Here is a 288,358-nt window from a genome sequence, read left to right on the forward strand (position 1 = left end):
AGGAGACACCTGACACATGGATTTGGTGGATTTAGAACATGTGAATGTAAACGCTCAATGATTTCAAGTCCATAAATACTTTCAAATTTAACTAACACCTTTTTTACTAACAACTCAAAATACATATATAGCTAATGCACATTTTGAAACTCAATACTTTAACTGACTGAACAACTGTTGCAATTGATTCTTTGTTTCACGGGTTGAATAGCACAGTGGAGAAAGTGTTTCAAATTAATCTTAAGGAGGCGGTTTTGTTTTGTCATCTTCCCCCTCTGACAGATTATGGAAGCAGCAATAAATTTGTTATACCATGTGTATATGAAAGTTATGAGTAACAGAAACCTTTTGTTTCAGCTCCTTCATGTGGCATTCTCATGAGCATTACAGGGCAGTAAGCTTTAGCTGAAACTGTTGTTATCACACAGCTAGTTAGAAACTCCTGCTCCACAAGTTCTTTGTCAGGATGAAATGAAGTATCAAGTAGAAGAGTCTATCCTCATCCAGAATTAGTCAATGTCTTTGTTAATGACTTGGGTGAAAGCATAATATGGGTTTTATGTTTTCAGAGAATCAGAAGGTGGAATGCTCTTTCAAGCACTTTCGAAAATATAACTAGGATTGAGAATGATCTTGACAGATTTGGACCAATGTCCTGAAGTAAATAGTAGAGTTCAGTAATGACAGAGAAAGCATAACGCTTTGCAGAAGTTCTGCAGAAAAAAAAGAGGTGGGAATAGTATGCATCATGAGCTTAAACATGAATCAGCAGTATCATACTGCACTGACAGTCTTGGGTAGTGATGCACAAGCAAGAATGGCATAGATTGTTACAGTCAAAGAGATCCTTCCAATCTATTTGCTGCTACTACTACAGCCTTAAGAGGAAGATTTATATGCAGTTTTCAGCAGCAAACATTAAGAGGGGTGTTTCCTTTCAGTAACACAGAACTGTGAGCCAAGCAACAGAGGTTTAGAAAATGTGACCCAAGATGGATTGAGAGACTTTTTCATTCCGAGAAGAGGAAACTGCAACACACATATTGTACTGCATCAGAGGTGGGGGAGAAAAGGAGGGTAGCAAACTGCTTTTCATCCTGTATGGATGGATCAGTTTCCAGGGTTGGCCTGGGGGTTCCCGAGTTTTGAAATAGTGGAAAATGGAACAATGGGTTGAAGGGTTTAGAAATCCGGCATAGGTAAAAGGAAAATTTTTCTGAGGGGATAGCTGAGCATGGGAGTGGTTTTCCTAAGGAAGTTCAGGTGTCTTCATCACTGGAGGTTTTCAAGAATAACTTATACAACAGTTCTTGAAATTGTTTAGTTCCTTCCTAGCCTCTTTTTAGACCTGGTTGGATTCAATATGCTTTATGCAATTTAAAGACTATGTTTAATTTTGGCTGCTAATACTAGCTGCAATTGCTGAACACTTAGAGCTTTTCTTTCTAGTGTATGCATGGTCTCCAGTGATCACATAGTCCCTACATTTATATTATTCCTTCAGCAGCTTGATTCTGGGATGTTGTGGTCTCCTACAGCATCACCAACAGTTTGTACATCAAGAGTATTGCATAGGAGTGTTGCAATCTGATAATGCTGTGGAAATTATTTAGGGGGACTGGTGCAATACAATGCTTTTATGTATATTATAGGTGGAGTTTTAGTAGGTATCTTCTATGTTGACTCGCATGCTTTCTAGACTGATTGATGTCACTACTGAGGCAAGTATATAGCTGTTCTTGGAATGCAAGCAGTTTTCAAAGGACCAAATTTTGACAGAATTGTACACAAATAATTGGTGTCTTGGTTTTCTCCTTCTTTCTCTCCACTTCTAGCTGGCTGTGAGGTGGTTGGAGCACAACTGCCGCTACCAGTACATGGATGAACTTCTTCAGTATGTCCGCTTTGGCCTTATGAATGTGGATACACTGCATACTGTAGCTCTTTGTCATCCTCTTGTCCAAGCTAGTGAAACTGCAACGGCACTTATTAAGGAGGCCTTGACTTACCACCAGAGCATCTATGCACAGCCAGTTTGGCAAACCAGAAGGACGAAACCTCGTTTCCAGTCAGATACTCTTTACATTATTGGTGGGAAAAAACGTGAAGTCTGCAAAGTGAAGGAATTGCGATACTTCAATCCAGTAGATCAAGAGAACGTTCATATCGCAGGGATCGCAAACTGGAGCGAGCTAGCGCCTATGCCTGTAGGGAGAAGCCACCACTGTGTTGCTGTCATGGGAGACTTTCTTTTTGTGGCTGGTGGAGAGGCAGAGCATTCCACAGGGCGCACTTGTGCGGTGAGAACTGCCTGTCGATATGACCCCCGCACTAACTCTTGGGCTGAGATAGCTCCGATGAAGAACTGTAGGGAACACTTTGTGCTGGGAGCAGTGGACGAGTACCTCTATGCAGCAGGGGGCAGAAATGAATTGCGTCAAGTGTTACCTACGGTGGAACGTTATTGCCCCAAGAAGAACAAGTGGACCTTTGTACAGTCCTTTGATCGGTCGCTCTCATGCCATGCAGGATATGTGGTGGATGGTCTTCTTTGGATATCAGGTAGAAAACGTTTCACACGGTTTGAGGTACTAACAAAATACCAAAGTACTGTCTTGAATGAAACTCATAAATCTTCTTTAGTTTATATGTCCTGATAACTTTTGTCTTAGGAGATGGGTATTTCAGAGAGTTTAAGCCTGGATGTGTACAATCAAGCCTGATCACAAGTATAGGAGCATAATGTACCTATGCAATATTTTTTGTCTGCTAAATATTCCTCTGTGTTTCAAAGCTGCATATATGGTATGTGATACCTCCAGTCGCCATTCATAAATCACAGTGAATTGGAATGTTAATGCACTTCTGAACAGATTTCAGATGACAAATTCTGTGTGCTTCCTGAAACCGAATCCAAGATCCTGTTTCTGTAGTATTATCTGGTACCACTGCATTTATTCCTGATAATGAAATGGGGAGTTAAGTGCTTGTTGGCTTGTGTCGATCCAGGGCTTGAGGGCCGATATATAAATTTCTCCCACTTGCTCTTCAGGATATTGTAGCAGTCCAAGATGACCTTAGCTAGAAATCACGCACAGCTCTGACTGTCCATAACAAGTGCACAGGACTGCCTAGATGTAATCATAGCTTTATGGCACAGATAGTTGAACATATAGGCATTGCATGTGACCAGTGATGGGACTTGAGGACATTGCCATCAGTCTTTGTAGTGACTTTTCTGGTATTAGTTACTTTGGGATAAGATTGATGCTGTTTGCAGAAGGTTTGATGGAAAAATATCCACCTTTTAGTAAGAAGTGTGTCATGGAAGGTTATAAAGTTGTAATATTTACCAAGGAAGTTAATGAGTAAATGAGGCCAGCCCTTGAGGAAATTGTTCAGCAATTGCCATCTTCACTGTAGATACCCCCTGGGGATTTTAATGTGGTCTGGGATGCCTCTGGTGAAAAGATGGTATATGAATGAAAGATTAAGTTAGCTACTTAGGCCTTCCCTGTGCTTGTCAAAGTGTGCCATTTAGGTTAGCAGGGCAACTTGCAGATGTACTTTTCTGCTCATACGGATTAAGTGCCTTGTGAGAATGGATTCCCAAGCATTGGGGGGACAGGTAGCAGGTATCTATTTTTATAAATATACACTAAAATCATGAACGATGACTTTGGAATTAAATCGTGACAGAACGCAGAAAATCACCAAGGTCCCTGGCAGGTGCTTTGGGTCGCTTGCTTTAGCAATTGGCATTGAAGGAGTCTTGTAGAGTTTGTGCTGTGTGTTAATGCTGAAGTGTGGATTCCACACAGTGAGTCTTGAGACCCAGGTTTGGTACGGAAAGAGGGTTTCTGCTTTAGGATATCAGTTGGGTGGGTTCAGAGCATTACCCTGTTTGTTCACTACTTTTCCTGTTTTATCAGTGAAGAGGGATGTGTGTCTGTGATGGGCAATTCAAATACATGGATGCTACTACTACTGTGTCTTGATTTAAATTTTTTTTTTTTTTTTTTTATTTCTTGTGGTTTGTATTTGTCAGTCTCTATGAAAAACAGGGCTTTTTAGGAAATTGTGTTAAGCATATTCATATAAAATCATTGAGCAAGCACTGGAAACATCCATCAGAGTGTGGTAAAAGTAATATTTTTTCTTTTTTTTTTTTTCCCTGTAAAAAATACCCTCACCCCACCCCCTCCAAAAAACCCCAACTCAACAAACAACCAAACCGACACAATACAAGAAAGTATTTGATAGGGATTTTTAAGTTAAATGTAGGACTGGTTGAAAATTACTTTTAATTTTTCCAGATCTGCTAGGAAAGGGAAAATTATGCTGAGGATTAACTAATGTACTTAGTTACATAAGTGAAATGCAAGCCTGCCTGTGTGTTTAAATACTATCTTCACTTATATAGTGAGGCAGTGTGATATCATGTTCAAGGCTATGCCTCTAATACAGCTGTAGAATCAGGGGAAGAGGTAAGTGGAAGCCTATTAGACGAATTCTTTAAAACTAGGCAAAGCAGCAAAAAATATTTTATTAGTATTGTTCCATTTATATTTGAAAATGCTACCAACATAACCTCTGTTGTAAAGTCATGGTAAGGAGCGATGCTTTGGCAGTGGAATAAGGTAGGTAGGACTTTTCAGTTGTATTTTGTATAGTTTTGGGGAAAATGCTTAGCAGCTTTGAGTTGTTAGATTCTGACAAGTTGCTATGAAGTACGAGAGCGTACAATGCAATACTTCAGTAGGGTATTGATCTGAATTATGTACTCACAAATTGAAAACCGGTTTCTGTGTATTGAATAGAGTTATTGTAAAAATAAAAGTAGATGGAGATGCAATAACCATAGCTAGCTTTCTATTATTAATTAATTGTTTAGGACCAGAATGTATCTCACTGTATGTGTATATTCAGAGGCAGAGGAACAGTACAGAGAGGTGTTTTATTGTTCCAAATATATCAGTAATCCCTGCTGAAATAATCCATTGTTAGTCATCAGATATAAGGTGTTAGCATAAGAGTAGTCAGTAATGCAGAAGGGAGCCTAATTTTGAAGTATGTGGCCTAAAATTAAGTAATTAAAAAATTAGTCTGAGTTAGGGATGTTTCTGAGCTGTATCCCTGCTGGTATTTCTGGGAAACACGGGTCATCAGCAAGAGCTCTCAAAGTCACTCTGCCACTACCAGCTGGCAAGGTAACCATGAATATGTGCCCAGTTTTTTAGCAAGTGAATAAATGAAATTGTGATAAATTTCTAGCCCTTCTGTTTGAGGAGAGAGTCGTCAAAACATGACCTGCACACAGACCATTTACTTGCACTATAGCCAAAGCCTCAGTGCCTCTGCTACATCCCCTTGTCTTTAAAGGCTTTGCTAATCAAAAGCTGACTAGACTTAAGGGATTTCTATTATTATTATTGGGATTCATTTTCAGCTTTACTTTGCTGCTCCTTTGGGACAACTATGAGAAGGAATCAAAAATAATAGAGCATAAAATGATGGCAAAGGCATCAGGGAAGGGAAATGTGCTCATCAAAACACTGTACAAGCATAACCACACGCTGGCAGTAGGAGATGGGTGGCCAGTGTTGCAGGTGACAGGAGGACTCCTAAGCTGCCACCAACTCTTTGGGTGTTTTAACTTGCCAGAAGGCTCAGAGGGAGCCTTCTGCACTCTGGAACTAGTCAGACCCATTGGACAGCACAAGTGGGTTCAGCTCTCAAGGTTTTCTGAGCTCCATATATTGCGGAACATATTTTTATATTTGTGTCATCATTTTTTCTCGTCTTTTTTTTTTTTTTTTTTTTAAATTTTTTCACAGCCTGCATTTTATTTTATTATTTTAAAAAGTAGATGAGAATTCATTAAAGTAAGTTTTCTGTACTGACAGTACAGTGGGCAGATGGTTTTGAAATTTTATAGAAAGATGAATCTTAGAGGCTCCAGTTAACATCTGACACCGTGACCCATTTCACAAACGAATTGCATACCACATGCTTGAGGAGTGAAGTATTTGAGTGAAAGAGAAACAAAATGCACCAAACCCTTTGGAGTTCAACATTACTAACAATCATTCCCTATAAAAGCAGGGAAATATTTTCCGTAAGAGCGAGAACTTGAACTATGCCCATTTCCCTGCATCCTCCGTGGCACTCATGCAGATCTGCTTTTCTATACACGTTAACCTTCCTTCTCCTGTATAGGTGTAGTGCCGCTGTGGACAGAGAGGGGCAGGGAACCTCTGCCAGGCAGTTCAGCTTTGGGCCATTCCTGCACCTGCAGCCTGGGATAATGAAGTTTCCCCTCTACCTTAAGTACTCAGGAGATGAGCACATGAGAAGTCTTCTGTAAAGCAAAGTATTATGCTGTTGTTTTGCAGAGGTCTGAGTTGCCTGACCTTAAGTCTATCAACTAAAACCACATCTTGACATGCACATGGAAATTCAACCTGGGGAGGGGGGGGGGGTGGGTGGTGATAAACAAGCCAACCCTGTACAGTTGTTTCATATTTAAGAGCTTTTTCTTCAAAATTCAAGATTTTAAAATTATTTTTTCCCTAATGGTGGAGATTTTGACCAAGGAAATGATGGAGATAACATATCTTGGAAAATTTTTCTGAGTTTGCAAGTGGTTTGGTGTGAAAAGTATTACCCTACTGTAAGTATGCTGTTTGTTGTGAGGAGAAGAAAATTTTTTCTCAGTAAATGCCTGTAAAATTCTTTAACGAAAAATAGATCTGGAATAAATGGGAATTTATAGTGTCTAACCAAATCAATTTTTGTGATACGGCTGGGACAGAAATTATCAAGAGTGCGAGATTAACAAGTACATAAAAAATGCCTCAGTGATCCAGTCTTAGTTTGTATATGGAACAGTGTTTCTTCATTATTATTGTTATTATTATTATATTTGAATAAAGGTAATGGATCTCACAGCTTACAAGCATCGATGTTATAGGTTTCACGCCACTGATTCTTCTTAGATCGAATGTAAACATCAGACTTCAGTGATTAAACAAACCCCAAAACTAACCCACAAGCAAACTAGGGCTTGTGCCCCTCTTGTTTGCAGCTGGATTGCATCTGGGGTGGAATAGTGTTAATTGGAGCTTCTGTTGGCATCTTCCAGGGATCTCACTAGGGTGGGAGAATATACTCCAGCTCAGCTGTCCTGACTGCACCTGGGCTGGCTGAAGTAAAAGGCAGTGGGGCTTGCATGTTGAGGAAGGATTATCTTGTGTTTAACACACAGACATGTAAGAGAGTAGAGATCTCTATTTTAAAATAGCAGAGCACCTTGGGGCGCATGTCATGAGTTTCTATATTTTCTCTGAATTTGCTGGAAGGAACACACGTGGGAGCTCTTTGCCAACATGTAGTTTTACACGTCTCCCAGTGAACTCAGATTCACACACGCAGCCTAGCACTTGGGGACTTCGGAGAGAGTTGTGAGATTTTCTAGGGGATTTGGATTGGATTGGATTTCTCAAGTCATATGGGGGTCTTACTAGGACATGTTATAAATATGGATTATAAATTTTTGATTGGGAAAATGGTGTCGAATCTATAGCCTCCCACCCTTAACTTTTTAGAAGTTTCTTTATTAAAGGTGTTCTTCAGTGCAGTTTGTGGCCTATCTGGGAGGCTATAACAATCAAAAATATTTCCCATGTGTGGAGAAGGGCTGGACATGGTGGGTCTTGGAATCCTCCAGCAACTTGCCCCTGTAGAGGGGCATTGTTGCATGAGTTGGGAATTTACAGATCTTGGAGGACTGAAAAAGCAGGGTTATGGCCTGTATGGGACTGAGCAACAGTGACTGTGGCAGTGTAAAAAATTTTTGTAAGCCCACGGGTTGGATGCTGGGCTTTCCGTGTGTGTGTTCTCATGTCTGTAAGAGCAAGAAAGACACAGGCTTGTCCTGAGAGTGCTCCTTGCCTCCCAGAAACTCTAGTCCTTAAAGCGAGCTGCTCATGGTAAAGTGGTAAAATCATCACTCTGTTTATAAAATCCAGTGAGCAAATGACCAAACTGTAAATTTTCTGTCATTTGCCCAGCCAGACATTTTTTTTCTTTCCTTAACTGATGGGTTACTACCACATTAGCTGCTATTGCTTAACATCAAATTTAATAGCATGGTTTCTATTTTTCAATACTTCTTCTCAAGTGTCGTTATGATGCTTCCCTGCCTTTCCTCTCCCTTCCTCATAGAAAGCACTGCAGAGAAGTTTAAGAAATTATCTCAGAATGACCCCATTTTTTTTCTGAGAAAGTATGTATTATTTTTAGTACCATTTAAACTTTTTTTTTTCCCCCTGTTCCTATTTTTTAAAAGACATATTGCTCTTCTTTTGCCCTTTCCCAGCTGCCTGGAGTATTAAGAAAAAAAAAAAAAATAGTTCAAGAGGACATTGCAGACTTGTTAAATTTGAATTTTGGCAGAAAATTTTAAACTTTTGCTATAGCACTTCAAAGTTAGGAGGAACTTGAGTTTGAAAATTGATGCAGATATAAGATGGCATATTTAATGACAGATGTATCTATAGAAACCTGTTAAGATGCAGATTATCCCCCTGGGGAGGGGAGATCAAAACTGCCAATCTATAAAATATACTTGTTAGGGGAAGGCATGGAATCTATCTCTGCGAGCACTTTGATTGCAGGGGACAGTGTAGCAGCATGTGGCATCATAACCTAAGAGCAGACAAATCAGCTTGATGACTTTCAAAGCCAAGAATACTGCTGGAGGCAAGGGTACTCCAGTCTAGAAGAAATTAAAACATATAGAGACTGTTATTAATTCCAGATCTATTTTTGTGTAGTCAAATCTGTATGCAAATCCTTAGCATCTCATTTTGGCAGATTAATCTAAAAGTGAAGAGTGGTATGTGAAGGGAATGTAAAGATAAAACACCACAGATGAGCAATATTGCAGGGGAAAACATGTAAGCTGTGTACTTGATATGAGGGGCTCTTTTGTGAAGAGAGGAAAATAATTTTGGTTATTTAATTATTTCACTATTTTACGAGGAAGCAATCCCCTTCTTTCTTTTTTTCCTACACATCTTTCCCCCCAAATTAATGTGTCCTTTCTGAATTGGAAATACACAACCCAACATCCCATTTCCAATGCATCTTCTGTAGTTTAACATTCTGAAGGTAATCATCCAAATAACTATGATTTTTATTTTTCAAAATACTAATATGTCATCTCATTTTTAAACATTACACTAGGAGTGAAAATAACTATGTAAAAGAAAATCAAATTATAAAGCAGATACTAGAAAAGATTGTTTTGTGCATGTGGCTGACGGCCACTAACACTGTGAAGGCTGCACAACAGCGTAGAGACAAATAACAGATTGTGAGATTAGACATGGGAACAATCATTGCTTTCCAAGGCGTGTTCTTGTGTGTGTACTGCATAGGTGCTGTGACGAGTAGTGTGTGGCATAGTGTGGTGGAAACAGTTTGGAAAGACTACATCTCATCTTGGCTGACTCTTAGCCTGTAAGTGTCTCTGAGCTGGGAGCCTGTGCTTCCATCCATGTATAGGAGCCCCAGTACAGGGGGGTGTTTGCAGAGATGCACCCAAATAACAGTGTTATTCCTCCCTGCTAGAGTGGTTGATGGCAAGACTCTTGAATAGATTTGTCTGTAGTTTCTGCTATCTGTTGATCAGATTCTGGGCCTCACTCATGTTATTTGGAGTGATCAGAGGGCAAATCTATGTTGGCTTGTAGCTCAGCCCAGTAGGAGCAGATCAGCAGATAAAACTTTGGTGCCAAATTCTCTATAGCTACTCCATGTACAGTTCACATTTTTTGCTTTGGACTAGATTTATTCTGGACCTCTGGACCAAATGTTCCCAGTACTCAGCTGGTACAAAGCCATCTGAAAGACCAGTTACTATTTTTACAGCCTTATACCCCGTTAGTAACTGGAGCACAGCTGGTGGACATCTGGAGCAGAGCTGCTGATTTAACTTGAATGCACACCGGTCCCACCCTACAGCCTAAAACGTCATGTGAGAGGTGGGGGAGTTGCTTCAAAATCACAGTATGGCTCTGAACCAAACTGCTGTGATAGGTGCAGTCAGAGACTGGCAAAAATAGGATTCCCCAGCATTGAAGGCATGTTAATGTTGGTTGGGGATAAAAGAAAAAAACCTCAGTGGCCTTAGAACTAGGCCATAGCTCAACCATCAGGAATGAAAGCAGGTTTGCTGCTGCGCTCTCTGAAACAGGGGATGCCCTCTCAAAAAGGGAAGCGTCAGCAAATGTAATGACACAGGAAATTCCTTCCTCTCATTGCTGTGGATTTTGTTGGTCATTGGCACATGCTGTTAAAACTGTAATATGAAAAGTTTGTCAGCATGAGTTTCACTGGCATGCCCTAGTTACGTCCAGGTCTTCTGGTAGGATGAAGGCGAGATGCAGTTTGTAGGCGTTTATTTCTGGTCTCAGCTTCCCATGGGCCTAGGGTGGTGACAGAGGGGGGACTGGGACCTGTGGTAGTGCTTCAGTGCCACCATGTCCCCAGGAGGCTTAAGCACACTCGAGAACCTGTTTACAGAGGTAGGATTACAGACTTGAGATGGACAACTTTTTCCACCAGTTTGCTCAGTGAGATTTGCCAGTTAAAACCAATAGAAAACAGGATGATCAGGCATTAAACATATACTGTGTTGAGGCAAATAGTTGGTTTACAGCATCTACTCTATTCCAGGCTCTTCTGAGGTGCTTTTTACCTTGCTTTCTAAATGTTATTGAAAAGTAAATGGTAGCGTTGTTCCTGGTCACTATGGAGGAACCTCCCAATGTAAATCTACAATTAAGCCAGATGATGTTCTCTCTAAAATGCAGACTAAGTACAGGATTTCATTCAAATATATTTAGGCAGTCACAGTTGCATAGGCTTGTACTATGCATTCCAGCTGACAGTGGTGTCCCACGTCATGCTCCTGGTTAGGCAGAGCTCCTCTCCGACCTTTTCCTTCTCTCCGATGCAAGCCCACCTCCTCTTCCTTTAAAACATGTCATGTACTGCACGCTCCTTGGAACAGGGATGAGTTTTATCTTCACAACTTAATGATGGCTGAATGCACCGTCATCTATAAACAGATCAATTTTTATCTCATTTTTAGCCCATAGAATTAGCTTCACAAAGGAAGTGTGTGTGTGGGTTGTTTGTTGTTACTGTTTTGTGTTTCTGGATGTTTGACAAATGTGCTACTTACTACCTTGTAACCAGATTAAAAAGCGCAGTGGAATGGAAGCATAAGTGGTGGTATGCCATGTAATTATGTCAGCAAATGAACCCTAGAATTGGTTATTTTGCTGTACCTGATCTCAGTCCTGGTTTTGCTTATATGGAAAAAAATATAACCTGTATAAACCTTTTCACAGGAGGAGTAACAAATACTGCACAGTATCAAAACAGGCTCATGGTCTACGATCCTAAGCAGGTGGGTATCTGTATTGTATATGTTTTTTTTCTCATATGTTTTGCTTCAAACAGGTCTCTTAGCCTTACAAAAATCATTGTATATATTTTCTAAAATTGCTGACCATTTGAATTAGTGGTGTTTTAAATTCACTGTGGACTGATGGGTGAGTTTAACGGAGTAATGGAGACCCTGACTTTTTATTATGTTTTTTTAAGCCTGTAGGCATTAGAAACATCTTAGATTAAATATAGAAATGTGCTTTAAATCCCCTGTATTTATCAGTATTTATTTTGCTTGTTCTTTTTTTTTTTTTTTTTTTTTTTTAATCCAGCAGCCCTGGGCAACATATACTCAAAATCAGTGTCACAAAACCGCTCCTTGTCATTGGCATTTCTGCTTTGAATTGCACATATGGGCTTTTTGTTTTCTGTGTACTTTCAGAACTATGCTACCTGGCCGTGACTTATTCTGCTGACTGCAAGGGTGCCTATCATTTCATTACCCAAGCACCTAAAATATCTTTTAGGGATTATTTCATACATTATGTATGTGTTTTGATTAGGTTAGCTTGGCTCAGTAACCATTTCAGAGGGTTAGGGCATGGTTATGCCCTCTTGCTTGTATTAAGAATTAGAAGTCCTAAGCTTGCAATCAGAGTTGCATAGCCTGATTTACACCCACGTGGAGAGTATTGACTTTTCTGATTGTAGGATAGGGTCTTTGATTGCTGTATTTGGAACCAAATTGTGCCAGGAGATACTTGGATGTGGTTCCCACTGACTTTTTAAAGCGTAGCACATACGGGTCCTGAAGCAGAAAGTTGGCAATGACGCACCTGCTTTTTTCTTTTTGAGGTGCAGTTTTATGCATTGATTGTGCAAATGCTGATTCTGTCCTAAATCCAAGTAGTAATTACAAGCAGCAACCTTATTTTGTTTATGAGGTGGGTGTATGTAGATGCTGTGCCTCTACTTGTGTATCTTTTGCTTTGATTCTTTACTTGCTGACATGAAAGCTGCACCCCAGAATACCAGTGGCAGGGCTACTTCAGCGTGCCATGCCAACGGCAAGAAACCTGGCCTGGCGCGTAAACAGTTACAGAGGAATTGTACGCTCGCATTCTTCAAATGAGGTCCGCTTCGTGTTTGTACACACAAGCTCTTTTTAAAAATTCTGCTGGCATATTGTTTACGGTGGGTACTGGAAACCATCACATCTGCTTGCATCTCGCACAGAATCTCAATAACTCTATCATTCAGCACCAGCGCTTGCTTCTGCGCGAGGCCTTTGTGGCGAGTCGATAATGCCTGCCATCTGCCACAGAGCACACAGCTACCTGCCAACAAGCCGGCTGGGGTGACCTCTGCTTCCCCACCACTGATTAGTATTCACACGCCGGCTTATTAGAAATGACCCCACCAGGCCCCTCTGTTTCTTTGCCTTTGCAGTGCTTTGCGGCTCACCTGGCAGGCACTGCAGTGGAGGAAGCTAAAGATATAATCAGGGGATGCAGGCAGGCTTTGCAAAGCAGATGGTGTCTATAGTCTGGTGTTAAGAGACTGGACTACTAATGCAAACATTAATGCCTAATATTCAACTATTACACATTGAAATGTATAGCTATATGTTGCAGAGGTTAAAAGGCAGTAGTATTAGAGGCTCTTGAGTTACCGCAAGCGGTAGCACATGTAACGTGAAGAATTTCCTCACAGATTTTAACTTCCTCCACTTAAATAAATTAATCTCATTCATTGCCAGGTTGTTTGATTTGGTAGGCGTAGCAGGGACTGCTGTTTTCTTGGTCTTAAAGTATTGTCCTTTAATCCCTCTTCTTCCATGTCCTCTTGCCCCTCCCCTGAACAGGTAGAATTCTTGAATATTGTTAACCAGGAAGAAAAATATGCAAAAGGCTGTCACTTTGTAAGTGCCCACAAATAAAGGGCTAGCATTAAACCAAATACATGAATCATTTGAAAAGATTCTTTAGAAAATTATTTTTCCCTGTTGCTTCACTCCCCAAGGATAAGATCAAATAAGATTCTGAATAATGAAAGGTAGAAGAATCTCTCTTCCCTCATAAGAGAGCTAGTTGGTACAGATAACTTCAACACTGTATACAAAGGAGACATCTAATAGCCTTGCTTAAGGAGGATTTGCTACTGAATTATAAGGAAGAAAAAAAGCTTTGAAACCTGATGAGCTAAACAGAAAAATACAGAGCAAGAAATATTATTAAATTAATGAATTTAAATGTGAGAACTGTAAACCACGTGTTGAAAATCCAGTATGTCTTGCCAGTGTCACACCCAACACGTGTGTTTAACATATGAACAACACAAATATATACACTTGTGGTTTCTGGCCAAGGGTAAGGAGAATCACAGAATCATAGAATGGTTTGGGTTGGAAGGGACCTTTAAGATCATCTAGTTCCAAGCCCCCTGCCGTGGGGGGCTTCCACTAGATCAGGTCGCTCAAAGCCCCGTCCAACCTGACCTTGAACACTTCCAGGGAGGGGGCAGCCACAGATTCTCTGGGCAATTTGTTCCAGTATCTCACCACCCTCATGATAAAAGATTTCTTCCTTATATCTAGTCTGAATCTACCCTCTTTCAGTTTAAAACCATTACCCTCATCCTATCACTACACTACCTGATAGAGTCCCTCCCCATCTTTCTGGTAGATGCCTTTAAGTACTGTAAGGCCACTATAAGGTCTCCCTGGAGCCTTCTCTTCTCCAGGGTGAACAACCCCAACTCAGCCTGTCCTCATAAGGGAGGTGCTCCAGCCCCCTGATCATCTCTGTGGCCTCCTCTGGACCCACTTGAGCAGGTCCATGTCCTTCTTATGTTGGGGGCCCCAGAGCTGAACACAGCACTCCAGGTGGGGTCTCACAAGAGCAGAGTAGAGGGGGAGCATCACCTCCCTTGATGTGCTGGCCACACTTCTCTTGATGCAGCCCAGGATACAGTTGGCTTTCTGGGCTGCGAGTGCACACTGCTGGCTCACAGTCAGTTTTCCATCCACTAGTACCCCCAGGTCCTTCTCCGCAGGGCTGCTCTCAATCCACTCATTGCCCAGCCTGTATTTGTGTTTGGGATTGCCCTGACCCACGTGCAGGACCTTGCACTTGGCCTTGTTGAACTTCATGAGGTTTGCATGGGGCCACCTTTCAAGCCTGTCAAGGTCCCTCTGGATTGCACCAGTAACATGCTACTATTATTGTACTACTAATATAGGTATGTCTTTGAGCAATGCTGAGACAAGTTCTCTCTTTCTTTTTCTAGAATAAGTGGTTAAGCCGTAGCCCGATGTTGCAGAGGAGAGTGTATCACTCCATGGCTGCTGTCCAAAGGAAACTTTACGTGTTAGGTGGGAATGATCTTGACTACAATAATGATCGGATCCTGGTTCGGCACATAGACTCCTACAGCATAGATGCTGACCAATGGACACGTTGTAGCTTCAACATGTTGACAGGCAAGTATTGTACACCAATTCTTTTCCCTTTAGATATCTTTAGTATGTGGAATTCCACGGCTTTGCTGCAATAGCTTCCCATTTAGGGACTATTGTTGGCCAACAACTCACTTTTGGTTACTGTTCTGGCATTCAGTGTTCTACAAAACATCAATTTTAGGACATTGTAGGGTAAATTTTTAAGAAGGTGCACATTAATTAAGTAATCAAAAATAATTTATCATAGTATTACCAGTACTTATTTTTGATTCTCCAAGAGCTTGCCCGTGGTGATAGATTCAGCTCCCTGTTTTGAGTGTACAACAGGCAGATGTATCTCTACCATGATAACATTGTCTTGTAGTGCTTTCAGCTGGTATTATAGGGCAAAGCTTTCATTGAAATCAATTAACTGTTGCTTCTTTCTAAACAGTATCTTCTTAAATTACCTGAAAGGAGGGGTCTTTGTTAGGATTCTGTCAAGTCAGGGATGAGTGGAGCAGCTCAGCTACAGGATCTGTAAAGTTCTTCTTGGCCAATATTAGGAAGAACTGTCACAGTAGCAACTTGCAACTCACGGTCCACCAAATTTCACCACCACCTGCTACAATTCCCAGATGTCCTACCCCTTCAAATCCCTGGGAGAGACAGACACGTGACACATTCTCAGAGTAGTGCCGGATTTTGCTTTGCAGAAAAGGATGGATTTCCAGGACAAAACAGAACAGTGTTAATGTTGTGACCATTCTCTTGTGCTTCAGACTTGGAGCTCAATTAGTAACAGTACTGGCTGCCAAAGAGTTTCAGCACAGACTGCTATAGAAGTCCTAGAACTGGGCCTACCTCACTTTTCATCCTTTTTCCATTTGCACTGATTTCTGAGATCTACCACTGAAAAGGATGCAGGAGCTTAACTAGAAGCTCAGGATAGATAGAAACATGATGTTAGAGAAATGAATGTCTGACAAGTAAGACAGTCACCTTATGTCATTTTCCTCCCGGTGGGTTTAAAGCTGCTTTAGTGGCAACTTTGTATCTCAAAGATATTACATTGGGTTTCTTAATCTCTGGGATCTGGAGAAGGGTTGCTTGGCTTCTGAGTTAGGTTATAGGACTACTTCACAGACATTGGGGAGAGAGACATAGATTAAAAAGTAGTTGCACACTGTCAGACAGAACTAGTTTTTCATATCTCTTTTGCTCTTTGGCTAATTATTATCTGGAGGCATTGACAGCCTTTAGAAGGACATCATCTGATTTGCAACTGCAAAAGCTCAGACACTGCAGGCACCCTCATTCTGGAGCTGACCCTATACCAGTAAATGCTGTGAGATAGCAGCCTCTCCTCAGATACAACTTGAGGGGTTGTTTCCACAACCGGCACCTTAAGAAGGCATCTGACCTCCACAACCTGCACCTTAAGAAGGCATCTCACCTTTTCTTTGCATCTCTGCAACCAATGGTAAATGTGCCTGTTGCACTGTGTAGTGCAGATTTTTTTGAAGGCTGTATTTATCCTTCAAAGCTTTCAAACTTGTTCAGGAAACCATTGCAATGGGAATGAGTTTGCACAGCAGCTTCTGCTGTTTTCACCATACTTGCACCCGCAGGGATGGGTTAGGGAACAGGTGTGGGCAGAACGTGAGGGGCGTTCAGCTCTCTTGGCCTGCGTGTGTCTGGATATTCATGTGCGACAGTAGCCGAGAGGCAGGTGGGGAGCTTGCCTATCACCTATGAAATACACACGTACAAAAACCTGTGCCATCGGGGAGACAACAGATGGTCCCCTGCACAGCCACAGTTTATTGCTCATCTGGGATATCTCTCTGGACAGCACCGTACGGGGCTCCTGTGGAGAGCAAAGAACAGCCCTCGTGTTTCACCTTCACTCTTACATGTTGTGAATTCTGAAACAGTCAGGTTGCTGCCAGGTGCATTTGTATCCTATTACAGAACGCCAACATTCAGTGTTAAAAGGGTTAATTAAACACTGAAAGTGGTTTCTATTTCCTTTTTTGCTTTAGGTCAAAATGAGTCTGGAGTCGCTGTCCACAATGGTAGAATATATTTAGTTGGTGGCTATTCGATTTGGACAAATGAGCCTTTGGCATGTATCCAGGTGAGTGATTTAGGTTTCTTTTAAAGTCTTTTCCAATAATTTTGCAAAAATACATTTTGCACAGAGGTTATTCAAAAAGGAAAATGCATGTGAAGTGGAGAGATTAAGGATGTTTCTTATGCAGCCACTGAACCTGCATAAACACAGGGAGGAAATCCTGTAGACATTAAAAATATTTCCAGATGAGCCAGTAGATGCAATTCTTCTAAGATATTCTAGTAAAACAGGGTTGAGGAGTCTCTCCTTTGGCAAGTTTTGGGCAGAATAATGGGTATCTATTCTCAGGTTACACAGTCAAGTTCAAAAGTAAAAGGGTTGCAGAAATGGATGATGGAGCATGGGCTAACAGTTTTTCAGCCCGTCTTGTGACTTTTTTTTTTTTATTCTTTTCTCTCCAAGTTGTCTTTCTGAAGAGCAGCCAGAGTTAACGAGTTGTTCTTTGACAGAGTTCAGTCAGTCTACAGCCTGCCCTAATGCTTGCTGCTTCAAAGCTTGAATGGAAGTTTTTTGATCCCTGCTGTAGGCAATAGGTTGTCCAACAAACTCTTCTGCTCTCTCATCTTGTATAAAGAGCAGCTTGCCTGCAGATCCATGGCTTTCAGGTATTCCTGTATAGAAATTAGGAATTCTTATCTTTCTGCATGTTTCTGAGCGAAACAAATCTGCATCACAGTCATCACTTTGTGACCAGCTGGGCAGTTACAGAAGGAAACTCTTGTTTACATCTCAGTTTCTGCACTTTTGCTGATAAACAACATTTTCATTAGCTTCCAAGTTTTTGGATTTTAGGATTTCACCTCCAAACTGTCCCATAAGACTAGAAGTTAGACTTAGCATAAGAAAGGAATGTATTAGATGTTGAGCTGCTGGTCTTACAATGAACGCTACTTAGCATGCGTTTGTGAAGAACAGATAATGCAAGATAAGCAGTTAAGACCACATTCTAGTCATAGTATACTTGAGTTTTAGTAAGCTGCTGGATACTGTACGTAACAATTGTTACTGGAAAAAGCTTGGGTAACTCTAGCTGACATACAGTGCTTCTGATGGAGTAATAGCACAGTATCAAGGCCATGGCTGCACTCCACTGACATGCTCATTTACAATCAGCAGGTACTTTGCAGTATTGCACCTGGGTTTAAATACTGCTTAGTGCCAAGTGAAAATGATCCTGGGATCTTGCTTTCTTAAGTGGACATTTGTCCACATCCCCAAACTGATTGTGAACTGGCAGCCTGCCCGAGACAGTCCCCACATTAAAGGGGAGAGTAGTATAATGAGTGTTTTGGCAGAGCTGTGTGTGCTGCCCCTTCTCAGTTGTTGGCAGTGTGCCCGTCTTTAACCAGCAAAACTAGCCCTTTTATCTTCAATTTCAGCAAATTTAAGGTTGCTCTCTCCATTGTAAGAAAAATACCCACTTTTTCCATATATCTTCATTTTCTTTACGTCATTCCTTTATTTAGCCTCTCAGCTTCCATAGAGCTCCCTTGGTCCCTACATCCCACCAAGCTGACAAATTATTTGTACGCTGTGGTACCAGTAGCACTTGTGTGCAGAGCACCCTACCTGCATGGTTGTGTGTTCTGCTGCCCGGAATCAGGATCCAATGTCCCCGTCTGCTGCTGAGTGCCTGAGCTGGCAGGAGATCTGGGCAATGAGGATGGCAATAGTTCACCAGATCCACAAATGCAGGAAATGATCTGAAACTAACTTTCTGTTGGGATTAATAGCACATATGTGGTATGTGCCAGCAAACGTGTTTGAACTTTCTTCTCTGACTTCTGCAATATTTTGTACGCTTTGACTTGCAGGTGCTGGATGTTAGCAAGGAAGGGAAGGAAGAGGTATTCTACGGGCCTACGCTCCCCTTTGCTTCCAACGGAATAGCAGCATGCTTTCTTCCAGCTCCTTATTTCACGTGCCCCAACCTTCAGACTCTGCAAGTGCCTCACCACAGGATTGGCACAATGTGAGACAAGGAATGTGCACTTCATAAAATCAGAAGTAGGGGGGGCGGAAATCAAACCCTGTCTATAGAAAGGTTTCTCTGGATCAGTGAGAAGAATCAATCCACACGGGCTGCTGCTTTACCTTCACACATTTGTCTTAAAGTCAGATCACAGTAGGCAGGAAGGATGCTACAAAACCTGCCTGCAGTTCCTCTCCTCTGCCTCAGATGTAGATGCATATACATGAGAACCTTTGGCATTTCTGCTGGTGACTACCTGCTACCTGTTTTTACTTCACTTCCTTATGCAACTTCGTAAGGCATTGTGGATGCTCTCAGCTCCTCCTGGGCTGCTCTTCTTTGGAGTCTGCACGTTCAGTTGTTCACCAGTGGCACTTTCAAAGTTGATAGGAAGCTCTTTTATGTTGACAAAGACGATGTAATACTGTGGTAATTATGCAACTTACTCGATACCTTTGGCAAAAAGAATAACAAATGTGTTGACTTCCAATTCCACACTCCATCGTTTACAGTTTCTCATTTAATAATACTTCATTTGAAATTTAAATACTGCAAAGCAGATTAAAACAAAAATAAAAAACCACAAGCCCTATAGTATATGAGGAACACATAAAAATTGTCTCAGCTGAAAGACAAAGACACTGAAGCCTCATGGGTAAACCCAAGTCTGAACTGAATGTGTTTGTCTAAGAATCTAAAGATCATTTGGGATGTCATTTACCAAGGTCTACTATCAAATAAATGTTACCTTCTGTCATATGATCAATTCCTCCTGACAGCTGCAGTCTTTTAATGGTGGAGAACAGCCTCTTTACTGTATAATTAAAATGTGCCATTTACTTAATATTTTTAATATCCAGTTTGCAAGGGGTCACCACATTTACAATTATCAATGAAGTCTCATTTTGTCCAACATATGGTCCCACAAATCACTGGTCTCCAGAGGCTAAACAGGTGTAGAACAATGTCAATATTTATTTATTTATTCTTTCGGTTTATATAGTGTGTCTCCATTCCATACTCCAGGCATATGCCAATTCACAATAAATACTCTAACCTGTTATATTTTGGCTTTGCTTGGCTACTGCAGCCCCTGTCTCTTATTTCCGTGGTTTATTTACATATCTAACAACAACTTCAATGTTTGTAAATATTAACCAAGCATGTAATTAAATCTTTCTCTATTTATGATTTACGGGTATTATGCACTTCTCTGCTTTACCTACTGATCTGTTCCCTGCCACTGTGCTATCTGAGCAGACCTATGAAATTCCTACTGCTGCTCATGCAAATGCTGTGTGCAGAGTATGCTGCAGCAATAGCCTGTGCTTGCTGGACAGGAACAGGTTTGACTTTGTCCAGTGAGCAATGTTTCCAAATCAAATGCTGCTTTTAACTTTTAAGGGTCTGGTTAATGATACAGGGAGGTGAACTTTGTCACTGTTTTTGTCTCCAGCTGGGGCAGCGTACTCACAGCACATCACCTTTCCTCTTCCAGTAATTCTTAGGTTAGAAAGTTTTGTGGGGCTTTTTGCTGAGCTTTCTCATTCTTGTTGGGTAGAGCAGAGCTGCAGCTGCAGTGCCTTTGCCTAGCACACCCACTTCAGTGCTAACAGTGTCCCCCTCTGCACACAAAGCAAGCCTGTATCCTGGCAATACTTTTCTCTAGCTGCATGGGAGCTGTACCGCAGGATTTTTTTTGGTTTAGATCCTTTTATCTCCTGGAAATCGGCATGCAAGGGCCAGCTCTCCTAACATGCCATTTACACTTTAAAAATCTGACTGGTGCCCGGGCAAGTATTTGAAGTTCTATTTATACATGACTTGCAGTAACACAAACATATTACATGTCTCATTTTCAGGAGGAGGTAGCTAAAATAATTGCAGTGTGTGTGTAGAGATCCTTGGGGCTTCGAGCCCCACCGCAGCTGAATGACCAGCTTTTGCTCTGGGTGCAGAACTGACATCTACTGCCTGCTTTGCAGGTGGTGAGACGACAATTTCTCAGCCTTTGTAAAGCCCAGTGCGTTTCCAGAATATAGTGCAAAGCTTATTTTGTATGTCTCAACTTGGTCTTGAGGCTTTCATTCCTAGGCCTCATAGCTTACCACAGCTTGTAGCTGTGGAACAGTTTCTAAACTGCTCCTTCTGGGGAGCGCGGGGAGGGGTAGCGAGGGCTCTGGCGCACTGCTGGGCGGCGGCAGCAAGCTGCGATGCAGGCCCGGCTTTGAGGAGCGGAGCGGGCAGCCTCCTTATGCAAAGCAGCATGTGTCTTGTGGTTCAAGGACTGAGAGGCAGGAGTGTATGGCAAGAAAGTTATTTATCATGTTTGTTCTGCCCTGTAGAGGCTTTTACTGTTCCGGTTGTTATCACCAATTGTCTGTTCTGGTGAATAGCAGTTTTAAACAGCTGTGCAATTGCATTAAATTAGTTAAGGGTACCACAGCCACAGAGCCTCAGGACAACACATATGCTCATATTAGTGTCAGAATTCTGCTCTGGCTCTTAATCATCGGGCTCCACTGATTACAGAGAAGTCTTTCAGGGAAACCTCTTATCCCTTAAGTTTTTGTGCCACACTTTCCTATCTGGGTCTTTTGCTTTTGTTGCAGGACAGGTGGGGTGCTTTGCCGCACCTGAAGTCAGAAAATGCCATGTAGCTCTTGCCAGGTGAGCAAAAACCAGTTATTTATTGCCAGGTAAGAAAAGAGAAGGGTGTTGATGCAAGAGCAGACAGCACTCTGGTGCTAGCAGGGGCTCTGCTCTGGCTGAGGGGGTCTCTGCTAGGGAGGAACCAGTGGTGGGAGAGCAAGGCCGGCTTCAGGGCCAGCTGCAGCTCTGCAGGAATCGTGGGCAAAGGCAACCCGTGAGCTGAAGCTTCTGAAGAACTGCTCTGAAGTCCTTGCTCTGCCATTCTCCATTTAGTGTCCCTGGCTTCTGAAACCGCACCAGTTTCAGGTTCCTGTGTGCCAGAAACCAGATCTGCCTCTGCTGTTCTAAATGTTTATACCATTTTTGGCAAACATAAACCTCTGAACCCAACCTTTGTCCCTATCCAGCCTACCGGTTTTGGTATTTACCTCTGAAATGCAGTTTAGCTCAGTTTTTCCACAGAGCCTTAAAGCTGTCCATAATAAGACTATTTCCACGCTTGATGGTTCCGTTAGTAGCGTCAGATCAGCACAGCGTGAGAGCAGCTGCCCACACAAGTCACTGGGGTTCCCAGCTGGGAACGTGGACGGTAATGGCACAGGTTGCAACCGGTGAGAACTCTCACTCATGCTTCCTTACAAGTGAATAATGCAGCAGCAGTTACTAACTGTCGAGTTTGGAAACCAGTGCAGGTCCATACCCTGAATTCCTCAGATTTACAGATTAAAGCTACTTATATCTGCAACTAGGCTTTTGGGCCACAAGGTCTTGAGAGCTGTGCTGAAGAACTTTTGCACTCTTATGCCTGTCCTGTGATCTCCTTTTTTGGGCCATTCCTGTAAAGAGTAATATTTCATCCTTTATATAGCATACTTCACCTCTGAGTTCTAAGATGTGTTAGCAGCTCTTCTTAGCAATAAATAACCACAACGGCAATCAGCTGCTTTGTGCTTTTTAATCCAAAAAAGACAGTTTCCAGAAGCAGCAGCAGCACCACCAGCCTTTTCTGCCCCTGCGGTCTCTATTGAACATTTCACATACAAGTGCTGACCAAAGGAATACACGTTAAGAGTTGGTGTGCTGCGTTTCTGCTTCTGTGCATTAGTGATTTTGTAATCCTTGTATTTCCAGTTGTGGCTTATGATTTTCTTCTTAACTTAGCAGCTTTCAGGGAAAGTACTTGATTCTTGGAATGGTTCAAACTTTTGTAACTCTTTTTTCCTCTAAGTTTTGCCTTCCCCAGTTACCCTCCCCCAAACCTGTACAGACATTTAGTGCATCAGTTGCAGAATCATGGAGAAATAGATAATTGAATATTCACACATGCAGAAACAACACAGGCAGAATGTGGAACAATGTGGAAACAAGCGCGAAAAGAGGCGGCATCTGTTTATTGAAAATTAGAATGTAGAATAAATTAAGAGGGCAAGGTTAAAACACTTCATCTGCAGGCAGAGTTTGTAGGGGAGGAAGACTTTGCAGGAAGTTTAGCACATAGACTATATAAAGGGCTTATACAGTTTTATTTTTGCAAAACAGGCTTTTTTTTTTTCTCTCCAAGGACACATTTTAAAGGTATAAAAAGTGTCCACATAAAGAATGGTTTTCCAATAGAGATGATTATATATAGCTGTTTCACAGTAATGCCAGAATTAAAATGCTTAAAATGTTAACTCTTGTTGTGGGTAGGTTAGGCTATGTTGCAATGCTTCAAGTACCGAAGCAGAGCAAATATTTTTAGCAATACCCTCAATTCATGTAAGCGAATGCTGTGCTCATTTTCCCACTGGTGCCCATACAAGGTCATGCTGGCCCTTTCTAATACAAATAATGAATTTAGCAAACTTGCGTTTTCAGTGCCTGTTTGGGTGACATTCTGCAGGGAGGAGAGTAGATCCAAGATAGTGTTTGATGGACTGAAAAACACATTGAAGTTGGGTTTGATGTGGCATCAGTCTGCTGTCATTTCCCAAGGCCTGCAAAGATACCACATCTACAAATGCAAGAACTGAGTTTTTAATTTTTTTTTCTGTTCTATACATACCTTCACTTTTCATACAAGTCTACCAAAGGTTTAGCGTTTTAAAGCTGCTCAAGTAGACAAAAGCCATATCCTAGTCATTCATCATAAAACAAGCTTAATTATGCTAGGACATATTGACACTGCATCAGATTTTTAATCTTCAACATAATTTTATAACCATTGCTAACAGATGGGCCGATTACACTGAATTTGAGTTTTAAATAATAGTTAAAAATTATAAAATATGATTAAACTGAAAATACCCATGCATACATAATTTTCAAAAGCTACTGAAAGGGGGAAAAACAGAGCGTAATAAAACCTCTTTTCTGTTTCCTGAGGGAAATACATTTCATTTAGGTGGACAGTTATCAAAGTTCCTTAAATGACTCTGTAAGTAGTGTATGCTATTGGCAGCTCCTCTTCTGTGCAATTACAACAGATATGCAGAACCTTATTCTTTCCATAGGTGTGCTGCTCTATTCCAGCATAAAAGGCATAAATTTTTCTATTTCAGAAGCTCTTTTATTGAAACAAGTGCCTTCCCCCCTCTATTTTTTTTGTCATTGAAAATGAAAGCAAGGAGTAATTTAAATTACCATGTTCCTGCTCTTTAATAACAATAACAAATGGAAAATTCTTATAAAATAGAGGGACAGCTTTGTGGGACTAATGGAAGTTGAATGTGAATTTTGAACAGAAGCTATCTTTTTTTTTTTTTTCAGTTATCATTTTAAGGTTACTAAAGGAAAGGTAAACCAGACTTCCCTCTCTCTGCCATTGTTCATCATGTGCTGGACATCTGTTTCATGTCACAGGGATGATAATGGGTCAGAGGTGATCAGTATCCTGAATTCTGGAATAGGGAAAATATAAAAATGAAATACTTTCTATTCAGCTCCAAATTCTATATATATATATTGCAAAAAGAAAATGGCATAGCAGTCTTCTACCCGGAACAGTCCTCTGGCCAATGAGATCAGCATAGAAGATGCTCATAAGGCTCACAACTGCTGTAAACAGGTCTCCTGTCAACAATTGTTAGTGTTTCTAAACAAAAAGAGATATAGAGAATCATTAAATGGTTTGAGGTGGAAGGGACCTTAAAGATCATCTTGTTCCAACCCCCTGCCATGGGCAGGGACACCTTCCACTAGACCAGGTTGCTCAAAGCCCCGTCCAACCTGGCCTTGCACACTGCCAGGGAGGGGGCAGCCACAGCTTCTCTGAGCAACCTGTTCCAGTGTCTCACCACACTCACAGTAGAGAATTTATTCCTTATAGCTAACTTAAATCTACCCTCTTCCAGTTTAAAACTGTTACCCCTGGACCATGTAAGAGGCCTGGCAGAAGAATAATCTTACTGAGATTTAATAGTTTGTTATAACTCCATTGACATATGATGATCCTGTAGTAAGAGTAATTAATTAATGTTCAAAATATGAAAAGTTGGTGGTATTAACCTATGTAGAAAGGGAGGAGGACTAAGCCCAGGTGTGTATGTTGAAGTTGCTCTGAGTTTCATTAAAAACTTTTAACTATACCCTTTTTTCAGGATCTTTTCACTCTCAGTTATGGAAGTTAGTTACAAGTGTGGTAAATGTCCATTTTTGCAGACAATGTTATTTTTAAACATACAGTGAGAGACACTTCTGTTCCAAGAAGTACAATAGTGTCCTACTGCTACAAAAATGTGGGCCAAAGGAGGATCCTATAAAAGGCAAAATCAGGCTATTACTTTATGGTGATGTTCAGACCCAAGCAGGGGCAGAACAAAGCTGTCTGGAGCAGGGACACGTTAGTGCAGTCAACACACTCACCAGCCGCAGTGTGGCTTTGGCACATCGGGTCTGACCTGACTCTTAACTCAGACCACTGCTGTGTCTCCATAGCGTATCGTCTTGCACCCAACAGCGATTTGCCTTTCAGCCCTCCGGTAATACCGAGTGCTGCTGTGAGACAACAGGCTGACAGTCAGCATCACCTTCCACCACAGCACATGTGGGCAGGCGATGGCTGACAAGAAGGTAATGAAGAAAGGACACGGGTGGGGGCCTTTGCCCTGCTGTTGCTCTGCAAGCCTGTGAGAAGGACACAAAAGCCTGAATGAGCTGTGTGAAGGAACTGCACTGGTGTCTGTCTGTCCAAATACCAGTGGTATTGGTACCAGTGACTTGCTTGCAAGAGTCACCAACCCCTACCAAATCCACAATCCTCAGCTCATCTGTGGCAGGCACCTACTTTAAGGTCTGGCCTCTGCCTGGAACCACAGCCCCCCCTAGCAAACTGATCCGCACAGCTGCTGCTGTCAGGGGCTGGCAACATCCAAGTGGCAGTTTCTGTTGTCTTCTCCACAGGCAATGACAGCCCTTGTATTAATTACCAGTCTTTATTAGATACAAAGTTAGGCTTGGTATATATCTCTAGGAAAGTGATCTTGGGACATACTTTTCATCTGTTGGAAATCACCTTGGATTTGAGGCACAACCCTTTTCCTGTAATCATTATCTATCCCTGTGATACTCACTTGGGAGAGTGGAAAATAGGCATCTGATCTATATTGCTTAGTGGAAAGCAGATCATCCTGCCCATGGATCAGCAGAGAAAGACATCTGCCCAGCACTAGTGGAATCTGCTGCTAATTCATTATCCATTACTCCTGAGAAACAAAGCCTTCAAAAGCCATAAGGCAGGGCAAGGCAGTGACACATCTTCACCCTGTAGTCAGGAGAAGATTTCTGTCCTGGTGCTCCCTACAGAGTCTTGACAATGGATGTCTGAAATTGCCTGTCCGAACATGAAAAGACCGCCATCTCTCATGGAGCCTCTGGGGTTGGTGTAAGACTGACTAGTAATACCAGAAGTGTCTGCTGGTTCCATTCACTTCAGATTTCAAATGCTTACAAAGCATCCATACACACTGGCAGGAAAATGCTCAGAAGCAAAAGATATAAGTAACATTAGGGAGTTGCTGAAGTGTTTAAAATTATTCCTAGCTGCTGTCCAAAGTCACTGTACACTTAAGTATCTGCTGGCTAAACCCTATGATGATATTTTCAGGTGCCACAGAGCCAAACTCCATGCTGCCAGGCTACTGACCCCTGGCAGAACTCACAGCCGACTTGCTGCTGCTTTCACACTTTTCCTACTCTGCGTACAGGGTCCAATACAGACACCTCAGCACACACCCACCAATTTCAGCCTTGCACAAACAACTGTGGGGATGAGTCTCTGGTGGAGGGAGAAGAGGAAAGCAAGCTTCCCTTCCTCATCCCTTCCTCTGCCAGAGGTTAAGGACACCACTCACCCAATAGTGGAAGTCTTATTTTCAGATCCTCTCAACCTGATTTACAGCAAGTCTGTATTCTATTGTTTATTAAGCACAGTGAAGAGGCAGACTTTGCATCTACATGCCAATGAACTGCTCCTGCCAGTGGTAGCAACCAGTGTAAAAAGCTTTCCAGGATCTCCTGCTCTTAGCTTAAGCAGTTCTCTATGCATTGTGTAAGGAAGCTAGACATTTGTACTGTTTTTAAACCAAACTCTTCATATGTAAAGTAATATAGGAAGATTTAACTTAAATAATGTTCACTGTTCTAAGCAGCCTCTACACAGACAGCATCTAATAAGACATAATACATAATTTCAGTTCATGGTGGTTTTCAGTCTTTACTTTTTCTATATTATACTTAAATTCAGCACTTTCTTATTTTCTAACTGATTTTGGACTGTTGTTTTGGTGTATACTTGGTAAGTCAGTATAGACTAACAGTCTGCAAGCCTTCATCTCATTAATATTATCAGAACTGTCAGTCACATCTGCAAATGTCCATACCAAATAATTAGACCAAACCAGATTGCCCATTTGGCAGTGGTTGATGAATATGATGCAAAATGCTTTATTTCTGTTCACATTAACTTTTTGACAGAGAATAATGATAATTTCCAAACAGTTTAAGTTAATTTCTCATGCACCAGGAGCTATTACAAATTTACATAAAGCTATGTTGCTTTTTCAGAAACTTCCAAGCACTACAGATAGTAGTCTTTAACAATCTACTAAACTCATCCTTAAATGTTTTGTTATAATATCTGCTCCATCATTTAAAAGTCAAAGGTTTTACGTTCAGGAAGTAATCCCACAGTCAGTCATCTGCTCCGTAATCTACTGTGTGATAGGACACAAATTTCAAAGACATCTCTATTAATCTCTCTTGGAGAGGTATTTATTTATTTATTTATTTAAAAAGCTTTTTAGAAGCACAATCCTCTTGAGATGAATAAAACTCCTCCCAGGTACAGAAGCTTACAAGAAACTACAATGCAAGTTCAGTAAGTCACTTCCATAATGAAAAGAACCTCCATGTTCTGCACTATTAAGTAGCCTAAAGAGGCTTTTAGTTACTGCATTATCTGAAGTAACGATAGCCGATTGAGGCAAAAAGATTATCTAGTTCGACTTGATAAGATTACTGCAACGAAAGAAAAGCTGCTCTGAACAAGATTTTAGGGAGTTTTGTGGAGCTGTTAGACAGCTTCCCATTAATATAGTAAAGTTAAAATTTGGATAATTTTAGAAGCAGCCTGTTCACCAGTGTTGCCATTAGGGGCAAACTTACCACTCCCAAAGTCCAGTAAGTAGTTTCAGTAATACAGGTTACTGAGGGAAGTGAGAAGTGTGAATACCACAGGCATTAATGGAACTTTCCTGAGAACTTCAGAAAAAAAAAAAAGTAGAGAAAGTTACAGAGCTAGACCTATCCTGGAAAGACCTAAACGATAATCCATAACACGGCAAAATATTTGAAAGATCCAACTTCCCAGGCAAACAGAAATAATTACTAGTGTATGATCAAGTGGAATAATTCCCTAAATTAATATGTTCTTTAGAAGCCTGTCCTCCTCTTATTTTTCCCCACACCGTTTACATGCAGTCTAAGTTAAATGGATAATTAACAGTGTCGTGACTAATAAAAAGATTGTGAGATCACTGTAAATATGGCTTAATTTTAAGAAAATAGTATTGAAAAGAAAGAGGACAGGAAATCTGAACCTACCTTTTCTTATATTATCCACAATGACAACAGAAGAGATTTTACACTGGAATTTGAAAGACTGTAATATTTTAATATAGGTGGAAGGTTAAGACAGTTATATACATTTTGTGCAACATACATACAAGCCCTCTCAACCAACGATAGCTCTATCATACTGGTGAAACTCCTGGTGAATGCATTGCATTTAACAAGATCACAGCTTTTTTTCATTCTACTAAAATAACAAGTTAGAAATTACAAAGTTATGATTTTCCTAAGAACATACTGAATAAGAATTTCAGAAGTACAGTGTTAAGAGGGTCAGGTCTCACTCAATGTGAGCTGAGTTGTGAAATTACTTCGATTCTTTGAAATCCTGTCTCCTATGTTGCAATACAGGCTCTGCTCATATATACATTTTAACGTGTAATAAGTTCACTAGATCTTTCAATTGCCATTCAACAGTATATTGACTGTCACTCTTCAGATGCATGACGTTATTCAAATATCACAGAAATTATTAAAATTAATACATAACTTGGGAGGGGTGGGGAAACAAAAAACTGATAAAGGTATTGCCATTGTAAAGAAAAAGAACTTGGCTAGTGTGTCATAGAATGCAGGTTTAGGTACTGACAGTGTCAGAATGTTCAAGAGGAAACTATTAAACACCAGCACACTGCTAACCTGTCTCACTTTCCAGTTTTTGTATCTCATTTTGTCCAGCCTCTGTGAGGTAAGATAAGAGTCTTTTATAGGCTTCTCTGTTGAAAAAATAAGAGAAAGTAACATGTTACTTAATCTCAAACATTCTAGGAGTACAAGCACATAATTCCCAAGCATATTGTTTACATATTGGGATATTAGAACACAGTAACTCTTCCCCTCTGCCCCCACCCCTCATCTATTCAACTGCTTTGTTTGCTGTGAATTTTCAGCATGGCAAGGCTGGAAAAAGAATAAAGATTGCCTTGTTTATGGCTACTAGCGTAGTGAAGATTCTTAGAAGTCTACTTGTTTAGTAAAATGCTGTGAAATATATTTTTAAAAAAATTTAAAACATGGAGTTTCCAAGGCTTAGATGAGATTGGCATTCAAATGTCATCATGCTTTCTATCTGATTTCTGCACAAGAAATCTCTCTGTGCCTCATGCCGCAGCACAATGACACGAGCCATGGGCACTAGGGTGCAGGCTGGCACCGACACAGATTTAGACCATCATCCTCAACAAAGGGCAATGACTGTTCTAAAATAAACCTGGAATTCAGAAGGGGACTGTTACTCAAGTGGATTTGCCAGAAGAGTGTGTATGCGTTGGCAAGACTTTTCACCTGAAGTTCATTCTAATACTCTCCAACCTGGACAATATAATTATACTACCTCTGACGTTTACATCTGTACTAATTATATATCTTTTTAATGAAGTACTAACTTGAGCAAACAAAACTGCAGTTTTCATTCTAGTTCCCTGCAATAATAATACTGGACATCACCACTATAAGCATCTAATGCAACTTCTGAAGTTGGTTTCTTTTATATATACATGGGTTTGCAGTTTAATGTCTACAATAATTGCACAGAATATGTTAATATAATATTATTTAGTGGCCAGGACCGAAGAGAAAAATATCAGTTATTAGTGTTCTTACAATAAACTGTTCATGGATCACCCTAGACTGCTGAGTAATGGAGCAATTTCTGAATACAAATTATTAACACAAAACATCAACAACAGATTAGATAATATATATGTTAAATTATGAAGCTAAAAGAAACTTAGCTCTTCAGAAATCTCCAAGCATATATTTCAGGAAGCTCAAACCACCTGCTTTTTTTTTTCATATTTCGTAGGTAAAAGGGATGAATTTTACCTTATTAAAAAAATAAAATTGGCTATGAAATACATTCTCAAAAGACCAAAAGAAAATAGTATGGAAATCCTGCATATAATGGTACTTCAGTCTGACCTTGGGTGAATTGCCTTAAATAACAGCAAATGTATTTGTTGGTAGAAGATAATAAAAAGTGAGTAATATAATTACAAATAATTTCAATTATTTTTTATTAAATGGAAAATTAATACCCTCTGACTACCCTTTACTGTCTCATGAGTTACATTCTTACACAACTGTCTTTTGGGCTTCTTATAGCCCAGGCCCTGCTGATGTGCACCTCAAAACTTCTCCAGCCAGAGGTGTGACTGGGATCCTACCCTTTGAGTAGTCCCAGTATGGGCATTAATGCAAACGCTGAGGCCTGTTACTTGCCCTGACCACACGAGGGTCAAGGGCCAGCCCTCCAGTGAGCAGAACTAACAGGAGCAGCAATTTCGACTCAGGTGCCACACTGGCAGAGCTTCCTGGAGTTGTGTAACAGCATTTCTATAGGTGCTGGAAGTTCAGTGCTGCATCTGCACCCAGGGACACCACCATCTGTGCGGAGCTGCTCACCTCACGTGCCATTTCTTCCTAATGCTAGATGGATTCACAAGTCAAACATTTCTGTCCTGTGTTCTTGGGGGCAAAGGGAGCAAGTGTGAGGCTGCTGTCCCTGTGGGAGAGAGACGGCCAGCCTCTTCTGGACACCCACAACTCTTGTATGTTTATATTACAAGACAACTCTTGAAATTAAGCCATGAGCATTTCTTTTCCAGGCATCTAAGATCACACCTGATTATACAGTGATTTTAGATAGGACCCATGAAGTCCTCTAAAGCAGGGACTGACATGAAAATTCTTTGGGGCAGGAATTCTTTATGCTGTTTTGCAACATAGAGTGTAGTGAGCAGAGGAATCTGGCTGGCTTCACATAAATTCTACTGGGGTCTGTAGCCCTAGCGTCAAAACATCTCTGAAAATATTTAGCAAATATAGATGTCTTAAAACCATGAAAGGCCTGAGCAAAGGGAGATTTCTGCATGAACACACTTAAAAATCACTCATTTTTTAATATGTGTGCTGCTGTCTAACATTGCTTTCTTTCAAGAGAATAAACCTCTACTGGTCATTGTCAAAAAACAGTATTAAAAATCAAACCTCTGTGCTGCATTTCTTCCAAGACCTTGTTTGTGCTCTGAATCCTTCAGAGACTGTGTGATTGTGGGAATCAGGCTGGTAACTAACGTCTGATCCAAGACTGCCACTGTTTCTAGTATGCTGAAAACCCGGTGATCATACACGGCGGTGTAGTCCTGGATAAACTGCCTGAGGGAGACACAGAGGCATTTAATGCAAGGTCGGAACTAGATGCAGAGAACATGCCAAGAACAACTGAAGAGTCTAATCAGAACAAGCAATCTGGTTGCATGGCAATTTTCATATTGTTACACTTGAAATACTCTACATGGAATACTTCTTCCAAATGAAGCCATGCTTTTAAAGGCTAATGCTAAAAATCCCACACGTTTATTTTCAAGCAATTTGTCAGATTCTGCTTCTGTTTCACCAGGGCTTACTTTACCAGAGCACTGCACTTTGTAGTTTTCCATTCAGATACATTAAACCATGTATTTATTCTTTACTAAAAAAAATAATAATAATAATACCCAGCAAAAGAAGAAATCTAGATTCAAGTCTGCAGAAATAATGTTGGCATTTCTTATAAAGCTCCACTGGACCTTAAGCAGGGAAGACCACTGGATGGAAGCACACCCATTTGTCTTCCTGAGAGTTTGAGGCCTTTAAAGATCACAGATTACATTCGAATCAGAAGTAACACCCTAGGGATGAAACATCCCATGAAAGTGATATATCATGTACAGGGAGACTGGCATGCCCACAAACATCCATTCTTATTTCAGCAAGTCCCTCTGGAGCTTTCATCTAGACATGACCCAGTACAGCAGCAGTGCTTGGGTTTGCAAAATGTCTTCAGGTCATGCAGCTCTTCTACCTGTATCCATGTGAGAAATAGGATTCATTTTGCAGAGGCATGGATCAGTATAATTTACATTATAATACTTACTCTATTATTTGTCACAAAATCACATCAATCAAAAAAAAAGCTAAGCTTGTTGTATGACAATTTGATCTCCATTATATATGCTTCAAATTAGGCGCACACATTTTCACAGGACCTAACAGTGACCATCCCCATTCATGAGGGGTTTCTCCCATTGCAGCAGCAACATACCTCTCATATACCTTTCAAAACAGTATCTAATCCATGAGAAAGCAGGTATATCGCTCTCTTCTACTTTTTTTCTCTGGCTTTTTGGCCAAGCCATGTTTAAACCAGTGCCAAAAGCATCACTATTTAAATACCATAAACAAGTGACAATGCAGTATGTTAAGGATAATTAGTTATTTAGAAAAAACATGTTTGCTGTCAATTGGCTTGCAGTAGCTTCCCTGCCAATTGGCATATTTTCTGGTTACCTAAATACAGAAGTCAGCTGGGTGGCACGTTCTCCTCCTGACCCTGCTTGGCAGCATTCTACCATGTACTGTACAAGGTCTGTAGATATTTTTTTAACTGCAAAAGAAAAATCACAAGATTCACACTGAGCTCTTGAACTGACCATCTGGAGAATGTCTTTCATGAAGACTACAATTTTTAAATGAGAAAAAAACCGCTTTTATCTTACTTTGATGCAAGGCAAATGACTGTGAGAGCAGTTAGATTGGCTATAAAGAACAGAATGAATCACAGATTTATGCAAAAGTCTTATTTTCACTACCATTATCCTTTAAACATACAGATTTTTAAGTACACTATAGTCTCTTTAAGACAAAGCAAATAGATATACCCTTAGTGGAAATAGAGATTTTATTTAAATTCAAGTTTTGTTTGAGTTCTTTAATCATTCCCATTTGAATTAAAGAAAAGCAGTCATGGCATTATATCCCGCCCAAAGCTATACAGATACTTTATTACAGATGCTCCTTACTTTCAATGGTAGATATTGTTCCAAATTCCACCCATCTATCTTTTTTTAAGGGGAAACCCCCCCCCCCCCCCCCCCCCCAAACCTCACTATTCTCCTCCCCTTAATTTTTTCCAAATAAATATTCAAGTTGCAAGATACAGCTCTTCCTTTATAAAGGTGGAACTGGGCTGCAAGGAATTTTCTACAAGGGGGTGGTGGAGCCCTGTCCAGGGAGGCAGCGAGCTGGTGGCTACAGCAGCACAAGGCATTCAGCTCATTCTACTCCACAGGGCGTTGCAAAGCAGGTATGCTTGCACATCTTGAAACTTTTATAGATCAGAATCAAAAAGTACTTTTTTAACACAAAATTTCCAGAAGTCAGAGGTGAATCCCCATTTTGCTTAATGCCTCCAATGGCAGTAAGAGATGGAAATTTTGAGCTTATGCACACATGCACATGCATTATACAACTGTGGGGTGAGAGTGCTTCATTTTTTAAGAAGCTAAAAATAAAGAAGTTCTCACTACCAAACAAAGCATGCTAAAAGAAGGAAGAAGACTCAAAGATGCCTTTAGAGAGCAACATGCTACTTTTAATCCATTTATCATGCCTCTATAGAGAGAGCATACGCTAGTCTTATTTGGTCTCAAACCTTTTGGTGCAAGAAAGCTTCCACAGTTATCAAGTCTGGGATAAATGAGATGGGAAGGATGGGGAGAAAGGAAATGCTCTTCAGATTTCTGAGAAGTTGATCATTAGTTCATTAGAGAGTGAAACAAGGCAGGACTACTTTGCCTCTTGGAGACAGAAGTCACAGACCAGCTAAGGAAAAAAGAAAGCTTGTCCAGTTTATCTGGACAAAGTATCTCATTCACCTCATTTAAGAGTCTTAAATATTGGAATAAAAGATGGTCCACAGTACAGAAAGCTTACAGGTGTGCAGAGAGGTATTTAAAGCAAATAAGTGGCTCACCTTGTAGCTCATTAACCAACACCATGCATTTCAACACAGCTGGGAGAACCAATTCAATGTCACACAGTTCAGTGCTTTGAGTTCTCTGAAGTACCTCAAGAATGAAAGCAAGAACTGAGGCCAAGCGAGGTGGTGGAGCATTACCTTTGAACTGCATGTAATTTTCACTGGGAAGACAAAGCAAACCAAAACAGAGTCTATAATTTGTTTTTTTCCATTCAATGCAAGCACCATACAACTTAAAATAACATTGGTATTTCAACAGGAAGTCTATTACATCGATTTCTATCTTTATCTAGGCTCAACTAATGGCTTCTATTTGTCTTAGCCTTAGAAAAGGCTCCCAATTTATTCATTGGACAAGTGATGCCATCTGACTCTTCTGTTGAGGGAAGTGAGAAATATGCTATGATAATCAAAGTTAAAAAGCCAAGTGTGACTACAAAAATTAAAATATAAAGGCAGCTTCATAAAATAACTGAAAAAAAAAGAAGAAATCAAGTTTTTAAGACCCTAAACCAACGTCCAAAATACAACTGCTGTTCAATTGCTTTATTTAGCTTTATGTGCTTTTGTCAACTCACAACCCAACTTGTTATAACAGCTCTGCTGTTATACTGGTACTGTTATTTTATTTTTGTCAACAGTATGTTGTAACAGGACAGCCAATGTCTGCTTTTGCTCCGTCACAATTAACACAATCATGGCCAGTATAAAATTTGTCACAAAGATAAAAAGTGACCCGTCAATCCGCAACAAGAGCAAATTTTGACACCACACACACTGAATGTTCCAATTCGAACGGTTTGATTGGTTATTCTTCCACAAAAGAATACAAGAAATCTGAACTACTGTCATTTCACTAATTACAAATTACTGAAATCTTAAGACAGTACGCTTAAATTGAATCATTCAGGACAGAAAAGTGCAGGTTAAAAGAGCACAGCATTTACTCATTAGTTAGCAAGAGCACTCTCAGAAGCTGCAAAATAACTTTTTAGATATTTAATATTGTGTAGCAGTAGCTACCCCAAAAAGGCATGCAAGTTTACCGAGCAACGTATCAATTAAAAATCACCATCCTTGTTCAAAATTTACTAAGGCACGCTTCTACAACTTTCAAATGCAACCTGACTTTCAGAGATCTGAGCGTTTCATTGCAGAGCTTCAGAGCACTGCTATAACTTGGCAAATGAAAGTTGTAATGCTTTCCTTGTATATTCCTTGTATCACGTGGTCTTGCTCACTTCAGTATTAGCAACTCTGAAATCTTCGATCCTGTTAATTTACAATGAAAATTTCACACTGATTTTTTTTTTTTGGGGGGGGTGCTCTTCCACTAAAATGGTTCTCTGACCCGGATAATACACTCCTGATCCCATGGTTCAATTTCCTCTTTGCAGCAGCAAGACATTCACTAGTTTTCATATGTCAAAACAGCTAGCGAACTCGTATTTATGTATAGAGCTACTGACTGCCTCCTGACCACCCAACAGTTTGTAAATCAGACTGCTGCTCAGTTCTAAGATATTCTTCCCAGATCACTAAGGAATGTTTCATGTCTTACAAGTCACCAAGTGCCACTACACTTTCAGAACTTATTTTCCACTATCAACCTTAAGATTCACACATGCATGCACACATTCACAAAGAACATAAGACGATAAAGTCTGAGTATTCATAAGTTAAAAACATGTCAGAAATAGGACTATGAAATCTTAATTCGTTCCTTCAATATGCGATAATACAGGCTTCACTTACAGGACCGCCTGTAATATTTACCCAAGATCAACACTAAAATTCTCTTGATCAACATGTACATACACTCTTTAATGCAGAAAAATACAATTACCTTGGGTATAAGCAATCACATTATATTTCAGGGTGTTGAACTCCTCTCCCAACACAGACAATAAGTACAGATTGTTCCCTGTTCTGCAGTACATAAAACAAAGCTTCAGCTTTTCAGCAGCAGAGACCTAGCAGTTATAGCTGCTGTTGACATCATGCAAGTAGTGTCAGCACAGTGAACAAGTACTTTCTCCTTGCCTCTACATCTCCCCTCTTCCCACATCCCAAATTTTCCATTTCCCTGGGTAGCTGGCACACCTACGTATACCGTGACACTTACAGAGCAATGAGGCCTCCCATGCACTGCGACTCTGTGACCCTAAATACAGACTGAGACACAAACATACGATGACATATGTTGGAGTGCAATTTTTCTAGAAAAATACTTGCTTTTCATGTGGCCCCATGTGACTTTTTCCTTGTAGTCTAGAAGCTCCACCCTCAATGATTCTTTTCAGTAGTCTCCCGATCTTCCCAATTTTACTCTCCTGCTCTACACACGCTGCCCTTCCTTTGCTCCCTGCACAGCAGCTTACAAGATCTAATAGTCAATCCACCAGTTATCGAGAAGAGCAGCATTCCCTTCCTCATTAGCTGTTTTCTGAAATCTGAATAAGTGATGTTTTTTTACTTCAGTGGTCCTTACTTTACAACATGCAGAGTGGTCTTCCGTAGTCGGAGCATCTGGGGAGCTGTAATGGAACTGCATAAAGCAGTCAGCATAGGATGCTGTCCAGCTCCAGGTGCAGTTGGAGAAGAAGGGAGAAATCGTCCAAAATACTGTTGAATAATACTCCCAAGCAGTTGATTTAAATAGGCACACTGCGTTTGGGACTGACAACATATAAAGGACAGGCCCTGTAGAAGAAAATTTTAAAAAGTGAGAAATTGAATAAATTTTTAACAGTACTTTTGAATAAATCTTTAACAACCATAGGCTAAATACTTGCTATACACTTTGTAAACTGCTGCACACATAGTGACTACTGCATGACAAATAAGCATGAGTAATTTGCTGCAGATATGATGGTCTACAAATGAAAACCTCGCCAGGGCAAGGCTTGAAAACAAGAGAAGATTATTTTACTAGACTAATTAATATATTGGAAGATAACCTTTAGGACATGCAATCTCGCCTTCAAATTTAAATTAAAACGTTGGCATTTCAGACTTGAGAAGTGTTTCTGTGCCCAAGAGCTCCTCCTTTCTTTTTCAACTCTGTATATGGTCTCACAAAGTATATTAGTCAGGTAAGATTTATGAAGGGAGAGAGAGAATACCTCATCTGTAAAGCACCATGTGAAATTTTTGTATGAACAACATAGAAAAATGAGCACTTTAGATTTGTGGTCTAACAAGAAAAATTTTCCTTACAGTGTGAACAAATTAGGCTAAGGTAGGCACCATTTATAAGGTATTTACAGGGTTTTTTTTAAATCTGTTTAAGATAAGGCTAAAACTGCTGTGATTTATCCAATATAAGCTATATTGATCCAAAGAAAAATCTATAACGAAAGTACTTGCCCAGAAAATGCCTATCTGAACACTACCCATAGTTATACAACATATACACAGTACATCTCTGATAAGATGAGTGTTATTCTTACTGGTACAAGCTGCTGTGAGAGAAAGTTAAGAGTTTCCTTCCCCCTCCTTTGATTACCGAAAGGAAGAACAACAAATCACTAAGAAAAAATATTTAAGTCTCCTATCACAAGGGACACAGTCACTAGCAAAAAGAGAATCCTCTTGAAAATTCAATTTTCACAATAGTTTTGTCCAACAAGAAAAAAAGGTGTAAAAGAAGGTCAAGCACAGAGTTCCCTAGACAGCAACTTCAACAGTACTTCAAACCTTCACAAGCACTGTAATCCAGGCTCCAGTTTTGGCAGGAGGACTATCTGCCTGAATATTGATGGATACTGAGGTAAACTAATGCCCCTAATATATGAACGGATAGTTCAAGACAGCTACTGGCAAAGAGTATTTCTGTTGCTTTTTACATAGGAGTTCCTCCCCAGAAAGATTTTCATCTGTACCTGTCTGTGCAAACATGACAGACCAATCTTCCAGAAAAATAATCAGGCTGAGACGTAGCTGAGAGTTTTCTTGGCACCTTCTTGAAATGGAGAATTCCCACTTCTGGTTCCACAGTAAACAGAGAGATTTGAGATTTTAAGAAATGAGGTGCTTCAGGACCTGCCTGAAGACTTGCTGTAGGTGGCCCTCTTGTACACAGGCATGTTGGTTAGGGTTTAACTCCACATACTTCTAGAGCTCCTTGGTAATTTTGCTAAGTCCCAATGGTAAAACACACGCTTCCTGAACTGGGGCTTTGATAAACAGTTCAGATTCTCTCCTCTTTTTGTGTACATACAGCAAAATTTTGTAGGAAAAAGCAGCTGCTGCTATATCAAAAGTCTTAAAACCATTGCTTGGCAAGAGCAGACACAGAGAAACTATTACAGATGACAGATTATTTAGTATGCACACTTGAGTGTTTGGTGTTTTCAATAAGTTGTTGCAGCAGGCATAAAGAAGTCTTGTCTGTGCTTTCTGTACTACAGCTCTCACAAAGACGACAAAATATTCCATAATCCCAAAATCAGAGCTGGCACTCTTAAGATTCTAGACTGTTTTAACACTACAAAAAAAATTTATGAGAAAGTGTATTAAACTATTTGATAAAAGGAACACACAGAACATCACAACCTTACAGAGGACACGTAAAGGAATACATGAAGAACATAACACCTGTGAAGAACTAACAATGATAATTACTAAAATGAGACAGTTCTACAAATTCAGGTTCAACAAAAGCTACATAGTATCAAGATAAGAAGAAATCAGTTATGACTAAATAATGAGAGGTAATTTTTAATAAATTATCCTAAAGATACTTCATTGGTGCAAGAAAAAGCAAAAAGTTTTAAAATTTACATAGCTGAAGGAACATGAATTTTTGCACATCTTCTAACAGTTTCACTTGAAGATGGCTCAACAAGCCTAGGCTGATCCTTTTAATTTTTTGCGTCGAAGTAAACCATTTCTAATTTTTTGGGGGTGTGGGATGGGGAGAGATGTAATCTGAAAAAGGAGGAAAGGATTAAAGAAAAAAAAAAAAACAAACCAAAGATATGCTTCTTGACTAGAGAGGAAAAAAAGGACATAAGTTGACTAGTGATTCTTTTCTTTAGTTCTCTGATAAGGATAGAGAGTGCTCTTGAAACCCTGTAAGGAGAGCTGGTAAGAAGTGTTTAAAAACATGGAAAACGCTTTTTTTGTTATCAAATGTTTTCTTTAGAAAGTATTCTAGGTTCCTTTTTGGTGGGTCAGGCAGAGATGCTGCCTCTTAAAAAAGGTGTAATTTTGAAAACCATGTAAACCAAAAGTCTATCTTCAATAGGAGGATGCTCATCATTTTTCCTAATGAAAGTTACAAGATTAGTACCAATGGCTTCCAAGATACAAATTTTTTTCGAGTGAAACAAGAGAGAAAAATCACCTTCCATCCTATCAAGAGCCAGAAAAACACCCCCAAACAAAAAAATCCTTCTCTTCTACATAGTAGTAAAACCTATGAATCAGTCCTCACACATGAAGGGCACATCTACAGCATCAAAGCTCTTCAGGGAAGAATCATCACACCTTTGACCCTGACGTTTCTACTCTTCCTTAAAAGTTTCCAGAGAACAACCTGGATTTCTCTTTTGAACGTTCATTGACTTTAGCTCAACACTGTGTTCTTCATTCTACTCTTTTTTTTCTTACATAAGTGCAGAGAGCAACAGACCTGCACAAGGTCCGACAATGCCCTATCCCAAGTGGCACAAGGGATAAATTACCAACACTGCACTGTAGCTGCAGATCTCACAGTACAATGGCAAAATATCCTGGGCAGCACTGGCCAGGGATGTGATTACAAGAAAATCACATAGAACTTTCTTCTTTTAAATCCTACCAGTAATTAACAGAGATGAAGGAAGCTACTGTTCATATGAGAGAGAAAAGAAACACATGCTACTGGACTTCAATTCAGGACTAGAGATCTGAAATCAATCACATCAGACCCCTAGGACAATCCCTACAAAGCAGATGGACATTAAAGGGTAGATAGAGCTGCTCTCTCTTTCTTAACTACGTTCTTTAGCCATCTTCTGAGGTTAAAATAACCCCCAAAACAAAGACATTTTAAGGGGAGCAGAGGGGCATGACAACATCTGCTCCCCATTTTCGCAGAAAGGCAACCGATTCCTGTGCGTGTTCACTGCAGGAACCTTTTGTGGTCAGAGCTGCCTCTTTCTTCTGATTTATCCATATATCTGTAAATCACCTGTGGAGAGCGAAGAACCGATTAGTATGGATTACTGGAACTATTCACTGCAGAAACGTCAAGCTACCTAATGATGACTTATAATATCGGTCCTGCTGTTGGAATAAATCTGCTGTTCACCAATTAATGTTGTACAATTCCTATTAAACACATACTATAATTCACAAAACATATTAATAAGCTTGCTCAAATATCGGACCACAGATGTGACTCACAGGAGGGCTTTTAAGGTCTGATCTCTGACTAATGCTGAGCCTGCACAGGCCCATTAAAATCACTGGAAAATGTATGTGCCAAGCACTACTTAGAATTAAGCTCTTTCACCACTCTCCAGTATTTAGACAGAAATCAACCATCTTCTGTGTTTAGACAGGTTTAATACTGATAAATCAAGCAGGGTATGTTGCTTTGCCATCATTATGTATATTATGCTTTTTTTCATGCACCTACACTGTATTCTGCAAGATATATTTAAACTAGTATCTCTTCTCTAAAATAGGTTCTGTACACCGCTTCAGTTCTTTCGCATATTACTGGTAAATGCATATCAAAATTCCTCCAAATCATTCTCCAAAAATCCATTCAAAAGCAATCTCAACTGCTCTCATATTTCCTCTGGTAAGCTTCAGCGATCCACTATCACACAAATCAACTCAGCTTCTCTTTACAGTGACAAAATATCTCAAGTTAGATTTCACATGCCTTACTATCTCATAATTAAGAACAGTCCCATAAAATTATAAAATAGCTGTTCATTCATGTTCTTCCTGCTTTACTTTCTGCAGTCTGTCAAACAACTCTGAGGACAATTTTGATCTTATATCCCAACAAAATCTTTCTTAGGTCATCAAATATTATCAAAACAGATGACACACAGTGAAAGAAATAATATCCACAGAGTAACCCTTTAGGTGAGAAAAAAAAAGTTTAAAGGTATTAGAGCTAAGCTATTTTGACAAGGCAGTATCAGTGACTGAGATTAAAGGAAACTTCTAGATAAGTTGAATGTATAGTAGAGAACAGACCAGCTGCCTAATAACTGTCAAAAGGCACAACTGTATAATCCAAATTTATATATGAACACAAATATAACAAGTAAATATAGCCAGTCTGAATTAAGGAGGGAGAAATGCAATGTCTAGTGTTAATTAGCACACTTGACAGTTATTTATGCTTATGTACAATTAAATAAAGTCTGTAATTTTGATCTATTAAAAATAAACTTGTGGATCTGGGGTGCTAAAGGAGAGTGAGATACAGTCATCAGTTTTGGTGAATTGTGAAGGTGGTAATGAACTATGCTGTGGGGAGAGAAGGAGCTTCATATGTTGTCCTAAAAGATGAAAAAATGGCCTCCACCATTATAGGGTGATGAACAAAAGCGATGCCCTCTCTTAGTACAGCACAGTGGCAACAACATTGTCCATGTTTTTAAGCCTGCTGCCCAAGCTGTGTGGTCAGCTGCATTGCCATTACACAGCATATGTGACCATTTGGGGAACCTTTTTGTATACAATTCAGGAACTCTGTAGGATTTAAGTAAGATTGCTGCATCAATGAATGTGTGAAATTAATTACCTGCTACTAAGACTGATTTCAAATCCTTTCAAAACCCTCATAAAAGGATCAAATAAACCACATTAAGATTAGCTGTTAAAAGCTCTGGAAATAGGGAAGTTTTGCAAACCATTGCTTGCAAACTAAGACGTTTTCTGAGATCTAAGGAGGTTGTTTTGGAAAAAGAAGCAGCAGCCCACACTGCTGAAGAAGAATTCAGGACAAGAAGAGAAGATTGAGATGGAGTCTGGAACTTTTGAGAAGACTGGAAAAAAAAAATGAAAGAATTGAAAAGACCTCTGAGTAGAAATGCTACTCAAGGGTGTTGAGTGCATCTGTCACAAAGGGCTTTTATGCTTTGACTATGAATAAAGAATTTGCATGTATAAGAAGATATTTTGTATGGTCTCCAAATTCCCGTTTCTTTATTTTCATGTAACTCCTGAAGGATTAAGCTGTAAACTAGAATATTAATTGGGAGAAAACTATCGAACAAAGTTTGTCTAACGTTAGGGTCAATTAAGGCTCCTGCACCAAAATACCACTGCTCCACCTCCACAAATGGACATCAGACATAGGGCAGTCACCTAAGGAAAGCCTGATCACACATGTCACCAGTAGCTTAACTTAGCCAAGGGGGGTGTCATGGTTTAACCCCAGTCAGCAACTATGAACCACGCAGCTGCTCGCTCATTCCTCCACACCACCTCCTGGTGGAATGAGGTGGAGAATTGAGGAAAAAACCAAACTCATGGGTTGAGAATAGATTAATAACTAAAAATATAGTAATAATAATAATGAAAAAAAAAGAATAAAAAAACCAACAACTGAAAACCCCAGGAAAAGACAAGTGATGAACAATGCCATTGCTCACCACCTGCTGACCGATGCCTGAGCAGCAATCTGCCCCTCCTAGCCAACTGCCCCCAGTTCATATACTGAGCACGACATTCTGTGGTATGGAATATCCCTTTGGCTAGTTTGGGTCAGGTGTCCTGGCCATGTTCCCTCCCAGCTGCTTGTGCACTTGCTTGCTGGCAGAGAAAGGGAAACTGAAAAATTCTTGACCTAGGATAGCACTACTTAGCAACAACTAAAATATTGGTGTGTTATCAACATTATTCTCACACTAAATCCAAAACACAGCACTGTACCAGCTACTAAGAAAACTAACTCTGTCACAGCCAAAACCAGGACAGTGGGTTATTGCCAGAGGACTCTGTTTCTCTGTCTTTCCTCCCACCACATTTACATGCTTTACTTCCCATATACGCTTTTTTATCACTTTTCTGATATGACCCTTTGTTTGTTTGTTTTGTGGGGCTAGTTACTAGTTGAATGAGCTCACAAATTGCTATTCACAGAATTATTAAAGCAAATTAAATGGTAATGCACATGGGGGTGAAAGAACAAATTTAGCCTTAAGCCAACTTGGCTTAAGCCAACTGTGAAAAAATAACCTGAGAAGTCAGAGTGCCTAGAATCCATTCTATCTCAAAGGAGCTCAGAAGCAGTCCTAAGAGAATTTTTTTTTTTTAAACTGATACTGAAATATTTTCATTTTGAGTTGATTCCAAATAGGAATTTTTCCAGTTTCCCAAATAATGGGGAAGGAAGTATTTTGGAATGAATAAAGCATTCCGAAGCACTTTAAAATGTTGTAACTTTGTAAACACAAACAGTTAATAAAATGTAGAGGTTCTGTATTGAAACAGGAAAAATAATTTTTCTTCTCTTTGTCTTCTCTCTCCAGAAGTGTTTGTCAAATTAAAGAATTACTGTTTTCTAGAACCAGCATTTGTCTAAAATAAACTATTTGGTCAATAAGATCATCTAGCTTGGCTGGAAAGCACACGGACTATGCAGCAGACTGCTGAAGAGTATGACAGTGAGGTCAGAAAGTCAGAGACTGACAGAGAAAACGGGAAACAAGGGTCCATAACACTTGGATTTAAAAACCAACTGGAGTGGCTTCATCTTAAAACTACATCCGTATGTGCAGACTACAGAGAAAAAACAGTGCTCTCCGACTAAAATACCAAATTAGCAAGCAGACAGTCACACTCTGTGGTAATATCAGTGTCCAGATGGTCCTACATGTATATAGCTACTGAAAATACCTACTGAACAGTAAGGCAAGTTGTATTCTGCACATCATTATATAATCATATTCACTTCCATATGACATGCCATCGATCACCACACAACTTTTCAAAGGAATAAGGATGTTTACAATGTCACCACTGCACTGTTTCACAATACAATCCTGTAAAGTAACCAGTTAAGACTGCAGTCAAAACGAACACTATGAGGAAAGAGAAAATAGGAAGCAAAAAAAAAAAAAAGAAGTCCCAAGGATTTACAAGGAAAAGCATGCCAACTTATTTCTTTAGAAAATACATTATTTTCTCTTCCTGACCAGCAGGAATTAGTCTCTTTCTACAGCATCAAGAAGCCTTACAGACTTTCAAGATTGATAGGTAAACTGAGGGAAGAATAGGAAGAGTAACAGGCAAGAAGGCTTCAGTCATGTAAACATAAGCAGCAGGAACTCGATTCAGCAAAACATATTCTCAAGCTATTAAGATAAAACTGCCATGATATGCTGAGGATTTTCTTTTGTTCTTAAGAGCAAACAAACAAATAACACAAACAAACAAACAAAAAGAGTAACTCATCATTAAGTATCTACAGTTAGCCAAGTCAGGGATGATTTAAAACATGTTTGCTCTGTCATCTCAACAAGTGCCTTGCTACATATTACAATTATTTGATCCACTGTTTCAGAAATGTCTCACATCAGAGACCAGAGTAAACAGCAGGTTGGCTAAAAGCTTTCTACATACAGCGATTAGACTAGCAGCTCTGAAGCGTACCACAGCATAGCTGCATGCAATGACAGGAAAGCCAATGGGGTGGCATTTTCCTTCCACTTCTACACAAGAAGAAAAATCTCCTCGATGCTTCTTTAAATTCAGTCAACACTTGTCTTGATTAGGGAAAAAGAAAACATCCTCTGCAATATGAATCGTTTCCTGAAAATACGTTTGTCTGCTGATAATAGAGTGCAGATATTTACCTGAAGATAAAGAGGTAGGCTTTCCTGAATGGCAGACAGCAAAGCCACAGGCAGCTCTTTGTCCTGCTGGAGCACAGAGTGTGGCAGCAGTAAGCAATCCACGATGCGGAACAAGAGTTGCTGTGATTTGGAAGTAGCCAGTATTGGTGCCCAGAACTTTACTAGACATCCTGTTGAAAAAAAAAAAAAAAAAAAAATCAAATCAAGAAATCCCAAAGGAATTTACAGTCAGGAAAAAAAAAGAAAGCAAGCCTAAAGAGGCAATTATGTTAAATTGGATAATCCAAGAGTAGCAACAGCAACTGAAATGTCTCACTCCCATATACTTATTCCATGGTATCCCCTTAGAAAAAGCCCAGTGAAGATGACTCAAAGACTATTTACAGTTCAGTAAAATGAAAGTACTAAATTGATTCAATACATTACAAGTTTTTAGGCAAGTGAGGCTGCTTTAGGAAAAGTACAGTAATGCTAAAGAAAGGAGTCTCTCACATCCCTGTGGAAAAATTAACTAAACTTGATATATAACACTACTGCAATCAGGACACACGCATTTACCTTACTGCATGCATTCATCACATTTTACAGAGACACTGCCTTTGCCTTCCCTTCTCGTTTATCTAACCCCATCGTGACTCCATCAGCAACTAGTCACACAGCAATTCAGTCTTAGGAAAACATTAAATATCTTTCAAATTGTATTTAAGAAATCTAATTCAGCAGATTAAGAGAACGAGGGGCAACCAACTCCATTAAACCATCATTGTCTCTCCAGATCTTTGTGGGCTCTCAGTTCACAGAACGAGAGCCTTAGAGAACATCTTTCTTGTTTTCAACACATTAATGTATCAGTTGTGCAGCTTTGAGACAGTTTTAAGATCTATCTTTTGAGTTGCAAAAAAAAAAAAAAAAAAAAAAGGTGTTGATGTGTAAATACCCCTAACTTTGAGAAACATCTTTATTGCAGGTGAGGTGCAACTTTTCTTGAGAAAAATACTCTGTACTTGTGAGTGTTAATACTCAAAATACAGATCAAATAAAACCAATATTTATATGTAGCAGTTTCCACAGACATTCTTAACTTTATATTTAATGGAAAGCAAGAAAAAGTTTGCTGGATTGAAAATACAGGAATATCCCAAGAAAATAGGTTTAAAACATTGAAAATAATGAAAGATCAAAAGCAGGCTGTTACAAGATATATTAATCTATAGAAGTCATTCATTACCATCTCTAAAAATTCCACAAAACAACATTAATCTTGTGGAGTGAAAGAAAACACAGTGATCAATCATAGAGAAAGAGAACAAGCACTTAACAATACTTCTAATAATGTTGTCTAAGCTTCCTGCTTTGAAAGAAACATGCTCACTCTAGCTAGAAGTACTCCTTCTATTATCGCTGCTGTGATGTATGGGACAGTAGAAGACAATCTGACCACAGACAGGCGGTGTTTAGATTCGTTAAGTTTCATGCTTTGTTCTTACAACAAGTCCACAGAATGTGAAGAAGTGACTGAAATACACTTAATTTTTCTTTTAAACATTATTTATAGTCCCTTAACTAACAAGAAAGAACAATTTCTTGCACACAACAACATGACTCAAGCTTAATCATTTCCTACTGTAAAGAACAGAAAGGAAAATACCAGCCTAAAATTACTTTACATGGCTCCAGCCCAATGAGTGGGTATCTAAAAACATTTGACATACATCTTGTATAACAAAATATGCAGATCTTGCAATAGAGAAGTAAAGTATTTTATAAAATTCATATTCCATTACATTTGATGCACCTTCTGCATCATGGTCATGCTTTTCACTGTAGTCCTTATCTCTATGATGTACACTGTATGTACATGCAAATCATTAACTCAGTCTTTAAGATACATAAGGTTTACCTTATTTTTAAAGGCGAGTCAGACTGGCACATTCATTCATAATAAACAGCATGCATATTTTTCCATCTTATCAGTGGTTCCACATTTTAACGAACAAATACTAGAATTTGACCCTTAAAAAAGTTCTAAAAGGAAGCAAACTACATTCCTAAGCCAACCTGTTCACTGTCCTAACTCCAGTAAATACGATGTAGCATGTCATACTGCTTCTCTGGCTTGTCACTGTTTCTGGTTTTGTTTAGATAAAACAGGTGGGTTTCAGTGGTAAAAGACATGAAAATATCTTACTTCTGAAAATACTGATTTGCAGGGTAATTAAAAAAACATAAGGTTAGGCATTAGAATAAAAACCAAAGAAAAACAGTGCAAGAAAATTAAATAACTAACTTACATTTTGGTGACTTTACTTTTGTAAATCATTAAGATAGGCAGTATAAATTAAAAACAAGTATTAAAAGTCACATTTTACTGATTCCTTAAAACTATTTTCTAAAAGAAAAGAAATTGCAAAATAATTACCTATGATCCAATATGTAAGCTGCAGACCTTCTGGAGGTCCTTTTACCTTCAGATAAGGTTTTACATACTTTAATACGTCACCTAAATACTCCAGTGTCTTTGCTACCATGGCAGATTTCTCAGGAAGGGTCTGAAGGCCACTGTAAGTTCTACCAACAGCCTGAGAAAACGGAAACATTGAAATAAATGTAAATTAAGTTTCTCACCAGGTTTCTGCAAGTCACTTATTCTCATACACAAAACAAAATCTGATACATAATTTCTTTTCCCTAAAATTGTTGGATGAAGCTGACAGATGTACAGTACCTTAATGAATTGAACCAGAGCATTTTTAGGGTCTTGCTTAAAAAATGACTCTTCAACATGAGCCTTTGAAAGAATGTTTTCTACTTCTGAGAGTTTAAAAATCAGTCTTGTCATTTCAGTCAGCTGCTCCATATAGGCTTTCCCTGTTTGTTACAAGAGAACACAGCAGTAAATATAGCATACAGTTATGCTTTTCAATTTACTTTAGTACCAAAATCATAAAATGAAACATGATTTTAAAATGTCAAATATACAAAGATTCTGCAACTGACTGCATCTCTCTAGACAAAGAATGTGTCTAAACAAGTTATGTTTCTAATATACATACATGAGAAAAGTATTAAGTATATATAACCAAGTCTTTCATTTTACTGATGGTTTTCTTCAGAACCTACAAAATGTGTATGAAATAGTTGCTAGAAGATGTGTTCTACAAATAATTAGAACGGCAGTGCTTTATAGAAGAAGTCATTAAGTATTGCTCTAAGAAAGCAAAATATCCAATAAAGGGAAAAATTACTCTGCAACTGGATTTTTTTTTCCTTTAATTTTTTTTTTTATTATTATTATTTTAGGGCATTCACAGCATGATTTCCTACTATTTACTTCAGATTTTCACTTTCTTCAGAGCAGTTTCTCCATGGGGGAAAAATAGCTTGTCTCCTTGGGAGCAAGTTTTTGTTCTTTGCTTCCAAGGAAACAAGCTCTTTTATCTTTGTTTGTGATAAATTTGTCATATGCAGAGCAGGCAAACTATCAATAAATAGCACAAGCAGCGTAAAGAAACACATTTTGTAATTAGGTAAAAGTAAAGGAATACAAACAAAAATACATTTTGTAATTAGCTGAAAATGTTTGCCAGTTTTGCAATATAGAATCGTTACTGCAAACATTAGGGAAATGTGAACACTTACCAACTGTTCGCTCAGCATCTGTCTTGGCCAGCATACCACTTGGTTGATCTATGAACATTTGCAAAATGCATCGAAACCAGGAACGTACTGTCAAAGCTTCATAGGATGTATATCCCATACTAGAAAAAGCTTCACACAGTGCACTGCATAGGTAGAAGAGGAAGAAAAAGGTAAAGAGATCTAATAGAAGTATGCAAAAAGGTAGTAGCATGTCTCATTTGGCTGTACACGTCTAGAAAGAGTGCACAGAAACAATTAGAAATAAAGTAACACAAAGGCCAACTGGCATTCCTTTTGTGTACTCTGTAGACTTTACGCACAATATCGTCATGCCTTAATACAGAGAACTTTATAAATCTGGCAATGCCACACATGGTAATATAAAAGCATATATACATAGATTTTTGCTACATAAAACAAAACAGAGGGGGAAAAATTCACACAATGGGAAATGCCTTGTTCTAACAATGGATAATTTGATAATATTATCTAAATTGACAGTGAACAATGCTGGAAATAGTTTATCTGAATCAAGCTGGAACTTCGTATCACCAGCCTTCCACATAAAGTTAGCTCAGGTGTCCAACGCTACTCTGAAGTCTGCTTAGTTCTAACTACACAAAAGATGTAGAAGGTCTGCTTTAGCAATTAATGATACATTATGTTAGAAACAGATCAAGAAGAGAAACATAAAAAAGCACCCTGGAGGTGAGAAAGGAAACCGCTATACTTGGTGTACGCTTACAGATGTATGCATTTATGTATGTATACACACACGAGTATACACATTCCCACATATATACAGCAAGTTTGTTGCATATACTTTCAATCAAACACTCTCTACTGTTCTACCTGCCAGCGTCAGGCCAGAGTCAATGGCACCATCAGTACTCAAAGCACAATCCCTGTACTCTACCCTGTTCAGTATTCCCAAAGTTTTTCTTGCCTTACCACTGTGAGTAGCTGCCGTAGCCTCTTTCTCCCAAGCATATCTGCCCCACATCATTAATTCTGCAGAAACTCCTTGCTAACAGACAGCAGGTCTGTTCTGCACCCTGTTTCCAATTCCTATCAGATGAGCTCCGTGTGTGCTTCAGGTCAGTGAAATTTCTTGAAAATAGTTACACCTTTTTATTTGAGAGATTTCCTCCCTGGTCAGTCCTAGGTGTTTCGACTTTAATGGAAAATGCTTGCACTCTTTTCTTGATATATGTACATATAAATCTACTTATTTTCTACTGAATTTTTACTCATGCTTGCAACAGAAAGTCAACACAGGTCCACATGGAAACCCAACTAGATTCTGTTTCTCACTGAACAACATTAATAAAGGGTTTTTTCTGTTTCAGTTAGTTAAAACCAATGACAGCTGTATATTTTGTCTGAACATCCCTGCTGAAGTACTAGTGACAAAATAAATGAGACTAAATGCAAACAAATAAAATATAAAAAATGAACATTAAATTCCAGTACCAAAAGAGAAAAAAAACAGGATGCCTATGGACTTAATGCTCTTTGCAGTAACGTATAAACAGTTCCAGCCTTATGTAATTTTGATGTACACAGCCAGTCTACTTTGCCCCAAAGGCTCACAAAAACACTTTCTGCTGTAGTCTCACTCTTGTTTCTTTTGCTTGCTGGTAGGTAGGCTACTTAGGCATCTTCCTAAAATTGGAGAGGAATATGCTCCTAAACCTTAAAAAAGTAAAGAACTGTAACTACCTTTTAGAAGCATGGCAAGTGGTCCTTTTAAATCAGAGAACTTATACACGTGCTCAAAGTTAGCTTGAACAGGTTATAATACTATTGCACACTACACAACACAAGTCTGGAGAACAACTTTTAGACACTACTGCAAAAGAAATGCCAAAGCTTGTGTACATGTTCCCAAGGGCAAGCTTGTCCATCAGAACCTTTATTATCAATACTGAAATAGCTGATATGCAGAACAAGCTTCAATCTTAAAGAGACCAGGCAGAGCTTGCAGGGTATATAACAGCATCAGCAACAAAATAATCTTTTTACTTTTTAACTGAGAATATTTGATATGAAAATTATCAGAGCGCAGTAACCATGAAGTCTTAAGATCCCAGCACTTAGATACTTCGATATGTTTTGCTCTACAACTGCCTAAGGTAAATAAGTATGGGAATTATGCTACAAAAAATCGCCATCTCATTAGCCTATAATAAAATGACAATATTTATAGTACAATACCTCTGTATAATTCTGCCAAAAAAAGTCTTATCTTTGGTACTCATTGTCCTTTCACAAGGAAATCTGTGCATCTTACAGCTCTGTTGATGAGGTAGGGACATACCTTTGCCCAGTCTCAGATACTTCAATTTTTACCTTGTTGGCCTTGAGGCTAACTGATAGGGGAAACAGACAATTCTCCTTGAGGCTGGACAATTGCAACCCCAACAGCTTGGGCAAAAATACTTGCCTCTGTGTGAGTGCTTTCTGTCCCATACTTGCGTCAAGGTGAAGATTCAGAAAAACACAGAGTGATAGAGAGTGAGAACATATGAGAGAGGACCAGAAAGAGTGAGAATATACACACACGTAAGCAAAAGACAAATATCTATCATCACTCAGTTATGTAGTCATGCTTTCTCCTGCTAGTTTCTCTCAATATGGATCCATGAACCTGACATCTGCAGTTAGTTCATGGCACAGCCTGCCAGAGGAAGGCAGGGTCCTCTCATTCCTTTTTAAAGTGGTATTTGAAAATAAAAGTTTGAATTCCCTCAGAGTACAAGATGTGCCTAACTTGGATTTTCCAAATTCTTGCACAAGTGCTCTAGCCTCTCAGCTAATGTACACCAGGTAACTGTCGTCGATACTAACTGCATTTTTAGATGAAATTATGGCAGAAAGGCTGTATGGGGAACTCAGTACTAGCCACACGTGCATGCTCTGCACTTGCTAATGCAATCAGTCTTCCAAACACTGGGGAACAGGAACGCTTTGGCCATGGTTCCAGATACAGTAAATGTTACCTCAGCCAGCACATCAATATATCTGTGGATACATATATAACATCATGGCAGGTGCTTAATGAATATTGCTAATGAATACTTAACTGCTTTCAATCACTTACTTAAGTGTTTACTGGGGGAACCAGTAATTAGCCTTAAGCACCTAAATTATACCAAAATTCCAGTTTAGCCATCAAACTGTTTTCTTGAAGTCACCTGAAGAGCAACAAAATTCAAATGATAAATGCGTATTTATGTGCTTAACTCCTATTTCATTCAGCACATACTAGGTATCTGCAAGTTTGCATGAAACTCACCGTACAAAGATCACACAAGAGAAATACAGTAAATTAGAGGACTGAACGCTCCTCTCCTGAGTTCCAAACCGACACATGAGGAACTAAATTCAACCTCTCAACTTCTCCCTGCAAGAAGGCCATAGCCTCATCTTTGCTGATCACACTGAAATAGTCTTTACCATATCCTGTTTTACAGCTATGCTCCTTAGTACACCATGTACCCTAAAAATGCGCAACATTTTTCACTTTCAAATACAGTCTGACATAGAAACACTCCCTCTTTCTTTCTCATATCTCACCTCCCCTGCTTCCAAAGCTTGATTCAGAAGCGGGGCGAGGGGGAAAAAAAAACACACCACCACAACAACCACCACCACCACCCACCTCTCTAAGGTTCATAGAGGCCTAATTAAAGCAAATAAAATTTCTCAGGTATATAAAATTCTCAGTGGATAGTCCTAGGCAATCTGCTCTACCAAACCCTGCTTGAGCAGAAGCATTGGACAAGTTAGGACTATCTGACCTCAAGAGTCCCTACCAACCTAAAAAAATCCAGTGATTCTGTGAAAATTCAACATGTAAAACATAGGAATGTGATTTTCTAAACTAATTATTTAATGATTTAAAGCATCCATTTAGCAGGTCTCAGAAACCTGAGCTACATGAACATTAATATACACTCAGAAAGTGTTCCAAGCTTGTCAAAAAAAGTTTTAATGCATGCATTTCTTTACAATCCTTTTCCTTATACTGACCAATCCATCCTCCTCAGCTTCCTGTACAAGTTCTTCGTTTTGAAGAAGTCAAGCTATTCAAACATTGAATATTTACTATGTAGCTATCTTCAGATTTCTGTGAAAAAGTTTATTTTGACTTTTTATAAGTTTTTGTGTTAAATGTAACAAGTAGGGAAAAAGACGACCAGTACTTTTAACTAGAAATTTTTAAGTTTACCAAGTTACATTATTCAAGTGCATCCAGGGCAGGAGGTTACTGCCTTGCCAAACTGTAACAACTTTGCCCAATTGTAACAACCATAGAAGGGGGTGGAATAACTATAACTAAGAAGATTAAAAATAGGTTATGGGTTCAGGCATTTCACTGTGATGCAGTATCACTCTTCACAGAAATACCTCTCTGAAGATATTATCCAGGTCCCCATTGTCCAAAATCTGTTAGCAACAACACTGGGAAGAAGTGGTTTGCTATATAAAAGACAAATAATTTTTCAAAATACTTACCTATCTTTCTGACAAATGTTGAGTATTTGAGCTATTTACACATTAAAAACAAACAAGCCAACCGAGATTACACCCATTGTCCCCTGGGAAATGCCCCAGATGATTTCAAGAAACCTAGAACTTTAGCACATGCAAAGAACCTGGACCATCTTCATGAAACATTAGTGCTTGAAGCAACATTTTCCACAAGTCTAATGAAGGAATGGCAAGATACTGGAAGAACAAGTAGACACAGTTTTTCACCTGTTTTGAATTAGGTGACTTAGATATCTTGACACCAGCTGAGGCCACACCATGTCATCCCATCCAAACAGCTGCATCATTGATAGAACAGGCTGTGGCTGGAGTTCTGATAGGGCTTTGCTGGGCATATCCAAAGCTAAGAGAGTAAAACCTGATTTTAAGAAGAGAAAAACACATGGCACCATGTTAATGGTTTCTCAGTATATCCCTGTTCCACTAAAAAGCACTAAAAATTAATTATGATTAATAACATGCAGTCTGGGAGTACCAGAAATCTCAGTTAAAACTGGGCAACTATTCCAACAGATAGCATTTGTACACATGTTAAAATGAAGTCTTTGTCCCAAGGAGTCTGTAAATCAACACAACACACTGAATACAAAGAAGGGAAAATGGATCAAACATTTGCAATTTTAAATATATTCACACAAACACAGATTACAAATCCTGAAGGCATAGTTTTACCACCTATACAATAAAAAACATGTCTTAAAATCTTGCGCTTTTTTGTCTTCTTGGCCTTCCTTTCTTGCCTCCATCCACCACTTTTTCCCTTGCACACATAACAATCACTGGGCTTTATAGGGTTGAGTTTTATTTATTTCTTATTTTTACACACTTCTCACAGTGAGGAACTGAATCTGGAAGGAATTCACTCAGTAAAAATTGGAACCTTTCTATTTTTAGAATAGACTTTCATGTATCAGAAGTTACTGTGTAAATAAAGCACTATGGACAAGCTTATTCTTGAAAAATGTATCTTCATATAACAGTAGCAGATCTAGAAACTGGGACAGTAATTTGTGAAGAGTTTTTGTTAATGAAGCACAACCTTTTGCTCTTTCTGTTAGGTCTACCGTGGAATCTATATTTAACACTACTGGAATAAAAAGAATATAGCACATTCTTTATGCTGCAAATAACAAATGCATTTAAACTCCAGAAGAAAATGTAATCTGAGATGCTGAGCACTTATTAGGTTATAGGAAATGAGAGGCATCAAATGAGACAGGAAAACTGACTTTGGAGGGCAATCAAATAAAGGGGCTCACTAGTTCCCAAACTCTCCAATTCAAGCCAAATATAAATGTAATATTAATTTATTAAAATAATGATTTATACAACTGCATGAATTGAGAAGGTGACTTTGAATTAGACAGAAGAGGCTAGTTTACAGAAACAACAATGAAGCTATTTTAATTAATGGTGTAGGGACAGACTGCCTTAAGCTATGAAGGACTTCACATTTCCTTATATGCCTTGGAAGAAGAAAAGTGAGGTTATACAGAGTCACCACTGTGCCTTTGTTGAGGATGCAATTTGTGCCAGACTTCTTCCAGATTATCACATCATTTCTACAGCATCAGCCATAACATGGGTGGAGGAGAAATGGGAGACAGAAACGACAATGTGAGTGCCAGGCTATTGCCTGGCAGGGGGAGCAGTAGAGCTGAGACTGCTGATCTATCCTCTGGGCAGCAACCTCTAAGGAAAAAAGCTCATACAGCATGGGATGGGTTTGCCTTCCTGTGTAGCACTGCCTACCACATCTCTATAAAGCAGGTCACAACTGCACTCCCCTGATTCTAAGTGGAGTTTATAATAGGTTGTTCGTCTTGCTATTTCACTGTATTAATGTAAAATAAAAAGATGTGACACGGCAGGAAATGAATGAAAGTTCTGACATGAGCAACCTCTTCCTTTGATTTGTATTTCTGTTTCCCACACATGCTTCAGCAGTGTGAGACCACTACGTTGCACGCTGCCTCCTTCATTAATGTTACCTACTAACTGCAGAGCTGCTTCCCATGAAGGGTCTTTTAACTTTTCTATTACTAACTCGGTACTTCTGAGCTTGTAACTTTACCTAATTCATATCATGATGGGAAAAAAAAAAAAAAATTCTATGTTTCACACCTCTCTAAATTTTAAGTAAATGGATACAAGATTTCACTGTAACAGCAGAATACAATGCTAGCTACTGATGTTAAAGATCAAACTGAGATTTCTTTCTATTCACTGCCATGCTGACTGGTTGCACATGGAGTTCACATACATATGGAACGTTGTACTTCAAGATTAAAAACCTTCAATGTAAAGCAAAAATAAATAATTAAAATTAATTATGAAATAGTTTTATGTTCAGAAGGGTTCAGCAAAAAACAAGTCATGAAATCAATCTTTTAAAAAATTGTCTTCAAACATAAAATATTATTTTAAAAAATTTAGTTTGAATCACAACCATAATGAATAGTTAAACACAAAATTGCAATAAACTTTTACAAAAGATGTAATTTCTAGATACAGTGAAAGAAGTTACTCTTATTTATATTGTATAATATTTGCAATGTTGATTATAATCTGACTAGTAGGGGAAAAAAAAGTCAGGCTCGTATAGCTTCAAACCCCTTGGAGTTCTCAATCTGTTTGTATTCTATCAAGTAATTCAATACTACAATATTTCTTCTTGATATTTAGCATAAAATCTAGTTTTCTGCATTTATGCATATTTAAGTCACTTCATGGAAGTAGAAATATCACAAAATGCAAAATCCGTGAAAGTTTGTGACCCAGAAAATAGCACCAAATCCAGTAAGTCACAGGGTGGGTCAATGCTAACCTGCCGCTGTATCAGCAAGCTGTGGGGAAGGTGGCATCTGTGACATTCTCTGGCTCTTCAAGTAGGGAAAGAAATTTCTCCAGAGAGCACTGGCGACAGCAAGGTGGTGCTCTTTAGCCACTAATGGAAGCTGAGCGTCTGGGGCTGCGTTCCCCAGTTGAAGTCCCTGGCTTACACGTTTGTGCACACTCCTAGGGAGAAACAAAAACAATGTTTACATTCAATAAATGAAAAAAAAAAATCACATCTTTTAAAAACGTATTTACAACTACTTTAAACCACAGAGCCTGAGAACTGAAGGATCATTTTGTGCAATTAAAACCTTTATGCAAAGACATTATGCATACCAGTTATTTGATGGATGAATGATGGCATATTAAGCACCATAAAGTTAATGTTAATTACTAATGTCAACCATTAATTATATGCTTTTTAATATGTCAGATCAAAATGAGAAATAGGCAGCTTTAAAATGAATATCTGCATTTTGCAACTGCTAGCATGACAAGCAAGTCTGCTTACAATTCAAAGCCAGATGCTTTAAAATTTTTGTCAGTAGGGTTTTTAGGATAGGGTTGTGTACAGCAAATAATGGCAAATGATTTTGATCAATTGTAAAGCTTCCTTCTGAAATCTATTTCTCATCTGTAAAATCTCACTAGGTGCGAGTTTAGATAAGAGAAAAGATTCATTTTATCCTGATGCGCTGCAGACAATTAGGTTTGACAGCAATGCCCACAGCTTTGTTAGTACAGTAAGGACAAAAGTTACCACTACACATAACTCCCATCTCTTCCTGAGACAATGTGGCATGAATTCAATAACACACTCAATTTTCTTTGATTCTTCTAGTACCATTCCTGCTACTTAATCTAATTTGGAAGTTGTGACTTTCTAGAGGTTTAATAGAGATATGTCTGCAGGGAATCAATGTTCTCAGAGAAATGGGGGGCGGGGGGGGGAGCATTAATAAATTTGTCGGTAGAACAGGATAGGAGGCATTACTGAACCAGGCTGATCAACTAAATAACATGCTTATTAAAAACAATCTGTAGGAACGCACTATCATTCCTGTTCCTATTTATCTTCTGGTCAACTCAATTGAGATTGTGCATTAAAGCACAGGCAGCATTATTACATTTGCTTTATTAAATTCTATAAACAGCACTGTAAAGTCAGAGTCAAGATATTTATAAGATAATGGCAAACAGCAGAGGCATCAAGACTTGCCTTAACACTAGCATCTGTAAACTGTAATATTTTTTTTCCTTAATTGCCATTCTCACAATAGTAACTGCTTCACAAAACTCTTCCCCTAGATCTTTATTCTGTGCTCACCCTAATTTGAAATAAACCAAAACAAAAAGAGAAAAAACTGCAGCCCCTAGTTCTCTTCTGGGAATGTGGGAAAATTATGAAAGAATTACACAACTCACAGCACTCATTAGGACATCTGAAATGGAATAATTTTAAATAAAGAGTAGGCTGGCTGCAAGGCCTTCCCATACTAGGGCTGATATTAGAAGCGCATCTCATTATATCAAATTAGTATCCAAAAATTCTGCCTAACACATAATTTAAAACATAAAACATACTGGCTGTCAAAGGTAACGATACCTTATGCCTGCCTGCAGGCATCCATTAGTTTCAATAGGACAGACAGAGAGAGAATTGAGTACCAACTACTTTTTGAATAGCTACATTTAACAGACATGGAAAGGTACGTAATATTAAGAGGAATCAAGTATTTCTTTGAGAGACAGTGTGAGTCCAAACACGGAAACAGAAGCCAGCAATTCTAAACCCAACTTTTATTCCCTCTGTGGCTTCACAGAAATCATATCATCTTTGTTAGCCTCAGTTTCCCAGCCATGATATTTTGATAGTAAACCAGCTTACCCTTTAAGGATGCTGTGAAAACAATCAATGCTTAGAAACTGAGGATTATATTCAGTACATCAGTTGGTGTTCCTATTTACAAGGCATATTCTCCAAGTCAACACGAATTGAAATAGAAGCAAGATTAGCATAAAAAGTCGAGCAATACTTCTTGGGAGTATTCCTTATTAAAAAAAAAAAAAAAAAACAGACAAAGAAGAGGGTGTAGAAGTAGTGAGGTCTAGAGGACGAATGATGAAAAAGTAAAAGCAGGGCTAAAGAAACTAGTTAAAAATATATTTTTACCTATTACAGAAATAAGGAAAGTTTAACAGTAAAAACAAAGGGCTTTTCTGGTTTATGTTGTTAAGAAAGGAAAACATGATACCTCATAGTGCAGAGAATAAAACTTCTGGGACCAAATTCTGTCCTTCTTACACCCAGACTACACTGTAAAATTGCACAAAGTCCTTTTTCTCTCCTCTAAATTGCTTCTCCAAAGAGGGGTGCCTTGCATCTCCTTTAGCCATCTATGCAAAATAGAAGGGTGTACAGACTTCCAAAGTAAGGTAATATATCTCTGTGTCAGTGGAAGGGCAACACATACAAATCAGTATTTATGTTTATTCATAGTAACCTACACAAATGCTTGCAATAAGGTAAATGCTTAGAATCGATAGGGCATCAATATATGCTGCAGCTGATGCAGCCAGCTATTTCTACCAACAAACAAATTTTTTAATTCCATAAAAATATGGATAAACACTATTTTACTTTTTATTCAGGCTTCCACATTTTTCTAACACTATACAAGCATACCAAACATCATTCTATTTCTGAAACTACACATATTTAGTTTCGCATTGCGTTAAGAGCTCTGGAACCACTGTTTGCCTCACTACAATGATAATAACTCGGTGTGGTTTTTACTTGTTTTAAATCATGAATTTCCTATTTCTGCAAAAAGAGGTGTGTTTTTTATTTTGCCATCAGATCAAATAAACCCTGGGTTTATAAAAGGGAATGTTTGTGCTACCTGAATAAGGACTGTGCTGGATGTATAAGTACAGCAGTAGGACATGGGATTATTTTCTGCATCCTACAGCTGAATAAGGAATTACAGCCATTTATCTGGATGCAGGTATTGTAATCTTTCACAATCATAAACCATGCCTTTGCAAGCCTAAATTACTAAAATGGGAGTGAAACTTTAGGTCAAGCTGGAAAAGTAAACCGTATAAAATGGAGAAGCCTGCCTATATAATGAAAACTCAGGTCACTACTTGTCCATAATCTGCACTGGCTGCATATTGGCATCCAAATTTAATACAGTGTCATTTAATTTGATCTATAAGGGTTCAGAACTCACCAACATGAAAGGAGACCTCTCTCCTCCTACCAGAATTGGCAAGAATGCATACTACCACCCTCAGGAGCCCTCAGACTATAAATAGGCACTGGTTTCTCCACAGACAGTACTCCCAGTTCCTCTGCTCCAAGACCATGCCAGGCCAGCAACACCATCCAGAGAACTCAGATGCCCAGCCCAGTAGAGCCAAGATTAAGCTCAGGAAAGTATTTTTAAAGGACCTGAATGACCTTTCAATGTGGAACAAAATAATTAACAAACACCACCTGCAGGACCAACACCCTTGGATAAATCTAGGGAGATCGGGTAGAGATATATGAGTATTTCTAAAGTGATAAATGGCTTTGATGCTTAGCATCTCAACTACTAAGATCAGCTCTTCCAAGGAAAAAATCAGGCAAAGTGAAATGAAACAAAGAATAATCACACTCAAAGACAGGTAATAGGGGCTTTGTGATCTCTGCAGATCAATGGAACTTGAATAGTATTTGAATTTTGAGATTTCCCTTCCAAACATTCTCCTGCTTTTTGTATCACTGTAAGATTATCCATACAGTTTCTCATTTTGATATTTTGGCAGCAAATCCATTGTGCCATGGTCTGATTTTAGTGTTGCCATAGAGGAGGTAACAGCAACAGAAGTGACTGAGGGAATTTGAGGCTTCTTCAGCTATGGGGTAGCTATGAAGATTTCAGCATAAAGAACTGAAGAGATATGGAGGTTAGCTGATGCAGAGAACAAAGTGAGAGTTTTGATTTCAGTGAAGAAGACAGAAGAGCTTTACATTCTCTCAAGAAACCTCAGACACAGATGTGATGTCAGCTACTTGGAAATGTGCACAAAAAAAAATAAATATCAGTTTAAGGTCTCCCAAAAGTCAAAAGCCACATTAATATAATGAAAAGTGTATTTGTTTCTGCTGAAAAGATTAGCAACATGTTACACAATAAACACGGCATTAAAAAAAAAAATCAAAAAAGAAATGCCAGTGTTGATGCTACTCCATTTCATACAGAAAGGTTTTTCTGTTTCCCTTCCCCTCTTACTTGCCAATACAAAGAAATTATCCAGCACTATTCTATGGCAAAAGATCAGGCTTTCCTGTAGAAATCTATCCTGTCATATTTTCTGTGATTGTATAAATGTCACTGCAGTGATACACTCAAAATTTCTGCTACTGCTACAGGTGCAAAACTCCAAGATCTCTGCTAGACAGCAGTCCACTTAGCTTCAGTGACCAAACAATATTTACCAAGCAGCATTTCAGAGTTTAGTTCAAAATTACTCATCTAATCTCACTCTCCTCAAATGGCATAAAACATCAATACTTCTTTAACACATCTACTAATTTCTTCCTTTCAGTCTACCAGAAATGTTGCTTCTTATGGTGGCCAGAACTGGAAGCGAGGTTTCAGCAGGTCACACGCATTTCTAGTAATTAGTCCTATTCAAGATTAAGCTGAAGATCAACCTTGTGTGCCCTCCATATACCTTTGAAAATAATCCACTACGGGTATTCAGCTAGTTCACTATTACACCATTTATTTACATGATAGTTATAGAAAATTGCAAATTATTTCATTGATCCATATGGATACAAACTCCCATGTTGACAAACTCACTGTTCAACTTCTACTTAGCAATTTGTTCATAAGCATTTAGTTATTTTTATGTCTATGCTTCAAATATACAGTTTACTCCAAATACATGTACATTTCTGAAATCATAATCTGTTACACTACCATAAAATATAATACAAAGCATGAAGGGGAATACATTTTCAGAGTGAGTTAATTACTTTTATACAGAACTTTTCAAAACATTAAAAAAAGCTAGTTTAAATATGGACAACAATACTGTCATTCACAAAGGCAAGGACAAAATGGTTGCATGTAGGTTCAAGTTTGCTTTCAATGAAGTAACACTGATATGTGCCAAGGTACAAGTAACAGACTGTATGATCCTATCTCTCTTATACATCCAGAATCATGAAAATGAAATGGATTGATTCACAGAAGTGGCACCCTAACTGCACAGTGGTTCCACAATGGCCCAGTTCCTCCAAGAAGAAAGTGCTGCAACCTAACCATGTTTAGAGATTGGTGGCAAGTCATAGGCATGGATTTCAGACATTTCACGGTAAAAGGTTTTAGCTTCCTGATCACCATGAATGATGTGACCACTTGACCTAGCATGTCACCTAAAAAGGTGAACCTTCTTTCTCTTGGCCATAGTTATGAATGCAGCTACGCTGGCTTGCAGAGCTCTGCACTGAACTCTTGGTTATCGGTATGCTTAGTAAGTACACCGACAGCATGCTTACAAGAATTTTAAGTGCTAAACTATCTAGTTTATGTCTTCGAAGTGCCTAAACTGGATGCTAAACAGCTAAGGCCTGTGAAAAAAGCCTTAGTGTCTCTGGGCACACAAGTTTAGGTACCTAGGGAATTTCGGTGGTTAAAGCAGTCACCTACATGCTTTCATCAGACACCTTCACATTCAGGCCGTTTCAGTGAAACATGAAGGAAGGAAGGTGACTAAATTCTACCAAGTCTGATTCAAACATACAAGTCCTCTTTTAAAGCTAAGGTCTTTGAGATAAAATGTCTTTTTTTATATCCCTTTACATAGCACCTAGTATATTGAGATGACGACATTGGTATGACTACAGTTAGGAACCAGACAGAAGAAGCAATTCCACCTCAAATCAGAATCTCTCAAGTCGTTTCCATATCTGCAATATACATATAAAATAACTATAAAGTCTCTTCATATTTGAGCAACAGCCTTTTTACTCTCTGATAATTAAAAAAAAAAGGTCAAAAGAGCACAGAATTTTCACCCTTTATGGAATTAAAAAACAAGATTTCAGAAAGATAAGCAACATAAGAAACTTAATGCCAAAAATAAATTTTCCCATCCATTAAAAGAAACATTTGAAAAAAATTCCAGTTTATAATGAAAGTGTCAGTACTCTGCAAGCCATGATAGCATCACAACCACCACAGAGCTGTACTGCTGACTATACAAACAGAACAAAGCATGATAGAACATTATCAAACATTAACATGTCCCCATCAGATCAGTATTTATTAAATCATGTTTCAGTGTTCTTCCTTCAGTTCAATTTGCTTCAATAATTCAGAATAAACTGCATGTTTAAATGTTTACTGCAAAAACTAGGTCCAAATAATATGACTGGTTATTTATATATGCGTATGATGATCACTGCTGGTGTGATGAGGTAGGGAAGTCTAACAAGGGAAGAAGGATGCTTTTCAAACTTTAACATCCAGGATTTTTATCAAATGCTTCACACATTTGTGCTTAAGTTTTTTATAGCACAGACTTGCACGTCATACATATCAGTGTTACAACATGCCTTCATCAGGTACAACAATGTGAAGCATACACAAAGTAACATGTCTTAGACATTGGATGAGATCCAAAGGGATAAAAGGATGTAATGGTTAAAAAGCAGGGCACAAATAGATCTCAGACTTCTGAATCATAATTCTCAAGTTGCTCACTTAGTCAGATCACCCTCTTTTAACCAAGAAGTTCCCTAGGTGCTTGAAATTCAGCTACACAAAAGCCTCGAACTGAGCATCTAACCCACAATCTCTGTCTACTGGGGCCCAGAAATCTGATCATGACTAACTCCCACCAAAAAAAGCAGGCTGCATAAGGTGCAGCAGTAGCTTCCTTCATTTTAATACACATTTTCTTTATGTAACAACCAACGAGTCATAGCCTCAGGATGGAGGGCACCAGGGTCCAGTTTTGATAGACTGTTTTTGGGATTAGGCTCTGCTCTTGATTGATAGTTTTACATTAAGTCAATCAGTGGATAAAAACATGAAATCCCAGAACAAGGAATGGAGCCCATGACACTTCCTTCCACATATTACATCCTAACCACTAGGTAACAGACATTTAACTGTTCGAACCGTTGTCTGTTATTTAAAACAAACAACCCACCCTAATCATATTTAAGTACACATCTACAACAGTGGTTCCAAGCACACAGACCTCTGTCCTTCTTGACACTGAATCTGATGTCTCTGGGCCCACCAGACACATACAAGATTCAGTCCCTCACTGCATTTTCTGTATGCTAGCAGTAGACAAAGTCCCACATAAAAGGCAAGAGTAGTTTGTTGTGCAAGACATGCATGCTGTACATGCCAAAGAAGCTGCTGCTCAGCTGGACCTGTTACTATAGGCCATCAGACCACTGTATCTTGGAAGACCCACATACCATTTGAAAGCAGGAGTCTTCCAAGTTCCGGTATCCTCCTAGTTTATCTGAACAGAGATGTCAGGCAGGCAAAAGCCCTAGAGCTCAGGAGTAAAAGGTCAAGAGGCCTAAATCACCATAACACTCTAGGACTGAGGTGCTTCAGACCATAATTTAGAGGACTTGTTTATATATGTGTGTGAGTAGATATACACAGAGACACACATAAATAAAAATATCAAGGCATTTAGCTTAGGCTGTAAGAGATACACAGAGACATTAGGGCAGCATTTCAATCACGACAGCTTCTCTGTAAAACCTCAGCTAATCATTGCTAAAAGATACTCCACCTTCCTCTACCCAAAAGCCCCAATCATACCGTTTTCTGCTTTTTTCACATGCACATCAGGAAAACATTGCCTGTAAACGTTCTAAACCATATTCTGCATTATGTTCCCTTAATTGAAAAAAAAAATGCCTGTTAACAAAATAAAAAAGGCTACACATCCTTTCAATTTACCACACATCAGTCGCTGCCTGAATAGAAGCAGATCGCATACTCGTTCTATTGAAGATACAGTAGGTTTAAAGGGAGCCATTCCAATTCTTTCATTGATGGTATAAATCTTCAAATCTCAGTGGAAGAGCCTAGTATATTCCTATTGTTAGTGGATCATTGACAGCACAGTCTCAACAGTTAAGAGGCTTCTAATGTGACAATTTATATAAGCAGAGTAATTAAAATATATTAGAAATCCAGATAATCTCCCCCAATCAAACCAATGAAGGGCAGCCCATGGGCATTCAAATCACACATTGCAATTTATCTCAGGGTCACCTTCCCAAGTTAAATAATATCAACAGAAAATACCTTAAACTAAATGATCCTTACTCACTAATAAAGCTATTCAGGAAATTACATAAAGCTCTTTGAAGACACAAATATTTTAAGAGCAGTTAACCACTTTACACAACTACTTTTTTCCTTGTAGTGATTTGAAGACTAAAGCCACGTTTATTTCTCAAACATTACTTGAGATATTCACTAAAATATAAGAAAGAGAGGGGAAAAGCATGACAGATCCTTTTAAATGTTCTAATGCAAGTACAGCAGTAGCAATGCACTCTCACATTACCTGAGAGTGCATTGGTATAGACAATGCAGGCTGGCAGTAATTAAATAATTATACTATCAACAGCTAGGGAATACAGTTCTTATGATTTTTTAATATTCTCACAAGCAATTATTTTTTTTTTACTATTTCTGAGGTTATTTTGTTTTATATATCTTCTGCAAGTAAGTCTATCAACTGCACAATTAAAAGCACTAGATTACATTACATTTTGACAAAAAATAAAAAGTAAATCAAAAGCACTCCTTATATAAAGCTTTCCAAGTTTAAGGTTCTATTAAGAAAACAAAAAAAACAAAACATAGCCATTGCAACTGACCCCATAATAAGTAAAAATGTAAAACATATACTATGCAAATTTTAAGTCAATGTTCCTAAATGTTTTTGAGAGTAAATGCTGTAATACATAGCTTTGTAGCTGTAATAATTAGAGAAATACAATTCAAGAAATATGGCTCTTTGTCTGAAACTAATACTGAGGAACTAGGTAGATCTATGTTCTTCACTAAATTCTTTAGATTTAAAAGCAACAATACAAACAGCATGTAACACAGAAAAAAAGTGAACTGAAAGTCTCAGATTTTAAGACAGTCTTCCACAGTAATATGGAAACAATAATATTATGTTAGGATACATAATCAAAGTTACATCTCATTGCTTGATCCATTTTCCCAATCAAGGAATCACTAAAATTGGCAAGTGATCATGACCTAATCCACTTCAAAGTTTTCAAACCAGGCATTCAAAGAAGAGAGATTAGTTTGTCAAGCTGCAGCATCTCTAAACATGGCCATTCCTTGAATCATTGAACATATTAAATCTTTGGGAGTTCATGTTCTGGACTTTTAAAAGGAAGTAGCATATATGAGTGACAAAGATGACTCAAAATCTAGGTGTAATACACATACACTCCTTTACTTTTTTCTACCGGAAGGTAAAAGTTGCACAAAGGCCAAAGCAGTACTAGCCTGAACATCCCACCCTTTACTGGAGAGCAGCAAAAGGTCCCAGGATGTCTCTGCCAAGTCTGTTGGTGGTAAGAGGCTATTTTAAAACTCATGCAGTTGCAGGAAGAAGTGCGAAAATCATTCAAAAAAGGAAAGCTGACAGACAGCAAACTGCTGAAAAGTTTAACTCAGGAAAAAGAAAAAAATCCCAGAAATGAAGTGACCTCCAAGCACAGCCAGCTATCCCTTCTCTATTATACCACTTCTTCTTTCATCACATTCTTCCTGCAGCGACCTTTCCCCCATGCATTATATGACAGAAGAGAGACCTGGAATGCGTTATGATCAGCCTGTCCTGTCCTTCTGACTCTCCCAGACGACTGTGGATGCAGTGAGACTTGCAATGATCCAGGCCAAAGAGATGCCATAATGAGTTGCAAGTGAAAGCTGTCATATAAACACTTTCAAGAATTTTCATCAAACAAGTTGTTTGATGAAGGTCTTAAACATACAGAGAAATGGGCCAGCAATCTACTCAAAACACTTCTTATTAAATTACAGGAAACAGCAAGTATTCAGAAAAGAACTAGCATAAAATAAAATCATGGTCAAAGAAAAGGAAATCAAGCTTGAAATTCTTTTCTACTGTCTGGATTCCTTTTACTTTAAAGAGAGAGGCAAAGCAAGTGTCACCAGAATTGTGACTCTACAACATGCAATGTTGAAGATGGGGCATTAAGTTCCAATGATTTTCTATGCCTTAAACTCTAAATTTTAGAGGAAAGTTGTTCATTAATAGGTCTGCACTCATCACAGTCACAAAGTGGCAACGTATTTTACATTGCTCCTTCAACCTACTGAATCATAGGTAACACTGTTTCTTTATTGTTGGATGTAGAATACTAGGAAATGTTTTTCTTATTTACTCCAAAATGTTACTGTGGATTTCTTTTAGAATGCAAATGTTTTTCTAAATAATTCACTATTTTGGAAGCAATCAAACAGCATAACAGTCCCTTAGTTAACCAGTCATTAATTCATCAATAAATTGATTTACCCATTTTTGAATGGTTAGGCTTGATGAGTATTCCCTGTATATAGCCAGGTGAAGAAATGTCCAAGGCAACATCTGCAGGACCACACTAATATAAAAAAAAATAAAAAATATCTGCACAAGATGCTCAAAGATTCTAATTTTCACTGGGATGGAAAGTGTTAATGTTGTGAATAAAAGGTTTTGAACTGCAGTTGAATCATGTGAAGATTATCAATATAGCAGCAATGTACAAAGGGGCTTCAGCAAGGTTACCGAGTTTAATATAATCCTCTCTATAGCTAAGCACAGTAATAGAGAACCCTGTGTTCACTGTGACAGCATGTTGTGTGTGCTCAGTAATACTTTTAAAATATACAGGGAGAACAAGAAATCCCCAACATCTTTACTATGCTCAAAGACAAAGTAAAGATATTAGCAAAAGCAGACACACAACCCTAAAACACAGAGGTACAGAAAAGCCAAACATTCAGAGCTGCAGAATATTAGCACTTTCTCCTTAACCCTTCTCAAACAGTTTAACTACATCATCAAAAAGACAAGTTGTTATGACCATAATTTAAATGCAAGCAACAAAGCTCTGTCCTGCTTTGGCTATGTCTCTTGGGAGGGAACATTACATCCGCTTCAGCCACCCACACAAATTTGTGCCAGAGAGCTGTTGTCTTTTCTTAACCACATTTAACTAAGATAAGGTTGCAAGAGCAGTGAAGACAACACAACCTGCATTAATTCATTGCAACTAGTTCACATTTCAGCTTGTTGGAATAGTCTTGTGAAAAACAGACAGGTAATTTGAGCCCAACTGTAATTTTCCTTCATTACCTTCACTGGTATTCAGCCAGGTTAGCTTCTCCCCTGTACTATGCATGCATATACTAAGATCACAGTTTTCTTTGTGTCTTTAATGTACAGTATAAACTGGAACACACAAACACACAAAATGATGCTCTACTGTTCCAAAATCTGAAGTCCCAGGAGAGGCAGTCCAGGTACTTATTTCAGCAGCAGGGCTCAGCTGAGCACTCACTCTGTGCCAGGTTCTGCACTGTTCAAGGCACTGGGAGTCATCTTGTTGCTTTGAACAACTAAGTTCGAGCTCAGTTATTTCAGGAAACAACACAGAAAAAGTAAACAGTTAAAAAGACGTTTAGTTTGCCTAAGCAGAATTTCAGCATAGGTTAGATTCAAAAATTTTTTATCCCTTGAAAGAACAAATAGAGAAAAATAAAAGTAAAAATGGACAGGCTGCATTGAAATTGATACTATCTTAAGCTATTGCATTCCTCTTTTTTAGTTCACACACATACAAAAAACCCACGTAAGCCAAACTTAATATTTCTAAATCATTGCCATTTCACAGAACTCACAATAGCTCCATTTCAACTCTTAAAAGCCTTGTTTTGAATAGCAATCTTTGTAATAGACTGACATTACAATTAGTTTTGATCAAAATAAAACAAAATTCCCCAATAAATTCCTGCACCACATGCAAAATTTCAGAACAGTAAACGTGCCTCAGCCTATACTGCACTGTTTTGCAGGAGTCCTCTCAGAACAGCTAGTGAGCTGTGAGCCACACAGTCTCACCCACAAATGCTAAGTCTTCCCCACTGTAGGATTCACAGTAAGTTCATCACACAATTGAAAAATGTTCTTTACCAGAGGCAGACAGTCACTAGGGCAAGGTCTGCAGGCACATCACCTCACCTGATAAGAGTTTAAAAGAAAACCACAAACACACTTATCCACCATTGATGGGGGGCAGGGTGGGGCTTGCAGAAGTCACTGGAGACTCTGTGATCAACCTGAACTGTGAGACACTTCACCCTTTGGTTTTGAGGGTTTTGTTCATTTGTTCGTTTTAAACAGAGGTCATCTTCTACATAAAAGATTTCTTACAAAACTACTGAGAAATTGTAATTACATTTCTGTAACTTTAAATGATAGGGACATAACTTTTTTTTTTCCCAATGTGACACTAAATTGGGTTTCCAAAGTATTCTATGTTTGAAAGAACAGGAAGCCTAGATCATTTCAGATGATTTCTATTCAAGTCCATATCTTATTAGGAACATAAATGCTAATCAGTATTAGCTGTTACGTATTTAGCTGGAAAGAACAAATCACTGCTGGTACACAAGATCATTTTTAACAACCTTCCATGACAGCTCTTCCTTCTTGCCATCAAAGCAGGATGGAGTTACAACCAGAGACTTGAGGGTCACAGCAAATAAGACAACTTAGCACCATTTGCTCCCTGTTAAAAACCACCTTTCCTCAAAATATTAAAAAAAAGATCCACACAACCCCATCAAGGCTGTCTAAGCGAGCTCTTAGCTTGCAAATTTCTAAAAAGATGTCACACATCAAATACCCTGTTATTACAAGCAACACTCCCGCCTTGAATATATACTGTTGAATACAACACTCACATTCTCCATTCTTACTGAGAAATCAGCGAATCACAGAATGGTTGAGGTTGGAAGGTACCCCTGGAGGTCATCTGGTCCAATCCCCTATCACCTAGAGCCGGTTGCCCAGGAGCACCTTGAAGAGAATATCTTCAAGGATGGAGACTCCACAACCTCTCTGGACAACATGTGCCAGTGCTTGGTCACCCTCACAGTGGAAAAGTGTTTGCTGATGTTCAGAGAGACCCTCCTGAGTTTCAGTTTGTGCCCATTGTCTCTGGTTCTGTCACTGGACACCACTAAAAATAGCCTGGGTCCCTCTTTTTAATTCCCTTACTTCAGATAATTGTACACACTGGTAAGATCCCCCAAGTCTTCTCTTCTCCAGGCTAAGCAGTCCCAGCTCTCTCAGCCTTTCCTCATAGAAGAGATGCTCCAGTTGCTTCATCATCTTTGTAGCCTTGTACTGGCCTCTCTCTTGTATGTCTATGTCTCTCCTGTACTGGTCAGCCCAGAACTGGACAGAGTACTTTAGGTGTGGCCTCATCAGTGACAAGCAGAGGGGAAGGATCATGTCCCTCCATCTGCTAGCAATGCTCTGCCTACTTCAATCCAGAATATGATCAGCTGCCTTTGTGGCAAGGGCACATGGTTGGCTCAAATCCCTGATGAAGGTATATGAATGAAGGTATAGGAAACCTTCCACATCATTATGAAATGAATCCTATGTGAATAGTGAGAATCAGAGTGCCAGTTTATCTGAGAAACTGAAATAAAGTAGAAATGCTGAAGTGAAAAAATGAGTGCTTCTGACTTCAGTCATGTTACTAATATATAGATAAACTGCAGATTGTAAATGGTTATCTTCCAGAGAACTCTTCTGTTAGAGCAAAACTTCTAAAATTGGTCATCATCTAGAAACTGTGTGTTAAATAGGATTTTTGTTTGACTGGTTTTGTGTGTTTGTTTTTTGGTTTGGGGGTGGGGTGTTTGTTTTGTGGATTTTTTATTAAGAGCTAGAGCCATAGAAAAATCTAAATTGGAAGGGAGCACTAGAGGTCATCTGGTCCAACCCCTGCTCAGAGCAATGCCAGTCTTGAATAATCCTGAGGAGGGAAGTTTTACAACCTGACTTAGAAACTTGTTCTGATGTTTGACTATCCTGTGAAAAATTTATCCTTATGTCTTATAAAAACCTCCTTCATCACAATCTCAGTCCATTGCTTCCTACCACTGTAAAGAGTCTGAGTCCATCTTGCCTATAACTCCCCCTCCAGTAGACTTGTACAAAACAATAAAATGCCTTTCTTCCCCCCATGACCACCCATTCAAGATTTCTTTTCCTAAGGATGAACAAACTGTTTTTTCTGTCTTCCCTCACAGGACATTTGCTCCAGACCCCTAATCATCTTGGTGGTCCTCTGCTGAACTTAAATCAGTATTTCAATGTTGTTCTTGTATTGGGAAACCAATATGCTGCTTACTTATACAACATAATTTACTTGAAACACATTCTTCTAGAGCGCCAGGAGGGCAATGAAATGTAGCTGTCTATAGCTACAAAATAGCCCAGACTCAGATATAACAAATTTTCTGAATTTTTCCAAGGTAAGCCTTTTTTACCAATTCCTTACTGTCTTTTGTTCAAAAGAAATTCCATTAGAAATAACTATGCAGTGTGACTGGAATGCAAATCAAGCGGTTCTGAAAGGCCAGTACTGAAACCCATTTTTAAGTACAAACAATTCCAAAATCCTGCTTTTAACTCTTCCGTGGGACTCAGATCAGGATAACACCAGTTAACAGAATTATAATGATGGGACAGGTTCGTATTTTCTGTAAGCTATTGTTTACACTTTTTAAAAGGTAATTTTCACACAGTAAAGATATCTAAAAAACCTGAAAGCTTAGTGGACTGACCTTAAACAGAGGATTTCTTAAAATTCACAGCCCACTTTAATGGACTCCCACACTGGGGAACAGACACCCACATACTGTACTAAAATGGATCTCTGATTAAGCTAACAGTGTTTCATTCAAGCAAATCAAAAGTGTACAGATCACTTTGAAAAAGCTTACAGTTTGAGAGATGGGATGGTAAATTTATGGCCATGTAAAGATGATTAAAATTCTTCTTGGCCACACTATGAAAAAAAGATCAGTTTGGCAAATTGCTTGAGACAAATTCACTGAGGTCAACTTCAACACATCTCAAATGTTTTCCTTTATCTAGCACAGCTTTAAAAATGCAGTTTCTCTCGTTAAGCATGTCCTCAACCCAGTCTTTTCCAACCTTAATGATTCTGTGACTCAAGTACCAAGAACACAGAGAAACTAGTAAGATAACCATTCTAGCTGCAGAAATTCAAATGTTGAGTTGGTGTCATTTCAGCTGGATTTTTCTGATCTGTGAAATTAACTCTGAGGATAACTACACAAAATTCTGAGGGGAGGTAAAGAAACAATATCAAAATATAAGCCCCAAATACTGAAAACAAACTAGAAGTACTACTACGCAGTTATCTCTTCAGACGTTCTGATTATAATTTCCAGTAACACACCTGTCTTACCATTACACATGTAACACTTTGCTACTATCATGCCACTCTCATTTTTCAGGTAGGAAGCCTCCAAAAATACTTCAAGATTTCTGCATTTCTCTTAATTTAAAACAAGACTGTGACAGAGGAAATGTAGTTCAAATGGTTGGTGTTTTTTTTTTTTTTTCTTTTTTCTAAAATTACTTCTCTTGCTCCAGCTCTTCTCGCTGCCTCTGCAGAAAATCAAACCCTATATGCATATGGATACTCTCTAGCAACCTGCTGGGAGTCATATACTGTAAGTGGTTTAGGAAAATCTTTCTCTCCAAGAGGGAAAACAGATTTTTGAAGGCAGGCAAACTTGTACTCAAGATAATGAACTAACTTGTTTCCAAATTCCAAAACAAAGTATTTTATTTGCTTCCTGAAAAAAACAATTTTGTTCTTTATAGAGTATCTGCTGTGTTAAAGGATGCTGTTCATGTAATACATCTTTTTAGTGAAGGAGACTTCTTTGGGTACAAAACATCCCCTACTAACATTGTTCTCAATGTTTGGTAATACAGACAGTAGAGCTAATTTTCTGCCATCCAGGAAGAGCGATAGGCTTGCTAAACTTTTATCATCATCCCCTCTGAAACACAGTAAAAATCACTGTTAGAACTGATAGTTTATTAGATCAAAGCTACCATCAACAATGTCAATTCTGCCTGGTTGTGTTAACAGAAAAATGTTTTACGAGTTCTACCACTGGGCATCCATTTAACTTCCAGCACTAGCTACGCTGTAAAGCCATGCACATAATTTATTTGGTGACCTGCGTGTGTGGGAAGCATTATCCAGGCAAAACTTCTCACAGTCTGACAAAATGCTTTGATTTGCACTGTTCAGATGATTGAACAAAGAGACTTAAACCAATCACAAACAATAGCTTTTACCTCCAAATGTGCTAAAAGTGTAATACTACATGAGAGCAACCTATTGCTTTAAGATTTGATAAAATACAAGTGATTGGATAAAGACTACATTTTAAGTTTGTACACATCTTGTCTATTAAGATTAAGCATTAGTAAAGTTCACATTTATCATAAACAATTTTTAGCAATTTCCCCACACAACACTCATAATGCCTCCATGGCATCCATGGTAACCTCTTTGCTTACATATAGCTTAAAATAGACATTCATTCCAATTAGGTGAAGTAAACAGAAAACAGCCATTCATAATTCCTCAAGTTATGCCATCTTTTCTTTTAGATAGCTTTCAATAATGTCCAAAATAGTTCCCAGTTTAAGTCTGCCACATGCAGCTGATGACAGATAGCTGTGTCACCAAATTCTCTTCCCCTGCATCACAGCAGAACTGATTTAATTACTCCCAATAATATGCACAGTACACAAATACAGGTATCTAATCAATTTCTACATAATTCCAGCAACATAAATCCAATAACTTACTGTGTTTCTTTTCAGTGAAAATGTATTGCTACTACTCTGCAAGGCTTCCTAGAACTTAATCTATTCTTTCTCTATACTTGTAAAAACCATTTGATTTATAGTAATCTGACACATGCTGCAATGTCTTCTGAAAAAGACTCACCTCAGACAGGAAACATGCTCAATAAAATATTATATCTAATATTCCATTGTATTTCATATCAAAACAGAAACAAATGTTGTTTAAAAACTTGCAACACAATTCTTTAAAACATTCTGCTTCTATGGGCCTGTTTTGGTACTTCTCTGAACTCTTTAAGATGCACTCACCCAGTTCATATTTTATCTCTTTATTTTTTTTTTTTTTTGTTGAGATAGCAGCTGATAAAGGCATTTTGTAATATTTTTACACAAAAACCACCACAGTGAAAAACCAGCACAAGCCTTGGGACACCTACCAGCTCCTACTACTCTGCTTACATTCAGCATGTCATGTCCTTGCTACACAGCGTCACCTACCACAAATAGGTGACACATTGTTAATAATGTCAGCGGTAACTATTCAAAGTTTTCTATGCAGCTGCTGAAAGAAAGAGACCTTGCAAGACAAAGAGTTAAACGTTTAAGCTGTTTTTCCTATTTTGTTCTTCAAAACCTTAAACTAGAAAATCCCTTGAGTGAAAAGTCAGAGAAAGGCTACCATCCCTTCTAGGGTTAAAAGATGCTTTTGTAAGATTTTTAGGTCAGATTAACCTTTTGCTCACAATAGGTCTGGTTATTGGTTTTATTTTTTACTGTCTTTAACACAGGTAAAAAAATCAATATGAAGCGAGACAAAGGGCTCTGGAGGCCCTGGCTACACCAGCTTTTGGTTTGGCTCACGCACAATCCTACAACATGCTGAGGCTGGGAAGGATTAGCCTGCTTGTGTTGAGTAAACCGATGATACTCAATAAACAGTTTCTGTTGTAAACCCCTTAGGACGTGCAAAGCCACACTAGTTGGCATTAGACCAGATAAGCTGCCGAACCAGCTGTAATCTCATTTAGACCTGAGCTGATCCTCCTGTCCTTTCATTCCACAGGATCAAAGCAAACCACTGAGGAGGCAGCTGTATTATAGCAGCAGTGCTTGCTGGATGCGGCAAACATTTCATAAATTCCTCTCCTTGAAGCAAGCCTGCACATAATCTACCCAGAGCCAGTTCAATCAATGGATTTCTGAATTCATTAGTCTTATTATTACAGGATAACTGTTTTCTCCATATAGTGTGGTAGTTGTTGCAAGCCAACTTTGCAAAACAGCTCTTATTGCTGACCATTTCTTTCCCGTAATGTGCCTTTGCATTTTTGCTGTGCCACATGAAAATGATTTAAATCACTTCAGTGCAGTATTTTTTTAAAAGACTAAAAATAAAACCAATTCACGAATATTCAAGTAGGAAGCCCTGAAATATAGTAAATTCTTCCAAGTATAATTACTGGCTACCTGCTCACATGCTTCCATGCATCAGTAATAATGACCAATGTTTTCTGAGCTCAGTGACAGCGAATGATAATAGCAAAGGCAGAGATTATATCATTGTAGTAGCATAAATACAGACCAAAGTTAGAGATGTGAAAGGAGTAATTCTAAGAATTCTATTTGCCTTTTACTCTTTGTGTTCTCTGGAATTAAAAGGAAGAAATATTTTCACTGTTAAAGAAATGAATAGAACAACTTAAAAAAACCAGAAAACTACAAAAAAGCAACAGGTCTTTGTAAGCTAAGCAAAAATTAAATCCAAGACACTGGATCAAATAAGACTCGAGGGTGCAACATTCGATTTCTGTATGCCATTTGGAGTTTCCACAGTGCAATTGTGGCTAAAAAATGTTATAATGTAACTTAAGAGCTTTAGAAGAATAGAAAGTGTAATTCAGAAAAATGTGTCAATCACTCCATTGCAGACCACCAGTGAAGTCTGCAATATAACACACATGCACAGATAAAGAAAGTAAAATTAGATTTGTAAATTACATTGGAATAGGGAAATAATGTTAAAAACTATTTTTCAGTCCTTTGATTTACTCATTGTATTAATTGCTATTGTCAAGACCTAACTTTTCTGATGCAGTTGTATTGACCAAAAAAAAAAAAAAAAAAGATGTAGGAAGAATTATGCAGTACAACAGTGATTTTTGGGTTATGTACAAGCCATGTCAGTGATTCCTGGATCACTCCTTGAAGAATAAACTGTAGCCACAGAACTAAGTTTGGCCAGAAAAATATGGGAGGCCAGGTAACCCTTACAATTAAGGTAAAAATAGCAGTGACTTACTGGTATTTGCAGCCAGTATAAATATACAATTCATTCATGCACACAAACTGAAAAAACAGAGGATTCCTCAGATAACCGCTCTGAGTTTACAGAGTGCAAGAGAAAAATCTGGATCATCTTTGCACACACATTCTAACTACACAGATCTACCAGACCTCTATATCTGACCGTTAATGTTTTTATAAGAGTATGAAAAAAACCTATCCCTCTAATAAAAAGCTTCAATGAAATACAATAATATCAGATGTTTAACACATGCAAATGATTTTTAACAGATTACAGAAGTGAGATGTTTAGTATGAAACTTTTTTAAGCACTAAAGCACAGATGTGCTAAAGCATGTCATAGGCAGCTGGCAAAGACGAACAAAAGGTATTTGCACCTATCATCTACAGATGTGCAAAACACCCCTCCACACATCTCTTCCTCAATCACTTAGAAACCATCTGATGTGTTAGTTAATGATTCCCCTCTCTCCACTTCATTCTTCAGACATAAAGGGGTCCCATTTAACATAATCACTTAATAACAGCAAAGTGATGGGTATCAGAACCCTAATTCTTCTAATATTTGCAAAATCCAGCTCTTTGTAATAATAATAACACCATGATAGCAAACTGTAAAACTGTGTAATTATACTTTAATTGTATTGTGAGGCATGCATTAATCACAAAGTTTAAGTACCAAGGATGGAATTATAATAATTCTGTAAAACAAATTTAAGCTAGCTAAGTAGGTCAGAACCACTAGCATGCAACAGGAGACCTCTGGGAATTTATCAGTTAATGGCTATTTATGTGCAAATGAGTGCCCTCCAACCCTCCCAAATCCTGTGTAGCTGAAGGGTATTTCTGTTAACCAGGAGCATGCTTAACTGCTGAGGCATAAATTAAACCATTTATTGGAATGATTTTAATTCTTCTCTCCCCCCACCCACTCTTACTACTCCCTCCACCCTCACTAGCAGCACAATTTACGGTATTAATTTACATGGAGATAGGACTGCTGAAGAGTTTTCAGAAATTACTCTGTTTCAAGAAACAGAGAAAAAATGAGAGAGGGAGGGAGAGAGAGAGAAAGGGGGGTGGGGAAAAGTGAGAGAAAAACTTTCAGTAAGAGACAGTATCAATGCTATACTTAATCTTCAAATCTTCCAGAGGGCAGGTTGAGTTATTAGAAATTCCAGAGGTTCAGTATCACAGCAGTACAGTGAAAACCCTTTTATAATGAACTCTAATGAAATGAAATTCTGTTTTATGTACTCATGTTCTAAACTTGGAGAAGACAATGAAGCTCAAGAGGGACTGCATCAACTGTATGTTCTGTCGTAATGCTGACTGTACATGTATCAAAGGTTTTCTTTTGAGAAAGAAAATAAAAATTTCTTGGCTGCAGGAAAAAACACCTTCAATTTTTGAGTTTGACTTGTAAAAAACTAGTCATTTTTGATGTCTTAGAAAAATAGATATCTTTACAAAATATTCAGAATCAAGATGTATTGAATTTTCACTGTGATGTAAAATGGGGATGATTTATAGACAATATAAATGATTTCTCGACACTTATAATCATAGCAGTAATTCAGTACAGCAAGGTAATGCAAGCATAACCTCAAGATTCACTTTTAGGTTTATATTTTCATATATTTGGGGTTTCTTTTTTTCTAAGCACATGCACACATTTTCTTCTAAGCCTAGGGTCCCAGAATAATACAACAGTAAAAGTTTGATTATCTTAACATCAATTAACCATAGCTCCCTGTTACCCTAAACAGGGTCACGTCTTCACAATGTCTAATAATTACATTGTAAAATCCCTTGATTGCCTGAATATATTCACTCTCCCTATGACATTTGGATAATCATGGTTGTGCTGTAGTTAATTATTGTTTAAGAGATGATCACAGTGCTTTCTGATGTCATCTTTGCACCTAATACAAAACTCCATGTAAACGTAACACACTGAACAACTACAGACATAGCATTTCCTCCCCAAATCAAGCCATTGTAGAATACCCTTGAATATATAGGTCTGATATGAATTAGAGGAATTCCCTAGGAGCAAATCTTTACTGCCTTAAAATATTTAGGTAAATACTGGAACGCTTACTGAAGTATTTCCAAATGCACATCACCAGTAGCTAATCAATATATTCCTGTCCAGGAAAACAAAGAATGCCAATGAAAATATTGGCTTTCATTCTCATGGTTGACTTTTTGTAAGGAAAAAAAGACTGCAAAAAGCAGTAAAAGAAAACCTCATTGTCCTGGCAAGCACATATATACTTGCCTGTTCCTCCCTTCTGCTGCCCCTCAATAAAAGATGACACACATCCCCGGCTGCAGCGAACGCTCCTGCTGCGTGCATAATGGCTGCCGTGGCTGCCTGCGTAGTCCCTGCGTTACCATCTAGAAAACCAGAAGGTTTCCATTGCTTAACATGGATTTGCAAGCACACACGTTAAACCAGAGACTTCATACCGCTCTTCGATAACAGTCAGAAATTAGTAAGTGAGCAGAACCATTTGACCAAAAAAAAGTTCACTTGCATATTTTCAGAAAGAATTAGCACAGCTGTATTTTCAGAGCCTGTGACAAGCCCATGGTTACCTCTCCGTTCCCTATGGTGAGGGGCTGCAGCCTTGATTACGTCTGTACCTTCCAGCCATTGGCAGAGTCCCAGAATTGCCCTAAGGCTTTAATTAACCCCGATTAGAGATAAACAGGGCCTTCTGGTTGTGAAAAAGAGGACAGAATAGCGAGTACCTTCAGTTTTATCAGAGAACCAAGTAAACCACAAACTGCTTTTACCTTTCTCTGCTTGCTCCTCCCATCAATAATATCAGGAAGGGACCCCCACAAGAACATGAGATGATGTACTGTGTAAGTGTTGCAGAGTATGCTCTACTCTTCTGACTTTGCTTTTAGGGAGGCCTACTATTTCAGGCTCATTTCACATTAGGCACAGTTTAGTACCACTGGAAAGAAAGCTGGAGCATTTAGGCATTGGTGATTAATGGCACTTGGACTTGCTCCAAGCCAAATAAAACATGACAATGCACACATACATGCCCTGGATCAATTAGCTTTCTTTAGAAAATGTCTAAAAAAGCCTTTTCAAAGTAGTTTTCTCGACAGATTTCAAGACTTGAACACAAAACCACCGAAAACCCAGTACCCTCTCTTCAGCAGAGCAACTGTGCTGCATACACTGTACAAGCCACCCTCACATTCCCACTCCAGCAGTTCCAAGAACTAGTAGGACACAGAAGCACTAAACTGGTTCAACCTTTTCTGACCCTAAGAGAGAGCAGAAATTAAAAAGAGTGCAAATACTACAAATCAAAATGAATGACAGATTTCCAAAGTTAAATTTTATGGCAGATTACAGTTTCAGGTACAACTTATTTACCTTCCAAATTCACCAAGGTTTTTTTCTGTAAGGAAAAGCACAGACTACTGCTTAGGAAGCGTCCTTACTAATAATCACCAGCCACATCGAATGTTCCTTAATATTAAATCTCAGAAACATAAGTGAAGGGCTGGGTAGCATCTCAAGAGTCATTTAAGGAGTTCATGTCAGCAGTCTGGTAAGCTTACAAAGACCACCCTCTGGCAAATGTTTGTCTAATGCATTGTCTAAAAAGTAAAAAAATAAAATTCAATTCCACAACTCTCTTGCAGCCTGCCAGAGTATTGACATTTGCTGCCTATTCTAAATAACAACACTAAATTTCTGCCCCAAATTAAGCCAATTCCTTCTTCACTGGCATGGGGAACAACAACTTGTTGTCTTTGCAGTGTCCTTCTCCATACCGCATAACTTCTAGTATGTCTCCCCTCAACCTTTCCTAGCTAAAATCAATTCCAAACAACTTCTACAAACTTTCTGATCTCATTGTTCACTTCTGTGGCTCTCTCCAATTTTCAATTCATTCGTAAATATTTTGTACACTGGCATTGCCAGAACTGCAGCTAAAGACAGAATAAGCAGCTCCCGTGTCCTGCAAAAGTTAATACACCCCACAATGATATTGAAATTTATTTTTTCTTTAACAGTCATATTAAGTCCTGCTTCCTAATATCATGCAGGCAGTGTGCATGAAAGAAAGTCACTGTTTCAGAGATTTCAATAAAAGTTCTATTTTTCTTATAGCTCGTATGGTCTTACAAATTCATGTAAATTAAAGGTAAAAGCATAAGTACAATGCCCATTCGCCACTCCCTTTTTAAGATACAGGGGAACCCATATGAACTACCGTTCACAAACAGTTTTGGTTTTCCTCTCAGCACCAGGCAGAAACTGTGCTAGTCAGGGACAAAATACTGGACCTTGCAGCCATCTGTTCTGAGCAGGCAGCAAACTCTACAAGCAAGGGCAGGACAAATAAATGGATTAACAGCTATGTAGCTACCTCACTTTAACCAGCCTCAGATGCAGAGATCCTCTTTGTTTCTCTCACCTCATGGTGCATACTACCTCCCCCCAACCGTACCTTTGACGGTACAGTTGCCACATCAAGTATTCTATGTGTTGTATTAGCATTTCTCCTTCCTAATTTCACTACTTGGCCTTCACTATTTCCTCTTGCTGATGGTCTCTTCCTTCAAAATAATGAACTAATTTTAAATTCTGGTTCTGCTTTCCCTTTCAACACAAAAAAATACCCTATAATTTTTGTCCACATAAAAACTCTAACTCATTTTCATCTACTACAGCAAGTTGTGCTAAACAGTTCTTCATTTTCAGTGATCTGAAGTGATACCATTAAACATTGATAATAAGATAATACAAGTAACATGAAGCCTTACATTAATCATGAAAATTTTCTCTCTCATTCCCATAGATTCACACCTTTTTACAGAAAAACTCTTTGTACTTGTAGGGCTGCTGTTTGCTTTTCTCTTACTCTTCTGTTTCTGTGTAACATGTAAATTGGAAGTTGTTTTATGTCCCAGAAGAAATTTCATCATGAGCAAAAGTATCCCAGGGGAAGAAGGATCAAATAGTATGTACCCAGAAAACAGAAAAATAGAAATCAGTAAAGAGAAAACACAGAATGTATTTAGATTCAGCCCTTTTCTTCATCTAGTCACTGGTTTCACGAGAGCACCAAACTGCTTTTGCTGATGAGGAAGTCCCATAAGTTAGTAGTAAGAGAAGCCGACGCTGGTAGGTTACAGCTGTCAGTAACAGAATCTGAAAAAAATTTGGAAAAAAATGAAACAAGCAACTATTTATCATCATTGCAGCTATTACTCAGTTTCAAAGCACCAGTGATGGAGGTGGGGAGAACAAAACCCAAAAGCTTATTCTACTGAACCACTGAACTGAATCTTTCAGAACTGCACAAACAACTATAATCTGTGTTGTGTTCAGCACCTGTCAGGTGCTTTGCTTGCTTTTGATTTTCCTTCATTAAGACAAGTATATTCATGTGTTCAGTTAGCATAAGGAGTCTCCTTTGAATTAGATCAGATTTTTTTCTCCTCTTTAAAGGTCAACTTTCTTTAAAACATGCAGGCACAAATTAATTCTCCTCTCCAGAGATCACCTCCTTTCACAAGGGCTAGCAATGGAGAAAAGCGTACAAAGGGAAATACTTCGTGTGAAACAGAGACACACATATATAGTTCAGGGCATGCAGACAACTCAGCTAACCAATTCATGAAGATAACAGTGACTTGCTCTTGTCCCAAAACGTACACTCGCTATTTTATCAATGAGGTTTGTGATTCCCTGCTAAGAGAAGAGACCAGAAACATAAAGGCATAGATGGGCAGAGGCACAGAGTGCACTTTGGTGGGCTAGAGAGCCTGACAATGTCGTCCTGAGCCAGCCATCCACCTGCTTTGTCCATCCTTCTTCACAGGCTGTCAGTAGGAGGCAGCATTGACTCTGACAGTAGCAGCTCTGCACCGCAAAGTAGTTGGGAGCTTCATTCTTCTGTCATTATATAAGCAAGATGACACTGTTCTCTAATCCAGCCAAAGCTGATAAGTACCATCAACCTGTCACTTCCTACATTTCAAATTCTAACATTGCAGCATCAAAGAGTTTTTACATTTCGATTTCTTTTGCTGGCAGCGGTCGGTAGCCTCTCATTCTCCCACGGTGTTCTAATGCAGCATTTGCACACCGGGGTTACTCCCAGCCTGAATAGCAGGTCATCCCCTACTCACTGAGCTCATCTGCGGCCCATGTGCTAGGCAATTTAGATCCAATCAGCCCTTATTTAGCTCAAGAGTAATGAGCAGCATAGTGACACAGACTTAAGCCTGACCCTCAGGACACTGCTCATCAAGCAGTAAAACTGTGACAAAATCATTCATCTTCCACCCGCTGGCAAGAAATAATACTCGCACTCACTGTATTACTTTTTCAAGATATAGAAAAAAAAAGTCCTGAATTTTCATGATGTGAGACATTAATTTGCAGAAAGCTGAATTCCCTTAAACCCCCCTGTTGCTATGAGCTCACCAGGGGGAAATAGGCCTTAGGAGACTGAAATGGAATAAAGAAAATTGCTTCAGCTTTCTGTTCATTTTAAATAAGCCTTAAATCTGACAAGAGATATCCTAAAGAGAGAAGTAGTATATATCTTGTAAGGTAACGAAGAAACAATCAAAATTAAGAGATTAGAAGGCTACTTGCATATAACGGTTTTATTGGCAAAACTATTTCTTTGTTTAACATCCACAACAAAAAAATATTCCACATGAAAAGTCATTCTCACACCTCGTGTGAAGAATAAAAGAAGAAAAACTGTGAGGAAAGTGAATTTGGGGAAAATAGTTTCAAAAGTGAGACACTTCCATCAGAGAACAGATCTGCACTTTATGTCCTTCAGGAAGCACATATTTCTCTAAACAACTGCAGGGACCCAAGCAGCAGGTTCTCAGTACACCTGGATATGATTTTACTCTTTTTTGGGTGGATTTATTGTTTCACAATAGTAAGTCTTGTACTGCTGTCAGGTAGGCCACAGAAAGCTTATGTGGATTAATTTATGGTAGATAAAATGGATACAATCAACGAAACACAGAAAAGCATTTCAATCTGTAGCACAGGGGACAGAGCTGCATATCTTCTTGATTAATGTCTGAGAACTATACTTCAGTTTCTTTAGTTTTGGGTGTATACCAAGACTGGCTTTGGACATCAACCATTAGAAGGTCCTTTGACAGCTTTGTTGTTCCAGTTTGTTCTTAAAAAAATTCTAGAATAGACTATTTCAGTTGGTAGGGACCTACAATGATCATCTGAGTCCAACTGTCTGACCAATTCAAGGCTGACCAAATGTTAAAGCAAATTATTAAGTTCACTGTCCAAATGCCTCAAACACTGACAGATTTAGGGCATTGACCACCTCCCTAGGAAGCCTGTTCCAGTGCTTGACCATCCTCTCTAATGAAATGCTTCCTAATGTCCAGTCTAAAACTCCCTTAGTGTAGCTTTGAACCATTCCCACATGTCCTGTCACTGGACACCAGGGAGAAGAGTTCAGCACCTTCCTCTCCATTTCTACTCCTCAGGAAGCTGTAGGGTGCAATGAGGTTGCCCCTCAGCCTTCTGTTCTCCAAACTAGACAAGCCTAAAGTCCTCAGCCCCTTCTCACAGAACATTCCTTCCAGCCCTGTCACCAGCTTTGTTGTCTTCCTTCTAAGGCAGATGCTCTCTATTACATCTTAAACACCAATGTGAAATTGATTTTAATCAATTACTCAGCTTTCACATGGCCGCCAACTGATTCAAGAAAATGGACAGTGAGAAGTGGATGTGAAGATTCTTGCAAACCTGAACCAATGCTAGATACACACTGGAACTTTCTACAAGCAAAATATTAGGTACACAGCTCCAGTGTACACTGTATCTCATTTCATTCCTTTGTATAGTAATACTCTCAGAGCAGAGGACACACAACGAAAACACATGTTGGTTTTCACTAGTTTTCTTTGAAGATCAGAATACAAGGGATAAAGGTATAAAACATTATTTTAGACCAAAAAAAATCCTGAAAAAAAATTAAATCTCAAAGCCTACATAAAGGAGAAGGAAGAAGAAAGAAATTCAGTTTTAATTACCAGAGCCACATCTTAAGGCAAACAACTGTAGCTAAGAACACATCCAGTATTCCCACAGAAGATGGTAACATTACTTTTAAGGATTTAGGCACAGCAAACCTCTCAAAGTGCTGCTATATTCTAAAGCAGTGCTTGCTTCCCATGCTCTGAAGGACTTAGAGACAAGATTTTGTTTACAGTCATTCAAACCTCAGTTCTGTTAATGGAATAACTCAACTTTAAAAAAAGCCCTGAAAATATTTTAAACTATAGGTCAAGTTAGGACAGCAAGGCACACTTGCTCGCCTTGCGTAAGATTTATGTTGTGAAGTCAAAAAGGACGGACTGACTTCCTTTTTTCACACAGGTAACAAAGTTCATAGCAACTTTTAATGACTTTCTAATGATCATTCATTAAATGTGGGAGATCTTAGAGCCAAACTATGATCTTCTGACTCTCAGTTCAGTGGTTTATGATAGTTAAGAGTTGCCTTCATCACAACTGGCAGCTCTAAATATACTCATGGGATAGGATGGAATGGGTAAGAGAAGACTCTGCTCTTCCAAACTCTTCTGGGTACAGTTTTCAGAAGTTCAACATCAGAAAACACATTTTACAAAGACTAACACTAAAACCCCTGAGGGGGAAGAAAAGAAGGAGGAAGGACCTTTCTATTCTCCTCCTGAGCTTATCTGCTGACTTACATGCTAACAGAGAGGGGAAGAGAGGCTTCTGTTGGTCTCAGAAAGCTTCCCACAGGCTGTTTTGATGGCAAGTATAGCACAAAAAAAAATTACAAATGACTATACATTTCCATAGCAAAGATATACTGGATAATCCATTCTTATCGTGATTTTTCTCACAACCTCAAGGCTAGACACACTCTAACAGATAGAAACATCCAGTTCTGCTGTTATCCATAGCCCAATTATTAATGTAACTTTTAATTAGAGACGGGTTTACCTGATTAGTATTCGTGTAGAGCTTATGAAATTTACACACTGAAATTTTCAAGAGTTTTTCACGTCCTTCAACACTGTTAGAACAGTACAAAACAGTCAGAAATACTCAAAAATTGTTTTCAAAATAAAACATTTATTATGTTATTAGGTTTGTCATTTCTCCTATGGGAATCAGTAGTAAGTCTCCCTGAAACTAGGCAAAGATGTTTGGAGTACAGCAGAGATTTTACACCCGGGCATGTATTTGCATTTTATAATCCTGTAACTCAGTGCTAATACACTACAAAACCCAAATGCCAGGATGATGATAATAAGAGAAAGCTCATGTCAGAGCAATACCTGATTATGATAAAAGATATTTTAACATGTTTCAAGCACTTCTTTTAAGAATAACATATTGAATGCTGGAACCTACTGTTTCCAGGCATTCAGCAGATTTCTCCGAGTCTATGACCATTTTTACAGGGAGTTCTGTCAAATCCATTAAATACCTGTATTTTTATTAAACTAGAGTTACTTTTTGTGTCACGAGGCACTCAGAGGACACACAGTGCTAGAGATTTGGAACAAATGAAAACACACATGAGCAACTCTCCTGCATTTACCTTTCACTAAGGAAGAAAAAAAAAAAAAAAAATCAGGATTCTAAAACACTGCTTAGAAACAAAAAATAAAGGAAAAACTTATGTCTGAGCTAGAAGCTGAATGTAAACATGGGAAGGAAACACCCTCCATTTTGGGGAGTTTCTTGATTGTTTACTGTTTATTTTACATGTTTTTAAAGAGGAGACTGTACTAAAATACAATCTTACACTTCACACTGAATCTCTCTATGAAGATCAAATAATGGGAAGTGCCAGCAAGTAGCATCTTGTTTCCAATTATCCACTCACCACATATCAAAAACTAATAAAAATGAGTTCTCCTGCCAAGTCATAGTTGTATCTAAATATATGAACACCAAAATAATCATAATAACAAAAAAGGTTGTTTAAAACATAGTCTAAACATTGGTAAATACAATAATCAAAAGCTACCAGTACTTTTCTAGCATACAAGAAAAATACAAGAAAAACCTGGAAGGGGTTATTTTAAAACAGAGCAGTATAAAAATGGTGAAGGTGGGGGTCTCTTTTCAGAAGCCTTTTAAGAAAAAAGAAAGGAAGAAAACAAGCGCACTTTCAAAACCTTGTATGCCAAGTTTTAGCCCAGAGCAAGTTTTCACTGCTGTGTTACAAACCCTTGAAAATAAAGGTTTATAATGGAAATGCTGACAGACCCTTAACCATAGCAGCATGAATAGCTATAATTAAAGAGCAGCTTTTGGCTACACCTCACTCTGCAAATGAAAGATTGCCATTTTTACAGTATCCTCAAATAAAAGCAACTGGGAAACCTGGAATGAGATTCTAGAAATCCAACAAGATATGTTAAAGGGGACTGCTAAAACTATTTGACATGTTAAGCTTTAAATACTGAGGTGTTTAGTTAACGTAACCAAGTCAGTATTTTCATAATGCTACTTAATCAGCAATAAAGAATGCTCCTGTCATCATCTGGGGTTAGCAGAAAGTGGCACATGAAGTTATTATTTCCTAACAGCCTAGAGGGAGCCGCTTCTCTCTTTAATCAGTGATCTCACTTCCTTCCTACCTGTAAATTCCCTGTCATACAGTTATAAAATTATTAGAGTGCAGCCTACAGAAAAATTACATTTATGAAAGGCCTACTACCTTACATCTGCCCGGATTTTAAAAACAGGAGAGAAAGGCATTGAACCATTTCATCCTTTTCCAAGTTCGTGGACAGACTAGTCCTAATTGGTTTGGTTAAGCCAGTAACAGTTTAACATTTAGTTGGCACAAAGCCATCCAAATCTTCTGAACCAAGAAAGTGGGTTTAGTGTTGTTTTACTTGTATGGTATCAGAGGGCTGTTTTCAGTGAGTCTGTTAAAGTCAGAGAGACAACCAGTAACATTTTCCTGTTCCATACAATCTCAAGATCAAAGCATTTTGTGAACACCGAGGAATTAAACTTGTCCATAGATGGGATAAGTAGGCAGGTAACAAGTAATCAAATGTATAAATACAGAAGCTGAAATAAAGAGCTGTTAAAAACAAGGCGCTCTCATGCCAATTAATATTTGAGTGTGTTGGTGATTAAAATATTTCAGCAGACCTGCTTTTTGTAAGAAAAGGTACGAATACCATCCTGTACCTTTGTCTGTGATGACCTGAGAAGTCTGTAATGAACTTCTATGCCCTCCTCTCTGTTACAAGAGGCCCACATAACTCCTGTTCACAAACGCTTCAAAATAATACCAAGTTATGAAATAGGCAACTTTTTCACCCTAAATTTCTCCCTATTTCATCTTTAAAAACAACACAAAAAATGCTGTGTATTAGCTAATGGAGAAAACGTCAAAGTATTTTTGAAGTCTCCAATTTATTCCAGTAAATACATTCAGTTGAACTGAAATAATAAATAATAAATCAACTAACTTAGTTTTGTGCTTCATCTTTTTTCAAAAGACTGCCTGAAAAACAGTTGTCTTTGGATGTATAAGCTATTGACAGCTGCAGTCAAACTACTAGACAATAACAAAGAACCTAGTTAAAGAGAGATCTTGCATATGGGCCTCACTGTTCCTATTATACACTCTTCCACAGCTCTTTCCACATATTTCAGTCTTGCACATTTGAAGTAATGGCAGATCAATAGCTGCCTCTTAATATCTTAAAAAAAAAAAAAAAGCAGCAGTTTGGGCTTCAAACTGGAGGACTACTTCTCAAAGGCATCAGTAGACAAAAATATGCTTATTGAAGGGCACTGTGGATGTTGAAAACTGAACTAACACATCAAAGCAATACTGCTTGAAAGTGGTAAAATATGCTTTCCTTCTTTCTTATCGAACCCCAGACAAGTATTTAAATCTCCATAACCGTTGCATTTGATTGCAACCTTGGTGAAAGAAAAAAATAGAATAAAGAATTTAAAAAATAGAATAGATTCACTGAAGAAAAAAACCCAAACACCAAAACCCCCAACTTAAGTAATTTTGTACAGATAATAATTTTGACATTTCCTGTGCCAAAAGAAAGATGGTATTGTCTGAAATAGGAGAAACTGGATGACTTTCTACAGAGCCACTAATTCATAATACACTATCAGGGATGTCAAACCTAATGTCCTGAAATAGTAAGGAAACATTTCTAAAATTCTAAATGCAGGGAGGTATTGGTGGATTTTGAAACTGAATGTATCATTCACAGTCCTCCAGAGATTTCTCTTTCCTTTTACTCTTTCAGTAAGAAATTAACATGAGCTACATTTTAACCCTAAACACAAAATCAAGGTATCAGTCTGTATCTATAATGTAACAAAATAACTTACCGAAGCCTGGCTAGAACAACCTGAAGAAAATTTAGGACCATACTCAGTTCAGCTCCTCGACAAGCAGGCAGCAGCATAGTAAAACCATCGTTTAGCAACTTTTCCTCAGAAAGGCTCAAGTAGCAGCTGGTCTCAAATACTTCTTGGACACCATCAATGTAGGTTGAAAGTAGAGTCCAGAGATCTTGTTTCTGTGTGTAGTCATTTTTGGTTACTAGAAAATCCTTTGCCTTCTCACGGAAAGCATTTGAGAGTTTCTCAGCTAGGACGCTAATGTCCATGTTCTTCTCAACATAAATCAAAAGAAAAGCAAAATGACCTCTCCAGATGAGAGCTCTCTGAGACACAGTGACAGAGGACGGAGTCCGAAAATCCAAAAGATCCAACACTCGACTCACTATATCTTCTGTCTCTGCAACAATTGCCAGCATGAGGAACAGGTTAAAAAAGTTCTGCAGTCCCACTTCTGTCAGCTCCTGCATTCTTCTCCGATGGAACTTGGAATAAATTCTACATTAATAAAACAAACCCCAAAATCAGGAGAGTTTCTTAAAGTATGCAATTTTCTATCTGCTTGATAGAATTAAATGGTATTTTCATGCTTTTAGGTTATAATTATCCTCTTCTAATAACCCTTAAATTTTGATTATCCTCTTTTCTCTCCACTCTTCTACTCTTTTGGATACTGGAACAAACATGCCATTCCATTTCCTGCTTGTAACACATGGTACACATTAAGAGCTTTCAACCCCAGGCACAGCCTAGCCCTTTGTCCTTATCCAACATCTAGCACAAAGTTGAGCACAATGCTATGAGCAGACTCTCTCTGCTCTGGCTGTGATGGGTGTCCTCAATACCATGCCTTCACATCAATCAAATTTAACCCATGAGAGCTGCTAGGAAAGGATGCTGCCAAATGGCATCTTCACCACAACAAATAATTCCTGTACCGCAACTTCTTCCCTAGAAACTCCATTATTTCCTTGCGGCACAAAGGAAAAAAAAAAAAAAAAAAGACCAGGGACTCTCATTCCTTTAGCTACTGATTTGTGTTCTTATGTTATACTGCCACAGCTGCTGTGGTCAAAGGCTCACCTCCCTAACCATCGCTGCAGTAAAAGGGAGAGGAAGATTTCTGGTGGAAAGCTCCTTTGCTCCACAGTGCTTTGCCAAATCTGTGTTGACCTGTATCGCACACCTACTGTATGCACTGCAGACTACATGTCTGGGAGAAAACAGGCATTTGGGAGACAAACCTTTCTCTAGCAGGAAGATGTTAAGAAACTTGAAGCTGTATTGCTTATATAGTGCTCAAGTCATATGTAGCTGATGGTGAGAAGCACTGCTATTCTGCAACTTTAAAGAGGCTCACAAAAAGCAGAAACTTTTACAGAGGTGTCTCTTCTATGACCTTTGCTCAGATCATGACTTTTACATAAATGTCACCATTCCTATGACAAAGGAATAAGATGATTTGTGTGTTGAAAACTTTGGGTATATCTTTCGTGTTTAATTTAAAGTAAGTTCCACATACAGTAGCTAAACATCCATAAATGCTGTTTTCCGATTCTGTCACCTGGAAAAATAGTTGGAAATGGTGCTGAGGTTATCAAATCTAGCCACCAAAATTTACAGCAAATCCAATTAATGTTGTTTAGTAGTAAATTACTACTGACAGGCATTTACGTTCTTCATGCATCAATTAATGCTTGGTTAGCTGCTGAAAACGGAGTTCATCCCAAAATCATAGCTGTAGGCTGTTAAATTTTGCTACTTGTGTAATTGATTTATTCAAGGTAGAAAAGATGAATACTGGTTGAGCAGACTGACACAGTGTGTGTTGTGTATCATTATTCCCCCTCTTAAATTAGGGAAAGTAACAAGCTACAATAGCACAAAAATGTAAGTATAATTTGTTTTCAGTAAAAATGGAGCAGGCTAATTAAAATTACTAACTAAAACAAGACACTGATTCACCATCCAACAATATATTTGTTTCTAAGTAGTTGTAATAATTCTTAAATCCAACTTTACTGACTGTAACAACTTGTGAAGTGTATTTAGACACAAGGTATATTTTCCCTTTGTGATAGCCAAGATAACTCTTCTTTCTTGGAAGAAACATACCACATAACTTGTAAGGTGTGCATACACATGTGCATTTTTATATATTTATTACTTGCATACAAAAGTATTTTATAATACTTAATCTTTTAAAACTCAACCCAAGAACTCAAAACTAATTAAGTCTTCTATATCCAATGGAAACAAAATAAAAAGTTAACACTTCTAATAATCAGTACAATCTCATTACTCTTCAGTAAGTATATAAAACATCAGGATTCTGATTTACAGAATACTTATTTTAAGGGCTTTTTATATTATGACTGAACATATGCCCAAATTAGTATGGTTTAAAATAAAATGTAAAATTAAAGCCCTCAAAAAATATGCTGTGAAAAATTCTGAAAACCATGAAGAAGAAAATGGAAATATAAATGAAATTGCAGGCCTAGCAAGAGGCAGTCTGCATGTTCTTGGACAACACATGGCTTACATGCAGCTCAAACAGAATTTCTGTGCTTTAATTACATCAGCTGTCTGGCAATAGGGCTGTACCACTGCATAGGTTGCCAGTGTACCAAATTCCTGGCCTGTGGGACAAAGTAAATCATCACAAGCTATGGATGCCAAGGTGATTCTTGGACCCAGCTCTTGGACCCTGTCACAGCCTCAGCTGGCAACAGAAACTTCAGTGAACAACTGCTTTCTTCAAATTATGAATCCCCCTGGATCCTTCATCCTCATGAGCACAGCACCCCTGCCTTGCTTTGGTATGTGGCTGGAAGGGCCATGCAGTCTGACTGATTAGACCTCTTGCAACATGAGACAAACTAAGTAGCAGCCATACCGTCCTTTAATTTGTTTCCAAGGAGGAACGCCACTGTTCTGTGCTTCTTTCATCATCCGTGCCAAAATGCTGAGAAAAATGAAGTAACTGTTGCTGGACTTGTACAGGGCGGGGATCTGCTGTTCACAACAGCAACTTTTCACCAGCTCAAGCATTGACAAAGAAGTTTTACTAACATTTGCCAGACCCTTCAGACCAAGCCAAGGAACAGTAAAGCAACTGTTCTAAAAGAATAAATGCAAACAGAAAACATTATAAGTACAACAAATGCTAATATTCCAAAGGCAACAAGATGCAATCCTTCACACAAAGGATACATTCCTACCACAACTCAAAAAATGCATTGTAACTCTGTGCAAAATATTTTTACAAGATCTTAAAATCAGTAGCCCTGATGAAAAATAAGAGTAAAATATATTATAACTCATTCTATTGTGACATAATGTAATGGACCATAACATATATTTAAACATGATTTCTTAAACAAATATAGCAAGTTTAGGGATACTGCCATTGACTAGTCAGTTTTGCAAAAGTATAGCAACCAAGCTTGGCTAAAGGAGAATCAGACCTAACTGCTAAAAATCGAGGACTGTCCACATGTAATTCTACATTTTTTTATATTCATTCACTTACCAGGTTCTTGCTGTAATAATCCCAGAGTATGGTGGCAATAGATAGGTTCAAGTCCCAGAAACTACACAAGGTCAAACAGCACTGAAGATGCATTCGTAAGTGTTCCTCTAACACACCAGTCTTGAAAAGGGAATAAGAAGTTTATTGTAGGAGGGGAGCATCACCTTGTCTACCCACAAACCCAATACTACCAGACTATTAAGAATAATTTCCTAACACAAAAGTTATTTTTAATTATATAAAGTTGAGCAAATGCTTCTGCTAATGTGAGCAATGAACTAGAAGATAAAAGCTGACAATTGCATCCTGCAATCCAGCCATTATCATGCACCACTTCAGGTGTTTAGAATTGTAGATACATTAAGATAACAACCAACCCAATATTGAGCCTAACTTGAAAGATGACCGCATGGTACAGGACCTCACAAAACTAGTAAATGGGACATTGGCTGGGATATATGCATGAGTCAGCTGAATGCTGACTCATTCACCACTGATACAGAGAGAAGGTGCAACTCTGAGACCTCATGCTTCTCTCTATAATATTCCAACAGAAGGGTCTTTTCTTTTTGAGTCATGTTCCTTCTCAAACCTCTGCAACATGGCTATACTGCTAACATCCCAGACAACACTAAATCAAGGGTAAATAAGTCTCTGAACATTGGGGGGGGGGGGTGGGGGTGGGCAGCAGGGCAGACAGACAACACACAACACATGACACACAGACATGGCCAATAAAATTCCCATACCACTTTTTTTTTATTCATCAGTTCCAAATTTTGCACACAAAAGGAAGAAGGGTCATAGGAAAGAAAATAGGAAATTCCAAACAATTTGAACACAGTGAAGCATTCAGTTTGTAATTATGGGATACCAAGAGTGAGATTTCCCACAGCCAGCTTTTGATGTCAGCAAAACTGGACTGGCATCAGAGGTCAGATATCAGGAGCTCTATGCTCAGACTGAAATCACGTGTCTAATTCAGCCTGTTTTAGACATCTACTTTAGGATGGTAAAGTATAGGATAAGCCCAAAAGGCTTTATTGTCTATAACAATAAAAATAACTAACTATAAAAGTAGTTTGGCAGACCAGCTTGTGTGTAGTTGTCTTAAGGGAAGACTTTTACACATGTAAGTCTAACACGTCTGGGATAGTAGCTAACTTGTTCTGCGACAGTAGAAACACCTGACCTACTCTTAGCTTTCAAAATACATCTAAACACTATACAGGCCTGGAATTTCTAACAGCATAAAGTAAGCTAAAGAGGAATAAAATGGGTAAGAAAAATAAAAACCTACAGGATGTTTTATGATCCAAAATCATAGTCCCAGGGAGGGGAATGAAGGAAGTCATGCCTCAAATATTGGGAAGTTATCCCAATAAGTTTCAATTACAGTGCTAGGTCCTGAATTACATCCCAAGCTCATCCAGCTCAGAACACAAATAAGTTAAAAAAAGATCACTGATGTCAGGTGACAGAAAAAGATAACACTGGGGTTTGTTTGTTTATTGTTGTTGTTTTAAAATAGTCTTTCATTAATACCTGTTACTGGAAGAGCAGGACTTCTGCTCTTACCCACAATGTGGTTTAATGTCTTAGAGCTGCTTTTTTTTCCCTGTTTTAGACACTATACAAAGGAGTTACAACTCATGAACTTATCTATACCTGGCTATACATTCACATGGAAAACATTATTTCCTGAACTTTATCAGAACACTGTAAACAATTACACAAATCATCTTCAATAACTTCTAATCATGTCTGCCTTTTCATGAACAATTAATGCACAGCATATGGCTTCTGAAGTGGTATATTTCTAAAACAACTTGAAAATTGAAAAGGCATTTTCAGTTGTCATATAAAATTATATATTGAAGACATTATGTATAACAATATATGAAAAGCACTGAAATAGAAAGGAACCTCTTCAAGAAAGGCTCATTAAAAGATGTAAAAAATAGTTCAAATATAACAAAAATGCCCACAAATGAAAGGTGATCCTCAAGTATTGTTTTTATATGACATAACTGTAGCTATTAAATTACTAGTCTTCCCAAATTAACAATCTTATACAAAAAAAAGGAGAGAACCATTTTCAACAGCTGCTTTTTTTTTATGAATAAAAGCAAGAGGCTTGATATAAAACAAGAAGCTACAGCTGAGCGTATCTGTTTCTCTAGAGATACCTACTCAGTTATGAAAGATGTAAAAAAACATAACCCAAAACACACACCCTTTACAAAGGGAATGCTTAATCTTAAAACTGTCATTTGTGTATAGGATTATATTTAGCATCTAATTCAGAAAACAATGACTGCATTAGTTAAATTAATTCAGCAATATACATGGTATTGTAAGTAGCTTCAATTTCAAACATTATTTATCTATCCAACAATAGTTTCAGAACAGTTTCCAAAACCAAGATAGTACTGAAAGCTTTATCTCAAATTTAATATGAAGAGTTCTCCAGACTTCAAATATCCCTGGGATTAATGGATTCTCTCATTGCTCTTTTGCTTAAAATGGTCTCTTGCACTGCTGGAAATACTATCAGAACTCAGCTTTTAATTTATCGCAGAAGGGAGGAACACCAGATACTATCAAAATGATAGTACTATCTAAACACAACATTTTTCTCTTATGATCTCCTACTGCAGTAACAAAATTGGTTTCCTAGAACTCCAACAAATATTTCTGTATCTCTTTTATAGTAGAATTAAAAATATAGTGAAGGTATAACAAAATTGAAGTAGAAATGAAACAACATGAAGCATTTATTTTCTGAAATGAGAGAAGACTAGTAAGACAGACTATTAGCTCTCATGAACAAAACATCTTTTGATTCTCACTTACAATAAAACTTTGTAAACACAAATTCATCTTATAGTGACAATCCATAAATTTAGTCAGTTTGATGTTGCTTAGTATACAAATACAGCTATGTTAATAATCCTAGTATAACAATTTTCATTTTGTAGTAGAAATAGCATTGTAAACTAGCTCTACTTTTGTCATTAGCCCAGTAACAGAAATCCAAATTACAACAGAAGTAGGCCATACCCCATGTAAGTAGTTTCCCCATAAATGTCCTTTTTTGTGATACAAATGGGAGATCCTTCACACAAGCAATTGTCTTCAACTCTATCCATCAAGAATTATTAAAAAAAAAAAGAAGGCACAGTTTCTGGCTAAGAAATTCATAAGTCTATCAACTGTTTGAAGGTGAAAGGATATATTCAAGGAAGCAGTACTCTACACTTGCCCAGCCATTACTGCTCCTACCTTATTTACAGCTCACAAATACAGTATTTTTGCTTCCCATCTCCATTTGTCCCCTAACCTGAACAGCACCTTACATCATCTCCTTACTCAGAAGCACGCCAAGTATAACCTCATAAAGAAGGAGTTCCTACCTGGAGACAGAGTACTGCAACACCCCTCTGCCACTTCACCTGGACATGGGACACCTTTCTCAGGAAGTTTTTAATCACCCCCCAAAAAAATCAGGCATAGACTGGATAAAGGTGGCTCAGACTCTCTCCTGCCTGCAGGGTTACCCTCTCTGCTGGGGACCATTAAACTCACCAGTTCTACTGAAACTACAAAAACCTGCAGCATTTTGTTATGCTTTTTATGTCACTTTTGCATCCCAGTACTTAGCTTTAACATTGTTAGGACAGCTAACTCCAGCTTCTGCTGATTCATCAAAGATGAACATTCTTTTATCTACTTTCATGATGCTCCCTCGCCCTCAAAATCCATGTCTACAACAGTGCCTAAAATCATCTTTTCACTACCTAGAAATTGAAGATCACATGAGGAGAAATTAATAGTTACTGGTAGGAGAGAGATTATCAATTTACATTACAGAGGTATGATTTACATTAGAAATGTATGATCTGTACGCTTTTCAGATACTTTTGAACATGCAAACTTATGCATACTTGATTTCACTTGATTTTGATGTATATGCACTGTGTGTATTCATTTATACACTGTGAAATAATTCAAAAAGCTGAAGTATAGCTTGATTTTTCAACTTCTTAATTATCTATTATTTCCACTATACTAACTACAAAATATCTTTTTGTAAAAACTGTAGTTGTAACAAGTATTGTTCCATACTCCAGCTTCAACCACAGCTGTTGCTACTGCATGAGCAAGGCAGTAATAATAAAAAACCCCAACTGATTCCTCTTCTGCTTTCAACAACAGAGCTTTGTAAGATTTTATTTCATCTGAGAGCAAATAAAAAACCCAAACATGTTTATTCTCATCTTAAGCATACACAAATTAAAGAAACTATTTTTATAGGTGTTGCTGATACAGCATTTGCAATTTTACCATGCAACTTCAGAACAAATGTACATAGCTGCAACGTAACATATTTAAAAACGTGATGAACAGCATATTTAAAACCACTTTAAAAGGAGGTCAGTTCTGACCTCTGGGCCATGAAGCATTGCATTAACAGTTCTGCAGAAAGAAAAGTGATAAGGTATGAAATGAGTACTCAGAAACTAGAACCTTATCAGTAAGAGTTTGATTCAAGCCTGTAAGACAAATTGCTCAGCAAGGCAAGTCACCTTCCTGCTGTGATGAGGATATAGCTGAATTTTCAATGCAACTGACTATCTCCTTCATCATGTCTCCTCAACTTGATATCCTTACATTCAGTATCTGGTTTACATTTTCTAAGCATCCAGTTCTTATTCTGAATACATCTTGTCTGAGTAGCCATATACCTACCCTTCCAGGATAATTATCTTTTTCCTTTATCTGACAATTTAGCATCAAGCACAACTACTTTGAAGCAAGTGCAACTGCTAACAAGGAGGGAACTGTATACTGCCATAGTTCAGCTACGTCAAGGATGTTCATTTACCACTGATAAAAACACTAGAATTCCAAAAATATACTTGTTAGCCAGATTTTGTTTCATGCACTGTCTTTTCCTGAAAGCGTCCCTGACATGATTCTTGTTCATTATTTCTTCCCTTACACACTTACTTGAGCATCAGTGGATTTTTTAAGGAGTTCTTCGACAAATTTCCAATTGGATTCCTTCTGTTTCTGAAAAACAATGATTAGCAGCATGAAATAGCATTTATATTCCTCACAGGAGTCATTATGTAATAACAGGAAAATAAGCAGGCAAAAAATTTCCAGAAATATTTCATTTCATGATAGCATATTGTACTGAACACTGAAAACAGCTTTTTTGTTTTATGAATATAATTAATATCTGTCCTAAAAATTAGGGTCTCAAAACCAAACAGATGACTAAAAATAAAAAGTACGTAATTAAAATTGGTTTAAGTGATTCATTTACAATCCCAGACTTCACTTTTAGTAAAGAAATAAAACATTCAGGCATTTTTGACTAGTATGATCAGTAAGTCAGTCTTAAAATTTCTTTCTTTAACATTCTGTATAAAGGAAAACATAAGGGGTAAGAAGTAAGAAAAGGTACAATCTCACCTTTTCTTGCTTTTTCCTTGTCAATGAAAAAAGCTAACTCATTTTTCCCAGCCCAAACATTAAGGATTGTTTTGGCCAGTTCAGTAAGGAGTTGGCCAGATAGTAGCGGCCTATATATAGAGGAAAAAAAATACAGGGTAGGTCAAAAATGGCCCACAATTCTTCAGCTTGGGAAGACAGATGACTATCCACTTGAATCAACCATGCTAGTGAAGTAAAGGACTTGCATGGCAAAGTATATTAAAAAGGAAGAGAGGAAAATATATTTAGACAGTGGGAAAGAAAAGGGTAGAAGGTTTCACAACTAAGGCTATTTCCCAGGGTAAAAATAAAGTCAACAAAGCCAACATACTTACAATTCTAGGAGGTCCAAAAATCACCTCTTACACTCAGCCATGTATATAGCTTGTGTATATAACTAGATGTGTGAACACAGTATTTTCATCATTGTCCTGCCTCACTCATTCTTTCCACTATCACAACTGTTAAGCCTTATCAAATTAGTCTGCAGATAACTGTCCTCTGTATAGGGCTTACAATAAAGACCATCTTATGCTCTGGTAATTGAAATATAACTGTTTTCCAGCAGCAACATCATCGTGCCCCACCCTCCTCTACTACTGACCACACTACTTCATGCTGTGACTTGGTGACAATTCCACACAGAACTCAGAGGGTACCAAGAGAATTTTAAAGATGACCTCTTTAAAAAAATGCACTAACACATGTATTTTTGACTACTAAAGCTGGCTTTACATTTTTGCACAACCAGAAAAAAAGTTATGAAAGATTGCTGATGGTAGCAAGATACAGTCTGTAAACTGTTTATAGAACAAATATGAATGAAAGGACAGATCTGCAGAAAGTTACACTAAAGCTGCAATTTCATGATTCAGGAACTTGAGGAATATCAACTAAAGAGTGCCCACTGCTTCCTTCTCATCCTGCCAGCTGCTGTTCCTGCCCTCATAGCTGTAGCATGCCACTGCTCTGTTGTTCTGGTACTTCTGTTTGTGGGACACAGTGCAAACCAGAGCAGTGAACCAACCGAGAGCTTTAGGAGAGAAAGAAAGAATGAAAAAGGGAGGAAGGCCTGACCTAGGTCATAGAATAGGGACACAAATAGTTGTGCCAGAATAGCAGAGAGTTCATCAGGCCTAGGTTCGTAAACAGGCCTTCTTAAACCAAAAACCTTTGTATCATGAAACCAGAAGCAGAACTAGCATTCTGTCAGGAGAGGCCACTACATCAACAAGTAGCCAAGGAGTAAAGGCAGCACTTCAATAATGACTAAAACCTAGGTAGTGCAAAATCAGCATTCCCAGACAGTTCTGTCTAGTATTTACATCAGATTTTTATTCTGACTGCTATATTTTAGAGCCTGATGTTATGTGAATATTTAGACACCGGCATGGTCCTACTGCAGACTCCAAGTAAAGCTAATCGCTGCTCAAAAACCAGATTTATCTGAGATGAGTAGATATTAGACCATCGTGCTAAATAGCTATGAGACCTCTGAATGTCTGGATCAGCCTGCTCAGAACATGCTTTTAGTACTCCTGTAGTCCAAGGACACAGGATTTATACAAAACGTGTTTATTGCCAAAGTTCCAGCTCATCTGCATTATGCAAATCACCTAACAAGATCCTGGAGTAATCTAGGGCAAACCCCTGACACCAAGTGGAATTGATTAGAAGAGTGCACCCAGGTTCAGCCCAAACACAGGAAAGAAAGAATTACACCAACCACCCATTGCACTCTTTTTTTTCAGCCTCAATTGACTATTTTTTTAACCAGACTTGTTTCATTCAAAACCCACTAAATTGATATCCTAACAGTATTCCCTGCTACACTGGCAATATGGCATAGCAACCGTTTACAATCCATCCTTGTCAGAGTATACGTAGAATCTACATGTCTTACTCCAGAACTGCCAGCTTACAACATCCTTCCTTCATGGCCAAAGAGTCCCAAAACCAACAAAACCTGGAGACCTTGCAGTGCATAAAAGTACTGCTAAAACCAAAAATGTGAGCTGAGACCCTCTAGGTTTGCAGGAAAAAATTTCTGCCAGAACTAACGGCTGACTACCTGGAAGAGTCATACTAGGCTTAGCTGAAAGTCCAAGTTTGCATATTTTTGCTATGTACTCATTTCAGATTATTCTATTAAAAGGCTCCAAGTAACTCTGCCTATAATTCCCTAGCCCAAAGCATATTGAAATCGACCCCAGCAATGTTCAGAAGTAGCAAATTTTCTCATCAGGTTCCATTTGGTTTTTAAATGTACAAATCCTGCTTTTCAGAAGGGTGAAGTGGGACCTCAATGAGGGGGTTATGGAAAGAGACACATATTGTACATCCTTCAGAACACAGTGTCTAAGAAACCTGGCCAAAATTTTCTAGTTTAAGAAAAATGGTTTCATGTGTATGAAATATATATTCGCTATATATGAATCATTGCATATTTGAAATTACGTTATATGAGCTAAAGGGGGAAAAAATAAAAAGAAGCAAGTCTGAAACCTATTTAGAATTTTAAAAGCTTTCATAATAACCTCAAGGCCATGCAGACCACATTAAAAAATTGAAAATCTTCCACAGATGACATAGGCTTAGAGGCAATTTTTGCTACAGAGCACATGAATAACCATCATTATGACACATCACCCTCCCACCTCTGATCACAGTTAATTAAAAGAAAGCATGTGTCATGAAGCTATCTCATCAGATGTTTAACCAACAAAACAGGACTACATTGAGCCCTGATGTAATTCCACTGACTTCACAAATTTATACCATGGACTATTTCATCTTATCATGTTCAAAGAATGTTTTCAGCTGTAATTCTGGGGCGGGGCCAGAATCTAGAGGAAACGGTTAGCATCAACTATCTATGACAGATTAGACTTGTGGTGTGTGAAAAGGCACTCTTGCTACTGAGGTTTTTTTTGTAAGCACCCATGGCACTTAAGAGAACAGGGATCCCTGGACAAACTCAGAGCCACACTCAGAAATGCAAAGCACAGCTAACAGATTTAGCATAAAGACTACTGGACACATCAAGAGGAGTGTGCACAGGATGGTCTCATGATTTACAAATAAGACTTGGAAATTCTCCCAGGTGGGCTCTAAGGTAAAAGTATTATTTAATCTTGGGCAAGTCACTTCCTGTCACTGTGTTTCAGATTCCTAGTTAAAATAAGAACAACAAGAGTCCTTTTTTCCACTCTACATCTGTTTGGCTTATTTAAATAATATAGTGCCTGGGGCAAAAAATAATCTCTCACGAGGCTAAATACATAGTATGTATCAGTAAAAGAAACAGGAAAAAATCCAACGATCAAAGTAAACAGTATCACTGCATTTTGATTAGGGCATAAAATATAAAAAAAACAGGATAAATGTCTGCTTCATGCTGGTTTCTGTATTCAACCTGGGAATAACCTTTTCTCTCCATCTAAGTTCCTCTAATAAGCAGGGAATGTAGTAATTCTATCTTCCCAATGTCCCTCTGAAATACACCACGGACTGTGGTCCTCCCCCACTACTGTAGTAACAGGACAAAAGCAAGAGGAGCTTGAGACAACCTTCAGTGTAAACATTAGATGTGGTCTGCAACTTTACACTGTATGAATGTGTAAGAAGTTGCTTCATTTTGTCATGGTATTATTAGAAAAGACTGAACCACAGGATAATGAGCAGCTTGCCACGGGATCCTAAAGTATCCATCAACCCGCAAGCAACAGAAACATAAGCATCCCACATTCATCAAGCCCTCTAGTCGCCACAAACGGTCATGAGATTTTCAACTAAGTATTCAAGCATCGAGTTACCACACCTCCCCTACCGTTTATTCCCAGGGAATTTGCAAGACAAATTAATGAAACTAATTTTTATTAGAAAGTCTAATCTTACTTAGGATTAAAAACATTCACAAAAGTTCAACATTTGTCATTCCTCCTCTGTTTATATACAAATGCTTTTAAAGATCTAAAGATGAGGGGGGGGGGAATTTTAAGTTATCAAAACAAACTGATCACCTGATGTGATCAGACTCTTCCCTCTTTACAGATCTACAGTTCATAAACATCTTTCAAGGTTTTAACCTTCTGTCCTAAGTCAGGACAGGAAATCATGGTTAAGATTTTAAACAGAAAAAGGGTATGACCTTGCCAGTTTAACATGCACCATGAAATTACAAATAATAATAGACACTTCACAAGAAAGGCCAATTAAGCCCAATTTGTGGAAGAAGCCATATATAGCTGATGTTCGGCAAACTAGGGAGTATAAGAAATCCAGCTGAAGTGTTAAAAAAACAAAAACAAAACACCAAAACACCAATGAGGCAAAAGATAAAAGAACAGGACAGATGAGAGAAGATGGCATGACCTGATTCTGCTCAGTGTCAAAAATACTATTATACAAAAAAAAAAAAATCCAACACAAAAACCCTAGATTTCTGGGTCTTCAGCTACCTCTTTGGCTTCTAGTCAGCTCCCTCTACAGTCAATTAAGAAAAATTGGCAGCTTTCATACCTCCCAAATGGATTAATTGCCTCAGGAAATGACTTTTTCCTTCCCAAATAATGATTAGAAACTTAAAACTAGGTAGGATGAATCTCAGAGTAAGAGACTGAAAGAAGGTTCAGGGTTTACATGAGCCCAGAACTGCAGAAAACTGCTGTGAGGTCCATGAAGGAATCTGATGCAGCAGTAGCAAGTATGGTCCTCCACAGGTCTTATAGGAACAGCATGTACAGGTCTCATCTAGGTCCCTTACAGAATGCACGGCAATGTCAGGTCCCTCACAATGAGATTCACAGACAAGAACCTGATTAACCTGGGGCCAGCCAGCTCTAGCCAGTAGGAAAATTTAAGGCCATTTTCTAAAAGCTAATGTCTTGCAACTTACTGCCAGAACTTCCTAAACTGAAGCTTGAATTCAACCGTTATTAGACAGCATCTATTGGTACCACACCAACACAGAAAATTAAGCTGTGTATACAAACAGATATATATATGCACCTCATCATGCCATTGCTGCGATGCAAAGGGAATGTAATTAGACAGATTGGAATTTATCCAGGGAAGAGCTACCACTTTTTAAAAAACACAGTGTTTGAGGTACAATCTATTGTGTTCAGCTCCTAAAACAACAAACTCAGTGAAGCATTTATGCTACAGGCAGACAGTCTTAAAACATATGCTACATCATTAAGTATATGTGCTACTAACTAGTTGGGATATTTCAAGTTTCCTTAATACAGTAATTTTCTGAATATCTGGTGTATAAACACGAATATGTCAGGGGCTCCTGGAATGTTTACTGACTTGTACAAAGCACAACTTAACACCACCAACCTTAAAAGGACCCCTTTTTTAACGAGTGTGAAGATTCCTGTATTACAACATGAATTGCTTTCTGCCAATAAAAATATAACCAGGTGAATTCAGACACATAAATAAATTATAACAATTTACAGGTATTTAGAAAAAAGCATACCCACCTTTTCATCTAGATTTCCATTACGGTCAAACTGGTAGAGTGATGCCAGATGAGTAATAATCCACCAGCTAAAACTCAATGGGTCTTTACACTGAATTGTTTCAAAAACAGACATCCTTTCAGAACTACTCGGCCTTTCAAAGATACTCTTTAGAGTTTTGTTCACCAAGCTCCAGAAACACTATAGAAAATGCAAAAGTAAATTTGAGCTGTGTTGAATAACAAAGCCTATGTTAACAATTTTCTTGACAATACTGTCCTATTGATTAATTTGCTTTTACAGAGAACAAGCAAGATAAGTCATTTCAAGAAAATAAATAAAACCAGTGTTCAGTATTACCAGAGAAAACTTGGAGCCACTTTAGAATGTCCTCTGTCTAATGCCAGCAGGAAGCAACGTGAAGGGACAAGCTTTGGTCACAAGGAAGAACATGGTACTTCACAGGCAAAATTACAAGCTGATGGAATGACAGTATGAAAATTGGATGGTGCACCAATACTCAGATGAGAGAGATTAGAGTTCTTTAATGAAGGCATTTTATAACAGAATTTTGAAAAACTTTTAGTGCTAGACTAACCTAACAAAGAGGAATACAATAGATGGTAGAGAATCAGTCTGAAAGACAGCAAACTGAGGTTCAAATTCTCTGTTTTGTTCCAAGACCATTCCAGTGCTGACAAACTGATTATTTCTCTTTGGCTCAGATACCTGTCTATATCACAGTATTACTTCTTCTGACAGCCTGTGTCTATGTTTCCTAGTTATACAGAAACTCTATGGAACTTCTTTGCATCTGTATTTTATCCACCTTAGCTGAGTCCTGATGCCAACTTACACTTCAGAGTGCTACTGCAAACATTTAACACTAAGGAAATTTCACTTGTGTTGTCCACCTTTATAATTGTTGTCATTAGCAAGTAAATAGCTATCAGTACAAACACTCTACTGTGAAGTACTCCATTCTATACTAAGTGAAGGGTATTCATTGCACAGATGGCAGGTTTGGTATTTATAAAGATTATTTCAGAAAACTTTCAAAGGATTTTGACACTTAATTCAGAGAAACGTCACCTCAATTCTAACCAGCAGTCAAGAAAGAAAAAAAAAAATCAAACACTAGAAAATATTAGCAAAGGAAAAGAAGAAAATAAAAAACATCATTATGCAATGCATAAAAATCAGGGGGTCTTAACCTTTCCTTCACCATGGACCCCCTTTAAATACCTTTTGTGGCTGCAGACCACCAAGACTTAATTCAAGATTTAAAGCACTAGACTGCATCAAACATTTATCTCAATTTTTCCATGAAGGGTCTTCAAATTTGGAGAGAAGGGGAAATAAGTTAACCTGTTAATGCACACACTCCTGTTATAGTATCTTTATTGCAATGATTCCATATGAATTTAACACAATAGCATCAACTCTTTTTGCTCAAATGTCCCATTTTATGGTATTTTAGCATTCTAATTCGAAATTTGATGCCAATTTTTACATTAAAATTTACTGAAAAGTTTTTATAATTCTTCTCACCTCCCCCCTTGTTTGTCTGTGTTCAGTCACCAGATATTTTTGCTTACGGGTCCAGGGCCACCACTTGGAGGAACAGACTTCAGCCTAGTTGTGGCCCTAAAGAGGGCCACTGGGTTAAGAAAATCTCTTTAAGAGAAAAACTGCCTAGTTAAAGTGGGTCCCACCAGCCATACCAGCACCAAATATACTAGTACATCAGGGCAGGTGTGTGTGGAGGTAGGGAGGGGAACTTGAATATGAGAGAAGCATTGAGGGGAGGGGGCTGTGGGAAAAGGAAGCACAGTGCTTGCCACGGGTCAGACCAAATGTTTCTGGGCTAAATGTTCCCCACCCCTGCTTTAAGTCTTCATGGACCCTCTGTGATGATATCATGGTCCCCCAGGGGTCCCCAGACCACAGGTTGAAAATGACTGTATAAAATCATATGGCCACCTAAACCATACTTGGAATACTGTATGCAATCATGGCACTTTGCCATTAGAAATAGCATGTAGTACTACAAGAAAAAGGTTCAGAGGTGACAAAGATGATCACAGGTAGAGAATGACACCCATAAGAAGAATGACTGAATACAGTAAGACTCTTTAGCCTAGAAAAGGCAGAAGGTAGGAGATACCAGAAAAAAAACCCTGAAGAGACATATAAAATCATATTGGTATAAGGAAGGAGAACAGGTAATGATTGGCTCTTCCAATAAAAGTACAAGGGACCAACAAAAGAAGTCAGCAACTACAAGATTCAAAACCAAAACCCAGGTTGTTCTTGCATAGGTAGTTAAGGTATGGGTATCAAAGACAGAAAAATGAACTAGATGGATCATTGGTCTGACTGTACCTGTGTTTCTAATGCCTGGAGATAAATCATTGCATGACATGACACAAATTGCAAATAATAACCAAACAGTACACTGCAAACCTAGATTCAGAACTTGACATACATTCAAGACGGCAGCCTAAAGCATCACAGTTAGCATGCAGTTCTCACAAAGCAAATATGAAGTTCAGTTCTATCATCAAATATGTGAACTAGTGCATTCATGGTAATTTGGGAATATTTGGTGACTGCACTGCATATATAATATTCATACATGTGTAAACTGTATTCTTCCATTACCTCCGTGTGAGACCCTTTATTTCTGTGGTCCAGCAGCTGAATAAGTAGAATCCATAATTCTTTAATGCAGGTACAGGGATAATGGTGACTAGCAAGAGCCTCAGAAGGTCTCACCTGAAAGAGAATATGCAATACAATCATTCAGAAAATTCCAAACCCAGTACTTTTATGTACCAATATCCCCCCTGGTTTTGATTGTTTGTTGCTGTTTGTTTTTGTTTTTGTTTTTTTTCCCAGTTAAATAATATAGGTACAATTACATATTGGAAATGGCATTATTTCATTAACATCCAAAATACAGCTCTTGTACAACAAGACTGTTTCCTAATTCTACATAAGTTACAGGTTGTGCTATTTCTTAGCTTCTTCTAAGCCACTTCAAACATTATTTAATCAAATGAAAATGGGATTCTGAGGCCTAAATGAAAAGGAATTGCAATAGATACTGATTCATTGTCTGACAGTAGGAAAAAGAAAAAATGATTGATTAGATTTTCTTGATGTTCTTGGGAAGATAAGAAAAAGATTTCAAATGATTTAATAGCTATTATTGTTGTTATTTTTAACTGAAAAATCCTTAATGACTAGGCATAATGCTAGTAGAATATGTTTTTGTTGGCATGAGGATGTTAATGTTCCCACAACATTTCACAAAATCTGCTTTTCGGTAAATTTACTGCAAGGCATTATTTTAATATGCAGAAAACAGCATATTTCAAGTCATGTACGTTATTTGATTACTATTCCATATTTAACAAAATTCACTCAGACTGATGTATTTCAAATGCAAAGTAGTCTTCTTATGATTCATCTTTCAGTTTTACATTCCCTGAATTGTGAAACAAAATAAGCAAAACAGCAAAAGAAGTGCTAAACACATAAAAATTCTCTGTACACTTTAGTGTTTTTAAGACCTACCAGCACTGTGTTTGAAATAATCATAGCATAGACAAAACCTAACTTTACTCACTCTCTCTTAGGACCTACAAATCCACTGAACTGTATGCAGAGGTGGTAAAAACAGTGAAAAAGCTTTGCTTAAATAGCGTAATTCAGCACATTTCACCTTCAGCAAGGACACTGTCAGAAACGTAAAAAGAAAAGAGGCAGGAAAGCAGCTCATACTCAATTTATCTCTAAACAGTGAGTAGTTCCAAGTTTGAATAATCAGCCTATACCCCGCTAAAGCAAGTACAGGGGAATGGGCACTTAGAGAGACTAATCCATCTAACTCACTGCAGGAAAAAGAACTGTTGCTATCCCTCCCTGACAATATAAAGAACTTAGGGTGACTAGTTTAGCCTACTAACTCCTAGACATCTAGATCTGATGAGATGAATCCTGAATTTTTATATCCTCATATTCTTCCTTATCCATTCATGCACAACTATTCTCAAATCACACTGGTACTTAAAATCATTTCTGCATTTGGAAACCTAATAGTGTAAATTAAAAATTAAATCAAAATATGCAATGGCAAGTGACAGCAGTAGCTGTGTGAAAGAGACATTACAGAAGTAGGAATGAATAACTAAAATCCACACTCACAATCAGAAGTATATCACCAATAGTTTCAAATATGTGTAATCTATAAGGACATAGACTTTTTATTTATCATCTGCCTTTAGAATAATACATTTACAACTACTGTTCTCATACAGCTCCATATCAGGTTTAAATACTGAACACGTAATTATAAATATGAATTTATTTATAAGTATGACACAAATTGTTTTGCTCTCTCTCTAAAATGAGCACTGCTTACCCTATGAAATTGTCAGTGTGTACCCTGACAATTGATTTAAGAACATCAGGAGATCAAGACTGAAATATTTAAAGTAATTCTATTATTAACATTCCACATATGCTGTTTAGAGGTTTTCATGTGCCTATGTCTCCTCACGCTTTTAGAGATCTGCTATGGTCATCTCTCAACAATCTGATTTAATCTTATGTAAATATTATATTGAGAATAAACATCAGTGTGACCATTAAAGTCTGTTGAAAAATTTATTTTTATTGAACTACTAACTCCGCAGAACTGAAGCATCTCAAAAATACACTGGTTATGTTTCATCACCAGAGAGCAAAACAGAAAGAAAGCAGTAGACTGCTCAGAAAGGAGCAATCTACTTACTACAGATGCACTATAACACTGGTGGATTTTATGGAAGTATTAATTACACAGACTCTCACAAAGTGAGACTTTCAGGACTTTTACATGGTGTACCAGTTGTTGCAGCAACTAAGTTTCTTCAACTACTACTGTGTTTTCCTACAAGATAGCAGGATCTCTTCTGCAGGAGAGGTGCAGTATCTGCCCAGGATAGAGTGGCTAGTAATATCAAAACAAGATACCATACAGATAATGGTTGGAGTAAGGATAACCAAGACATTGTTTTCTTTAGACATAGTCTGGATTTTCTCTTGCAACACCCTGAGTTCAGTATCTTGGTAAGAATGGTTATAACCTCAAATTGTGGTACTGTTGGGACAACAGAGCTCTGGTGCCAGAGATGTGCTGCTGAAAATAGGAAGAAGATATCCAAGGATATGTATTTCTCTGCCAAATGTATCTCAGAGCACAATCAGCTCAGTATGTGATCCAAGTCAAGTATCTTCTTAACAGAGCTGCCCAAGAAACAAATCTGAAAATATTAGTCTGGAGGATTAGAGTTTATGTCCCTCCTTCCAAGGACACCCACAAATGTTAAGAGCTGCAATTCCAAATATTCTCAGCCGAAAGCTTAATGACATGTTTTAGTGATGAGCTGACAACGAGCATCACTTGTGTTTCCAACAATTTTGAAGGACCTTATTTACTGGATAATAGCAATGAATGCATACTAGAGGAAGCACCAGCTAAAGAGATGTTATCCAGCTCAAGTGCAAGCTCCACTTCAGAAATTAATCTCAGATAGAACTAGTTCAAGCTGTGAAGCCCAAGCCTAGGGAGAGCTGTAGAAAAAGCAGAGGCAAAACCATCTTCTCTCTTTGTCATGTGGTTCTATAGAAGTAGGACAAATCTGTCACTTTAACATCTGACATTTCAAAGCCTACCAACAAGCACAATGGTCAACAGATACTATTTGAATCTTCTTTTAAAAAAACTACTCTCACCTATTTGCCTTTTCATGGGGGAGGAGGTTGCAGTATTATCTGATAATAGATAAAACTAAATTTAAGAGGTAACGGAGTTCTCTACAGGAAGATAGTTTAAAAGAACAGTTATCAAATGCTAGCACAGCTGCCCGCCCCCCCCCCCCCCCCCCCCCCCCCCAACAGTAATATGAAAGAAGGGGACTCCATTTTTCATGTCTCTGTACCAGGAAAACATAAATCATACGGTGGTCACTGCTACTTATTCTCAGAGTTCAGTCCTGCGCTCATGGGTCACACATGCCCATCTAAAGGTGGTTTCACAATGATACAGTCAGGATTACAGAGCTCTTTTGCTAGCTGCTATATGGAGCTATTATGACTTTCTAGCTTTGGAGTGCTCAAAACAAGTGAGAAAAACACTGCAGCTATACCAGGAAAGAAAAAGAAAAGAGAAGGACAAGTTATCTCTTGACAAATGTAAGAGTGCTGTAACAGAAAGATGAGGTTGTAGAAACAGGAGCTGTGCAACAATAAACTCTAATATGACATTCTCTAAGTGTCCAGTTAGCTTACTGCCAGGATTACAGTTATTCTCTTTTTGTTCCTGTTGAGAGAGTCTGAAAAGATCTTTTTCTTCCATCTATAGCTCTAAACCTTTTAGACTGTGCCATGTTTGGCATTAAACCTGGAACACTGAACTTAGGAAATGTGGCACTCACTTCTGCTCTGTACACAGTGCATTTCAATATTACTCTCTCATTCAACTGCCAGATGGTCATGAATAAATATAACACAATTTGAGCTCCTAACAAATAACACTCTTTAAAACATGGAGATATAAATCCATACATAAGATTTAAAACTCAGCAGTAAGAAGTCATCTATGCATTGGTGCAATATCTAATTCATATGCCTCTCAATACAATCATCTAACTGCCCATGTCTATATAAAGAAAAGTTACCTTTATGTACTTGTTGATGGACAAGCTTATTAAATCAGATATGAGATTTCCACAGTGTGTTTCAAATAAACTGATACTGGTTAAATTCTCTCCAGTTAGATTTCGGAAATGGTTAGCATATACAACTTGTCCTAAAACACAAAAGAAAATGAGACCTATTTAGTCCTGGGTTTGACTTTAGGAATAAAAGACAGGAATTTTTTATTCTATTCTATATATTTTAGAATTGGTATGTTGAGCTGCAAGTAATTTTAATTTACAAACTCCTTTGGGAAAGTTCATCCATTCTAAGTTCGAGCTAGTTCGTTCATTATTACACTGAAGTCTGGTATTATTCTGGTTGACAGTAAAATAGTTTGGCACTTTACAGCCTTCTCTTGGCACAGTTTTTGCAGTGGAATAAAGATTTATTTATCTGCAAGCTCCTCTTTGTCACATGCCAGTGCGCATGTTCTGAAATCATGACATGTTTTGCAGATATGCAAGATGATGACAAACAATTCTGGAGAGGTCTAACACTTTCCTTTGGATGTGTTGATGTAAAAAGCTGGCATGATCATATTCCAACTTGAGCATTTGTAGACATTAACACAGATAAAATGGTAAAGTAACAAGGCTGCAAAATCTTATCCCACAAGCTTTTCAACATCCCTTGACACCAGTGGAACAGAAGTTATGTGGAACGAGCCTGTATTTTACTCTTGGAAGCCCTGAACCCCCTATCCTGCCACTGGTCTCAGCAGCATGAATTTTCCACTCAGCACACTTTACAGAATGATATGAGAAGCTAAGAAATTCTGTAAGGCACATAAGAATGCAAAACAAGATAATATATCCAGAGGTACTACTGTCTTGACTAGTAAATTTCATTGCTAAAAAGCACAAGCTTTCTCTCATGAAAATGGATTATTGCATTATTACTCGGAACTTTATCTAGAAATAAGCTTATCCAAGAGTTCAGATTCAGTACCAGTTACCCAGGCTAAACATACAGTGTATTCATTGAAGACCTCAATGTTACTCCAACTGTTGCAATTCCTATAAATTATTAATATAAATTCCATATAATAATGAGGGGGGGGGAGAGTTTTGGTTATAGTGACAATGATTATTGAAGAAAACACATTTTTTGTGATTTATTTTTCTAGCATGGACATGAACAATACTCTCACAAAGCAAATAACATTCTCTTCTGTATTTTAACAATCCTTCAGCAAACTGAACTACTCTGAAGTTCGGTTCTTCAAATGCATTCTATGACCTTTTTTATCTGGCTTCTATAAACAGTTTACTCTTATCAATCTACTTTTTGCCCTTTTAAAGCCTTTCTTTTTTTAAAAAAAGGTACTGCCTTGCCCTTTTCTTGCTGTACTTTTACAAGCTCCTCTGACTGAGACTTCTTTTGTCCAGTATTTTCATGTCGCATATGGTTAATAATATAAATTCTCTGTTCTGGTCCATCCTTGGACCCTTTTCCTACATGTTTTTTATCAAATTGCTGTTCACTGTTATGCATTCTGGATCTCTGCGAATGCATTTTTATTTGCAATGTCAAAAAGTGTATTATTAAATATTTAGTATGTTGCAAGCATCAGTTGAGAACAAACTTTGTAACCTTGATTAAGTTTTGACAGAACAAATTCCTAGTGCTATTTCATTTAATTTGAGCTACATGAAGATTCACAAAGAACCCACCTTCACCATATTTGAGTTTACCCCATTAAATATAACTATGTTTAAAAACTACCAAAGGCAGTAAATGACTCTGGACAAATCAAGATGAGAAATCTAGGTAAGTCATATGTACAAGAATAAGTTAAAAAAAAAGCCCTGCATACTCACTCATCATTTTTTCACCTAGTACATGAAGAACTTCCAATACTAGCCAATTAATATCCAAGTGGAGGTGTAGTAAATGCCATGATGGGGGAAAGACCTGTGATTAGAAATACACACATTTCTTTAGCAAATTTTAGATGCTGTACTAAGACACGTGAACATGGGCATACATTTTGCCTGGAGTGAATATTACGGATCTCTCTGATAAAATACACTGTAACATACAGACATGCCATTCAGTTAAAGTAAAAAAGAAAAACAGAAAACCTTCATGACAAATAATTCTGCCTGTAGAGAATTTTGGCGAAGTCTTTGATCTAAACTACAATTTAAACACAATGTCTTGATTCAAGATCGACAAATTACAACACCCTTAGTTATCCTTTCCCTTCTAGAAAAGTATGAGGCAGCAAACTGCTGTATGCTCTTAAATTAATTCCAAAATTTCAATAGTCTCTTCCTTAAAGTTTACTTGAAATTACCGTTTCTTTTCTCAGCTCAGCAGTGGCCCTACTAAGAAGTTAAATTAACAGAAAGATTCAAAATGCTTCTCAGTGGATCATTCCTCTACAGATACTAGTTTATACAACCCAAGACTGAAATTCCTTTTCTTTCTAAAAGATTTGAAAGTATTAATTATTATAAGTATACACTGTTTAGATTTGTGCATACTTCACAATCGCTTAATGTTGTAGTGCCTGCTTCCATGTCTGCATATTTCTTCTTTATATTCATGATCTTTTCCTACATTGAGTCAGATTTCTGAATGTATTTTTTAAAAAGTGCCCCTGCTACTGGGAGGCTAAGAAATTCTAACCATTAATAAGGACAAACACCAAGGAATTTTTAAAACATGCTATGGTAATTCAAACCTACTTATCTACCTGTAATTGTTATTATCATTTGTATAGTGCAGGAAGAATTCTAAAAGCTATAAAAATTAAAATATAGAAACAAGAACAGAAAATCCAGAGCTCTGTATTTGCATTTGCCAAGCATGGGATGGGACTTCGTTAAGAAAGTTAAAAAAAAAAAACAATATGAAGTGTAACTTCAAATTTCATCCCGAAGAAAGTTAATTCTTATTCAGACAAAATTTATCAAGTTGAATACGTACTATTACACACACAAAAAAAATAAAAATTATAAGAGACCTTTGCCTGATGTTGAATAGTGAATGCTGCCAGGACACTACTAGGGAGTTCGCAAAGGTGACCAATGTGCATGGTCAAAGCATGAAGCTCTTCCACCAACACTGACGGTAACTGTGCTTCTAATTCTTCATATGGATGGAGCATTCCATCATTTACCACTTTAGGGGGTTCCAGGTACCTGAGCACACAGACACACAATCAGAGAACAGGTAAGAAGCAGCTACACAAAGCTCAGTACATAAGTTGGTAAATTGTGTGCAAATCTCACCTGAAGATGAAAACTTTCACATAATGCAAAAACTCAATACATTGATGTCTGATGCTCTCTGCTTCAGAGTGCAAGCTTGCAGCTTGACCTGCAGTAAAAGAAATAAGTAGCTGAAAGCAAAGGTCCCACACTGTGATTCATGTAACATGCATTCTCCACAGTAATTAAACCAGACCCCTGGAAAGCCACCCGCTTTTCTTAGGACAACTTGGGAGGTGGCTGGTATCAAACACCCACTCCTAAATGTCATCTTGCCAGAGGGATCCATTCTTTATCTTAACTCAGGCGCATATCTAGATACAGAGGGAAAAGAAGGCAGCCAGTCCCTCAGGAAAGGTGGCAGAGGCAAACAATCAGTGTTAGAAGAAATCATTCAGCCCTACTGCCCTGTTCCCTGTCTGCTTCCAAGACACCTTCAGAAAAGACACGTGTGAAACAATTTCTCACTATACTTTTCTCTTGGGGGACTTAAGCAGGTGGACTTATTTGGAAACACACTTTATTAACTTCTCTTTCTATGAAGCATCACATTGCACAGTTGCCTTAAGATGTGTAATGCTAAGAGCTGTCCACTCACAACCTGTAGCATGCCTTTCACCTGCAGCTCTGTATTCTTTCAGCCACTTATTGCAGCTACAGTGTCTCCATTCCTTTGCTCCCTGAAGCTGTTGTTCTTGTGGTATTACCCTCCTTACCTTGCATCTGAAAGCTCAAACACCATCATTACAGCAGAGATTCACTGGAAGCTCATGCCATTGATGTGAGAATCACTCCTTATTTATTCCCACACCTTGTCTTGTATCTTTCTCTAATATAAGCTGAAATTTGAAACAGCGCATAACAAAGCTGATAGTCATTTAAATACCCAATAACTACTGCACAATAAAATATATGCACAAACCCTTAGCAACCAGTCAGCTTGCAACACTTGTAGCTGATAAAGCACGTGCCAATCATTGTTAAGAGCATCATAAACGTGAACAGTAAATTAGGAGTTCGAGCAGGCCCCTATGAAAGTATATTGTGCTAGAGGAGATGGATGGCAAAGTCTTTGACACCTGCTGCACTGGACCGCATGCCCAGGCAAAGGCAGTCCCTCTTTGCTCCTCTCCCAGCTGGCCACTGGGGAGTCTTCCCTTTCCTTTTCTTGCTCTCTCCCAGCTTTGTTTCCCCCATCCCCTCCAGGCAACCTTGAAGTTCACACATGCCACTTGTCACAGACCCCACAAATAGTTGTATTTATCTCAACATCTTTTGAGCCACAACATTCACTGAATGAAGCAAATCCACTGGTACAAGTACCACAATATTCCAGTGTACAGCCCACCCCCACCCATAAGAAGCCATAGGATCTGCCACGGTAATGAACTGTAGGTTGAGGCTCAGATCACTTGTTGTAAAGGAACTATTTCTAGCTATTACTGCTGTTTTGTAGCAATAACAAATATTTTATCCCAAGTTCTTGTAAGTTCTGTTTAAGTAGAATTTTTAATATTACAGTATTTCACTAGAAAATCTTTTGCGTAGTGTCATATATCATTGAGCAATGAAAAAGTGGAATAAAACAGTAGAGAGTTAAGAACAGACCGCGTATTTTAAAAACAACACAGAACATAAGAAAAGATTTTATATGGCTTCCGTATTACACAGTTCTCAGTACCAAGTCTCCAAAGCTCATTACAACTGACAGGAAATTAAACGTATAATATTGATATATATATAAACATATACGCACAACAAAGATTTACTGAGCTAAAACTCTAAACTGGGGTTTTCAACAGTGGCAACAGCACATTTCTCTAAGCCATCAATAATACCTAACATCTCATTGCCTGATTATTTCAAATATTTTAATCCCCATGACACCCCTCTACTAATAGTCTGCTTGTATAAAAGGGAAATTGAGGCACAGGTGGATTGATGAACCGGTCTAAGTCACAAAGAAAGTCTGGTGCAAAGCATAAAATTCAACAATTATTTACTAACTGACCTGCCAACAAGAAGAACAGTACACAGATAAAAGAACAAAGCAAATGCTTAAACTGAAGGGAAAAAGAACTACAAAACAGTTTCTTGGTGTCTAGCTACCATACAAATGTTGAAATGTAACATAAAATAAGGCTATTTCCACTTACATATTAAACGTCAGAGAAATTAGACTTTTCAGATACAATCAGCAAAAGCATATGAAAGAAGCTTGATGATAAATTCATACCAGTGACTTAAACGGCAGAACATGACAATATAAACTGAAAATAATAATAATGTGTAAAAATATTCAATCATACTCTTGGAACACTAGCAATTTATCTGTAATGAGAAGATACTACAGACAGTTTATTTCTGAGTAATTACTGAACTTCTCAACTTGCTAAGTGATTCAACCTTCAAACTTACAACAAGCCCAAGGCTGCAATAATCCTTCAGATAAATACTAAGGCATGAGAAGCAGTATGTAATTGAAACAAAGTGTTTTGTGGTGATCCCATTTTATCGATTCTGCTGCAAAGATAAATTAAGTTTGTAAATAACTCTCAATTAAGCAAATATAACTAACTTGTTTAAATGTAAGCTAAAAGAATACCAAAAAAAGTCCCAACTCACTATCTTTGTATCTAAAATAGTTATTGGGAATTTTGATGCAATTTTTCATTTTTAATTGAGTTAACAGTTTTGCCAAATTCTACCTTAGGAGTGACATCTTATCTCAAGTCAAATTAATGTGAAATTCACCACTAACGTCAGGATTGCCCTGTGCACCTACTATACAGACAGCTCTCGTTCCAAACTGACTCAAATTTCCACTCTCTATTGTCATACCACTACACATGACTTGGTTGCCTATATTTGTACTCTTACTGCAGTTTTATGCTGGTGATATGCTGTTTTGCTGCTCGCTCCACGAGCACAAGTGTGATCTGTGACAATACACTTCTATAACGAAAAAGTAGTCAGATACCCATCCCAATCTCAAATTAAATGAGTTAAACTTACCAAAATCAGATGAACTCATTTGTACTAGATCTTCCAGTCTGTGTATCTGTTGCCTAATTAAAGGAATATAGAGGTTTATTGTGTTTATATAGGTAAAAGTTGTTCAGTTACATTTTAGTAAGGTCTAAATAGAACCGAGAGAGGCGAGAGGTGTTTCTTGCTTTGTATTTCTGAAAAAGCTTACAGAAATGTACCTTCGAAAGAGTATTAGCAGAATACAACAGACACATCCAAGTGTGACAGGATGACAATGGACAGAATTTTTGCTTGTTTTTAACACACTGAACAGAATAACAAATATGAAATTAGCTAAATATCAGGGGAGGAAAAAAACCACCACACACACAAAACCCCCAAGTGCCATTCCCTGTAAGTGATCTTTCTACAAGTGTAACTCAACTTCATATATGACTACAGAATAAACATGAAAGTTAGCCCTCATTGCATACAATCAGTATACACTAAACTAATTCACTTGTGAATGAGTACTAGTAAATTCTGCCAGCACCTTTTCCCGCTTAGTGTGGTCTGCTGCTTAACTTGAGCACAAAGATAAACAAAATAGTATAGTAAGAGGAGAAAGTGTCTCTAGAAAAGTTAAAACCTAGATCAGTTTTGGAGGGGGGAGAGAACATTTTTAAAGCAGCTGCTAACTGCCACTGCAAATGAAAATTTTAAAAAGCTGTAACATAGGTAAACAGCCACATTCTGCAACAACTTATTTTCAAGTGGTCTTCAAGTATAGTATCCAAATACAACATGGTACTAATCCGGGTACGTTAAAAGCGCAACTGTCCAAGACAGAATTTTGAAATACAATGCTGCATAAGTTGAGTAAGGAGCTCTCCGCCTCATTTCTTATACAGTGAAAGCAGCAACTACTGAAGGATTCAAAAACAGGATACATGGAACCAACCCAGATCAAATGTTCTTATGGAAAAAAAAAATATCTGGAAACTATGAAGTGCCCACAAGAGTCCAAAAACCCAGGTTGTAACCTGCATATTAAATGGGCAGGGACACATTAAAATTATCTCCCTTAGCTCTTCCTTCCTTGGATAAAATCCTGTCAGCTACCCAAGATTACCATCAGTCATTTAAGTAGGTTGTGGGGTTTTTTTGTTTTATATTGAAATCAAAGCTGAATTTCTGCGTAAATTTTTTTTAAGTATTTCAACTATGTAGAAAAGAAGGAAGCCTAAAGCAGGGAAACTGTATGAAAGAGGGTTGAGGCTGAAGGTTAGGGAGCGAGTGTCAGAAGGAAGCCGCACTGGAAAAAAACCCCACACCATTCTCTAGTGAATTGACAAAACACAGAATACAGTAGGCTGATAAAATAAGAGCTAAAACTGGTCATGAAAAGCACAACAAAGATATCAGTTAAATAAGTAATTTTAATTGCAATTTGCATTTCTACCTTAAAGATTGATTCTCATGGTTGTTAATCATTAAATCATTTGATTTGCAAATAAATATTCTGACAGTTAAACTGGTACTTCTGTTTATTATTCAGCCAAAGATATATTGGCTTAATATATCCACTTAGATGGTTACATCTTACTCACTGATTCGCACATCTTCAATTACATAAGAAAAGGTAAGAATTCCTATTATTGCACAATTAATGTTTTAAACTTCTAGTTCTGCTGTATATTATTTATTTTAAAATATTAAACATTAAACAATATTTAGTATTTACAGACACATTATAAAAAGACTAGGTTTCTGTATGCATGTATTTAAACATAGATATTATCTGTACTTCATAAATTGAACTATTACAGCCAACTTGTACTTAACACGTATGACTTGTACAACGAAAAAAGGAGTTTTCCCACTTTCAGTTGTCAACTGGTCTATAAATGAAAGTGTTCCATTTTATGACTGAACAAATGAACTGAAAGAGAGAATATCTTTACAGCGGGACTTGTCACACCAGAAGACAGTTTAGCAACCAAACTCTCATAGCCAAGAGTTAGCTGAAATCCATTATTCCTACCAGTTCAGCAGGTTTTAAAACATGTATAGGTTGAATAACTTAAAAACTACAACAAAATATATTATGCCTTATGGTCATTTCTATTACAATTACAGAGCACTTTATTTTACAGAAAAAATAGATTTAATTCAACATATCAACTACAGTGCTCTCTTACTGCCCACTGATTTTATGTTAATAAACAGTTATTAAACAGATCACACTAAATGCTGAAGGGGATACAGTGTTTCTTTTAACTAAGTTATCCTCCTATCTCCTTCATTATCAGTTTTAGGTTGGTTTTTTTTTTTAAATTACAGTGAAGTCAAAGTTTGCATCAAACAAACAAACAAACCTAAATAATACTGGTTTTAATAGACTTCCTGCCATCTATGCCATTGTGTTTCAATAAGCCAGACACTATTAATTAATAATGTTTCATATCACGCCCTTGGTCATACCCTAAAGGGATGGAAGAATCCACTACAATAAAAGGAATGATGGAATATATCACATGTATTCGTGGAATCATACAAAAGCTCCTCTCCCATCTACTCCCTGTATGTGCTGTACATTCTGAGGATTATCAGTAGCAAAGAGGATTATCGGTGATCTGTGTATTTGCATTGACCAGATTAAACATCTACATTGAATTAGTCAAACACTGAGTAACTGTATCTGAAGAGATTGCTGAAGCTATCCTAATCCAAACAATTAAAGAAAGTGCTGCATCCAGCATTTACAGTATTTGATTTTTAACCTCCACTTTTCTTTATGCACAAAAAAGGATTTATAATCTTGAAAAGACAACTTTAATTATATGGGTAGCACAATCTCATTCAAGGAAAACTTATATAGTTTATTCATATATTCTGAAGCTAGAGCCTTCTAAATTAATCAAAACACTGTTGTAATAAGTATACTTATCAATTTTTATCTGGTGATGGCTAAGATATGCACCACACTGCTTAGAAAGTTATTATGAAATCACATAATATTAAAAGTCTGTGACAAAATTTACTTCTTCCTGTAATTCTGCTTTATCTTATCCATCACTTACTGGACTGTTAGGTATATGGCATAATCTTTTTGGATGCACTGCATAGTCCACAATCTTCTATGATTTTACCACCAAAAATTTTAAAAGTTCGCTACATCCTTAAGGTGGGTATAATTACAGAAGTGGATTAATTATAAAATACACTAATATTATCATACCTAAGTAATCCAAAGAGAAGTTCACATGATTCAACTAAGGCCATTTCAGTAACCCACTGAAAGCCAAACATTTCCACTACATCTTCATCATAGTCATTTGGAGAAGGATCTAGTCTCAGCAAAACCCTGTAAAACAGAACCAACAACATTCATACATTCCCCAGTAATAAACCTATAGAACATAATACCTACAGCTGGCTTATGTACCATTGATATCAATACATCAGCAACATGTGTACTATAGATAGGAAGGAATAGCAGTGCTTTCGAAAGACAGACTGTTATACCTTTTATAGCAATATAGAGCACATAAAATATAACAACTCCTAGCTTCAAGAGCATAAAAACATGATATAGTCACAGGGCACAGTATATTTTAGAAACAAATAAAAATTAACAAGCTACCACCTTGAAGCATCTTCATTCTTAAAAAGGGGCTGAGACATAACATACAGACTGTCCTTAACAGAAGAGGCTGCTCCATTAGACAATATACTCCACTGTAAGTGTGTGTTTGGAATCTATCTCAATGTACACTACATGCCTAATAACTAATGTTAGAACATATATTTGCTCCTTTATAACCATTTTATAATATTTATATATTAACACTGATAAAAGCACATTCATAAAAGCACACTTTTAGGCAGGTGAACTGATGAGAACCCTTTACTCTGGCTAAATAAAAAAATTAATAGAATCACTAATTGTGCAAATATAAAAATTATTCATTAATTTCCTCCCCCCCCCCAAAAAAAAATAAAAAAAAAAAAAATCACAGCAAGCAAGCTGTATAACAACCACCACCACAAAGGTATCAAAGCAAATTATTACAGAATTTTCCCAGTGCCTGTCAAAACACTTCACTGTAGATGAAGCTGAATTCACCAAGAAATATTTTTATCTTTAAAAATTAAAAAAATTGTACTGGGCAAGCACTTGGCTTTCATTATATTACATACCAAATTCATATTCTTCTTGAACTATGCACTATCAACAATTCAGTTCTCAGAAGCAAAAAGAACATCTGCTGAATAATCAGTTCAATCTCCCATAACACCTGTAGTTCAGTTGGCAAATGCCAAAACACTGGTGTGTTTTGAAGCCTTTAGCAATTAAATCCAGTTACTCTTGTTCTAGATAATGAAGACAGAGGAGTCCTTCACATAGAGGCTTTTCCAAGAATTTACAATCCAAGTAGATAAGGTGAATAAATGACAGGAGAACAGTATGACTGTAGTGATCTGGGAAACCTGCTTACGTACAAGCTCCTGAGTGAGTTTTCACATTAAGTTGTTTCTGTTATGAAATCCTTCTTTGCCAGCTTGGAAGCCACTAATAATATGTTTATGTAGATAGAGTCTTAATCCTCTACTTGACAGCAATTTGAATGAATGTGCTGTGATCCATTAACAACAAGATAAATAAGGTAGGGAATGGGGGAGGTGCAGCAGAACCCCCTTTAAGGCTTTACAGAAAAGGCTGTGGAAATGAAGGTTAAAATATCCCAAAGTAACAACACAAAATATGAGGCTTGGCAGAAGGACAGACTTAAAGATTATGCTTTTGTAGGAAAGACAACATCTGAAGGTTCAGTAAATGGAACATAAAACTAAGCTGGATCATGGACAGTGAGAGAGGTATTAACTAAACCAAAGTAACGTTTTAGAATCTCACAGAAAATACTTATGTGTTATACGTGTGACTTCTGAACCTTAAATGCAGAATAAATGCAAAGGTAGAGCTTTGAAAAAGATGGTCTTAAAGCTACAAAGCACAGTCCCAGTGATGTGGGGAAACTGGGAAGAGCAGGTTTGTTTCTATCACATGGAAAAGAGAGAAAGGGTCAGCACTGAATAGAGCATATGACTGGAAAAAGCAGTGCTGCAACCTCCTCAAATTTAAGGGGTCTTGGATGTTGTTGACCAACAGGTCAGTTTTGGAGCATCCTAACAGACCTGTAACAGGTCCTTTATAGTATCTGAAAGTAAGTTCACAAAGCTAGGAACTGGACCTAGAACACGGTTCAAAGCAGTGCATCAAAACTATTGCCCTTGCCAATTTGATATACCACCAAGTTGATGTCAGGATCTAAGGGCTGAAGAACAACCTGTCCTTGGCTTCCAGGTTTGTAAACCCTGTCAGCATTTAGAGGCACCAAACACCAGTGGAAAGTGCATCTTATAAGTATGTTACATTTGTAACTCCAAAAAACCCCATACCTCTTAAGAGACCCACTTGCTAAATAAGACTCTGCAGAGAAGCTTCTCCCTCCATTTTGGTTGTCAAAAGCACAGGAAAAACAAGGTGGCTTTGAGTTCTCATTCTCCACTTCCATTGCCATCTCCAAGCTTTCAGTGAGAAAGAAGGGTGGGGAGGAAGCCGCAAAGTCATCGTCCATTGTTTCCACCTGATCCAGAAAAACAGATAAAATATTCACAGTGTTTCTTCAAATAAATTTCTTTGTTACAACTCCCCATAATCCTTCAGCTCAAGTGAGGACACAGCTCTAACTAACTGTAACATCAAACTAACGAAGAGATACCACCAAAAAAGGCAATCATGGTCTTATGCCCTGCTGTTTTGTGCAACTTCATCTTCCTGCATCACAACCTGTTTAAGGGGTCACATCAGTGACTACAAAAAAATAGGTTCGCTTCCTTCTGGTTTAGCTTTCAAAATTGTCTAGTCATGAAGTTAGAGTAGCACTAGGGTAAAATAAGAGGTAGGAATGCATTACAAGGCACGAGTGAGCTACTTTCAGCAAACACTTCAATTTGCAACCAGAGTAGCTATGCTATGAAAATACATCATGCATTACGGGCTCCCAGTTGTCTGTGACTTTAAGGCAACATTACAGCTCAAGCTCCTTCTAAGGAGCAGTAAATACATCTCACCTGATGGTTATGGAACCCTGAAATGCTAAAGTTTTAAAGCTCAGAAAATGATTGTATGGCTGATTTCGACATAGCTATTAAATAAGTCTGACCTCCCAGAAACATAAAAAAAGAGAAATAAAAGCAAACGAGAAGGAAGATCATGTCCAAAAGTTCACTGTATACTATATTAGTGAATTAATATTTTATACGACACACTGAAAGAGTAGAATTAGGCAACAGGTGCCACAGCTCTACAATAATATGCAAATAATATAATTAAAACTAATTGAGTTTTCGATTTCATTGCTGGCAGGTTTTGATGCTGTTCTTACAAAAAAACAGTCTACACTGCTGCTAGAGGTTGGTAATACAGAGGCTTGACTGAGAAAGCTCAAGGAAAAAAGTTTCTGTCCTACATTCCCCCGTTGATTTACATTCCCGCGGTGCGGCCGGCTGTGCAGCAGAAGCAGTGCAACTCTCCAGTGAAAGGATTACTTCAGTATTTCGGTTTACAGCAGGAGCCTACGTACAGGTGTGTTAGCACAGCTGGCAAGTCAGAAAAAGCAGCTAAAGGGAATGCCTTAAATCAGAGAAGTTTCTAAGGAAAGTGTTCAATTCAGGGTATCAAAACCGCCCCACACGATAGAAAACACTAGGAAAAAAGTACAAGGACAGCTCTTTATCGTCGCAACTCACGTCAGTTCCGTACTTGTTCTACCACATCCCTGATCCAGCGGAACCAACTACTGACCTCAAGCACCGCCATCTCCTCGGCCAGCCACGCTGGAGAACTTCCCAGACGGCTGCAGCCTGCGGGCAGGAGCTGCAAACCGGCGACAGAGGCGCCGGGAAGCGGCCACCGTGCAGCACACGCCCCGGGAAGCGGCCACGAACGCGACCCCCACCCGTAAGACCTGCGGCCCAGCACCGCTGCCCTCGCCCCGCAGGCGCCCCCGCGCCAAGCCGGGTCTAGGCCAGGCCGGGGAGACGCGCCAGCCCCCCTAGACCGCGGCAGGGGAGAGAGGGGGGGGCATAGGAGGAAAGGGCAGGCAGGGCGACGGGATACCTGCGCACCAGCGGGGGCGCCGCTCCTCTTCCGCGCCCGGACGCTTTTCCGTACGTCCCGCGCGCCACCGGCAGCCCCACATTGCGCAGGCGCCGCGGCGCCGATTGGCCGCCGCCTCCCTCCCCCGCCCCGCCCCGCCCCGGCGGCCGGGACGGCGGCGCCCGCCCGCCCTCTTCCCTCTCCCTGCCCGCCCGCTCCCTTCTCCGCGCCCGCCCGCCCCGCCCCGCTCCTCCCCTCGCCCATCCCCCGCCCGCCTCAGGGCGAAGCGCCGCGCGCGCCCCCAACCGCCGCCCGTGAGGCGGCTTCCCGCGGCGGGCGGTCTCGCTGCTGCGGGGCGGCTGCCGGCCCCCTCCTGCCAGTGCGTGTCCCCGCCGCCTGCAGGGCCTCTCCAGGAAGGCTCGGTCCCCAGTGCGGGCCGCCCGCTCTCAGGCTCGGCCGCGCCCCCCCCCAACGTGAACTCCTGCCTCCTTCCCTTCTGCCCGCCCCCGGCTTCAGCCCCTTACTCTCCGACCCCGTTCCGCCTCTCACCCATGGTGTGGCCACGCTTCTCAGCCGCTGTGAGTTCCCAACGTGCTTCTTACTTGCCCGCTTCTGGAAATTCAGGTGGGATTTCCTGGCAGCCTCTTATTCCCGCCGCCAGCCCGTAGCACTCTGGCAGCTCCCCTCAGTGCCACCAAGCCCGCCGCTTTCGCTGCTTGGCTAGGCGGCCCTTGCCTGGGCAGCCACCAGAAGTGGTTTGGGGTCACCTCTCACCTGAACGCCACCATCTTGCCACTGCTAGTAAGTGCCCCAGACCGGACTGCTGCTTCCTAATCTTGTACTTCGACGGTCCACTCCCTACCTTTGGTTTCTTTCTCGCTTGAACCTCATTTTCCTTCTTTTCTGCATCCTCAGTTCACTCAGCCCCGTGCTTCCTCACAGCCATGGGCAAGAGGTCCTGGTCTTTTCGAATGCCTTCCAGACCTGATCCAAGCTTCCCAAGTCTGTCAGATACTGACTGCTCCCTGTCGAGACACAAGCAGTTCTCATCAAGCATGGGAAGTGGTGTTCTGTACATTTGAAATTCAAGCCGGGTGTCACTATTTTCATTTACTGAAGCGCCTTCATTGGGTATGACAGTCACTACAGAATAGGGACCAGGGAGAAAGTCCTAAAACCTGTGCTTGGCATAATGCATCTAGCAGCTTCTGGGTCTTTTTAAAAATTAATGTATTATTTTGGATTGCCTTGGTTTGGTTTCATTTCAGAACGAATGCTCTTCCAGTTTTGCCTGGGTTTTGGGTGTAAATTAGCAGCAGTGCATGAAACTTTTGTTTCTAACAAGAAAGTTGCTATAAAAACTTTTGCTCTTGCTGCTACAGCTTGCTGTGAAAGCTCTCCTGTGATTAAAAATGCTTCGTTTGCTCCTGTGACTGTAAGAATCCCTCACTTCCTTCTTTAAATTCACGTCTAATTAAAAAAACAGTACATCATGGTTAAATAAAACTGTACCCAGGATAACCCTGATTTCCATATGCAGATTTATCTGCACTGACAACCCCCTCTCCCTCTCTTAGTCTTTCTGTTTCCTCTCTCCCTCCCTCTCTCTCCCTCTTTCCCTTCCTCTCTTTTTGTCTCTCTTTATGTCTATTGTACATTATGCCTGAATAATTTTCAGCGCTTTTTTTTTTTTTTTTTTTTCTCCCCTCTTGCACGCACATGCTAAAATAACGAGACAAAGATGCAAGGTGTTGCTGCAGTCCCTGTCTCTAGGACAAAACCAGGAAAGCTCGTGATTGCAATGCCACGGTTCCTTTTTTTTTTTTTTTTTTTTTTTTCCCCACCCATGCTCGGTGATTAAACTTCCCCAGGATAGGGAAGAAAAAGAAGCTGGGAATGAAATAGGGTTGAAGAAAAATCCCACTGCTGCAGCTGCAGCCAGTGGTGTCTGCTGCCAGATGTGCTAAGGTTCCTGGGGTCCTTGACACTAAAAGGCAGTATTAAAATATTTGGAGACAAAAGCTGCATCCTCAGTGATCATTTTCTTTATTTAACATGGCAACAGGCACCGTGTGGGGGAAAAATCAACATGCTGGATGTTGAATTGGACTTTTCTCCTTTCTAGGATGAAAGGATGTTATCTATCCCGTGCCAAGAGGGACCTGAGGTAAGAAAGCTGATCCAGCTTCTGCTTTTTCATAGTATATGTCCTAAGCATCTTTTCTGAAACAACCTATATATATATATATGTATATGTATATTTATTTATTTCTGTGTTTGTATATTTGTGTATTCAGTTTCGAGTCAGTAAGTGTTAATGTGGGTTTTTTTTCCTGCCTTCACATGAACGCAGAGAAAGTTAATTCACAATATATATTCAGAGCTTGTTCGTAAGGGTCATTCTGTGGGGTTTTTTTTGAATACGTTTTTGTTTCCAGAGAAGACTTCAGCAGTGACATCATGGTCGACTGCTGATATTAAAACCGATTTTCAAAGTCAAAAAAAAAAAAAAAAAAAAAAAAGGCCAGTAACTTTGCGATAAGAAATTGTGCTGGAGATTCATATGCTCTATTTTTCGGTTGCACTCTAAATATTGGAAGTCTTATTAAAGCGATAGTGAGATTTTTTTTATTATTATTATTTCTAGCACAGAAGCGATGAATGCTGCATAATTAAGTACAGTATTTAATTTGGCTGTTGTGAAGCAAAAGAATAAGGTAATAATTTTTATTGTACTAATCAGACTCAAGATGTTCTCTGTGTTAATTGGGTTAAAAAAATTGCAGTACTTATTAGAAATTCTAATTTCACAATGCAGCACTGACAATAAGCTCAGCCAGTGAATTATTCACATCTTTAATTTGCTCTCTTAATGACAGTGTTCTGTAATCAGAGTGCAGAGACTGCTTCCTATGCATTATGTATGATGTTCAGGACTTAAATGCAGGACATTATGAAGCCTCTTAGTGGCTCAGTAATTAGTTTTCCACAAGACAGGGCTTAGATATTCACAGATAAAAGTCTACAGTTGAGATAATGTTAAGGTGGTGACTCATACTAACAAAAGCAGGGAAGTTTAAATTTAATGCTGAAACTGCTCTCCATTCTCCCTCATTGTGCGTAGGTGCAGGGGGAGGGGAAGAAAGTCTTCAAAACTAGCCCGCCATGGTGAGTACGCTGCGGACAGCCCAAGGGGGCAAACCGGGGGTTCATTTCAGTTTGGAAGCGCGTTTTTGGCAACTTTGCTGATTGGAGGGTGGAAGGTGGAGTTGCGTTTTGTGCTTCTTTTTAAAGGTTGTGAAAAAGGCAATAGTGGTCACACCATCCAAGAGCAACCACCTCTAGGATATATTAAATGCATTTTAGAAGATTTTATATGAAACACAGGCGTTTGTAACATTGTCAAATTATGGTGTTTTGAATGGGAGCTACTTTGTTACGTGTAGAAACTTTGAGAACACCTGATGCTTGCTATATTGCTGTACTATTTCACCTGTCATGGTCTTTACTATATACACATTTTAGAAAACGTTATTTTTCCAACAGCTTAGTTCTCGTCATCCAAAAGGTGACTCATAGTGCAGGTTTGTTCTTTCTTCTTTGGATCATTTACCTATGTTATATCAAGTGATTTAATTGTAGGGAATGTGCATGGTTATGTAACTTTCCTTTGTCTATATGCTGCTTAGTATAGAATATTGAAATAAAGTTGGAAAATGTTACTTTTTCCATACTTAGTCACTAGTCAGACTGGCAGCTGTACCTTTGTCCTGTGTTCTAACATTAGAACAATCATAAATTTCTACCGGAAACAAAATACCTGACTAGAGGAGATTATTTACTTATTTTGTGTTAACTCTCCAAAGGCTACTCTGAAATAAATATAGTCTTGTGCACTGTTTACAGGATTGTGATTCTAATTATTAAAGATGATATACCAATAAAAGTTTTAGGCTTAAGTTTAAAAAAAGCCACTAAAGTTCCCCAAAAATTTTGAGTACATCTAGATTTTTGAAGCAAAATATTTTAAAGATAATTCCTTAAAAAAAAAAAGTTTACCAAAGACTACATCTGGAATTTGGTGTTATTAGCAGCTGTTGCTAGTGTTGTCTGACCTTAAGGCCATGAGGCAATTTACTGTCATTTCTCTTAGCAGATGAAGTGCCATATACTGTGACCAGATTAGACATTATGTATTGTCCAGTCCTGAAAGTAATTATTGTTAAACTGTTGAATAAAGAAGATGCAGATTAGATCAATGTAAATAGGTGATCCATAGCTAGAAGATTCTATCAGAATCCAAGGGATTGTCTACATGAAGAAATTGAGTCTTGCAGAATATGTCTTTCATTCCAAGTCAAGATCCCACAGCAAGCGGTACTGTAACATGGTGTCACTGTCAGTATATAGCTACATTTCTTTGGTCAAAATAGGTATACTGCCCACCCCCTCACACTTTCTTCAAAGCTAGGATCAGTAAAATTTCGCTAGTTTTCCCATTATAAAGCTTTTCCTGCTTTCTGATCTTAAACTTGCTGAAAGTAAATTACTTGAACCACTTTTTTTGCACAGTGGTTACAGGGAATTTATTTTCCTCTTTGCAGCAGACTTTTATGTATTTGAGATTCTTAGTCATGTTTTCACTGTGTTCTTCTCTTATGGTAAGTACTTGTGACTGACCTGATTAGCGATGTCCGGGTGTGAGCCATCATATTGAAAAGAATGTCTGAAGTGTTCAGTCCTCAAGAGGATTGTTTCAAGGTGTAGAAGCACTATTGGAGAGTCAAAATTTTAGCCTGTGCTCCTGTTGTAAAGCAGCTTGGGTGGCCAGAATAAATTAAAATCTGTATTTTTCCACATAACCCCAGCCAGATTGGACAATCCAAGTTTGAGGAACTACAACAGTCAGATAAGAACTCTTTTTTATGAAAGTGGCAAAGATGTTAGTGGCAACCAGAAATTAAGGTCCAGGGTTAACTGTGCAGCAAAGATGAACAGTGTATTTTAGATTAAAAAAAAAAAAAAAAAAAAAAAAAAGATTAGAAAGTTAGCCCTTTCTAACTAGCCTAGCAGACTGATTCTACATCTGAGCTAAATATCTGGGAAAGACTAAATTTTTGTCTACCCAGTCTGTCAAAGTCAATGTATTTTTAGCTTTGACAAAGAAAGGGCCCAATATCATTCACAGGTCAGAGGAAGATAGTTCATACTATCCTTGAGTTGTCATGACATGGGAGGAGAACATCACTTCCAAAGCCAAAATGAAAGAGTCATGTGTCTGAAGAATAAAGATGACTTGAGAAGTTTCCAGGGGATCGGGGTTAATATAATCTGGTCATGAAGACATAGTAGCTACTAAAGAAAATGTTAAGGACCTTTATGTGATTAGACAAGCATCTAATTCATATATTTGGAATGTAAATCTTTTACTGTCCTCTTACTGACTTGTAGCATCCCATGTTTAGGAATATTGCAAGTTTTTTTGAGTGATATGATTCTTATTTCTGTAGTTGTTCTTCTATCCAAAAGCTAAGGAAATAGTTTTAACTAATTTTTAGTCATATCTCTAATAAAAAAGTTAAGAAAAAACATCCATAATGTACTTCCAGGAGTCGTATTTTGTGCTTTTATTTATATTGCTCCAGGCTCAAGTACTATTATAAATATTAGGTTCTGAAGTGGTATGATGAGTTAAGTATTTTCAAATGTCTTCTCTTAATCTAGCCTAATAATGCAGTCCTTTCATATGCATAATTCCCATGAAAACCAGTAAGAGTACTACATTGTAGAAGGAATAATGGATACATATGCCAAGATGTCTCCTTTTTGAGTCATTGTTTTAACTTGATTGACAAAGAATAAGGTTAACCAAAAGAAACAAATATTGAGACTGGAGAGTTACTGGTAATGTTCTGAATTCCAGATTTATCTTCAGTTTCTTCTCTGAAAGATATATGCCAATGGAATGACAGTAATCAGAATATCTGATAGAGATATCAGATGAATTTGCATTCGCTAATGTTTTCCAGGAAATATTTCACAAGTAGATCATATGCATTCTAGTCAGTGAAATACCATATAACTGACTTGCTATTAAGAATTCCAAACTATATATAAACATATGTATATATTATATAAAGTAGAATAGTGATAAATATTCATACTATAAACTCAGTTTGGGCTTTTTTGCAAAGTCAAACTAGAAATTGCATAATGTACTGTATGAGTTCACATACTCAAACTTCTATAAAATGTAAATCCATAAAATTTTGCAGTTCTTATCTGCATCCATAGTAGACCAGAAAAAAATAGTGATAAGAATACTTCATGCCACACAAAAGCATCTTGCTGCTTCCAACTGGCTTTTCTTCTGTCTCATCATCTATAGATACTTTCTATGTTGACTCTCATCCTAGGAGCTACTCTGTACGCTCATTAAAGTCCAGCTTTCATTGCTCACTTGCTAATATTTCAGCCATTCTTTTTAAACTTTTCTCCATGCTTTGTTTGAAGCTCAGGAGGCTTTTACCATTCCCAAAGCATCCCTCCTTAAAACTCTTTTGTTACATTGCTACATGAGTTGGGAATTTAGACTGCTGATGTCCTTGAAATCTCTCCTATCACACTATCTTGTTTCATTGTTTTCTCATAGTATCCCATTTCTTGTCTCTTTATGTTTAGATTGCGAGATCTCTGGTGAAAACATTGGGGATTTTATTCTGGGTTTGTAGAGAGGGCAAAGAAGAGGGCTTTTGGGCTCTATGGTAATTCATTGTATTATCATAACAGTAGTAATACAAACAATGTGTACAATTAATAGTTTTAACTGCTACCCTTTTAATTCCTAGTAACACAGACAGACTTTTCAACTCCTAACAACTTCTTTGTGATAGAATTCTATCTGGATCCCAGGAAGTTGACAAGTTAGGGCAGTAGAAAAATGAGGAAGAGAGGGGCCAAATACAAGAAAACCAGAATTTATCCTCAACATATTTCCGTTCAGTGCTCTCTATTTATTATCTTTACTTCTTCTGTGTAATACTTCATCAAAAAGACCCTAGGTTCAGTAATGATTGTTCTGAAAACTTTTTGCCTCTTGGGTACATAAACTGTTTCTGGTGTGTGGTACACAGTAGTAATACAGGCCCTGTAGGTACAGCTGAAGGATTGTATCAGTCCAGCTGTAGACTGAAGGGCTTTTTGCCAGAAGGAAAAGCTTTAGCTGAGAGTGGCTATGGTGGAGCAAAAATTTTCTGTGAAAAAGAGACGTTAAAAAGCTGTGGTGGTGGCACCACACTGCAAAGAGAGGTCAGGGTGTTGACAGGCGATGCAACTAACTGGCAAAGGGACTGTCAAAGGAAATCCATGAAGGGTTGCTGGACAAGGAGGAACATAGAGATGGAATTTAAATAAATATGTCTCTAAAAGTTGTGAGCTTCTGAGTGTAAATGTGTACAAGCTTTAGAATCAGGGTCAAGCTGGGAGAAGACAAGAGATTAGAAAACATCAAGGAGGAGTTTGTTCAAAGACTGAGGGGGAAATAATACTGCACAGTCCTGGAAAGAACTAGTGCTTTAAGATGTTGTGATACACACATATTCTATGTGTTGGATCCAGGATGAGTTTCTGGCCATCAGCATTTTGGTGTACTGTGTTTTGGTAGTATCAAATGTGAAGGGATACGTGAGGAAGTGGAAGGCACAACTGCAGTCCAGTATGAAGCTTGGCAGGAACCTCTGGCTAAACCATACCACAAACTTTTTGGTGCAGAATTTTAAAAAACTGAATATTTGCTTTACCATCACTGTATGGATTTGTAGTTGACAGTATTTGAATGAAGGCAGTTGTTGTGGTTTCCAAACATAGCCCCATACTAGCTACTATGAAGAAAATTAACTCTATCTCAACCAAAACCAGCACAGTGGTTAATTTGAAAAGAGTATAATTCTGTGAGGCTGGCTATCACTCTCCAACTCACACTGTCTAATGTTGGGAAACAAGGTTGTGGTCGTGTTTGCTAGTCAGCAAAGATCTTTTTCTCCTGGCTTGTCCGGAGGCTGTAAATCTAGCAAGCATATCAATGATCTGTGTGGATATGAATGTGGGCATCACACAAAGGCACTCAGTGTAAACCACATTTTCAAACAGGTGTCTAAAAAACAGAAGAACTAGCTTTAACTAGTGTAATTGGAGAATTACAATAATCATTCAAGAAGTTGGATCCCTGATAAACTTAATCTGTGGTTTTCCAAAAGTATACTATTTTGTCCATTCTTGTGTCATCTCAGTAATAACCCCTTTTCATTTTCTCAGTGCTTTGTGCTCTTTGCCTCAATGTAACTTGCCAAAAAGAAAATTTGGATGACTATCGGGTACCTAGCATAACTTCAAATATTTTGAACTAAAAAAATCTGTTTATTTTTTTCCATCTGAATTTTACAGTAATATTTATATAATGGAAGAAAAAAGTTCTCTGCAATATGTCAGGTCCTCTTTTAGCACTTCAGAAAACAGAAATGTCATTAGCAAAAAAGATACAAAGGCAATGGCTCAAATTCAGTTTCTCATTCTACATAGTTTATATGTGTGATTTCAGGAACTCAGTTGTATCTCTGTTCCTCAACTGTGTAACGGAAAATGAAATCTTCCTACTTTTTGCAGAATCTAAAGTTCAAGTCTCTTTGGACCGTATGAATTTTAATGCAGGTTTTTTCTCTTGGTGTGTCATTAAAGCACACCAATGACATCTTGCTCTCATTTAAAGTCTCCAGGAGGCTTCTAGATACTCTAGGACTTGAGCACATGTATAAAACCAAGTTGGTATGAACAAGTGTGGAGTTGGTGTGAACGAATGTTTCCAATGGTCAATGAAAAGAAGTTTTGTTGAGCATCTGTCTAGAGAGATTCCTGAAAGGAGGTGGAGAAAGAGCTGATCTTTAAAATGAAACAGGAACAGTCTGTGGAAGGGGTCATTGAGTATGCTGCCTAAGAAACATCTTTTACACAAAACATGTTTTTATAGCTAGTGTATTTATAGATTTGCAAGGAAAAAAAGTCAAAATACTTATTCTTAAAAGGAGTTCTTCATGGAGATCTTCAAATTTGAATTGAGTTCTTTAGTTTCCTTTTATTTATTATTTATTTTAGGTCATCACTGCCCTGTTCATCTTTTGCACACCTTTATTATCATTTCCCATTGCTCTGTTTCTTAGAACTTGTTAACAGCACAGTCACATAGACCTGAAGCTTTTCTTCATCCATTTAGTTTTCGTCATCCGTGATACTTATTTTAATCTGTGGGATGAGGTTGTCCTAACTGTGTGTCATAGAGCTGCTTTTTAGCTAACTATACTAAAAACATTTTTATAAAGCTATTTCATGTTAGGTTTGTTGGTTTTCTTTGTGTTTTTTTTTTTTTTTTTCCCCCTAGAGAAAAGTGAATAGTGAAGAAAGGAAGACTTTTCTATTTAAAGGGATTCCAAAACCTAATAGAAACCAGTAAAACCAAATTCTTTTAAAAATATATATAGAAATCAGTACAGGTGGTCTGAAGTTGAGCTGTTATCCAGTGCATTAAGACAACTGTATACAGACATTGCTTCTCATCAGTTGATCTCAAAGCCTTTGTCAAAGTAAACGAGCTTAACCTTCATTTTGCAGATGCCCTGGCTACCTAATTTGTAAAACATGGGTGTAAAATGATGTAATCTTTGTTTTGACAGCAACCTCTTAAATAGATATGGTTGGAACAGACATTCTGGCTGAAGAGTTCATAATAGCAAATTTTAACATGACTGTACAAAGGAACTACTCTGAAATGTCTATCATGTAGAAAAAAGGAAGACTTTTGTCCCCACTACCTGATATCTAGTCTTCAAAGGGATAGTTCTGTATGGTAACTGAAAATAATGCTACTGTTATGATCCTATCTCTAGATGTCCATACTATGACCTGAATATGGGTTGTACTATCCTTTCTGCAGAGAAAGGTTTTTTTAAGATAGGAGGGTGATGATGGTGTCTGATGACTAGATCTGAAATACCTTCAAATACCAAATATCTTCCTGGCAAGAAGTTTGTCTGTCTGCCGCTGGAGTAATTTTCCATTTTCTAAAATGCCTTATATTTTATTCTGTCTACAGTGTCTTTAGTAAACACACACACACAGAAGCTGCAAGGAATTATAATTTGTTTTAGAGATTTCTTAGGTTTCCTGATGAGAGTTTTGTACTGTAATTTGCCAGGTGTGCTTATGTGACTTAGAAGTACATTAAACTTTTCTTGTTGTCGGTCTGACGTGAACTTTAAGCCTGGAACAATAGAAGTAGAGAGCAGTGAGAATAAACTGACAGCTGTCTCACATCAAACTTAAAGTACAGAAATGAAAATACATTCTCATGAAAACTGTATTGAAAAGTATGTCTCAAATTAACTAGTGGGCATAAGTAATGAATCATACCTAATTGCATGTTGTATATTCTAAGAGATTTAACAGTATTTACCAAAATGCAGTAACTGCTATTTTTGAAAAATGAAAATTGTACAACAGTGTTATATAACAGATTAGATCTAATAATTTCAAATAGGTTGATAAAAGCTGTAACATTGTTCTATAATTATGTTTAGAGCTAACCTCCTTTAGTCAACCTTATCCAGTAAAACAACACTCCAAAGATACTCTAATTTATCCCCTGCTCAGATTGATGTGGTTTTCAGTATATGGCTATCCTTTGTGGGCTAAATTAGAAAAAAAACCTCTCCTAGTTCAAGAGAGTGCAAATACAAACTGAATGTGTCAGGAGGTTGTGGCAGCCCATTTTAGAGAAAGAACTCAGGCAATGGTCCTCTCTTACCACTATTCCTTTTGGAAAAAATGCATTTTCAAAGGTGCACTGAATGAATGGTATTTGTGTTTCACCAAGGGACAAACTATAGTAGCCCTTGCAACTCTGAATGTGTAGGACTCATCCTTGCACTTTGATAGGAAAAGCTCTTGCATAGTCCCTTGTCCTGGTGTATGAACAAATATGGTTCTCAGCAAAAAACCCCAAACAAACCATGAGATCTAATAATTTAAATTTGTTTCAAATATTTAGTATTATTCCAGTGTGCTGGACAGCTCCTCACTGGAGCAGACTTTTGAATAATCACATATTTGAGAGTAGATTCTTCCTACACTAAATAGAAGGAAAAGAGATCTTGTTTTTGGTTTGAGCATAATGAACACCAGAGACAATATTGTTGGTTGCAATTATGAAAATTGTTTCGACTTCACTGGAGGAGGTATTAGCGTATTTGAGTTTTAATTTTTTTAATGGAAGGTATGATATCATAAAGTGTACAGAAATAATTAAAAAAAAAAAGCCATCAGGAAACTCATTGAGAGACTTGGAAAAGAGAATAAATGTCACTGTTCTACTGTTATTCAACTTCCTAGGTATTTACGAATAGAGAACAGCTATATACCACTCAGTAAAGGACTCGCAGTACAAAAATTTGCTGGGTTAGTGGAATGGAATGAGTAGAAGAACTTATATTGAAAACCTGGCAAATTATTTTAAAATAGATTTATTTTAGAGGTATTAAAAAATAATAGCTGATTTATTTTTTTATCTGTCTTTCAGTTATGAATATGCAGTTTGAGATACTTAAAGTGACCAAGCTTTCTAAACCTCTACTCTCAGGAAATTGTTTCCTGTTTCTAAAGTTTTAGAATTCACATTTTGAATGCTTTTGAGTATTTTGATCTTTATTTTTAGTATTTAGCTAAATCATACTTTAGATATTTTCAGGAAAGCAGGGATCATCTTTAGACAAATGTTGCCAGTCATCTTTCCTAATTGAATCTCTTGTATATTAGCGCAGTTATATAGTCTTTTTGAAATCAATACTGTATCTGAATACTTCTTAGAGCAAGCTATTATTAGCACTGAAATCAGCTAGATATACCAGATAATCATAGCCACACAAAAGCCACCTATCCTTTATAAGTAAACAGTATGATAATTAACCCACAAGATTTTTCCTGACCCTAAACCGAGGGTCAATCAAGCTGATTATGTCATATTTGTAGTGCAAAGACACTGGCTAGAGTCTAAAAAATAATATCACTGAATTAGCGTATTGTTTTGTCCAAGCTGATATATTGTACATTTTAACACACCAGTTCAACTGGATACAGCTTTATGGTGATGCAATACTGCTGTCTACTTCTGCTTCAGGAGGTACCACCTTCTTAACAAATTTGTGGGATGTCTTCCCGGTAGTCTGCTGCAAGCATGAATAGCAGTCTCTCACCGTACCAGATTTGAAGAGTAGATTTTGGAAACTTAGTGTTCAAAATGTTAATGCTTCTCAAACTATTAGTAATTGGGAAGGCAAAGTAGTCTTCTATTTTGCTAGTTAACACTGTTTATGAACTTGCTCTTATTCCAGCTCAAATGTTAATAACGTTAAGTAAATTGTCATGCAAGGCTCAGTATCATACGATAGTCTGATAGGAGATTTTTTCCATTTAAATTTACATCACTAGGTTGCAGTAATAACAGAAGTGATATGATTCATCTGTTGTTAATAAGTGTTCTCCAGCTGCAGCTTTCCACCTATATACAGGGCTCTAATGTGTTCAGAGAGATCCAGTAAAATGTAGATCGCAGTAAGTCTAGTTCTAGGAATTTTCTTTTTTTTTTCCTTCACCCCCCCCACCCCTCCAAGGAAATTAGTGGGAAATAAACTGGAATATGTCTGACCTCTTTTATAATAGCTGAGCTTGGATTTCTGTGTGTCATCTTTCAAGGCTGTGGTGGTTACCATCTTAACAAAGCTTTGTTCATGAACAGGTTTTAATGCATCTGCTCATCTGTTTTTTCCTTTGGATAGTACAGAGGGTTAATTATTTAAGGAGAACTGTAGGTCTGCTACATTTCTGGACCCATCAGCAGTGTAACCCTCTTATGAACAATATTATGAAGACAACTTCAAGTTCAGGAGATGCATACAGTCTCAGTCTTGCACAAACACAAATACTGACTGCTGGGAGAATATGTCAGGGAAAGAGTTATGGTATGTTTGATATGTTCTTTTCCTTCCCTTAGACTGCTCTCAGAGATGCTGTCACAGCCAGGATATTGAACCAGTTGGACTTCTTATCTGATCCAATTCAAATGTTCTTAAAGCAACTGTCTGTTATACCTAAAATCTGATCCAAAGGATAATTAACTTCCTAATACAAAGAAAACAGTGTGGTATAGTAGCAAAATGCACATTTCCTTACACATTGTACATTTCTTTAGCTAATTGCAGCACTTTTGGGCAGAATGTTAACAGGAGTAGAAGATGGATAAAATACTTCCATTCCATACCGTCTTTTGGACATTGTTTATGTGCATGATTCCTGATAATCAAGACAGTGAAAACTAGATTGCCCATCGGTGACTAAAATGAGACTTGTGGAAGTTTAGAGCCTAAATCCTAGAAAATAACTCAGGAAATCAGTGCTCTCACAGCTACCTAAATCCATATGCCTAAATATCTGCACATATACGTTGCTATGATCTTAAATTCTACGTACACTTAAATTTAGATTCCTGCATGTAGTTACCCAGTGTGACCACTGCATCCTTGCTTCTTCTTAATATCTGTTAAAATCTAGAGATAAAAAAGTGTGGCATTGAAATGCTGCCTTTGTCTTTGGAGGTGTCTGTTATATTTTGAGAGAGGTAGTTGGTACAGTCCCAGTGCAGATGGGCACCACTAAGTTCTGCATAAATCCCTAAGTCTGATCACATCTCTGTTTTCTTGCAGCCAGTTTTAACTACCAGGTTGTTCAATAGTCTGAGGGGGATGAGGAGGAAGGGGAGCTGGTGGGTATTGGGCTTTTTGGTACTGACCCACTGTGCAGGCAGGAATGCCAGATTCACAGGGCAAGGGAGAATGAGAGAGTGGTTGTCTGCATGCCAGAGAGATAGAGGAAGGGGAAGGAGCAGCACACCTGTCTGTTTGTATACTTTGAATTAGAGGGTTCTGGTTTAAGAAGAAGTTCTGTAAGACTAAATGTATTCTTATTTCCTATGGGTTTGTATTTGTGAATTGATATTTTAATTTAATAATACTCAGGCTGCAGTCTAAATTCTTCTTTATTAGACAAGAGAGAATTGATTTGAAAGTCCTTGACAAAGAAGTAGATTTTGCACTGCTAAGTAAAAGTTGTGTTCACTTCTTTTAGCTAGCAGCCACCCTATCCAGCTGCCTGCTTTCACAAAGTTTGTTGGAATGTTAAATCTTTGAGACCTTTTCCCATGTGTTGGACTTAGATGGAATTGGTTACTGGAAGTGATCAAGAGGAGCTGAGCAAGGCAGCAGTACTCATTTTTCAGGAAACCATGTAAAAATGAACAATAGTCTTTGGTCCAAGGAGCTTTTTGTTCTCTCAGAGTCTACAAAAAATGCTGCTAAGCTTGGTGTCTTAGTAAAGATATGGTGTTTCTTTCATTTAAACTCATTTAAATATACTCATTATTTCTTATTCACAGAAATCTGATCCTTATCCTGAAGAACCAGGTCAGGTGCCAGGTTTCTAGGAGTAGCAGCTTCTGATGGAAAGCTATTACTGCTGCTTCTCTCTACTCTTACCCTAGAAAACTGCACCGCACACTCTGCCTTCCTATTTCCTTACTCTCCTCTGCTCTTCATATCTCATTTTATAGTTTATAGTATTCAATGTTTTATCCTTTTCTCAAATGACTGTTTTACAATGGATTATTCACTTTTCTAGCTCCAAAAAATCCATTCCTTTCCCTCAATGATTTCATAATCAATGGCAAAAAAAATCAGAAATTATTGCCAGGTAGACATTTTGTGTGCTTTTCAAAAGCATCAGATTTCTTTCTTATTGCTTTAGAAATATTTAGAATTTTCAGTTAAAATTATGTCATTTCACATTATCGCTGTGTCATCAATTTTCTTAATCTAGGAAAAGAAAACAAATCGGAATATGTCTACGAACAAGAAGTGATAAATAGCAAAAAGTTGACAGTTGGTAGTAGTATTTTATTAGAATCATCTTTGATAACAACTCCTTTGGTACCTGTTATATGTGCTCATGAATAGCCACTGAACTAACACAAAACATCTGCTGCTTTGGCTGAATTTAAATACCCTGGTCTGATAACCTTGCAGAGAAATTTATCAGTCACCTAGAATTGAAATTCTCATACCAGTCCTGATCCATCAAAGACTTCACACATCCAGAAATACATGTCAGTAGTTCCAAATGCAGAACCAGATTTTAAGTGTTGAGCATTATTTTTTACTGTTATGTTTTACACAGAAGTTAATGATTCAGAGGTAGAGTACTGTGATTATACCGGTAAATATTCAGACACTGCCTACACTGTAGCCCTAGAAAAATAGCAGAAAAAATTGTTTATTTAAAATTGGATTCACTGATATGTTCATGTGTAAATTCATAGTGTGCAATAAATCTTTACATGCAAGACCTGTTCATATTCCAGATAGTTCAATTTTCTAGAATTTTTCATATAAGCAACACTTAAACAAATGGCCTTTTTATGGTATCACAAGCAGTTATAAGTTCTTTTGGGGAAGTATTTTATATGTTATATATGGAAATTAATGTTCCAAGAAAAAAAATAGCTTGTACATACTTGTACATTTTCTGTGGTTATTTGTGCAATATCTTCTCTTCTGACTTGTCAATTGTGTTTGACTGAAGCTTTTACCCTAATTCCATTTATTCTATAAAGAAAAGGTTGTTGACTTTCTAGTTGGAGAACAAAATCATTTAAATTCAAGCTCTTGGCCAATGTGCATTTGAAAAATTACACTTTCTCATCTCTTCTGTTGGTGAAAGTGATTGACTAATAAATGTTTTCTTCTCTGGAAATCATTGAGTGGATTTACAGTACTTCACTACTTATTTAAAACTAAGTGACATTTAGACTTTAATGGAGAGTCTGTTTTACTTAATGAAATATAAGCTGTTCATTTTCCATCTTATGTATTTTAACTTTCTCAGTTGTTTGTTAGAAATAGTTTTGATGTTATGACTTAAGAAATCTTAAGGTTGTATTCTTGCTACAATTACACTTTTTGCTCTCTGAGTGTTTGTTTTGGTTTATTTATTTATTTAATTTATTTTTCCCTATCCTTTCCAGCCTGGCTTCTTCCTGTGGGCTTGAAGTTCAGATCTATTGGAAGCTGATAACCATAAATCTTTTAATCTGTATTGGGATTTTACCTGTTTCAGATGCTTCAGCACTTAGAAACAAATAACCACTTTAGTCTGTCAAAGTCTGTATTTTTTGAATCAAAAGGAGCAGTGGGGGGAAAAAAAGTTTGCTCTAATGCTGAATATTTAAATCCAATTTGAGCTTTGATTCTTGAATATCATTAGCCCATATGTGTAGCATGGTTCTGTAAATCCAGACGATGAAATCTTTTGCAGAAAAGTAAATAGTTCTGACTGATTGAAGCATAGCTTATAAATTCTCAGTTGTCTTAATACCATAACAGCTGGAACAGACTTGAGACTTGATGTAGGAGTTCCTGGGGCTGCTTCTTGAAGGTGCTTTGCTATTTGTCTGGAAAATATACATGGGTACTTTAAGACCAAAGTTTCTATATTTGGTACAGTGTTGGCAGAAAGCGAGTACTGGAGCACAAGGAGAAACTTTTTAAAGAAAAAACTTGTAAGTTACTTGTTGTAGCAGTTGCAGGGACTGACCCTGAGTTATTACTATGTTCCTGGAAAAAAGTAGAGTGTATGTATATGCAGCAACATATGGTAAGTATACATATTTGTAGGGGGGGTGGTGTGTGTTTCTATATAGTTGGTTACACTGTTTTCTAGAGAGCTCTGCCTCCCTTCAGTATCATCCTCTGCTTGATTCACTTGGCTGAATGATAACACTATTCTGTGAGTAAGATTGTCTTTCAGTCCTTTATTTCAAGAGGGAAATGCAGAAACTTTCTACGTATGTTATATTTTTTGTATACTTAAGTGAAAGTTAACTTCGATTTTTTTTTTGTATATGTGCTTGTGTATTTATTCCCTTTCCTTGTCATAAGAAGACTTCTGCCATAAGAAGTTTATATTTTTCCCTTTGATTATATTATTTTCAATGCTTTATAAAGTTATCCAGTTATGGTCTTGTGAACCAGGATCATACGTTGCTGTTAATTCTCAAGACCTCAACTTTTAGGAGAAATGAACTACATACTAAATACCTCTCAGGCATATTGCTTGCTGTGTATGTAAGAGATGTAGTAGTCTGTTATCTGACCATGAATGAGAATTTCTGTGCAAATACTAAAAAGTAAAAATGGTATGTATATATCCATGAGGGAAAGATGGGTAGTGCCCAAGACAATTACTGTATGAAAAATGGGTATTGGACATTTTTTATTAATTGCTGTGGATGTTTTGGGGCTTTCTTTTTTCAGATCAGAAATTCTAAGGAGCTGAGAAATCTGTCGTATCTAAAATACCCTTTTCTGATATTAAAGAGTTTGTCAAAATTCCCAGCAAGCTTTGGAGTTGGGGTGGTTTTTCCTTATCCATCAGTTGTCTCTCTTTAGCATATCATTAGAAGGTTTTGGTACTGTCATTTGTTTTAGTATTGGAAAGTTTTATCATTTTTTGTCTTTCCATTTTGCATACACAACAGATTGGTTTTTTTTTCCCCCTAAAAGCTGTTTTTTAGATGTTCACGCTCTGCCCCTTTCCACATGTTTTCAGATCTGTTAAAATAGTGTCTTTGAGTTTCATGTTTGAAGCCAGTGAGGTTGCATCTTCTTTTCTCTTTCCTAAATATTCTGTGCCGTAGATGTTCTGGAATTGAAAGATGAAAACTTACAACTTTCTTTGGCAAAGTATTTAATTTTAAATTCAGACTGAAAGTATTTATATATATATATATGTATACACACACACAGATACACACTGGGTGGTATAGCTCCAGTATGTGTCCTTAAATTTATTTTTTGTTATTAATTTGTTGTGCTAGAAACTCCCTCCTTATATGTCAGTTGTTGTAACCAACCAGTCGGACTTGCTTCATTTAGTAATTAGAAAAGGGTCAAAGGATGATCCTGGAAATCACAGGCCTGTCAGCTTGACTTTGGTGCTTGGGAAGCTGATGGAGCAGCTCATCCTAAACACCATCATGCAACACATGAGGGACAACCAGATGCTCAGGCCCAGTCAGCATGGGTTTATGAAAGGCAGGTCCTGCCTGACAAACCTGATCTCCTTCTAATACAGGGCGACCTGCTTATTGCATGAGGGAAAGGCTGTGGATGTAATTTACCTTGACTTTAGTAAGGCTTTTGACACCATTTCCCACAGCATTCTCCTGGCAAAAATGGCTGCTCGAGGTTTGGATGAGCACACTTTGCTCGGTAAAAAACTGGCTGGACGACCGGGCCCAGAGAGTTGTGGTGAACGGAGTTAAATCCAGTTGGCGGCCGGTCATGAGTGGTGTCCCCCAGGGCTCGGTTTTGGGGCCACTCCTGTTTAACAGCTTTATTGATGATCTAGATGAGGGGATCGAGTGCACCCTCAGTCAGTCTGCAGATGACACCAGGTTGGGTGGGAGTGTTGATCTGCTCGAGGGTAGGGAGGCTCTGCAGAGAGACCTGGACAGGCTGGAACCATGGGCTGAGGCCACCTGGAGGAGTTTCAATAAGGCCAAATGCCGGGGGCTGCCCTTGGGCCACAACAACCCCCAGCAGCGCTACAGGCTGGGGGAGGAGTGGCTGTAGAGCTGCCAGTCAGAGAGGGACCTGGGGGGGTTGATTGTCAGACAGCTGTACAGGAGCCAGCAGTGTGCCCAGGGGGCCAAGAAGGCCAATGGCATCCTGGCTTGTGTCAGCAATAGCGTGGCCAGCAGGGACAGGGAAGGGATCTGACCCCTGTCCTCGGCACTGGTGAGGCCGCCCCTCGATTCCTGTGTTCAGTTTTGGGCCCCTCACTCCAAAAAGGACATTGAATGACTCGAGCGTGTCCAGAGAAGGGCAACGGAGCTGGTGCAGGGTCTGGAGCACAGGTCGTACGAGGAGGAGCGGCTGAGGGAACTGGGGGTGTTTAGTCTGGAGAAGAGGAGGCTGAGGGGAGACCTCATCGCCCTCTACAGCTCCCTGAAAGGAAGCTGCAAAGAGCTGGGGTAGAGTCTCTTTAGCCTAGTAGAAAGCAAAAGGACATGAGGTAATGGCTTCAAGTTGCACCAGGGAAAGTTTAGACTAGATATTAGGAAGTATTTCTTTCCAGAAGGGGTTGTTAGGCATTGGAGTGGGCTGCCCAGGTTGGTGGTGGAGTCCCCATCCCTGGAGGTGTTCAAGAGTAGGGTCAATTTAGAGCTTAAGCATATGCTGTAGGTGGGAACTGTGCTAGGCAAACGGTTGGACTAGATGATCTCCAGGGTCCTTTCCAACCTAGATGATTCTGTGATTCTGTGAATATATTTACAGAAGACTACTGTCCTGGTTCAGCTAGGATAGGGTTAAGAGAGAGAGGGGGAAGGGATCTCCAGGCAGGTTATTCATACCATACTGATGTCAGGTCCTGGTGCGGGAGCATGGGAACTTTATCCTTTGTGGCTTTGGTCACAGGGAGCATCGTGGTATTTGTCTGTATATCTTTTGTCTTGTTTACTGTTATTGCTGTTTATTGTTGTTATTGCTACTGTTGTTGTTCAGATTGTTTATTACACTGTTGTATTAAATTTCTTCTTATTTTAACCTGGGGTTTGTGCCTCACTTCCAGCCTAACCGGCTGAGGGTAGGGGAGGGACCACGGCAACGTGGTCTCCGGTCCTGGCAGGGATTAAACCACCACAACTACTATCTCCTTATGCAATGGTAGATTTCACCCTGTATCCTTGGGAATAATGGAACAGGTTTCTCAAATAATGTGTTCCATTTGCAAGTGCATTTATAAAAGTTTCTTTACAATTGTTCTTTAAATTATATGGAGATACTTAATAGAATGGTATCTTAATAATAGTTAACATAATATAATATATTATAATAATAAACATAAATATATGGTTCTTGTTAGCAGTGAATAATTAAATTTGGTGGATCTTATTCTGGATTCAGTTCTTAGAAGTTTGCCTTGGTTTAAGCCAGGAAATCTACAGCTTTTTTAAATTTTATTTTTGTGATCATTCTGCTCAACTTCTGATTGATTTCTGGTTTTGACAAGTAAGAAGAGAAACTAAAAGACCTGTAAAGGTCCCTCTTATTATCTAGTTTTTTATTCTGTTATTGTATATAACTGTTTTACCTATTTTTGTTTCTGGTATTTCATTCCAAGTAATGCTAGCTTTTTCCAGTTACATAATAGATGAGTAACTAAGACTTTGTTCACATATATCCAGTCAGTTAATTACTCTGTTTTTATCTTTGTCACTTCTGGGTTCAAGTGACCAAAAATCAGAAGGATTTTCAAAGACCAAATAATATTTCGTATTATAACCTCATGTATTTTTCATGTTGTTACCTGCACATATTTCTACATTCTCAAATTCTAGGAAGTTTTAAGGTATGCACTCTAAGCTAATTGTGGCATGAATGAATAATTCTAATAAAAATTAAGTAATTCAAGATATTTTTTATAGATATTTCCTCTTCCCATATATTTAATAACATTTGTGTGTAAAATCTAAAATAATATTGTGAGTTTCTTAATCATTGGAGAATTTTCTTAATTAAAGAAAAATCAGAGAGCCGATCTACAAGTGTAAAACAAATCCTGTTACTTTTTGCCAAAAAGTTACAAAAAAAGGGGGAGTATTCCAAAGATGCTAAATGGAAAGATTTGCTAAACTTCACCATTTTATCTATAAGTATATCTCTAAAATTCCCAAAATTGTGTATAAACAAAACAGTGCAACTGAATCAAATGACAGATTTTCTTAGAAGAACTTAAGGAAAATAAGAATATGAAGATGGGTCTGTTTGATTGTTTGGTGGTTTTTTTTTTCAGCTGTGCCATTAAAAAATGGAGTTGGCACTAAGTGGAAGAATTTGAGTACTAAAATTGGGTCATCACAAAATACAGAGCTCTTTTCACACAAGAACAATGAATTCAGTGTGATTCTATTGCTTATAGCTTTATTATTTTAGCCAATGCCAGGACTTTCTAACTTAAAACTTTCGTTGACATCCCTCTATCAAGGGAAACCAGAAAAAGTTCAGTATTCCTATAGCCATACTGCTTCTTGAAATCATAATTAATTATTCTGTCTGTCTTTGTGGGGAGATGGCTACCATACAGATTACACTTGCTATTGCCTGCTGAGATGCAGAATGTACATGTGATGAAGAAATGTAAAATTTTGAGCATGGTTCCACACTGGTCTGTGGGGTATGATAAAGTTTTGTGTGACGTACCTTTGCATTGAATTAAGACAAATGCCAGCAGGTAATACTAAAAACTGTAGTGGGATCCTGATGTGCTTTAAATACTGCATTAGACAGATTGACACATTTAAAAGAAAAAAAAAAAAAAAGCAGAAAATACTACCTGATGAATAAAATTGTCATATATGTAAAGAGGAACAGAAAGTACAAAACTGAGGTCAGTACTATTTTCATTTATCTCTTCTATTTTGACATTTTTGTTAGTGAGCTATGAAATCAGTAAAGACTAATTTCATTGGCAAGGATTAGAGAGTACATAGGAACACTCAGGATGTGTATAGTTGCTTTCAAGGGCACTTTGAGTAGAATATATTTATTATAAAGTGAATGGAATGGTTCTTTTTGTCTAATTGGCTCATATCAAGTATTAATTCTTTAGAATACTCAATGTACAAAACAAAGTTTGTGATATTGGGTATAAAAAAAATATTGATTTCTGTTACTTTCACACCCTTATAATGAATCCTTGTCTGGTAATCTGAGCCCTTACATTTATTATGATTTATGATTTTTATGAAACTCAAAGTGTCAGTATAATGCAGGAAGTGTCCTAATAACTCCTTGGTAATCAATAATGTTCAAAAATTAAATATATTCCATGTGATTAACAAATTAGCATCTGGAAAGTTAGATGTATTAATTCTGGAGTTAAGAATGTGATTGCACACTTGAATACCCAGCAACAGAAAACTCTTGGATGTTGACAGGAGAAAATAATAAATGCTCAAAGCTGAAGGAGGAGCCCGATGTGCTTTCAAGCAAAGTGTCTGGGCCAACTGACCCTGAGGTTTGCAGGATGACCAGGAGGAAATGGTGAGTGAAAGTAGTAGGTGACTGTGCAATGGGGTTTAGAGGTAACCATCTGCGAACCTGACCTGTTGTCTATTGAAGTTTTCTGCTTGCCTGGGATCTGGATCCAGGACATTGTGGAGAGGCTACCAAAGCTTGTCCAGACCTATGACTCTTAAGTCCTGTTGTTCTTCCATTTGGGCTCCAGTGATACTGACAGGAGCAACCTGATGAGTATCAAAACTGGCTACAGAGCTCTGGAGGTGATATTTAGAGATATGGGGGGGGGGGGGGGCAGGTGTTGTTCTAAATCTTGCAGGGAAGGGAAAGGGGTGTAAAGATACTGTGCATCACTTGGTTGTGGAGCTGCTAGCAGCAACACAGATTTGTTTTCTATGGCCATGATACCACTGCCTGAGGATCAGCATCTGCTTGGAAGAGTTGGGCATTCACCCCAGTAAGCAGGGCAACAGTATCTTTGCCATCAGGATGTCTGACCTGGTAAGGACGGCTTTCAACTAGCCATGCCAGGAGGGTAAGAGTTACTGGCATCCCTGTAAGAGAGTGATGGTCAGGGTTGACAGCAAAAAGTCTGGGGTGAGGTGAATGAAAGAGAGCACAAAATCAAAAAACCCGAAGGCTTAAGTGGAGTCATCTCAAGCATTTGTGTGTAAACAAGGAAGTGCTTACAAGGCACCATTGTAGAAAAAAAAATACCCAGGCCCTTTCTGAGAAATCAGCATGCTGGGGTTCCTCTCTGATGTGCCTGTACACTAGTGTGGAGAATAAACATGAGAAGGTAAGAGGGCTATGATCTTGCTGGGATCATTGAGATGTGGTGGTATGGCTTGCATGACTTCAGTGGAAGGATACGGGCTCTTTAGGAAAGGTTTAAGCCAGGAAAGGCAGGCTGGGAAGATAAGGAGGTGGAGATGTGCTTTATGTGAGAAAACAGCTGAAATGCATGGAGTTCTAGGGACGAATGATGAGCCGACAGAGAGCTTATCAGTAAGGATTAAAGAGCAGACCAGCATGGGTGGCACTGTACTGGGAGTCTGCTATAGGCTGCCTGACCAGAAAGAACAAGTGGATGAGGCCTTCTACAACAGCTGGCAATAACCTCACATTCGCAGGCCCTGGTCCTCATGGGGTACTTCAGCTACCCTGATATCTGCTGGAGGAACAACACAGTGGGACATAAGTCAGTCTAGGAGGTTCCTGGATTCAGTGACATCAGAGCATCAGCGACAATTTCCTCACCCAAGTGAAAGAGGAGCCAAGGAGGAGAGGTGCTAGAGAGGAACCAATAAGATGATGTGCTCTGCTGGGCCTCACACTTGCAAAAAAGAAAGGCTTACTAGGGATGTGAAGGCTGAGGACATCCTTGGCTACAGTGACCATGGAATGGTGGAATTCAGGATCTTGAGAGGACAGAGTGGGGCAAAAAGCAAGGTCACAACCTTGGACTTTGGGAGAGCTGAATTTAGCCTCTTCAAGGATCTTCTTGGAAGAGCCCTGTGGAATAAGGCTCTGGAGGGAAGAGGGGCCCAAGAAAACTAGTTAATATTCAAGGAACACATCCTCCAAACTCAAGAACAATCCATCCTAATGAGCAGGAGGTCAGGCAAAAATGCCAGGAGGCCTGCATGGAGCAGCAAAGAGCTCCTGGCAAAACTCAGACTTACAAAGGAAGTATACAGAGGTGGAAGGAGGAACAAGTAAGCTAGGAGGAATAAAGAGGCACTGTCTGATCATGCAGACACAGTAAGGAAAGCTAAAGCTGACCTGGAACTGAAGCTGTCAAGGGATACCAAGGCAGCAAGAAGAGATTCTTTAAGTACATGAATGGCAAAAGTAAGACTGGGAAAAATGCAGACCCGCTGCTGAATGGGGCAGGGGCCCTTGTGACCAGCACATGCAAAGGGCATAGGTACTGTATGCCTTCTTTGCCTCAGTCTTTTACTAGCAAGGCCAGCCTTCAGAAATGACAGACCCCAGAGACCAGAGGGAAAGTCTGGGCAAGGAAGACTTACCCTTGACAGTAGAGGATCAGGTCAGGATCACTTAAGCAAATTTGACATACACAAGTCCATGGACCCTGATGGGAGACATCAACGAGTACCAAGGGAGCTCGCAGATGTCATTGTGAGGTCACTCTTAATGGTCTTCGAACAATCATGGTGGCTGGGGGAAGCACCCAAGGACTGGAGGAAAGAAAACACCACTCCTATTTTCAAGAAGATCAAGGAGGGCCTAGGGGACTACAGATCAGTCCACCTCACCTCAGTCTCTGGGAAACTGATGGTATAGCTCATTCTGGAAATCATTTCCAGGCATATGAAGGACAGGATGGTGATCAGGAGTGGTCAGCATGGCTTCACCAAGGGAAAGTCATATTTAACCAACTTGATAACCTTCTATGATGAAATGACAGGCTTGGTAGATGAGGGGAAAGCAGTGGACATTGTCTACCTAAACTTCAGTAAGGCTTTTGACATTGTCTCCCATAAGATCCTCATAGAGAGGCTGTTGAAGTATGGGCTGGCTGAGCAGTGAGATGGATTGAAAACTAACTGAATGGCCAGGCCCAGAGGGCATTGATCGGTGGTAGTGTGAAGTCTAGTTGGAGGACAATAACTAGCGGTGTAGTCCAGGTGTCAATACTGGGTCCAGTCCTGTTTAACATCTTCATTAATGACCTGGATGATGGGGCAGAGTATTTCCTTAGCAAGTTTGCCGGTGGTACAAACTGGGAGGAGTGGCTGATATACCACAGGGCTGTGCTGCCATCCAGAGGAACTTCAACAGGCTGGATAAATGTGTTGACAGAATCCTCATGCAGTTCAACAAGGAAAAGTGCTATGTCCTGCATGTGGGGTTGAATAATCCCATGTACCAGTACATACTGGGAGCGAATTAGCTGGGAAATAGGTCTGCAGAAAGTTACCTGGAGGTCCTGACTGCAATCAAGTTGAATGAACATGAGCTAGCAGTCTGCCCTTGACACAGAGATCTAGTGGTATCTTGGGCTGCGTTAGGAGAGTGTTGCCAGCAGGTCAAGTGAGGTGATCTTTCCCCTCTACTCAGCACTGGTGAGGCCACACCTGGAGTGCTCTGTCCAGTTCTGGACTCCCCAGTACAAGAGAGATGTGGAGCTACTGGAGAAAGTCCAGTGAAGGATCACTAAGGTAATGAAAGGGCTGGAGCATTTCTCCTATGAGACAAGACTGAGAGAACTGGGACTGCTTAGCCTGGAGAAGAGAAGGCTCAGTGGGATCTGATCAACATGTACAATTATCTGAAGTAAGGAAATGAAAAAGAGGGAGCCAGGCTCTTTTCAGTGGTGCCCAGTGACAGGACCAGAAGCAATGGGCACAAGCTGAAACACAGGAGTGTCCCTCTGAACATCGGGAAACTTTCACTGTAAGGGTGACTGAGCAGTGACACAGGTTGTCCAGGGAGGTTTTGGAGTCTTCATCCTTGGAGATACTCAAAAGCCATCTGAACATGGTCCTGGGCAACTGGCTCTAGGTGTCCCTGCCTGAGCAGCAGAGTTGAACCAGATAACCTCCAGTAGTGCCTTCCAACCTCAAACATTCTGTGATCCTGTAAATTCAGCTAAAATTAATACATGTTCCATTAAACTTACTATTTCTGATCATATATTCTGAATAATTTTGGATAACAAGCACTGGCAATAAAGGCCATTGTCATTTGTTTTTCTAGTGAAGTAATGTTGTTCAGGTTATAGAAGAAATATCTTTTAATTACTTCCTTTGGAGTAAATAAGCAGAGGAAAACTAGATCAAGTGTAATACATACCGAAAGTTTGATGCAATGTATTCCAAGGTGTGTTTGTTCTTTACCTACCATCTTAGCTGAGCATTGCTGAGAGGAGAATTGAGTTCTTCACACCCACTTTGAAAAGACTCTTGTAGAAGCAGTAAATTTGCTTCATACTTCTGGTCAGATTTATTTTATAAAAAATTTAAGTATGCAGTTCAGTTCCAATGTATATTTTCCATAACAACAAGAATATTTAACCACTGCTCTAAGTCAGTGTAGCTCTATTTGTGATGTCACCCCATGATCGTGTTAAATCATTGTTAATTCTATAGCTTTCCCTCATCTTAAAAATGGACTAAGATATATAATATTTTAATGTGATAAAAAGAATACATATTTGGGAACACAAAATTTTGTCTTTATATTCAGTGTCTCAAAAAAACAGTGATACCTATGAAAAAGCAATCTATTTAAATAATGAGAGGTATACAGCTGTACATATTTTAAGCATACCATGATTAAATATTCTATCATGAATAAAAGCATGAGCACTTAATTCATTGTTGGCTTCTTTGTTGGTGCCTAACTGACATACAAACCAGTAAGAGCATCAAGCTGTTTTTAGTGATGATTTATGCATCTCTTATATGGCCTCTTAGCCTAGCTGTAGAATAAATTTGTAAATGCAAAACATTTAGAAATGAAAGAGCTAGTTCTGTAGTTTTAGGTGTGCTGTGATTAATGCTGTAATTGTGAATGAGCAGTCAAGGGAAGAATTCTGGTACATCCTTACAGTGTTTACAAATTACAAGGGAGACTAGGGAGGACTTTAAACCTTCTTATTAGCACTTACCAGTTCAATACATACCCCTACATCACATGACTGAATCACACTTCTGGGGCTGCATAGCTTTTTTTATTCCTCACAGTCAAAATATTGAATGGACTGTGTATGCTGTCAGGTAGTAGCATTATGTAGTTCTAAAGAGTCGTGAAAAAGGCAATGTAGAGAAGTCTGTATTCTCTTTGCTCTACTGGCACCCTGCTGAGCAAGTATCTCTTACCCTAGGATAGCAGCATTACACTGACTATTTCTGAAGGAATTTTCTAATAGAAGTTTCAACAGAAATATAAAAAATTAGTCTCTTGGATAATTTTTTTTTTCCACTATAGAAAGGAAGTGTTTAAAAACATAATAATTGTCCTTTAGAGAAGGTATTCTATTTTTATAGAATAAATGAACTGCTCATGTTGTTTAATTTATTAACTATTGAATGTATGCATATAAGTGCCTGAATGTTCCACACTAAATCACTACTTTACTGTAGGAGATTTGTGTAAAGATGGAAATGATGATTTCTTCAGAGAAACTACATATAAAAACCACCTATATACCAAGCACCTCATCGTGTCTTCATTGGAACTGCATGCACATTAAAATTAAGCATGTGTTTGCAGTGAACTGAGGACCCAAGCAGAAAAGTGGCAGAAAGATGAGATACAGTCAAAATATGTGGAGTTATAGGCATATATTCATATGAGTACTATGTAGATAAACAAAGCTTCAAAGCATTAAATTTAATACAAGCAAGAAATTTTAGAGTTAATGTTGTTTCAGTCTTTGTTCTCTCTAAATCTTTTTTCTTTCCTGTTTGTCTTGTCATCTTTTTGTTCCTTCCTATTTTGTGTTTACTTGTATTCACTTACACATAACACTAAGACCTTTAGTGATTACATGGTCAAATAGCTCTGGACAATGGGATTCTGTTACACAGACTCTCACATCACAATAAATGAAACTGTATGTAATGTTACACATTAATTGTGTTACATTATTAAGTTATAATGATACCTTGACACCTAGATGTTCCCTCATCAGAATTTTTTAATACATGGAAGAGACTGGGAGCTGAGAGTTAACCTGGCTGTTAATTATAGACTGAATTATTATCATGACAAGACTTAAAACTTGTATGGAGTCCAAACAATATTGGTTAATGCACATCATAATTATAAAACTGGAACTTGGACTGAGCAGAGTTTGTAGCATTTACAACTTAATCTCAGTAAAACTTCATAGGATATTTATAATGTGTTTAGCATGGTGTCAGATTTCATTAGTTGATGTCTTCCTGTTGAGAAATGAATCTTTGTTACCAATAGTTCTTTAGCTAAGGAAAAACAGATACATTTTAATAAGTTTTAGAATTAATCAGTCTGCATGGCATTTAGCAACAAAGAAGCAATATTGCTCAAATTTTAGGAGTAACAGTAGGTTGATGTGGAACAATTTGGGGGGGGGGAAATTCCATCAGTATAGTCCACTCCTTTCATGAGACTGCTGAAGTTGAATCTGCCATTTTTGATGCCCTAAAAATCTGCTGCCACCAGAATCTCTTAATGTCAAGGACTGCTTTGGCAGTGAGACAAGGGTCATATTGTGGATCTGAAGAAAAACAGCTTTGGTGCCAAAAGAGATGAAACAATTGGTGCATAAGGTTAACTGATGTTCTTGCCAATTGCTTCATGGCAATAGACCCTTCTAAATCTTTCTTTAAAAATCTTCCATCAGAAGATTGGAATACATTAATTTTGTTCTTTACTACTCAACAGAAAGGATGAGTAGTTCAGTATTAAATTTAAAACCATTTTTCTCCTGAAAAACACTATAAATATTTTTTAAATGAGATTTTTGTCTTTGAACAAAGCTATAGTCTACTTTTATGCCTTTCTAACCTGAGCTGATAGGTATTTAATGGATTTGTTTTAATTTTCCCTATTAAAAAAATAATTGAGAATTATTTTCTGTTAAAACATGCCTAATTATGAAGAATGAATAAAATTCCATTGCCTTTAGTATGAGAGAAATCAAACTATAGAATACTTTCTTTCCTACAGTTTCATCTAGCACTTGGTGAAAACGGTGAACAATAATTCCTATTTATATCCCTAAAATAGATTATTGCTATCTTTGTGATTAGTGATATCTGTCTACTTTCTTTACAAAACTAAATTGGTTTCCTCCTGATCCTGTTTCTTTTGTGTGCTTCTCTAGTAAGGCAATACCTACCTAAATACTTCAATCCTTGTGTGCCTGGTAAGGGTCTTAACCAAATCTGTGACACCACCTAATTTAATCTATTTTTAGCTTAATATTTCTTATGAGTTTCAACGGTGAATTTAGTAAGATTGAAGGTGGAAAATTGGTGATATGCCTCATGTAATTTTATGCATTTTATTACACTCTGGAAATTGATAGAGAATTTTCTTCATATAAACATCCTCTAGAACACTATAAAGGTCAGGTTTATAGGGAAGGTCATCTCAGGGCACTAGTTTAACTCTCTGTATTAAAATACGGTGCTAACACACAGAGTTGATTGTGCATATATAAAAAGGGAAAATACTACTAGAGATATTTTCAGTTGCTTTGATTGCCAGGTTATACTGCCAGAATATTCTCAATGAATTTGCTTTCCTTAGTCATGGGCACAAACCTGAGCTTGAATCAAGCACTCATCTGCAAGTTGGCAATGGATTTTGTTGGCTTGCCCATTTCTTTGGATAAGAAGGGCTTTGTCCCTTAGCCTAAGATATAGTTGACCTTGAGTTGTCTGGATTGTTGTTAATGCTGAAGAAATAACTGACAAACAGCAATTATGGAAAAACATGTGGTTGGTGCTATTCTTATGCTCTCATCAGGTATTGTTACACATTTGAGGTCAGACTGTGAAAGGTAACATTGCGGATGAAATAATGAAAAAGAAATGGCATTATTTTCAAACTCTTTATTCATGACTACAGATATTTTCTATATGATTTGCCCTTCCTATCACAGTGACCTCTACAGACATGATGATGAAAAATATTAACAAAAAGATAACAACTGATAGCTGATATAAGAAGTTATTCACAAACACTAAGCTAGAAGCAGAGTAATAATTGCATGAGCCGTTGTTGGCATCACAGCAAGTATAAAGTCAGATCTGGTTTTCAAATTTACTAGTATAAGGACTCCCTGCTGAAAGCATGTAACAGATGAGGATTTTCTCAAGGTTAAATATGATAATAGTGCGCACACACATACAAATTGCAGACAGACATTAAATCATAAAATAATGAGATCTTTTCAAAAGGTGGTATAATGCTCTGATTGTCCTTTCTACCTTTAAGATATGTTTGTGTTTTAAGACTTTATACACTATGTTTATTGGGAAATTGCATTTAAGCTGATATTATGTCATTGATCTTGAAGGTCTGTCCATTTTGTTGGATTACCCACAGGAAAATTCATTTCATGTAAAGGATCTACAGTTTTACTTCTGTGTGTGAGCAGTCAGAATTGTCTTTTTTTTTTTTTTTTTTTTTTTTTTGACTGACTCCTTATACATCTGAAATGAGATAATAAAAATCACGGGAAGATATTAATGAAATAGAAACTACTGTAAGAAAATGAAATAGATATCAATAAGTAACATTCCATGCTCCATACTGAAAACACATTAGTTTTAATTTATTGCTAACTGTCAAAATCAGTGACTTCAAAATTTCAAAATAGTATAGTGAGGTGGATTTTTAAAAAATATTTTATTATCTCTCTAATATTATGGAGCGATGGTTTAACACAGATGGAATATAGTATACTGGTTAAATTGCCATAGCCAGAGGGTCTCTAAAGGCTGTGTCTACCCTAGTGATTTGTCTTGGTGCAATAAAAAATATCTGATGTGAATTACCCAACGGTATCCATTTGTCTTATGCTGGTTCAGGTCTCCAAGTAGTTTGATGCACAAAAGTAAAACTAATTTTTGAGGAAACTAAATCAGAAGTCCTGAACCAAATATGCCAAATGCTGGGGGCTGCACTTGGGCTACAACAACCCCCAGCAGCGCTACAGGCTCGGGGAGGAGTGGCTGGAGAGCTGCCAGTCAGAGAGGGACCTGGGGGGGTTGACTGACAGCCAGCTGAACAGGAGCCAGCAGTGTGCCCAGGGGGCCAAGAAGGCCAATGGCATCCTGGCTTGTGTCAGCAATAGCGTGGCCAGCAGGGACAGGGAAGGGATCTGACCCCTGTCCTCGGCACTGGTGAGGCCGCCCCTCGATTCCTGTGTTCAGTTTTGGGCCCCTCACTCCAAAAAGGACATTGAATGACTCGAGCGTGTCCAGAGAAGGGCAACGAAGCTGGTGCAGGGTCTGGAGCACAGGTCGTAGGAGGAGCGGCTGAGGGAACTGGGGGTGTTTAGTCTGGAGAAGAGAAGGCTGAGGGGAGACCTCATCGCCCTCTACAGCTCCCTGGAAGGAGGTTGCAGAGAGCTGGGGATGAGTCTCTTTAACAAAGTAACAAGCAATATGACAAGAGGGAACAGCCACAAGTTGCACCAGGTTTAGACTAGATGTTAGAAAGCATTTCTTTACAGAATGGGTTGTTAGGTGTTGGAATGGGCTGCCCAGGGAGGTGGTGGAGTCCCCATCCCTGGAGGTGTTTAAGAGTAGAGTCAACATAGCGCTGAGGGTTGATATGGTGTAGTTGGGAACTGTCAGGTTAATGGTTGGACTAGATGATCTTTAATGTCCTTTCCAACCTAGCTGATTCTGTAATTCTGTGTTCCAGTGCTAACACTTTTACTTTAGACTCCCTTTTCTGTAGTGATTTAAGAGAAAGTATCTGGTAAACAAAACCAAGTTAAAATTAGATTATACCAAGCCTGTGTCAAATTCATGAAATGATGAAGGAACTGAGTACATAACCTGATTCAGAGTGATGTTGCAAAGACTAATTTCAAATTAATATGTTAAACAAAGCAGATTCTACTGTATAGTGTACTTGGTCCTAGCTTCAGTTCAGAAAGGACTGAATGCTTTCTCCATTCAGAGTAACACCATATTGTGCTATCCACAAGTTTTTCACAAGCCTCCCCCAAAACAGTGCTATGCCTTCAAGGCATAACTCGAGCTCACTGGAAAGCTGTTCCTTTAAAAAATGCTCATTGAAAGATGCAGTTTCATTGAAATGGAAATGTACACAGTTTTATGGATTAAAAAGCCAGAAGGGAGTACTGTGATCATCTAGCCTGGCATATTGTACAACAGAGACCTCATGGCTGTCTTAGTTTCTTCCCATTTGAACTAGGTCATGTCTTTCTAAAGATAAAAAACCCCTCTACCTTGCTTTTTAAAAAGCATGCTTCAAGGATGGGAGTATCTACCACAATTTTCAATGAGGTACTCCTCATTGTTAATTATGCTATTAATTGTAAGTTTGTCTGTCTTCAGTTTCTAGCCCCTGGGTCTTGTTGTGTCTCTGTCTGTGAGACTGAAATGAAATTTATCTTTCTATGTATGTATTTATAGACTGTAATGTAGTTATCTGTTACACTAAGGTGGTGAAATTTCTTGATTCTCTCACTTTTGGTCATGCTTTTGAGTACTTTGATAGTTATATTGAGAATACTTAGCTACTTACCAATGTTATTTTTTTACTTTTGGATGCAGAAATTGGATGCATTATTTGAATACTGAAGCAGCTGATGCTAAGTAGTGTCTCTGTTCCTGCTTGAGATTCCACTGTTTATACATCCATGTTCACATTCTTTTTTGACTGAGATTAAGAAAAGTTTCGAGTTATCCAGATGGTCTAAAACTGCAGGGAGTTCTTTTCCTGACAGCTTGTATTGTAAGCTTTTAGGTGTTTGTAGTTTACAGCTCTATTGTCACCTCTGGTGACACTAAATCAGACATTGTATTCTTCCTTGATGCTAAGTCCTTTTTAGGCCACTAATTCTGTGAAAAGTTTTCTTTCCAAGAAACAGAGAGATAAGACTGCATTTTTGGATTACTTAAATGCAGTCTTGGGTCTCTGCTTTTGGTTTACTTAAAGCAAGTCACAGTTTGGGACTGGCTTATCCAAACAGCAGCCTTCAGGAAAAAATAGAAAAAATTACAAATAAGGGAAAGGACTAGTCTGATGAAGTAAATTATATTTGTGTTGCCATATCCATTCTGTGTAAGCATTCAGCCCAGAGTGGGAGATCTTACCTTACTTTTTCCTTTGTCTTGGTGTGGCAGGTGCACCCACCCAATGAAAACAGAGCTTCTTGGCTGCTGAAATGTAGCAGCTCCTGATTCCTTTGCCCTCAGGGCCTCGCAGTAATTGGCCCTTTGGCCAATGGGAGCCTCTATTGACTACAGGTCAGATTCTGTCTGGGTATAAATGGAGTCCCCTGGGGAGCCATTTTGAGCTCGTTCCCCAGAGCAGCACCCTGCGGTCGAGGACTCTCCCCTTGGGTTGGGACACTGCCCAAGGAAACTCCTCGAGGTGCCTTGGGTCTGGATGCTGCCCCAAGCAGGTCCTCAAGGTTGAGAGTCCTCACTTGTCAGGTGAGTGATAAAGCGTTTTGGGTTGCCATTAAACCCTATAGTGTTCTTTGTTATGTGTTTTGGGTTGCTGTTAAACCCTAGAAACTTATTTTGTTCTCCTCTCACAGACATTCGAACCTGTAATTTACAGAGAGCTAGTTAATTGTGTTAATAATACATTTTTTATTTTTGGTGGTTGGCTGTTTATTTGAGAGTCTCTGTAACACTCATGAAAGACAAACTTACATATCCAACCCACCATGAAAATACTTTTACCACATGGACAGAAAGTGATTTTGCTGTCTGTCAGCACAAATATTTTTAGTTTTTCATGTAAAGCTGAGTAGATGCATGAGTTCAGCAGTGTACTTCAGAATACCTCATTTTATTATTTATCTTAACTAGGAAAAATAATCACTTTGACCTAGGAGATCTCACCTCTCTTTGGAGTATCTTGGCCATAGAGACTGTTATGATGCAAACCTTTTTCAGTTTTTCTGATTACAGTTTAAAAAAAATCAGAATTTCCTATTTTTTGAAAAAGTATTCTCACATTTGTGTTCTTTTTCTTGGTGAACAGTTAATATTTAAGCATTTTGTAAAAGGTTGACCTTAAATAACCTTTAGAATATGATTTAATGTCTTCTAAACTTATTGTGAAATACAAATATGCCATCTCTGAGAACTTCCCTTGTAACTTATGCCAATAGTATAGACAGGCATTGAAGTGAAGTCAGAAATGGAGAGTGTTTAAGATAATGTTATCATGTATGTTGTGGCAAAATATTACTTTCCTAAAAAACAAAATCATATGCCAATTACAAATACTTCAGTCTTTGCAAAGGAACAATATTTTCCAAGAAGGAATGTGACAGGTGTGGATATAGAACCAGTAGTATTATGGGCCTATGTTCAGTTGTTTACAACTTGCCTAAGTTTAAGAATCTGAAGCAACATTTTACATGCTGGTGTCTTCCTCAGCTAGTTTGTTACGGTCATTGCAGCTAAAAAGGCCCAGTCATTTCAGAGAATGGATAAAAAGAAATTTAAAAGGAAGAAAAAAGAAAAGTTGATGCTATTTTCTATTTAAATACTTCATTGCCCTTGTACTTGACATGGGACTTGCTTCTACATCAGCGATGTGACTTGGTTGCCCGGGTGAAAAGGTTTCTACCCAAAGCTTCCAGACTTGGTTCTTTCTTCCCCATTCCTCTCCTTCAACATTTATTATCCCTTGAAAAACTGTGGTTTGTGTGCTCAATGTATGTATAATCAGCAGTGACTTCCTGGAACTTAATTGCTAATACTCTGTCATCACTAAGCATGCTTGATCCTCTCTTAATCGTAGCTCTAACAGATGGCAACTGAATATACTTCCTCCCTTTGTATCTCCCACATCTAACAAGAGCTTGTGCCTCAACTCCAGACATTCAGTTTTGTCTCATCACTGCTAGCACCTGTGCTGTTCCTACTGAGCTACTGAACATGCTTCAGACTCGGAACAAATTTCCTTCTTAGTGCAGCTCTGTGCCAGAATAGCAATGGGGCATTGGAATTATGAATTGCAATGCAGTTCCTTTCAGTTGGGCTATTGCTAGCCCTAGCCTGGGTGATGGTGCTTGGGAAGGCCTGAGGTTGAAAACAAAGTGTCTGCTGAGACTGAAATTTGAGAGAGAGAGAGAGAGAGAAAGTGACTGGGAATTGGACGATGAAATTGAAAGTAATTGCAAAAAAGACTGTCTTTGGAAGTTGGTTTTAGGCTGAGAAGCTGAAACAGAGATGAATGTGAGAGAGGAACCTATGTTCCAGCAGGGTTTCACAGATACATATGGATGGCAGAGGACATCCAGAAGCATCCAGAACCTTGGTTTTGGCTTCAGGCTTTGGAGGAAAGTGTATCAGTGTGGCATGGACTTTTCTGCCCAGTCTGTCTCAGTTTTCCTGGCATATCCTCTTCCACCTGTGTCACCTTGGCCATGGTTCCTTGTCCCAGTGTCATCTAAACTTTTTAACCCTTCACTCACTCCTGTGGCTTCCCATTATGGCTTCTTTTGCATCATGGCCCACAGACCTGATCTCTTCATGCATTCAGGCTTCCTGTCTTGGTCAAATTTCCTTTCTGCTTTGCATGCACAGTTCCAGATTTCCTGTGTAGCCACACCAAAGACCTTTCCCAGTTCCCAGTCTCATTCAGAATCATGTCCACTGTCACCTTTTTCTGACTTCTCAACAAATTGCCCTCCCTACTCTCCATGTGGCACAGACTTTCTGATCTAGTATGGATACTAAAATAGGATGTGTTTCTCTCAGTCCTCTTGTTTCTTTTTTTCCAGTGTTTGCCCAGCTAGTCTTAGGTTTCTCCACATCCTTTGAATCTTTGTCAGAATGCTCTTTCCGAACTCCTTTTCCTATCCATACACTACATTTTTCCTTGACCAGACAGTCTTGAACTCTTCACTCCCTGATACTTAAGCAAATTCCAGCGCTTATTCCCAGAACACAGAATTACAGAGTCACAGAATCAAGATTGGAAAAGACCTTGAAGATCATCTAGTCCAACCATTAACCTAACACTGACCGTTCTCAACTACACCATATCACTAAGCGTTATGTCAACCCAACTCTTAAACACCTCCAGGGATGGGGACTCCACCACTGCCCTGGGCAGCCTATTCCAACACCTAACAACCTGTTCTGTAAAGAAATGCTTCCTAATATCCAGTCTAAACCTTCCCTGGCGCAATTTGAGGCCATTCCCTCTTGTCCTATCACTTGTTACTTGGTTAAAGGGACTCATCCCCAGCTCTCTGCAACCTCCTTTCAGGGAGCTGTAGAGGGCGATGAGGTCTCCCCTCAGCCTCCTCTTCTCCAGACTAAACACCCCCAGTTCCCTCAGCCGCTTCTCGTACGACCTGTGCTCCAGACCCTGCACCAGCTTAACTGCCCTCTTTGGACATGCTCAAGTAATTCAATGTCCTTTTTGTAGTGACCACAATCTGTGCAATTTAGATTAAATATGTACATATTAGATATAGGTCTTATTTACAACTGTATTTCAACTTTGTTGGCCTGTTGTTTGAGATGTAACCTTCTGCTTTCTGTGTTGCTGATATTTGCTCTGAAGACGGAATTACTGAATTTTCATGCTACTCACTGTCCAAGTCTTCATAATCTTAATTATTTTATTTTTACAATCTTCTAGAGAAATGAGCAAGGAAAGAGAATGTTGTTACCCATATAAAATAATTCAGGATATGTAAATTGAAAAAATCTTAGAACCTAGTTTTTCAGTGTTTAACATTATAAGCTGTATAGTAACTTCTGCATGTTGAAAGCAGAACTATGCATTACATTTGTAGCTGTTATCAGCATTTTTGCAAAAGATATTTAAGAAATAAGTTGGGACCAGATGTGTGAGGACACAATTAATGATGCCTCACAAAAGCTTGGTTTAAGTGCCTTATCAGTGTTATTAAGGCATACAGCAGGAGGACACAATCCAAGTTTTCCAGGGAAGCTATCACTTGTTTTGATCAAAATACCTTCTTTTCAATTGTGCAGTTGTTTATTACACAATTTCCAGGTGCTGCAGCAAATGAAATGAAAATTCTACTTACAATCATGGTTTCCTATCAGAGCAGATTCATCCTGAGCATTAAAAGAATCTGGAGTTTCCTGGGAAAGAATAGTGGATGTTCATGAAGTACCACAGGGTTGTTATTCAAAAGTACAGGGAGGAAGAATTACTTCTGGATTGGTGGATATAAATCTCTTTGTTTGATATGCAATCCCACTAGCATTCTATTAATTTATCAAGGTAACTGTGGTATCTGAAGTTGAAATGTTCATCTGTGGCAAATAACTACTTCTCTGTTCTAAACATAAACTTTGGAAAAGTATTAATGTGAGAGGACTTAAAAATAAGTGTAGTAAGTGGTACACAGTGGAGATGGATGGTGTAATTTGGATGTAATTGTTATAAAAAATCAGCTGCTATAGTTTGCTGATAGGCAGGGCTTTGACAATAAACAATTATCTAAGTTTCTTTGACTAACTATGGCAGCAACAAGCATGCTTCTACATACAAAGTAACTGTTTACTGGCTACCAAACTCTTATAAATGGAGATGGGTATAACTGACATTTGGGCGTCTAGAGACCTGTGCCACCTCTTTTAACATAAAAGGTAGGATTTAATAACCAAAATGTAGGTGTCTAGTGCTATTTGAAATGTCCTACCACATTTAACCTAGCCTCCAGCTGTTACTCCAAAAGGACTCAGATTTCCTCTAGTCTCATGTCTTGTCAGCCCCAGGTCTCAGATACCCTAGGTATCTGAAATGTCACAGGCTATATTTGAGCCACAGAGTCATAGTTCTGTATTCAAGATGTACTTTTAAAATCTAATTTGTACAGATTTTGGTCTGGGAATGATCCTTTCCCAGAATGCCCTTCAAGATTTAAATTATTTGGAGCTCAGAGATCTCCTGAATTAGGGAGGTTTTTTTATTAGGGATTTTTATTTTCAGTAGGCTTTGGTAGATTTTTGGTTTTTCATTAATATTTTGACCTTTTTTTGAGTGAAAAGTAGCATCCATGATTCTGTGGCTAGAAGTATAATTTAATGACATGTTTGAAAGATTCTTTTTGTTTGTTTTGAATCTCCTGTTAGCTGTTTTCTTATTTCATGTGGCTTCTATTGGAAGAGACAGTAAAAAATAATTTCTTTTTCACCTTCTTAATGACATTTCTAGTATATGAACTTTGGTATGTCCCCATCTTTTTTCTTGGCTAAAGAATACTGGTCATTCTTTGTACAGAAATTGTTTCAACTTTGATCTATTCTTTGTCCTTTTCTGTATCTTTTCCAATTATATTGTATTGTTTTTGAAATAAGAAGGACCACCAGAAATATACACAGTATTCAGACTGGAGCTGTGCTATTAATTTATACTGTGGCATTATGTTTGTTATATTCCTTTCATAGTAATTTACATTTTTCTCTTTGGTTTTGTTTTGGTTTGGTTTTGGTTTTTTCTTTTTTGACTATTATTAAATACATTCCTAATATTTCCATGGAGTGATCTGTTATAACTCCAAGGTCTTACTGAGTTCTAATACGTCAGAGTCTATCACTGAGTATGTAAAGCTGGATTTATTCTTCTTTTGGTCTATCGATTTATATCTGTCTATGCTGAATTTTTGTCTGCCTCTTAATTGCCTAGTCACACACTATCATGGTATTTGAAACAACCATTACCTTTACTCTCAAAGTGAGCAAACTTTGTAATCTTTCAACCTTCTTTCAGATCATTTATGAATCTGTTGAACTGCAATACAGATAGATCCCAGTGAGACTCTACAGTTTTCAGTGAAAACTGACAATGTGTTCCTACACAGCTGGTTCCAGTGGGCTCTGCAGTGGACCCACAGTTGGCCAAGGCTGAGCCCCTCAGACAAGCTGGTGGCACTTCTGTGATAACATATTTAAGAAAGGGCAGAAAATACCAGAGAGAGGATGAGGGAGCAAAAAGAATGAGGGAAACAGCAGAGGCAACATCAAGGTCAGAGGAGGAGGAGGAGAAGGAGATGTTCCAGGTGCTGGAGCAGATATTCCCTGCAGCCCATGGAGGACCCACACCAGAGATCATTTTCCTGACAAGAACTGCAGCTCATGGAGAGCCCAGACTAAAGTGTAGAAAAAGTGTGAGAAAGAAGTAGTGGTACAGAGGAACCACTGTATACTGCCTGTAACCTCCCACCCTCCTCTGCACTGCTCAGGGATGCAGAAAATTCCGGAGGGCAGGAGTGAAGTTGAGCCTGAGAATGTGGGGAGCAAAGGTGGTTTTTTAATGTTTGTCTTTTTATTTCCCACTACCTGAATTAGTAATTACATTTTTATTTCAATGGACAATAAATTAAGTTAATTTTCCCCCAAGTTGACTCTGTTCTGCCTGTAACACTCATTAGTAAGCAGTCTCCCTGTCATTTCTCATTCCTGGGTTATCTTCCTGTTTTCACCGGAGTCCTGCTGAGGAGGGAGAGTGAGTAACTGTCTGGGTGGGATTTTGGCTCTTAGCCAAGATTAACCTATTTCACTACCTTTGCTTTCTCCTCATTACTTGTTATTAATACATACAAATATTTTTCTGAATGAAATTGCCTAGCACCTAGCAATTTTAATTCTTTTTTAAAAGCAATTCTGATAAGCAATCTTGTTGAATACAGGTGGGAAATTTTAAAAAAAAATCCTCTCTGCCCTATATATACATTTACTCCTTTAGAAAAAGTTAATGGATTCATGAGGCATATGTTTCTGTAAAAGAAGTTCTTCTCTATTATGTCATCGTTATTCATTTGTCCATTGGTTCTATTTTTTTATAATATTATTTAACTTTATGAACTTTATTTATGAACTTTTAACTTATGAACTTTATTTAATATGGACATTGTTCTTACTTGTCTGCTTCTCTGCTAGGTTTCTATGGAATATCCTTGCAAAAGTCCATGTTGTCTTAGCTATTTTTCAGTCCTCTAGTGCCAGAGCAATTCTGAGTGAGGTTTCATAACATGCTTAATTGGGTTACTCTAGAATCATTTAGAAACTTTTGGCAAATATCAATTAGTAGATAGGAAGTTTGTTCCTTTGTCTTGATTGCTGTAGAACTTCTTCCAGAACTTTGAAAAGTTTCGTAAATTTTGAGTTTGAGATAGACCTTTTAATATGTTGAATGTAAATAAAAATTCTGGCAAACATAACTCTTCAAGCTCTTCAACAGTGATTATGCATTTAAAAATTAATAATTTTTTTCTGTCTTTTTTGAGTATTCCTTAGTTTCTGAAAGCTCCATGTCATGTTTCTCATCTAGTTGAAAAGGCATTTGTTATTAGATTATCTGCCTTTTGCAAATTATTCTTCAAGCTTTTGGTCTTCCTTACTGTATTTTTGCACAAATGATCAGATTTTATGATTTTTTCTGTTTTAGTCATTTGAATACAACTTCTTTTTCTGAAAGATAACTTCTTATATTATTCAGTTGGTTTCCCTGACTATGCTGTAGTTGTCATAACTTTTTCTTGTACCTCTTGATAGTGGTATTCTTTTGCTCTGACACTTACATACAAGGCCTTTAGTTTCCTTAATGACCCTTTTTGATGTCTCTTTTTGTTTCCTTTTCATACACCTAAGTTTTATATAGTTTCGTCTTTTGAAATTAGTAACTTTTTGTTTGCTTGCTTGTTTCTGTAAAGCTGTTGAAACTAAATATATTATGGTTGCTGTCATAGCATAGCTCCTGGAAAGTAATGCTGTGAGCTACATCCTTTGCTCTGCAAGGTCAGGACAAGAATTACTTCCCCTTTTGGAGGCTTTGCCACTAGATGCTCTAATCATTTACAGGAACTAAAAATGAAATGTTATAATCATGCACTAATGTAACAGTCAGTTATCTGCTGGAGATTAGATGAGGTGCTCCCATTATTATTTTCTGCCTTTGCATTCTCAGTTCACATAACCGATTTGTGTAACTTGTTTATGTGATTTAACTCTAAAACTTCTGTAACTTTTGACAATAAAACTCCATAAACACCACCAGTCCTTCCTAGGTACTTTGGTGGTAGCATTCACTGATTTATCTTCTTCCATCAAGTTTCTGACATAGCTATAAAGTCAATTTCTTATATGAATCTAAGTGTTTGAAATCCTTTATTTTTACTCCCAGCATTTGTATGGAAACATTATTTCACTTCTATGTTCTTCTGTACTCTATTGTCATTATTCTTCACTTTTTTCTTTGAAGTTTACTCTTCTATCTCAGATTTTGAGGTTTTGTGAAGAACTAGGGGTTTATACAGATTTTTTTTTAATGAAATAACTCTTAAAAATTGATTACCCTGGATGTTTCCCTTGCAAGGGATGCAACACTTGTTGAATTTCCTGGAGCTAGTAGGTTTTTAAAGTGTAAGCAGTCTCATTCTGGTTTGACTTTAGGAAAAGTTCTCTTGTACACGTTCTGACTGCCACCAGTTCTTAATATATCCGTCTTCCTGATGTCATTTATTCAGGCATGTGTGGAGATTTACACTCTGAGCCAATAGCTGGTACTGAGAATATCTCAGAGAATGCTGCCATGGAGCTTCTGGTTTTTAGTTTCCACTAGAACTGCAAGCATTTTCCCTTTGGACTGTTCTCCTGCTCTTCTTTGAGTCACTGAGGGTCTCTTAGCCTGCCAGCACTGGCTCCTTCCTAGTATTGGCCCTGACCAGTCTCTGCACCCGAGAGTCAGGCCATCAAGCGGCACATTTGAATTTCAGAGACTTATTATCAAACCTCAAGCTGTTCTTAACCTGACTGTAAGATGCCATTCCTTCCACTAAAAAAAAAAAAATAATTTGCTGTCAGATTTCCATTTGGGAAGCCCACTTTTTATCTTACAACTTTTATTTCTACAGCTCACTAGTTGTATGATACCATGTTTTCAAGGTGGGAGGATGAGTTATCTATATAAAATGTATGTATACAAAAATGTAGATGATTGTCAATAAGTGCTGTTATTTGAACTATGGTAAAATTTCTATTTTGAGCAAACGTTGTTCTAAATAAGTGTGATAATTTTGACTATATATAATCTTAGATAGATAATCCCATTCTAGTTCTTTGATTAAAAAAAGCTCACCTAGTATGCAGTTTTCTGGAATGAAAGAGCACCCATCCCTTGGTTTCCTATACCTCTGCAAAGCTGAAACAGATTGGGGCTCCCTAGTTATTCTCTGCTTCACCTAGCTTCTGAGGAGCAGTATATAAATGAAGGCAGTCATGCAGCTATTTTAATGAATACTGGAAATTTTGTAGGATCCATCAGATGTAGGGCAAAAAAATGACTTAAACCCATCTTCTTTCCCCTATTTTCATTTCCGTCCCTCTACTGAGATATTTATAGTTATGGGTAACACAGCAATATCCAGAATATTTTATGTAGTTCCTGCTGTTGCATGATTTATGATGATGTTCATCCCCATCAGGCTCACATTTATATGCACTGTTCTTTACAATTAACTTGTTTAACAACAATAGCTTGGTTTCTGGGTTAATATAAAAGTATCATCCCTTGATAATGTAAATAAAAGCTCCTAATTATATATATTAACATTTTGTCTGACCAAATCTGTATCATTGATGGGGATCAAACATGACAGTATTCCAAACATGACTGCTGGTAATCCATCAACGTTTTCCCCTTGATTGTCATGTAGTAGAATCCGCTTAAATTAAAGTATTATGCAGAAAATTAAACAATATTCCTGATTATCAAAACATTACAGAAAATTACATTTTAACAAAAAGCGTCAATAGAAATCTAACAATTTCTATATGGTTAGAAATATGAAGATAGGGACAGGGTGAAGATAAATCACACACTATGATGCTGCTGGTGAACAACAGTTAATACTTGTCATCTATGGGAAATAGTCATCAAGTGTATAATTCAAACGGAAATTTCATCATTGTATACTCTATTACTTTACTTCAGAATGCACTGCACTGATTCTTCTGTGGCTATCATCCCAGGGAACAACAACATGCGTGTGAATTTCTGGTGTATATTATAACTCCAGTGCCATATAATGGAGTATGTATGGTGTCAGGAAGATGACAATATTCAGAAGAAAATAATAACAAAGTGGTCTTAGCAAGGGAAATCTATGCTAAATGGACAACTTTTTATAAAATCCTGTGAAACGTGGTCTATGACATTACTTCAGTCTTCATTTTATACATTATTCTAGGTGGTACCTATTGTTTTGTAGATAAAAGTACAAATGTGATTCTGCTGTTGCTGAGATACCGTTTAATTTTGTTGTTGTTGCTATATGGTACTGTAGTGAGGGAATACTGCATTATCTTAGAATGAAGGGTGACTGCATTACTTCTTACAAGAAAATATTACTGAAGTAATTACATTTAAGTATCTTTTTCTTATCTTTTCTTTCAGTTAAAACCATAGACTTAGACTATTAGTTGACAAGTTCAATTATACCATCCTCAGACTGTTGCTCCATGAAACATAAAGATAGTTTTATTTGATGTAACAGTCTGCCTGTTCCCTTTTTGTGTATCTATTGTTTGGGCTGTGGTACAGTAAGTATTAGAAAAATGCTCAGTCTGTCTCCTTTTTTTTTTTTTTTTTCTCCCCCCCTTTTTTTTTTTTTTTTAAGATATAAGAGTCTGTAAATATCTAAAGTATTCCAAAGTGAGTGTAAACATTTTATTATTTATTTAACAGCAGCATTATTGCTAACTTTCTCACAATGACTTTGAAATATATCCATCTACATTTATATGCACCAATCAATAAACACAGTATGGACAGGCTAAAGAATATATATTTTCACTGTGGCTCTCCTCATTATATTATCATGTCTTTAAAGTAAGTCACATGTTAGATCTAAACTACTTGACAGGTAGCCATTTTAAAGACATTTATGAATTTAATCAATGTAATTCTCAATAGTTATATTTCTAATAACCAATTTGCTGACTTCATGTTCTTGTCAAGATAATTTATACATATATACCATATGTTCTGCAAAATTTTTCTTTGCCCAGGTGAGCATTTAATCTTTCTTTCTCCCTAAAGGAATTATCCACATCCCTGAAATTAGAGGATCCTCCACTTATTTTTCCCTTCTGTCAGACCTTCCAGCCTTAAGACTTTAAGTCATAATGATCGTCTTTTCAGCAGAGGGCAGCATATGGCATTCTCAGAGTCCATCAATTCCACTGTTTAATTGGCTGTAGAAATCACTGTTGAGCTAAAGGTGATTCTGAAGCACTTCCAACTCTTCTTGACTTTTAGGCAAGATTCAGATCTTGGTATCCTTTGTGATAGTATAGAATATTTACCAGGGGAATGATCTGTAGTAATGAATCTATTTAAATGAATGTTGGTTTTCCTTTTTTTATTGTTACAAGAAAGCAATACTTATTTGGTTGGAATTTTCCTACAAATGATAGTAAAGTTTGTAGGAAATAATACTTTGCTCCAATAAACTGAATAGATGCTGAAAAGTTGTCAGATAATCAGATGTCAGATAGTTCTCATTTTTGGTAATCTTAGCCCCTTGTCTTCATAATAATGGTAAGCCTATTAGGGAAAAAGGGTTTGGCAAACCATTTGCTGTCAGACAGCCTAACACTCTGAGCTAGTCATTCTGTTTTACAATAATTTCCAAAAAAGAAGCAGTTTATTTTTTAACACACTTTGCCTCCTTGCATTTTATATAGAAAGAAGGAGTTTATATCCATGTTTTATTATTCACATTCTGATGTTTTTAATATATCATGTAGTTGATTTTCTAAAATATAGACAAATGGTACAGTTTATGCACTAAATAATCATCTAATATCCTGTGTAAACTTTAGGATGATCCTAACCTTTCTGATTTTCTACGATCACATTTTCAAGTATTCTGTATATAGAATATTCTGTATAGTTAGAACAAGTTCTTTTTTAGCATTAGGATATGACTTTATTGCCTTGCTCATTAGATGTAAAAAAGGGTCTTCCATGGAATGTCCAGCGAGATGACATTCCTCATACTGATGATGATCCTAACATAAACTTGCTCTTTTTTCTTTTCTTTTTTAAAGTAACAATTAATGCTTTCTGGTTTACATAAGTTCAAAAGTTCTCAAAATGACAACTGATTCTTTTTGCATGCTGCAGAGGCTTCTCACTACATTAAGAATTTTAACACAGTTTTTACAATATCATAGAGCCTCTGTTTTCTGAAAGCTATAGAATTATAGAATCATAGAAGAGTTTGGGTTGGAAGGGACCTTTAAAGGTCATCTCGTCCAACCCCTCCTGCAATGAGCAGGACATATTCAGTTGCTCAGGGCCCCATCCAACCTGACTTTAAATGCTTCTGGGGATGGGGCATATACACAGAACTGTATGGAATGATTTGTTCTTGTCACCTTGGTGGTAGAAAGAGAGAAGATAAATTAATGTTTTAAGAGCAGCTCCAGGTTTTTTTGTTTGGTAACTGTGGAGGAATATATTGTTATGTTAGTCCTCCTGAAATTCTATTTTGGTGTTAATTGAAGTATCTGTTCTTTTTCACAGAAGAAAAGAAAATTTGTAGATGGACTATCTTTTGATAAAACTGAATGCCAACAAGTGACTTGGCACTGGCAATGAATGCCCGAAACTCAAATGTAGAAATCGTTTGTTGCTCTTTGCTCTTATGTATCATACTACCATGATCATTAACACGAAAGAGATATTTCTGGGTAGTCATTGCAAACCGTAACTAGATAAGCTGGCTCTGAGTTGGTTGAGTCTTAGTACAGAGAAGACAAAAATCTGTTGACTCTAAGGTAATGGACAGATATTCTAGAAATACATGGTTGACATTGAAGTTGAAACCTTGAAAGAAGCTTGGATTAGCTCAGACTGTTTGGAGGGCTGGATAGTTTGTTGGTCTAACAGCAAAAGGATTTTGTTCAAAGTGCTTAAGTTGTTCATCCTAGACTGGGTATTAGGACTGCTGGGCTTCATGAAAATATACTTTCTGGGTATGATGGTTAAGTCTCTCATAAAGTTTCATTCTAGCCCCTTAAAAACACTTAAAACATGACTCAGTCATTTAAGTGTTTTCTCATTGTTAATGTAATCCTTGTTTTTACAGTTCCACTAAGTCTCCTGTTCTATTTATTTTTTCATACATGTGTAAACTTTCAGATATATTTTATATATATTGAATGTGTAACATTAATTTGTCTGGACACCCTTTTTTCAATTTTGTTTCTTGATCTTATTTCTTGAAGGAGCTTAGCCAGGGGAGAAGCTGTTCTTTCTCCCCTTTGGTACCCTCAGATATCTGTATCCTTTTCATAAGAATTGTTGCAGCTGTATTACTGACTAGCTGTGAAGCACACAGCAGTGAGCTTGACAGCCTATGTAATTTAGAACACTTAATTTATCTATTATATCATCATCAAGTGATAGCATAATTTGGGCAGATTTAAGCGTGGGATAACCACCCAGAGAGTGGTTAAACCACTACAGCATAGCATGTCTGAGATATGGTTTGGCAGCTGGAATTTACTCTCTAAACAAACCCAGAAGATCTCTTGGAGGACTTCAGCTTGTAATGTTTCCTGATCACAACCAGTGTTTGTGGTAGTTCAATAAAGAAATCTTGGAGCCTTCCAAGTATTGTTTCAACATGTTTGAAGTGGTTATGCCTCTGAATACACTGGGAAAATGTTCTCCTAAATCAAGAGTTTTGAGGCATTCCTTGTCTTTCCTGACCCTGAGGTTAATATGGATTCTGGAAGTCCTTGAGAAAAATCTCAGGAGTTCATTGAAGTTATGCTAGGTAAAAGATTGTCACAAGACTTTTTCTGGGTTTTCTCTCAATTTTGTCAGAGCAGAGAGAAGCAAGTGCTTAATATCAGGTATAAGTTTTCCATTTTCTATAATGGTCCTATCATCATCATAGTTAAATAATTTTCATCTATCATTTAAGACCGGTTTAAGGTTATTTCACACTATTCTAACAGTTGAAAACAGCTTAAGTGGCGGTTTTGCATTAGGATTTTTTCTGTGAGTGAACACTCTTGGCAATTAAAGAGAACCTTGAAGTAGGATAGCTATATGAGCCTTACTGAATTTTGAATTCCAGCTTGCATAGCTATGTCACATTTGCTTTAATCCAGAACAGCCACTTCATCTCTGACCTCTCAGCCCTACTGCTCAAGGGAAACATACAAAATACCTTCAAAAGATAATTCTGGAACTAAAATTCATAACTCTGCTGGGCACTAAAAACCATGGACTCAACAGAGACATTGGTTTTATGGCACATTATATTTTTGCCACCCCAGTATAACCTTTCCATGCTGCACAGACAATAAATTACTTGTGTTTCTCTTGCACTCTCTCTCTCTCTCTCTCTGTGCCCCATAGGAGCAAACAAATGTATTGTCTTCCCCTTTCTAATATTTCTCCACCCCATATTTATGAACTATCTTATCTTTTAGTTAATTGAATTGGCAAGTTTAATTAAATTAAAATAAGAGCAATTGTTCTCAACTTTTATTTAGTTTGTAAGACTGTTAATTCTTCTTCAGACTGGAGGAAAGTCTTGCATGCCTGAAAGCTTGTAATTTTCCCCTCAAATATTTCAGTTAGTCTAATAGAAGATAGTAACACTTCTTATAAACTGTGCATATTTATGTTATGTTGTATGTTAGAACACATGGCTAGAGTAGTACCACTTAATTCACAGTAATATGCTGCTTAGATACAACTAATTCCTCCCTTTTGCTTCCAGAAGTTTTATAGTAGTTTGGTCTTTTAATAGACAGTTTGTCCAGTCCAAACTCCTAGGTAGCTGTGGTTTTGTATTTTTAATATTTTCTATTTATTTTTCTAATGTTATTGTGCATGTGGCTTGTAAAATATTTTGAGATCAATCCAGCTGAGGAATGGCGTGGAATTGTCTGTTTCTTATTTCCAGCAAACCATTACAACTAAGAGAAGAAAATGCAGTCAATGATAAATATCCCTGTTTTTGAGATTAAACACTATCTACAGATTTTGCTAATTTCTGAAGTTTATTGGTGCTCAGTCTTGTCCTCTGAAAGTGTGGTAAACTCCAAGCTGTATCAGTAACTGAACTTTATTTAGGTTCTAGTACAGTTGATAGTGCTTTGATAAAGCTGGAAATGCTGAAATGCTGACAGTTTCTAAGATAATCCTTTAAAAAGTGCTTGCCAGTACCAATACATTTTAAAATAAAAAAATATTGCTCAGAAAAAATGCAATAAAATGATGTGTGCATTATTACATACTCTTCACTTCAGTGATTCTTCAGTGAAAAAAACAGAATCAACAGCACACACTGTCTCTACAGGTCTAAGACATCACAGGAGATACTTCTGAATACACCCTCATGGTTTGGTGCTTATTCTTAGCTGGGAGAAACAATGCCATAAATTAGGATCTTGGCTCTGTCTCTGGCTTTATAAAACTTCAGTAAAATAAATGAAAGAAAACAAAGAAGGTACAGTATCTGGACTCATGGCATTATGACATAGCAGCTGAATAGACAACACAAATAGCCTGTGGCATAGATCAACTTTAACTGGGGTCTTGTCATATTTCATAAACCGGAGAAAAACTGGGCTTGCTCAGCATATGATACAAAGCCTGAAAGAAAACCGTTCATAATTCAGTAAGTGGTGCATGTAGTTCAGCTGTTTTGCAGTGTTTCCTCAAAACCTAAAGAATGCCTCACTACAATTAAAGGAAATGATTTTTTCTCAGTGGAAGGTGATACAAGAAGAAAGCCAGTTGTTTTCACTAAAAAACCCCACCCTCCATGTTTCTTCTCTTTTTTTTTCCTAGTTAGATTTTGTTTTATAAAACACAGATACTTTTGACAAAAAGTGGAAATTTACTATTGCTTCACATGTAATTTTTTTTTTCAACATTTTTGCAAATATTTCTGTTGGTAATCACTGGTTTTTACTATCAAATATGATTAAACCATATTTAGCTTAAGAATTTTGGTTCACATCTGGCCATATTTCTGTGTGTAAACACCAGTATGGTTTTTCTTAGTGTTTATGGGCCTACCTAACAAAATTACAATTCAGAAACATAAGCATGTATTGTGTAATAACTTCAGGAAGCTACCAATTTGTTGTAGGATTTATTATTCATATTTAGAATTAAAATTGAAATCTCTGATGTAACAATCCCGGAACATTCTCAAGACTAGTAATTGTAAAACATGATGTTCGTCTGCTACTGACCCTGTAGAGAAGATTCAGCATTATTTCAAACTGACAAGCACTTAATGATAGAAACATTACTGCCATAGCATTGGTCCTACTTGGTCTACTGAGTAAAGACCTGTTACAAATTCAGTATCGATCCTCTACTGTTTTGATTAATACAGAAATTCTATATATTTTTTTTAATTATATGATAATATCTCATACTCCTAACCTAAACCAAATAATTATAGAGTTTTGGGGGGTTTGTTTATTTGTTTGGTTTTTTTTTTAATAGTTAGATTCAGTTAATGAAACAAATATGCAGTTTGCAGTAGACCGTGGGATAACTTCAGCTTCATTTAGAAAAAGAACAAAACCTGACAACATTATGTGTTGTAGTAGGTCCTGACTGCCTAGAGAGAGACGGCTACAATAAATTGTGTATTTAATTGATATTGTGGTTTTAATTTTTATTTTTACTTGATCTTAATTATATCATGATATTAAAAATAAGCCTATTCTGTTCTTGCAATGTGTAGTTTAGAAAATGTTTAGGTTTTCATTCATTTTGTGAAATTTCAATTTCACTGTATTTATCACACTATGAGGAAAAACTTAAACCCATCCTTTCCCTCTACCCAGTAGAATTTAATAAAATTATGAATCTTCTTTCTTGACAGGTTAGGTGAAATCCTGTGTTCTGAAATTTAATTCCTTTCCTGTGTATATAAGTAAAGTTTAATCTTTACTGATGAAATCAAAACATTTTCTTCAAAATTCATTGTTGAAGAAACAGAAGTTTAAGACAGGTTGAAGCATTGACCTGTATAGGACCTGTCCCCTTATATAAGGTTAATCATGGATGTCACTAGTTACTAGCCCTCAAGAGCCCACTTCAAGATATATCATATTTACTGTGAAAGCCGAATAAAGGCAGATACTGTAGAAGTGTTGTATGCAATCAACCATATGTGATTTTAATATTATAAGTTGTGAATCCTGACTACTTTCAGGCCTTTAACTGCCCTTTTTCCCAGCTCCTAAAACTACCTTTCACCCTCTGTTTACTATGCACACCAATAGTCTTAATTTTGAATATTTTAATGTTGGATTTAGCAAAATTTTATTAATGTAATATGTTGTGTGTATGATTAACTCATGCTTAGGGTTTTCTTAGCAGGGTGATTAGAGTAGAGATGTCATCCTTTGGCAACGTGCTAATATCCTCATAGAGGCATAAATGGGGTTGGAATCCTTACATCCACAGCAAAGACCATTGCTATTTGAAGGAATAATTTCACACTCTTTGAAGTACCAGACTTTAATTATCCCTGTGGCACAGTAGGTGGAATTAAGACACTTGGTTCCTTTGTGTTTTCCAGTTTCAGTGGAACAGCAAGATTTAGAAGTTAGGATTTGGTTCCAGGCTGTGGAGAAGAGCTAGTCTGAAGGTTATAGAGTCTTGCAGTTTGTTTGTTACAGCCGGGTTAAATTTTCCTCATTACATGTTCTTTTTCCTCCTTTCATCTTTCAGAGCTAATATCCTAGCCCCAGGTCTCTTTGCCCAGATAATCTTGGTTGCACACTGCTGGTTCCTTGCTGCATTTGTTTCTCTGCAATCAGCTGTTCCTCAGCACTCGTTATTTCTTTCAGTTCTCCCCTTCCTGAATCTGTACCTCCCTAAATCACTCAGATCTCTTCATCTAATGTTGGACTTTTTCAGATTCAGTATCATTCCTGGCTCTTTTTTCTAGTTCTGTTTAAACAATTATACTTCAAGTCACTTGAACCAACTAACTTCCTATCAACTGAGGTCCCAGTGAATCCAGGTATGCAAATCATTTCTTTATTTCGATCTCTCACTCAGTCCTTGGTATTGTGGTTCTTTTGTACCCTCGTTTGCTTTCAAGCAATAATCCCACTACCCTGATGCATAGTTCTCAGTCCTAGTCATCCTAATCAGTCAATCCAAGTCCTCTAACATAAATCACCAGTTTCATTCATGGCCAACAGCAGACCCTTGCTGTCCATTCTCCCATACTACTGCCACACAGATGCTTCTCTGTCCAATTTACTCTCTGTTAGTACTGCCTTTAGAGTATAGGCCAGTCTCTTTGTTCTCCCAATATATTAATTGGAACATAAGGAAAAAACACATTATGAGAGAAATACAGGATCAGTCCTGGGACGGTGATTACTTTGTGCAGGTGGAATCTTTCATGATTTAGATTTTTAACTGTTACGTGGATCTCCTGACCTTGTTGTGACTGCAGTTTTCAAAGTCTTATTATCTTGTCCAAGTTTGGGTAAATTTTCATCTCATGCTGAATTTACGTCCCTATTCCACATTATAGGTGACAGTGAAATGTTTCCACAAAGAAGTAGATAGAATTTTTGTAGAGGTAAAATAATGTACTTTCTCCACCCACTTTATTTTCAGGAGCTAATAATTGGGTGAAACTACACTTGTTTTGGTTTGCTTCAGTGTCATGATTGTGAAGGTGACCAATTATTACTTATGAAATATTCTTTAAATTGTTGATTTTGTTTGAGTGCGTTTACCAATTCCACTTTCTAGGATGAATTTGTAGTTTCTTGGAGAACAAGAATCCAGTCAATTTGTGTTTTTGTGGAAAGGAAAATTATTAAATGTATAACTCTTGCAAAAATATAAATTTGCAGGATTACCATCTGTTTTCAAAAATTAATGTCTCAAATTTTGCTAAGTGTAGAGGGTTTTTTTTCCTCCAGTTTGACAATCAAGTGTTTTTCTAAGTATCATCTTGATGTCACATATCGTTAATTTTATATTAGTGGCTGAAGCTTCTTAATGTATATAGGAATAGCAGAGGCTTTCAGTGATTATTGCTTTTTATACTGTTTGCCATTTAATCTCCCAGCATTTTGTTTCACAGTTCTAGTAACAGCATAAGCCACTAGTATATAAGAAATGCCTCTCAGACTTGTTTGCATTGTGCTGTCTGTAGAATTTTTTTCTGTATTTTATTCCTTTTTTATTTTTCCCCCCCCAGAAAATTGATTGGTAGTCAAAAAAACGAATCTGCAGAGTGGTTCCATTCAGGCGAGGTCAAATTTGCCAAACCTATCTGCTTGGAAAAATGAATAAGTTCTGCAGATCTCTACTTTAGTACTAGGAAAATTATTTTATTTGAAAAGTAGTAAAGGGAATGTCAAGGAGTATAGAGGAGAGAAGTATCTCCAGAACACTTTTACTAATACTGGCAGTGATATCAGTCCCATACTGAAAAATATGGTGCTCTACCCTTACATCTCTCTGCAGGGGGATGAACCTGTATTTTTCTTTTCCTAAAAGAATGCTTTCATGATCTAGAGTGTCCTAGGTAGACTGATTTTGGTCTTTTGTTCTGGAAATGTTTTATTCTGCATGCATTATACACGGTGGGTCTACATTATCAATTTGGGCCTTTTTTCTTAATTCTCTCTGCAGACCCAATTTCTCTGTAGACTCCTCAGCCTTTGGCTTGCTTTAAATATAGGCCAACTACATTGTCCTAAGATGGCGGTGGAGATCAAAATGGCTTGACTGTGTTAGAACTGATAGGAAGAGACCTTGGTTGAAATCCATTTTGAATCATGTTTAGAGTAGGCTGAGCTGTAACATGATATTTTTTTTCTGACTCAATCACCATATAAGTAAATAGCCCATACAAAGTAGATCTGCATTAGCAGAAGAAACACCAAGCCAAATAACCTTTAGCCTCATGCATTGTCTGGACTATACTTGATGAAATTTCCATCTTCTTACAGGTAGGAGCTGAAACTTAATCTTTCATAATCTTCATGGCTTCCTTTCCATTAATTACTGGGCTTCATTTCATAGGGCTGCAACCTAATTGCTTAGCTAAACAACAGAAATAAATTGCAGTTCTCACTACCCCAAACATGTGGAAAACCAGTAATGTCCCTAATACATATTTAACTAAGATTTAAAGAGGAACATTAGAAATTTAGACTGCATATGTCTGGCAAAAAAAATCCCCCACCTTGGTGAGGTTGTCAATGCTTCAGATAGCAATCAGCATCCAGAAACATTCTAATGTAATTAGTAGGGATTCCATGTGATAGGCTTTACTAGGCCTTTTCAGAAGTATCTAGCTGGTAGGATCTCATTCATGATCTGATTTTTATCTTTAACTGTGCAGATACCTTAAGTATATTTTTTTCAGCCTGGCAGTGTTTATTAAAGATCGTAGGTTTACATTATTGTGGACTGCAAGATATGAGATAAACTGTTTTTTCTGTTGCACCTTAATTTACACCTAATATTAAAAAGAGCTACTACTGGGTGTGGGGCTGGAGTTCAGTCACTGGCTGCTTTTTGTTAATTCTTGGACTTCCAAGAAGGATACAATTGAAAGACATGTCTTAGGAAAGACAGATGTATATCTTCAAAGATTGAATTGATACAATGGTTTATTTCTACATATTTGTATGGTCCCACTGATAATTCATATCTAACTGCTGTTTTAAAGACTGAATAATAATTGCTGCAAACACTGCAAGCATATAAATGAACATGACTACCTATAACATGCAAAACTATATTATCCCACACATTTCAAAATTAATTTAAAAATGTTGTTATTGTACAGATCTTAGCAGGTACATAAAAGAATGGAAATGTAGGTGGAAAAGTTAGCTGGATTTCTCCCACTTTTTTGCACCTAATAGCACATCTACTTAAAAGATACCCTTGTTTTTTCATCACAGATGAAACACCAGGATATCACTCAGGATGATTTTGTTACTTGATGCTGTCACATTTTTAAAGGCAGGATCTAAAACCTAAGAGCTGGTGTGTACAGAAACAATTTTCAGCCAAGTATGAATATTGCCTAATTAAGATATCTGTAATAATTCTCATATGTATAGTCTTGACTTTGTCATCTTTCTATCATTAATTTTTCTAGGCAATATATGATCAGATTATAAAACTCTCTTTTAAACTGATATTTGGTGAAATATGTTACAGAGGGACTTAGAGCAGATATACAGATATTTAGATTAGTGGTTATTAAAATTACTAGACATTCAAGTGACAGTCTTCCATTTTGAAATTTTTCAGAGAATGCCATTTGACCTTCAGGTCTAGTGAACAGCTTTAGATTAGCAAATGCCTGAATAAAACTAGTCATACTTATATAATAAAGTAGTAGTGGAAAAAGGAAATAATTGCATCACTAATGCTGAAAAATAGCATACATTTTTATTTTTTAATTTGTATGAATAAAATTATATAACATAATATTACTTTGATTTTAGGTACTTTAAAACAGCATAATACTCTTAGCTTCCAAAAACAATGTTTTGTTTAGCTTTCTTCATTTTAGTTTTATATCGTTACTAAATAAAAGATTGTAGGATTTAATTTTTTAACCAAAGAAGGGAAAAATAAAATACAGCCACCTCTGGGTAAATTCTTACAGTGAACAACAACAACAAAAGAAGATGCTTACACTTTTATCCCTTGTGGATTTCTTCTTAATATTTCAGAGCAATGAACATATGGCTGTTACTATCAGCACTGGTGTATTTGCGGCGATGCCTATCAACATCCACCAGAGAGCAGGGCAGCTCCAAAACCCACATCTTTTATGCTGTGGAAATTGATGGAGACAGCAACACAGCCAGCTTCTTGGCCAAACAACATGGAATGCAGTTCATTTCAAAGGTCAGCGCATATTTAAACTTGCTTCATTACTCCCACCTTTATGCTTGAGATTTTCATTTTTTTAAAATCAGTTTACCTAGAGGTTCCTTTAGAGACAGAAAAATGAAAGTGCTGAATCCTATTTTCATTTGGGGATATCAAGCTTTTTATCAAATTATAGAGGTGGCGTTTCAGAATATTTCATATCTGATCAGAAGGAAAATCCAAAAATAATTTTCTCTTTATTCAGGAGTCTTTCAGGCACTGGGACTGTTTCATTTATTACTTAATATTGTGCTCCAGTCAATCATTTTGAATTCAGACAGGAAAATGGAATTTTTATTTTTAAAAGGAAAAAATCCTGAGGAAAAATGCTATTGGAATAAAGCAGATTTTATTATTTTTAAAAATACAAATATGTATTTTCTTCCTCTGCTATCTGTTTTATTTTCCTTTAGCCAGAGTGCACTAATATGAAGACATATATTAAACAAAGGATCTTATATAAAATAATATATTAGTTAATTACAGGCATTTTATTTCAGTATCATTGAGCTTGAGGAATTATGGCCTTGTAACACAGTCAAGGAAAAATCCTTTTCTTTCCTTGGAGTAGTATCTCAATGCATGTATTTTCTTTATGTGTACTGTGTATGTGTGTATAAACATGAACTATGTATTTATATTACATTTAGCTTTATTTTAACTTTCCCTTGGAAGAAGGTTATTCCTGAAGTGTATGTAGTACTCTGGTATACAGCCCAAATAGAGGAAGCACATTAATATCTTTCTGTTACAGTTACTGGTCTATAAAACTGCACATACATACCAGTGACATCGTGTTAAATTTTCCTGTTGCTTCTAGTTTAGAAATATCTTGCATCAGTTAAAGTAGATCACAGATAAGTTATTAAAAATTTTAATATGTTAATCTGTAGCAGCCTCCATTCATTGACCTGAAAGTTCTTTGCCAGTTTTAATGAATTAAGCCTTGAAGTGCTCCTGTTGCTTTTATCTCTACTTTTCAGATGTGAAAAGCAGAGGTAGAGTAAGTAAAACAATTTGTTCAAGATCCACACTGAAAGTCTATGGCCCAGTGAGACATGGAACACACTTTTATAAATTTTCAGTTCTGTGCTCTCTAATTGTAAGAAATTATCCTGAGAGAGAAAATGTAATGAGCTTGTGAAGAAGAGGCAGTGAATTTTATGTACCTCAACAGCCACTATGGTCTACCCTAGTCATGAAAATCACTGAAGGGGCCCAAGGAAAACTTCTACATTTTTCTGCTAGAAAAATGTTGCTAACACAGCCTTCCCAATGTGCCACCCTTAGTGTATAAATATTAAAACCACCACAGAATGTTATAATGAGATTGTTCGTTAAAAAAAACCCCAACAAACAACATTGAGAGATTACACAGCAAGCATTTCTATAAGAGTGACTTCAATGCTAGGGTTGCTAAAAAGTGTTTCCTCAGGTTTTGAGTAGCACAGCGATAGTTTGTACAAGGGAAATAGACAACAGCTTCTGTTGCTATCAATCTGGACACTGTTTATAGCTAGTCTGCCGGAAAAAAATTTGGTAGTATAACAGAGCCAGCCACACTGTATACTTTGTTCTGTAATATTTATCCAGGAAAACACCTTTTTATTACAGTGATTATGACTAAGAAAAAGCAGAAAGTGGAAAGAGAAAGGCAGGAGACACAGCAAGGGTTTTTCTCCTGTCTTCTTTGTGAATTTCTGATTTACAACCTGTTGTATAAGCAGCAGATACCTTGATACCTTTTTTTTTTTTTTTTTTTTTTAGCATTCTTTTTCAAATATAAAAAAAAAAAAATCTCTGTGGTATTTAAAGCTTATGGTCTTTAAGCCATGAAGAGCACTGGTAAAGTATTAAAGATTCGAATATGATTAAGCTTAATATTTTTTCAAACTTTTGTTGGCTTATAATAAGCTTACTGCTTGTGCTATGTGATAAGACAAGATGATACTAAAACATCATTTGGAAAAATAAACCTGTAAAACATGATAAAACTTGTTGACACTAAAATTCCTGGGTAGTCAGGAATATATAGTGGTATTGCAGTTAGGAGTTATGCTCCTATTTTAGATTCCCATATGACAAAGCATTTGAAACATATACTTAAGTTCAATCCCTTTTCAGAAAAAAAATCATAATCATGTGCCTAAGTTCCTTTGAAATAAATGGGATCTAGGCATATGCTTAACGTGCTTTACTGGATAAGGCTGGACTACTGAATGGAGCTCTTAGTGAAAAGAGTTTTGTATGAGAAAAGTGACATCAAAGACTGAAAATGCTATCTTTTAAATATGCTACTGTCACCACAGGAAACAGGCTCCTGTAGAAATGGTAATTATGTGTAACTGTGACATCCTTGCTTCAGCATGTTAGTTGCAATTTAGAGTTGCAGTTTAAAGGCATAACTTCCCTTTGGCATAAGTGTACATTTTTACTATGATACAGTGAGTTAAGTGTGTTACTTTGGAGTACTTCCACTTATTAAATGTTGTTACTTATTAACATGCAGATGCTTGGCAACCAAATAGGAAAATTGTAACTATAAAAAAGGCTACCGATTAGGTATCACACTAGAATGCACTTCTTCTAGTCTAACTCTAGTGTATAAAATCCAAAATGTTAAATTCTTGACATTGACTGTAGTACTATTTCATTTAACATTCTATATCAGCTAACTTACCAATAGAAACAGTGTAGGTGAAGAGTTCTTATAAAACTTATTTATGATTTCTCTTAAATTTAACACCACTGACTTGAAGTTTCTGTAATTAAAACACTTATTAAATACTGTGAATATACCCCCAGTGTGTAGGAGAGTCTAACCAGTTCCAACCTAACCAAAATATTTTGCAAAGGAATGCTTGCTTTTGTTCTAAGATTTACATTTCTAGATGATAGCATTGCACTCAGCAAAGATTAGAGAAGACAGAAGATATTAAATATAGTTATATATCAGAGGTATACATTAGAATCAAATGTATGTTAGGATTCTTTCACACAGTTTTCTTTTGAGTCAGCTCAATTCCTGTATTTTTCTCACTATTTCAATGTAGACTGCACATGAGTCTTGTCTTTATACTGCAAAAAGGACATTTTATTGTACTGCTACGTGGCAGGAATAGAGGATATAGTGCCAGCCACTTCAGTTTCATTCTCTTGTTTCCTTCCCCACTACTTAAGAGAGAGTTTGTAGAGAACATACAGACTTTATTGCATTTCTCTAAACTCAGAGGGAAGGAGGTGGTAAAAGAATAAAACTTGAAAAGGGAGTGCATGCGCACCAACTGTGGGTCATCAAGAACAGTGTCTTTTTTTTTGGCTGTATAATGCCTCATCCTTACCTCAGTAAGTCAACAGAAAACCTCCCATTGACTTTCAAGGGAGTGTAGAAGAAGAAGTGTTTCTATGTAAATGTATCCAAGTAGAAAATAACACTAGAACTTAAACTGTGTGAGACACCCATAGGAAAATGGAGTGAAAAAGTGCAGATTTGATCTCAGTCTTCCAACCTTCCAAAATGGTATTTCTTGGATCCTATTGTACATTTTGCTCCTGTGTAGAGGACAGTGAAAACATGAAGAAACACTGGGGAAGCTATACCTAAAATCTTATCTTTTATGTTTATGCTCTGTCTTTTTAAAGAAGCAAGGCTTCTGAACAAATAGTTTTAACTGACAGCTCTCTTAGCTGATATTTTAAAGTGAACACCAAGTTTCAATGGTTTTACAAAAGTAGAGAAAAGAAATACATCCGTTTTTTTCATGTGTGATTTTTTTTTTTTTTTTGGATTAGTAAAAATTTTGCATAATGGTGAATTTGAATCTCAAAGCAAAACTAGAAAAGCTGGGGGGTGGTGGAAATCAAGTTTGCCAACAATTATATTACTGCTGCGTTAATTGCTGAGAAAAACCTTAATTGCTGAATCAGTTTTGAAGGTTTTGATAGATAAATACACATATATATGTGTACACATAAGTATAATGCATAGATGAGTGTGTGCTTGAACATATACACAGGATACATACTTATCCAAGTGTATAAATAGAAGTATGTTACAAATTTAATTTACAACAAAGTTTCCTAACTATATCAGGTCTTTATTTTTCGTTACCAAAACTTTAAAAAATATTATAAAAAAGGTACATGGTGTTTGAGTTATGTCTAAGAATTTGTTCTTGATAATGCACACTGGGAGCACCTGCAGTGAAGTTCAGGGTCTTGCTGTTCCTAAATTTGTATAGAAACTCCAAACAGATCTTAGATTTAAAAAAATGAAATGAGGATTTGAAATGAATTATTCTCATCAGGAGTCAAAAATTGATTGTATGTCTGCATATATATATATATATATATATATTTAGAAGGTAAAGTCAAGCTGGGCAGTAAACCCCACTTTTAATAAAAATGGGTTTAATACAGGTACTTTCTAGGAATGAAAACAAGATTGCTGAATGACATTTTGACTCTGAATAAGGTTAGTTTCATATTCTCTCCCTCTCTAATTTTCCTTTTTCTCTCTTCTTTTTTCTTGCCCTTTCTCTTTCATTCTCCTCCTTTTTAATTTCCTTTTTCAGTCCAGGGAAATTTTTAGTGATTTCATGATCATTTCTGTTTCCCAAGGTCTGTATTTTCCTTATTAAGCTTCTTCAGATATTTTGCAAGCTGTAAGCAGAGCAGATATAACTTGATATTTCTGAGTGTATTTATTACTCTTATTTTATGATAAATCCCTTCAATATTATTGTTTCTTTAAAAGCTGAAGTACACAAAATCTAAGAAAACTATGGAAATGCCTCTTGCTGAGCTGGACACTGGCTTAATAGATCCTATCCAAGGATGTCTGTTAACTTACATCACCTCACTCTATGGGCAAGTGTTTTGAATCAATTATTTCACTCTCAAGTTTTACAGCACATCTTTAGCATGTTACATTTGCTGCAGAGTAAGTTCTGGAACGAGCATTTGTCCCTGTGTGATTTTATTTCTTTCCTATTTTACTGCTTTTGTTTATCTGGAAAAAAAATCTTATGTTTAAATTACTATTTTAAAATTTATATTCTCCTGGAATGGTATGTGGTTATTACAGATTACAAAGTGATAGACCAAGCCTTCTAAATGGGAGAAAAAAGGGTGTATGTAACAGGTTTTTATTATCAGTAGAGTTAATTCCTTTGCCTTGGACTGGTGTGCAAGAAAATCTAGGATTTTTTTAGAAGTGAGGGTTTTCTGGAATTGTGACAGATACTTCTGTTCCTCTTCTCTCTGCCATCCTGTGGAGCTACCAAAGTGTCCAGAAAGTTTTCCCCTTCAGGCAAAGAGAGGAAAACTCCCTGCTTCACACTGAAGCTTAAAAGTAGTAATGGCTGGGGAAAAGCACACCTTAGGTGGCATGAAGTTTGTTAACACAGCTGGTGAATACTCGACAATTTGAAAATACCATCAAGATTTTCAACAAGGCGTACTACAGTAAGAGCTTTCACTGTTTTTCATTTGTTTACATATGTGATATTCTAACTGATGTTTTCTTTAGCACAGTAGTTGCTAATTTATCCTATTTTTCTTAAAAGCATATTTTTCTCCAATATTCTGTTCCTGGAGCAATGCTTTCTTTCGAAGGAAGGCACATTAGCCTTTCTATAGCATAAAATTAAGACCCTCTTAGGCCATGTATTGCAGTATTATTATTTTGTACTACTGTAAAAATAGCAGCAGCTGTTTCTTTAATCTCAGCTAAAAATTCTCCTGAATTTCTTGATGATTGCAAGTTGTAGATTCAGAAGGACTGGACATCTTTTCCATGGTTTTGGCTGTTCTGTGTAACACTATTCAGTTGCATATGTGACAACAGCTTATGTATTCATACTTCTACCAAGTGAATGCTCCTATGCTTGAAAAGGGCTTTACAAAAAGGCAGAGAATTATGACTACTCATTAGTTATTAGCAATTTATGCTAATATACTAGGAAACTAATCATTTAATCGTTCTGATTGAAATGATGGGCATGATTCACAGGAGATGTAAATTGGTATAGCCCTATTTAAATCAATGAAACTACACTGATATATGCCAGCTGAGAATCAGGTCCCTCATCTTTATTTGAATAATTTAATGGTAGGCTGACCAGACCATTAGAGAATACAATTAATAGAACAATCCTATATTGAAGCTGGAATGGAATATAGAAGCTAGTAATGTTAGATGGGGTTAATTTTTTTTTTTTTTCTTTCTATTATCCTGTTTAATAGACAGGTCTTAGGTAGATCAAGTTTAAGCTTTGAAGTTGGTGGCATAATGGCACATTTAGCAAACAACCACAATGTGGAAAAATATTGGAAAATGTTTTTGCACAATACTACAAAAACAACCCACTTTCGGGGAAAAAAAAAAATTTACCTCTGCAGCTGTTGATATTATTCAGTGCTCTGTCTGTCCTTAGACTTACCTAGTCTGGTGTTAAAATAGTAACTACACTGCAAAAGAAATATGAATGAAAAAAAAGAAAAACACCATGATTCATCTAGAACTTGTTAAGGAAGGAATGTTCCCTATTAAATATATTCATTTCAAATGCGGGATGCCTGTCATTGTAAGGAAATAGTGTAAACATAGTTGAAAGTCTTTTATTTCTTTTAATGAAAGTATCTTAAATAAGAGTTATGAAATTGCAAACTCTCCCTGGAACTACAACAAATGTTTCTTCTCATTTCATGCACCTCTGGGACTGGAGCACTGGAAAATGGATGCAAAAACCCATAAATTTGCCAGATGCTTGGTACAGGGTTCTTGGCATACATTTTATCCCTCACTATTTTTGTCCCTGAAAGGAGAAAAAAAATCAAGATAAATTGGAATTTGGTTTAATTTAAAACATATTACTGAGTTAATATATGCATGTCTATTTTTTCAGAGATTGCCAGAGGTGTTTAGCAAACTGATGTCAATATAGTGTGTGTGCATATATTACATACATGGAATGGTGTGAAGTGCATGGTGGGCCAACTAATTTATTTCTATCAATTTACTATGGAAGGTCCTCTGTATCAAGTGGAAGTGTGCCTCAGGAGGCAGTTCATGGTTTCTTAAGAGCAGTTTGATTTTAAGAACTTTGATGACAAATACATGAAGTCATACAGTTTCTTACATCTTTTAAGTTGTTTCACAAGAAATATTTTGCTCCACCGAGATTCAATTTAGTTTTGAGACTACATTGTTAGGCTCTTTTACTTTGTAAGTAGATGTAATGATAAATTTAAGCTCTGGAATCTGGATTTTAAGAGAGAAAAGAGACCAAAAGGAGAAAGAAGGATTGCTTCACTTGAACAATTGTTGCAATGTTTTATAGTACTTCACTTAATTGTTTAATAATTATAATACATTTAATTTGTGTAGCACACTTCATTTAAGACTGTAAAGATTCCTTACCAATTTAAAGTATCTCAGGGTTTCTGAACCTGGATCAGTATCACCAGAACTGTGAGACATGATTTCAACAAATTTTACTCACATAGATTTCTGAAGTAACTAAAAATGTTTACACCTTTGATTTATGTTCAGAGAATAGTTTCAACCAAAACTAAGTTGGGAGAAGAGTAGGAACTTTGCAGAGTGTTGTCTTCAAAATGAAATATTGCAGCAAAACAAAAATTGTTTCTTTTAATGTGTAAACTTCTTGGGTTTTTTAATTTTAAAATTAAAATTTAAAAAATAAAAAAAGAAATGCCAAATATTAGACAGAATTTTTACATTTTGTCTTGGAAATTTTTAAAAGTTGTCGCAGACTCAAATCATGGTTGAGGATGGAAGACACTCCTGGAGGTCATCTGGTCCAACCCACCAGCTCAAGCAAGGCCACCTAGAGCCAGTTGCCCAGGACCATGTTCAGATGGCTTTTGAGTATCTCCAAGAATAAAGACTCCACAACCTCTCTATGGCAGTGTTCAGTCACCCTCACAATGAAAAAAGTGTTTTCTGACGTTCAGGTTGTTCAGAGGGACATTCCTGTGTTTCATTTTGTGCCCATTGCTTCTGGTCCTGTCACTGGGCACCACTGAAAAGAGCCTGGCTCCCTCTTTTTCATTTCCTTACTTCGGATAATTGTACATGTTGATCAGATCCCACTGAGCCTTCTCTTCTCCAGGCTAAGCAGTCCCAGTTCTCTCAGTCTTGTCTCATAGGAGAAATGCTCCAGCCCTTTCATTACCTTAGTGATGCTTCACTGGACTTTCTCCAGTAGCTCCACATCTCTCTTGTACTGGGGAGTCCAGAACTGGACAGAGCACTCCAGGTGTGGCCTCACCAGTGTCTTACCCAGAGTCCTCACTGTTTTTCTTCCTAATTCCCCTCTTCTAACCACCAAATGAAAGTTTCTTGTTTTTTCCAGCTCTGGTTATCACGGTCATTTTGTATATTGATAAGATCAGTCATTTCAAGACCACATTAATGCTTTAATAACAGATGCTGGAATAAAGTCCATAAGTCCTATTTGCTACTGCTTATGGGGAGACAATGCTGGTGAAAATACAAATAAAAACAATGTTTTAAAGAGGACATTCAGATGAAGTCCTTAATTGCTTGCCTTAAAAACAGTAGCATAGTGATGGTGAGAGATTGCAGTGGTCTGAGAGGATAACTCAAAGTTAATGGCAGCTTTGGAAATATTGGTTGAAATAATAGTAGTACCAGTGTGATGAAACCTTTTGTTTAATATTAAACCAAATTATAATATGTGGAATTTACAATAAGACAGGTGACTTTCTCACTGCTTTGACTTGTCTACTCAGAGGGTTTTCTAGATGTGGATTTCTCTTCCTTCCCATCAAAAAGGTTTCATACTGTAGTGTGATCTGTCAGAGTCTGTGTAAACAAAAAGGAAGCAACAGACGACTGAGGATTTTGCATGTAGAGGCACAATGGTAGGTGAGGATGAAAATAATTCAGCATCAACTGACATGAAAGTTTCCTAGAAAAAAATTCAGTAACAAGTGGAATCTTCTACAACTTAAATTGTCATTATCATAAATAAGTTTGTTTCAGGAAATTTCTTCTCCATAAAAGCTAGCATCTGGGTGTCCTGGTTTGAGTGAGTGGTGGGGGGTTTTTGTAGCAGGGGAGGAGGCTGCAGAGGTGGCCCCCTGTGAGAAGCTTCTTGAAGCTCCTCCAGCTCCAAGTCAGACCTGCCTTTGCACCAAGGCTGGGCCAGTTAGCTGCACCTCTGGAATAACATATTTAAGGTGAATCTGGGAGGTGTTGTGGGAGTTGTGAGTTGAAGTTGTGAGGAAAGCATCTGTGTGAACACCGAGGTCAGTGAAAGAAAGGAGGAGAAGAGGGAGAGGAGTACCGGAGCAGAGACTCCCATGTACCCTTGGTTAGACAGCAGGGCTGCCCCCACCACCACCCATGGGGGTCTGCAGTGGAGCAGGTACCGATTTGCTGCCTGTGGGTGGCCCCACACTGACCCAGGTGACTGAGCCCAAAGAAGGCTGGGACCCCATGGGAAGAAGGCCCCGCTGTTGTAGTTCAGCGCTGGGGGGACCCACACACCCATGGGAGGGACTCATGTCAGAGCTGGTTTGTGGAGGACTGTCTCCTGTGAGAGGGGGACCCCCCTGGAACAGGGGAGGAATGCGAGAAGTTCCACCCCCACCCCGAGGTGGAAGAAGCAGGAGGACTGACTGCACCCCCCATTCCCTGACCCCTGCGCCACTGGGGAGAGGAGGCAGAGATATCGAGAGCAAATCTGAGCCCAGGAAGAAGGGAGGGATGGGGGAATAGAAAGCTGTTTTCAAGATGTGGTCATGCTTCTCAGGGTCCTACTCTGTCTGTTAAGTGTTGTTGTTAAGTGTCTGTATTAAATTTAGGGTTTTTTTCTTCTCTTAACAAGTCTGATTTTGCATGTGCCTTAAAGGTTGAAATCATCCCTCTCTGTCCTTATCTCGTGTTCCTGGACCTTTTGATTCCCTCCTTCCCAGCTCTAGGGGGAAGGGGAAAGTCAGTGGCTGCATGGTGCTCAGTTGCCCTCTGAGCTCAAACCATGACACTGGGATTATCCAGCATTCTCATGCTAGGGAAGAGATGGTTATGATATGTACCCAAAAAGTGATGGTAGTTAGAGGTATTATTAATTTTTCTTATGGACTGGCATAAAAACAAGAACTGCTTTGCAGCTGATGATTTAGTGCCAGTGTGAATGGAGAGTCTGGCCCCAGGAATATAGGAGGATATCTGTAAGCATGTAGAAACTAATTCCTGAACCAAGAAACCTAAATGGTTCTCCTTGGCACTGGTTTTCATATGCTGAAATCTTCATGGAGAGTCTCAACTGGTTTCAGCATCACCTGAGAAAGCTGTTTTGCAGTCAGGATCAAAACCATGTGTGTCTTTATTGGCATATGTTAGGATCTTCAAAGACTTGCCTCATTCCCAATCTGAAGAGTATTTCTAATCAGTGTGAGTGTGCATATTATGGCATGCACACACATACACACACACACAAGCAAACAAGCACCTGTGTACACTTTTACTGCACTTCTTTTGAGGACTAGCACAGCTTTGTGTGCCCTCTCTACGTGTGATTAAATATTAATTAGGCTTCTAATATAAGCAAGTGAGTTCACAGGCCTGAGTGCAACATAAATAATGCATGAGGTACCCGAAGGCTCAGCCTGAGAAGCTGATTGGCCACCTTGGATTTGTATAATTATGAAGTTTCATTATTAACAGTGGAAGCAGTGGAGAGATTTGCCTAGCTTGAGGGACTTTGAAAGCATAAGCTGTCTCATTAGGGAAAAGGGGAATAAGGCATAATATGCAAACTTGTTAGACTTGTTAGTAAAAAAAAAAAAAAAAAAAAGGAATAAAAATTAAGCATAACTCTTTAACGGGAGTATTTTCTATGTATATATAAACATTTCTAAGTGTATAAAAAGACTGAAGTTCAAATAGGTGAGGTCTATACTACAGCTATTTAACAGTTTTGTTTGCAAGAGGTCTTGCTTAAAAGCTTTTGTTCTTGGTCTAAAACAATCTTTAATATTTTACAGAAAAATCCACAGGTAGCTTAATGGGTTCTGCAAAGTGAGAGGTACGGAGGTGAAAGAGAATGAACACAGTCCAGGGTTCTTGCTAGAATGTGTGTTGTGCATGCAATTAAATCTCAAGGTCAAACAATTTACAGACAATTACTTTTCTAACATCTCCAGAAATGCCTGCTTACACGTCTTTAATTTTAAATGATACTGATATTCCAATTCTCCCCAAAGGTTAATGCTGACTAAATCCAGCTGTGACCTGACACGATGCGACAGCACAGTGCCTAATTATCCTCTGGATAGTCATTTACTTTAAACCATTAAAGAAATAGGCTGAGAGGAAGATTTAGGACCCAGAAAAAATGTTAGCCTGACTTCTTTCTTCTTGAGGATGGGATGGGCTGAAAAATAAAAATAAAATCTTGCTAAATGTTAGCCATTTGCTTTGATGGCAGAAAATTGTTCATCCCACTCTGTTTTTTTTACAGGTTAAATTGCTAACTAGTTCATTTTATCCATTGCCTACGGCTGGCGCTAAATGTCAGTGACAAATTTTGTACTTGTCTTGAAGAATGAATTAAGTTATGCACAAAAGCTATAGTGCTCTTTTTAAGATGAGTGAATTGCAGAGGGAAAAAAAAGTTGCTCGTTTGAAAAAGGATTATTTCGATTAAAGGCCTTTTCTATTGTAGTGGAAGACAGGTAGTGGTTTAAGATAATTCCGACAGTTACCTCCCACAGAGGCTGCAGTCCTTTACTAGAAATTTCTTTAAGAGCACTTGTGTCAGATTATATACTATGATTATTATCATAAGACCATTTGTGACAGTAAAGGGGGGGAACAATTACAGAAAATGGCAACTATTATTCATTAACCAAGGTAAAACAGGTCTTTCTTCAGTGAGGTCAGCATTCCATCACCGTCACACAAACCTTTCTATGGTTTGTAGCAGTGGTAATTAAAAACCTCCAAAGTATTCTCTGCCAAATGTTGGTAAGAAGGAACAGTTCGTTCAGCAATTTATATTGTGAAGACCTGGCACAGACTTCACAATCCATCTGGTTTTTAGTTGTCTGGTTCTGGTAGCACCCCACCATCTCCAAGTGAATAAAGTATCTAGCAATGATTGCTACCATCATAATGTTTGAAACTCTAAACTGGTTTACTAGCTATAGGCTAAGCCTAAGGGAACTCTGCATGTTCATATTTTATTTGGTTTTATTTCCTTGTGTACTATATCTGTTTATTGAAAATCTAAGGAGAGCTTAAAGTTAAGACTAGACTTTACAGCTACATCTGAATTAGGGCTTCATTAGAAAGTCAACATCTCTCACCCCACTGAGGTAGCATAACTGATGCTCTGTTGTCCTTATAGTGCCTAATTTGCTCTAGATATAATTACTACTACCAGGCAATAATTATTTTTACATCTTTTTTTTTTTAGATTATGGAAGTGCCTGGTATTTCCAACTGTAACCAGAGTACCATTGTGCTGTGCACTGTACAAAAACACAGATTTGAAAGAAATTTTGTTTTTAGTGGCACCCACAGGTTTTGGCAGATACTTTTCTCCTCTCACTGTGTGCATAAATATTTTCACTGATACCAGCTGTAGAAAGTGATATGGTAAATGCTAATCTCAGTACAGTCATAGCAGTCACAAATGGAAGTTAGATCTATAATTTCAAGTTGAAAGCTGAAATGAAAAATCTAGCGATTATGCACTACTGCCCTAAGCTACTGAAAAAATCTCTCTCTTTCCTTTCTTTCTTTCTTTCTTTCTTTCTTTCTTTCTTTCTTTCTTTCTTTCTTTCTTTCTTTCTTTCTTTCTTTCTTTTTCTTTCTTTTCTTTCTTTTCTTTCTTTTCTTTCTTTTCTTTCTTTTCTTTCTTTTCTTTCTTTCTTTTTTTTTTTTTTTCTTTCTTTCTGTCTTTCTTTCTATACACTCTCATACAGGCAAAGGGATAAGGTTTCCTCCCCAGGAGAAAGAAAAATACAGATTATCAGTTTTCTGGTGATAACACTGCAACTCCTGAAGACAGTCTGATGCTAAAAAGTAATACAGGCTGGGGTACCTCTCACCTAACTTTGGACATATAAAACACAGTTTTCTCAGTCTGAACTAGTCATTATTGCTCCTGTTCTAGTGAGAGGAGAGAAACAGGTATGACCAGATACATTCCCTATAATTTCAGGCTTCTATTTAGGATGAGATGAATTGTCCTCTGAAGGTGCTTCCTTCTTTCCGTTAACTTTAAAGAGAACCTAAACTTCGCTGCAGTAGTTTTAGCTTCCCGCATTAGAGCACATGCATCATAACCACTGATAATTTTCTTTTTCCTTAATGTTTCATCTCTGGCTTGCCTGCTTACACTTGAAGAATTAATTTCTACTCCCTATGCATGGAAAAGTGTCTTTCAAAGTTTTTATGAAGTATATTTTAAGCTGTTTCTCTGATATATTTTTTCCATTTGTAAATACCCACACTTTTGACCTTCCCCCGATAAGCGAGTTGGAGCACCTTCAATCCCGTATTTTTGGCTTTTTTCTTATAACCTTGCACGACTTATGTAGCTCTCTTCTAAGTTTTCTACTTCACACATTCTTTGCAGTGTGAATAAGTGTTATAAGAGTGGTCTCACCAAAATTTTACATAGAGAGAGACTCTTCCTTGCTTCTGTTTTGTGGCATATGAGAATTTTGTGTAGCTGTTAGTGTCACAACATTGCATGAAGAAATTATACTGAGATAGATATTTATAATTTTCTGCTTTTCAGAGAAAATATTTGTGGTTTTGCTTCCACTTACCTATTTCCTTACAATAGACTATATAACTAACTACTTTTATTACTGTACATTTTTCTGACTGTGACCATTCCGCTAGGTGGTCCTTTGCGGCGGTTGCACTCAACTCACTCTTCATCATTCTACTGACCCCTCTGTGTTCTGATAACTTCCTAAAAATTACTGTTAAAAATATTGTGACATTTGGCCAGTAACTATTCTTTTTGGCATCTTCTAAAACCATCATTGCATGTTGATAATTTGAAATATTTGATGATTTAAAATATTGGTAAAGTACTGCATTTTGAAACCTGTCAGTGAGTCAGATTTACTATATTTTAGTTACTCAAAGTAACTAAAAGTGCCTTACACAAATTAAAGCATTTTACCTAAGCCATGTAGGCAGGCAGTGGAGAGAGAGGCATCTTCACAGGGCAATCCATCTCACCAACTCCAATGGAAAAGCAGATCAAAATGTAAGTAAAGCAAACAAATAACAAAAAAAAACCCACAATAAAATGAAACAAAAAACGTCTTTGCACATGTAACTCCTCCAGAAGGAGAGAAAGAGAAGGAGAAAACAGATCATTGGTAACAGATCATAATCATATTCCACAGACAGTGTACAAACTGTAGAATGGGCTCTTCAAACACTGGCATGTTTCTCTTCACTGCCTGCTCAGTAGGTCTTGAAAGTTCATCTTACACTAAGTATTTAACTTCTGAATGGTTAAAATTACATGGGATGAATATCAACCTGTGCTTGCTATTTGAAAATGGGTTTTTACATTTTCTGTTTTATTTATTTGAGAACTAGGAGAATGTTATTAAAGAAAATGTAATGGTCAAATATGTTAAATATTATGTTCAGTTTGGCAGAGTAATGGAAACATTTCAGTTTCATGTTTATTCTTAGAACAGAATTCTGGAAACTGTATTTTTTCCTTATGGCCTTTTTTTCTATCTTAATTACTTAATGGTCTCCTGGTAAATTCTATTTTTTACTAAAAGTTGTAATTATGTTCAGCTGAAACCTCCAGCTTGGGCTATAGAACTTTCTGCTGAACCTTATTATATTTCCCAGAACAAATCCATACTGAGTCATAGTTTCTGATCCAGAGACCCTGCCTCTTTGAGAACCCTTCATTAAGTGTGTCCTGGTTCAACTAGGATAGGGTTAATTTTCCCCAGCAGAGAGACAGGGGGAAGGGATCTCCAGCCGGGTTATTCATACCATGCTGACGTCAGGTCCAGGGGGTGGACACCTTCTTTACTTTCTCTTTGGCTTTTTGGTGGCGGGACGCACATTGGGTCTGTTCCCTGACCATTTGCAGTATTTCTCTGTATATTGTTTGTCTTGCTTACTGTTTTTGCTGTTTATTGTTGTTATCATTTCCACTGTTGTTGTTCAGATTGTTTATCACACTGTTGTATTAAATTTCTTCTTATTTTAACCCGGGTTTGTGCCTCACTGCCAGCCTGACTGGCTGAGGGTGGGGGAGGAGCAACAGCAACGTGCTCTCTCGTCCCGGCAGGGCCTAAACCACCACAAAGTGGAAAAAGACATACTCATCAAGAAAATAGTTCATCACTGTTACAGCTGTAGCTTTGAGAATTGTCTTCCCAGTAATATTACTTCCTATAATAAAGAAGAATTTCCGAAGGACCGTGAGTATGCTTTTGTAGCTAGAAAGTGACTTAAAATATTTGAAATATTTCCAATGGATAAAATTCAACAAACTTTTGTAAATGCTAGAGGAATCACAGAATCATTCAGGTTGGGAAAGACCCTTGGGATGACCAAGTCCAACCACCAGCCCTACTCTATAAAGTTCTCCCCTACACCATATCCCCCAACATCTCATCTAAACGACCCTTAAACACATCCAGGGATGGTGACTCCACCACCTCCCTGGGCAGCCTATTCCACTGTCTGACCACTCTTTCTGTGAAAAATTCTTTCCTCATGTCCAGTCTGAACCTCCCCTGTTGCAGTTTAAAGCCATTCCCTCTTGTTCTATCGCTAAATACCTGTGAGAAGAGACCAGCACCAACCTCTCTACAATGTCCTTTCAGGTAGCTGCAGAGAGTGATGAGGTCTCCCCTCAGCCTTCTCATCCTCAAACTAAACAGTCCCAGCTCCTTCAATCACTCCTCATAGGATTTATTCTCGAGGCCCTTCACCAGCTTCATTGCCCTCCTCTGCACTCGCTCCAGCACCTCGATATCTCTCTCGTATTGAGGTGCCCAAAACTGGACACAATACTCCAGCTGTGGCCTCACCAGTGCAGAGTGCAGGGGGACTATCACCTCCCTACTTCTGCTGGTCACACTATTTCTAATACAAGCCAGGATGCCGTTGGCTTTCTTGGCCACCCGGGCACACTGCTGGCTCATGTTCAGCTGCTTGTCAATTAGAACCCCCAGATCCTTCTCTGCCAGACAGCTCTCCAGCCACACCTCCCCAAGCCTGTAGCCATGCATGGGGTTGTTGTGGCCCAAGTGCAGGACCTGGCACTGGGCCTTGTTGAAGCTCATCCTGTTAACGTTGGCCCACCGATCCAATCTATCCAAGTCTCTCTGTAGAGATTCCCTATCCTCATGCATATCGACACTCCCGCTTAACTTGGTGTCATCTGCGAATTTACTGATGATACACTCTATGTCCTTATCAAGATCATCAACAAAGATGTTGAACAGAAATGGTCCCAACACCGAGCCCTGAGGAACACCACTTGTGACTGGCCTCCAGCTGGACTTCGCTCCATTGACCGCCACTCTCTGGGACCATATGCATATATATGTTTAGTACTAAGAAGTACAGAGCATACCTCTGTTTTGTTTTGTTTTGTTTTCCTTTTAAAGCTAAAGGCATAAACTAATGCAAAATTTCTGTTTTCACTGATTCTATTTAGTAATTTACTCTCTGATTATTTGGATTGAAATCAGGGGGAACTTTTGCAGAATAAGTTAGAACTGTCTGTAAAGACGGGTGAGAAAATATGCCACTCACAAACAATACCAAGAGGCAAAAGAAGATGCAAATCTATACGCCCTGCTTAAAATCTAACAATTAATGAAGTGAGCACAAAACAAGGGGGGGGGGTGGGGGGGGGAAATGGGAGTAAAATTCAAATGATCAGAGTAAACCTGTTGATATCATTAGGTAGCAAAATGTAATTATCTGTAGAAGGAATAAGCTGGGATATTGGAAATAATACACATGTTCTTGCAACAGGTTTTATTGTATTTAGTTTATATTGGGATCTGAGCTTTCCATTTTTCATATTGAACTCATTTCAGTGTAGTTGCTTAATTTCTTTCCTGCAGTGCTACCCTTCACCTGTTGAATCAAAGCGTAAGTGCCTGGTAACTTAGAGTATCAACAATTTTTCTTCCTGTCTTTCTGGGAACGTTTCCTCCCAATAATTATTTAATGGTATATTCAGGAAGAAAGAAATGCAGAAAACAAGACTATCCCCTTGGTTGCAGAAGAGGAAGAACTGTCCTCGCTGCAGGCTCAGCTCCTGCTGGCTGCTCCTGACGACACACCTAGCACTTCAAGGCAGAGTCCACTGGGTGAACAGCAGGCACTGGCCTCCCTCAGCTGAACATGCCTAAGAGGCACATTTGTGACAACATCTAGCTTGTTTAAAAATTACTGTAGGAAAAAAAAAGGATGCCATGCCCTTTGTATGGGAGGGAGTCAATCTACCTGCTGCTGGCAGTAAGGTACTAGAAATCATATGAAGTGCAGCCATGGGCAGAATAAAAGCTGATCAGAGAAATTGTTACATTTAGTGATCAGTAATATGAAAAAGATAGTAAAAACCTTGAACTCTTGTCCCTCCCCAAAACCAGATTTGTGAAACTTGCATTTCACAAATTCAGGTTTAAATTCAAAATGGTGCACTGAAAGTTTGAGTTAATAATAAAATTAATAAAAATAATTAAAATAATAATAATAATAAAGTTTTTAACTTAAGAAAACATTTCTATGCATAATAAGAATTCCTCTTGTAGGGTTTTTAAAGTCCCATAGTGATTTGGTATTGTAGCAGACATGTTTTGGGGTTGGGGTTTTTTTGACTGAATGAGAAATATTCCATTTTTAGCTGAAAGTCCTTATTGACTGAAATTTATCACTTGGTCATGTTGCCAAAAAGATGGTCCAGCTTCATTTTCCTCTCTCCTCTTTTCTAACATGCACTTATCTTGGTCTTTTCTTAAGTGCTGGTTTCAGTCACTTTCAACTTTTTTTTCTGTATAATAACCATTAATTTTACACTTTCAGGACATCTCTCCTGAGGCTTCCCTGTAAGCCCACTTCCCCTCAGCATAGCTCAGGGTCCATTTGGATGAGTTGCATCTTCCCTTGCCTGGGTCCTGTAAGGAAACTTAACCCTTAGTGTCTCATAAATGGATGACCCATTCAAAAAAATCCCCAGTTCCAAAATAGCACAGGCAAGCCTATAATAATCTTAAACCTTTTTTTTTTTTTTTTTTTTTCCAGTGACAATAAGTATCTATGATTCTGGATAGATTCTTTTACAATGAGAGTTAATTCAGTTTTATTTCTAGTAGAAATTAAATTTTCATTCTTGCTTTTTTTTTTTTTTTAATTGTGTTACATAGATTTGCATATCTCAGATGTATGCCTGTGAAAAAATAACAAGAAATTTATTTTGAAGTTGTTGGGCAACTTCAGCTTGAAGGATGATGAAAAGGGAGCCATCATTGCCTTACTAGGATTTTTAACTTGTTATTTCAAATTCACCACAGCCAGGAAAGGACACATTTGGATGTGTTTGGCAGAGATTCCTAAGGGTAACAGAAGCAGTATGTGAGCAAGAACAAAGTCAGATTAGTTTAATTTTGCTTTTTTAAATACTGTCTTGGCATGGGAAATGTTCTGAAGCTAAGGGCATTGCATAAATAGAAACTGTATTATGCTATGGTGTTTATCAAATGCTCCTCATCTACTGCACCACCCCCATAAATCCACCAAAGCTTTTATTATTCAGGGGTGGGAAGGTAGACAGAAAGGAGTGAAAGCTACAGAATGATTTAACACTGTGGGAACTTAATCAATAAGACTGTTGCAGAGAACTCCCAGGAAAGAGTGTTGTTTTCCATCCAGATGATAATGAGGCAGGCTAGCAGCAACCTCTGGAGGAGAAATGCTGGAGCAGTGAATCCGTGGCACAGCTTTGCTAGTTGCTAATTAATAGTTTGAGGCCAAGGGGACACCTTTTTGCCCCTCTGCTACTTGTAGTTTCTTTCTAGCTTGCCCCACATGCCTCTTTCACTATTGGGGTCACTCTGTTCTGAGTTAGATTCTTGAAGTTCATCCAAATTTATCAGCAGTGCTAAAAATCCAAGTTTACCTTTGTTCTCCCTCCTTTGTTCTTGCCATTATTAGTACATTACTATATAGCACTTAATCCTTCCCTATACTGCAAAAATAATATTCTTGTGCAATCTCTTATTCCTTGTGCTTTGTGTTCCAATTTCAGACAGCTGAACTTATTTTGGTGTTTGACTTCTCTGATCTGACTGGAAAACATCAACAAAAGCCAAGCTGGATAGCAGTTAAACATGATTAGTATTTGTGATGTGCAAATTTAAATAATATTAAGTGGTGTTAGCTTGAAGAGGTTGAGAATACTTGTTTCACGATAGTTAAGTTCAGTATTGATTTTTCTCACCTTTTTCTGGAGTCCAAAACAGAACAGCTATAGCTCTAGCTAAATGATGTCACATCTGTATCTTTGCAACATGTATTCTCATAGTCCTTTGGTTCTTCCAACCTCCAATGTAATCATGTACAGAAGAAATATAGTATTGTACAGAAGAAGTATAGAAGTAGGGAGAAAGCAAGTATTAACTCCATCGCCAGAGAAGAGTTTAGGCAATGGGAAATTAAACAATGAGGTCAGTAATGTCCATGAAGCAATGTTGGGCACTGCAGTCTAGTAGTGTATTGAATCCAGGTCTTCAAAGTACATTTCATGGGAGCACCTGAAAGCATGTCATAGGTAGGAATGAATTGATGCATTGTTTTGCTAAGGCTTAGATAAAAACTAAGTCACTAAGCAATACAAGGTGACATTTGTTTTAGCACAGTGAAAATGAGTAGTTGTCAGCAGCAGTCCTTCCAAGTTTCCAGTCTAATAGTATCACTGCTACATCATCTTACTTCCATAAGATAATTTACTTCAAGATTCTTGAAAGATTTTCTTAAAATGCTTTCCTAAACCACACTTGCTATAATTAATCAATGCTAATCAATGCACAGGAAAAATTCTCTTTACTGATGATATGTAGTGGCCTTTGTTCTATTTAGTTCTGGTTTGGGTTATTTTTTTCTAATTATTTTGTTCTCCTGATTCTTGCTTGCCTTATCTTTGTGCTAGACTTGGCACTACTCTTGCAGTCATCTAAGGCACAAATATGATAGCAGAGAAAGCAGTGAAGTAACTGTACCTGTGTGCCAATGTATTTTTCCCAGTTTCACAACAAAAGGCTCCTGAGACTACAAATGCTCATTTGATTTTTGCTGATCTGAGAGGTCTGTGCCATCTTTGATAATTCGACATGGCAGATCAAGCTTTACATGGAAAATATTGCATTAACTAGAACTTTCAAGTGTTAAACATTTTTTAAAAGACATATTTAGGCTTTGGGGAGATAATGCAGATAATTTTTTGCATTGAATTTAAAAAAAAAATTACTGAATCTACTAATGAGTGAAATGAATCACAGTCTATGCATTTACGTGGGTTCAAAAATATCTCTGTTTTACCTAGAAATTCAACTGATGTATGCAAAATTATCTAGAAAACTTGATTTGGATACATAGCTCCTGCAGAAATTAGGCATTCATTCCCCTAGGCAACTTCCAGCATTTGAGACTAAAAATAGCACATTCACAGTATAAATTGTAATTAATAAACCCGGCTGATATTTAGAGACTACTGACTTTTCCATTAATTATGTGGTTTCCTTGGTTTTTCTATCTGCCCCTTAGTACTAAAAGTTTCTGTTGGTCTTGTGCTTTCATAGTAAGCAGTTTAGGGCAGACACCTTTATTTGGGTCAGTGTCTAGGGTACCACCTAGTGCTTTGGTTTCCCAACTCAGAGCTGGCATTATAAGAAACAAGTATGCTGTCAGTAAATTATTTAGTACTTTGTCATCTAGTTCTTCAATGCTCATCAGTGACTCAAGCTGCAAAAAGGTTCAATATCATGTTCATATAGGAGGATTTGGTAACACTTTTTACAAAATAGGAGGTATCTTCCTAACTGGAAGAAAGCAACAATAAGTTTTATTCACTGGTACACTGAAAACTGTAGTGCAAATACAGATTTAACTTGGATTTCAGCACAGTGCCATGGCATATAGGCAGAAATAACAGACACCAGGGGTAATTTCTGGTAGGCACCACAACAATATGTGCATGAGCACACATGCACACAGATATACCCATGTTCCCGAAGTACAGTCACCGTCCTAATAGATATCCATACATTGCTTATGATTTACAATGGCTTTTGTTTTAATTTTCTTATGTGCTTTGATAAGATAACATTATTTCAGAAACGTATAATAGGATCAAAACATACTTCATTATTAAAGAAATTATTGCACTTCATTATTAAAGAAATTATTGCATTATGGTAGTGCCATCCTGACTGACTGAAAATGTTAATCCAGTTTTTTTATATTTTTTCAAATGAGACGTTTTTTTCTTATGAAAATTTTGAGAAATTAATTGTTTGCTTTCTCCCAACCTCTGAGGGGTCTATAGCTTCAGAAGATATCAGATAAAGGATGATCACATGTAATGAGAGCAAGATTTAGCTATTAAACTTCCTTGACTCACTTTAAATATTGATTAGAGAAACACTTCTGGGCAAATATTTATATTGAGCAATAATATAATTCAGTGATTTTTTTTTTTTTTTTTACTATCTGAATATCATTATGTCTTCAGTAATTTAGCCTAGAATAATACATTGTTAGCCATGGATTATGAGAAAAAGTCCTAAATAGATGAGATCAAGAAAGAAAAGTAAAATTTTTCAGTGGTAAACCATCATTCATAAGATGCAAAGGCGCTCTGTGTTGCACAGCCTGTATCTAGCCTTTCCCAGGGTTTGGGACTGTTGTACCTGGGATACTGGCTTCAAGCCATTTCTAATATAATGCTAATGTAGTGACAGATACTAATGAAACCATGCTGTTTCTAGATAAAGCTGATATTGAATACATAGACAGAAGAGGTAATTTCCTTATTCACCTTCTTAATGAGCTCAAGGAGGACAGAGGAACCTTCCTGCATCTGTGAATATCTCCTAGATTTTATTATGTTTTTCAACAAGAATAAATTTCTTTGCATATTTTTATTTACTGCATATATAACCATAACAGTTGAACCTACTTGTTGTATTACTGAGTGATATTCCCTTTGTAGGGGAAAAAATACATGTTAAAAATTCCCCAAAACCCTTTGAAGAGTCTAAGAAACATCAACATATTTGCATTTTTAAATTTCTTCCTAGCTTTTACTCAAATGGTGAAGAGTCCAACTTGCATGCCAAACACAGAAGAACCAAATACGTGTATCGTCCATACCATTTGAGTATCATCTCAGTGTGATGGCTGTGTATGATGATGTTTAATGTCTGGTTTTTATTTCTTTAATTATGTCGAGCCTTTGGTTAGTAAATGCTCCAAACATTCACTGAAAGTTTGAGGTATCCAGGTGAGGGAGCAGGGTGGACCCTCCTCACCTTAAGGCAGCATGCTATGCTCTGCTGTCTCACCAGGAGTGTCTTGCTTGGCTTACTCGGTGTTTCTGGTCCAGACTGAGAAACAAATCCTGCAGGAAGGCTAAAGAAGTATGTGCTTGCTGTGGACATGACAGGATACAAATCTTGACAGAAGTAGCTGAGAAGGGAAGGGACAGTGTGAAGCCAGGTATCTGGACATATCTGGCGTATCTGTTGATCCTTGTACCAAAATTAGATCTGTCACATAAATATTTTTTGTTTAGGTGGGAAAATCAATACAATCTTAAAAGACATTTTCAAGTATTTCCTATTAATCAAAATTACTAAAAATATAATTTTTTATTTAGAAAAAAAATATTTCCTTGGTCAGTTTCTCAGGTGGAGTCCATGTAAAGTACCCATGCTGCTACCTAGATTTCAAGAAAACTGCTCTGATTTAGAATTACTGGCTTTGGTCTATTACCTGTAAATACTTCATGAAATAGTCACATCAGTTTAATCTTATTTGAGGTTGTAATACATATTTCACATGATTGTATCATGGATGTATGCCATGACAAACACTTAGATTTATATTGGAGTGATATCTGTAGATCCGTATTTCAGTACAATTGGATTCTGTAAAGTTTAATCTGAATTTTGAACTAATGTTTAATAGTTGATTTTAGATTGTTTTAAAAGAACAATTTTATAACGTCTTTGATTGCTGATGTGTAACATTGGGATTCCTTCACCTTTATTCTTACTTTCTTGCTGCAATATAATTTCTTATTGCTCTAATTCATGTTGTCCTCTGTCAAGTAAGAAGTAATGTGATTTATTCTTCAGACCCAGTTATTGAAAATGAGAGGGGTGTGTACTGTTCTAATTGAGACTCAGGACCGAAACCCATACAGTGGTTTAAAACAGAGAAAAGAGATGTTCTAAATACTCAATAATGAAAAACTCCAAAAAGGAACCTAGGTTTCAAAATTTTTACATGGTGAATAAGTAAATGCTTGAGATGCTTTTTGTCATCTCAAAGGATGCACAACCAGATTCTTAGAAATATTATCTCCCTGTTAAATATGGCAGCTAGTCTGAAGTATCATTTTAGGGAAGTAATTTCTGCTTTTGTCAAAGGATGATCTGGCCTTAGGAATTAGTCCACAGTCTGGCTGAAGCAAGGTTTTTTCTCAAACCAGTAAAGGTATAAACAGCCAGAGCTCTCTGTGTGTGCAATAGTTGCTTTAGTGCTTGGTTATCATTGCAACTTAAAATGACAAGGTTATAGAGATGTTAGCAGAAAAAGACCAACCTCTGTATGAAATGAAATGAAAAATACAGTTTTAATTTGTCTCTGGAATGACAGTGATTCTATTATAATTCATCAAAGAAGATACTTAACAACAAAACAGGTGAATATTAAATACAGTGTTTCTAACTCAATGTGAAGATTCATCCTATACCAGTGTAGCTGAATCAGTTTTTCTGATCATTTAGTTTTCAAGCTACTTTAAAGTACTATAAGACTATTCTTCACTGTATTGATTTCTAATTTTTCTATTTAAGCTTTTTTTTTCTTTCCAGTCAGATACTGTCCCAAGTTTTTATGAATGTAGCATTATGAATGTGATAGTGAATAAAGGCATATCTAATTCTAACAGATATCTTGCAATTTTTTTCTTCCATGCTTTCTGTCAGTGTTTCTGACTTGCAACATTCATGTAATTCTGTTCCTATAGCAAGTTATTTCTGCACCTATCTAAGCTGGTAGATCTCTTTCATGTACAACTGCATTTTACTCATATCCAAAGTGACAGATTTTCAAAACTTTTTGATGTCCTGAGATAGTCCTGGACTTATTTTCTCCTTAGTAAGAAACTAATATTTGTAATTACATTGTAAATTCCAATGTAATTACAAATACTAGCAAGTAAGAAACTTATATTTGTAATTACATTGGCCAGGCTATTTAATGTGAAAGTCTGGATGCTCATTTAGTTAGCTCTTATCTTAAAATATTTGTTACTCTTCATGTTCAAAGTGTCTTCTTCAAACACCCAATATCCTCTTCCCCAGGTTAGTGGCATACTTCAGTTAGGTTTCTCCTTCTAGCATAGAAGCTGAGCCACCTTCTTCCTTGCTGCTATGGCATTTCATGTAAGCAGATTGTGTAACGTCTTTTTTTTGTTGCCTTGCCTCTGCTGTCATCTACAGTTTTTTGGTTCCCTCTGTGGGAAACTACAGCTGTGAAAGCCCATGGCAAATTGCACTTTGCTAGTGGAGTGTGCAGTACCTAATAGTGTGTGGTGAAGAACAACTGCAACTCATATAATAATAATAATACAGGCCTCTGTCAAACTCCATAGATCAGGATGTTTCCTCAAGAAAATGATATAAAATTTCACAAGTAACTGAGAAAATATCCTTGATGGAAAAAGAGTTGTTAAATCTCTATCCATTATAAATTCTCTGAAGATGTGTAGGACAACAGAATAAGGTTTAAACAGCACTTCCAGTAAGTAACTGCCTGCAAGAAATAGATACCTAAGTATAAAGACATTAAGTGGTAGTGTTATTTCTTTTGATAAGATAACAATCACTTGATGTTTTCAGTAGTCCTCAGTTAAATCATCTAAGAAAACTAGTTGTATTAGAGAAATTTGAAGAGTACTCTGTTCCATATAAATATAAACCAGATGCTTTTTCTAAGCATTTTCTAAGCAAAGATTAAACTCTAAAAGTGTTTGGGACTTTTTTAAAGGTAAATTTAAATATTTCAGGTTGGGGAGCTAATTAAGTCCTCTGAAAACCAAATGGATCTAGGACCTTGAACAGAAAATATTGGAAAGCTGGTTCTGACCAATCCAAATTTTAAGTCATTTACTTTGCTAAGTAAGAATAAAGACGAGAAAGATGCTCATAGAGAGTAGGCAGTGCTCTGATGCTGTGGATATGATAGAGGATCTGTAGTACTGCAAAAAAGACATTAGGCAGAAAGGCATTAGAAAACTAAAGAAGCACCATAACTGTAACCTCAATAAATGTAAAAAGTCCAGAAAAAGCCTACCTTTTGTGGGAAAATTGCAAGAATTGAACTCGATTGAAAGTATTTTCAGGCTCTCACAGGATATCACTACATGAGTGCTACCTCAGAGAATACTTTTCACAGGAGCAGTAGTGGACATCGCAGTCAAAGATAACTAAACTGTCATCTTGGAAGAAACAGGATGTAGAGTGTTTTACATCTGAACAAAGAAATAATGAGATTCTGTAATATTAACACTATGGGAAAAACTGAAATAGAAAATGAAGGGTTAAGCTGTATGTCTTTTCATTCAAAGTGTATGTTAACAGTGTATATTGTTCACTAGATAAAAATATGATCTGTAATGGAATCAGGGAAGAAATCTCATAATAGAATGAAAAATTTGGCAATCCTTTCAATTCATCTCTGAGTGTAAGTGTTCTCCTTGTAGAGGCAGGGAGCTGATTAGGAAAGACTTTGAGAACAACTTCTAGGGAGCAATAAGCTCTCAGCAAACTGAGTATGCTAACCTGACTTGCTTTTTCAGTAATCTTGTCTAAGGTGAAATATGGACTGAAATTGTTAGTCATGCACACATTTTACAGAGACTAATGAAAATCATTAGTACTGAGTATGTGAACACCATTTTTTGTAGTCTCTGCTGTTTTTGAACTCTCAGACCTGAATAGGACTATGTCTACAAGCACTAGGATAGTGATGCTTAAATTATTAAGGAAAAATGTGGTGATAAAAAGACAGAGATTAGAAGCAGAAAGTCCAAGAGAAAAATATGATATCATGGATATCAAGTGAAAAAAACATGTTAGAGGTAACTGTTTCAGCCTGTTGCATATGTCAAAAAAAGAAGACCATGGTGAAAGATTCTTGTTGATACAGCCTGAAAAAAATCCTTCCATGGAACCAAAGCTGGAATAGATTGGATGATATGGGCATGTTCTTCTAGGCTAAGAATCTTACATTTCCAAGATTGCCCTTTGCAAGCTATTCTAGGTAAAACAATACTCATATATATAAAATTCATTTTCTCTTGGCACTGTAAATTTAACATCTGATAAACATCCATAGCGTAGCAGGCATGAATTCAGACATGTTATTAGATTAAATGTTCTGATTATCACCTTAAAATGCATACACTGGTCTTAGGTGCTTGTTTAACAAAGAGAATGGAATCAGACTCTAATAAACAGAGGACATGAACCACAAAGGACCAAGTCCATCACCTTTAGTTGCCCCTGGAAATTTTGTTGAACTACCTGTATATTTTGTGCTTTGATGTGCTTCATGCTGAGATCTGGGAGGCCTACTTATATTCTGTATTAATGGTAGTTTCCAAAAAAGGGGTGTCTAGATGTAACGATCAATTTTAGATTAGACATCTTGAATTTCTCCCTCAGTTTGGCAAACATGCTCAACTAACATAGAGAAGTAAGGAAATAGAAGAATCCCCCAGTCCCTAAACCAAAAGCCATGGACTGGGAGGAAATACTTATCAGAACTGAGAAGTTGTCAGACACTAGAAGTACTTAGTTTCTTGTTGAATCATATAGGGTCATTTATATTTAAAATGAAGAAATTGTTAGAAGCTATATTTAGGCTTGGCTGGGCAAAAAAACCTGCAAACAATTCTATAATATCTAAATCCTTAGACTGTATTTTTGATTTCCTAACCCAACAATTTTTACAGCCTCAGATCATTCAGTAAAATGAAGGACAATGATTTTGATCATTATTTTAATTAAATACAGAACACAAGCATTGAAATATTAAAGAAAGTTAAGGCTTTATTGCAGGTTTTTATGAGTTTCACCTGTAAGAGCTGGAGCAAGGATTTGGAGGTATGGCTGTGCACCAGCAGTGTCATCGGTGCAGTGACAACCATACATGCCCATTGTTTTGCATCATTAGTACTGTACTGAATCTTTACGGAAAAAAGCAAAAAAAGAAAGAAAATGCCCACTGAGAAATGTAGCCTCCAGAGTCCAGTCTTTTTTATTACTTCACTTCTTTTTTCTTTTTTTCTTTATACAGCACCTAATTTAGGCCACAGACAAAAAGAAAATGTATCTTGAATATGCATCACGGGTTCCAAAAATGAAAAGAAATTGGATTTGGATAGCACTTACTCAATAGACAGATATGATACATGGTAAGAAGGTGCACTGTCTGCCCTGTGATAGATTAAACTACTTTGTAGGAAAATTACTGTGAGCCAGTCACCACCACCACCGTGGCTAAATCTTTAATAAAATTCTCTTCCATATTCAAGAGCGAGGTATGAAGTACACAATAAGCAGAGTGGAGTAGAGTGCCATTTATCAAACCACAGCTAGGTCTGTAATCTCCTGCTTTATCCTTTTTTAGTACTTTATTTGTCTTTATTGTTGCAAGGAAGCACATTTACCCAGGGCAGTGGGCTTTCGGTGCTGATAAACCTTTTGTTTTAAATTCTACCTGTGGGGGGTTTTTTCTTTTTTTTTTTTTCTTTTTTTTTTTTCCCTTGGATCAGATAACCATCCTGTCACTCTATGGGAGCAATTAGTTTGTTTCGTTTTGGTGGTCCCTTGCTTGTTACATGTTCCTTCACCCTTCCCTGTCTGACCTGACCCTACCTCTCTTGTCTCTATGCTACAAAAAAGGATACCAAAAGAGACATTTTAAAAAGAATACTCAAGCCTGTGCAGAAGATGGTCTGGGATGTATTGCATAATGCTTTTTTGAGGCTATTTGGCAAGATGGCAGTGTTGAACCATGTTGTAGTTGGCCCCTGGGTGGCACTACGTGGCTAGACCTGGGACCAACAAAAGCATTTTTGGATAAAGGCAGAAAATATAATTGAAGCAGTTTCCTTTTTAAAAATTAAAGACAAATCCTTAAGCTAAATTTGTTGATATTTGCTGAATTCAATACAAATATCCAATATTATTAAACTCTTATTGTTCCTCTTATTGAATGGGATTCCAAAATGTTCTGTATATCTTGACTACCTGATAATATCTGGATCACTTTTGGCAACATGCTGATATTAAGTACAGATGCAGTGGAAGGGTCCTATGGGCAGAAGTATGTGACTAGAACTGCTTTGTGCTGCCTGAATATGCATACTACCAGTCTGTGCTGCAGCCCTGGGGGTGATTTTTTTAGTACTATTATAACCCTTTTTATTGTTTGAATAGCAGTTTTATGACAAAACATTTATATTCAGCCTGCCTTTGTACTTGACTGAAAGAGAGCAATCACTGAGAATGATAAGGCAACAATGGTAATGATAACTGCATTTATGGAGGCTTACAGAATTTAAACGGGCATGCAAAAATAGACTTATAATAGTGCTCTACCTGCGTCTGAACTGGTTTGGGTATATTTCTTGTGCCTGGCCCATGTTTGCTTATTGATAGAGATGTTGCCTTTTTTCCCATTTTTCTCCCTTATGGCATTTCTTCTATATGAATCTTACATGTGTGTACATCAGGTTTATCTTACCACAGAAAGATGCCATAGTAAGATGGAGGAACATAACCATTTTTCAAAATCCACATCTCTGAAAATATTGCTCAACTTAAATATCAAGTTTTCAGAGTTTGTGGTTATATGATCTTTCAGCATAATGGCCATTACCTGTCTTTCAAGGTCCTACCTCTTGTGAAAAATAGGCAATTCTTTCACTCTCCCTTGAGAAGAAGTGAGGAATAGTACTGGACATTGGAAAGTAATCCAAGAGTTTAAGAGCAGTCAATTTGTTACCTGAATATTTTTAAGCTCAATCAATTCTACTTTTGTTTTCCTTTGCTGTAGTGTTTTCTCCTCCTTGAGGTTTACACAGCCATATACACACATGCATGCACAGACACATATTTGTGTATTTCCTTAAATTTATTGCTTATAGAAGGCAAGAAAACAAGGAGAAAGTTCAGTGTGTTTTAGGGAGAGGCAGATAGTTCCTGGATCTCTGAATTTTGTGTGAGGGGAACAGAATTATGGCTCAGTCCATTTCTATTGTACATTTTAGTATGGAATATGAAGAAAGAAGGTGTACACTACACATTGTTCTAAAGGTATTTTAGGGATACATTCTGCCACATCCTGGCATCCACAGGCTGCTAAGTAGACTTACCCATGTTATAGGTTTTCTAACTAAGGAAGAGTTTAACTCCTCATGCAGTTAAAATGACAGATTCAGCATACATTTTTATATACTGTTTTTCAATATTTTAAAATAATTTTGTCAGCAAACTATTTTATATAAAATTCTCTGTGGACTGTCTCTTTTTATAAGCCAAAACAATGTATATTTTTATAAAAGTGAATGACCATTTTAAAGGCTTTTTATATTTTGAGCCATATGTTAAGATTTAATTGATCTTGAGAGCTGGTAATCTCAATATGCCACAATTTCTTTCATACTTAGTTTTCCTATTATATAATTTTACAACTTTCTCCCCCTATATTTTCTGTACTTACCAATCCTTTAGAAGTTGACAGTGTACAAATGCTGGGTTGAAAAAAATCTGTGAAATCTAAGTGACTCTAGAAACGTAGGAAAAGGAAAAAAAAAAACCTAGTTGTTAAAAACAAGAGATATGTTTTATTTTATTCATGTATGTCATTTTTCTAATTCAAAAGCTCACTAACTACACTACATTTTTTAATCTATGTATATGATCATTACATGTTAACCTGTTCATCTGTTCCTGTCTGTGCTATTTAGGCTTTAGATATGTTTAAATTAATAATTCAAATTGGTTTTTGCAAATGAAATATAAGTAATGCAAACATTAACTTGCTTTGCCTAAGTTCTTATAGTATTTTACTGGAATGCTGTATTCAAAGAGATGTCATTTCTACTAAATGTCTTTCTAATTCTTTTGTGCAAATGATACCTTTTCCCCAGGCCCAGCTACTTAGTGGATATTATTGAACAAATGTCTTTTATAGGATCGAAAAAAGTGCAGCATTATGTGAAAGAAATTTTAAAAAATGTGCATGGACTATTTAGGAAAATGCTTAGTGAATATTAAGCAAACACCTGAAGTTCCTGTGCTGCTGCCTAGAACCAGCACTTCATTACCTATTACGTGCAATGACTTTGAATTTTTTATTAGGTACTGGTCTCTTAGCCTGTAAGGCTTGTGCATGATGTATATGAGAGCGATTTCCAGCAGAGCGAAGCTTATCACAGATCCACCTAAAAGGTAAGGATATTTTTTTTAAGGATATTTTTTTTAATTTTTAGTTCACATGCAGAACAGCTGCCTGCAGAACACCTGCACACCGGGCAGGAAAGAAATTTGGTTTAAGGGTTGATTATACATGTCTTACCCATATACAGTAAGTCCAGAAATAGGCATGATGAACTTCAGATGAACAGAGAATGTGTAAATGGAAAGGGCAATACCAGAACATTTACCCTCTATTTTTGTGGTACAATACATTTTTAGTGTATTTTTTTTCAAGGTGGTGAGGACAAAGGAGACAGGCTTAAATATCCTTCAAATTTATTTCGTTTCTCCCAGATCTGTAATATTGATATCCATGGTTCAGATGAAATAATTTCTAAAAGCAAAGTTGAACTGTGAATGTCAGGTAATGTATGCAAAAGAATGAATATTCCATTGGAATTCCTCATATTTGCTAAGGAGAACAGTGTTAACAAGTGTTATTGAGTATTAAGAAAAAACAGAAAAGCAGGAGAAAATTATTAAGAATTGAGAAAGGCAACTAATAAGAACAAGAGAAGGAGAAAAGTCACAGCAGTAAAGCTAGAGGTAGTGAAGAAATGCATAGATTACTTTTTCACTGAAAATGGCTTAAATGGGCTTTTGAGGGTGCGGAACCTTATCACATAGGTTGAGTGATAACTCCTGTGAATATTAGTTTGAGCAATTTACATCAAGTAATTCAGGAGATAGATGTGCTTTAAGAAAACATGGGCTACATACAGAGTGTGGTGATATGCTGATTGTTAAGATAACAGAATTTGGTAGAAGAATATAAGGGGTAAGTTATATTGAAGCCTAGGACCAACAGGGACCTTCTTGGTTTCCAAGTTTCTTATATTAGCATCATAAATTTAGCAAACTCCATCTTAGAAGTTATTGCATTTTCTGATAGGAATCTCTTCTTTGACTTTCTTTTAGGAACTTATTTACTTTTCCATTCTAATTTTTTAATTCCCAATTGATAAATACTTTCTGTGCCAAAATTTGCCTCTTGGTTGTCAACTGTCTTTCAGCCTGATTAACCTGTCAGAACAACTTACTGTCATTTCTTCTTTAGCCAATTCCTTATGCACCTTTCAATTTCACTGCTAGCCTATGATTTTCAACTTTAACTAACCTTTTCAACATGTGGTGTTGTATGAAATACTTTGTTGAAGTCCAGATAGATATTTAATCAAGCATATAAGTTATCTTATTAAAAGAAAGCTATTGGTTTAGTCTGGGATGATCTCCTTGCAATTACTTTATGTTGCATTCTAAAGCTGCAAATGCCTTCTTTCCTTGTTCATATGAAAACAGAGCTGTTAGTAATAGTGTAATGAAATCATTGCTCTTTCAAAGGGAAAGCCTTGTCATCCACACTTTCTGAACGGTGAATTTTGGATCATACCATTTAAAAAAGGGTTTCCTTGAAAGTCTGGTTTTGATAATGGGGCCTTAATCCATTCACCAATCAGACTGAGCATACATATCATGACAAATCTTTCCTCCTTTAAAATCGTTTACTATCCTAAAAATGAATTAACTGAGTCAGTATACTCCTTCTGACGTTTTCCTGAGGAAAAAGGAGCAGCTGCTTGAGCAGCAAGTGCTGCCTGAACAGCCAGACACCTCACCTGATGCAGGCAACAAGACCACCGCTGGTGTCACCAGGGAGCAAGAAATGGACCCTTGCAGGGAACTGGGGAAGGTTACTCACTGGTGCCATGGTTTTGCTGAGGCAAAACTATAAATGTGATATGACTATCAGAAATGGCAAAGCTGCACAAGCTTGAAAATGTGTAATTGTAACAATAACTCAAACTCCAAGAAAGCAAGATGAGAAAGACAGCTATTGTTTCCTGTGTGTCATGCTCCTCTATTTGAACTTCTTGAACATCTCTGTAGATACTTATCTTCAATTAATACATTAGATAAATTTGTTTTCAAAGATAGTTTCTGTAAAATTTGTAAAATATCATTTGGCTTCTTATGCTGTTGAGATCTCCAGATATGTAATTCTAAGGTATTTAATAATGAGCGTATTCTCCAGTTTTGATTGCTTTCTTCAAAAGAACTGCAGTGTTTCAGAGTCATAAAAAACAATGGCAAAAAGTCAAATAAATAAGCTGAAAAATTTGAGCTTGATACTTTCAAAAGGATTAGCATGCACAAATTGACGGACATAGAATATCTACAGAAGTGGCAAATATACTGATTTTTCAAGATTTTTTTCTAAATTGAAATATAAAGAAAGGAAAAATAATGCCGTGGAACAAGTATTTTTTAAGTTGAAAAATATTACTGATAGCTCATTAAGGCTTAGTATTTTTCTTCTTTTTCTATGAAAATTAATATCTTCTTAAATAGTTAAAGTATTAACACATGGAGCTAAACAATTAAAATTTGTCCTCAACCTCAGAAAAGCTGATGGTAGAACTTGATTTAGAATTCTCCTCAAAATTATTTTTCAACAGATATAATTCCTGCCTTCAAATTAGAAGTGGCATTAGTATGGGTCAATAGTAGAAGATCCCTAATTTAATCTGAAAAATGAAGTCTTGACATTTTTGCAAGTAGATAATTGAAATTTTTAAAAGTGAAAATTTTTTTTAAAGTATAGCTTTAAAAAACTTTTGGTAATATTTATTAGTTAATTTGTAATAATAATTGTAAAATCAATATGAAAGCATTTGGAATGTTCTAAAATTACTGAATATAAGTATATGAAATTTTCATCGTTTATTGAGTAAATTAAGTCAGGTTTTTCTGATTATTTTGTTAGGATGATATTTTGAAATCTAAAATTACTTTTTGCCTGTCTGCCCATAAAATGTTTCCTGATGATGTTTGGTTGATGTACACTACAGGCTGGTCTTTCAACACGCCACCTTAACCACAGTATTTATTAGTGTTTACATCAATATTTAATTAAGCAGAAAATTATGAAGTTACTTCTGTTTGTATGGCAGGGGCACATACTTGTAGCAAAGTTGCAGATTTGTATTTTATTAAATGACTGAAGCTGGTTATGAAAATCCTGGTTGTTGGACTTATGATAATTGCCTTCAACAGCAAATAATATAATCTTCAATATATGACACTGATTCCTTCTTCTTACGCATTTTTTTTTTTCAATATCACATTGAGTGTGCAGTTAAATATCAAGGCTATATTGCTTTCATCAGTAGTCATTGGTGCTGTGGAGAGCATGTTTTAGCATTGTACTTGTATAACAATTGGGTCTTCTCCTAAAATCTCTTTCTTTGTTCAGTGTAACTTTAATATGTTGGGCATGTCTCCTTTCATCACAGCAGGGGACACTGTGTATTTGCGGGATAAACTAGTTAAGTATTAGCAATGTGAAATCTGTTTGAACTTGTTTGCATATGTATGCCAGTTGATAGTGCCTTTTGAGGTGGTAAGTGTTGGGGAATTGTGTCAGCAATAGTAGTTTTTTTTTCCCTCAGTAGTTAATTTATGTCCTGTGACTATGTTGTTACCATTACACCTAAATGCCATTTTTATTGGCTATGAGGGTAGGATATGTTGATAATGGCATATCAATAAACACACATATAAATTAACGACTGGTATTAGTGAATGAAATGTAAATGCTGTTACTCAGTTTCCTACTTTAAAGAGAATATCCCAAGGTTGCTGTCTTAAAAGGTTTTAGGGTTGTTTTAAATATGTGTGTATAAGAGTTTACTCAGGGAGTTGGAGCTGTAAATGAACTTAGAATATGTGAGTCTGTGTTGCATACTCAGTTTAATATGTGGAGAACTTGAGTGGGAATCTGCATCAGAGGAGATCAGGTGCCAAGGCTCACTCTGCAATGCTTGGTAAGGGAGTTTGTATGCTCCAGCCAAGATATATCAGGGAACTGCTTAGTCTGATAATCTCAGTCAGGTTTAGGTATTGAACCCCTCAGCCTTGATTTATCTGGTGTGCTTTTGGACATGTGTGGAAGCTGAATGCTAGGCAACTTGGGAATATTAGTGATAAAAGCTTATGTGTTTATGCATGTCTTTTTATGTCTTCAATTTACATACCAGTATTTGATCAAAGTCCCACTTCAGATGCCTCTCTCGGTTTGTAAATCTTACTCTTTCCTTTTTATTTTATCTAAATATGCTTGCTGATATAAATTATCACTTTAAATTACTTTTTTATTTAGCATAAGAACAATCTTGATTGCTTTACTTATGAATGGTCCACTCTGCATGTTACAGGTGATAGAGATTAGAGTGGATGTCTGTTTCGTTATTTAGTTAGAAAAATATATTTTCTTATTTGATTTGTAATACTGCATATAGAAAGCTGCGCCACATTTTGTTCCACTATCAACCCCTCTTGATTTCGTGGCATTTTTAAGGTTCATCTTATTCTTAATTATTAAAAAAAAAAATAAAAATAGTTGATCTCAGACTCGGTTTTGTCTGTGTAGGACAGGAGTGGATATGCAGGGAGACTGTTCAGAACCTATGTTATTCTGTGCTAAAAACCAGGAAAGAAATAATACACCTAGGAAGATTTTTTTTTAATGAACCTTCCAGCAAGATTTTCCCTTACTATAGGGCTCACATTTAAACTATTTTTAATGTTGACTTTTGGCAAACAATGTATCTTTCTCCTATGATGGAAAGAAACAGCTCAGTAATAAAGAATACTGATTTCTGTGTCTTTCACATTCATGTCTGGGAAGAGATGTAATTTATAGAAGAAAATTACAAATCACATTACGACCTGCTTAAGAATTTGAGGAAAAACAGCTTCTGGAAGAAAACAAGAAAAAAGTATAGGGACTAATATTTTTTTCAGAAGCTTAGACATGAAGTTTCCTTTATTGAAATGGACATATAAAAATACATATGCAAACCTCTATGATAACTCATAGAAGAGGTTTTAAAATTGAATGACTGTTTCCATCATGTAAACAGAAGGAAGTTTTTTGGGTAGGTCAAAAGATGACATCGACATTTCCCATTTGGACTATTTTGAAAGAAGTCTACATCCTGAAATTGTGACTGCATCCAAACTGTTACTAACCTAAATACAAATTCACCTACACATTTGCATCATAAAGCATGTGATTTAATCACATTAATAAAGTATATCAGTGTAGAATTCTGAGGAAACTGATATGAACTGGTCTTTCTTCTAGCATGACTATATTGCCATCAACAGGCTTTGAAGTGGCTATGCCTGAGTTTTCTGAATTGTAGTTGGGATATGCTCGTTTGAAGCACAAGGTTCATAGTATGGGAAAAATATTCAAGAGATCAATTATTACTCCTGACTCACAGTGTGTTCAAGCTGTCTTTATTGCTTGTCATTGAGACAATAATTTGATTTGACAGGCAGATAGGATGTTATTAAAATTAAAGGATTTCAGTTGCCTTACTGCACATGTGAGGTGTTGTTACGAAGATCTGCTTTGTGAGAACGAAGAAGACTGTCACTGGCTTGGTCTGCAGGTAAAGCAGTTAGAAAATTCCCCAGTTTTGTAATTGGTTGGTGTATTAATAGTTGTCTGTTGGTGACCATTTACTAATGGACTGCATCTCTCACATTATTAAAGTTGGTATAGCTTCCTTTTTTCAGGGAAAACAGGGTCTAGCAGTTTGGAGTGAGGGCTCTGTTGTGTTACTGGTGTTAGTGCTCTTTTTATTATCCAGTATGAAACTTCCATTACCATTTAAACCCCATTTTATTAGAGACTGTATATTCATATATACAACAAAAAGCCTATAAAAAATCATGAAAACAAAAAAAGATTGAAAAACAGATAGATAGAGGAGTCTAGAAAATGCAAATCATGCATGATTGCAGCATGCTTTCAGGTAAAGTTTCTAAGCCTTTTATGAATTATTAAATCAGAAAATAATCTTACTTGGGGTTCACTGTAAATGTTGCTAGAAAAAGATGATTTCATTATTATTTCCACTTTGTAAATAAAAAAAGGCATGTAACGATCTGTTCATGAACATGTCTAGAATTAACCAGTTTAATGATCCTTAAATGTACTCTGTTACTTCTGTTTTATTAAGTTGTAATTGGTGAAATTGATACAAATATCTAAGGTCTTTTTATAGAAAGGTTTTCATTTTTATATATAATAGCTCATGAGTTTAAGAATATTTAATGATTTTTCATAACCTTTTGGTAAATGATCTTTTATTTCTGACAAAATAAATTGGTGAGGGTTAGTACACTCCACTAAGAGCCTATGTTCTGGACATTTTATACCAGTCCAATCTTAGAATACCTATGTTCAGACATTTAAGAGCGACAGTTTAGAAAATGTCTGATCCTTGGAAGTCCTTCCATAAACATCCACCACCAGTTGGTAAATTATTTAGGTCTCTTAAACTGCTCCTTTGAATTTTTAGAAATATATGTAGCAGTAAGAAGCGTGCATTACTACGATTTTGTAATATGTTTTTCCTATCAAAGAACATATTTCTATTGTGCTCTAATGCTAACACCTAACATGCCTTTTTTTTTAAAAGGAGAGCAAATGTTAGTAAATGTACAGGTAAACCTACCAATTAATTAAGTCTACATGTAATTAAGTAAATGTAAATTGCCATATGCTCAGTACATTTCATGACCCTGAAGATAATAACTACCGTATCTGGCTCATAATGGCCTTACTTTCAAAACAGGTGGGATATTATCCATCTCTTTGTTTTTTCTTAGTTATATTTTTGGACCAATAGTAAATGTAGTTTCAAAATATAACCAAGAACAGAACTGCTTTTTGCATTTATGAATGCAGGCATAAAAAGTTCTAAGTTCCTGTCCTTGCAGGTAAGGTTAAACAAAGAACTGATTTTTCAATCCATCACATGCAGCCTACAAATCTGAAGGTGAAGCAATTAAAAAAAAAAAAAATTCTCACCATTTGAACTGCACTCACATGAAATTTTACAAAAGGAAGAAGGAAAATAATAAATTGACACTGAAACTTCACTTTCTGGAAGATGCCATTTTTCTCTTATGCTATCAGACAAACCAGCAATGTCTGAAGGACAGATATATAAAAATGTGAATGTTCTTGAAAAAATAAGCGTTTAAAAAGGAAAGTGAAAGGAAATTTTTTAGAATCTGGCCAATCATAAAAGATTAGTCATCAGACTGTGCATCTCAAAACACTTTCATCTTTGTCTTTGACATGCCCTTACTAATTCTGTGATTTTCCTCAGTCTCTTCATGGTTATTAAATACTGAAATATTATAAAATATAGTATAAACTATATATGTATATATATATTATTTTGTAATCCATATTATGAACACTGAGAATAGTTGTTTTTGCTGAATTGTTATATTGCTTTATTTATAATGATTTTAACTCACTATGTTTAATAACTGAACCATGTCTGTATCCACCATTCTTTATGATTCTGATGGATGGAAGTAAATGATTCACCCAGTCATCCACATTTTGGCTGCACTTTCTCAACAGCTTCTTTTAGACTGTGTGTATCAGTGTTAAGCAGTAATTTAAGACTACCATAGCTAAAGATTTTTCCATGTAGTCATGTGTCATACAGCACTCCATCAATAGTTACCTTCTCTCAGAAGTAAAAATACAAATGCATGAAGTACTATCAAGTAAGAAAGGGTTTTCCAAACCGCATGCTACTAGGGACACAGAAGGCATTTCAAAATAGTATGAAACCTTTTGCAGACCTGCTTCTGCCGATTGTAATTACTATGGTTCCCATCAATACAATTGATGGTTCCAAGCAATTAGATTTTCTGAAAACCTGATACGGTTTTCATACGGACATACGGTATGTATCTAAGACTGAATATTCAGCCTGAGAAAGAACTTTGTTCATTTGAATTAGGAGGAGATAGGAGGGAGACATAGCTGGTGATCTCGTTGTTTTGTAGTTTAGCTTCTGAAGTGAAATGAAACAAAGAATATCAGTTAAAAGGAGTCTACTGGGGCAATTATTAATTATTTCATAAAAGTTAATTCCAACTAAAAGTACTTTGTGGAGTAACTCCTTTATAAAATCTGCTTAGAAGAACCCTTTTGGATATATTTTACAGGCATTTAGAAAGAAGATGTGTTATCCATGTGAAGACTCACAGACACATTTAATTCTTAATCTTTGCCTTTACCCTTCCTGATTTGTTTGACCTCCTGTTTCCCCAGTTTTTAGATTACAATTTCTACCAATGCTGATAATAAAAAAAAAAAAAAGAAACACAACAAAAACCTGAATATCAACAAGAAGAATGCAATCAAAATTGATGTTGCAAATCAAGCCTAGAATCAGACCATCAAAAATTCAAAAACTTTCAGCTATTTGCAATTATGGTGGTAATTGCTATTTTAAAATGTTTTCCTTCTTCCAAAGAAACTCCATGTGTTAGCTGAAATTCTATGTATTTTAAATCACAGAAAATCTTTTTGCAGCTGATGAAGACTAAATAATATAGGCAATCAAAACAACGTATTATCTACATATTTTAGCTGATTAAGAAAAAGTAGCTTTTGGAACTTCTTAAAAAAAATCATTTTACTGTGTAGTACTAGCTAATTACAGCATACTTTTTCACAGACCAAAACATTTAAATTATCTATTTTAAAGCAAAGGTGATGGATTTTTAAATTCTTTTTAAGGAAATCGCATCCGAGGTCTTTGCTATGATTTTGGTCCATGTAACTATTCCTCTTCTTTCTGTTGGAATCAGCATTTGCAGTGAAGTTTTGATTAATATATGTAAACAACAATATAATACATAAAATTAAGATTTCCTTAAAAATACCGTTATTTAAAGATTGGTGACCGTTATTTAAAGATTGGTGTATCAACATTGCATAATATGAAGCCATTAAATAAAAGTAAATGGCTAAAAGTTATATAGAGAGTGTAGGAAAATGCTATTAAATAATAGTGTAAGAAACATTTTGGTTCAAGAACAATTATTATAAAGGGCAACTAAATTCTGAGATCTTGCTCAATACTCTTGTAATAAATTATATCCTGAGATTGAGATGATGCATTTATTTTTATTCTCTTGATATATATCTTGAGATTGAGAAAATGCATTTATTTTTATTCTCTGATAGTAATAATAAACTATGGTGTTGTTTCTTTTGTTCAGAAGTTTGTCTAATTCACAATTTTTGAAGGATATATTCCCTAAAGAAAGGGAAAATTCTATCTCACTTTCATTATTGAAACTTTTTAGAATTTTTCTAGTAAATCTGTTAAAAGGCAATAATATGCCATGTTTTTAAATGAAGTAAAAATTCATAGACATTCTGCTAGGTGTTTTCTTGTAGCAACATTCCATTAGTTATTAGCTTGATGTCTGTAGAACACATATTAGCAAATGTTTTACCTTAAGAATTGCTTATAAAGGTAAAATTGTACAACGTAGAATTGGTCTATATGACCAATACCTAACAAATTTACAAGATTTGCTTTCAGAAAAAAAATTAGAAAAAAGCGAGTTTATACTTTTCTAACAATTGTTTTATACAGATTATGTCTGCATGAAGCAAATGCAAGGGATTGGCAGGGGAGTGATGACACAGCACTGATGCAACTGCAGTAGGATCAATGAAGCTGGCAGAGCCCTGGGTGGAATTTTTTGAAGTTGGAGGCAAATTTTTAGTGGAGGATCCTGCTTCCAGATCTCATTTCTAAAACAGTCAGAATGAGCAACTGTATTAAAGTACTCTGAGATTGTGTAAGAGGTTTGTTTGGTTTAGGGTTTTTTGTGTTGTGGGTTTTTTTTTTTTTCCAGCCTTGCAACAAGAGTGGAGCTGGAAAGTGCCTGGAAGTTTAGGAGAAAGTCTTTAAACACCAAAATAACTGCAGCTAACTGTTGGTATAAAATGGAGACTTTGATTAATTTGTTAAATATCTAATTTTGTTCTCACTGATTCATACCACTGAGGCCAAGAACTTCATAAATATTTAGCATCTTTAGTAAGCTTGTGTGGCAATTTGAGGCAAAATGAAACCAATAACATTAAAAAGAGAGCAAAAAGGATTCACAGGTTGAAACCACTCAGTGTTGTTTAATCTGCAGTACTAAATTATTAAACCCTTTAAGGAAGAGAAATCTCATACTATTGAAAGAGTATTTGGGAAAATGACTTTTCAACATTAGAGTAAATCTGTTAAGTTTGAAAATATTGTTTTAATCAGGACATGAATGTTGGGGGTTTTGTTCAAATAAGCTACTTTTGTGAATTATTGCATAGGGTCACTTGATATTTATTTTTATAAGGTGCAGGATACAGGAAAGGGAGGAAAAAAACCTGTCATGGCATTTTGAGTTTTAAGTATATGTTACTCTTCTGAGTTCATAAGCAGCTTACTTTTTTCATAATTAAAGTGAGTGCTAAGGAAAAAAAAAATTGATCACATTTGTAATGTGGCTACTATTTAAAACCAGACCACTCATACATCATTTTATGCATTAGGAATTATTTGAACAGAGGTCTTTGTTTTGTAGTAACTATAAACCTGAACTTTATTATGAAAGAGATACCACTGAGGTTTTTCCCTCTTACAAGATGTCTCTAAATCTGATATCACATGATACTGTATGAATGAAAAAGCAGTCATGACTTCAGATATAAAAAGACTGAAAGTAAATCTGTAGTATTGCAACCATACTAGGGAAAAGCACCAGTCATTTTATTCTATAGAATTCCTGAGCCAGCTGATAGATGAATCACTTTTGACAGTAACTCACTTTTTGACCTATGTGGCAGGGAGAAGGTCACAGCAGTAGGAGAGGTTCTGTGATAATTGGAAAGTGAAGGGGACTTGGTGGTGCAGTAGGTTAGTGCATTAGCCTTTCCCCTCTGGAGACCTCAGTTCATAGTCTGCCTTAGGGTCACTAGTGGAAATTCATGCTTTGGTGTCCTACTTCTGTTTGTACATATGACAAAAAAGACCCATATTTGAAAAAAAAAAAAAAAAATGTTGTCTTCTCTATAAAATGCTGTATTGGCAAGAATTTTAGGGTCAATGTACATTGGCAGAAAGCTTAAACAGCCTTTATTCCTGCAATACATGTCTGTAAAGTCCACTTTCCCCAAAAGAGCATTCACTCAATATGTTACTAAAAGGGAAAAAAGGAAAAACTTCTCAGTTGATATGCATGAAAATGATGCAAGTAATGAAGGAAAATTATCCATAATACAGAAGCTACACTGATAAATTGCCCATTTTCATTTGGAATTAATTCTTGCTAATCTTTCTTGCACTGAAGTTTTATTTCTCTTAAACTGTTTTACTTGAACTTCCTTCTGCCTAAGATTATTAAGTGCCAGAGAACTGATGTTTCATATGCAATGGAGTGGAGAAGTGATGACATCCAGTGATTAATTAGTTCAAAAAGTACACATTCCCTAAAGGTATCCTGGGAGCCACTTTCCAGGCCTGTTTAAAAGAAACATATTGCTTGCTTTTACAGGTGGTAGTAAGCTGAATATAGATTGGTTATCAACAATGTACTGTCTTTTATTACATCTGTAGTGCTTACTCTTATTGCCTTGTAACAAGGGTGGTGCAACTAATTGTGCTTAATGATGCAATGCAAGGAGCCTGAATTGTGTCTTATCAACCCCTCCTATGTTTAACTTTTCATCTCCTTTAAAATGTACAACTTCCAAATCGTGTTAGGGATTTGCAGCAATGTGTAAACACCTTAACTTTCAAATCCCCACAAAAATGTTAGCTCTTTTTACAACTGTGAGAGAACTTCCCTCTTCAAACATGAATTAAATATTCAGGATGAGTTCAGCCCGAGAACCTTGGTGACTAAAGCAGTCTGTTCAAGGATGGAAAAAGCATCAGCTGAAGACCCACAATTTTATATCCTTCTTCCAGGCAATAGGTAATCACAATTATGTCTCCATCTCTGGAGCAGATGACAAGAATTGCCATCTAACCACAGTATCCAGACTCTATGCCTTTTTGACAATAATTTCCCTCTAACTTGAGGGAAACGTGGAGTAGGGATTAAAACCTACTTTCTCTTTTTTCCCTTCAATAGTAACAAAAAAGATAGAGTGGGGATAAACATAGAAGCAACAAAGGATTAAAGGATAAAGACAGACAGGACAGAGAAAGCAGCAGACAAGAACAGATCTGTAATTTGGCTGATAAATCATTCTCTTAATCAGCTAGTTGTGCCAGCCAAAGAAGGCCTGAGTAAGCAGCTACAAATGAAGAAACTTTAACTATTTTTTTGTTTCCATTCTGCCAATACATACCTAGTAATTTAAATTTATACTTCTAGTTGTACTAGTTTCTAACAGGGTGATAGGAGCCTGGGTTTGAGACTTTTACTTTTCTTTGAATGAAAAAAAAAAAAAAAAAAGTTCCTAGAATTGTGAAAACCTTTAAGCAGCTTCTATACTGCATAAGAGTTTACATCTCCTTTAAGTGCACTAGATTTCTTCAAGTAGTTAGATTTCTTCAGTGGTTAGTTTTTCTTGTTGCTGGGGGGGGGGTTTTGTGTGTTGGTTTGTTTGTTGTTTTGTTTTGTTTTTTTTCATAAAACACCATGAAGATGATGTAAAGCCTGAATAAGAAGCAGAAGCAAGATAGGATTGCACTATGACTTTTCCATACATTGTGATGTTCACAGAAGGGAGTAAGTCAAGATAGACCTTATCATGGTACACATGCATCTTGCCAGATCAGCAAGCTCACTCCTATTCAGCCTTCACTCACACCTCTCGCCTCTAATTGCAGACCAACATCAGGGATGCCTTTGGGATGTGAGTCTCATATCTTCTAAGGGTTGATGATAACAGTTTCACAGCCTGGGGGGAGGAGGAAGAGTGCTTCTTCCCTATTTCCATGCAAAGGTGAGACTGAACTAGAGAGTTGAGGCTGAAATCAAAATGAAGAAAAATGAGACCTAAGTTGAGATGAAAGTGAAAATGGAGAATTATGAGTTGTAACATGGTTTTGGTAAATAAAAAGCCCCTCAAACCTGAAATACTCTCTGAACTGCTTTAGCAAGTTTGTCCAAAACATTACTTTTAATTTTTTATTTTTCTTGTATACCTCATGTCTTAAACCAAAAGCCTTATGAATAACTCTTCTCTTAAATAAAACTTCTGCGTTATATACAGCACATTTTCATCATCTGCTCATTTATGCTGTGCCCCACTACAAATGAGGTTCTAGAAGAAGTGACAGATGTCTAGTTTGAAGAAGCTCTGCTGATGTTAAAGTTGTAGAAAGAGGAATAGTACTGTATGCTTATACTGGAAGCCTACATGAAGCTTTTTATGAACTTAGTAGGGCTGTTAGTTTTGCTTATCCCTCTTTTCTCAGAATCCAGATAGTATTTTTGTGCATTTAAGTCTTTAATGTTCCACAGTGTTTCTCACTAATAAGTGGTTACGCATCCTGAGATAATTGAAATTTGTCTCTATTCATTACTATGTTATCATAGCTGTATAGGATTTAAAAATGCATTGTAAGTCTGATTTTTAAAAGTTCTTTCAGCTTTTTTAATTATGAAAAATAAAAGGTAAAGGTAATGCAGCAATTGCAATGAAATGTTCAGATTTCTAGCTGCCAATGGAAGTGTGTGTATTTCTGGATTTGATTTTGAGTTGAGAAAATAAACTGACAACTTATTTTTACACCACTTTAGTAGTGGTGTGGATTTTTTTTTTAGTTTCAGTGTTGTTAGGTATGATGCACAGAAGCAGGGTGAGAAAGTGATTTCATGCTCTATTTCTTCAGATGAAGTTTTGTGCTCTGCTGACAAATACTGACATATAAACCCAAATTGCAACTTCCCAGATCCAACAATGGTAAATAAAAAAATCGTTCACAGAAGTCATAGATAGACTTTTATAGGCCATGCAAACTTTTGAAATAAGTTGATATCTTACCGTGACACAGGTTAGCTTGAAAAAAATTTAGCCTTTCTTGGTTTTAGACTCTTAAGATGATGACTGGTTTCTATGCTTTTAAAATAGGTTGTTTGTTCCCATATTTTTAATTATATTGAAACAAAACAAAAGTTTAAAGAAAAGAAAAACTTTGTGACCATGTTGGGGATTTATTTTGGAATGGAAGCTTCTTTATTGTCTAAAGTCAAATAAGCTTACAGAACTTGGCAGGATATAAAAGGACAAAGTTATTAGTCCATGACTGTAAGGAAGCATCAACACCTTTATTTTTGAAACCTTAAGAGTTACTCTTTCTTCTCTATTACTTCACCCAGAATTTTACCACATAACTATTTTTGGGTTTGGTTTTGTACAGCAAGTTTCAGTGATCAGAGAGTTATGAAATAAGGAAATTGTATATGGTACTTTGCTACCAATTTATTATCTCCAGCTTCTGCTTCACAGAGGTGGATATTCATCTTGGGGTGATTCTTTTCATCTCTTGTTTCCACTTGTCCATTTTGTCTGTCTCTGTACAGGCTCTGCTCCAGACATGGGAAAATCTCTTACAGAATAGCTGCTCAGCTATTTCTGTTTACAAAAAAATATGTGTGGGTTTATCTTAATATCCAAGGCTTTAAACCGTGGAGATTCTCCAGATGTTTCATGAATGTCACTGTGCTTCCTGCCTTGGGGACAGAGCAAGTAAGAATGGAAACCTCTCCAGCCAGCCAGTTTTCAGTGGTAACCCATCCTCACTCAATCATTAGTTTACTGTAGTTGGACTCTTTACTAGGTTGACACTTTTCCTACATGTAATTTAAGACAACATAGTTTGAAGTAAAACAAGAAACAAATGCTACATAATTTTACTGGGAAAAGGCATCTTAAAAAAATGTTTCATTCAGTTCCACTCAAAGTCATTTATGGCTGTGATTTTTGTCCCTGCTGCATAATCTCAAGAAAGATTGTCACCTAATAATATAGTAGAGCATTGTATTAAGCTGGTTGCATGTTATCTGGCCAAATATATAATTTTGAGCTATTTCTAGTGTTTTATATTTATTTTTAAGTTGTTTTCTAAGGTAGCTCTCTGAAAACGGAATTTGATTCCACTGAAAAAGTGATTACTGTGTGTTGTATATTTAAGCCACAACTTTGGGGTATGAGAAAAAATGGTAGAAATGAGAAAAATTAACAAAGTTATCAATTTGATAATAGCAGCACAAAATGTTTAATATGTATCAGATAATATTTATCAAACGTAGCTGCCTACATTTTTAAAGAGAAGCTCTATGATAACAGCCATAATCAAAGGTTTATGATAAAGTATCTGAGGTTTCAGATGTTCAGTCTAACAAGCACTAATATCATAATAATGTATAAGTAGCTTTACTGAATAGTCATAAATGTAAACTTGTTTCAGAGGCAAAATTGTTTCAATTAAGAATAACGGAATACTGCTAGATGAAGTAAAATTATGGCACTGTCTGTTCATTACATCAAACAACATACTGCAAATAGGAATATTAAAATTTAGAAAGAAAATATTGGTTTTATATTCCTCTCTTCATGCTCAGTTCTTAGTGGCTTGGAATTTAGAAATGGAGTAGCTGTGGGTGGGTAAGTAAGTGTCCATGGCTTTGAGTTGACTTTTTCAACCTACTCCCTTGATAGACTTTGTGGCAAATTGTTCCCAGTCATAACTCTACATGACATTAGGGTTGTAACCAGATTATGTGACTAAAGCCAGGTGCTGTATACCTGACAGATTTCAAGAGGTACAGGAAAAGTGTTAAAGATGTGTCTCAATATTGTGAAGTCTGGATCGGGAAAAGATTTGGCTACCTCTGCATGTATTTCTAGTTGTGTTTTGCTTCGAATAAAAGTTGAAGCTTCAATCCTTCATGTATTTAGAACTTTTTAAAGGAATGACTCCTTCAAGATGACAACAACTCTTGAAAGGATAAAAGCTTAAGAAAACACATAACATATTGAAATATGCACACATATTGTACCTCATCTTGCCTAGTTCTCCATGAAATGTCAAAAGAACCTCCTACTGTGATATGTCTGTGAGCTCTGCAAGACTGATTAAATTTCTATATAATATCAATCGTTGCATCCTGTGAACCATAAATTATAAAATTTGTGTTCTATTTTATCACTCCATAAAAAGGCTTGAAACTTTTTTTCTTATCAGATACGAAGAATAAACTGTGACTCTCATTTTATTTGTGGCAATTTTATGCACAGAGAAACAGAGTGTAAATGTGGGGTATATTCTTTATATATGTCTGTGAGAGAAATTGATTAAGAAAGCATTTGCTACAATAAAATAAATAATATTATGATTTATTCCTCAATTTTGTAGCAACCCAAAACACGGGAAAAAAAATTAGGTGTCCAAAGCCTAATATGTAAAGGTCCCTTGAGAGCAGAACAGAGAATATTTAGGCTGTAAGAGGATACAGTGTCTTCCCTTACATTTTTAACTAGTGGAATAGCAAAATATAATCAGGAGATTGGTGTTAGAGAAGATTCACTTTGTGACAGAAACTAGTGTTAAAAGGGCTTGTGGTCATTTCTCACACCACTTCAGGATGTGTGGTTTCTGTACAGAATCTCAACTTACACATTTAAATCGTATTCAATGTTTTTGACCTTTTGGCACCACACACCAAGAGGCTAATGTGAGGAATCTGTTCCTCTTGAATTGCTGACTGTAGTTTAAGTCCATTGTTCAGAGAATTTCAGGATTATGAATTTCAAATTAAGATGTACGTAATAAAAATGTCTTTATTCTCATTCTCATCTCTGTCTCACACTCTCTCACTCTCTCTCACAGGGTTTTGTACTGCGGCTCATCACCATTGCATCTGAGTGCCTTCCAAATAAAATAAATAACAGTAGCAAAGCCTCTAGTGAACATCATGGGGAACATCAACATTGAGAGGCAGGGCTTATAAATCTGCATGCAACACTGTATGAACGTGCTTAGATTGCCTCCCGACCAGAGCTGGCTTACATCCAGCTTTTTGAGCAAAGTGTACTTGAGTGACTTCAGGCTTATATTCACTGTATGGACTTGCTTTAGGGTTGATGCTTCTCTCAGGGCAGGTTAGAGTGGGAGAAAGGTGAGAGAGGAGAGTGTGTTTGTGTGACAGCTTTTGGTAGTTTGTGATAATTGTGCACAAAGTTTTTATTCAGATTGCAGGTATCACAGTTATGAATACACCTGTGATTTCCTATGTTGTTCCTTAATGGAAATAAGCATAATTTTAATAACCTTTCTTAATGAAAAAATAGCAGTGGAATTAATTTGACTTTTTCTTGTAAAACTACATACTTTTCTTTTTCTTCAGTTTATTTTTATAGTTTCTTGTATCTTTAGTATCATAGGTATCCTGAGCAGTATGCCATTGAATCAGGAGCAAACCTAAGTTGATCATTACAGAGTGGCTTTCAAATATGCAATATTCATTTTGAGAATGGATCATAGATGGAAGCCATTAGTAAAATTTTGCAAGATATAGTCTGGGGCAAAATGTATGAATAAAAGTGATAATTACGAGAAATTTCAAACTTTAAGAGGCAAATATCGTAACAATGAACTGTAAACAGTTTCAAAATTCTTAAACATCAAACTGAGTGCTAGTAAAAAAAATAAATTACAAAAGCTCTTCCCTTAATGGAAACATGGTTAGACTGTATGCATCATAGGGCAGATCTTGTGGCTGATTTTGTGTATAATCTAGTGGATGCTGTTTCTCATGGAAGTATTTCATTCAAATCCATTCAGAAGTTGTATTTATGAAACCATGTCATATAGTTGGCTACTTTGAAAAGCCCTGGCAAACAAATGGTTTGCTGAAACATTTGATCACCAAAAAGATACAGTTATAATGAACTATTCATTTGTAACCAGTTTCCTCTAACTGTTGATAAAAACTCTGGAGTTCGGGTAACTTCAGAAAGGTTAGTGCAACTATTTTTTTAGGTGAAATCTGCAAGTGTAGAAATAATAGTTCTAAAATCAGAGGTGCTGATGCAGTACTGTGCCTTAATTTTGGGCCTTCTGCTAGTTTTCCAGGGAAATACACTGTCCTGGGAGGGGGGGAAGTATATAAGACTGTGAATGATTAAGGATTTCATCTAAAGAGCTCTTATTTCAGTGCATTGTCACTTGCTGTATGTTCTTTGCATCTCTTGCCTAATTCATGTAGTCTATTTAAAACTGAAAATGTTATCAACCCTTGCAAAATGAGGAGTCATTTACCAGCTATTTTCAAATCTGCTGAAAGGAACATCCTTGGGTTTTGCATATGGAAAATGCTGGGTTTGTAATACATTAGCATGATTTCCTCAAGAGTGATTCTGATACAAAGATTTTCCTGGACAGGGTCAGCATGATACATATACAGCAATTGAACAATTAGAAGAAAGTTGTTGATTTCCTATCCTTAGAATAAAAGATAGAGTCATTTAAACCTCAGAGCCCAAAGATTGCATAGATTTCCTTTAGTTTTTTGCTGAGTTTCGTGCTTTCTGTTCTTAAAGGATGCGTTATTTACAAAAACAAGAGAGTATCCACTTCTGTTGTACATAATCTTGATGTCAATTTCATAAGCTAATTGCACATGGCATACAGATAACAGTTTTTCTGGTGTTGAGGCAAATGTAAAGACAGTATTGCTAAATTGTTAAAGGAATTAGTAACTTGTGTTCTTTTCAGTACCCAGAGGTGAAAGTATCATTAAAAAGGTTGTTTAGAAAGTAGAGAATAATAGATTTGTTTTTGAAGATGTATGCAATACAGAAAGTGAAAGAGATTTCATTGTGATCATAAAAAACATTTAAAAGGGATTTAATTGGAGTATGGAAAAAAGTACCAAAATATCTATATAAAAACACATATATTTGTCCTAAATTATTGGAAAGCTGAATAACAGTCATTTTCTGAACTCAATAAACTATTCCTACATATTCTATATAAGGCTTTGTAGAGAATCTTTGGTGAGACTATTTTAAGAGAAATTGAGGAAAAGAGTAATTCTCTTGTACAGATTCTTTTTGATCCTTAAAGATCATTTTGACATCCCAGAATGGTACTACATCTGATGAGGACAATATAAAATATTTAATTTGTTTACAAATGTTTAGTTATATTATTGATGTATTTTGAAGGTGTTTTATCTAGGTATTTTTTTAAAAAAAAATTATTTTATTTTATTTTATTTATCTGGAAAATTAGAGTGAAATGGCTGTAGACCTAACTAAGGACAGAAAAGGGGAGCATATGTTCTTGAGCTTCATGGGCTACTACTGTTGTTATTATTCAAGAGGCAGTGCAGATCTAGACTAACAGCTAAAAGAATGTGAAGGCTGAAGAGGGATATCTTGGACACCAGACAGCTTGCAATGACTCTGTGTCTGGATTTTGGAGGAGAGCAAGAAGATGCTTTGCTCTGGATAAGTAAGCAACATTTAGATTAATAACACTTTATCAAAGTTCCTGTCAGAACTGAGCCTCTAGAATGTCAGCCAAAAGGGAGAACAGTGATGGTATATAGGTAAAATTACTCAAACTGTAACTTTTTATTCCTTTTCAAGTCCTAAGGTTCTTTCTAGAAGCCTAATGAATTGATCTGAATTTAAAAGGGTTTTTTTGGGGGTGGCATTTGGTATTGGGTTTCTTTTATTATATTTTATTTTATTTTATTTTTTTATTCTGCAGAAATGTTATATTTTAAAGCCTTCACATAAAACCTTAGATTTTAGGATTTGGAACAAAGCAATTTCAGTCATTAGTGTCCTTTTCTCAGCTGGAACAGAGTTAATTTTCTTCCCAGTAGCTGGTACAGTGCTGTGTTTTGGATTCACTCCAAGAACGATGTTGATAACACACGTTTTAGTTGTTGTGCTTATCCTAAGTTAAGGAATTTTCAGTTTCCGATACTCTGCCTGCAAGCAGGTACACAAGAAGCTGGGAGGGAGCATGGCCAGGACAGCTGACCCAAACTAACCAAAGGGATATTCCATACCACAGAAAGTCATGCTCAGTATCTAAACTGGGGGCAGTTGGCTGGAGGGGCGGATCACTGCTCAGGCATTGATGAGCAATGGCATTGTGCATCACTTTTCTTTCCTTGGGTTTTAGTTCCCTTGTTTTGTTATATTCCTTTTCACTACCATTATTATTACTATTATTATCATTATAATTAATCATTATTGTTATTATATATTTTATAATTATATTTTATTTAGTTATGAAACAAGTCTTATCTCAACCTGGGAGGTTTACTTTTTTTAGATTCTGCTTCCCCATCCCATGGAGAGAGGCAAGGAGTGAGCAAGCAGTTGCATGGTGATTAGTTGCTGGCTGGGGTTAAACCATGACTAGTACATGCTTCACACAGTCACTTTCTGCCTTTTGAATACATATATTTCAAAGGAATACGTATGTCATGATTTTTTTTTTTTTTAATGTTCCTTACAATGATCAAATTTTTTAAGTTTTAAACTTAGGTTCAGTAGAACATGTCCCTTTTTCTTCCATTGGGTCATAGATTCAGAATTTAACCAAATTTGAGAAACAGAAGTGGATAAATAGGGAAGTAAAAGTTCCAGAGGTGTAGAAAATGACTCAGAAATTTGAAGATGTCTAAGGAATTCCCTAACTAAAGAAAATATATGATGAATCAAAAAATGAAGATGCCACACATTTGAATCCTAGGAAGACTGCTTATCCCAGCAGAAAGATAGCTCTTATCCCTTCAAATGAAGGAAGAGCCACAGGCTTAGGAGACAATTAATTTTTTGAGTCAAAAAAGATAGAAACAGGTGTGAAAATCAAATATACAAAGGGAAAGGCAGGGATTTTATTCTGGAAAATCTGGAAAATATCCAGTGCTCTGGATTTGGTAATGAAAACTTGTGGACTTGATCAGAGAAGGGGCAGGAAATAAAGCAACAGCTAAAGCTTTTCAGCTTTGCATTACCAGTATCTTTCATATATTCTTCCTTTTTCAGGTATGGGACTTCTCACAGAGTCTTTCCAATAATGATATTAGTTGGGTTGGAAGTTTAATAATGTAAATGTTGGCCCACTAGAAACTGGCCTTCAGTAAAACTCTGTATATCACACAGCTCTTAGTTGCTAGGCAAAGATAAAGGTCCATAGTATTCAGAAATTATTACAAAGATGCTAATTTTAGGTGTCTTTTTTTTGTTTCTTACTCAAAAAACTTAAAATGTATCCTCAGTTTCTGTAATTATGTTTCTTGGTGGCTCAGCATAAGTCTTCTCTAAAACTGGAGGCTTCATGCCAGACCTTTGATCTAAAGACTGTAACAACAATTGAAATTGCATCTCCCAATCTTGTTCCCAGGTGGCAATGTTATATTTCAGTAAGTTAAATTACAAGAACAAGCAGAATTTGGAAGGGCAAAGTCATGGAAATAAACAAAGTGCTTTCTACCTTTCTAAAACTTTGTAACAAAATATTTTTTTTTGCCTATATACAATAATTTAACAGAACTAAATTTCTATGAAACATCACTATCAAGAATCTATTAGTATTAATAATGTGTTTTGAGAAACACTGACGCTTGTCTGTTATCATAGAAACATATATAAGGATTAATTTCTTTGAAAGCCTACTATATAAATACATAAGACCCACAAAGAATGGAGAAGGAAGTAAACATGTGGAAAGATACGGTGACTTGCAGGATGGGAGCAGTAAATTTGTCCATCTCCCACTCCCAGTTTGGATCTGTAGGTATTAAACCAACAGTAGATGACAGTTCCTAAATAGATCACAGAAGCATTCATATTGTGAGTGAGAGATGATAATAGGTGAGATAATTACAAGGTGCAACTGTTTACCTCAGCTATCTGACTGCTAACTACCTATAATTAAGCAGCAGCTCCAGTGCTCTATGAAGGATAAGTTAATGTAAATACTTTCAGCTAGTTGTTAGCAGCCTTTGCTCTGCAGAAATTGAGCTGCTGCTGACTCAGAAAGTTTCCTGAAGACTGCTGAGACAAAAGGAGGTCATGATTTTCTAAAAAGTTTGAGAAATACTACATTAAGCTGCACCTTTTCTCAAATATTCTAGTCGTCTTCTGATTTTACTTCACAAAGCTTGACATTTGTGGTTTGCTTTTACAGATCATAGGGTCTGTTCATACATTAACTCTGCCCATAATTAGGTGAGTGAAGATCGCAAGCACAGCAAGAATTTCAGCTTTCCCTTCTGTGGCTGAAATTCAATTAATGGTAGTGTTCTCCTGCATGGTAGCTGAAGTATCCACTGTTAGGTGGTTCAACAGCTCTATTTTTAGTTTGTTCCTTAAAATCTAGTTTTATTCCTCCTGTTACTTTTGGAAGTCTGTGACAGCCAGTTTCATGTGAATTCTGGAAATAAGTCTTATGCTCCTATTCTTTATAAAGGATTTCTCTTTCTGTGAGTATCCAGCCTCTTGTGTTTTCTTTCTCTGAGTCAGCTATGCAAGGAAAGCTTGGACGTGTAGTTTGAAAAGTATTGTTAGAAGATAAGCTTTTAGTGTTGTATCAGTATATGTCTCCCCCATGGTCCCCTTCCTGGTTCCCTTTATTATAAGTCTTTCTAGAAGATGCTGGCTGACTCATTGTCTATGATTTTGTAAGATTTCCTGATGTGGAATACAAGTGAATGCCATCTCTTCTGATGTGTTGGTATATATCCTCAAGGGAGCAAAAACGAGACTGCAGTTTAGTTGAGCCTCTGGTAGCAGTTGGCTCTCTTGTTCTCTGTAGGGAACTCTAGAATGGAAAAGGCAGCCAGTCATGCATGCTCTAATTTACATCTGATTGATGAAGGGTTTAGATTCACAGGAACAATTTGCACTGGGACTCCTGTGGCCTAAAACTGAAATATTTTGCCATTGCTATCCAGCATTAATTTCAGTCTCATATCTTTCCACGTCAAGTTCATTCTCAGAATTAACCCTTGAAGTTATACATTTAAATGATGCTTGGTAGTCCTTGTTTCCTGTGTTAAATAATCAAGTAATTTAAGTTGTAGCTGAAAACACTGTCTTTCTAATGATCAGATAAATATTTTTTATGAGAAAAAGTACGCCATACAGTATTTGCTATGCTTGTGAAGTCAATTAAACCTTTATTTTTAGAATAATGAAGTATTCACACATTAATTCAATAAGGTTTTCAGAAAAAGCACAGCCTTTAAGCAGAAAACCAGCATCAAATAAAAGCTTTTGGGCATCTCAAAAAGAACAAGAAGTTAGTATTTATTAATGAAATGGAATTAGGCCAATAATGTATTATCGGTAAGTTCTTAAATGAACATACGTACTAAATGAAATACTGTCAAAACTTACTATTTTGTAAAATATGTGTGTTTATATAGTTTATATTACTATCATACCAAAAATATAGCTCCTCTTGCCCCAGGAATCCCTCCAACCACCACTAGGTAGGTTTTATTCTGACCTAACATGTGCCACACTAAAGCTACACATCTAGAAGCTTCTTGAAGTTAAATGATTGAGAATAGTTAAATTTGTTGTTTGTTTGTTTTTTCCTGAACTTCACTATTTTTGAAGTATCAGACCACAGTGAGGGGAAAATCACAATGAATCTTTATATGCAATGTAAAAATTATCAAATCCTATTGTTTGCAAAGGCTTCAAATATTTTTTCCATTTGAATATGTCTTCAAAGGGAAACACCAGAAAATTCTAATTCCTTATATATATTTCCAGACCCTCTAAACATGTAAATATATAAATTTGCTGTGAAACTTATTAATGGGCATTTGTTTACAGATTTTTATCTCAATTATCTATGCCCATAGGACCCATTCAATCAATTTTTCACTAAGTAGTTTTCAAAATATAATTACTCTTATGGGTAGGCCTATGAACAGCAGTGTCATTTACACTATAGTTCACTAATTGCACTTCTAAGCCATTATAATGAATTATACTTGTACATTCTTCAAGAAGATCAGTTAATGCTAATCACTTCTATCACATATATCACTTAGGTGACATCCATCTATAACAGCCTTTTCATTTACAGCCTCATTCCCTTTTAATTTTCTTGCATTGTAAGATATGGCCATAAATGTATAGTGTGTGTGCACATAACCAGTTAGCCTTGTAAACTTAGTAATAAAAGTTGAGTTTTAACATTTCAAAGATGAGTTCTTCTATATTTCAATAAATTTAAGATGAAAACTATTAGGTTTGTGATTGTTGGATGTGCAGTTCTGGAATATCAGTTCAGGAATTATGGGCTATAGGAATAACCAAAATAAATAGTTCTAGTATGAAACTTGATAGATTTACAAATGGGATGTATAGAGAAGATTACTTTTTATACTGGGTGACCAGATTTGTTGACCCAGTTGCTTTTCTAGGCCTGTTTTTCTGTGCTTTAACAAGACAGAGCAATATGTACTGCAAAGTAAGGACCTGAGTGCTTTTGTCTAACTAATCTATGGACTGAATGCCTACATACAGGCAGTAAAAAGACTTGTTTGCAGGATGAGAGATGCTGGAATAATTATCTCATACTTTCATGAAATCCCTCTGACTAGTTTGACAAGGGAAGTGAAATTTCTTAAGATGTGGGAAACTTTGCTGGGGATTTAGGTACAAGAATCCCAGTTGTCCCAAGTGTGAAAAAAGAGCTGCCACCTCTTCTCTCCTTGTTATCATCACAGCATATTGAGACAATGTTTCACTACTAGCTTACTGGAATTTCTAAGCAATTGTGGTAACACATATAGCACAGATCTTAAAAATGAAGCATGCATGAAAAATTAGACGCATGCTATATCTAGTATAAAGAATAAGTTCTAACTTGTATCATCATTTTAGTTGTGGTTGGAATACTCACAAAATTTCTGTGATACCTAAGCTACTCATGTCTTTACTCACATTTGAGTTTCTAAAGGGCAATATTGAAAAAAACCTATTTATGTATGAAAATACCAGAAATATGAAACAAATCGTCTTTGTTAGGTTTCCAAGCTGAAAGAAAATACTGAAAAATATAAAATCAGTTCTTCAACTCCAAAGTTGCATCTTACTAAAAAATAAAAGTTAATGATTAAAAAAACAAAGGCCCATGGTTTAAAAAGAAAGTGCTTTGAAAGAGCACAATAAATTCTTTGTGAAAAAATTACAACATAAGAAAATTCAACACAAAGGAATTTTATAGTGTCTGAGTAGTATAACTTCCTTGAAAGGGATCACACAAATCAGTAACCAAACCAGCTTACTTTACAGATGGAGAAAAAAGGGACAATAGCATGTTAAAATTCTTTTTTTATAGGTGATTAATACCTCTAGTGGGAGATTCCCACTAGACATTCCAAAGACAATTTTTTTTTGTGGTGCAATTCCATTGACCAGTTTACTACATCAATTTTGTCTTGTTGTTGACATATATTCAGTAGATTCTGGCATCTTAATATAGGACTTACAGAGCATCTATTCAGTAAAGCTAGTGGATCATCATGCTGCCTGACTCCTAGACCACATTTTCTCCAACTTGTGGAAGAGTATAAGAGAATAATTATTAGGAAAGTCAGATAACAGGTGAGTTTTCTAGCCATAAGTAGAAGATAAAGTGATAAAGAGAGGGAAATTTAGAAAGCTAATTTGCATAATAAGGAAGGAAAAGACTACATAAATAGATCCTGAACTGCATCTAGGAGATGAGGTAAAGCAACTGTACAGCAGACTAATTGCTGAAGGAAACCTGGTTGAGAGAGGTGCTGCAAATCCCCCCAGAAACCAGGAAGAGTCAGTTTCACATAGCTGGAGTCTGCTTGTCAACAAGAATGTGGTGCCCTGGAAAAAATTCTGAAGAAGAGCTTTTCCATGAGCTATCTTCCAGCTGCTGAAATGTGAAATGTGGATCTTAGATTATAAATCAATTTTATGGAAGCAAGGAAAAATCCACCATTATTCTTTATGTCAGGAGAAATCTATATGACATCAAATTCTTAGAATTTATACTAAGGTTTTGTCCTTGTACATCTCTTATCATTTTAGGTTTTTCAGTTATTACAGGTGGGGTTTTTCCTTAATATTAGTATCTTGGAGCAAGTATTCTGATAAAAACATCTCAGCCAAATCATTACAGTCATTTGTGAGTTTTATTTTTATTATTTCATAAATTTTTTTTCAGGTGTGCATTTAAGCTATATGGAACTACATTCCCCTGGAATGGGAGGCAGAACATTCTGTCATATATACACCATGTTTCCCTTGGTTTCTCTACCCCAGAGTTTGTATACACCAAATACAGAGTATTATCAGAATAGGCTAGATGTGAATATGGAACATGTTTGGGGTGCTTTGACATCTTAGCCCAGTCTATGAGTTCAAAGCAAATCAAAGTTTTAGCTGTGCTAAAGCTAGGTCATTGACTAAGTAGCTGAAAGTAAGGAGTAAGTGAAAGGAGATTAGAGAGTACTTTAGTTACAGACAGAAATATCCATAGCATCTGTTTTTTAGTTCTACTGCTCTAGTGTCCTGCACTATTTGGCACAGATCCATGACTGTGAAAGGTCCACTCCTATGCCCAGCCCTCACTCTTTTCTGTTGCCCACTGGCAGTCTATACCAAGCCTTTGAAGGTCCTACTGTCAGAGCACCTGGGCAAGCATGGTAATAGTTTATAACTATAATTTTAGGTGCACTGTGTGAAGGCAGGCAATTTTATTCTGAGGAGCAACCCTAAAAACAGCCTTACCAAATAGCTACATTCATTAAACTAGAGTTGCAGTACTAACTTTTATTTTCTCTGTAGTTCATATGTCTAGTTAACATGGAATAAACATAGCATAAGAATCGTTGAAATACATCATATCAAAGGTGTATATATAGACTAGCATCTTGACTATAATGCCAATGGGTAGCGGAAACTTAAGGAAGACAACAAGATCATAGCGCTTAGGGATATGGTGTAGTCGGGAACTGTCAATATTAGGTTAATGGTTGGACTGGATGATCTTCAAGGTCTTCCAACACAGACGATTCTGTGAAGAGCATACTGAATAGCTCTGCCTCTAGCATTTACAGCAAACAGAGCTTTAGGGCTTCCATGAGTGAGAGGCTGCAGTTGGACTGCTGTGTTTAATAACTGCCAATGTACATATTCTCCATCAAACAGACTAGTCCTTCTCAGAAGCCATTTACACTTTTGAACTCTAGAGATTCAGAAAGAAAAACTGCAGCTCTAGAGCATATTATGCATTGTAAAAAAGCAGTACTTTAAAAAAAAAAATCTATTGTTTGATAATGTCACTGAGTATTCATAGTTTTAGTTTTATGACACATAATGACTTATCCAACCTCCTCTTTTTCCCTCTGTTCACAACTTTGGATTTCTATTATATTGCCACTCAATCATGCTCTCTGTCGGGCCCTAGTCTGCTAACTTTGAAAGCACTACCATGCCTCTGTTCTTGCCTTTCTTTTTACTTTTCTAATGTTATTCTTTTATTTTTTCTTTAAAAAGGCAGATCAGAGTTACATGCTGTATTGAATTGAATACATGTATATGTATTTCTTGAATAGTGCACAGCGATATTTTCTGGTTTACTGTAAATTTCTTTTTTAAATTTTTCTATCTTGTTCATGACCACTGCTGATCAGTTTGTGGAATTGAACTGCCTGACTAGCTTCGTGGATGAGGGGAGAACATTTGATGTTTATCTTTAGTGAGGCTTTTGATATTGTCTCTACATAGTCAAGCTGTCAAAGTATGGGTTAGATTAGTGCATAGACCCAGAGGATTGTGACCAGTGGCAGAAAGTCCAGTTTGGAAGCAAGTCGCTGGTGTTGTACTAGTGGTGTTCACCAGGTGTTGGTAGCGGGGTGAATACTGCTGAATACTTTCATTAAGGACCTAGATGATGGGGCAGAGTGTACCTTTAGCAAGTTTGTAGATAACACAAAACTGAGAGGTGTGCTGCCATTCAGAGGGACAAGGACAGGCTGAAGAAATGGTGCTGAGATTAATCTTGTGAAGTTTGACAAGGGGAAATGCCAAGTCCTACCCCTGGGAAACAATAACCTTAGGCACCAGTACACACTGGTGGCTGGCCAGCTGGAAAGCAGGTCATCAGAGAAGGACATTAGGGTCTCGGTGGACAGCGAACTGACTTGAAGAAGAAATGCATTAACACAGGAAAGAAGGCCAACAACATCCTGGGATGCATTAGGCAGGCCATTGCCAGAAGGCTGTGGGAGGTGATCTTTGCTCTCTTCGCATCACTGATGAGACACATATGGGATGCTGGGTACAGTTGTGGATGACTAAGGGATTGGAGCACCTTTCCTGCCACTTAAAAAGGCTAAAAGAGCTGGGGCTGTTTGGCCTCAAGAGGAGAACTTAAACAGTTCTGTGATTCTGTGAATTATCTGCTATATCTTCAAAATTTTTCTTGAGTGGCAACCAAGAAGTCATTTAAAGTAATTTTGACTTTTACATCTATGTTCTTCATATCCACTGCTTTGAAATCCATGTGCTGTTTTATCAGTTGGGCACTCAGTGTTTTGAATTGACTGGGTACTGGCAGGTTAAAACAAAAGTTTGTAAGAGAGAGTCTGGTTGTCCTGGTGGACAGATTAGATATGAGTCAGCATGGTTCTCATGCAGCAGTGAAGTTGGAGAGAAGTATTTTTTTTCTTTCTGTTCAGCACTTTTGGTGCTGCTGGAATATTGTGCCCAATTTTATGTTCCACTAAAGGAACATACACAGACATAGAAGGAGCAACTGGGGAATGTGAGTTTAGCTGGCCTTAAGGAAAGAAGGCCTAGGGAGGACCTTACCACTGACTTGAACTACCAGTGGGACATTACAGGTTAGACAGAGCCAGACTCTTCTCAGAGGTACACAGTGAAAAGATCAGAGCCGTGAAATGGGAAATTCCAATTAGTCTGTGGAAAATTGTGTTATTTTGTTTTGTTGTTTTGTTTTGTTCCATCAAGGGCGATCAAATGCTGGAACAGGTTGCAAAGAAGTCTTGTAACTGTCATCCTTGGAGATAATAATTCAGCCAGACAAGGCTGATCTGTCTCCGAAATGGTGCTGCTTTAAGTGGGAACAGATGACCTTCCAGACTAAATTATTTTGTAATTCTCTACTCTTTCTGTAACTGTTTGTAGTCAGCAGATATGATATGTGGAATAATGTTGGGTCATCCCATTGCTTTTCATCTCAATATCTGCCCCATTTTTAAGATTAGGTTTAATTTAAGATTAGATAGGCTCTCTTAAGTTGGAAAATTGTGCTGTCTTTTAATCAATAATGAATTTCTAAAAGTATCTTCTATTTTATCCCTCAATTTTTGCTGTTTGCTTTTTAAATCCTTTGGTCAGAAACATATATCCAAGAGATCACCCATATTATACATCTCAAAAACCTCTAATAGATTTGTGAAACATCAATTCTCTACAAAAGCTCTGCTTTCTGGTGCTCCATGTGTTTAGTAACATATTCATCATTTTAATTTGTAACAGGTTGTTTGATAAGGAAGTCAGACTTTCTAGTCTCTAGTTCCCAGATCACCTCTGGAGACATTTTAATGAATTGCTCTTATATATGCCATCTCCGTTTTCCTTGTACAAAACCAGATTTAAATGGTCATTTACATAGCACAGTTAATAAACCAGCAATTTTATGTGTGAATTCTTTTAAAACTATAGGTTACTTCTGAGTCATGGTGATTCTTTACCGCCCAGTTAATCAATTTGTCCAAAACATCTCTTAAGTTATTTCAATTTGAGAAAATTTTTTAGATTTGTCCCTGGTAAAGAATGATTCTGATACAGGAATTTTATGCTTGCTTCTTCAGTGAACATGAGATTTTGAATTCATGGGGTGAATGCTGATCCTGCTGAAGTCAAACTGAGTTTTAATTTTAGGAGGAGAGAATTCAGCCTTGGTGTTATTCCACTGACAAATTCTGCGTGCTTTGAATCCTTGATTGTTTACATTCAGGCTAGTTATATCTGAATAGGACTACAACTAAATGGGAAGCAAATTTATTTAAGTTCCAAATATATTGTTCAAGACGTGAGTAAAGCTCAATAACTACAAAAATGCTGTTAGGTATTTAAATGACATAAATTTATGTTACATATGTGCCCCTGATGTAAACTGACAGTGTGGGGAGTGAAAGTTCTTTTAGAAAGCAGTGATGACTGGGATGTTTTCCATATATTCTATTCTTTAAGACCATTAACACAGTTGAAAAATAAAGCCAGTGTATTCGATGACTGAAGTATTCAAAAGAAAAAGAAACAATAATATAAGCAGAATCAAAATTAAGCCTAAATTTTGCATTGTGCCCTTTCTGCAGTTATTATCAAGTAGCAAGCTGTGTAAAATATCGAAACTAGTTAGTAATATACCAGCAAATAGCCTACAAAATAAAATGAGTAATTATAGGATGTACTTTAAAATAGAAAATAAAGTTACTTTAAAGTAATACTTGACACTGAATATTTGTAAGACCATGCAAATTAGAATGAGATTAGTCAAGACAAATTTTAGTAAATCAGTTTATTCTAAAAGACAAAAGAATTTGCTTGGAAATGAGGAAGAAACATTCATATGTGCAAGAATCCTACTGCAAGCAAAAGCAGCAAGGGAATCAGGATATCTATATAGTCTGTGCATCATCCAGCATGGAGGCTAGTAGAGAAATAAAGGAGCATTAATTTAAGCGTTTAGGAGAAATGTCAGGGTTTGTATTTGGTTTTGTCTTGTCTTTCTCAATCCAGTACTTTACCATCTCCTTCCCAAACTGCATACCATTAGCACTTCTGTATTCTAATCTCTCCCTTGCTGCTTAAAATTATCACTCCTTTATTTCAAATATGGCTTCTTATCCTCTGCTCTGCTAATTGGCTTTATTACCCTCGACCCCTTCTTGCCTCCACTGCAGGCAGCTTGACATTTTTTCATCAACTAATCCCCACTTTTCACACCCCTCCCTTCTCCTCCCCCCCCTCCCCACATTTGCTTCCCTTTCCTCTTTTGGTGTATTCAGAGCTGCAGAGAGCTTTTCAGCAGATATTCAAACCCCTGGAGAAATCCAAAGAAATAGAAACACAGCACAAGAGCTAGGGGTGTTTTCTTCTGGGCTGCCAAAAGCATAAGGTAACGTTCAGAATGAGGTCACAGGACCATGATCTCATTTTGAATTGGATTTGCTTATGGAGTGTAGGAAGCCTGGTAGGGAGAGTATATTGTTTTGCTAGTTAGTATTACATCAACAGACTGTGAAAAAACTTGGGCATTTACTTTCATTTCCTAATTTATAAATTGGTATGTCAAGAGTTTTAAAAAATTATGATGAGATAATAAAACAGTGGCTTAAGCTAGGCATGGACTGGACTTGCAGCAACCAAGTGTAGCACATGTACAGGGTTGCCAAAACAAAATGAAATATTTGAGAAAAGTATTTTTCAGAATAACTGAAGATGTTTGAAAAGAATACCAATGATTTTGGTGTTATGGAAAGCAAAATAGAATTGGCAGGAGAGAGCATGGCATGAGTGGGTATTTCAGAAACATCCCTGCATAAGGTGTTGCCAACGGGCTATTTAGGAATAATGCAGCATTCTGGTATTCATCCTGATTTTTCATTGTCACTTCTTAATAAGTACGTGTATATTCTTTACTATGAAAGAAACAGAAATAGACATTTCATGCCCCAAAGAGCCTATGTAATGTAAAGAACAGGGAAACAAGATGCACTGGAAGGCCATACCTGGTGTCAATGAGAATTTTTCTATTTGATAACTTCATCATTAATCCTGCACCATTAGTTGTATTTCGACATAGGGAAACTGGCAAAACTTTGCAGTGATTTGAATGAGAAGTTAAACAGCTGGTGCATTAACTTTGAAACTGATATTGAAACACAAGGCAGGCTGTGAAATAAAACGTGCGTAGGAGCAACAGAAGAAATAGCAGGGTGTGATGAACTTTGCTGGTAACCTGGCTAACAAGTGAGTGGGAAGAACTAAAAATCAGAGAGAGAGAGGGAAAGAAATCCAAGTGTAGGGAGAGAAAACATTCTGCTGAGCTTTAGAGAAAGAGCAATATTGGCAAGGTACCTTTCAGAGTGGCTGAGCGATCCTCAGCTTCAGTGTGTATGCAGAACTAAACCCCGGCTGAGCCAAGGGACTTGGACATAGGAATATTTGCTCCTGTGATTAAACATCATGATCATAAACACAGAGGAAAAAGCAGAGTAAGGGGTATCTTTGTGGACTTTTTACAAGATCAATTTTGCAAATCTTTTGCCATTATTTTTGGAATGAATATATAATCTCTGTTGATTACATGGGTTGTAAGCACACCAAGTGCTGGAATGTGTATTTCAGAAACTTAATTTAAAAAGCTAATCAATAACTTTTATTTTTATTATGTTACAATTATTTCTTAAATATGCATTTTAAACTATGTCTTTCCATGTCACACATTATCTTTCAGTCTCAAAAAAGATAGCTCATGAAAATTTTAATTTGTCATTATGAACTAGGACCATTGCTGTAAAAAAGCTACTCTGTTTAGTAATACAGACTGCAAAAAAAGATCCAGCAAAACTCCTTTCTGCCTGAAATCAATAATAAAATAAGTTCATTTCATACAAACACACATCTAAAGCTTTCATGACAGTCTAAAAAATGTAAAAATGCCTGCAGAGGATATGAGTTTATTGAATTTTCTTACTTTACTGTTTCATAGACTCCATCCTAACCAGATGGTATAATCTGATTGTATCAACCTAGAAGTATATAGGATTTTATTTTAATGTTAAAAAGGTCAGTAGCTTTGGAACTTAAATTCTTTCTGTCTCCTATACTGCACTAGAATCTCAGCACTGAAATATTACCAGATAACTTTAATAAAAAGAAGTTGAATTTTATAAACTAAAATTTACTTATTCATTTCCTATATATTCAGTTAAATTCTTTAGATGAATGCTTCCTAAGTATATGGCAAAGCAATATATACGTTATTGAATGATGAGTGAAATTTATATTAATGTAGTTGATATAGATATAAGATTTCTTCCAAAGCATTTTTGCTGTATAACTGTTATTGAATATTACATCTTTTTATCACTTCAGACGATATTCCAACATTTTAGTGCTTTATTCCAACACTGAAAATATTTTACTCTTCCCAAAGATGTGTTCTGCTAAGTTCTGCATTGAACCACTTTTGGTTTGGAATTCAAGCTAGATTTTAAAATTTGGTGACAGATATACCATGTGCTAAGCCATGCCAGGGTTTTCAGTTGGTCTGCAGCATAGATTCCTTTTGAAAGATTTTTTTAGACTTTCATGAACCTTCTTGAAATCTGGATCACATTAGACATAAAGGCTTAGGCATTTTCAGCACTATGTAAGAAGTTTGCAATCATTTTCTATAATACAAATGGGCTTATTTAGCACTCCTGTTATGGAAAAGATTCTACAATAATAATGCTACTATTATAATACCATTTCTGTAATAATAGCACTTCTGTTATAAAACACCATTATTATAGAAATGCTATTATAAGACAAGCTCTGTTATTTAGAATTGCTTCTGCAATAAAAGTGCTAAAAAAGTCTGCTTGTATTACAGAAAATTATTGCAAATTTTTCTTGCCTGGCAGTGAAATTTTTCATACTGAATCTTGTCTGTCGCTGTTGGAAAGTCATTCTCATACGTACTCTGAAGCCTTCGTAAGTTATTCAATATTGTGTATCTAAAATAGGGAATTACTAAATAGGCAAATGGAAAAAAGACCAGTCTTCATCTATCCGATTTCCCATGTTCCTAATTTGTCATTCAGTTTTTGTCATAGACCACGGGTCTTATCTGGAAAGTGTATGCAGGCCCGTAGTGCAGTTCTTACCATTGTGTGTAAGGTAGAGGAGGAGAGGAGAAATAAAAAGATATGGAGAAAGGGAACAAACCCTCTCCTTTTTTTGTATCCTGTTAATTTCTCCAAGTTTGTGTACAGTTCACAAGAACTGCTTCCAGTTTCTCCGTTTGACTTTGTATTATATTCTTATGCACATAACATTCAACAAGAGTGAAATTCAGTCCTCGGAAAAGGACCTCTCCCTTAAAACCTTTGAACCACTTAAACCATTAGATTCAGATCTTCTTAATCAGTACTCAACCCAAGTACCAGCCTGCTCACATTATCAGTCTCCATTTACTATCCACCAGCAGTTCACAGCGCTGAGTCTACACTCCAGAGCCATAATGAGTAGCTGCTGTCTTTTGGGAGGAAGGGAACAAAAGGAAGAGCCATGCAAATGTGAACCCTCTAATTCTGTGTCTGCTTCCCTCGTGTCCTGTGTTTTCTTTAGAAAAATTTATTTTCCACTCCTATAGCTGTTATATTGCTCTCCACTCCTTTGTGTGCAACCGCCTATCCACTAGTGCTCATAGACACAGAGCAGAAATGCTCATTGGTAAGGTTATTAAAAAAAAACAGGACATTTTTCTCAGGATACACCTTGGAAAGGCTTTGCATAATTGGTTAATTTTAGTGTGAATTACCGTGGAAAAGCATGAGCTGCTGTGTAAACTTTGTGGGAAGAACACAAAATAGTTCCTAGAAGTTACTTTCAGATGTTCACAACTTCTCTGACAGGAGGAGTCATGCCCTTGCAATGTTCTAAACACATTACATATGTTTCTTCTCCTGGACAAGGGTCATCTAGTAGGAAAATATTCAACCTCAAGTATACAAAGCTGCATCAATTGTATGCCAGCAGGAGATCCACCTTCTAGGTTTCTGATTTTTGTCATAACTGATTTTGCTGAAAGCAACGAATCTTAAAACTTGAATCAATTCTAAAACTCTTCATCATCTTTTTTTTTTGGAGTGGTGGTGGGGGGGGTTGTGCTTCAGCAGTGCTTCATGTAACAAGAAAGTGTCATTACAATATGCATTCCTCTAGCCATACTTCTACTGAAATAGTACTTTTAAAAACCATGCAAACCCAATCTTGAGTTTTGTCTTGCAGTTTTCCAAGAATGTCATTTGGTCATGAATTTAGAGCCATTAAAGATGATTACCATATGACTCTTACTGTGATAATACTTTTCCAGTAGCATAAGGGGAGTATTAAATCTTTCTAATTTAAAATTTCTCATTCTTCTTCCCTAATTATATATTTTTTCTAAAATTTTAGCAGGAGTGGCATCAGACTAGAATTTTCTTTTAAAAATTGGTTTTGAATCAATTTTGCTACTTAGTTAAAGGGAAAAGAGCTAGTGAGTTTTGATGTTCCTTGTACTCCTCTAAGTTGATAAAGGCTTTGTTTTCTCACTGCTAAATACATTATTTAGTCCATAGAGTCAATTAGTACCTTTGGGTACCATATTTTCTTGAAAATAGCATACACTTTTGTGCTTATTTGTATCTCCTAATGCTTAAGTGCTTGTATTATCTTTTGTGTGTTATTTTTCAGTTGATACTTACCAGTACTTATATTGGGTAACATCTGCTGTTTTGGTTCTTCATGGCAATAGCTCCCTTAAGACTTTTAGCACAAAAAGTAATTTTATTGTTAGCAGCTACAGTATCATGAAGACAATCTTATGGTAGCAATAGAATGCTATTGAATCTCTTTGGCAGAGCCAAGCAAAAGGCTGTTGACAATTAGTAATATGCTCAAAAACTTGAATTTTTCTGTAAGTTAAATGATTTTTTTTTTAAAAAGTCAGAATTTGCCCTATAGCATCAGCTGAAAAAAACCCCCATGAACAGTTAAAAAGAATCATACTTATTTTTGAAATTTTTACAGTGAAAATGTTAAAAACAAAACTGCTTTTGATATTTAAAAACAAAGCACTTGTCTTTTCTATTTTAAGCATACATTCTTCATTTAAAATGAACTTTATACAAAAGGGCTAAATAACCTCAGAGCAAAATACTTATTTTTGGTCTTAACAAAGTTTGAATATTTCAGGTTTTGTGTTTTCCTGGAAAAAGAAGATAGATTGGTCAAAATAAAATTAGATTTTCCATTATTATTTATTTAGCCATCAATTCTAAAAGGAAAAATAAACCAACTTTTTTTTGACTACATGTACTGAAGCCTTTAACATTATAGCTATGCCCTCATAGTTCTCAATTGTAGAAATGAAAGTGATTTTTGATTTCATCCTTCATTCATTTTCCAAGTTATTTTGCCCAAATCAAAAAGTGTAAGCACTTCTGTGCTGAAGGGTTCACTCTTTCTGTCACCTAAGCTGCAGGGTGGTGCAGAGAGGTTTGTTTTCAGCACAGTTTAATTCTGGAAGTGCCTACATTCAACTGGTCAGTGATTATGCTTCCTAAAGATTTAACTACTTCTAACAATAACTTTGACAGGTCAAATGCATAACATGAGTTTCCAGGATCTCTATTTTCCCATGAATATACTCTCAGTGCTCTTTAAGCAACAAGTAGATGATGGTATATTTCTGGTCTAAACATAATGAAAATTCCATACTAAATCCGCAAGGTCTCTGCTGAATTAGATCTCATGGGTATCTTCAGAGTACAAACATGAAGAGGGAGCAATGATGGGCTACTTCCACTCAAAAGAATGGTAGTACCAGTGTTGCTATCTGCCTTTTTCATAACAGCGTGACTTGAACTTGTACACATGAAGTAGAAGACCTGGGTTTTTGCCCTTTTCTGCTGGCAGGTTTCAAACTGAAACTTTTTACCTCATAGGAGTGTGTCCACCTTAACAAGCTACTTGGTAGGTTGGGTGATGTCATGCTCCACCCTCACACAGCATTTTAAGTTTGGGCACAATAATGCAGTAACACAGCCATGGGGCTTCTGACCCAAGGTTGTCTATTGCCTGTCCCATTTGGTGTCCTCCTTAAGCAACTAAGTAAACCAGAAGCTCAAGATAAATATTTCAGCAGTCCATCTATCTTTATGGCTTCTGACACCTTAGTCTGGTGTCTAGGTAGGTGGTTTGAAGTGAGCAGAAATATGGAGAACTTTTTTAAAAAAAAAAAAAAAAAAAAAAAAGGAGTTCTCTTTTGAAAAAGAAAGCTACTTAGGGAAACCAAGCCCATACAAACAACTTTGGTAGATGACAGAATACATTTCATCTGCCTCTGTTGTGTTAAAGGAAAACTAAGGCTTTACACAGAATAAACATAAAGATAAGACTGTATCTTGTTTTAAAAAGAAGACAGCCAAGTTACTTGGTACCAATGATCACAGAATCTTAAGAGAGGAACAGTTGTCCACAATTCAGCCTAACCCACTATTTTAATACAGTTTTTACAGAGGTTCTGTAGTCCAACATCTGGCTTAAAAGCAGGATAATTATGAACCTAGCCCCAGAACAGGTAGATACTTAAAGGAGTAAAATCAAGCAAGCCAGAAAGAGAACAAGCAGGTAGCTGCCCTGGTAACCATGACACAGGACAATTTTGTTAATGAATCTGTCTTTTCACTATATCATCTCTATCATTCTGTTTGTTCCACAGGGGCACTGGTAAGGAACAGCAGCCTCTTATACAGTGGTCTGCACACGAAGAATTGTATAGTCACTTGTCATGTTCAGGATACAGCTGTATTTCTTCGGCTCATAAAGAAACAGCAAAGGAGTGACTGCTGACTTGCTTACTTTTTCGACAAGAAAGTAAATTTTGGCTAGGGATGCTTAACTCTTGCAAGAAACCTTTTTTATTGTTGTTGTTGAGATGACAGAAACTGAAGGGAATAGGCAGACTTAATGAGGCTTAAATTAAATATGTTCATGTTCTTTGGATCCAGATTGTTTTACAATAGCCTTTTAAAGATCATCACATTGGTAAACACATACTTCACTGCAAATTGTTTCAAGTCCTCCCTAGTAAACTGTGGCCCAGTGTTAAACACTGTGTCAGATATTCTATGTCTAGCAAAAATACATTTGCATAATCACCTGTTTAACTGCAGTACAATCTAGTAATGCTATCTCAGGAAAATTTAAATAATGGTCTAGAATTAATATATACATCTCCCTAGTCAATTTAAGTAAATCGAGGACTACTTTACTCCAGGGGACAATTGATTCTGTCCCATCATATAGCTCTCTTTGGACTGAGAGAGCCTGTATTTTTGCACATGTGACAAAGCCTAGATAAATTCTCAAATGGAACTATTCAGGAGCAATACCAAACACCTCTAGTTTGTGTCCTGGATTTTTCAGTCCTTTCATTTATCTTTCAGTTATCCTTTTTAAGATAATTTTTCAGTAACATTGTCAACTTACCATTCTGATAATTTTAAGTCCCTTGTATGAATTCAGGCCTTGATTTTGGTTTAGAGCTTGAAATGTACAGTTCCAGCTAGTCTGCACTACTAACAACCATATTCTCATCCTGAACTGCTACAACCTACACTTTTTCCGTAATGGGACAATGTTTAAAAATCAGTTTGTCAGTAACTCCAGGTTTGGATTTTATTCCAGCGAAGTTTTATCAAAAGCTCTAGAGAATTCTCATGCAATCACCAAATTTCCCTCAGCTTGTAATCAATTTGCAAATTGACACTTTGTAATTTAAAAATAATTGTCGTACTTTCAGGGTGGTGCTTGCTAAGTTGATTGTGGGTCTGCCACATTGTTTACAGTTGATACTGGCCTTCTATAAATAAAGACATGAATCTTTTTGTGTCATGGACTAAACAGAAACACAGTTTCTCTGCACTGGACTCAACTTTTTGTCAGTGGCCAGACTGAGTAAAGCCCCGATTTACAGTTTTGACCATAATACTTGATGAGAATTTTGCCAGTTCACTCCTTTGAACCATTTGTAATCAACTTATTTTTGCACTTTGAACCTGGCATTCTATAAAAAAATAGAGGAAATCAAACAAGAATGTCTTTTACTCTTGGTCTTTTACTCTTGGTCTTTTACTCTTGGAGTACATATTTTACTATTTCATATATTTAAATTTATAGAACAACACCTTCCTTTGTTTTTCTGAAGACTGCTTGCAACCTGTCCTTTTGGCGGATCTGGTTCCTTCTTCGTAAGTGGAACTTTTTTAGGAACCTGAGCTGTGGTCCTGCTGGGTTTTCAGATGCTATCTGTTCTTCAGAGCTTCTCAATACTTACCAAGTCTTCAGACTTTCCTGTGTTTGTTCTGACTCCTTAACCCTTCAGGAATATCACACTCTTCATGAAGACAAGACTTTGCATCGGCGAATTAATGCTGCAGATTTTTTTGTCTGACATTTTACTAACTTCACCTGTGTTTTGTATACATTTTTAATTGGATTTTGGTACCACTTTCTTTTCTTTTAATGCTAGTAGCAATGTATCTGACATCCCATGACTCAGTGCTCTAATGCCCAGCTTAAAGTTAATAAATATCCCATTTACTTTCAGGTTGACAGTCTATTTATCTTCTGGTGCAATGATGGGCAATACTGCCACAAAAAAATTCCTCCAAGGAAGTCATGCTGCAGTTAGCCTCTCTGCCTGTGCTGTGCATACTTGACTGGTGCCTGCAAACTTTCATGCACTGTTATGAACCACTGCATGTCTTTAATCTCTTTTTATCTGACAGATATTGTGCTATTTTTCATAGTCTGTGCAAGTCTGTGGTCTCTTCTGAAGTGGCTTTGATTTTGTGCTATTATGCCTTAGAAATCTTTTCTGTAGTCTGAATTTTCAGTCTTATTTATACTTTAAGATATTGTCTATTTCCATATGCATTATTCTTGAGGGAATGATTCTTGCTGCTTGGTACATTCTGCTTACAATATTGGGTTAATTCACATCTCCCAGTTATATCTGTTGCTACATTTGTCCTAGTAAACTACACAGGGTTGGGGCACAGACCTGAAAGCTGCCCGCTGCTCATTCCTACTGTCTAAATGACAAGCATGGTCTCTGTCAGAGTTCTGCCCCATCTGTAGAAGAATGAGTAGCACAGTTCTGTTTGTTCTCAATAGGCAGTCTCCATGTTGCAAGTCTGGTTTTGGAGATAAGGTAGAGAAGCTGTATGGATGTAAGTCACACTACGCCAGTCACCCATAGGGCCAGAAAATGGTCCCTGATTCACTGTAATTCCTGTCCCAAAACTAGCCTTTGAAGTCCTTTCTCGTTCCTTATTTCCCTTGCCAGAATTTAATAACAATCTGGCCTTTATCAGGGACTGGATAAGTTGAGATTGACAACAGTTGAATAAAGTGCAAATTCTTTACATTTTTTATAGGTATCTTCATATTAATATATCCTCCTCAGAAGATAGGACAGCACTCACATTTTTGCAATGTTGTTTCATAGTTAGTGTCTTTTATCTTAGGTAGCTGAAAATTATTGAGCACATGACATGCATTAAAGTCTACTGTTGTCAGTAGTAGGGTTATTTTCTGATGGTCTTTTTTGACATGGGCAATTGACATTGATTTTAAATGCAGAGACAATTTGGTTCTCTCTGTCAATTGTTTTGATGCAGTGACCTGTCAAAAACTGGACCTTCTTGACACACTTTTAACTCAGTGATAAGTATTGTTTTCTCTAGAACCCTTTAAAATTGTGTAACAGAGATCTTTAGTTCTCCAGCTGCGTGTTCTTCCAATAGCATTTACTCTTGTTTTGCAATTTCTATTTACATATTTCTATTCTAATATGGTGCTTGGCAAGGGTCTTCAAGCACAGAGCATTATAGTACTTAGTTATTAGTTACAAATAATCTGCACAACAAATCTGTTCCCAAAGCTGAACCATTTAAAATTACAGTTCCCAAATCATGCTATCTGTTTGGGATGTTATTTTTGTGGGGTTTTGTGTTTCAGTCAGTGTAAATGATAAAATAATGAGGACTTCATTAAGTCATACTTCAGTTCAGGGAGGCTGGGAAAAAAGATGGAAGCTTTCCACATCACTGCATCTGAACTCAAATATATCATGAGTTTTATTTTCTTACAAAATAAAATAGGAAAAATAGATTTAGCAGAGATATTTCTCCCATGAGTTCTCTTTCAGCACTTACATTTGAGAAGTAAAATGATATACTAAACCAAAATCTGCTTTAATTTTAAAATCTGTTAATACAGAGTACTTCTGTCTTCAATACAGATGTTCCTAAGTTAGGAGCCTAGCTTTCCTAAGGTCACTATTGTTAGCAGAGAGAGGCAGGCATTTCAAGAAGGGAATTATTTTAAGTACTCTAGCTAACCATGCCTTTACTTCACCATCCCAAACCAGGCTGAGTATTATTCAACTGAAGCAGAACTTGCTTCTTGTAGGAGGAAAGATGTCATCAAATCCAGCTTTCCCAAGCATATCTGATTACAAGTGATAAAGGAAGGGCAGACTCATCTATTTCCTTGGTGTTTCCTTTGAGACTAGGCTTAGTTTTAAACAGTTAGATGTCAAGATCTCCTAGTCATTGATATGCTGGATAAACACTGTTTAGAGTTCCACATAGGCATTTCATCCTATATTGATTTCATTTTGTAGAATATGAAAATTTATTCCTTACAGCACATTTTCTTCAATAACAAAAACTAAATAACTACACCACATGCTAATCTTTTTTCTGACATGCTTTGTTAAAGACTTGGAGACGCTAATGTTCTTGTTTATTCTGTCCATGAGTTTGTCATAATTCCTCCTTAAAATTTATGTTGTATTGGTCATTTAATTACTTACACCATTTTCTGGATGTTTTGATTCACCTATGTGAGGGAGCACTTGTTAAAAAATAGGCAAACAAAAAATCCCAAGCATCCACCCCCGCCCCTTATTATAGCAGAAGTCTCAAGAAACACATTAAAATATAATTGTTATTGATGCATGAACTAAAGATGTGTGACCATAATTTCACTTCCCTGGAGAGGGTTGGTCAGTTCACTGAAGTATGGAGGATATGAGTGATTCATCACTCCTTGCCATCATGCATATGTTGTTATCAAACCAAATAAAGTAGCATTGCTGTCTGGGGAGCAAAAGTTAGGACATGTAGTTGCTAAGAGTTTGATATATGGTTATTGCTATGTGATTTATCTGTAATTGTAAATATTTTATTGTTTTCATCTCTTTTTAACTACAAACGATGTATTGTGAAGTAACAAAACTAGTTTAGTCAATTACTTTATTCAATAATAAATTTCCTTTCTGGGTTTTCTTTCATGGAGAGTTGATTTTTCCAGTAGCATAAATGGATGTTTGAACTTTTTATTGACAGATAAATTATCATACATGCTGTGATCCTGTTACTTTTGCCAGTGCTGCAGCAACATCTGGTGGTAGGGTGAAGGCTGATCAAGTGAAGGTTTCCTGTCTTCTAAATTTTGATAAGTTTTTGAAATTCCATCCTGCATCTTAGGAATGAGCTTTGCAGGAAGTTATGCAAAAATTTTTCATTACGCTTCTTCTGCTCTGCCATAGTCTAAAGTCATGTCACAGTAAATATATTTATGCTATGTTTCTTGACTTAAAACTCTTCTTGTGCTTAGAGATGTTTAAAGAGATGGGTTGACAAACTATGGATAGCTCTGAGCCCTTTCGTCCCTCAATGAACAAGTCATGTTATCTTTATGCAGTTTGAACTAGTATTATGGAGAAACTCTTAAGGATAAACTATGCTGACATACTTGAGTTCTCTTCCGTGGTGTTTTACATGATCATGCCAGTCTTTGAAAGCTGTGTGTGACTGCAGAGACCTCTGTGGCTCATCCTTTATGGTTAGTTAGGCTTGAAATTATTATACATGATTGTATCCTGAAGTTGCCTAATGTTTGAGAGGTTATGATAGGTCTTCCACATTGTTTAAACATTTTTTTGTCTTTTTACCTTCCTCTCTTCCATAAAAGCTAGAAGATTATTTGATCATAGTTAAAGATTTTAAAATAAAGTATGTAGACCAGTGCTGATTCTGGAGCTATGGTTTTCTCTAATTCAAAGCTCATTTGATTAAAGTATTTGTATATGTGATTAAGATATTAAATAGAACCTATGAATACACCAGACAGTATAAAATCCTAACATGAAATGTTTTCATAATAAGTTCTTATTATAAATTTAGGTTTACTTGTCAGGAAAATTCACACATAAACCATATTTTGAAGTCATTACTTAACTGCCTTCAGTTTTTACACCAATAAAATTCACTTGTTTTAATGGAATTACTCCTGGTTTATGCTGGTGTAATTGAAAGTGGAATAAGCCTCATAGACTTCTAGTAGTAAAAAACCATGAGACACTAAATTGCATGTAGTAATTAGAAGAATAAATGAAAATGTTTTTAGCATGTTGTAAACAATGCTGAGCATACTCAAGGTTTATAACTTTTTTAAGGGAATAATCCAGCAGAGCCACTAAAAGTTAATGTGTACCTCTTAACTCTGCTCAGTTACCAAGGACTTAGATATAAAAGAACTTTTATGAAATCTGAAGGAAGTCAACCAACAATGTGACAAACAGGAGATATACATACCACCTACCTTGGGCTGCAGTTCTGTGAGCAGCTGAGCCAGGCTAAAGGCTGTCAGCAGCAGGATCTTGCTTCCTGCCCTTACTCGTACAAGATGGCCCATGACCCCTTTTGGTAGTGAAAGCACTGGTGCTTGCTGAACCTTGTACTGAGACAATTCAATTTACTAACTCTAAAGAAAACCATCAGGTTAGGTTTGTTTCTGATTTAGTTGCATCTCTGTTAGTGAGTTGAATGAGTTCCCTGAAAAGTCCAGTAGTCAGATGATCAGTGGTATCTCGTGTCTGTGCAAAAATGCTTTCCCATTTCTGCAGGAGCTGGTGTTGGAATACATTGCCTTTTCCAGAGCAACTTGGTCTGCTGTCTGTGAGATAACAGCTCTTACTGAGTTTTTGGCTGGTAGTAGCTTGCTGCACTCCAGTGATGAGAAGGTATCAGCAAAAGTGAGGAGTTTGTGTCTTCCTTAGACAAAAGATACCACTGATCACTGACTTCCCTCTGTGTATGGCATTAGCACCTTACTCTGTGGCCATAAATACAAAGCTTTTTAAAGTTTTAAAGCTAGTTTTTCTGATTTCTTTTCTCCTTTTAAATACCTAAGTATTAGTAATTCTGTAAATAAATAAAGTGACAGTAGACAGTTAGACAAATCTAACCTTTTGGGAGCCAGGAAATGGGCACTAATGAGCCTAGACCTTCACACTTTGGCCAGAAACACTAGCCATGCATCTCTAACACCTTCCTCTTGCCTTGGTAGGGCTGCAGGCCTGCTTCTAATTTCTTGCTTTTGCTCTCACACCCTTCAGAAAATTAAAAGGCCAAGCTAATAAGCACCTGACTGCATTGTGCATCCTGGCATTGTTAGTTCTAAAAGTGTGGTGCTGCCACCTGTGCTGGCTCTTCCCAGGCTGGTAGGGTTTCTTTACCTGGGCTCTATGCTGTGTCTCATTTGTGTGGTCCTTCACTTCAGAGCAAGGTGCACAAGGAGAAGCATGAGATATTGTACAGCTTCAGTGTCTTCAGTGGTTCCTTCAGGTTCAAGAGGCAAGTAGCACCAAGATTTTTGCACTTGGCTGAGGGAATTCTGAGGACCAGAGAAGTTGAAAGGTTTTTAATATGACACAACGACATAGTTTATTATGTATTCAGGCGGTGCTACTTTGTTGTGCTTTATTTATTATATGTTTTAGCACTATATGACATGTACAAGTATTCTTGATACCTTTTATGACATAAAATGCATTATGGGAAGGATACTGGTTACTGAGGTACAGAGATTCAAGAACTTGAAATTCCAATCCTGTCTGTGCTGCAGACTCAGTGTATGACCTTGAACAGGTAAGTTATTCACTGTGTGCCTCTGTTCTCATTTATGAAAACAGCATTCCAGTAGTAGCATAAACATAATTTTTTGTATTATGAAGTGTTTTTTCACCCTGTGGATGTTAAGAATAGTCATAATAATAACAACAACAATTAATTATCAAACTAGGAAATGGATAGCACCTTCAGACTTCCAAGGAAGTTCATATGAATTAAAGATACACAGAAATGTCTTATAGAATGGTATTGATTGTCACTAATTTATTTTAGAAAAAAGGACTGTAGTCCCATGTCTTGGACTCATCAAAGAGTCATTAGCTATTAGCAAATGTGCAAAATACAGAAGCTTTACTAGAAATCATGAGATACTTGAAGGTGTTCCAAATAATAGATTATTGTAGGGAAAATAATCAAAGCTCTCCTTTCTCTAGATCCTCCTTCAAATAGTATTTGCATCGGGAAACACAGTGTTGACAGAAAGGGATACTGGCATCAAAAAATAATTGGAACACTGGATTATAATTAATATGTTATCAATACAACTTTGTGATACAGAGTAAGTTGTCATGCTTTTTTAAATGACCTTTGGACTTTAAATATTAATTTGTTGAAGTATTTGCCACTGTACTTTCAGTTCCACATTAGATATTTTCTTTTTACTGATTTTGTCTTAATATTTCTAATGCACAGTAGCTATTCCAAATTTTTCCATGGCCTGACATATTCTAGATTATCTGTCTGTAGCTGTAAAAAGGAAGTATTTGGTGGGGAAATTAGATTGTTTCAAAACTTTTGGATGAAATATTTCCATGGTATTGGAGATTCACTATACCATAATCAATGAATTCCTTTGTGATATTGACAGGGTCTGATGAAAGTGGAGTGGATGTGATTCACTGTCCCTTTTGAGGTTGCCAACAAACTATAGAAATATTAACCATAATTTAATTGCTTAACATTTAAGAGTTGTCTCTAAGAGCATATTCAGGGCCTTTTGCAGACTGAGAGGAATAACAAACCAAGCATGTGGTCCAATTAACACTAGAAAGTGTGTCATAGTTGAAATTCATAGAAAGACTAGTTCTACTGTTCCTTAAAAGAGCATTGTAAATATATTCATCTAGCTTTTGAAGGTAAACACATCTCAAAATAGAACTTCAGAGATCTCTGAGTTGGGATGAAAATGCTTTTACTTTGAATCTTGTTTATTTTTGTATGTTTTTGGGTTTTTTCCCAAGGCTGCAGATACCTGTATTGCACATGAATTGGAAGATCTGTGGTGATGATTTTCAGAGCAAGAGAAAATTGGCTCATTGGTCCAAGGAAAACAATTTAAGTAATATTCTTTCTCATTAAACAGTGGCAACACAGGGCACTGGTCTGTCTCCTCTCCACCTATTTGATGGGCCTGTTTGTAGTACTCTATAGTCTGTGCTTTGCATGCCAAAATACGTGTATTTTTATCTGAGTTGGAAAAATTTAGATGGCTTTTATTTGTTCATTAAAATAGAAGCTAACCAGCAAAGGAACACACCTGTATGATATAGATTTTGATCTGGAAAATTTAGATTTGAGCTGCAGTGTGAGCTTAACTAGGAAGACAAAAACTTTCACTAAATCCAGGAGCAGATCCAAAAAGACACAGGGAACTTAGATACCCATCTCTAAAGTGAATTTAGAAACACAAGTCTAAAACTTAAAATCCATAGTTAGCTGCCATCTAACCATGGCCTTAAGTAGGAAGATGTAGACTTATTGTTAAGTTAAAATTCCTTGGGTGCATAGAATTGCACTTGTGAGCTTTTTCAGGACCATCCCAACCTTGACCATGCTGAACTGGTAGGAATCTACACAAGGTGCAAGCCAGATGATGTCCAGAAGCAATTGGTTTTAGTGTATGATTCTAAGTCAGTCAGCATTCTCAGCGTGTGCCTCACACATGGTAACTGAAGTAGAATCCTATCAAAATGTGACTATTGACTTAATACCAGACTCCTAAAATAAGTTGATAGAAGATCAGTTTACCCTTTTATAGAATGATTACTTGTTTAAAAATTTTTCTTTAATAACTTGGAACTTGGGTTTAGTTTCTTCCTCTAGCTGAGCAGGTTTAAATCCACACTGTTCACAATCTGTTTTATGCTGTTAGATGCAAGGCTACTCTGGGTGGAAATCATGCTCTCCAGTTTTTGCCAAAATGAGATTCACTGTATCAAAGAAAGAGAGACACCATAAGTCTGAGGAGGGAGTACATGGCAAGAAAGTTCAAGGTTCTGGTCCCCTATAGACAGAGGTACTTCTTCAGTTTGTGAGTTAGAAGGATTGGGAATATAGGTAAAGAGCTGGTCTTTAGTGGTTCTCAAAATGCATTGTAGGCAGTTGCTTGTTGAATATAACCATTTTAGGTAACTCACAGCTCAGGGCTTCACTGGCTCCTTCTAAAATACCTCATTTTCCCCATGTCCTATTTAAGGAACCTGGGAACTGAACAAGAGGTTTTTGATTTCACTCCAAGAATCAGAAACCTAAAAATTATCTCATTTTGGCAGCTAACTTCTAAACACTGAATTTTCTTCCTGGTCATGGTCTTGTTGCTGATGGATGGCATCAAACTTAAAAATACAAGAATGCCAGATCTTTTTTGAGGATTTTTTATTTTTGTTCTTGGATAGTCACAGAATCTGTTGAAAGAGTACCACACCCCAGGATTTAAATACTGACCTGAATTTGTTTGAAGGCTGATCTTTAAATTAACATGATCATTGAAGAAAACAGTACTGTTGTGTTTGTACAGCACCTTACATAACATCCATAACTTGATTGTGCTTGTAGGTCACACAAATGTCCAGAAAATACTGTAGTACAATGTACCCATACTATTAATCCATCAATTATTTAACCTGCAGCTCTTTAGTACAGCTCTTTCTTGGTTTGTATTATCTGTGGCCTTTCCTGAGCAGAGATTATTAATAATATTGAATATAACCCAACAGTATGCTAGCACTGAGATATTGGTGGTTCTTTTCTGAGATTTCTAGTATGAATATATTGTTTATTTTAATTTAATAATAAGTATTGTATGGCATTTTAATACACTGTCGATTCTCAAAGTGTATTTTATTAACTTGTTAGAATGTATTGTTTATGTTTTTTGGAGTTCTATATATGTATTGTATATTTTTGCATAGTGGCTGCTTTTCTTTCTCCTTTTTTTGGCTCTAAAAATTGTGTATGTCGGCTTTGATCCTGCACTAGTTTGCTGATTGTTACCTACCTGCAAGGGAAGGGGTGAGGGAGTGTTGTCACTTGCTTGTGGACAGGACTTGAGTAAATGCAACGAGATCTTACAGAGAGATTTATAGACCTAAATATTGCATTATTTACTATTTTACAGTCAGTTCTTATAGTTATAATACCCTTTTCTGTTTCCATCTCTAAAAGGAAATGCAAAGCAGTAATTAGTAAAGATTTAATAACAAGGGAAAAACAAGATCAGAAGCATCTTCCGCAAATAGGAGATGGTTTTCCTCCTTCAATTTTAAAGAATTTTGCAAGGAGATTGCTTTCATTAGGCAGGAATGCATCAAGAAATACTGTCTGAGAAATGAAGAGACAGAGAAAATTAAACATGTAGCCTGCAAGTCACTGAAATCCTTAAAAGCAGACTGTTAACTCCCTCCTTAAAAAAACACACACACACACATGCATGCACTCACACGCGTGCCTTGGCTCCTACAAATTATTTTCAACAATTTTATATTACCTGGAAAGCTGTGGCTTCTGAGAAATGGCCATCAAATGGAAGTCAGGAATTCAGAGCTACAAAGTCCGTGTTTTCCCTGGCTTTACTGGAGAGGGTAAATCTATTGGAAGGTGGTCAGGTTGCTAAAAATCTCTCCTGCAAAACTTCTGTGAAGACTACTGTTTTAAAAGATGAAAGCTTCTTCCGGAGTGTACAGTAAAGGAGACCTGCTTGGTTTAGGAGTATGATTTTGAGACAAGAAGTCACTGAGCATCAGGCCATTAATATTAGAATTTTGCTTTAAAGAGTTAAGTGACTGCTTCAAATCAGGTCACAAGAAAAACTAAGGTCTGCACAGGGGCCTTCAGCCCCGAAATTATGCTGAGCCATTTGAAAAATTATTGTTCAATAAGTGCAGCAAACTTGCGTGATCTATGAGGAGAGTTTATATAATTTTAAGTAGTAATGCAAGGATACAGTACTTCCCTGTGCTGTTTTAGACTTGCCAATATGGCTATCGTTGCTGACAGCTTGACATGATGTTAGTTATTTTAAGTGTCAGATGAGAGTGGCTGATGCCATGGTACTGCAGTGCTCACATTTGTCGGAAAATTAGATGGTGATTTTTTAAAAAAAGGCCTAAAACCCCCCAACAACCCAGCTGCTTAAGCCTCTGACTGCCTAGGTTTTTTTCTGTGCTGGGTGTATAATTTGAGTGAGCAGCAGTGAACATGCCTGAGGTGTTAAGAGAATGATGCGTTTTCTGTAGGCATGAATAGTCTTAAATAAAACAGGAACACCTTCCTGTCATTTGTTGTCTTCCAGAAAGATTTTTTAAAAGGAAACGGAAGCCAATTAGCCCGGAAGTTTAACCTCTTTTAGCTTATCTTCTTTTATGGGAGCTTTTTAACCTTTTAAATAAATCATTTTCTTTCTTTTCTCCCCTCCCCTTTGAATCAGTTACTAGCATTTCTCATGCTGGGCCCAAGGAGCAGGCTGCTTAAATTCAAGAATGATTTTGAGGGGATAAAGTGTACAAGATTTTGAATTCTTGCCATAAGTCCCTGGCAGACAGCCAGGAAACCTCAGAGGAATAGGGCTAATGAAGGGAGGGTAAAGGAGATCTGGAGAGTGTGGCTGGTAATGCAGTATTCATTTAATTGGGAGCAGGTATCGGTGCAAACTTCTCCATTTTAATTGGAAAGAGAAGGGGGGTGTTAAGGAAGATGGAGAAAAATAAGAATGCGTAAAGTTTTCAAGCTGAGGAGCCAAAGGCAGGCCTGTATATGGCAGAGAAAGAACTCAATTTAGGGCAATTTGCTCTGCAAGCTGGGCTGCAATCTCCCCTGGGGATAGGGATGAGGAAGAAAATGAAACCAAAAGAGAACTTGATAAAATCACCTAGCACAGACAATCTCAGTAGAATAGGTTTTACTGAGTTAAATCTGCCCCAATCAATGTGATTCTTTTCATATAAGTTACAAATAAAAAGCCACAAGATTACAATAAAAATCGAGGATGTACTGCTGCTGATGTAGCACATGGGAGTCTTAAGGACTTGTTGTGGAATACAGGTTTTTTGCAACCATCATGTTTGGTTTTTTCTTTTTCCCTAGCTAGGAGAAAAAACCCCACATCTCTGCCTCCCCCCTAACCTTTTATTATCTTTAAACTAAAGTTAGTGGTAATGTGTGAATCTTAGCTTAATTTTCAATGCACTGCAAAGGTGAACATGCTTTAGTCCTGAGAGTTGCTAAACCTGAGGCTTTTTCAGATACTCTTTTTTGCCTTTATACATGACAGAAGTTAAAAAAAGGAAAAGACACTTCCCACCTCCTTCCACCCATCCCTACAGCTGGGCATATATAAAGATGAGAGTAAGTGCCTGCATTTTCATGATACACAGGAAAGGCATTATTTTGTTCCCTGTAGTATACATATGCAGTGTATTTCTCAGTACAGATGCTAAAAGAGTTGGTGTACCAAGTGCTGAACAGCTGTTTGTTCTACACCTGAGGACAAGCCTGAGTGTTATTTTCCTTTTGTCCTCAGTAGTGGGTTAACGTAAATATTTTGTGTTTAAGGACCTCCTTGGAAATAGTACTGGTATGAGCTGTGAGTGTCCGAGGTGGACAGCTGCTCTTTTGTCTGCACTGTCACACAGCTGAGAAAGATGAAGTGGTTCCTATAGGGTCATTAGTTGTGGGGGGAGGTTTGTACCAGAAGAGAGATAACGTGACATACACGGTTCTGAGTGTTTGAAGGAAAGAGCAAGGACTGGGCTAGGAAAAATGCAGGTCTAGGCAGCAGCAATGTGGTGACTTGCAGTTGCAAGGGATCAGCTGAGATCTGTAGCTGAAATGAAGTGGTTTTCCTTGTCACTCTGCTGCAGCACTAATTTTCTCTGATAAACTCTCTTCTTGATGATTGTCTACACTGGCAAAGTGAAAGGCATGAACAGAGAGTATAAGCAGGAACAGCATTGCTACCTGGAACAGCACAGTCCCTGGAATATGTGGGTATTGCTGGTTTTAGCTTTGTTTCCTAAGGATGCTTTCCTCTGTTGAATAGTCCAGCTGTTGGACATTTTGATGGAGGACTGGAAACCTTAAATGTTGGGTTTAAAACTTCTACAAGTTTTGCAAGAACAAATGGCTAAGTAGAGAAGAGAGATTCAACCTGAATGTCTCTTGAGACAGTTACAGCTCACTCTTACTCCTCGAGGCAATGGCCAGCACCAGCCAGTCTGCAGAAACCAACCCCTACACAGGCTGTTGCTTGATGGGCAGCAGGGAAGAGCAAAGAAGAGGGACTGATACCAAAGAGATGGCACCAGGCAGGAAAAGACTGGGCTGGAAAATGCCCTATGCCTTGAGGACCAGGATGTGAAGGAAACACTGGACACTCCCATGTGGCTCATGAAGCTTCATCAGTGCTGTCACTGTGAAACTCCATAGACAACATGCTTAGCTGTGCCTGCCTAGAGCTGCCTTACACACTGATTTCCAAAGCCATCTTATGCCAAGCTATGTTTCTGTATCTGTATGAATACGTGAATGCATTTTTGAGCTGTGGACAAATGGGATAAGGAGACAACAATGCAGAATGACAAAGGAATTAAGGGGATTTTCAAAAGAAGAAATACAGCATTTTTGTATCTAATATCTATATGCTTATGGAAGCTTAAAAGATCAGATGGAAACAAAACATTTGTATCCCTTACGTATGAATTTCATATAGGTCCATCCAAATGTACACAGAGAACTTAGGTGTAGAAGTTTATATGATGGTGCATATAAAACAATATATTTCAGTACTAAAAAGGGTACATTCTAACCAACTGTAAAGTTCTTGTTGAAATGTGTGTACACAAGTAGGTACATGTGTCATTAGCCTGTGTGTATATATGTATATCAAGTTTATATAAATAAATTTTATATTGCATTTAGTATTCAAATATTATTTCCCTTCCACTTTAAAAAAAACTAAATTCTCAGGCAATATGAATACTCTAAGTTTTGTATAGGACTTTCAGTACTTGCATTATACTGTGACATTTGCAGGGATATTTAAGGGAACTAATACATCATGTGTAGCAAAAAAGATTATTTAAAGTTACAGTAGAAAGATGGGAGGGAAATCCTGTATTCTGTTCATGATGGTGGAAGTAACAGTGAAAGGGATTTTATTCCCTTCTGATTACTTAAAAATTCACAATTAATCTGTGATAGTAGGCTAGATTCTGATTTTGTGTAAATGACTACAGCTCTGTCAGAGGTGGCTACATTGATATGATCTGACATGCTGTCTTTTTTTTTTTAAATGCAGCACTTAATGAAAAGACTGGGAGCAAAATTTTTGTCTTGGAGACAGCAAAGAAACTTTATTCAAGTCTCATTTCACTGGTGTCAGTGAAAGAAAAATTTGACCCAAGGCTTACTAAGTAGTAATTATGGAAAATAATTTTGACAGGAGCTAAAAAACAGTCATATAGCTACATTTCCCAACGTATGTGGAAGGTATTAAAACTAATTGGAATTTATTGAGAGACAAATTCTGAAATTCCATCCATACCTTTCTTTTACATTAACAGACTGTATAGTTCGCTAACTGGAAACTTCTACCACAGATATTGAAAAGAGTAAAAAATTTTATATGTGCAATACACCTGTGTAACACCTTTCAGTTCTGTGAACCCAAGAGTGACTTTGAAGATGAATTTGGTGTCAGCTCTATTAAGAAAAGAGATATTGGAAAAAATAACTTTTTTTTTTTTTTTTTAAATTCAGATCTTACTCTTTTTGCCTTGTTTTGTTTAGCTTTGCACATATGCAGTTTAGTTTAACAGCACAAAATATTATCCCTAATTACAGGAAGACCTTTCTCTGTTCTTTTTTTATTATATTGACATCTTTCAGCTTTAGAATCTTCCTCTAATTTATTACATTATTTTTTGACTGTTCACTCCTTCCTAATGAGGGAATTTAAGGGCCTCCATCTTTGTTTGGAGAGTGTGCATTCTTTTTGATCTGTTAAGTCAATTTCTGAATTAGTAGAAATTGTGTCCCACTGAGTGTAAGGTGCTTTATCAACTCATATCATTCCTGTTGTTGATAGGAATGATACTACTTTTGTCTTAACACTATTAGCATCCAGAACAGGATTTGTTAGCCATATTTACAGGTCTATATAAATTTGCTTTTTATATAACTGTACATATGACTGCATTGACATTCAAATGTTTGCTTTTCCTGTGGGTGATTTTCCGTATGTATCTTCCTGTTGTGGGTGTGAAAAAGCCTCTTTGCTTTAGCATTACCCATCTGGTGCATCTATGCCCATGCCCATGCAATGGACAGAACACATGGTAAAAGGGGGAACACATGATAAATGCAGGTTGGATTAAACCATGTCCTACTCTTTCTTGGCTTTACGTTTATGCTGTAAAGCTTTTTCTGGATTGTTTTAAATCTTCTTTTGTCCATGTCTTCTTTTTTTAAAAAAACAAAAAAACAAAAAAACAAAAAAACAAAAAAAAAAACCCACACAAATAAACAACCACTTTTTTATACCTTGCATGGTTTCCTTGATGGATTTCTCAAACTGCCTCCATAAATGGTGGAAAGTTACACCTTTATCAAATAGCCATACTAGAAGACTTTACTGTCTCAGTGAAAAGCTTATCTTTGGAAAATTCTTAGGGATCTGAATCCTGTTAAGAGAGGCAGAAGAGACAAATCTATTAGATATTTTCTCAGATCTGAGTAGCTTTGAGCATTTGGGTGGTGCCCAACACTGCCTTTTCTTCCAGCCAGAAAAAAGGGTGTTTTACAGCTCAGTGACTAGGGTAAGAGATCAAGCCCCCATGTCTTACGGAGGCAGTTTCTCTAATGTTATCTTATTCTTTGCATTGTTTGAATTTCCACCCCCAAGTGGATGAGGAGTACAGGGAGTCTTGTGAAACCTCCTTTTGAATTTCCTTTTGGCTGTGATACAGTCTGATGAGAAGGCACAGAATGAGAAAAGCTTGACCCTGTTACTTCATCAAATAAATGTTTAGTTCCTTTGAATTTTCAAAATACAGGGTTTTTTCCAGATGATCTTCCATTTCTAGAATATCCTATGCTTCATATTAGGAACTGCTTATGTTGCATGGAGCCCTTGACTTTTGATATGCCACCAATTCTATCTGTGCCTTCAATCACAGTTAGCTGGCTGTGGGAAGTTACTCTGACGGCTTTGCCCACACCTTTATTATTTCTGTAAAGATGTGTAAGTCTACATTTCACCTCTCTCTTGGAGTCCTCTCAGTAGTCAGTCCTCTCCAGTAATCCTAAAAGTAGTTTTTCTCTCTTTTTTTTTTTTTTCTTTCCTTGAAATTTATGCCTTCAGCTACTTAGGCTACTTACTAGCTGCTAGCAAATAAGGTATCAGAGCTCGTACAAATTACAATTTTCCTTTGATTGGTAACAAGATGAGTAGCACAGACTGCTGTTATTCCTCCTTCATATTTTGATCTGGTACTTCAGACAGGATGCTTATCCATATATGTCCAGGTCACAAAGCAGCCAATCTCCTAGACACTTACCATTGACATCTTCAATTGCGCTTTCTTTGCAGCACAAAACTCAGGAGGTCCCTCCAAATCTTGATCCAAGACTTCAGGGTTCTTTTTGTCTTGTCATATTCTATTCAGGCTCCTACTCTTAAATGCCTAGACAGAAATTAAGTACAGTCATTGACGACTTGAGTGCAAATGAAATGCTACAACTTTAGCTTCTATCTGTTTGGTGCCTTCTAAACAGTACCTTTGAAGGTGTGCCAGAAGCTGTGACTTTGTCCTTACTGACTCAGTCTTCTGTCCAAGCGTGGGAGTTATTTAGCAAAGCAAATGAGACATTGTCAGGATTCTGGATACTGTGTGCCCTGAAGTTTTGCAATTGCTGACTTCTCACCAGCTTAATCAAGGAAATGTTATACGCTGTCATAAGTATCTGCTGCTGAAGGTGGTGGTTCATCCTTTGATTTTGAGGGGCAGAGTTTTCATGTTTTGGGAGGAAAAAGTTTTATGACAGTTACAAAACCAACAAGAACTAAAAAAGGTTAGAAGCTCCTCTGGGCCTTATGAAAGTCCTAATTTACTTATTTGCCCCATCTTCCATCAGGAGACACTGTGTCTGCAGAAGTCGTTTAAGTGGCACCAGAATAGCTTATCAATGTTTTATCTCCTAGAAGATCCACTCAGATGGATAGCTTAAACCATTTCAGCCAATTGGATCACAAGTGGGAAATTCAGGGCCACATTCTTGAAGTGTTTTTCTGCAGTATTGGGTGATACAGTGTTGTTCCTGCAGTCCAGGGGAAAAACAGTGCAAAAGACCTTGAGAAATGTTACCTACCAAAGACAACCTATTTCTGGGTCTGTACTCCAAGAAAATCTTATTAGATAACTTTTTGTACTAGGACCCACAGTTGTCAGAGCCAGGATAAAAACACCTGCTGTGGTTTGGTCAAGCTCTCAAAGATTATCTGGACAGCATCTCTGAGGCAACTTCTCATTTGGTTGTCTGTAGAGTTGTTGTATGGACTTCTGTCTGTGATCTTTGGTTTGGACAGTTGCCCATTCCTATTTTTCCTTTTGTCTCTGAGTCTTACTCTGATGATCTGTGGGAGTCACAACGTGCTGCAATATAACAATAGGAGTGGGCAGAGTAACAATACTTTGTAGAAAATGGCAATTGTGCTTAACAGTAACTGGATATTCTTTGAGATATACTGCCCCAAGGTGCACCAAAACCTGCTCCCCCTGTGCACTTCATTGGAGTCCTTTTAACTGAAAGAAACAGATACCCTACTCCTGTATTTCTCATGTACTATATGCAGGAGTGGAGAGCAGATGTGCTTATACGGTAATGTTCAGACTTAAAAATTAGGTATATGTACTGTCAGCCACATGTGCATACAGACAACATATGTTGCAAAATACTGCTTACTGTTAAATAAGTTGTCTAAATGTTATTTGCATAAACAGTAAGCTGTTAGATCTTAGATTTACTTTGCTTTCAGAAGGTTTCTCCTAACCAAAGGGAATTCTGGAGTCATAACCCATTCTTCTGCTATTAGAAACAACTGGAATATTTCATCCATTCCAGAACTTTAAAAAGACTGATTTTATTGAGAAACTACTGTCAGACCTTCATTCCACGTGAGATTTTTTTTTTCCCCAGTTTCCAACTTAACCTTATACATGGCCAGTGTGTTTTCCTTTGCTCTTGTACCTTCATCTTAGGTGCTGCTTTGTTTTTCCAGGTATATTCGTTCCTAATGAGACCAGTTATTGTTGTTCAGACTCTATTGTGCTACTTAGAAAAAAGTCAGTCTTGTAGTTTTCTCTTATAAGACCCATATTATTCCGAACAAGCTAGTAGCTGTTCTCAGCAAATCTGTTATTAGATCCATTTTGCTTAAATATACAGGACTAGAGCCAAATGCTCTATTCCAGAACATGGACCAGCTAACTCACCAGTACCTTTTGGATAGTGGGGTAGTGTTTGGTTTGTTGTTTTTTTTGTATTCTGTTTTGTTGTGTGTTTTTTTTTTTTCTTTCCTAGCCATGTTGTACTGCTCCTCATTGTTAAATTAATTGTTAAAAAGATGACAATGTATTTTACTTCCTATGTTGTTACCATCTGATGAGCTCCAAATTTAATGCAAAAATTCTTATTAATCTGTTAGTGATTGACCTTGCACTCTGAACAGTTAAATGTCACCCCATTTCCATTATTCCAATCCTAGAGATCTTCTATTTTTTTCTTGCATGATATTATAATTCTTTGTATTGAAAAAAGCCTCCCAACATTGTCATCTGCATATTTCATCAAGCAGTTCTGATTTTTTCTGATTAAACAAGATGGGTCTCAAGAATGAGCCATGAAAAATTTTAGCAGTAGCCTCCCAGACAGGGGATAAATCTGTAACTATAACCTGTTTCTGTCTTGTAGAACTAGTTCATTTCCCCCTGTACAGCTTTCTTTCTAATTCCCATCTTCTCCAACTTCACCAGTAATTTGCTGTGGCACTCTGCCAGTTCCTTCACTAGTCTGGAGGAGAGACTCTTTTCTTCTCCAGAAAAATCAGATTATCTTAACAAAGATAGCTGTTGATTTAAGACTGCATTATCTACCCTTAGTAGCTGGCTATATTGTATTCTATGTTCCATTTTCAAAATTTCTTCTGATCCTTGTGTACTACAGAGGTTTCCTTCTTAAACACAGCAGGGAGGGGACACAGGGGGAAGGGAAGGAGAGGGCAGGAATAATCCTAGCTATGACTCAGGCTCTTTCAGGCCTTTAGATATTTTACAGTGTAAGTATACTGAGTTCTTAGGAACTGAAGATCCCAACTACATAAACTTCACTGTAAAGTCTAAGTTAGAAGCTTAGTCAGCCAAGATGCTTTTGAGGCAATGGAGAGAAATAAATGGCTCCAGAACATGGTTTCAATCTTTAAACACTAATGATTAGAGCTCCATCAAAAGCCTGCGGTATTAAGTTTTGTATAAACTTGCTCCTATGAGGTTTTTCAGTGGTCTTCTCAAGAGTGATTTTCCGGAACAAACTCCATTCCAGATTTATCAGTTCCAAATATTTATTGTAGTCTCCTGGAATGTCCTATGGCATTTTATCTTCCTAATACACCTGTAATCATCTATCAATGATCAATCAACGAGCATTCAGATAATTTTGACTCATAATGTTATCATTAGATGATGCAAGGCCATTTCCTGCAAATGGTTGGAAGGGACTTGTAGGCTGTAACTTTAGGCCTTAAAATTTTTGAAATTTAGGGTAAATTTGCTGTTGAGAGAGGATGATTCAACCCATTATCTTAAACATGAATAATATTGCTTTGGGGAAGTTCTGTTGACTGTATGGAGACTCTAGCAAGCCTCTTACATTTAATACTATTCACAAGGTTCGGTTTGTTGGAATAATTCTTGGCATTTGAGTTCAGAACTTCAGTTCTGATAATCCATTCTCATTTAATCATTCATATCATACAGGCATTGAACAGAGTCTGGAAATCGTCAAATGCAGCTGACCTTGCTTCAGTTGAGTCACACCTGGCATGTCCCAAACATGACATTTTAAGACCAAATAATTTCTGATTTTTCTTTTTTTTTTGTAACAGAAACTTCTAATTTACAAAATTACAAAATTTGTTATTTTCACTTCTTTTTTGGAAAGTGATATTGCCAAGAAAGATGTCCAGAGAACTGTATTATTGCCTTTTTCCCCATATATATTATCAAAATACTATTTTTAGGGAAGTGTGTATCTCTTTATGTTGTCCACAGAATCATAATATATTGAATTGGTTAAATGTTATAATCACCCTTAATAGTGATATAGTAAACAATAATAATTTATCATATTTATTCCTATGTTTCAGTCACTTTTTATAACAATTTTAGATCTTTCAGATCGCTCTAAGACTGAGAAAATTCTTTCCTACTTTAAATAAGAAAATAATCTCTGATTAAATCTCTGATTAATTTCTGCATTTAAATGAAGTTTCTTACAAGTTATTCCCAATATGGGACACAAAATCATCCCATTTTATCAATGTTAACACATCTTACTGTTGAGAAAATTTCAGTTAAGCTTTTTTAGGACCTTTTTAACACTGAAGCTTTCCAGCAAGCCAGTTTATTACAACCACAAAACAAATTTCAAATTGGGAAGCAAGTATTCCCCCCAAATGGGAAAAAACATTTTACCATATACTCTGGGATTTAGGTAAAACTCATAAAAATGAGGTATCTAACCATTTTAATTTAGTAATATTTTCCTATAAGAGACTTTTCCATTACCAGATGTTGGCTGATATTAAGTCCAGAACTTTAGCAGGCTTTTCACAAGGTTACACTTGAACAGAATTCTTTAAAAAGATATTAGCAGCAGTAACTGCTTGCTTGTGGAAGTAAAATAGTTATTGTTCAGAATCTTGTAACTTTCCCAAGGTGAAGAGAGACAGACTGGGGAGGGGGGGGAGGGGGTGTTGGGGGGGGGTGCGGGGAAAGGATATTTGCTCCTTACTAATAGGACTACATGCTATGCAAGAATCCAGGCAGAGGCTCAACCTTTGTTTCTCAGAAAATTTATCTCATCCATTCTTTTGACATCTTCTGGTTAGTGAAGGGTATGTGTGGTGGGGGTATTTGTGTGGGTTTTTTAAAGTTTGATGATATGAGACTCTATGAATCAAATTCACTACCTTAGTAAAAACATACTCTGAAGCATGCTAACATTTGAAACCCAGTGTCACTTGTAGTTCTCCAACCTGAGGAACAGACAACATTGCCCAATTCAAAGTATTTACAGAGTAATGTGGTAGGATCAACAGGCAGGAAAGGAATTGAACCTACTTGGTTGATGCAGGGTGAGTGGTGGATGTTGTCTACCTGGATTTGTCCAAGTACGATTCCTGACAGCCTCCTCCTAGAGAAACAGATGTGTTATGGTCTAGACAAGTGGTCTGGGCAGTGGGTGGGGAACTGGCTGACAGGCTGCACCCAGAGGGTGGTGGTCAATGGCTCCATTTCAAGCTGGCACAAGTGGGTCCCTCAGGGATCAATATTGGGCTGAATGCTGTTTAATATCTTCATAAGTGATCTGGATGATGAGATCAGGTGTACCCTGATGAAGTCTGCCAATGATACCAAACTGAGTGGGGAAGCGGACACTTCAGAAGGGAGAGTCACCCTGCAGGAAGACCTGGATAGGCTGGAGGAGTGGGCTAACAAGAACTTCATGAAGTCCAACAAGGACAAGTGCAAGGTCTTGCACCTGGGAGGTACATAATCCAGGAGTGCAGCACAGGCTGGGATCCACCTGGCTGGGGAGCAGCTCTGTGGAAAGGGACCTGGGGGTCCTGGTGGAAAACAAGCTCCATATGAGTGAATGCTGTACTGCAGTTGCAAAGAAAGCCAACAGAATGCTGGACAGCCTGTCAGATGAGGAAAGGCTGAGAACTGGGTTTGTTAAGCCTTGAGAAGAGAAGGCTTAGGGGAGACCTTACCACCACATTCCCGGATTTGAAAGGTGGCTACAAAGAAGATGGAAACTCCCTTTTTACAAGGAGTCACATGGAAAAATTGAGGGGTCATGGGTACAAGTTACTCCTGGGGAGATTCCGATTGAACACAAGGGGAACATTTTTCACAATTAGACCAATTAGCCACTGGAATAATGTCCCCAGGGAAGTGGTGGATTCCCCAACATTGGACACTTTTAAGATTCAGCTGGACAAGGTGCTGGACCATCTTGTCTAGAACATGATTTTACCAAGAAAGTTTGGAGCAGATGATCCCCGAGGTCCCTTCCAACCTGGTAATCTACCATTCTCTGAAGTGTAGTGAGGGAAGAATGCTGAAGGGGAAGGAGAGACAGCATCAAGGTGTGACTACGACGGTGTGAAGTGAAATTTTTGCCCTCATGGAAAGTAAGATGAATACCAGTAATGTATAACAAAAGAGAAGTACTCTGTGTCTGGAAGACGTCAAAACCAGAAAATGACCAAGTGATGGTGTCTACCAGTTTATACTTCCTGTGACAGTGAAGACTGGTCAGACAGAAAAGATATAAAATGGAAGAAATTTTAAAAGGGGGGAAAAATTATTCTCAATAAATTCCAATAGGCAGTGGCAGAAATATTGTTAGGCACAGGAATATAGTTGTGGTTTTTTGGTTACTATGTTGTCATCCTAAGAATCCAAGCACTCAGTGCATTTGTTTGACAGAAGTTACATTGAATTTTGTGTCAGTCATTCTCTCATTTAAAAAATATCAGGATGTAATCAGATTTCTGTAGCGTACCTATGTGCAGCAGTTGAAGAAGCCACACTTCCAAATGTTCATCTCATTCTTCTAACTCCTTCTTTCCCTCTTCATCCGCTTATCTACACTTCTCTACCTTCCTCCCGTCAATGTAGCACTGTGTTAATTAATTGCTCCATGGTTCCCATCTCCTTTGGTATAAAAGCTGATGGTTTATGTTAAAGTGCTTCTCAAGTGACTGTGTAACTATGTCTGTACTTGTACAAATGGAACAGTCCAACAGGTGTGGTTAAACACCAGCTGATCTCCAGCTCAGTTTTCAGGTGATTTGCCTGGGATATGGGCATCCCACTTTTGACAACTGATTCTGCTGCTGTCTCATTTCCATATACATTCTTGGCCTGCTCCCAGTTTAGCTGTCCTGGGTGAAAGAATCCCGAGTTTTCCAGAAAATCCATAAAGGTCATTTTATAGCCTAAGACTGAGGCACCTGCTGATGTACAGGGCAGCAAAAGAAGGTAGTGTTAATCCACAGCCATTTCCATCTTGCAGTCCTGTGCTTTTATCATTAGACATTTTTTGCCTGACAATTATGGCTTAGTTTTGACCTTGGGTCACTAACATCAGTAGAAGATAGATGTCAGTATCTTAAGGCAAAATCAAGCCTTGATGGTTGTTCACTATTTTTCATCATTCTGTGGTCAGTTGTATGAATCATACTGAGAAAAAAACGTTTTCCCCATTCACTGAGAAAAGTATGGGATACATGAAAAGATGGATTTTAAAACTCATTGAAACATTATCAGAATCTAAAATTTCAAAGCCAAGGGGATCACTTCTGTTTATTAAATATTTTTCCTTTAACAAATGGGTTCAGTTAAAATTTGCTAATATACTCTGCCATAATTACTTAAATATGTTTCTGGTAAAAAGATCTTAACTTTTGTCTCATTCATATTGCATTAAAACCATCCTGCTGTCACTTGAGAGTATTGATAAATTTCTGCAACTCTGAAGTCCTCTTAAAGTTTCCCTTGGAAGAAATATGACATGACAGCTATAATTTATTTCTATGGTAGATATTTAGAATATTTAAGATATAGAATACAGGGCAATATTAATAAATCACACAGAAGAAGAAAACAAGATATTGTAAGGTTAGTGAAGTGTAAACAGTAAGAAGCAAAAGAGAATTGAAAGAAAAAAACCTAAACGAATCAGTCCCCACCTGTGCCTCCCTAGTAATCCTCTATAATATTTTAATGGAAAAAGGAATGGAAAAAATTCAATGGAAAAAATAAGTTCAAAGTATGCTTGGGATAGTGTTAGAGACATTGTGGAAGCTGAAGCTGCACAGTAAGATAATACATACCCAGGAAATTGTGAAATCTTTTAAAAGGGAGTGTTTTACACTTTCGTACTGTGAAACCCCAGAAAAGGGATGCATAGCGCACACTTCCTCATACAGCTCCATAAATAGGCACTGTATCTTTTGTTGCAAATCCTCAGCTCTATACACTTGGGACAAGCAACTGCCTAGTGGCAAACAGTTCAGAGAAACAGCACTGAGGGACTGAATGTGGTAATTGCTCCAAACTCATTGTTACCCACTTGATTTCATATAGTCATGGCCAAATCTTCCATCTGTCTCTGCCCTTTAACAATGATTTCAGGACACTTGGAGCTGAAACCAAACTGTGGGGTTTTTTCTTTTATTCTTTTTCTTCTTTTTTTTTTTTTTTTTTTTGGTGTCTGGGCTCTCACCATCACAGCCCTTGATTAAATGACAGGTTTTTGTTTTCATTGTCTTACCTTCTTTTCCCATTCAGTTCTTGACAGCCTTCCCTCTCAGCTGAATACTGTTATCACTTCTTTATTCTAATCCTCTCCCTAGCTGCCTATATTATCACCCCTCTGTTTCAGAACTTGGATACTTACCCTTTAATCCATTAATTGGCTTTTTACCCTCAGATCTCTTTGCCTCCTCTGAGTGCAACCTGACTCTCCCAGCCACCACACACCCTGACTGTACTTTGCTTGTCCCTCCCTTGCACCTCGTGGCTCTCCCTACATTTTGGTGCTAGTTTCTCTTCTTTCCAGATAATCTTGTGCTTTATTTCTTTTCACAAAGGAAGGCTCTCTAGTTCAATATCACTTTCAGTGTTGCTTCTGTTTCCTCCCTGTGTTTATGTATTGCCTTTCTTCATTGCTTCTTAACAAGGGTAGATGTATATAGCAGGAATAATCTCTGCAGCAGATATCTGTGTTGCCCCCAGAATAGGTCCATTTTCTTATCGGAGTTCAAAAGTGTTGGGCAACTTAATAAAATATGGGTTGTTACACAGCAAATGTATTCACTTAAACGAGATTATCTTTTGATTGAGTTAGGTTTCTATTGCTGTTTGCATGCAGTGGAAGTGTACATTTCTTAACTTTTTTTAAATCGTGTACTCTTTGTGTGTAAAATATGTTTGTATTAAAAGGAAATACTTTATCTGGTGCCACTGTTTAGTCCAGAAATAATATTGCTATATTTTAAGAAATCCTGCCTGCTTTCATTTTTTTTTTTTTTCCTTAGCATTTGAAAATATAGACTATACTGCAAAGAAGCATGCTAGACTTTTTGGTTTATCTCTGATATTTTCTTTATATAGTGTGTATGAATACACACATTTGATATTTAGCAAAATAGGGAAAATTATCCCTGTGCTAATGTACACAGAGCTATTACACCCAGTCATGGTTAATAGCACTAAATGGATTTAGAGTGAGGAGTCTAGACCACAATCCTGTCAGCATCTGCCCCTTCCCCAGTAATTTATTTGGGGTTTGCACCTGCAGATGCTGAACTGGGACTGAATTCATGCAGAATTTTTGATTTGGATAGTGGGCATTGAAATAGTAACATTTAAGAAGAGCACTAAAAGTGTCTGTGTTACCATTAACTTTTCCTCCTTTGTTGTCAATATTGAAAACAATAGAATCCTGATTATTCAGGCTCTTACCATGAGGATCTCCTTCTCTAATTAACTCACTAATCTATTTGCACCCTGATTATTAGACATATCTTGTGCTGCCTGGTGCATTTCAATGGTTGGAAATGTTTCATAAAATATTGCAGTTTTAGTTCATTCATTGGTATAGTATATCTTTAATATTTCATGGAAACATAGGGACAGTCCTTTCCTTCGTGTGATATAATCTCCATGCTCTGGAGCATTACAATCCTCTCTGAAAAGGTAATAGATATGCAAAGACTATAAGAGCAGCAGAACTGGAAAGGTAATTGTACAGAAGTGAGTAAAAGTCCCCTCTCTCTTCCTATGCCCCATGCATATGACAAGTCATAGCTGAAAATCACCCTTTCCTCCAGTTTTAATGATATGCATATATGTACCTACAGGCATTTCCAAAGGTGAAAGTTTCTAACCCATTGTACCATGCAGCCATGGCAATGGGAGTTTGGTTGCAACCTGTAGTACAAAAAGGGTTTCCTTCAGAACTTTGTATCTTCAGGCTTGTGTGAGAGAGAGGTGTGTGTCTCAAATTCTTTGATCTCTACTATAGGAAAAATAAATTAAATTCCTCTCCCCTCATAATAATTTCTTCAAAATCAGAAGACACCTAACCCAGGGAATCAAACCATCATATCCAGGCATTTCCTTCTCTTCACTTGAAAGAGCTGCAATCCTGTGTGAAACAGGGAATGAAAACCAGTTTAAAAGCCTTCTCATCAAAAATCCTGCACTTAACTCTTGGCGCATACATTTCAAGGCTCAAACATACCCCATTGCTTATATAAGTAATGTTTTAATTTTGTTAAATGATAGACTCTTTATTGTTTTTTCAAATATTCTTGGTATTGGACTACTCCCTTCTTTGTTCCATTCTGTGGAGTATCAGCATTTGCAGTTCTTTTATAAGAGGATGCTTTTTAGTTGTACAAGCTGAAGTCTATCATCAATATATAATCTTGTAAAGACCTTTGAGTGCCTCTTGTCCTACACCTAGAAATGTGCATTGGTGTGGTAGCTTTCATGCAGTTGCATATCAGCATGTAGGCTCTTTTCAGCATGTTTAGCCTGGATCTGTCATTCATGCGTGTTTGTGCAGTTCACCACTGGATGTGGTGGCCTAGCCTTGCACTAGTCCTGCTCATGTGTGAAGATAAAGGCATGGAATCTGTTTTCATATGTCTCTCTCCAGAATCTTCCTCCAGTATTGACAGGATTCCATATATTTTTAACATCAGAACACCCTAAAACCTATGTACCAATCATGTAGTGCTAAAGACCCAACAAAACAGAAAAGGGTAAGAGAGATAGTAGAAATAAATATGTACACTAGAAAACCTTCCTTTTTTCACTGCATGCAATATTTTAGTTCAATCCATAGTAATCTTAAATTACCATTGGAGATGATAAAAAGCTTTGTAAAGATACAAGAGTTTTTCACAAAGCAAACTGATAATCTTTGAGGTACATAACCTTTCCCTGCCACCCCTGGCTGCTACCTATAACAGCTTGTATAATTCAAGACTAATTTTTTACTTAGTTCTCCATAATGCTGTTTATTTCTTGCCTGTTCTTTCCTTCTTTTGCAATTATTTCTGAATTTCATAGGCTTCTCATAAAACACTGTAATGTTAATGCTAGGGGTAATTTTTTAAAGATGCTTCAAAAATGTAGATGTTTAATATGCAGCTGCTCTTTAAAGGGGCAAAAGGTTTCTTTCTGCCAGTTCTTTCAGATTCTGTATTAAAAATATTTTTTTCTCCCCCTCAACTGTCAATATTTAAGAAAGTACACTTTCGTGTTTTCTATAATCCTGTTAAAAATAATAGGTATATTCTGTATCTGTGGCTAGACATACAGCATGGTGCAAAATAATCTAAACACTCAAGGTTTGTTTGCAGATTTGCTCTAATGAAAAAGGCTCAATATATATAATGAGACAGCCCCTCTGATATAGTTAATCAGTACCCACACAAGTTGATCCCTTGAATGCATTACATGATTCATAAGAAATTGCTTAGTACATAGGAAATTAAGATTGAATAATATTTGCTGATGTCTTATTTTTCAGTTAAGAAATCTAACACTTCTAAGGATAAAGAGAGGTAAGAGGTCCTCACTTATGTTCCTCTGTTCTCTGCAAAATAGCATAGTTTCAGGGACAGATATATTGAAAAAAAGAAAATATCCAAATACTGAGCAGAAAGGGTTCTTTCATTCAGTTGAACATCATAGGTGTATGGTACTATGCTTAAATTGTAAAAATATTTTGATTCCAAAATGTGTTTAATAGGTCACGCTTTCACAATCACAGCTGAGTTAATTACAATGTCTAGTCTCAAAACAGGTCTATGGTACTAAGTGTCTCACTAAATCATTGTCTTCATTGTATCTAAACTGTCAGGGTGGGGATTTTTAGAGGTGCCTAATCAATATAGAAACACAAATCCTGTTAAAACTTTCCATAGCACTGGTGAACTGTTATGTGCTTTAGAAATCAGTTGTTCTTCGATCCAGATCCTGTTTCATTTTGCGTAGGAATAGTTGGTGAGGGAAAGGAAAGAAAGGAGGCCATGTCAAAGTTTACTTGCACAACAGGTCAGGATAGCTGGCTAATGGGGATGAAAGTTGCTAAGACCTGCAGTGAATGGCATAGGCAAATCCTTTTTACATGGGTACTGGGTGTTTATTTCACAAGATGTGCTCTCTTTAGTGCCTATCCTGACAGAGTGACTGTGGGTAAGCATGTTCAGCCAGAAAGGATTGCTTTGCTCCAAGATTGCAGCAAATTTCTAAAGCAGAAATTATCGTGACAAAATTGGGGGTGTGTGTGAGGGTGTTGATAATTTTGGTTTTCTGAAAGAATGAAGTTTGGAAGAGGAAGAGTTAAGGAAGTTACTGCTGTTGTAATATACATACCAGACTCTTTCAGTCTTTTAAGTCTTCACAGCTCTCTTACAACAGGTTCTCTTCATGTCTAGAAAATGCAAATCTCTGGGCTCCTAAGAGCAACTGAATAGGGATATGTATTTCATCTTAAAACAAAGAGCAAAGAAGAAAAAAAAAAAAAAGAAAAAGTTATTCAAAGGATTTTGGAAACAGGTGTTCTAAATCAAAATTAATTGGATTTCAGTTAATTATTCCTTATACTTTAGGGATTATAGGAAAGAAATATAGGGGGAAAAAGCAAGAACAACTTCTCTGACACACTAATTGCTCTAATATTATTGAAACTAAGCAGCCTCTCAGTCCTTGCACCCCCACTTCAAACAAATTGGCTTCCAGATTACTGGGACAGAGGCTAAGGCGTAAGAATGGAGTGAAAAAGCAAGATGTAATCTTTGAAAGCCACCTTTGCTTGGGAGGGTGGTTACATATTTAGTTTATTATATATATTGTCCTCTGCCTGTAACTACAAAGATAAAGAAAACTGCTAAATGCTGTTATAGATTGATTTTGGACACCACATTTCTAGTATGAAGATTACCTATGTGATTGCTCTGATGTTTTAGCCCTTGCAGTGTATGATCTATACACATAGTTTAGACTGTCAAGAACCTTTCTCTACGGCTGGCAGAGGAAGGCTGAGTAGAAGACAGGACATTATTAAGGACTGTATTTTGGCTTTTGGCTTTCTGTTCTAATTCCTGTTGGAATGAGTCCACTTTTTGCCCAATATTGGAGCTGGTATAACATTTGATATGAAAAATTACTTATGGAAAGTTTTAATTTGCCTCTGAGAACTGACTGATTCCAAATCTTAAAAGAAATGGAAGAGGGGGTGAGCGAGACAAGGCATAACAAGATTTTAAAAATAATTACAAATTGAAGTGGTCTTAAAGAAATTAGATTTTTTTAATTGAACTGAAAGTAGGGTGGTGGTTTTATTTTTTAATTTGGGTTTAATCTTTAATTTTGTGCAAACTTTTGTGCTTATCCCTCTTAGTTTTAAGCTGATGAGAGTAAGAGCAGGCAGAAATACTTGCGAGTCTCCTCTCACTGTCCAGCTTAAGACATGAGTGATACCTGTGATAAAAGTAACAGATTTTCAAAGTTATTTTTAGACTTTAATATGATACAATAATCAGAGCTTCTAGTAATAAACAAGATGTTTTACACGTTTTTTACCTTAACAATGTCTCTTTGAAGAACTTCCCTCCCATATGTTTGAAGTACACGTGAAATGTGTCACTTCTGAACATGAGGTATTGTCTAGTTATATGTGAAATTATTTACACAGCAAATTTTAAAAGATTTTGGAAAGCCTAATGAAATTTGCCTGAGGGCAGCTAGGATCTGCATTAGGGCCTCTCCATGTGTGACAAGTTGCTAGGCATCTCGGTTTAAAAAAATGGAAGGGGTTTTCCCACATTCAGTAGTTCTCATCTATAACTGAGGTATATTACTAAGGAGATATACCTATGCCGTGTATACGCGTCAATATATTTACCACCCTTACAAACAGATGTGAACATAATTACATCCACACAGTCACTTATTTACCTGACTTCTGTACATATTAGCATAACATCCTAAGAGGGACTTTAAAGATCTGAGATTTTTACAGATCTTATGGAAATATTATTCTTAAATTAAACTAATCTGTTATAACCCAAATTTTCGCCACACCTGGATGAAATTCTTAAGAACAGATGCTTTAGTTGCTGCTGTGAAAAGAGCAAGACTTCATGTGTTGGTAACTTTCAGAGAATAGGCCAAATAGGTGTCTGTATTGTTCTAGCTGCTCTTATTTATGTCCTTAAGTCATAGCAGTTAGATGGATGGCATCATTTCTCATATTGTGCAGATGATAGTACTACATTCTGTAGAAGAAAAGTATTTCTCTGTCAGATGTAACTATTTCTAACTGATAATGAAATGCAAAAGATGAATATCTTTAAAGTTTTGTTCAACAACTGTAAAAACCCCAGAAATAAACATATTAAGATAAATTATGAAAATACATGTAAACTATAATGCATCCATACTTAACTCTTGATTTCCCAAATGTGGCGGTTCAGAGCTTTTCTCTTGGTCATCAGTGCTTTTTTTTTTTTTTTTTTTTTAAATTTACTGCAGAGCTTGATTTTACCTTGCAAAGCTGCCAAGTTTTCCTTCTCATTACAGGTTTAAAAAAGCACCACTTTTAAACTGTTTCATTCATTTTTTTTCGAAATCAATTCCATTGGTATCAGCTTGCAGGAAAATATATTTTGAATTAGTTCATATCCTAGATGTGTTTTAATTCATATCCTAGATGTGTTTTAAGCTCTTTTACATGGTATACAGCATCTCAGCACTAGTGGTGCTTTAATGGTTAGAGTTCTGTAGGGTTTTTTGTCCCTACCTCCCTTTTTTCCTTTGCTCCCCCTTCTGACCTTTGCTAAAATTTTCACCATGGTATATGGGTGATAACTGACTGCCTTTTAAAAGATACTTTTTGTATCAGCTGAGTGCTTTCTTGTTTGAGATGTGAACATATTATATGGACAGACTCAAAGCCGGGTTCTGCTCAGTCATATGTGCAAAAAAAAAACATTGTTAGTCATTTGGAATCCCCAGCCCATGGTGGTTCTCTCCATTTATATGTGGGAAGAGATGTGCTTATTTAATCCCAGACCAGATGTGGGGCCTAAGGGTTTGACCCAAAGCCCATTGAAATCAGTTGAAATCCTACTGTAGATTTTAGTGGCCCTATGTCTTAAGTATATCTCACTCATTTTTATGAAAACAAACAAAAAAAAAAAGAAGAAACTTATTTTTGCTCTCCTCACTCCTTTCCTATTTTCCTTAGGAGGAAAATCGCCCTCTGTACTCTAAATGCAATGAAAACAATTTGGAAAAAAAACAAACCAAACCAAACCAAACTGATAATTGTTCTGTCAAGAAAGTGTTCTAATAGGAAGCTGGAACATGGCTTTATAGTACTGGGGTGGCTATGGTACCTTTTTACGTTACGAACATTTCCTGATAATACTTTGCACAGAAGGGTTGATGTGCTTGTGCAGAAAAACAGTTTATATACAGTATGGACTTGGGGCTACGTGGTAGAAATATCTGTATAGTCAGTGTAGTCTATTTGTGAAATATAGCAGGGAAAAATATTTATGAGCACCACAGGACATGAAGCTCAAAGTGCAGTCATTTCTAAATGAAAATTATGTGACAGTTCATCAGTATTTAATGCTAACATTGCTTGATCTAGACATAAAGAATTTAGCAGCCATTTATCATAACATACAGTACTGTTCATTTCCTGATTTGCTTAGAATACATTGGTGTTTTAATCTCAACACGAGCCACAGGTCTAATTTTAGATATTTAATGAAAGGAAAATCCAGCGAGAGACAGATTTTTCACATGGCTATTAGAAGCCTACTCCCACAACTTGAATTGGTTGGTCTTTTTAATGCATGCTCCCAGAAGCCACTGCTTGGTCCCTGCACCAGATGCAGGTGTTCCCTTGTGCTGTCAGCCAGGAATGATTAATGAGGATTTGCCCCTACTGAAAGCAGTCTTTGGAGCATTGTTCAGGGCATCTGTGGAACTGTCGGGGGAGACAAGGACACAAGTGAACAACCAATTATTTGGCCATCACCGCGGCAGCATGAAAAAGACATCAAATTGGACAGAGGAGCAAAGCTTTTGTTTCATGATCATATTTTTAGGTGTTAATAGTAACAGAGGAATTCTACCTGTTTTTATTTTGCCTTTTTTTTTTTTTTTTTTCATTATTTTTACAGAGGAGAGGGGAAGGGCTCAGACACCACTTTAAAGATAGGAAAGGATGTGTAAAAGAAACGGAGACAAAACAGATAGATCATGGTCCTTTAAAAGTGTAAAAGGGAGGAAAACACACAGAATTGGTTTCTTGGTGGTTGCACTGTGTGTATAAAGATATACCGTTTTGCTCGGCTAACATTAGGGAATGAGGAATTCTGTGAGGAGGAGGATTTCTCATGCAGGGAGCTTCTTAATTGCTGGCCAAATACACCAGTTCAGGAGCCGGGGCTTTAACAAGTGATAACACAGGGAAGTGTTACATTAGGATTCTGAAAAAGGAAATGTGTGGGAGCAAAACCAGAAAACATTTGCAGGATTGCATTCAGCATTCAGCCTGCATCCCTCTTTCTGTCTCAAAGAAAATACTCTTAGGTGCAGAAGAGTGAGGGAAAAAAGAGCAACAGGACTGAAAACGCTCTGCTCAGGCTTAGAGTTCTGCATTTTTATATTTACCAAGACTTGTGATTATAAATACTAATTTTAAACCAGAGAGAAAGGATTATATTTTCAGAACAATCCAATTACAGAATGGATTGTTTGCAAAATACATTTTATGCTACATCCTGTCAAGCCTCTTTTTACCACAGTATTAAGAATAAAAAAGTTAATTATACAGCTTAATTCTAATGAGGAATATAGTGTTATATTGCCTAATAACATATAGTATAATTTCTACTGAAGTAATGTAATTAATATTTGCAGTGGCTAATTTCCCTCACAGAAGTTGCTCTGTCTGCTTACATGCAAGAAAAGGAGTTCAGATCCTGAAACAACTTCAAACCATAATTCCAAACTATTTTTTAACCAAGAAGAAATCTATATTTCTAAATTAACAGTCAAGTTACATTTGACTACCTGGATTTAGTTTGCTTTTCAAATTATTTATCCTTTGATGGCTCCATTTTATCAAGAAGAACCCATGGCCTGTGATTTCTCATCTGCAAAATTACGCGGATGTCCATATATAAATGTCTGTTTCCTTACTCCAACTGGTTTGTAGGAAGTTTTTGTAAGCAAAAAGGGTTTGCATACTTCATGTTTAGAATGTGTTGCTGCATGTAGCACTTATGATATTCAGATTTTCAGAATTTTTGATCTCGGTGTCAAATGTCTGGGTCTGAAACCTGAACAGTCAGCTACTGTTCTTCTATTTACTTTAGGGCGATTATTTTGTTAGAAAATAGAAGTATAAAAATAAAAGATCCTTGGAATTTAATAACTGTTTAATCATAGAGAAGAAAAAAACCCAAAAGTACACATGTAAATTGAGTCTTTGTATTTTAAGAATATCACATCATATTTTTTTGCACCACCCAAATGAAAGCCTTGAGCAGAAGGAAATCATTAAACAATCTAAGCATCCTTAGGATATTCCAGCATTTCTGGTAACTGTGCAAATCTTTGCATTGGGAATAGCCTCAATCCCAGCTCCTGAACTGCAGTACTGATCTGTTTAGTTCTGCAGGTCTGTCCTTTTCCTGCAGTACAGCCATTTGTTACTCTCTGCAAAGAACTCTGACATTTGAAACTGAGCTTTGTCCCCTCTTGCATTTGGTATATGTGCTGGAACTTTAAATTACTTTATTACAAGTTATAACATCGGTGTACAGACACACTCAACTCTGTTTCCTTCTTGTCAGGAAGAGACAATGGCATCAACAACATGCCCCTGTGTCTGAAAGACGTTACATGATGGAAGAACAGTCTGTTAGACTCCTCCTGGGCATGATGGAAGTGGTGCTGGTGAGGAAGGAAAATATTTCCAGAACTGAAGGAATGATTATAGGATCTCTAAAGAGGACATTTGCCTGTGACTGTCAAAGCACTGAATTGAGTTTCCTAATCCTAGATAAATAAATGGAAAGAAATCTTTCTGCTACTGTAGGCTGTGCTGAAGACTGTACCTCTTCTTGCCAGATACGGACTTTGCTACGGTAATTCAAGGCTTGTTTACCACTGTGCTGGATTACTTCAGACTCTCGTACTTGAAGTTGTCAGCTGAAGAGCATAGAAACATCAGATGTTAAAGCTTGATGAATTACCTAAGTAACATTAAGTGCAGCCTGTTATTTAGATGTGTCAGCAGCACACAGTATTGAAATATCTTCAAGAACATGGTCATTCTCTCCAAATGTCCTGGTGGGTGAGCACATTTGCAATGGAGTCCCTGTGAGCCCCCATGGGAGATCCCACGGGACAAAGATCTGGACAATACTTTAAAGCAAGGACTGCATCCTTTTAATGGAGGTTCTGTGGCCTGAAAATAGGGATGAGCTTTGCCAGTTAGTGCACATACTGGGAATGTCCCCTTTTACATACCATTCCCTCCAGTACAGTGACATCTTTAACATCCATTACATTTCTCTGCAATTGTCATATTTTTCAAAAATAATTATGTTTCTACAAGTACTTGTGCTTAGGCTTCAGTATGGTATTCACTACACATTGTATGATGATGTTTTCCCTGTAAATTCTTATGTATGTATGTATGTATGTAGTTTCATGATACTTCAGTAAAAACATCAACATTGAAATTCAAAGCAAAACAAAAACAAATGGGTAAGAACATATGGAAAGGGATAAACCCATTAACATCTTTATTATGAGTGTTGTTTGCTAAAAACATCAGCTTTGATTTAGCTTTATGAGGTAAATCCACTGGAGATTTATTTTACAAAACTATAAAAAAAATCTGAAACTGTCACTTATGTTTTTACAAGGATCTCTAATACTCTACAGACTGCATAAGACTACGAAGTAGTGGATTAGTATGAGGGAAAGATGGTTACTACCTGTGAGATTACTTTCTTCCCATTCCACTTATGGTGCTATGTAGCTAAAAAATAGACGTGTTTTATTCTAAGTCACAACATACTCTTACATATCTTTGCAATTCTTTTTGATAAAAAAATATTTCTTTGTCTGTAATAGCATGGCTGCTGTAATAAATTGTTAGAAAAAAACCAAAATGAAAAATAATTAAGGCTCAAATAAATATTTTTGTAGGTTTTAATGTGTAATATTTAACTTTTACTTTATACTGGAAAGAATGAGGGTTATTAGAATCACAGAATCACATTATGATTAAGGGTGGGCATTTATTTCTCTTATTTATCGTAAGTAAAATCCAGCAACAAGAAGCTCAAGAATTCATTTGTGTTTTATAAACATTTTGACCATCAGGATTTCTTTGTCCCTCCTCCTATCAGTATAACACAGCTTGATGGTTCTGGTCACTACAGCCAGTGTATGTTTGCTGCTGGTGACCATGATGAAACTCCTAAGACTTCTGTGGCCCCGTTATTGCCTCCAGGCCTGAAATGAGGTGAGGCTGCAGACAACTGGGGTAACATCATTAGAATCTCATCAAAACTGGTTGTTAATGAACCATTTGATAAAGCAGAAGGAATTCTCTCTGCTTCTTTCACTGACAACAAAAAAAAGGGCAAGGGAAAAGGTCTGGATGTAAAAATACTCCCCCTTGCAGGAACAGCATGAATCAGCTGCAGTTTGTTTTGTTATCACATACACGTTCTGGTACAGGGATAGGCAGGGCAGGCAAGGATTTTGCAGATGACATTTCTATATCGATTTTATAAAATAATGCTGTACATGCTTGGTTTGGGCTGCAAAATTCGCTGTATGAGCTACTTAAGTTCTGGCTCTTTGGCAGTAGAGAATTGTGAGGCTAAAATAAACTTCAGTTCCTTTACCCTTGATAGCTGAATTTTGCACCTGGAATTCCAGATCTAGGAGTTCAGTAAGTTTGTGCTTACCCATAGGTATGTATTTACTTATGAAATCTAGTTTTTCTCCAACACCCCAGCGTATATCCAATAGAAAACTATCTACAGATTTTATAAACATCATTGGCTTATTCAGCTTTTATTTTTCTTCTGTGCTTAAGAGAAGGTCACACTTAGGACTGATGTTTGAAGCCAAAGGGCTTTTCTTTTTCTATAGCCCACAGTCTGTTTTTTCACCGGCATAATGTCCCACCATTTCTGGATTTCACTTTCTTCTTTCTAGTACCTCTCATCTTCCTGCATCTTTTTTGGGCTGTTAATAACATCTTGTACACATATTCTTTTCCCTTTTCCTCCCTCCTCCCCCTCACATCTTTCACTCACACATTCCCTTTGCTCATTTCAGTGCATACACTTTTCCTGGTATCTTCACCACCTTTGCTTGTTCTTCCTCTATTCATGCTACAATGAGGAAAAAAATGTTCTCCACACCTAAGGAAGCAGATCCTCACTAATGGTGGTGAATTTTCCACATGTATATTCACATGCTGCAAATAACAACATGGTTAAGTGTCACTGATCATTTTTCTAGGGAGAGGATCTTTAAATTAAGAGGCTTTCATTAATGTTCTTTCTAATGTAAAATTATTTAGCTTCAAATTATCAGTATCTGAGGCAAAATACTTGTCAGTATTTGGATGGATTATGAAGCCTCACCTTATACATCCAATTGTTAGAATTTTCTTTGGATTTGTATGAACTGTCAAGCTTTATAATTTGTGTGTATCTACTTCAGTATTAAATTCTTGGCTTCCTCAATTTATTTTATTGCCCTTCATGGTGCTACGTTAATGTTAAGCATAACAGTACCAATACTACTCACCCTTATTTAAACATCATTTTAGCATATATTTGGAAGCTTTAAAAATGCGGATGGTGTTCCAAATCCTGATTAGAAGTAAACAGAGTATCAGAGTATTTTGGTCAAATAAGAAAATGGAATCCTTTACTGTAGCGAAAGAGACATAACACCCACACTGGCGTGTAGATGATTAGAAGAACTGGTGGTCTGTAAGCTTTAACAGAAAATAAACAGTACAGAAACAGAATTTCTTATAAACTACCAGAGTCTAGCATTTTTGTAAACCATAATCTTGACAGCAAGTCTTGAATAGTAATGAAATAATGATTGTAAGAATACCAATATAAAAATACTTGAAATAATAATTTGTGAAGTTTGTATTGCCCCATTCCACCTAGCAGCCAATAGGAAGTCAAAGGACATTTTAAGAAAAGTTTATTAAAATTCATTGCATTTGAAAAGACTTAGATCTACATTTCTGCTATCAGAGGCTGCTTCAGGTTCTTGCCCTATGGATACAGATTATGTTTGTTTTCAGAATTGCTGAAGTCAGAAATACAGTCTGTGAGTTTGAGTGAACTTTCTTCACCTAATTTCAAATCTGCTTGAACTTAGTGACTTTGTATATTTGATTTAAGCTTCTTTCAGTTTGCATTCAATAAAGGAGAAGAGTATAGGTGAAGGGAGAAGAGACAGAAAATTCAATGCAGAAATATCAGCAAAAAAAGAGTTTGATGTACATGCCACATGTGAGTTACTTGTTTCTCTTTTAGTACCTGGTGTGGTTTGCAACATAGAAGCTTCCTTTGGCCAATTAAAAAAAAAAAAAAAAAAAAGAAATCAAGTTGCCCTTTTTGTTTTTAGTATAATCACGCACCAGCTGCATCCTCAGCAGACAAACAGATATGATTTATTTGTGTCCAGCTTTGCAACATATTCTTCCAAAAGCAAATCACGGTATGCCAGAAGACACGTGAAATGGAGTGATCTATGTTGCTCTCTTCTTATTGTCTGCTAAAAAGTCTGTCCATCCCTGATTTTAATCACGTCCACTTAGTGGTCAAGCTAATTCACCCTGCCAGCTAGATAATCTAGTTCAGTGTCCACTGCTGTTATTGCAGACTGGAGGTCAAATCTTTTATCTGTTTGCTCCAAACTCAGCTGGACACTGTTTCTTGCTGGGAGTCTTTGGAAGAAGGTGATAAATCTTCTTGCTAATATCCCAGGAGGTAGTAACATGTCTTCCTACAGGCCTATCCTCAGGACTTTTCCAGGCTCTGTGAAGGTAAATAAAAAATTTTAAAATCCCGTGATTTTGTTGTTTTATTCTTATATCTGTGTTACAAATATCTCCACTTACTCAAAACTGAATTGTGAATTGTCAACACGGAGGCTTCCAAAACCTTGTCTTCATCTTCACGTCCATATACAGAAATATAATCGAATCCCACTATCAATATTATGTGTACCTGTGTGTACAGGTAGTCTTTTGCAGCACATCCAGTTTACATTGCTTGTTATGGTCTGGTTATGTGCTAGAACCCCCTGAAACACCTTGCACATGCTGCACTACAGAGAACTCCTTTTGCCTGTAATTCCTGGATGTGAAGAGCAGTGATTTTCTACATATGATCTACGGAGATCAGTCTACATGATTTCTGAGTTGGCTGCAAAAGGCAGCTTGAAGGAAGATTTTGTATTAGGCTGTGGTTTATGTGAAATTTGGCATTTATGGGTCAAAACCACTTGTGTGGCTTTTACAACTGTAAAATGGCTTATGCTTTGCTTTGTCTCTAACTGTTAATTTAGGACACAAGGTTGGCATTGCCTAGAGCCTTTGTGGATACCATGAAAACATGCTTCATTTTTCTGCTGTTATTGAGCTGGCAGCCAGATTAAACATCAATTGTAAACTTCTTTCCCTCTCCGTGCTACTGTACTAAATGCATCCTGGTCAAATGAAATTATGTGGTTTTATAATAGAGGTAAATTTAGAACATAACTTATTATAATATATTTATATTGTATACAAAAATAGATATGCAACTTATAATGTAAGCCTATTATAATAAAAAGGCATTTCAAGAGTAAAGATATTTTAAAAGAATGGTTTCATTGTGAAATTGTCATAGCATTAGAAACCTGGGGATCCCCATGCAAGTCACAGTTGGGCTAGCCTGACTACATAATGCTTATTGTACCATGTAGACCAACCAGCTCTGGTTAGCACATCTAATTCATTGCATTTAACTGTAGTGGTTTTAGCAGTCCTCAGCTTTGTAATAACAGCCTTGGAAGGGGAACATTTTTCTGACACTGGTGACCATGCAGTCAGTACTGAAGGTCATCCCAGTTCTTTCCATCTTTTCTTGCCACAAGTATTGCATGTCCTGTAAGTGTCTAGAAATGTCTGTAGGTGTCACCTTCCCATTCTCCATACAGATGCACCCTTGCATTGGTTGAATTTTTACTTACTAGGATCTCCTCTGCTTCTAGCACCAGACAAAAACAAGTGCAAGACCTACATTCCACCACTCTGGCCACATTTGGCAATTGATGATGAAAGAGTCTTTTTCACATCCATTGCGTGATCCTTGGAATATCTTTTGAAGAAAGAAGCTATGAGCTAGAGTTGCTATCATAATTCTTTTAGCTCAAACTCAGGGAGAGGCATTAATTGAGTTTGACTGTAATCCCTGAAATGGAGGAACTTTGCCATGCTTTTTCTTTTGGCAAAGGATTAGTTGGTGTAAGGTAACGTATACTTTCCAAAAATAAAAAGGTAGCCCAGGTTCTATTTCTCCTCTGATGGGAAACCAGCCTGCCTGGTGGACAATAAGCAATGCAGCTCAGCTGTCACTGCTCTAGCTGCCACATTTTTTGAACTGATTCCAGAAAGATTTTTTTTCCTTGACTCAGTTCCATAATTGAAAATTGAAAAACAAATTGTCTTTTTGTCCTTTTCTATAACTCTTCAAAGGAGTCAGAAGTGCAGTGTGGAGAACACCCACTGCACTGGATCCCAAATAGCAATTAGGTCTGAGAAAGAGCTGTAACCATGAAGTACATATTTTAAAGCATCAAGGAATACAATTTTTTTTTCTAAATTATTCTTTATTATGATGCAATTGCTTAAGTAATTTTGAATTTGCCTAAGCATAAGATGAGAAACTTTGAATAGACTGCTGTACTGTGCATTGATTGTCTTCTATCGATTCATGTTAGAACATATTAAATACAAATACGCATTTATCCAATGTATGTGTTCACATAAATACTGAAAAGCAAGTGTTCTCAAACTTTTATATTATAGACTGAAAAGGACTTGAAAGGCTGCTTTGTGGAATATGTGCTCCTTTTCCTCCACCAATCAAGTGTTTTTGAATTATGTGAATTTGTTGGTGGGTTTTTTTAAATGAAGTTGGTAGTGGTATGTTATGACTTTTAAAGGTGACTTTTTGACAATGGAAGAACAGGATCAAGAGTAATTCAAACCTTGGATACATTGTACCTGAGTTACTTTATGGCTTTAACTGCAGTGGTGGTGAGAAAGGAGAGATGTGCCAGCTCTGTTGCAGACAGATTTTATGACCTTGGTCAAACTGCTTAAACTCTTTGAGTGAAATTCTACCCCCACTAAAGTCAAGAGGATTTTTGCCATTTATGTGAATGGGGCAAAGATATCACATTTGAATTCTGAATTGTTAATAAGAACAGAATAACATGTATCTAACTCTCACAGCTCTTGTGAAGCTAATTAATCAGCAGAGTACTTTGGGATCCTCAGAAGTATAATAGAAGCTGCAAGTACTATTATTTATTTGTCATGTAATTGGAAACCAGCAAGGTAAAAAGTCATTGATAAAAATCCATATCACAAGGTCATTTCTTTCAATGTTGCAAATCTCTTCTTCAATCAAGAGCTTTGTAACTGATGAAAAGTACAGCCTAATCATAACATTATCAAGTCAATTTAATTGGTGCTCTGGCAGCACATGAGATCATAATGAAGTCATTTTTGCTAGTTACAGGCTTAAAAATATTTTTATAGCACCCTTCATCCTAGTGGAAACTTTAAAGGCCTCACAGACAGGATTAAGGTTTTCTGTCTCTGTTATACAACTGCCTTTGTGTGGCAGATACCAGCTGTTTTAATCGCTTCTAAAAAAATTACTGGTAAGCATGATATTACTGTGTTTATACTTATCCTTTATACCTATTACATGCTTTGCACATTTAAAATTAGTGTTCAGATACATTAGGTACAGAGGTAGCATTTTTGGATTAGAGGGATTCTGATGTTTTCAAGGTTGAACACTGGTAGCTGTCACTGTTGATGAACCACAGTTTCTAAATACGCTCTGTGTCTGTGAAAATCCCATTCTTGCCAACAGAATGCATGCTTTTGCACAATACTCTGTTTCACTTTGGCAGAAACTTAAAGCCCAAAAACTAAGATGGGATTTATGGCATCCCAGTTGAAGGTTTGGAGTAAGAGTGGTGAGGTTTCTATCAGCACACCCTGTTATATTGAGTGGGTTGCTTAATTTACCATGGTGTAACCTGCCATATTGCAACAGATGGAAATAAAGTCATTTGTCTTTTCTTTGCCC

At 37.2% G+C, this 288,358-nt stretch overlaps 2 protein-coding genes and 1 long non-coding RNA gene across 8 annotated transcripts in view; 2 read left to right on the forward strand and 1 right to left on the reverse strand.

The window, feature by feature from the left end:
* The window catches only part of KLHL32 (kelch like family member 32), a 130,175-nt gene extending 110,402 nt beyond the window's left edge, over positions 1-19,773 (forward strand). For all 3 annotated transcript variants that reach the window (XM_074896078.1, XM_074896077.1, XM_074896076.1), the window contains 5 exons: positions 1,836-2,562; positions 11,424-11,482; positions 14,752-14,944; positions 16,948-17,042; positions 18,854-19,773. In XM_074896078.1, coding sequence (XP_074752179.1) covers positions 1,836-2,562; positions 11,424-11,482; positions 14,752-14,944; positions 16,948-17,042; positions 18,854-19,015 — 1,236 coding nt within the window. In that variant the 3' untranslated portion in view covers positions 19,016-19,773. The remainder of the gene's footprint in view (positions 1-1,835; positions 2,563-11,423; positions 11,483-14,751; positions 14,945-16,947; positions 17,043-18,853) is intronic.
* A 7,462-nt stretch (positions 19,774-27,235) lies between these two features.
* On the reverse strand, positions 27,236-122,874 carry MMS22L (MMS22 like, DNA repair protein). 4 transcript variants are annotated; one of them, XM_074923046.1, is made up of 25 exons: positions 122,807-122,874; positions 121,084-121,271; positions 118,862-118,987; positions 115,666-115,718; positions 112,672-112,759; positions 112,404-112,581; positions 111,253-111,346; positions 109,411-109,541; positions 105,347-105,460; positions 102,704-102,883; positions 96,720-96,776; positions 91,707-91,826; positions 91,071-91,294; positions 88,160-88,669; positions 56,408-56,598; positions 53,788-53,938; positions 49,024-49,166; positions 48,110-48,252; positions 47,804-47,963; positions 45,385-45,554; positions 37,062-37,273; positions 34,565-34,731; positions 33,100-33,196; positions 31,759-31,926; positions 27,236-29,486 (listed from the first exon to the last, which is right to left on the reverse strand). In XM_074923046.1, exons 2-25 carry the CDS (start codon positions 121,260-121,262, stop codon positions 29,405-29,407), a joined length of 3,738 nt encoding a protein of 1,245 aa, XP_074779147.1. In that variant the 5' UTR covers positions 121,263-121,271; positions 122,807-122,874; the 3' UTR covers positions 27,236-29,404. The 4 variants fall into 4 exon arrangements, with proteins under 4 accessions (XP_074779147.1, XP_074779130.1, XP_074779137.1 ...); XM_074923029.1 differs by having other exon boundaries at positions 96,720-96,782; XM_074923036.1 differs by having other exon boundaries at positions 96,720-96,782; positions 122,815-122,866.
* Positions 122,875-125,854: 2,980 nt separating this feature from the next.
* On the forward strand, positions 125,855-208,478 carry LOC141968416 (uncharacterized). Its single transcript, XR_012634868.1, has 3 exons — positions 125,855-125,953; positions 177,486-177,663; positions 208,426-208,478. It is a non-coding gene; the product is annotated as an uncharacterized LOC141968416 (long non-coding RNA).
* The last annotated feature ends 79,880 nt before the right edge of the window (positions 208,479-288,358 follow it).

The sequence above is a fragment of the Athene noctua genome, chromosome 1 (genome assembly GCF_965140245.1).
Source record: "Athene noctua chromosome 1, bAthNoc1.hap1.1, whole genome shotgun sequence".
Classification (NCBI taxonomy): Eukaryota; Metazoa; Chordata; class Aves; order Strigiformes; family Strigidae; genus Athene; species Athene noctua.

Coding starts and splice junctions, on each gene's coding strand:
- MMS22L (XM_074923029.1), bottom strand. CDS start 121,262: ATGGACGATGACTTTGCGGCTTCCTCCCCACCCTTCTTTCTCACTGAA. Junction 118,988..121,083: donor GCAAGTGGGTCTCTTAAGAG/GTATGGGGTTTT, acceptor TCTGTTTTACAG/GGTTTTGCTGAGACTAGATC. Junction 56,599..88,159: donor GTTGTTCTAGCCAGGCTTCG/GTAAGTTATTTT, acceptor GTTTCTCCCTAG/GAGTGTGCACAAACGTGTAA.